Source organism: Aquarana catesbeiana, linkage group LG08 (assembly GCF_042186555.1).
Source record: "Aquarana catesbeiana isolate 2022-GZ linkage group LG08, ASM4218655v1, whole genome shotgun sequence".
NCBI classification, from domain to species: Eukaryota; Metazoa; Chordata; class Amphibia; order Anura; family Ranidae; genus Aquarana; species Aquarana catesbeiana.
In genome coordinates, this window is record NC_133331.1 from 208,229,912 (window position 1) to 208,518,269 (window position 288,358).

Genomic DNA, 288,358 nt, shown 5'->3' on the forward strand with positions numbered 1-288,358 from the left:
ACGGTGGGGGGGGGGGCATTCCCTCCCACGGCTTGTAAAGGCAGTCTAGAGGCTAATTAGCCGCTAGGATTGCTTTTACATGAAAGCCGACCGCTGGCTGAAAAGAATGATACCAAGATGATACCTAAACCTGCAGGCATCATTCTGGTATAACCACTCAAAGTTGTGAATGGCGTACCTGAAGACAAAAAAATGGTTAACAATAAAGCACAGTAAACAATAAAGTATAAATAATTACATACCTGAAAAACAAACATGATAAAACATAATAACAATAACAATAACAATAAAACACTGCAGAATAGAATACAGTAAAAAAAGAGCAGAACAATAGAGAGAGAGAATAGAGAGAGAGAACAATAAAACGACAACTATTTTTTTTTATTTTATATATATTTTTTTTTTTTTTACACTTTTTTTGTAACTAACTTTTATAACTGTAACCGGTTCCAGGTTCGGGTCTCTCAAAATGCGATGGCATCTTGGGAGACCCTGTGAAAGTGTGCCTAGTCTGTGCAATGCTGTACCCTACGCTAATACTCAACTAGTGTATGGTAGCGTTCAAAACATTCACCAATGCAAAGACCAGGATTGTCAGGACAGGAGGGACAATAATAGCGGGTGTCACGCCTATATCCGCGTTTGCTGCAGACACAACATCTTTTTTGGGGGGGTTCGTTGGGTAGGGGTACTCGGGAGCACATAAAAATGCCTCTCATGCAGCCGACTGCATTTCGTTGGGGGATGTGAATGGGGGAAGTACGGGCGCTGCAGAAGTGGTGGGTTCCCAATTAGGATTGGCGAATGCAGCAGGAAGGGCACTATGGGCACGACGGGCCTGTGTTTGTCTTTTTGGTGGCAGCGGGACACTACTTGTGCTTGTCACCTCACCAGCTTGAACTGCACTTATGGGACTCGCCACGTCACCAAGTGTTACTGCAGTGCTGGTTTGACTACGACCGGGGTGTACTAGGCCGCTGGTGCTTGCCAGTTCAATAAAAAGCTTCCAAAAAAACTGTTAGCGATCGCAGGGATCAGGCCTGACTCTGCGAACGCTGCAGTTATGCGTTTAGTGTTTTGTAAGTGACAGTGATCGATCGATACTGCACTTGGGTGGGCTGGACTGGGCCGGGCGGAGGGGCAAAACGCAGGTGCTAGCAGGTATCTGGGTTGATCCCGCTAACACTGCGTTTTTGGGAACCCTAAACTGCTGGGGACGCTAGTATAGATCTGATCTGATCGGATCAGATATTGATCCGTTCAGATACTATACCACTAAAGGAGGCGTATGCTGCGTGCGTGGGTGTTAGTGGTACTGGCGCTAACCTGACGCTGCCTGGGGCCGGTGCTTGCTAGTTCACCAAAATGCTACCAAAAAAACTGTTAGCGATCGCAGGGATCAGGCCTGACTCTGCGAACGCTGCAGTTATGCGTTTAGTGCCTTGTAAGTGTCAGTGATCGATCGATACTGCACTTGGGTGGGCTGGGCCGGGCCGTGCGGAGGGGCACAACGCAGGTGCTAGCAGGTATCTGGGCTGATCCCGCTAACACTGCGTTTTTGGGAACCCTAAACTGCTGGGGACGCTAGTATAGATCTGATCGGATCAGATATTGATCCGATCAGATACTATACCACTAAGGGAGGTGTACGGTGCGTGCGTGGGTGTTAGCGGTACTGGCGCTAACCTGACGCTGCCTGGTGCTTGCTTGCCAGTTCACCAAAATGCTACCAAAAAAACTGTTAGCGATCGCAGGGATCAGGCCTGAATCTGCGAACGCTGCAGTTATGCGTTTAGTGTTTTGTAAGTGACAGTGATCGATCGATACTGCACTTGGGTGGGCTGGGCGGAGGGGCAAAACGCAGGTGCTAGCGGGTATCTGGGCTGATCCCGCTAACACTGTGTTTTTGGGAACCCTAAACTGCTGGGGACGCTAGTATAGATCAGATATTGATCCGATCAGATACTATACCACTAAGGGAGGCGCATGCTGCGTGCGTGGGTGTTAGCGGTACTGGCGCTAATCTGACGCTGCCTGGGGCGACGCATATCACCGCCGGGCGATCAGGGGGCTAAACCTTTATTAGGTAATAAATGGCGGGTGCCCTGACACTATAAAAAATAAACGAACTAACCTGCGTCACCCGTAACGGTTATACGGTGATCAGTGGTGAAAGGGTTAACTAGGGGGCAATCAAGGGGTTAAAACATTTATTAGGTAGTATATGGGGGTCCCTGTCACTATAAAACGCTGACGGTGAACCTAAATATTTACCTCACTAACTAGCGTCACCAGCGACACTAATACAGCGATCAGAAAAATGATCGCTTAGCGACACTGGTGACAGGGGGTGATCAAGGGGTTAAAACTTTATTAGGGGGGGTTAGGGGGGTACCCTAGACCTAAAGGGGGGTAATACTCACTGTCCCAACACTGTAACTGTCACAAACTGACACTATGCAGTAATCAGAAAAAAAAAAAAAAAAAAAAAAAAAAAACCTGCTGGTGTCAGTTTGTGACAGGGGGGGGGGGTGATTGGGGGGGGGGTCGGGGGGCGATCGGGGGGGGTATCGGGGTGTTTTGTATGCCTGGCATGTTCTACTGTGTGTGTAGTGTGTTGTGTACTCACATTGATGTCTTCTCCCCTCGGCGCTGGAACGGAAACTACCGAGCCGAGGGGAGATGACATCATTTCCTTTGCTGCTGTTTAGCATACAGCAGCAAAGGAGTGTTCCCATTGGCCGGCGGCGATCGCGAGGGGGGGGCCACGAACGGATGGCCTCCCCCTCATCTCGGATCGCCGGGGAACAGAACGGGACCGCTTCGGGCACCGGGGGGGGGTCCGATCGGACCCCCCACCCGCGAGAGGCAAATCACGTACATGTACGTGATTTTGCCTGCCCGTGCCGCCTTGCCGACGTAAATCGGCGTTAGGCGGTCCTTAAGTGGTTAAAGTATTACAGTACAATATATCCAAAGTGCTCGTGCTCTTGTGTCTTAAATACGAAGATCAAACTTATACATATGCTAAAGTGCAAAAAATGGGGCAATAAAATAAACAGATCATATATCAAGTGAAACAAACAAAAATCAGGTGAAACAAACAAGAAAGGAGATATGGTCGCCTGATCCTCGTGTTGCGACCAGTGCGACAGTGCAAATATAGTGTGGATGGTCAACGTGAGTAGATAAACCCACTCTAATTGTTAGTGTCCAAAATAAATTGATAATTCAAGTGTCCAAAAGAATGAATAGTGTTCAAAAACCAGTGCTCAAACACAATAATCAAATGACAGTGGGGTGTTGCTATGCAGATCAGACACTCTATGTCCTCTTCATGCAGCATGCACTAGTGTAGGTAATGGCCCCTTACCTAGCGGTGCTAGGTCAACCGCATATAAGTTGTTAACTCCCGGAGTCCTGGGTCTCTCCTGCGTCTCTGCGTCCGGACTTGCTGACTCTACAGGATCCTATTGGGGGCTGGGATATGTCTAGTAGTGGTCCTAACTGGGGTCCTAGGACAGTGCGGCTCCTAGCTCCTCCTCCACATCATGTCTCCAGTGTATGTAAAATATAGGACAAGGTACCCAGATAGTGAAGTATGTTTCTTTAGGGTCACTTTATTCACATATGCAATATACAGAGTACTCACATTAGCAGTTATTTTCATACAGCATGGTATCCTACGAGCAGCGAGCTCGCAATGTATTCAGCAAGGAAGGTAAAACGAAACAAGCCTATTCCGTCCCTACGCGTGACGTCACCGATCACGTGACTTCTTCAGGGGATAAACGAAATAGGCTGATGTTAGTCTTAAATAGTCTCTCCCATAGGAATAGATTGGCGGCCATTTTCTTGTAGCCGCGCCGGCCATTATTAGGTTTCCCATGTGCGCGGCCATTTTCTTGGTTGGTAAAGGGTATGGTAAATATATTCAGTGGGAGGAGGCCGAATTGTTGGTGTATTTCCATGGTGATGGGGCAGGACGTCCTAATCTCATTTGAGTATCTTTCAGAGATGGTTGTTACACAACGGCAGACTCTGAAAAGGTGCAGACCCGCTGACATGTAGTTTAAATAGAGAGCTAATCGTGGGTTCCGGTTCTGTGTAACATTGTGAATGGGGTATATATGAAATCTTTATTGTAAATATTAAAAATAAACTTTAAAAGGAAAGGAACACTTAGGTTCTCAGTATAAAAAACTTATATAAAACTCCAGGGGTATATTAATCGGTGAAGAGGACCAGTTCGTTCTATATAAAATCTGTATATATAGAAAAGGGGTGGTACAAATAATGATTGATTAGTTTAGCTACTTCACAGGGAGGTGGTGGAATAGGCTTATTTCCCCTATCCTGTAAACAACACACTTGAGTAAGCGGGAGGTTGGAGGGGGGGGGGGGGAGGGGAAGGGAGGGGGGGGGGAGGGAAAAAATGGGAGAGGGGGAGGGGGAGAAAAGGGGAATCATCAGGGAAAACAAAATATCAACATCCAGATTATATGTATTAAAAAGTATGAAGAGATTGTACACTATTCATTGGGAATCGCAAAAAAAGTCGCATTAAAATCACTTAAAAAAAAGGCGCATTAAGAATCGCATAGAAATCGCATTAAAAATCACTGAAAGACTACACTACTCATTGGGAACCGCATAAGGATCGAATTAAAAATTAAAAGTCACTTAAAAACAGTCGCATTAAAAATCGCATAGGAATCGCATTAAAAATCACTGAAAGACAGTCGCATTAAAAATCACTTAAAAAGCAGTTTAAGTCGAACTCAATGTTCAAACCTCTCGGGACAAAAGTGTCTAAGGTGTATATCCACTTGGATTCCAGTTGGCTGAGGGTTCTTACTTTGTGACTTCCCTGCCAGTGTCTCACATATGGTTCAATTCCCCAAAAGGGGTCTTTGTTGTGACACAGCAGGAAGTGTTTGGAGACACTGTGTTTGTCATACCCCTTTAGGATGTTGTTCACATGTTCCTTAATCCTGACTCTGAGGGGTCTTTTGGTGCGGCCTATATATTGTAGGCCGCAACTGCATTCTAGAGCGTATACTGCTCCCTCTGTGTTGCAGCAGATGAACTCTTTAATCTCGTATGTCTCTCCAGTGCTATTTGATGCAAAATGGAGTTTCTTTTCATTTGGGCGCTTGGTTCTTAAGCACGCGAAACACCTTTTGCAGGGGAAAAAACCATTGCGTGTGAAGAAGGAGATCATCTTCTTTGGGGGGTCGATAACGTTTTTTACGATTTTATCTTTCAAGGTGGGGGCTTTTTTGTATATGAATCTGGGATTGCGGGGAAGTTTGTCTTGCAGGTCTTTGTCGGCCAAAAGTATATGCCAGTGTTTCCTAATAATTTTCTCTATTCTTTTATGTTGAACGTTAAAATCCAAAATTAGTGGTGCTAGCATAGATTCCGTTTCTTTCCTGATTTTGTCTCTGATCAGTTCATTTCGATCCATATTTTTTACTTCCAATACCTTCTTTCTTATAAATTGCTGATCGTATCCTTTGTTAGAGAGGTTTGAACATTGAGTTCGACTTAAACTGCTTTTTAAGTGATTTTTAATGCGACTGTCTTTCAGTGATTTTTAATGCGATTCCTATGCGATTTTTAATGCGACTGTTTTTAAGTGACTTTTAATTTTTAATTCGATCCTTATGCGATTCCCAATGAGTAGTGTAGTCTTTCAGTGATTTTTAATGCGATTTCTATGCGATTCATAATGCGCCTTTTTTTTAAGTGATTTTAATGCGACTTTTTTTGCGATTCCCAATGAATAGTGTACAATCTCTTCCTACTTTTTAATACATATAATCTGGATGTTGATATTTTGTTTTCCCTGATGATTCCCCTTTTCTCCCCCTCCCCCTCTCCCATTTTTTCCCTCCCCCCCCCCTCCCTTCCCCTCCCCCCTCCAACCTCCCGCTTACTCAAGTGTGTTGTTTACAGGATAGGGGAAATAAGCCTATTCCACCACCTCCCTGTGAAGTAGCTAAACTAATCAATCACTATTTGTACCACCCCTTTTCTATATATACAGATTTTATATAGAACGAACTGGTCCTCTTCACCGATTAATATACCCCTGGAGTTTTATATAAGTTTTTTATACTGAGAACCTAAGTGTTCCTTTCCTTTTAAAGTTTATTTTTAATATTTACAATAAAGATTTCATATATACCCCATTCACAATGTTACACAGAACCGGAACCCACGATTAGCTCTCTATTTAAACTACATGTCAGCGGGTCTGCACCTTTTCAGAGTCTGCCGTTGTGTAACAACCATCTCTGAAAGATACTCAAATGAGATTAGGACGTCCCGCCCCATCACCATGGAAATACACCAACAATTCGGCCTCCTCCCACTGAATATATTTACCATACCCCTTACCAAGAAAATGGCCGCGCACATGGGAAACCTAATAATGGCAGGCGCGGCTACAAGAAAATGGCCGCCAATCTTTTCCTATGGGAGAGACTATTTAAGACTAACATCAGCCTATTTCGTTTATCCCCTGAAGAAGTCACGTGATCGGTGACGTCACGCGTAGGGACGGAATAGGCTTGTTTCGTTTTACCTTCCTTGCTGAATACATTGCGAGCTCGCTGCTCGTAGGATACCATGCTGTATGAAAATAACTGCTAATGTGAGTACTCTGTATATTGCATATGTGAATAAAGTGACCCTAAAGAAACATACTTCACTATCTGGGTACCTTGTCCTATATTTTACATACACTGGAGACATGATGTGGAGGAGGAGCTAGGAGCCGCACTGTCCTAGGACCCCAGTTAGGACCACTACTAGACATATCCCAGCCCCCAATAGGATCCTGTAGAGTCAGCAAGTCCGGACGCAGAGACGCAGGAGAGACCCAGGACTCCGGGAGTTAACAACTTATATGCGGTTGACCTAGCACCGCTAGGTAAGGGGCCATTACCTACACTAGTGCATGCTGCATGAAGAGGACATAGAGTGTCTGATCTGCATAGCAACACCCCACTGTCATTTGATTATTGTGTTTGAGCACTGGTTTTTGAACACTATTCATTCTTTTGGACACTTGAATTATCAATTTATTTTGGACACTAACAATTAGAGTGGGTTTATCTACTCACGTTGACCATCCACACTATATTTGCACTGTCGCACTGGTCGCAACACGAGGATCAGGCGACCATATCTCCTTTCTTGTTTGTTTCACCTGATTTTTGTTTGTTTCACTTGATATATGATCTGTTTATTTTATTGCCCCATTTTTTGCACTTTAGCATATGTATAAGTTTGATCTTCGTATTTAAGACACAAGAGCACGAGCACTTTGGATATATTGTACTGTAATACTTTAACACATGCAGAAATTGGGTTTTTATCTATATATATATTTTTTCACTTTTTTATCAACATATGCATCAGTGTTTATATTTATATCCCTTGTTGGATCAACACATCTACTTTTGAGTCATTATATCTACGCATAATCTCAACTCCAATTCATGCGATTTTTTACGATTGTTTTACGTTTATGATTATTTAAAACTTCGTGACCTATGAATACTAGGAACTATTATCAACACCTATAAGCTGAGACCCCTTTGGATAGCGCGGCACCCCCCCCTCTCTCTTTATACCATTAGATTTGGGTTTGTGTCTGAGCCCTTGTTTTCGGTGCATGCAGCTGCCCAGTGATAGAGGTTGCATACAGGTTCAAAAGTCGATTATACGACTATATAACATTTTTTCCAATCTGGTAGCGCAGGAATAACCCCCGTTTTTACTGATTGATCCATTACATACATACATACATTCCCGCAGCAACCATGGAAGTGTTGTCATTTTTGGAAAAAAGAAAAATAAACCTAGAGGAAGTGTTTAATGTTAATCAACCCAGCAGAAATAAAACAGGCGACTTAGAAAGCCTAATGAGAAGATTGGGGCACAATATGGAAAAACAAGTCAGTCTATGGTGGGACATCAACACCTTTGAGACATATTTGAAAGAAAGTATTGTCCCTAGGAGATTAAGGTGGAACGTCCCTCCAAACGACGGCCTAGTTGACCAGGAGTCGATTGACGAATGGTTCAAATTTTTCAACGACAAAGGCCTGGAACTCCTGAGGTTCCTACTACAAAGGAAAAAGAGGAAGACTGAAATAATCAATCGGAATATTGCTGAAATTAAGGAACAACTGGAAACTTTTAAAGAAACGACAGAATTCAAAACACTCACCACACAGCTAAATAGGGATTTAACCAAGAAGGACAAAGAGGTACAACAAAGAAAAAGTAAAAAATACATTAGGGACATTAATGATTTTAGGAATGACCAAGCCTTCAAATGGCAAAACCAAATAGGAAAGACAGAAGTCAGTTCCACATATTCAACTCCTGAGAAAACAGTAAGAATGTACCCACAGCAGACAAATGAACCCCCCATACAGAGCCCACAAAGAAGAGGCTACTACAATCAGAAAGACGGAAACGAAGGAATGACACCTAGACAACAATACCAAGATTATGGATATAGGAACGAATATCCACATACCCCCCAGAGAGGGAACAGAAGACCCCAACAAAGCGATAGAACGCCACAGAATGGAGGGAGGAGACCATTTTATGGAAAAAACAACAGGAAGCCCTACAATAACTGGCACAAACCCCCATACGATCAAAGGGACCAAAGAGGATACGCACAAGACTACAGAGAATACAGGAGGCCATACGAATACAGGGAAAATAGAGGACCAGTACATGACTACCACGGACCAAGGGGTAGAAGTCCGGGCCAAGACTACGAACAGAGAGAAAGAAGAGCACCCCAACAGAGAGACTATCGGGATCACGAACGAAGTCCGATACCCACCTACAATTATTATGCTCCTCTGACCGATCGAGGGGAAGAGAGAAACAACCAATATAGACAATACCCCCCACAAAATGAAAATCCCGACCACAGCAGGCCTTTTTTAGACAGAGGTCGGGAGAACCCTCCTCAGAGACATTTAGACGAAAACAGAAGCCAGAGAAGAAGCGACGAAAGAAGAGAGGAAAACGATCCGGAAAGAGAGAGCAAAAGAAGAAGAGTATAAAAGGAGAAGGTATATTCAATCTGAGTGGCCAGACCCTAACGCATGAGGAAATAGGGGTTCTGGACAAAGGATTGAAATATGCACCTTACAAGAATATGGACAAATTCCAGACTTATCTGGGAATTCAAAAATTCGTGAGAAAACTGAACATTGCCAAGTACATGGCAGGAAACCCAGTAAGGCCCAGATACATGGCACCCCATGATGAAGAGATTGTACACAGCACACTACGAAATAAATCTGTTTTTAATCCACCTGTAAATAACAACAAGTACACTGAAGTTTTTAAACAAGTTGTTTTAGATGATATTAAAGTTTTAAAAATCAAAAAGAAAGAAGAACCAAAGCACATAAAAAGCGGTATCAAGAAATTAACAAGAAGGAAAGATCTAGTCATAAGACCAGCTGACAAAGGAGGGGGAATCGTGATTTTATCCAAAGAGCAATATCATACGAGCATGACCAAGATGCTGGAAGATGAGATGACTTACAGCAGACTGCTAAGCAATCCAATGTTCAAGTGCAGGAAGGCATTAGAAAAGGTGGTGTGCCTGGGAATCAAGAAAAACATATTAAATAAAAAGGAAGCCCGCTACCTGATACCAGAATCCTGCCGAACCCCAATCATATACTCACTGCCGAAAATACATAAAAATAAGACAGATCCACCACCAAGACCCATTGTAAACGGCATAGACTCTTTAACATCAAGGATTGGACAATATATTGACGTGTTCCTGCAGCCAGCGGTCCAGAACACAGAGGCATACCTCAGAGATACCAAGCAGACGCTACAAATATTAGAAGAAACTCCGAAAGAAGAAGGACCCTGGATCCTAGCCACGGCAGATGTCTCTTCCTTATATACAGTGATACTTCACCATCAAGCATGCGAAGCCACAAAATGGGGCCTTAGACTATACACCCAATTGCCCTGCGTCCAAAGGAAGTTTCTAGTGAAATGTCTAGACTTTTGTCTTAAGAATAACTACTTCTGGTACAATAAAAATTATTACCACCAACGAACAGGAGTAGCCATGGGGGCCAAGTTTGCCCCAAGCGTGGCAGGCCTCTTCATGGCCCAGTGGGAGGAGCAAAATGTTTTTAAGAATAGACCCACTGAACTGGCCATCTACAAGAGGTATATTGACGATATTTTTATACTTTGGAAAGGCGAAGTAGACCAACTCACGAGTTTCCTGGAGAATCTGAACACTAATGACCGAAATATCAGGTTATCCTGGGAAATTAGCGAAGAAAAGGTGACATTCCTAGACCTAGACATCATACAGGAACACGGTAAATTATCATCTAGCACGCACTTTAAAACAGTGGACAGAAACAGCTACCTTCCGAGAGACAGCTGTCACCACAGGAATTGGCTGTTCAATGTCCCCAAAGGCCAACTTATGAGAGTCAGACGAAACTGTACCCACTTAAATACTTATCTGGAACAGGCAGAGCACATTGCACAGAAATTTACTAACAAAGGATACGATCAGCAATTTATAAGAAAGAAGGTATTGGAAGTAAAAAATATGGATCGAAATGAACTGATCAGAGACAAAATCAGGAAAGAAACGGAATCTATGCTAGCACCACTAATTTTGGATTTTAACGTTCAACATAAAAGAATAGAGAAAATTATTAGGAAACACTGGCATATACTTTTGGCCGACAAAGACCTGCAAGACAAACTTCCCCGCAATCCCAGATTCATATACAAAAAAGCCCCCACCTTGAAAGATAAAATCGTAAAAAACGTTATCGACCCCCCAAAGAAGATGATCTCCTTCTTCACACGCAATGGTTTTTTCCCCTGCAAAAGGTGTTTCGCGTGCTTAAGAACCAAGCGCCCAAATGAAAAGAAACTCCATTTTGCATCAAATAGCACTGGAGAGACATACGAGATTTAAGAGTTCATCTGCTGCAACACAGAGGGAGCAGTATACGCTCTAGAATGCAGTTGCGGCCTACAATATATAGGCCGCACCAAAAGACCCCTCAGAGTCAGGATTAAGGAACATGTGAACAACATCCTAAAGGGGTATGACAAACACAGTGTCTCCAAACACTTCCTGCTGTGTCACAACAAAGACCCCACACAATTAAAATTTTGGGGAATTGAACCATATGTGAGACACTGGCGGGGAAGTCACAAAGTAAGAACCCTCAGCCAACTGGAATCCAAGTGGATATACACCTTAGACACTTTTGTCCCGAGAGGTTTGAACATTGAGTTCGACTTAAACTGCTTTTTAAGTGATTTTTAATGCGACTGTCTTTCAGTGATTTTTAATGCGATTCCTATGCGATTTTTAATGCGACTGTTTTTAAGTGACTTTTAATTTTTAATTCGATCCTTATGCGATTCCCAATGAGTAGTGTAGTCTTTCAGTGATTTTTAATGCGATTTCTATGCGATTCTTAATGCGCCTTTTTTTAAGTGATTTTAATGCGACTTTTTTTGCGATTCCCAATGAATAGTGTACAATCTCTTCCTACTTTTTAATACATATAATCTGGATGTTGATATTTTGTTTTCCCTGATGATTCCCCTTTTCTCCCCCTCCCCCTCTCCCATTTTTTCCCTCCCCCCCCTCCCTTCCCCTCCCCCCTCCAACCTCCCGCTTACTCAAGTGTGTTGTTTACAGGATAGGGGAAATAAGCCTATTCCACCACCTCCCTGTGAAGTAGCTAAACTAATCAATCACTATTTGTACCACCCCTTTTCTATATATACAGATTTTATATAGAACAAACTGGTCCTCTTCACCGATTAATATACCCCTGGAGTTTTATATAAGTTTTTTATACTGAGAACCTAAGTGTTCCTTTCCTTTTAAAGTTTATTTTTAATATTTACAATAAAGATTTCATATATACCCCATTCACAATGTTACACAGAACCGGAACCCATCCACACTATATTTGCACTGTCGCACTGGTCGCAACACGAGGATCAGGCGACCATATCTCCTTTCTTGTTTGTTTCACCTGATTTTTGTTTGTTTCACTTGATATATGATCTGTTTATTTTATTGCCCCATTTTTTGCACTTTAGCATATGTATAAGTTTGATCTTCGTATTTAAGACACAAGAGCACGAGCACTTTGGATATATTGTACTGTAATACTTTAACACATGCAGAAATTGGGTTTTTATCTATATATATATTTTTTCACTTTTTTATCAACATATGCATCAGTGTTTATATTTATATCCCTTGTTGGATCAACACATCTACTTTTGAGTCATTATATCTACGCATAATCTCAACTCCAATTCATGCGATTTTTTACGATTGTTTTACGTTTATGATTATTTAAAACTTCGTGACCTATGAATACTAGGAACTATTATCAGCATTCATATTTTTGCCACCCAAATGCATTATTTTACATTTTTCTACATTGAACCTCCTTTGCCATGTAGTTGCCCACTGCATTAATTTGTTCAGATCTTTTTGCAAGGTTTCCACATCCTGCGGAGAAGTTATTGCCCTGCTTAGTTTAGTATTGTCCGCAAATACCAAGATTGAACTGTTTACCCCATCCTCCAGGTCGTTTATGAACAAATTAAACAGGATTGGTCCCAGCACAGAACCCTGGGGGACCCCACTACCCACCCCTGACCATTCCGAGTACTCCCCATTTATTACCACCCTCTGAACTCGCCCTTGTAGCCAGTTTTCAATCCATGCACTCACCCTATGGTCCATGCCAATGGACATTATTTTGTACAGTAAACGTTTATGGGGAACTGTGTCAATTGTTTTTGCAAAATCCAGATACACCACGTCTACGGGCCTTCCTTTATCTAGATGGCAACTCACCTCCTCATAGAAGGTTAATAGATCGGTTTGGCAAGAACGATTCTTCATGAATCCATGCTGATTTCTGCTAATGATACTGTTCTCATAACTAAAATCTTGCATATAGTCCCTTATCATCCCCTCCAAGAGTTTACATACTATTGATGTTAGGCTAACTGGTCTGTAATTCCCAGGGATGTATTTTGGGCCCTTTTTAAATATTGGTGCTACATTTGCTTTTCTCCAATCGCCTGGTACCATTCCAGTCAGTAGACTGTCAGTAAAAATTAGGAACAATGGTCTGGCAATTACTTGACTGAGTTACCTAAGTACCCTTGGGTGCAAGCCACCTGGTCCCGGTGATTTATTAATGTTAAGTTTCCCAAGTCTAATTTTAATTCTGTCCTCTGTTTACCATGGAGGTGCTTCCTGTGATGTGTCATGAGGATAAACACTGCAGTTTTGGTTACTGAAGCCCCCGATTCCCTTGTGAAGATTGAGGAGAAGAATAAGTTCAATACCTTCGCCATCTCCCTATCCTTTGTAACCAGATGTCCTTCCTCATTTTTTATGGGGCCAATATGGTCTGTCCTCCCTTTTTTACTGTTTACATACTTAAAGAATTTCTTGGGATTTTTTTTGCTCTCCTCCGCTATGTGTCTTTCATGTTCTATCTTAGCCATCCTTATTGCCCCCTTACATTTCTTGTTACATTCTTTATAATGTCTGAATGCTGATGATGATCCCTCAACCTTGTATTTTTTTATTTTTTGAAGGCCTTCTCCTTTGCTTTTATATGCATTTTTTTTTTTTAGTCCTTTATTTTTTTTAATGAAAAATTCCATACATTATTCACATCAATCATTCATAATATTTAATAATACAAAAACATATAAAATGTATAATTTATACAAACCCATTTTTTTGTTTCTACCCTCATTCCATACAAAGTTGTATTTTTGCTACTAATTCATATCTCCCCTTTTCCCTTTTTTTCTATTTCCTTCCTCCCCTCCCCTCCCTATACCTTCCTCCCCTCCCCTCCCTATACCCCCCCCCTCCACCACAACAAACTATTCCTATAACCTTTAGTATTTTATTCACCACATGCTACTAACTTCCCCCCTATCCAATGTTCTTGATTATCTAATTATATTATCATTACTTTTACAAGCCATCCTTCTGTCCCTCTCTCCCTTCTCCCTTTCCCTGCGCGCTCCCTTCTCTTCTTCCTTTCCCTCAGCTGTTTTTATCTCCCCTTTCCTCTCTAATCTTCCCCCCTGTCTCTACATCTGAAGCCTCTCTACTATCAATTGGTGCGGGGCCAAGTCCACATCCCCCAACCATGACTGCCATATCTTGTCGAATTTACCCCTGTTGCTTCTGCGACTATAAGCCAATCGTTCTCTAGGGAGCAGCTAATTGACATACGCAATCCATTGCTTCACTGTACCGTTGGGGCCATCCAATGCCTTGCAATGAGTTTCCTGGCAAGGTATATCAGTCTAGTTAACATAAAATACTTTCCTCCCGGGAACATTTTTGCATTTATAGCTCCAAGTAAGTATACAGTCGGGTTCAGGGGGATGGGGACCTGTGCCAACCTCGAAATGCACTGGGAGACCTCATCCCAGTACCTATACAACTTTAGGCACCTCCAAATTACGTGGATGTAGCCCCCTCTGTGCACTCTACACTTAGGGCACAACGGGGAGTCTCCTCCTCCCCATTTATAAAGCTGTACTGATGTTCTGTAGGCCCTATGAAGAATAAATAATTGTGACAGCCTTTGGGTTGCGGAAAGCGACACCACTGGAATAGCCTCAAGCGCCATTTCCCACTGTTTTTCTTCTATCTCTCCTATATCCTCTACCCATTTATTTCGGCACTTTAACAAAGTATGATCCTGAACCAACCTCAGCAACTCCCTATATATTTTTGATATTAACCCTTTCCTCGTATCTGCTAAAAAAACCTCACTCAGGAGTGATACTGTTGGTACTGTCTGAGAATGTGTTATTTGTTGTGACTGTAACGCATGGCGAAGTTGGAGATATTGATAAAAACCCCTCGGGTTCAGGTGAAATTCCCTGCATAGTTGTTCATATGTCTTCAACACCTCTCCCTCATATAATTGTGAGACGAACCGAATCCCCTTTTCTTTCCAGTGTGTAAACCCTTGTAATTCCTGGATCTCAGGGCATCTTCTATTGTGCCAAATCGGTGTGAATGGAGGCACTTATAGGTTCTACGCCCTTCAGTAGAACTTATAGAGTAAGTTCTACTGAAAAAGAGAGTACTTATAGGTTCTACGCCCTTCATGCTTGGCAAATCTATTTCCAAATGTGAGGCCGCTTCTAGCATGGGTTCCGATATTGTCACCAATTTGTATGTAGGGTCCTCGTTCCCCTTCCGACCCCACCCTGCCATTTGTTGTAGCTGTGATGCCAAAAAGTACAGTTTAGAATGGGGTATTGCCAGCCCTCCTCTATCCTTTTCATATTGCAATGTATCCAGGCTAATCCTGGGTGCCTTTTTTTCCATATCAGTTCCCTCATTAGTGTATCAACTCGCTTGAACCACTTTTTTGATATCCATATAGGTGAATTATGAAAAACGTACAGTTGCTGTGGTGCCCACACCATTTTTATTAAGTTTGCTCGTCCTATAACTGAAAGGAGAAGCCTACACCAGCTATTGCTTTTTTCTTTCTGTCTAGAGAGCAATGGCTCCAGGTTCAACCGAAGATATTCGGCCGGATTCGGGGACACCATAACTCCCAGATACTTAAAACTATTAACTATTGCTATTTGTTCTGCCCCCACTGGTAGTCGGTCCCTCGGCTGGTCTATAGGCATTAAAGTTGATTTTGACCAGTTAATAGCAAAGCCTGAAACGCTGCCATATTCTCCCATTATCTCCATCACTGCCCGCAAAGATGAGGTCATGTCACTCAAATATATAAGTGCATCATCTGCGTATAAAGATATTTTTTCTTCTCTCTGATACCTACGGAACCCCACCACCTCCGTTGAATTCCGGATCATTATAGCTAGAGGTTCTATTGCCAAGGCGAACAGTAATGGAGACAGTGGGCAACCCTGTCTAGTTCCTCTATACAATTCAAATGGAGACGAAAGGTTATTATTAATACGTATTCTGGCTCTGGGTTTAATATAAAGTATCTTTACCCATGATACGAATTTACTTCCCAATCCAAATCTTTTCAATATTTCCATGAGGTAGGGCCACTCCACACTATCAAACACCTTTGAGGCGTCCAGTGAAAGAATGGCCCTACCCCCCGGATTATCCACTGGCATCTGTAGGTTCATGTAAAGTCTCCTTATATTATCTGACATGGAGCGGGTGGGTATAAAGCCAGACTGATCACAATGGACCAGCTTGCCAATCACTTGAGATAGCCTCTTAGCCAAAACACTGGCAAACAACTTAACATCCGCATTTAATAGCGAAATTGGGCGATATGAATCCAATAGGAGTTTGTCTTTTCCAGGCTTTAAAATTACTGTTATTATTGCCCCTTGCATGCTATCTGGTAAGTGACCCACTTCCTCAGCCTCCGTTATGGCCTGCAGTAATAGTGGTAAAAGGTCCTCTCTATAGTGTGAGTATACCTCTGCCGGGATCCCATCTGGGCCTGGTGATTTATGGTGCTTTGTCCCCTCCAGGGCTTCTCTTAGTTCAACTAAAGTGATTGGATGGTTTAACATTTCCCTGTCCGCCTCCAATAACTGCGGGAGTGGACAGGTTTGTAAAAACTGTACCAAATCAGATGGAATATAACTAGTCTTACTAGAGTACAAATCCCTGTAAAACTGCTGAAAGCTGTTTAAAATGTCTGAGCTAAGGGTCTGCCTCTCCCCAGATTTAGCCCTCACGGCCAGGATATTAGTAGAGTCTCGTTGCTCTCTGGCTATAAGGGCTAAAAGGCGGCCAGTATTTTCCCCTTCTTCGAAATAATTTTTGTTGCTGAAAGTATCTTCTCTTCTCTGCTGCCGATAACCAAACCGAGTTGTATACCACTTGTGCCTCCTTCCAGGATTCTTGATTGGATTTTGATGGGTCTTTTATTAAGGCCTGTTCCCTTTCTTTCAGTTCTTCCCGTACCCTGTTCTCCCATTCCCTGGAACGAGTTTTAATTCCCGCAATTTCTTTAATGAGACATCCCCTCAAGAATGCCTTGAGTGTATCCCATACTACCACAGCACTAGCAGATCCCCTGTTAAATTGCAGGAACTCCTGCAGTGCCTCTCTCATTCTGTCTACCTGCGGAAACATAGTAGGGGTTCACCTTCCATAATGGGCGCCCCAGCATTCCAGTGGTGTCTAACCGCACCCAAAATGGAGAATGGTCGGATAGTAGGCGTGGTTCATATGCTGAGTCCTCTACCCACTGCATGAGTGCCTCATTCCCTAAACCCAGGTCGATACGAGAGAAGCCATCATGTGTTGCAGAGTAACATGAGTAGCATCTATCCTTTTCATGTCTCTCTCTCCATACATCCCGGAGTCCTATTTCCGTAAGCAGGGCAGCAAAGGCCGTCCTGCCAACTGTCTGTCTCATACTTCTAGGTGTCAAAGACATTCTATCTTGGGAATTATCTAAGATATTGTTATAATCTCCCAGTGCTAGTACCGGCACTTCCGGGTGTAAGGCCATAAATTGTGATAGACACCCAAGTGGAACTGATGAAAATGGCGGGGGTATATATATAGATGCAATTATGCATATTAATCCGTTAATTTTACATAGCAAAAAAACAAATTTTCCCTCCTTATCCACCCTCTGTTCTATGCATTCAAAGGAGACATCCGAGGAGACCACTATACTAACACCCCTTGAGTATGAAGTGTGCATGGAATGGAACTGTGTCGGGTATCTCCTTGAACGCAATAAATGAACAGTCTGAGTCTGGACACAAATGCGTTTCTTGTAAACAGATTATCTGAGGTTTCATTTTATCGAAGTATCTAAACATTGCACTTCCCTTATCTCTGTCCCTCAGCCCTCTCACATTCCATGTCATTAGAAGTGGCCTTTTTTTTTTCCCCTTCTCCTTACTCATATAGGGAATCATACCAGTTCAAGTAATTATAAAACCAAAAACAACAACATAGACAAAAAGTCAAAATACAATTATCATTCTGAATTTTACCTACCCCTTGGGCCCCCTCAGTGTACGATACATATCTATGAACCTTCCTCTTAATCCCCCCACCTTCAGTGGTGAAACATAAAAGACATTTGTGGCTAAACTTGTATTTGTGATATTTTCCACTATTCGTTCGTGTTATACCTCTCCCACCCACCCCTCCCTTCCCTCCCTTCCCTCCCTCCCCTCCCTCCCCTCCCTCCCCTCTCCTCCCCCTTTCCCACCCCCTACCCTCCTGCCTCACCCACCCCCTCTCCCTCCCGCCCCCTACCCTCCCTCCCTGCCCATCTGGGCCTACCCTAGGGGCTATATTCCTGACCTCCCCCTTACACTCATTCCCCAAACTGCACCAGCATACCTTGCCCATGCCATACATTTCAATACCCCCTTTCCCCAGGGATCTCTATCTTACCCCCCCCCCCCTGACCTTATTAGTGCTATTCATGTGTTTTAATTTTTGTGCTCATAAGCAAAATTATTTATCGTGTCGGCTCAATGTATTCTAATAAGTGTGTATCTAACCTTTACTGTTTTATATTCTATTCCTACTTCACTCCCTAGTTCGTATTTTACTTATTGTGATTTGTTTTTTACTTATTTCTTGTTTCTTAGTATATTGCTTATTATCTCTATTTCCCCTCTCCCTTCCCTCCTCCCAATACCTCAAGTGTCAAAAGAAACAAAAAAAAAAAAAAAAAAAAAAACAAGATCTAATTAGTCTCTAGTCTCTCTTCTCCTATATTCCGTGTTGTTCTCTCATTGTTCTCCAACCATTCTTCCACACTTCGAGGGGAATCAAAAAAGAGTGTCCCATTCCTTGTAGTTATTCTCATACGGGCGGGGTACAATAATGCATAGTCCATCCTTTTTTGCTGTAACATACGTTTAATCGGCATATATGCCGCTCTGAGTTTTTGCAGGTCTGGAGAAAAGTCCTCATATAGTGAAATTCTTACCCCCCTATAGAGGATCTCTCCCATTTCTCTCGCCTTCCGAAGCAATGATACTTTGTCTCTGAAATTGAACATTTTCATGATTATGGGTCTTGGGTACTCCTTACCCTGACGGGGTTTAAAGGGGACTCGATGGGCACGCTCAATGCCAAAGAAAGGAGAGAAGGATGTAGTCCCAAATGTCTCCTTAACACATCCCTCCAAAAATTCTATAGGGTCAGATCCCTCACTCCGTTCGGGCATGCCTATTACTCTTATATTGTTTCTCCGGTTTCTATTTTCTAATTCATCTATTTTAGCTGACTGATTTTTTTTGTATTTCTTCATATCAGTTATATCTTGTCTAAGCGGGAATAGCACATCTTCCACAGAGCTTAATCTATCCTCTAGGGCTGCTGTTCTTCCCTCCGTTTCTTTCAGTCTGCCTCCCAACACTGCAAGTCCCTCCTTTATGCTTTTCAGCTGAATATCCAAACCGGAGATTGATTCCTTACATGCAGTTATCGCGTACAGGAGGTCCCTCATTGTTGGTTCTTCCACTCTTCCACTTTGGTCTCCCTCCATATCTGCCTCGGTTATATTAGGTAGCTTTTTAATTTCTGTGACACCACTTGTAATATCGACTTTTCCCGCCCCTTGACCTTTTGTAGGTGGCACTGTGGTTGGGCTTGCTACAGCCGATATTGACCCGCTGCTTTGGTTTTTCCTAACCACCGAGGTACCTGTTTGAATTGATTGTTGGGATTTTACTGGTGATAGGGAGGTCCTAGCGAAACGCTCTAACTTTGTTGCTGCCGCTGCTGCAACTGCTGCTGCGGCTTTCACTTGGTTTGTCTGATTTTTTGCAGAGCGTGTAACCTGACCTCCTACTTGCTGTGGCTGATTTTGTAACAGGGTGCTGATTTAATTTTTCCTCTGCTGCCCACTTCCCAGCCATACTGTTATATCATGGGGACAAAAAAGTGGGAGGAGGGAAAAAAGAAGAGAAAAAAACAAAAGAAAAAAAAAAGAAAAAAATGTTTTTCTCAACTTTCCTTTTGTTGGTTTGGGATATAATAAATGCTGTCCCAGTCTGCTGGTTTTGCTTAAGAATAGTACCAAAAGGGTAATCCTCCGCACACCACTGATACCACAGCATCAGCCCAATAGCACATGGGGCAGTGAGCAGACACACAGACAACACAGTTCCACTTACAGCTGATATTATAGTAAGCGTCTTGCATCCACCGTTCCACTGGTTCTATTTATGTTGTGAAAAAAAAAAAAAAAAGCCTCACACCAGCTCCCTGTCCGTCTCCCACTTCGGACTGGGGCTGCTATTTTCTTTATTTCAGGTACTGTCTCTTTATCACCAATAGATATTGAGGCAACAAGTTCTATTTAACCAGGATTTCACATTGCAGGCTCAGTTAAGTTTCTGCAATCAAGAACCAGGAATAAAAGTAATTTATAGCAAATATGGTATATGGTATATGAGGGAAAAAAAAAAAAAAAGGGAAAGTTTTTCACCTATGTCTGGCGTCTTCTTAGTCACTCTCCAGTTTCACAGCATTACCTTGCTAGTTTTATTGGCCGCGTGTTGCGTCGTTCACTGCTTCTGCTGCTACTAAGTTCAGCCTGCTCATTGGCTACTGACAGCCAAGGGGGGGCCTCTCACGCCGCCCCCACGACTCCGTCCTCCAAGCTCTCTCACCGCCACACACGCCGACGCCACCGCTGCTGAAGCTGCTGAAGCCGCTACTGAAGCGGATCTCCTCGCTTGGCCGCCGGCCAGCCGGAAGGGTCTCTCACACCCTCCCTCTGCTCCGTCCTCCAGGCCTGCGCCATGATCAGATATGCTCAGTGGCTCTGCAATGCAGTTTAGCCGGGTTCCGCTGTTTACTCCTGCCGCCGACAAACCGGCAATCCTCTCAGCCTGTCGCTTAGCTGGTCAGAGCGGGGGGGGGGAGGAGATCTCACACACTCTCTCACTCCCGCATCCGGTCACGCCCCCCTTTATATGCATTTTTGCATTGGAGTTAAGCCACCCAGGACTTTTGTTCGATCTTTTAAATTTATTACCCAATGGGATGCATTGGCTAATGCCCTTATTTATTATGCTCTTAAAGCAAACCCATCTCTCCTCCGTGTTCTTTGTTCATAAGATTTTATCCCAATTTATGCCTTCTAGCAAGGTTCGTAGTTTAGGGAAGTTGGCTCTTTTGAAATTCAGTGTCTTTGTATTCCCTTATGTTTCCTATTTGTGTAATTTATACTGAAGCCAATTGATTTGTGATTGCTGTTACCTAAATTGCCCCATATTTCCACATCCGTGATCAGGTCTGTATTGTTGGTAATCAGTAGAAAAAAAATATATTATTCTGGAGATCACTAGAAAAAAAATAATAATATTATTCTGGATATCTCTAGAAAAAAAAAAAAAAAATTATTATTCTGGAGATCAGTAGAAAAAAAAATATATATTATTCTGGAGATCACTAGAAAAAATATATTATTCTGGAGATCGCTAGAAAAAAAATTATTATTCTGGAGATCACTAGAAAAAAAATATTATTCTGGAGATCACTAGTAAAAAAATAATATTCTGTAGATCACTAGAAAAAAAAATATTATTCTGGAGATCACTAGAAAAAAATAATATTATTCTGGAGATCACTAGAAAAAAAAATAAAAATTTTTATTCTGGAGATCACTAGAAAAAAAATGAAATACGTTTGGCAGAACTGTCAATATCACCAACAAAGCAGCTTCATTATTATACCATTATAAAGAAGAAGAGAATGTGCGCTGCATTGAGAGATTTCATAAATTGCCTCGTCACAAATGTGATATCTCCATTACGAACGCTAGTTTTACAAGACCGACTGCTTCCGTCTCATCCTTGCTTCCGAGCATGCGTGTTTGTACTTTGGACCTTTGTCCGATGGACTTGTGTACACACGCTCGGAAAATCCGACAACACACATTTGTCCACGGAAAATTTGAAAACCTGCTATTTAAAATTTGTCCGTTGCAAGTCCAACAACAATTGTCCAATGGAGCATACACACGGTCGAATTTACCGCCAACAGCCTGTCATCGAACATTTCCTGTCAGAAAGGCCGATCGCACGTACGCGGCTTTATTATTACATTTGTTGGCCTATTATTTTAAGTAGGAATAAATGAAAATGTAGTTGCCACCAAATATTTCTATATTTTATCTACAGTTTCCATAAGCTGTAAAAAATTACAATCCGAAGATAAAGCATTGTAAGAAAGACAGGCTCAACTGGTAGTAGTAGCGGTAACCATGCACAAGACAGGGACACCCAGGAATAGCCCAAGTAGGTTTGTCCTATCCTATGCTTTTTACAGAAAGGCAGAAAACAGCTCAGTGGATAAGGGCTTTCTACAGCATTTTAATAGCATAGAACAAACTAAGCATCTGCTAATCCGAGCCATTTACTAAACTTATGTCATTTCCTCACTAGCTGTGGATGTCGGGATGGAAACTTTATTCCACCCAAAACTCTACAAAACCTCTGAGCACCAGGTCTACATTGATGTAATTATTTCTACAATGTTTTCTGATGATTTTTATCTTCAATAAAGTCTTCACTTTTGTTTTAAACCTGTGATTGCGGTCAAAGCTTTTCCTGTTCTGAGCCCCAGGACCCAGGCTTGAGCTTATTTGGATCTGAAAAAACAAAAGGTGTGTTTTCTTCATAACAGACACAAATCCTGGAGACCTTTACCATACAGTATGTAGGTGAGAAACATAGGCACCATACAGTAGATACGTCATCCATAATTCTGCCAGTCAGTACCTAGTTACATAGTTAATCTGGTTGAAAAAAGGCACAAGTCCATCCAGTTCAAACAAAAAAAAGTAGCTGCCAGTGTTTATTTTTAAGAGATATACTGTACGTAAGTATTTAACTATTTTGAGGTACAAAGTACAAAACTTTTAGAATAGTCAATATTTGTGAAAATAAAATGAACGGTCAAGTCGCACAGCTTTTTAGAGCTGCTTCACCTACGGATCGCTTTGGTTAGGAGCAGATACAGGTGATTTGAAAGCCAAGCTACCATAAGTAATAATTAGGCAATTATAATTTAAATAACATACACCTATCTTGGAGTAAAGCATTACAAGGAATTATAGGTTTCCCACAGTAAGTATGCATTTTGGGCTATATTTCCAACATATACCTGAAAGTATTTTTTGATGTGATGCTTTATAATATATTTTGACTTGCTTGGCATTCCACATTTTTATAATTGTGTCTTTTATGCACAAATGTTTAAAATTTGATTCTTAAGGACATTTGTAGAGAACAACATTGACATAAGGTAATTGTGCAGGACTGCAAAGCAAGAAACAGGAAAAAAGCAATGGTAAGACAAAGAGATGTCTCCAAAGAGATAACAATTAGGAGGATCAACCACTGTGTATCAAAAATTAGAGAAACTTTATTGAAAAATCAACAGTGAGATTACTCTGAGCAGCTCCAATCCTTCCATAAGCTGATTATGCATGGGTGTGTGTGTGGGGCACCGAGATTGGCGCCATATTGTGACAACGTTGTCATTTTTTGTATGTGTTTTGATCTGGGTGTGCTGGGGGATGTCTCCACTATAATGGTGCTATTCTTTCTATAGTGGACCAATCTCACTGTTGATTCTTCAATAACGTTTCTCAAATTTTTGATACACCATGGATGATCCTCCTCATTGCTATCTCTTTGGAGACATCTCTTTGTCTCACCATGCTTTTTTCATGTATTGACCTCAAATAGCTTTGAAGGTATCCCATCCACTGGATGAATCGGTGACAATTAATTATATATGCTATTACTTCCATAACTTGGAAAGTGGGTGTAATGTTTGATTTTATTTTTTATACTTAAGCAGGAAACAGGGCCTATTTATTTCAAAAGTATCTCCACTTTTGCTGATGAAAAACAATTCCCTATGGGTGATCAGAGTAAGTTGCAGCTATTTTAACAAACTTTGCTACAGATTCCTACTTGTTTCTGCTCTGAAGAAAAAAAGTTCCATGCTCTACCAGGTTTTTTTTTTTGAATACTTAATAAGGCCGGGTTCACACTGGTGCGACATGACAGCCGTCCTACTTTGGATCCGACTTTGCCCTGTGACTACAAGCCGACATGCGTCCAACTTTCAATGAACGAGGATCCGACTTGGATCCCCGCCAATACCAGGCACTGTGTTTGGTATGAATCTTGAGGGGGAACTCCGCGCCAAATTTTAAATAAAAAAACTGCATGGGTTCCCCCTCCAGAAGCATACCAGGCCCTTGGGTCTGGTATGGATTCTAAGGGGAACCCCCCTACGCCAAAAAAACGGCGTGGGGGTCACCCCCAGATCCATACCAGACCCTTATACGAGCACGCAGCCCAGCCGGTCAGGAAAGGGGGTGGGGACAAGCGAGCACCCCCCCTCCAGAACCGTACCAGGCCGCATGCCCTCAACATAGGGGGTGGGTGCTTTGGGGCAGGGGGGCATCCTGCGGCCCCCCCCACGCCAAAGCACCTTGCCCCCATGTTGATGAGGACAAGGGCCTCTTCCCGACAACCCTGGCCATTGGTTGTCAGGGTCTGCGGGCGGGGGGCTTATCGAAATTTGGGAGACCCCTTTAATAAGGTTTCCCAGATTCCGGCCCCCCACCCTATGTGAATGAGTATGGGGTACATCGTACACCTACCTATTCACCTAGGAAAAAAATTGTCAATAAAAAAAAACACACTACACAGGTTTTTAAAATAATTTATTAGGCAGCTCTGGGGGTCTTCTTCCGACTCCGGGGGTCTTCTTCCGATTTCGGGGGTCTTCTTCCTTCTTCTCCGCGCTCTCCGGCCTCTTCTCCACGCTCTCCGGTTCTTCTCCCTCTCTCAGGTATCTTCTGCCGGGCTCCTCCGCTACCTTCTGCTCTTTTGCCGGCTCATCAATATGAGGACAAGGTGCTTTGGGGTGGGGGGGCCCGCATGTTGAGGGCATGATGCCTGGTACGGTTCAGGGGGGGGGGCGCTCGCTCGTTCCCACCCCCATTCCTGACCGGTCGGGCTGCGTGCTTGGATAAAGGTCTGGTATGGATTTGGGGGGGACCCCCATGCCGTTTTTTCAGCGTAGGGGGTTCCCCTTAAGATCAATACCAGACCCAAGGGCCTGGTATGCTCTTGGATGGGGAACCCATGCTGGTTTTTTATTTAAAATTTGGCGCGGAGTTCCCCCTCAAGATCATCTGAGTACAAGTCGTATGCCAAAGTCGGATCATGCGAGACGGTGATCCGACTTTGATCCGACTTCAATGATAGTCAATGGGCTGATGTAGGATCAAAGTCGGACCAAAGTAGTACAGGGAGCATTTCTAAAGTCGGAACGACTTCTGTCGGACCAGTTAGGACGGCTCCCATAGGGAAACACTGAATTTCACACGTCATGCGACATTAGCTCCCAATGTCGGAGCGTTTGTGTGAACCCAGCCTTAAAGTGACTAATTCATTTTAATCAGCTGGTGCACTTGGAGTGCTCAGATGAGAAAAGCCACAAGGTCTGTAAAGTTTTAGATGCTATAAAACCATTACTGAGTATCTCACCAAATAATAGGAAATTATATTTCTCGGGCGCATTCTCTACACCACCTGTGTACGGAATGCCTCCAGGAGCCATATTGCATTGACTTTATAGAAAATTATAGTGGCTGCAGTTTAAACAGGAAAGGTATATTTTTTTTATAATAACATTAACTTACAGTATGGCTTATGTAGCAATTGTACTGTAAATGCTACATTCATTTTTTTTTTTTTTTACTGTATAAATAATTTTTCTTCACAAAAAAAAAAAAAATACTATATATATATATATATATATATATATATATATATATAGTAATATTGGGGATTGTTTAGCTTAATGTAGACCCTACCAGTGAGCTGAGTCCATGCCAGTTGTGCCATTTAAGGGCTTGTTAGCCCACTTTTATTAAAGGAAAAATAAGTCCAATAACAGAACAGTTGCCCGCGACGCAGGGGTTTCAGCTTTCCAAAGCAACAAATATATAAATTAAAAATGCAAAGGCTCTCTTCAGCAGCAGCACCACTGCTCAGGCTCTCACACGGGGCCCTCCTGACTCCTGTCAGCGACCTCAGGCTTAGGTCTCTAGCTTTCACAGTGCCGCCTGCACTCTCTGGCTACTCCAGTGCACACCTGCGCTCTCTGGGTTCTCCCTTGCAAGCCTGGACTCCTCGGGAGGGTGGAGCCCAGAACCCTGGTCCTGACTCTACTATCGGGCCCACACACACCTGAACAATCAGTGTGCTGGTGAGTCTCAAAACCCGGACCCAGGACTGGGGATTTCATCCCACCCACCTGGATCTCTAAGAAATCCCCCGGGCTCCAGGTCCCAAAGTGGACTTTACTAAACAGTGAGGAAACTGAAAAGCCAGTTTCCTCCAAAATAAGCAAATGCACTGGAGCCCCTCAACCTGCCTGGATGAGAGTCCTGCGTCCATACACTGGTGGGGTACCACACTACCACAATATGAAAAAGTATTTGCCCCTCTCTGATTTTTTTGCATATTTGTCACACTTAAATGACTCAGATCATCAAACTAATTTTACTATTGCACAAAGGTAACACGAGTAAATACAAAATGCAGTTTTTAAATGATGGTTTAATTTATTAAGGCAAAAAAGCTGTCCAAACCTGCCTGGCTTTATGTGAAAAAGTAATTGCCCCCTAAAGTTAACAACTGGTTGTGCCACCCTTGGCGGCAACAACTGCAATCAAACATTTACGATAACTGGCAAAGAGTCTTTCACATTGCTGTGGAGCAATTTTGGCCTACTCGTCTTTGCAGAATTGTTTTAATTTAGCCACATTGGAGGGTTTTACAGCATGAACGGCCTGTTTAACCACTTAATAACCGGCCCATCGTCAAATGACGGCTACAGGGCATTTTTTTAAATCTGGGAGGGCGTACAGTGACGTCAGGTCATGACGCCGGTTCCTCTCCTCCCCTCTGTGTACCGATCGGTACACTCTGAGCAGAGAGGGGGAGGGATCGGATGGCAGCAGCGCTGTGGGCTGCATCTGTAGTGCAGTGACATCCAGCCATCCATCCATCCATGCTCAGCCATCCCCCAATGCTCTGCAATGCCCTGCAGTACTCTGCAATGCCCTGCAATACTGTGCAATACTCTGCAACACCCCGCAATACTCTGCAATACGCCGCAATACCCCGCAATACCCTGCAATATTGTGCAACACCCTGCAATAACCCGCAATACTGCGCAATACTCTGCAATACCGCGCAATACTCTGCAATACTCTGCAATACCCCGCAATACTGTGCAATACTCTGCAATACTGTGCAATACCCCTCAATACTGTGCAATACCCCGCAATACTGTGCAATACCCCGCAATACTCCGCAATACTCTGCATCACCCCGCAATACTGTGCAATACCCCGCAATACTGTGCAATACTCTGCAATACCCCGCAATACTGTGCAATACCCTGCAATACTCTGTAACACCTGCAATACTGTGCAATACCCTGCAATACTGTGCAATACACTGCAATACCCCGCAATACTCTGCAATACCCTGCAATACTCTGCAATACTCTGTAACACCCGCAATACTGTGCAATACCCTGCAATACTGTGCAATACTCTGCAATACCCCGCAATACTCTGCAATACCCCGCAATACTCTGCAATACTCTGCAATACCCCGCAATACTCTGCAATACTCTGCAACACCCCGTAACACTCTGCAATACCCCGCAGTGCTGTGCAATACTCTGCAATACCCCGCAATACTGTGCAATACTCTGCAATACCCCACAATACTCTGCAATACCCCGCAATACTGTGCAATACTCTGCAATACCCCGCAATACCCTGCAATACCCTGCAACACCCTGCAATACCCCGCAATACTGCGCAATACTCTGCAATACCCCGCAATACTCTGCAATACTCTGCAATACCCCGCAATACTGTGCAATACTCTGCAATACTGTGCAATACCCCTCAATACTGTGCAATACCCCGCAATACTGTGCAATACCCCGCAATACCCCGCAATACTCTGCATCACTCCGCAATACTGTGCAATACCCCGCAATACTGTGCAATACTCTGCAATACCCCGCAATACTGTGCAATACCCTGCAATACTCTGTAACACCCGCAATACTGTGCAATACCCCGCAATACTCTGCAATACCCTGCAATACTCTGCAATACTCTGTAACACCCGCAATACTGTGCAATACCCTGCAATACTGTGCAATACTCTGCAATACCCCGCAATACTCTGCAATACCCCGCAATACTCTGCAATACTCTGCAATACCCCGCAATACTCTGCAATACTCTGCAACACCCCGCAACACTCTGCAATACCCCGCAGTGCTGTGCAATACTCTGCAATACCCCGCAATACTGTGCAATACTCTGCAATACCCCACAATACTCTGCAATACCCCGCAATACTGTGCAATACTCTGCAATACCCCGCAATACCCTGCAATACCCTGCAACACCCTGCAATACCCCGCAATACTGCGCAATACTCTGCAATACCCCGCAATACTCTGCAATACCCCGCAATACCGTGCAATACTCTGCAACACCCCACAATACTCTGGGGGGTATTGCGGGGTATAGCGGTGTATTGCAGCATATTGCACAGTATTGCGGGGTATTGCAGAGTATTGCGGGGTATTGCAGGGTGTTGCGCAGTATTGCAGGGTGTTGCACAGTATTGCGGGGTATTGTGGGGTATTGCGGGGTATTGCAGAGTATTGCACAGTATTGCAGGGTATTGCAGAGTATAGCACAGTATTGCGGGGTATTGCAGAGAATTGCGGGGTGTTGCACAGTATTGCAGGGCATTGCAGAGTACCGCAGGGCATTGCAAAGCATTGAGGGATGGCTGAGCATGGATAGATGGATGGCTGGATGTCACTGAACAGCGCTGTGGGCACTACAGATGCAGCCCACAGCGCTGCTGCCATCCGATCCCTCCCCCTCTCTGCTCAGAGTGTACCGATCGGTACACAGAGGGGAGAAGAGGAACCGGCGTCATGACATGACGCTGATTTGTTTACATGTGACCGCTCCGTCATTTGACGGAGCGATCACATGGTAAATGGCCGCGATCAGCGGTCATTTACCGGGATCCGTGATGCGCCAGGTCCCCTGGACCCGGCGGTCACTGATGTTCTCGGGTGCGCGCCCCAGGGGGCGCGCAAGAGCGGAATTCTGGGAGGACGTCACTGTACGCCCTCCCAGAGTTAAAAAAACACCCTGTAGCCGTCATTTGGCTATGGGCCGGTTATTAAGTGGTTAAACAGGCCGTTCATGCTGTAAAACCCTCCAATGTGGCTAAATTAAAACAATTCTGCAAAGACGAGTAGGCCAAAATTGCTCCACAGCAATGTGAAAGACTCTTTGCCAGTTTTCGTAAATGCTTGATTGCAGTTGTTGCCGCCAAGGGTGGGACAACCAGTTATTAGATTTAGGGGGCAATTACTTTTTCACATAAAGCCAGGCAGGTTTGGACAGATTTTTTCCCTTAATAAATGAAACCATCATTTAAAAACTGCATTTTGTATTTCGTGTTACCGTGTTACCTTTGTGCAATATTAAAATTAGTTTGATGATCTGAGTCATTTAAGTGTGACAAATATGCAAAAAAATCAGAGGGGCAAATACTTTTTCACACAACTGTATATATACATGCACGGAGCACCTTCAGGTGTTCTGGAGCACCCAGGCCAATTCTGACATTTCTCTCCTACGTGTAAAAATCATCATTTATTTGCTAGAAAATTAAATAGAACCCCAAAACATTATATATGTTTTTTTTAGCAAAGACCCTAGAGAATATAATGGCGGTCATTGCAACTTTTTATCTTGCACGGTACTTGCGCAGCAATTTTTCGAACGCGTTTTTTTGGAAAAAAAACAGTTTTGTGCTTTAAAAAAAAACAAAACAAAAAGTTAGCCCAATGTTTTTGCATAATGTGAAAGATGAAGTTACGCCAAGTAAATAGATACCCAACATGTCACCTTTCAAAATTGCACACGCTTGTGGAATGGCGCCAAACTTTGCTACTTAAAAATCCCCATAGGCGACACTAAAATTTTTTACTGGTTACATGTTTTGAGTTACAGAGGAGGTCTAGGACCAAAATAATTGCTCTCGCTCTACCGATCGCAGCGATACCTCACATGTGTGGTTTGAACATCATTTTCATATGTGGGCTGGACTTGCGTAAGCGTTCACTTCTGCATGCGAGCACACAGGGACAGGGGTGCTTTACTCTGCAATACCCCGCAATACTCTGCAATACCCCGCAATACCCCACAATACTCTGCCATACCCAGCCATACTCTGCAATACTCGGTCATACCCAGTCATACCCAGTCATACTCGGCGATACCCAGCCATGCTCAGCCATACCCTGCCATACCCTGCCATACCCTGCAATACCCCGCAATACTCTGCCATACCCCGCAATACTCTGCCATGCCCTTCCATTCCCAGCCATACTCTGCAATACTCGGTGATACGCAGCCATACTATGCCATACCCAGCCATACCCAGTCATACTTGGCGATACCCTGCAATACCCAGCCAAACCCAGCCATGCTCAGTCATGCTCAGCCATACTCCGCCATACTCTGCTGTACTGGGCCTCTGTATGTGGCCAGGTTGTGGAAGTCTCACACATGTGGTCTCGCCGTACTCAGGAGGAGTAGGAGAATCTATTTTGGGGTGTAATTTTTGGTATGTACATGCTATGTACAGAAATATTGTATAAATCCACAACTTTGTGTTAAAAAAAAAAAAAATGCGTTTTAACCACTTCCCGCCCGCCGGCCATCATACGACTTTGTGTGGGAATATCTGAATGATGCCTGCAGCTACAGGCATCATTTATATATCAGCATTTTCATCCGGCGATTCCCTACACCATAAGAATGATCATAGTGGCTGTTCCACTGCTTGATCGTTCTTATGGGAGGCAAGTGGGGACGTCCCCCCTCCCGCCGCCCTCCGGTGCTTCTACCAACTCACCGCTACGATCGAAGCCAGGATCGTTTTTTTTTTTAATTTCAGGCTTCCCAGCCTAGAGGTGAGATGTGGGGTCTTATTGACCCCATATCTCACTGTAAGGAGGACCTGTCATGCCATATTCCTATTACAAGGGATGTTTACATTCCTTGTAATAGGAATAAAAGTGATCAAAAATTTTTTTTTTTGGAAAAAAGCATCCAACTAAACAAAAGTAAAATGAACAACAATAAAAAAAAAAAAAACCCTTTAAAGCGCACCTGTCCCCGTGTGCTCACATGCAGAAGTGAAGGCATACGCAAGTCCAGCCCACATATGAAATGGTGTTCAAACCACACATGTGAGGTATCGCTGAGATCGGTAGAACGAGAGCAATAATTTTGGCCCTAGACTTCCTCTGTAACTCAAAACATGTAACCAGTAAAAAATGTTAAAGCGTCGCCTATGGGGATTTTTAAGTAGCGAAGTTTGGCGCCATTGAAAGGTGACATGTTGGGTATCTATTTACTTGGCGTAACTTCATCTTTCACATTATGCAAAAACATTGGGCTAACTTTACTGTTTTGTTTTTTTTTAAAGCACAAAACTTTTTTTTTTCCAAAAAAAAGGCGTTCGAAAAATTGCTGTGTATGTATATGCGGTGTGTGAGAAATAACCTGCTAATATGACAATTTTGTGAAAAAAAAACTTGATTTTTCAAAGAATTGTGGGAAAAAATGACAACTTCAAAAAACTCACCATGCATCTTTCTAAATACCTTGGAATGTCTTCTGTTCAAAAAGGGGTCATTTGGGGGGTATTTGTATTTTTCTGGCATGTTAGTGTCTCAAGCAATTAGGTAGGCCGTCAGTACTTCAGGTGTGACCAATTTTCAGATATCGGCACGTTAGCTTGTGGACTCTATAACGATCACAAAGACCAAATAATATCCACCGATTTGGGTTATTTTTACCAAAGATATGTAGCGGTATAAATTGTGGCCAAAATATATGAAGACAAATTACTAATTTGCAAAATTTTATAACAGAAACAAAGAAAAATGCATTTTTAAACAGATTTTTCGGTCTTTTTTCTTTTATAGTGCAAAAATAAAGAACCCAGCAGTGATTAAATACCACCAAAAGAAAGCTCTATTTGTGTGAAAAAAGGACAAAAATTTCATATAGATACAGTTTTGCATGACTGAGTAATTGTCATTCAAAATGTGAGAGCACCAAAAGCTGAAAATTGGTCTGGTTATTAAGGGGGTTTAAGTGCCCAGTGGTCAAGTGGTTAAAGTCATGATACAGCATCTCACTTGGATTTAAGTCTGAGCTTTGACTAGGCCACTCCAAAACCTAAATTTTGCTTTGTTTGACCATTTGAAGGTGGACTTGCTGTTGTGTTTCAGATCATTATCCTGCTACATAACCTAAGTGCACTTGAGCTTGAGGTCACAAACTGATGGCCGACTTTCTCCTTTGGGATTTTCTGGTAGAGCTCAGAATTCATGGTTCCATCAATTATGGTAAGTCGTCCAGGTCCTGAAGCTGCAAAGCAGCCCCAGACCTTCACACTACCACCACCATGTCTGACTGTAGGTATGTTGTTCTGGTTATGAAATGCTGTATTAGTTTTATGCCAGATGTAACGGGACACACACCTTCCAAAAAGTAAAATGTTTGTCTCATCAGTCCACAGAATATTTGCCCAAAAGTCCTGGGGATAACCAAGATATTTTTTGATAAATGTTGAGTCTTTGTGTTCTTTTTGGTGAGCAGTGACTTTGGCCTTGGAACTCTCCCATGGATGCCATTTTTGCCCAGTCTCTTTCTTATTGTTGAATCATGAATAGGGATGAGCTTCGAGTTCGAGTCAAACATAAGTTTGACTCGAACATCGGTCATTCGACCGTTCATCTAATTACGAACATTATGGGCCGTTCGCGCCAAATTCGAGTGGCGCATCACAGACCATAAGCCACTGCAGCATCACAGTACATTGCTGGCTGATGATTGGCCAAGCATGCACTATGACCCGCATGCTTTGGCCAATCACAGCGTGGTAAGAACGGAGAGCCATTATTGGCCAAAGGCAGGGTGGCTTTGGCCAATTGGGCCTCAGGGGATTTAGTACACGCCCCACACTATATAAGGCTGCCTGAAAGTCGGCCTTGTGTAGTGTGTTCCGGCGTGCTGAGAGATAGAGAGAGAGAAGTGTCACTTAATTTGAGTTAGATAGAGCAGGCAGGCGAGTCAGTTAGCTGCAGTCAGTGTATTTAGTACATATATATATGCATCCCAGGTGTTGTGTATATATATATATATATATATATATATATATATATATATATATATATACTGTATTGAGTTTAGCTAGATCCGTTCCTGTTATTCTCTTCATAATATACTTACAGGCAGGCAGCTACAGTATTTTCAGTCAGTGTACTGTATCCTGTGCACAGTGTGCAACTAAAGCTAACTGCAGACAATTGCTGGTGTTCTCTTCCTAATAATACCACAGGCAGGCAACTGCAGTATTTTCAGTCAGTGTACTGTATCCTGTGCACAGTGTGCAACTAAAGCTAACTGCAGACAATTGCTGGTGTTCTCTTCCTAATAATACCTCAGGCAGGCAGCTGCAGTATTTTAATGAGTGTACTGTATCTTGTGCACAGTGTGCAACTAAAGCTAACTGCAGACAATTGCTGGTGTTCTCTTCCTAATAATACCACAGGCAGGCAGTTGATTCAGCTAGCTGCAGTATATTAGTGTACTGTATACTGGGCACAGTGTGCAGCTAAAGCTCACTGCAGACAATTCCTGTTGTTTTCTTCCTAATAATACTAGAGGCAGGCAGGCGATTCAGCTAGCTGCAGTTTAATCAGTATATATATACATCCCAGCTTTGTGCAGCTACATCTTACTACAGGCCACTCCTTGTGTACCTATTCCATCAAAGACAGTATGTCTGGAAGGCCAACAAGGAGAGGCAGATAGTCACAGGCCAACCAAACTATTTGACCACAGTGTCGGGTACATGCTGCAGGAGGATGTGCAGCGTTTTGAAGGCTCCGATGATGGTACCCAGCTTGAGGAAGGTAGTAACGTGAGCCCAGAAAGAGGGGTTGCCCAAAAAGGACAACAAATTGGCAGTCATGTCCCCCCAGCTGCAGCATACTGCCAGGTTTGCTCCAGTGACGAGGAGGAAGGGGATGATGAGCTCACTGACTCTATGTGGGTGCCTGATAGGAGAGAGGAGGAGGAGGCACATCTCCAACGAGACAGGATGCCCTCCAGGGGCCAGCTTAAGGGCAGCCAACTGACTGCATCACACCGCAGAGCTCCGCAAGTGCAGGACGCTGGTGACTCAGTGCATTATTCCAAAAGTTCTTTGGTGTGGGCATTTTTGTGAGACGTGTGCAGCAGATTGCACCGTTGCTATTTGCAACACATGTCTGAAGCGTATCAAGCGTGGACTAGACAGCAAGCGCTTGGGCCACCACATGCTTAATCAGACATATGTCGAGCTCCCATGCAGCCCATTGGCAACACTACCTAAAAGACCCACACCAAAAAACAAGCCAGACCTCTCCTTGCTCCTCCTCATCAGCTGGGATCTCCAACCCCACTATACCTTCAGTCCTCTTAGAAACCTGCACTGAGAGGAATGAAGGTGTAGAATTAGGTTTGCCACTGCCAAGTACTTGCGGGCAATCTGCTATCGGTACACCAACGTCCGATTCTATCAGGCAGAATTCCCTACCCCAGTTGCTCCACCGGCGAAAGAAATTTGGTCCCAGCCATCCACATGCCCAGCAGTTGAATGCTAGCTTGGCTAAATTGATAGCACTTCAACTGCTGCCTTTTCAGTTGATAGACTCTGCCCCCTTCCATGAGTTTGTAGAATGTGCGGTACCTCAGTGGCAGGTTCCCAAACGCCACTTTTTCTCACTGAAGGCGATTCTGGCTCTCTACTGGCATGTGGAAGGCAATGTCCATGCCTCCCTGGACAGGGCGGTCAGCGGTAAGGTGCATATTACCGCTGACTCATGGTCCAGCAGGCATGGACAGGGACGTTACCCATCTTTCAGCACGCACTGGGTGTCTCTGCTGGCAGCTGGGAAGGATGCAGGACAGGGTGCAGTAGTGTTGGAGGTTGTTCTGCCACCACACCTCCAAAATTCTACTAGTGGTGATTCTGCCACACTTCTCTCCTCCACCCCCTCCTCTTCTTCTTCCTCCATGGTCTCTTCCTGTGCTGATTTGTCCTCGAAACCAGCAGTGCTCCATAGGCGTTCAAGGGGCTATGCAAGCACGCAGGCAATAAGATGCCATGCAGTGCTTGAGCTGGTGTGCTTGGGGGACCGGAGCCACACTGGGGCAGAGATTCTGTCAGCTCTGCAGGGGCAGGCACAGAGGTGGTTGATGCCACGCCAGCTTAAGCCAGGAATGGTGGTTTGCGACAATGGCACCAACCTCCTCTCCGCCCTCTGACAGGGACAACTGACCCATGTGCACTGTTTGGCTCATGTCCTTAACTTGGAGGTGCAACGGTTCTTGGGCAGGTACCAGGGCTTACAGGATGTCCTGAGGCAGGCCAGGAAAGTCTGTGTGTATTTCCGCCGGTCATATAATGCCAGTGCTCAGCTTGCTGACCTCCAAAAGGAATTTAACCTGCCCACTGCCTACTCAACGTTGGCCATGCTGCAGCGGCTACTCACGCAGCAGAGGGCCATCAATGAGTACCTATGCGACTATGGCACCAGGACAAGGTCAGGGGAGCTTAGTTTTTTCCCCACGAAAGTGGGCCATGATCAGGGATGCATGCACTGTCCTGTCACCATTTGAGGAGGCCACAAGCATGGTGAGCAGTGACAGTGCATGCATCAGTGACACTGTCCCTCTTGTTGACCTGTTGGAGCACACGCTGCGTGGAATAATGGACAGGGCACTTGAGGCAGAACAGAGGGAGGAAGAGAAGGAATTCCCTACCTCTCAAGGCCCCCTTTATCCAGACAGTGTTCCTGCGTGCCCACCGATCACACAGGAAGAGGACGAAGAGGAGGAGAAGGATTGTGTCAGCATGGAGGTGGAGCCTAGCACTCAGCATCAGCAGCAGTCTTCAAGGGATCATTTACAGTCCGAAGAAACCCATGGACTTGTACGTGGCTGGGAGGAGGTGGCTGCGGATCATGTCGTCCTTAGTGACCCAGAGGACTCCGGACCGAATGCCTCAGCAAACTTACGCTGCATGGCCTCCCTGATCCTGCGGAAGGATCCTCGTATTCGTGGTATCAAGGAGAGGGATCATTACTGGCTGGCAACCCTCCTTGATCCACGTTACAAGGGTAAGGTTGCGGACCTTATCTTGCTGTCGCAGAGGGAGCAGAGGATGAAATATCTTCGGGAGGCCTTGCAGAAAGGTTTGTGCAATGCGTTTCCAGAGCTTGGGAGGTTACAATTTCCTGGTCCTCCTGGACAACATGTTGCTGAGGCTTTGGTCAGTCACAGAAGGAGCGGTGGAGAAGGTGGCCGTCTGACCGATGCGCTCAGACAATTTTTTAGTCCGCAGCCCCAAGGTATGATCGGTTCCAGCAACCATCGCCAGAGCCTGATTCACATGGTGCAGGAAAACCTAAGAGCAAGATCAGACTTGGACACCTTTCCCACCGAAAATCCTATGGGGTACTGGGTCTTGAGGATGGATCACTGGCCAGAGCTTGCATAGTATGCAATTGAGCTACTGGCCTATCCTGCATCCAGCGTTTTTTCGGAACACACATTCAGTGCTGCTGGAGGCTTTGTAACCAATCACAGTGTGCACCTGTCCACTGAATCGGTACATCTGCTGACCTTCATAAAAATCAATCAGTCTTGGATCACCAGCTACCAAGCACCTGATGCTGATATAACCAAATAATTTTTTTTTTATGTGAGATCCCTTCAAGACTGCCTATGCTGATGCTGAGTGACTATCCTGCTATGCTGAGTAACTATCCTCTTCCTCCTCAATGTTCATGCTGATAGCTTGTAAGAACATTTTTGGCTCTGGGCATGGCCACCAGTGGCTAAGGCCCAATTTTTCTGCCCCTGTTTAACTGGGGCATGTAATTACAATTTTTGCTGCAATACTTTGCAGCAGGGCTCATTCCTGCGCTCCAACTAGAGTATCTGTGAGGGGTTGCAGTGTTGTGGCACCAGTGCACCAGTGCCTTAGTCTCAATTTTTCAACCCTTGCTTAACAGGGGCATGTAATTACAATTCTTGATCTTATATTTCACAGCAGGGCCCGTTCGTGCGCCCACCAAGAGTAACTGTGAGGCCTTATAGGGCGTACACACGGTCGGACTTTGTTCGGACATTCCGACAACAAAATCCTAGGATTTTTTCCGACGGATGTTGGCTCAAACTTGTCTTGCATACACACGATCACACAAAGTTGTTGGAAAATCCGATCGTTTTAAACGCGGTGACGTAAAACATGTACGTCGGAACTATAAACGGGGCAGTGGCCAATAGCTTTCATCTCTTTATTTATTCTGAGCATGCGTGGCACTTTGTCCGTCGGATTTGTGTACACACGATCTGAATTTCCGACAACGGATTTTGTTGTCGGAAAATTTTATCTCCTGCTCTCCAACTTTGTGTGTCGGAAAATCCGATGGAAAATGTCTGATGGAGCCCACACACGGTCGGAATTTCCGACAACACGCTCCGATCGGACATTTTCCATCGGAAAATCCGACCGTGTGTACGGGGCATTACAGTGTTGTGGCAAAACCACCACCATACCATCCACCACCAAATGCCCAATTTTTCTGACCCTGTTTAACAGGGGCATGTAATTACTATTCTTGATCTAATATTTCACAGCAGGGCCCGTTCCTGCGCCCACCAAGAGTAACTTTGAGGGCTTACAGTGTTGTGGCAACACCAACACCTAAGGCCCAAATTTCTGCAGAGTATATAGGGCAGGCCCCTAGTTTCAAACATCCAACTTACAAACGAATCCTACTTGCAAACGGAAGGAGACAACAGGAAGTGAGAGGAAATCTACCCCTAGGAAGGGAAATTCTCTCCTGTAAGAGTTCCTTGTGTCACTAAAAACCCCAAATTTTCAAAATCCAATTGTCATTGGGACAGAAAGTGAGGTAAAATCTTCTGAACAGGTGCACAGACAGCTGGGGGGGTGGGGGGGGTGGTTCTCAATGATTTTCATCCATATTGCTGGGACCAGACATGACATTAAAGCAGTTTTAAATGACTTTTTTTCCTTTAGAAATGTCATTTTGAGCAGGGACTGTTCTAAACATGGGAAACACGCGCCAATTTACAGGCATACTATAGACACCCCCCAGGCACGATATTTAAAGGAATATTTCACTTTTATATTTTCACTTTAAGCATCATTAAAATCACTGCTCCCGAAAAAATGGCCATTTTTAAAACTTTTTTTTGCATTGATACATGTACCCTGGTGCAGGACTCGGGTCCCCAAACCCTATTAAGGACAATAACTTGCATATTAGCTGCTAAAATTCGCACTTTTGATTTCTCACGTTCAAGTCCCATAGACTTCAACGGGGTTCGAAAGTTCACGCAAACTTTCTTTGTTCTGATGCAAACCGAACCGGGGGGTGTTCGGCTCATCCCTAATCATGAACACTGATCTTACCTGAGGCAAGTGAGGCCTGTAGTTCTTTAGATGTTGTCCTCGGTTCTTTTATGACCTCCTGGATGAGTTGTTGTCATGCTCTTGGAGTGATTTTTGTAGGCCGACCACTCCTGGGAAGGTTCACCACTGTTCCAAATTATCTCCATTTGTGGATAATGGCTCTCCTCATGGTTCACTGGAGTTCCGAAGCTTTAGAAATGGCTTTGAAATCCTTCCTAGATGGATACATGTACATTACTTTGTTTCTAATCTGTTCTTGAATTTTTTTAGATTGTGGCATGATGTGTGGGTTTTTGTGATCTGTTAGCGTGCTTCACTTTGTCAGGCAGCTTCTATTTATGTGATTTCTTGATTTAACAGGTCTGGCAGTAATCAGGCCTGGGTGTGGCAAGTGAAGTTTAACTCAGCTTTCCAAAAAATTGTGGTTAATCACAGTTTATTCATGATTCAGCATGGGAGGGGGCAATTATTTTTTCACATAGGGCCAGGAAGGTTTGAACAGCTTTTTTACCTTAATAAATGAAATAATAATTTAAAAACTGCATCTTGGATTTACTCAGGTTTTCTTTGTGTAATAATAAATTTTTTTGATTATATGAATCATTTAAGTGTGAGAAATATGCAAAACAATAAAAAATCAGGAAGGGGGCAAATACTTTTTCACACAACTGTATTTATATATACTATACTTATTATAATGATTATATTGCTGAAAAATAGTAATAGGAACCACTTCTACGTATCCTTCATATAGAGGTTAAAAGTATGGTTAGCCATGGGTTGCTCTTTTTATGGTCACTATGCTCTGCAAAATGAAACCAATACTTTTATTTTGTTCCAGGTTGAACAGTTGAATCATGAATCATCTTACAAAGTGTGTATGTATCCTAACTGTTGTAGCTGTGCTTTTTACACTGAGTCATTCAGAAACACCCGCCACATGTTCTGTTGTACAAGGTGTTATAGGTTTAAATGGCAGAGATGGAAGAGATGGGGCTACTGGACCAAAGGGTGATCCAGGTGAGATCTGTTGTCTCATTATACCAAGATATATTGTCGACTGCATTTCCAACATGGAATTAATATGCCCTTAACTTAAAGTGATTGTAAAGTCTGATTTTTTTTTTCCTATAAAAATAACAAAGATGTTTTACTTACCTGCTCTGTTACAATAGATTTGCACAGAGCAGCCCAGATCCTCCTCTTTTTGGGTCCCTCTTCTGTGCTCCTGGCCCCTCCCTTCTTTTGAGTGCCCCCACAGCAAACAGCTTGCTATGGGGCACCCGAGCCGAGTCACAGCTTCCTATGTCCATTCAGACACGGAGCACCGACTCGGTCCTGCCTCGCCCCCTCTCTCCCCTGTTTGGCTAGCTGACTTTGAATGACAGCAGCGGCAGCCAATGGCACCACTGCTGTGTCTCAGCCAATCAGATAATCTTGGATGGCTGAGACACTCATAGACATTGTGTCAGAAACCATGAATCAGACCGAGACAGAAGTACAGTTTTCACACTTATACGACTTGTCCCATGATTTTGTACTGCAAAATCGTATGACAACTCATTCTCTATGATTTTCAATGACTACCATTCATATTGGCACGACTTTAAGTCGTGCCGACTTGAAAGTAGTCCCTGCACTACTTTGGTCCAACTTCTATGCGAGTTGTACTCCATAGACCTCAAAAACCTCAAGTAGCATGCAAATCGTGCCTGAATAATATAGACACGATTTCAGTACGACTTTGTAAGCACAAGCCTGGCTCGCTGATCGGGAAAGGAAAACTTTTTTTTCCTTTCGCGACAAGCGACAGGCAGTGCTGACAGCTGTCTGGTATGAATCATGAGGGGGAACGCCGCGCCAAGTTTTAAATGAAAAAACTGGCGTGGGTTCCCCCCCCAGGGGCATACCAGGCCCTTAGGTCTGGTATGGATCCTAAGGGGAACCCCCATGCCGAAAAATCGGCGTGGGGTCCCCCCCAAAATCCATACCAGACCCTTATCCGAGCATGCAGCCCGGCCAGTCAGGAATGGGGGTGGGGACGAGCGAGCGCCCCCCCTCCTGGACCGTACCAGGCTGCATGCCCTCAACATTGGGGTATGGGTGCTTTGGGGCATGGGGGGCGCCCTGTGGGGCCCCCCCACCCCAAAGCACCTTGTCCCCATGTTGATGAGGACAAGGGCCTCTTCCTGACAACCCTGGCCGTTGGTTGTCGGGGTCTGGGGGCGGGAGGCTTATCGGAATCCGGGAGCCCCCTTTAATAAGGGGGCCCCCAGATCCCGGCCCCCACCCTTTGTGAATGAGTATGAGGTACATCGTACCCCTACCCATTCACCTAGGGAAAAAAGTGTCAATGAAAAAACACAGTACACAGAATTTTAAAGTAATTTATTAGGCAGCTCCGGGGTCTTCTTCCGACTTCAGGGGTCTCTCCGGCATCTCCTCCCGGTGTCCTGATCTTCTGCCTTTTATATAGGCGGTGACCTCGCCCCCTTATGCCGTCACAGTCCCTGGGCATGCTGGGACTGTGACGTTTTAGGGGGTGTGGTGATGTTGACCACGCCCCCTTATGACGGCACAGTCCCAGCATGCCCCGGGACAGTGACCTCATAAGGGGTCACCGCCTATATAAGTCCATTGCGGAGCGCTCAGAGAGCATTCCAGCCGGAGAGAGCGTCGTGTCAACATTGGAAGAAAAGAAGAAGGCAGAAGGCAGAAGTCCGGGCCACCGCTAGCAATAGAGCTGCAGAAGATAGAGGAGGAGCCGGCAGAAGATCAGGACACCGGAAGAAGACACCGGAGAGAGACCCCTGAAGTTGGAAGATGACCCCCGAAGTCGGAAGAAGACCCTGGAGCTGCCTAATAAATTACTTTAAAAACCTGTGTACTGTGTTTTTTCATTGACACTTTTTTCCCTAGGTGAATGGGTAGGGGTACGATGTACCCCATACTCATTCACAAAAGGTGGGGGGGCCGGGATCTGGGGGCCCCCTTATTAAAGGGGGCTCTCGGATTCCGATAAGCCCCCCGCCCACAGACCCTGACAACCAACGGCCAGGGTTGTCGGGAAGAGGCCCTTGTCCTCATCAACATGGGGACAAGGTGCTTTGGAGTGGGGGGACTGCAGGGCGCCCCCCATGCCCCAAAGCACCCACCCCCCATGTTGAAGGCATTCGGCCTGGTACGGTCCAGGAGGGGGGGGGGGCGCTCGCTTGTCCCCACCCCCATTCCTGACCGGCCGGGCTGCGTGCTTGGATAAGGGTCTGGTATGGATTTTGGGGGGACCCCCATGCCGATTTTTTGGCGTAGGGGGGTTCCCCTTACAATTCATACCAGACCTAAGGGCCTGGTATGCCCCTGGGGATCATGAGTTCCCCCTCATGATTCATACCAACTACTGTATGTTTTCATTTGTTAATGGAAAAGTTGTGGCAAAATCGTACAAAGAAGTACTGCTCCAAAATTGCAGTAAAATCGCACCTAAATCGCAGCAATCACACTTGTTTAATAATCATAAATAAATAAAATGTAAACAGAGTAAACGTAGTCAAAACATAGCCAGAGTTTGGGAACCGGAAGGGATAGTCAGACAAGCCAAAACGTCAGGGAGCCAGAGATGAGAGTAGTAGAACAGTAAGCAGGATCTGGAGCCAGAAGGAATGTCAGCCAAGTAAGTCTTTAACAGGAACACAGGAGAGCATCTCTAGAGATGTGACCATGGCGAAGGCAGAGATTATCTGGACTGGACGGCTTAAGTAGGCAGGACTAATGAGCAGGATATCATCAACAGTTGAGTCACTGTGGAGAGATAGGAGCTGGCAATTAGCCGACAACTGAGCGGCCAGCTTTGAGAAGGTAGGGCTGAGCCCAGCCCTAACAGTACCCCCTCCTCAATGACCCCTCCCCCTCGGAGGACCACCAGGCTTGAGAGGAAAATCTATGGAAAGTCTATGGAAATCACGGAGGACAGGGGCATGTACGTCCAAAGATGAGACACAAGAGCGTTCCTCCGAACCCTACCCTTTTCAATGCATCAGGTACTGTATGCACCCATGAAACCTACGAGAGTCAAAAATGGACTGTACTTCATACTCCTCATGATTCTCAACCTGTACAGGGTGAGGACATAGTAAAGTGGTTGCAGACCAAAGGTTTTAATAAGGAGACATGAAATATATTTGAGATATGCATATTAGAAGGAAGGGCTAATGCGTAAGCCACTGGGTTAATCCTGCGAAGAATATGGAAAGGCCCAATAAACCAAGGTCCAAACTTCAGAGAGGGAACATGAAGTCGGAGGTTGCGAGATGACAGCCAGACCCTGTACCCAAGCTGGTAGGAAGGTGCAGGCAGGTGTCTGCGGTCAGCATGGAGTCTGTACCTATCATTAGCATGTCGCAAAGCCTCCTGGACTTGTGCCCAAGTGGAACGAAGACCACGGAGATGCTCCTCTAATGCAGGAATACTCTGCAGAACAAATGAGTCAGGCAATATGGAAGGTTGGAAACCATAGTTCGCCATAAACGGGGACAATCGGGAAGCAGAATTCAAGGCACTATTGTGAGCAAACTCCGCCCACAGTAAGAGGTCTGACCAGTTGTTATGATGGTCAGAAATATAGCAATGTAGGAATTGCTCCAAGGACTGATTGGCTCGTTCTGTGGCCCCGTTAGACTGCGGGTGAAAGCAAGCTTAATTCACAACTGTGCACAAAAGGGTCGCCAGAACCAGGACACAAAATGACTACTCCTGTCCAAGACAATCACCTTAGGTAGCCCATGTAAGTGAAAGATCCCCTGAGGAAAAATGGAAGCCAGTTCCTTAGAAGTGGACAACTTCTTAAGTGGAATATAATGGGACATTTTCGAGAACCGGACAACCACCATAAAGATAACTGTGTTGCCCTGGGAGTTGGGTAACTCCACAATGAAATCCATAGACAGATGGGTCGAGGGCCTCTCTCCATGGGTATGGGTTGTAGGAGGCCAACTGGAAGGTATCATGGAGTCTTACTCTGAGCACACACAGAACAGGCATCTATGAAGGCGGTTGCATCAGCACGTAGACTGGGCCACCAGAATTGTTTGGAAATGGCCCAAAAGAGTTGATTCTTCCCAGGGTGGCCAGCAGGCTTGGGAGAATGGTAAGTCTGAAGCATGACAGTATGGAGACTCTCTGGGACAAAGCAACGGTCACAAAGTTTCTCAGGAGGAGCACGGACTTGAGCAGCAAGAAGAACCCAAAGGAAAAGTAAGACTGGTGCGAACCGTAGCCAGAATACGATTAGGAGGAATAACAGGAACCAGAACCGACTCCATCTTGGAAGTGGAGGAAAATTGTTGTGACAAAGCGTGAGCCCTTACATTCTTAGTACCAGGTAAGAATGAAACAATGTAATTGAAACTAGACAAGAAAAGAGCCCATTGCACCCTTCTGGGAGAGAGGCGTTTAGCCTCAGACAAGAATGTGAGATTCTTATGGTAAGTAAGAACGAGAACCGGCACAGTGGTACCTTCGAGGAGATGTCTGCATTCTTTCAGGGCTAAAATGATCGCTAACATCTCTCTGTCACCAATCTCGTAATTGCACTCCGCAGATGACAATTACTTGGAAAAGTAGCCACAAGGATACAGAGCGCTCTCAGAGGTAGAATGTTGAGACAAAAGGGTGCCAACTCCAGTCTCACAAGCATCACTCTCAAGGATAAAAGGTAACGTAGGATCAGGATGTGCCAACAAAGGCAGCCTTAAGACTCTCAAAGGCCTTAATAGACTCTGGAGACCAACTCTGTGGGTTACCATCCTTTCTGGTCATATTAGTCAGGGGCTTGACCAGAGACGAGAAGTTACAAATAAACTTCTGATAATAGTTGGCAAAGCCAAGAAAATGCTGCAGAGGACGTAAACCCACGGGTCGGGGCCACTGTAGGTCTGCTGAAAGTTTCTCTGGGTCCATCAAAAAAAATAGCAGTGGAAATATCATAACACAGGAATTTAATCTGATGGAATTCGCACTTCTCCAATAGAGATTGTTCTCTCCTAGCACACGACAGACAGAAAATATGAGGATATCGTCAAGATAAACCACCACAAATAACTGCAACAAATCTCGGAGGACATCGTTAATAAATTCCTGGAAAACTGCCGGGGCATTACAAAGGCAATAGGCATTACGAGGTACTCATAAAGGCCTGTTCTGGAATTAAACACCGTTTTCCACTCACCACCCTCCTTAATCCTGACGAGATTGTATGCCCCTCTCAAATCAAGCTGCGTGAAAACCGTTGCTCTCTTTGAGGCGGTCAAATAACTCTGTAATCAACGGAATCGGATAGGCATTCTTAATCGTGAAACGATTTAGACCCCTATAATGGATGCAAGGTCTCAGTTCACCACTCTTCTTCACAAAGAAGAAACCAGCACCAGCAGAAGATGAGGATTTGTGGATGAAACCTCGAGAAAGTGCGTCTGCAACATATTCCTCCATGGCCTTATCCTCCAAGACCGACAAAGGGTAAACCAGGCCATGAGGGGGTATGGCACCAAGTTGAAGGTCAATTGCGCAATCATATGACCGGTGTGGAGGCAAACTACCAGCTTGACCTTTGTCAAAGACATCGCTAAAATCACGGTACTCCTCCGGCAGGGAGGAGAGTGAAGAGGTGCACAGGACCTTGGCTACCTTCTGGAAGCATGTCTTACTGAATTGTGGCAACCAGGAGAGAACCTCAGCCAGAGCCAATCAAAGAGGGGTTGTGCCTCTGTAACCAAGGATAACCAATAACCAGCGGAAACTTAGGTGAGGAAATAACTTGGAATTGGATTATCTCATGGTTAAGAGCCCCTACGGCCATGGCCAGGCTGTAGAGGTCTCCCGTCAAGAGCCTCAATGGCAAGTGAAGTGTCACGCAGCTGCAGTGGAATTGAGTGCTTTGATACAAAGGCAGCATCAATGAACAGGCCTGCAGCCCCAGAGTCGATTAGAGCCTGTGTCTCGACGGACGACTCAGCCCAAGAAAAGGTAACCGAAACCAGGGGCTTATCCTTCTGGATAACTGGGGACAAAACAACGCCACCTAAGGTCTGTCAGTGATAGAACCTCAAGGTTCGGGAGTTCCCTGGATGGGTAGGACAAGACTTCAAAAAGTGACCTGCTTGGCCACAATAAAGGCACAATCTCTCCCTTCTCCTAAGGGTTCTCTCATCTGCAGAGAGGCGTGTGAAGCCCAAGTGCATGGGTTCATCTTCACAGACCGACTCAGTACCAGGAGGCATGGGAGGTGAGGGAGGCAAGGGTGGGACTGAAAAGTTCGGAGACAAATGTACAGGAATCTTCCGCAAGCGCTCCTTAAAAGGGAGTCTTTCTCTGAGTCTGGAGTCAATGAGGATGGCAAAAGTGATCAACTTCTCCAGTTCAGTGGGTATATCTCGGGCTGCTATCTCATCCTTGATGGTATCTGAGAGACCATGAGAAAAAGCAGCCACAAGGGTCTCATTGTTCCAAGCAACCTCTGCTGCCAGAGTACGGAGTTCATTGGCGTAATCGGCAACAGTTCTCGTACTCTGTTTGATGGACATGAGGCACTTGGCAGCAGAATCGGAGCGTGCGGGAACGTCAAATACCCTTTTAAAAGAAGCCACAAACTCAGGGTAACTCAAGACAGCAGGTTTTTGCGTCTCCCATAGAGGGTTTGCCCAGGCCAAGGCTCTCTCAGAAAGCAAAGAAATCATGAAACCTACTTTGCTTCTGTCCGTGGGAAACACCTGGGGCAGGATCTCAAAGTATATCTCAACCTGGTTGAGAAACCCTCTGCATTGGACTGGATCGCCCCCAAATCGCTGGGAAGGTGGAGCCGAACCAGACATACCTCTTATAGAGGTAATACTCTAGGTGGGTGCCTGTACAGAGACTGGAGCAGCAGCAGGGATGGCCTGCAACACAGGTTGTACCGGAGCAGCCACAGTGGGAGATTCCAGGTGCGCCATGCGTCTCAGGAGCGCTTGTAACACCATGGCAAACTGATCCCATCAGTGATCCTGCTCATCCAATCTGGAAAGAATATTACCAACAAGTGAATTGACTGCATCTTCTGAATTCATGGCCTTCGCCTACTGTCAGAAACCATGAATCAGACTGAGACAGAAGTACAGTTAAATAAATAAATGTAAACAGAGTAAACGTAGTCAAAACATAGCCAGAGTTCGGGGACCGAAACGGATAGTCAAGCAAGCCAAAATGTCAGGGAGCCAGAGATAAGCATAGTAGAACAGCAAGCAGGATCTGAAGCCAGAAGGAATGTCAGCCAAGCAAGTCTTTAACAGGAACACAGGAGAGCGTCTCTAGAGATGTGCCCAAGGCGAAAGCAGAGATCATCTGGACAGCTTAAGTAAGCAGGACTGTTGAGTCATCACAGTTGAGTCACTGTGGAGAGATAGGAGCTGGCAATTAGCCGACAGCTGATCGGCCAGCTTTGAGAAGGAAGGGCTGAGCCCAGCCCTGACACATTGCTGGACAGAGAGGGACCTCGGGTAAATGTTAGGGGGGCTGAGGGGGGCTGCTGCACACAGAAAGCTTTTTATTTTAATGCATAGAATGCATTAGGATAAAAAAAAACTTCTGCCTTTACAACCCCTTTAAAGTGGAATTTCAGGCATAACCCAACTAAGGCTAGATCTACTTCCACCCCCATTCTAAACCTATTCTATCTAACCCTGTAAAGAAAAGAACTGTATACCTACCTATTCTGAAACCACTCCAGTTCAGTCACATGGTCTGTACAGGGGCAGCTTCTGTGTAGAGGAGAGATTGCCAACAATGGCTGGAAATGCCTGGGATATGAGATCACCTATAGACTTACTATGGGGCATCCATTGTCGGCTACCCCTCCTTTACACAGAAGTCGCTGCTGTCAGATGATCATGGGACCGGAGCAGATTCAGAATAGGTAAGTATACTGATCTTTTCCTTACAGGGTTAGATAGAATAGGTTTAGAGGGTGGGAGTGAGAATAGGCTTAGCCTTAAAAGGTTTTGCCTGAACATCCACTTTAAAATTTAGCTTTAATGAAATTTTACTAATATAAGTTTATAGTTGTAAACCACATAAAGATGAAAATCACGTTGATTTACATATAGATTTTTTTTCCATTTAGTATGCTACATTTGCAATCACATGCAAATAGCTGTGGAACTAGTCAGCCTGTCATTGATTTTTACAGGTGTATTGTCCATGACTGATCAGAAACATCTGACCATTCAGAAATACACTGATCTGTGTGGTTTATGGTCCTAATGATCTGTGTGCATGAATCCACATTGTGAAATTTGTATTTATTATTATAACACATAAAAATATCCAACTGCTAATATTATTTATGTTTTTTGAGGTATGCGTGGGGAACCTGGAATTCCAGGTGAAAGAGGAAACCCGGGTCTTCCAGGGAAAGTAGGACCAAAAGGCAATCCAGGGGAATTGGGAAATACTGGAGTTGCAGGTAAGCTAGTCCCTCTGATTACATCAGAAAATAATTTATTTTTTTGTGTTAAGCTGCGTACACACGACCGGTTTTGCCGTCGGACTAAATTCTGAAGGTTTCTCTGATGAAACTCCGACGGAATTCCATTCAAGCGATCTTGCCTACACACGGTCAAACTAAAGTCTGACCGTCCAGAATGTGGTGAAGTACAGCACGTATGACGGGACTAGAAAAAGGAAGTGCAATAGCCAGTAGCCAATAGCTTCCGTCTCGTACTTGCTTCAGAGCATGCATCGTTTTTGGTCCGTCGGAACAGCATACAGACAAGCGGTTTTCCCGATAGGAATTGGATCCGTCGTAAATATTTAGAACATGTTCCATTTCTAGGTCCGTCAGAATTTTCAGGGAAAAAAAGTCCGATGAGACCTACACATGATCGGAATAGACAATAAAAAGACTCCGTCTGACTTTTTTCTATCGGACATTCCGCTCGTGTGTACGCAGCATAAGAAGCTCATTCAGTGTTAGAACAAGGAACATCCTAAAAGTAATTGGGCACCAGAGATTGCTGATGCCTCTTGTTTACCTTCTGGCACAGTAAAAACCCTGTTGTAGATGTTTGTGGGAGGATCTATAGGTGTTGTGTGAGAAAACATAATTATTAAATATACAGTATGCATTACCCATAGATGTTTTACAGTTGATCAGCAGCGTACAATTTATGAAATGCATGAAACTCCTCTCCATTCCTCCATCTGGCCCATGCAGGTCTCCCTAAATTTTCACTATGTCAGAAGCCAGCCACATGGCGGCAGTGCAATGCCCAAAAGTGTTTGTAAACAGGAGAGTCATTTTAGGATCACTGCAGAAGCTAGCTTGCATCTGCTTTCCATTTCTGGAAATGTTGTAAAAAACCTTCTTGAGGAAAAGGTTTTATTAAGTTTAAATGTCAGTGTGAGAGTTGTATGGGTACAAAACTTTTTTTTTTTAAGTTTTCAAAAGGATAGCGGAGGTTGAAACACCTGTCAAATTACTGTAGCACTAACCCCCGAAGGAGCTGCTGATAATTGTTTTGGGTCTGCACTCTGCCTCTCAACCCCAGAAATGGACTCAACCCCCTTGGCACAACTGTATAGTAATGCTAGTATAAGACCCAATGGTAAAGAGAAACACAGCAATGACACACTATACTGTATATTTACCGTCACCTTGGTACTTGTCACTTCATCAGCTGTAGTAATAGATAGAGTCTCACACAAATTGTAAGTTAACCATTTAAGCAGTTTACTAAAATACTTGTTTAACACAATAGACACAGTGGCAACCCCAATATAAAGAATGAAAGTAAACAACAATCAATGTGTAATTGAAACCCAGAACTCAATGGTCACCTAGAGACTATATGCAGACAGGCAAGGAGTGGGACTACTGTCCAATATGATAAAGCACTTATATTGAGCACCTTCCCACTCCAACCTCAGAGCACACACACACACCAGATTGGCAGCGCAATATCAAGCACAATGCAACAGTGTGATACAATACATATATCTATATCATATACTCAAGGGCCCCCCCCCCCTAGGTTGCAATGCAGTCCTCAAAATGTAAAGCGAAGCTGTAATGCTTTATAGAAAATGGTAAAAGTCTCTTGTCTTCTTCCTCTTCAGCTAGCTTTTTATATTAGACTGCAGTATTTATAAGTAAGTAAGAAAAAAAAAAAAGGTAGCAAATTATAGTAGAAATGACATGCTGTTAACTGTGTGCCTGCACATATAAAGCACCTGTAGAACTTCTTCCTTAATGAGGGATGGAACTCAGCATTACCTTTGCAGTACATGGAAAAGCAAACCCTGAAGTTCCACTGTACACAGTCTATGGATAAATGAGATCACTTCTGTGGGACTACAGATCCCACCAGCAGTTGGAACTAATTCAAACAGTGCACTATATTGATCTGGGCAAGTGCCCGCTCACCACACCAGGCCCAGATGCTGGTAAGGCTCCTCTCTTAGTATCTCAGTCCGATCCAAGCTGGCGCCGTCACACCGCACCGCTCCTTTCTTGTGGCTGGAACGCAGGCAACCTTCAGAAACCTTGGGTCCTCAAGTCCGTCTACACGCTGATCCAGCTGACTGTGCTCTGGAACACCTCAGAGGCCGATCAATTCCGCTCCTCGCCTCACACGCCGCAGTCTGTCAGTCCCACACACAGACCTCCCTGCAGGCAGCTGTTGAATGGCGTCCCGAGAGGTTGAAAGATGGCCACGCTCTCCCTTTTATCACCTTACCCAGCAGGCTGTTCACTGACTTAGCATTGTGGGTCAGTGAACTGGGCATTGTGGGTCAGTAGTTCCCAGGCTAAGTAAAGCACATGAGTCACTTCCTCATTAACTTCTTTTCCCCTAATGCTTTTCAGCGCCTGTTTCTCAAGAATTAAAAGAGAAGTCTTGACAGCATTAGCATCAGAAGAACACTAGAGGGAGCCAACCCCTTGCTTAAGAAGCAACACATTATTTAGCATGTTAATCTGGTCACAACCCCTGCGTTACATTACTGTTTGCTGTCTGTGTACCATTGGGGTCCCTTCACTTCCTGTCCCAGAGATTCAAGTTAGAGGAAATCTCCCAAAGTGTGGCAGACAAGTCCCTCTAGCAAGGTACCTTCTTACCTTCCCAGTGTTGGGGGCACATGGCCTGTGGTTCATTGTAGAATTTGGAGGAGACCTCATGCGGGGTTGTTTTTTTTTTGCATGAGGTCCCAGTGCAAACACAGTCAGTGCAGCAGTCTAGGAATTTAAAATCTCTGCTCTTGTCCCTCTTCTCTGTGCAGTGCTTCTGAGATGGATCAGGGGGATTCTGATTGTTCAGTGCCGACACTGACCTGTCCGTGAAGCACTGCAGAGAGAAGAGGGAAAAGAGCAGGTATTTCAAATCCCAGACCAATGCACTGTCTGACAGCTCTGCACCCACAGAGGTAAGTACAGTAAGGAGTGGTGGTGGGGGGTGGCTTAGAGAGGGTGTATGGTGTTAGTTCACCTTTTCATTTTTTCTGAGACGTGAAACAACCCTTTAAAAAAGTGGAAGCAAACCATCCAATTGTTTTCAGCCAAGGAAGCTGCCGTCATAGCCTCTATTTAATCTTCAACTGCCACGATTCTGCACATGTGATGAGTTATGACTCCAGCCATTGGATGATTTGACAGTTTGGTTGAGAGCCCAACCAATGTGACAGTTACATTCCTGGCACGTGTGGTGAATGTAACTGTTTTTGAAACGGTTAAATCGATGGGCTTACTTCCGCTTTAAAGGGGAAAAGCAAAGATCAAGAAAACAAAAGTTCAACTTCCAAAGTGTTAAAAATGTATTTTTTCCGGGAGCAGTGACTTTTTAAAGTTTTAGTTGGGTTCACACTGCAGACGGATGCGGCTCGCAGCAGGGGTCCGGTGCCTCCCTGTTTCAGGGATGAATCAGGGCTGAATTTTTGTCTGAATTTCGGCCCTGAAATGAAGCCAAAGACGCACTGGACTCCTGTGCAAGCTGCTCCACAGCCGCCCCAGGGATATGTGAACCGGTTCCATAGAGATCGGGTCACAATCTTCTGTCATGAGAATTGGATGTGGAGAAATCCACATCTAATTCGCACTAGTTTGAACCTAGCCTCATAGTTTTAAATGTTTTCAATTGCACACAAGTGCAAGCACAGCACAATCAGCCACAGCCAATTAGCTTTTGAATTGACACAAGTGGAGCTAGAACTTGTCTTATGCCGTGTACACACGATCGTAATTCTCGTTGGAAAAAGCTATGATGGATTTTCTGACGGAATTCCGCTCAAGTTTGTCTTGCATACACACGGTCACACCAAATTCCGACCGTCAAGAACGTGGTGACGTACAACACGTACGACGGGACTATAAAAGAGAAGTTCAACAGCCAGCGCACCACCCTTTGGGCTCCTTCTGCTAATCTCGTGTTTATCTCGTGTTAGTAGAAGTTTGGTGAGAGACGATTCGTGCTTTTCAGACTGGTGCTTTTTCAGATCGTTTTACTGCTGTTCAGTTTGTGGTTGTGGGTTTGTATCTGGTTTTCAGTGCGTGTAGTCAGTTCGCATCTGTTTTTTAGTGTGTTCTTGTCCGCTCGTTACCGATTTTCAGCTCGCTCTTCACAGGCCTTGCTGTTCTTCAGTGCGTTCTGTTTAGTTCATTCTGTCCAGCCGACCGTTTTGAAGCCATTTTGTGAGTACGTGCTCATCACAGAGTTCGTGCTGTGCGGAAGCTTGGTGTTGGGGTTCTAGCTCTGACCCAAGCCCAGTCCATGAACAGGGTGGGGAGGAGTTCATGCACGAAGAATTGGTTGCTTCAGCGTGACCAATTCTCTCATATGCCTTTGTTGAGGGAGATCCAGGAGAATAACCCTGATTATTTCAAGAATTTTCCCCGGATGACAGACCCCGTTTTTCACCATTTGTTGGCTTTGTTATCCCCTTATATTAGCGGGCAGGATACCTGTATGTGGCAAGCCATCACCCCCGAACAGAGGCTAGTCACCACATGGCGGTACTTAGCAACTGGGAGAAGCCTGCAGGACCTTAAGTTCTCGACAGGCATCTCCCCCAGGTTCTGGGGATCATTATTCCATTGACCTGTTCTGCCATCATCCAGGTCCTGCAGAAGGACTATATTAAGGTAAGATTTCTCCTTTAACATCACATTCTATGTATTTAATGTATGCTAATGTATTGTATTTCTTTCATCATTCCCTAATTACCATGATTGTAACATGCTGTGAATGTCCCCTTCATTCTCATGCATGCTTGAATTTTTTAAATTTCTTTTTTTGGCCTACATGCATATTTGCCTTCACTAACCTCCCCAGCATGCTATCATGGGCCCATACACACCTAAAAAAGGGGGGGGGGGACCAAAGTGGCCCCAGGATTGCCAACAAAGGGAGAAGCTACAACGTAATGAGATCAAAACCAAAAAAGAAAACTTTATTGAAAATTTCATAAAATCAAAAGGTAAGGGATCCCACGTATGCGGAACTGATCCGCACAGGTGGGGTCCGTTCTTCCACAATATCAGGTGACAATAGAGAGTACATATATAAAAGTGACCAACGTTGATATTAAAAATAGACACTGGTGGGTGAACCCACCCCCCTAGTCCCTGAGCTAAATGTATTGATAAATACTGAGGATCCAATGGTGGACAGCGCAGGATGATGTCCACTGGAGATAGCACAAGCAGCTTGAGAGATATCAACGGGTATAATCTAGTAATGAGTGTGCCTGGGCTTGCATAAATGTATATCCCCACTGTGCACAATTAAATCATACAAATGTGCTGTGTGTAGCTGCTGGTTACCAAGTGACAGAAAGAGACAGGGCGGGGAATATTCTAGAAAGAACGTCAGGGGCGGGTGATGCGGGCGTAGTTTCACGCATGCGCAGTATATATAAAGCGTAACACTCGTGCGTCGTACGTACAATCTGTGAGCGGAGGAAGGTGTAGCGGAAGCGCCGATCATTATAATGAAGGTACAATTTTAAGTTGGTGCATCAGTGGCCTATACTGCTTATAGATTGAGGCCTATATTGGGTCAAGATTAGGAGAGTTAGCCTGACATTAGGGTTTGTCTTTTGTTGTGTCTTGCAGAGAAAATGGATCTATTCAATGACGAGGACTTTATGCCCATATTCATTGATATGTACAGGGAGCTGCCCTGTCTGTGGCAGGTAAACCACCCCTATTATAACAATCAAACAAAGAGAAAGGCAGCGTTGGATCAGTTGGTGGAATTTGTGAAGCCGGTGATCCCCACGGCAGACATCCCCTATTAGAAGGCCCTAATTGGTGGCATGAGGAGCACTTATAATAGGGAGCTCAAGAAGGTCCAGGATTCCCTGAGATCACGTGCTGCAGCAGATGACATTTATGTACCCAGGCTGTGGTACTATGACAGACTGCATTTTCTGGCAGGCCAGACTGAACCCAGGCCAGCACTCTCCAGTCTTCCTTCAAGGCTTCCTTCCCCCCAGCTGAGGCTTCCGACGACCAACCTGGGCCTTCCAGGCAGCAACATGTGGAGGAGCCCAGCTTGAGCCAGGTATAGCATTGTTAAAAATATTTCTGGTTGTTAAATTAATGATGTTAAATATATGCTAATTTTGATCACCAATTTCTGATTTCACAAGGTGTTTTACATATCAATAGACATTAGTGGCCACAAATGATTGGGACAAGAATGAAAAATGCTGGGGTTAGAATGATAGTCTTTTCTATTTATTAACATTAAATTTGCAACAGTCATGAGATGAAAATTGTGTGTGATTGATGAACCAAAAACTAAAACAATGTCCCTTTTTCATACACAGGAAAGCCTCAGCCAGGCCGTGGAAAGTGGCAGCCAGGAGGTGGCCGGGCCCAGTAGCCTGCCAGAATTGCAGGTCCCTCTCCTCCGCCTTCCACCAAAAAGTGGCAGGAAGAGGAGTAACGTGAAGGAGGCAGCAATTGGCCTATTTCTGAAGGCTACTCAGAACCCCCTCCCACAGTGTTCAAGAGGACTTTGCATACATTACAGCATGCAAAATGCTGGGAATGGAGGAGGGCCAACGCCTCTGTGTTTTATGGATTTTGTTGATGTAGGCTAGCACAGCGTTCCAGTAAATAGTGATAGTAGTACAGTCCCAAAGACGGTGAAGCAGTGTTGGGCGAGGTAAGGAACACCAGGGACATTGCGCTTGAGTCGGGTGCACTTTGTTGAAGCGAAACGGAAAGTGGGCCCTGTGAATAATTTTGAATTGCGTCTCCCGCCATGTTTCAGATGTTATAAGTTTGCGAATATGCCTGTATCCCTCAAGGATTTTTCCGGCAGATCGTTGTCACCCAGTAAGTGAGACCATTTTTGAAAAGGTTTGAAGCAATACTTCCGTGCTTGGTGTTGTATGAGGTAGGAATATATATTGGATATAGAATAATTATTGCCTTGAAGTAGAGTGTCAATGAATAACGTTTGAAGGGGATCAGACTCAGACCCACAGCAAGACTTTAAATAGTTGGTGATAAAAAAAGATGTGTGTTGGTGGTAGCGAGAATTCCCGCATCAAGGTTTGAAAAGGTTTAAATTCGCCAGGTTTGTCGTGGTAGATGGATGTTATATTCGTAAGGCCCCTGAGTTTCCATTGACTAAAAGTTTTATGTAGAGTGGATGGGAGGAACATAGGGTTGCCTTGGATTTTCAGGTGGCAGGAAATGTTAGATGGCAGTCTGAGTAGTTTTCTGACCTCTCTCCAGGCAATGACTGCATCTCTGAAAAGTACACTTGACTTGAGGTGGGGAGGCAAAGTATTAGGATTAGAATGAAGGATGGCTGAAAGGTCATAGGGGGAGACCATAGCACCTTCAAGTGCAAAATTGGAGTATTTAGATCCTCCAGTCAACCAATCTAGGCCCTGTCTAAGTAAACATGCTAGGTTATAGAAACTTATATTGGGTAGTCCTGCCCCGCCCTCGCCCTTCGGGAGACATAATTTTTGTAGCTCGATGCATGGTTTCTTGTGAGTGTAGTATACAACAGTAAGACCATATAAAAGCAGTTAAGGTTTTCTGGATTTTTTGAACATCAGAGTGTCTCAGTAAGAGAGGTATGGTCTGCATTGGGTAAAGCAGGCACGCAAATCACACCATTTTAAAAAGGTGGCATCTCCCAAAAAGCGAGAGGGGGAGGGCCCCCCAAGCTTCCAACTCCTTCACAATTTTGGTTATTAAGGGGGGATAATTGAGTAAATATAAAGAAGATGGTTCACGTCCTATACGAATACCCAAATATGTGATATGTTGAGTTGCCAGGGCAAATAGAGATAGATGTCTCCATTTAGTAGATAGGCGTGGGTGTAGTGCTAAAACCTCACTTTTGTCAAAATTAATGCGGAAGCCCGAGCAAAGTCAGAAGGCCGTAAAGAGTTGCTTGAGTCTGTAAAAGTCTGATATGGGATCGGTAGAGAATAAGAGTATGTCGTCCGCGAACAGAGCGGAGCGGAGAGTTTGGTTGCCTAAGGTGATGCCACTGACCCCATTAGCTGAGTTGAGTATTCTGGATAGGGGTTCAATCGCTATGTTGAACAACAACGGGGACAGGGGGCATCCCTGTCTCGTTCCCTTTGCTAGGGGGATTGTGTCGGAGACAAAGTCAGGGGTGACAAGACGTGCCGTTGGGGAGGCATACATTTGTAATAAAAATCACATAATTTGACCTGAAAAGCCGAATTGTTCCATCACTCTGAAAAGCCAGGAGAAACTGATGTTATCAAAGGCTTTTTCCGCGTCGAGAGACATAATGGGAACGTCTTGGTCGGGGTGAGTTTTAGCGTATTTTAAAGGCATTAAAACCTTGTGAATGTTCAGGGTAGCTGATCGTCCTGAAACAAAGCCAGATTGGGCTGGGTGTAATAAAGATGGAAGTAGGAGAGCTAAGTGTGATGCAACTATTTTAGACAGGATTTTTACATCAACGTTAATTAATTAAATTGGACGGTATGATCCTGGTAATAGGGGATCTTTGCCTTTCTTGGAAATTAGTTTGATGTGAGCCCGCGTCCCTGTGGGAAGATAGGGCCCTCCATCTCACATGGCTGCATGTACATGTTTCAGGATGTCGGGGATAAAGTCGTTTGTCAGTTTGAAAAATTCCGCCGTGTAACCGTCGGGTCCTGGGGCTTTGGCAGATGCCATGGATTTAATTGTGTGCCGGATGTCATCCACAGTAATAGGAGTATTGAGTGCCTCTAATTGTGCATTTTGGAGTTTGGGCAGACGTATCTTGGTCAGCAGAGCTTCTGCCGTAGGTTGGTCATTTGGGTCAGCTCTATATAAATTAGTGTAATACTCTGCAAGTAGTTTACTAATTTCAGCAGGCGAGGTAACCAGAGAGCCGGCCTCATTTCTCAGGGTAGAGATATGAGTAGGATGTCTTGGTCCTGAACATAATTTAGCCAGCAGCCTGCCCGCCTTGTTACCAAACTTGTGAAAATGAAGAGTAGAGTATGATGTTTTGGCCGCTTCATGTTGTTCTGCCCAAAGATCAAAAGTACGTTTAGCCTGTCGGCATTCTTGTATGTTATCAGAGGTGCGGTTTAGTGTTAGCCGCTCATGAGCCAAGCGTAAAGCTTCGCTGGCCTGTCTATATTGTTGTCTGGTCCGTTTTTTAAATTGGGCGGTATAAGAGATGATTTTACCCCGTAGAAAGGCTTTGCCGGCTTCCCAAAAAAGGTTCGGGTCAGAAATGTGAGCTCCGTTTGTGGAGATGTATTCCTCCCAGGCTTCGTACAGTGTGTGTTCGAAATCTTCACTATCTGCCAGGTACGAAGGGAAGCGCCAGGTAGGGGAGGGAGATGAAGGTTTAGCCTGAGTTATGTGTACAGCAATAGGGCTGTGGTCTGATATTCTGGCATCATGTATGTCTGGGGCACTTATTGTGGAGATTAGAGCAGGGGAGGCAAAAAAATAATCTATGTGAGAAAAAGTGTTATGCGGGGGCGAAAAAAAGGTATATTCTCGATCCATAGGGTGCATTAAACGCCAAACGTTGACGAATTGCATGGAAGCGATGGATTGCGCTAGGAGAGTAGAGTTCAGTACAGGGGGGGTATAGGTACGCGGTCTATGTGACGGGTGATAAGTGCGATCTGCCAGCGTGGACATAACGGAATAAAAGTCTCACCCACTAGGTGTAGCATCTCAGGGGCAGTTAGCACCCATTGCACCAGATCTTGAAAGAAGGAGGTGTCAGGCGAGTTATTAGCATAAATGTTGGTGACAGCAACAGCTTTGTCGCCTAAGGTCAAATGTAGGGTTATTTTGCGGCCTACCGAATCAACCCTGACATCTCTGACAGTGTGACCTAAGTTTTTGTGTAATAGGATAGCAACTCCCGCTTTTCGGCCTACTGCCGGGGAGCCATAGAAAGAACCCACCCACATTTTTCGAAGGCGTGTTAAATCGCCTGCGGACAGGTGTGTCTCCTGGAGCAGAGCCACATCTGCCCGGAGGTGCCATAAGTGTCTAAGTATTGACATGCGTTTATTTGGAGAGCGAAGCCCCTAACATTCCACGAAACCAACTTTAGGTGACTCCCGTCGGTAGATGATGACATGGCTGGAAATAAACAATGTTTTGGGTTAGAGGCTTGCAATGGAGCCTCTCTGTGGGTAGAGTATCTACCATTCGGGAGTCACCACAGCGCTGTAGATCTCCTGAGAACATAGGTACTAGATAGGTAAACACGAATTTCAAATCAGCAATAGAGAACAAACATTAACAAAGCGAATTTTCGGTTAAGGAAAAACAAAATAAACATAGTGGACTTCACTTTTTTCCACATGAGGTTCAACTACCTATCATATCCCCCGCCGGTCGCTAGCTCCTCACGTAGGGGCAGGATGTAAGCTATGGGGAGTGGAGGGAGGGAGGAAAAGAAGGGAAAGATGGGAGGGGGAGGAGGGAGGTAAATGGGTAGAGGGTAACAGGGAAGGGTAGTCAGAGGGGAGAATGTCAGGGAAAGAGCAACTCACATTTAGACACTGGGATAGGCTCAGAAGAGTGAAGGCTTAGCTCATGGGCCTAATCTACGTAGGACCAATGACTGCGATTATTGCATGGGTCCTTAGAGTGAACTTCTAAACAGACAGCATGTGGCCTTATTGGCGACTGGGGTGGTAGGCTATAGAGCAAAAAAAAAACTTTAAGCAACAGGCTGACATAGGTACTGCGTCAAAAAGTTCAGTCGTGATAAGTTGAAAGAACAAATAAAAGTACCTAATAAAAAAAAAGAAAAAAGAGAGATAAAGGGGGGGGGGTAATATTACCCGTCTGTGCAAGCACAAGTGGTGAAAGTGGGTTTCTGAAGTCCTTCAGCGATTCCCAGAGCGGTCCTCCTGGTTGGTGAAGCGGCTGTGTTTATATGGAGGTTTGGTCAGGCTGCGTTGATGTTTAGGCGGTGCAGTTGATGAAGAAGGTGATGTTGATGGTGGGCCCTCTGCAGTGTTGCTGTGTTCCATCTCGGTGCTCCGGGTAGTTAAGTAATTTTCCACCTCATCAGGTGTGTTGAAGGTGAGGTGTTCTCCTTCATGCGTTTGGATGCGGAGGATAGCTGGGTAAGCTAAGGAGAACCGGATTTGGTTGTTATGTAGAGTTGAGCAGATCGGCGAAAACGCTTTACGTTGTTTCATCACCTCCATGGAGTAATCCGCAAAGAGCAGCAATTTTGCGCCATCCACAGTTAAGGAGCGCGAGCGGCAACATTTTTGCATTATGGCATTCTTGTCAGCATAGTTTAAGTATTTAACTATAACATGACGGGGTTTGGCGCGGGTCTCTGAGTATTGACCCATGCGGTGTGCACATTCAATAGTGCAGGGTATGCAGAGGCCCACTTGCTCTGGGATAGTTTTTGCGCAAATATTAGTGAGCTGGGAAGCGGAAACCGTTTCTGGTAAACTGATTATGCGCAAATTGTTCCTTCTCGAACAATTTTCCAAATCTTCGAGTTTATCCCATATGTCCCTGTTTGTGGCAGTAATGCGTGCGATCGCGGCAGATGAAGCTGTGCATTCATCCTCAAGGGATGATATCCTCTCTTCCACCTGAGTGATTCGCTGTGCCTGAGCTTGAATTTCTATATGGAGCTGCTCCAGTTCTCTGTGAACTGCTGCATCCACAGTGGCTGCTAATGTGGGTCCCAGCAGTGTTACCACTGCTTGTGCGATGCCAGCAGGGGAGGCAGGATCCGTACCTGCCATTTCTGGAGCCGGAGGATGCTGTGGCTGCGTCTGCAGCAGCTCTGGTGTGCCTGGGGCGGCTGCCATCTTGGCTGTGTCGGCCACTGTTTCTCCCGCGGGGGTATCGTGGAGGATACCGCCCGTGCATACGATCGCTCTAAAAAGCGATCCATGAGTGCCCACAGTGAAGCAGGGAAAGAGGGGGGTCTCCCCAAAGCAGTAGCCGGGTTTATATGCTAGTTGTGTGAGAAGCGCTGCAGGAGCTGGAGCTATTCACCTCCTCCTCATGTGGCGCCGGAACCGGAAGTCATAATAGTCTTTTATGTGTGTGACCTATGCCTCTCGCCTTTTTAGCCCGGATGAGCCTGATGAAAGCGCAGCGTGCTCTTTTCCCCCTCCATAGATATCTGTTTTTCAATGATTGTATCTGTGAGAAAAATGAATTTGGGACTGGGATGGGCAGTGTTCTAAATAGGTAAAGAAGCTGTGGAAGAATTTGCATTTAAATGCAGCCAGCCTACCTGTCCAGGATAATTCATGTTTCCCTAAGTTATCCAGTTTGGAAAGTATGGAGTGAAGGAAAGTTAGATAGTTTTCTTTGACGAGATCAGCTATTTGGGGGGTAAGAGTGATAGATAATAAAGGCTTTTTAAAACAAATAACAAACATATTATATTTACCTGCTCTGTGCAAAACCACTGCACAGAGCAGGTCCCCCATCGGCACTCTTGGCCCCTCCCTCCTGCCCCCAGAGCAAGCAGCTTGCAATGGTGGCACTCAAGCAGTCTCGTTCACGAGTCGGGGCTCTGTGTGTTCATTCACACACAGAGCTGTGGCTCGGCCCTGCCCCGCCTCCTATCTCTGCTCATTGGCTCACTGGCTGTGATTAACAGCAGTGGGAGCCAATGGCTCCTGCTCCTATCTCATCCAAAATTAACATCTAAAATTTTTACACAGCAACCAAAGTAATTTTACACACCTAAAATTAGTTATCCTACAGAAGAATGAACTTAAAGTGAAAAATATTACTTTCAAAGCAAGCTATAACCAGGCAAAAATGTACATGAAACACAAACTAAATAGAAAAAAAATTAGCCTCCAGGCTAATGACTATCATTCCTTCTCTCATAGACAGAGACCAGTCGTGGTTCGTTAGAGGTCGTCAGTCTGACAGAGTTCACATCTTCTGGTTGTTCTTATGGAATTTGGCTTCTCAGATAGGATCCTAGCGGCCATTATGGCCATCTACTCAGTCCCCACAGCAAGTGTATATGTAGCAGAGATGCTATCATCCCCATTCAGTATAACTAATAGCATATCCAAACAAGTAAACTCGCCACTCCAGGTGAGACAGGAAGTCTGATGATCTAACGGGTGCCCGCCCCGGCTCGCCTCCGCATGCAATCAAAATAGAAGAAATGGTCTGCACTCCGCAATCAATCAAAATTCTTTATTGGAACATCCCAAGTGCTAACAAGAACAGAGAGCTGGTAGACAGGTTTCACACACTTCACATGGGCTTAATCATTACACAGAAATATCGGCATGATCATCCTTATATAACCCCACCTAATTCTATAACAGGTGACACATTCATTAATTTGCAGACTTCCTGTTGCATGTAATTCACGTAAGAAACATAAGAAAAACCCATATAGAAAATATTTAGATCATGGAGGACACCATACTTTGGATGATTTCCCTTTGGTTACTATATATATATATCAGGGGTGTCAAACTCAAATACATCGGGGGCCGCTTTAGCAGTATAGTTGCCCTCAAAGGGCCGGTTGTATCTGTAGGACTAGGGGCGCGCTACAAAGATTTCTGGGTTCAGGAGCACGCTATGTACAGAGTGCCGGCTTCAGGAGCGGGCTACGTACAGAGTGCCGGCTTCAGGAGCGGGCTACGTACAGAGTGCCGGCTTCAGGAGCGGGCTATGTACAGAGTGCCAGTTTCAGGAGCGGGCTACGTACACAGAGTGCCGGCTTCTGGAGCACGCTATGTACACAGAGTGCCGGCTTCAGGAGCACGCTACGTACAGAGAGTGCTGACTTCAGGAGCACGCTATGTACACAGAGTGCCGGGTTCAGGAGCACACTACGTACACAGAGTGCCGGGTTCAAGAGCACGCTACGTACACAGAGTGCCGGGTTCAGGAGCGCATTACATATAGAGTGCCGGGTTCAGGAGTATGCTATGCACAGTGTGCAACATCTCACCCCCCCCCCCCTCTCCTGGGTTCTGGCCCTATATGTCTTATTTCACCATCACTTCAAAATCGTCAACACAAAGTGAATCGCAATTTTGCTTTTGAATGACTGCTAGCTATAAACGCAGTAAAATGTTCAAAAAAAAAATAAAAAATCTTCAGCACAACACTGCATGTCTTCATCAAGTCCTCAAAAAGCCTGCTCTCAGCTGGATGGGAGTTGTTTATCCTTGTCTCCTTGGAGACCGACGGGCAGTGCATGCGCTGTCACAAGCCGGCACCGCTCGCAGGACTGGGGGGGGGGTGTTTAGGTGTCAGCCGGAGGCCACTGTGCGGGCCACTTGGCAAGGATTCGGCCCGCGTGCCTTGTGTTTGACACCTGTGATATATATATGAATGATTTTATTATAGGGAAACATAATCTACAAATTTATGCACATATATCAGAGTACATTGGAATATAGGAGACACGGATCAATTTTAATCAATGGCGGTGACCACAATGCTTTTATGGTTAGTGTTTTCTAGTTTAACATTTTATCTTTCTACAGCACACATGTTTTCTTGTTTTGTCTATACATATATATGCTGTGTGTGTATGTATATATATTTTCTATATGGGTCCTTCTTCTTATGTTTCTTACGTGAATCACATGCAACAGGAAGTCTGCAAATTAATGATCTGTGTCACCTGTTAAAGAATTAGATGGGGCTTGTATAAGGGTTGCTAATACCGATATTTCTGTGTAATGATTAAGCACACGTGAAGTGTGTCAAACGCGTCTACCAGCTCTCTGTTCTTGTTAGCACTTGGGATGTTCCAATAAAGAATTTTAATCGATTGCGGAGTGCAGCCATTTCTTCTACTTTGATAACTAATGGCACATGCCAGGGTTGCCCTCTCTCCCCACTTATCTTTGACTTAGCCATGGAACCCCTGGCAGAACACATTAGAGCCTCCAACCTGATCTCGGGATTCCAAATAGGCGAAAAGGTACATAAAATCAAACCTCTTAGCCCTTCAATTTCCATTCCATTGGTCAGAATCAGGTGTAGCATACCTAAGAATCACCCTGACTAAAAACCCTGAGAACTTATTTAAAGCAAACTACATCCCCTTTAAACAGAAATTCACCAAATCCCTAACACAGATCTCCGAACATGAATTCTCCTGGGCCAGCAGATTAGCGGCATTTAAAATGACAACCCTTCCACAAATCTTATATATGTTCCGATCTCTCCCCATTCCTATCCCTTGCTCTTATTTAAACTCTCTACAGTCCCTCTTAACTAAATTTATTTGGCAAGGCAAAAAACCCAAAGTAGCTTGGACTTGGGTAATCAGACATAGATCAGTGGGTGGCTCAGGCCTAGTAGCCATCACAGACTACTACTACTCTACTGTTTTTGCTCAACTCAAGAATGGTTTCGGCCAGAGATTCACACCATATGGGGAGACCTAGAACGCCACTCCATCCCTGGCAGACACCTGAAACTTTGGCTTTACAGCCTCTCACCGAAATCTACACTCCCTAAACACCTAGTCCCCACCTTTATAGCTTCAGTCAAGACATGACGAAAGTTTGTCTCCACGCCCTGGTGAAACATCCCTAGGGTTCCCATGAAGCTCTCCATCTCCATCCTATCAATCTTAATCCCCGGCCTTACCCTCAAAACATGGCCCAAAGATACCCAGATCTCACTGAACGACCTCATCCGCAACAATCGTATAAAAATGTTCACCCAGCTTCAAACTGACCCAAGCTTGCCTAGCACATCCTACTACCAATACCTCCAAATCGCCCACTGTATTCACCACAACCCTCATCTGCTGACTCGAATGAGCCTCATCCTACTACTCACCCGGCATTAAACATGCAAAGGATATCTCATTATTTTACAATTTGCTCCACAAACAAAAAGCTTTTCCAACACTCCAATATACTCCGCCTTTGGGAACATGATCTACAGCATAATTACACTGCTCAACACTGGGTTAAAGCACTGCACTTTATCTATAAAGCCACCAGCTGTGTTTCTCTATGGGAGATTACCCAAAGCATAACACAGCATAGATACCTTACTCCTCTCAAAATTGCTACTTTTGACCATAGCGCTTCTCTGGACTGTTGGAGAAACTGCGGAGCCACGGGATCACTTCTCCATATTCTGTGGGAGTGTCCACTTCCAAGCTCTTATTGGATAGATGTCTTCTCTCTGATCTCACAGATCACAGATATAATCATATCTCCATCACCAGACCTAGCACTTTTAAACCTAATCATTGAAACTATCCCCTACAAGTTTCACAAAGCAGTAACACATCTTACTAGCAGCCAGGCGAAACATCACAAAACGTTGGAAAATTACCTCACCATCCCAGGTCCTGAATGTAATAAAACAGGTCCAAGACCATTACATCTTTGAATCAACACTAGCGGCAGATAGATTAGCCCACCTTAAACTGAGCTGATTAAAGGCTCTCTCTCCACCACATTCCTCTATTTTTTTTTTTTTTATAAAAAAATTCTATTTTATTTTATTTAGGATTCAACATATTGATTCACTATTATACAGTCTTGTATTCCATATTTCAATAACAAATGCAGGAAAAAAAATTGCACGAGAAAACTACATCAATACAAGACTGTCTTATATGCTATTTACCAAACTTTGACACATTCCCCCCCACCCCCCACCCCAATAGATAAAAAGAGAGAAAAAAAATTCCCTCCCCTTCCCCCTCGGCCCCCTCCTCCGCGCCATCCCTCGTTGTGGTAATGTTTCGTCTACCCCATTACTTCCCACTCCAGTGACCACTTCATCTACTCCAAGTCTTCTATTTCTACTGTGACCCCCTCTGTGTTCCTGCTGAAAGCAAAAAAAAAAAAAAAGCCATCATTTAGGAGGCCACTAGTGGCCATGGTGTCTATTTATTTTATTATTATTATTAAAAAAAAAAAAAATTGGCGCCATTGTATATTTAGTTTCATAACGTGATTGAGTGTAAGAGGCCCTCATGGCCATATTCTCCCCCAACCTCTATTAACCACTTCAGCCCCGGAAGATTTTACCCCCTTCCTGACCAGAGCACTTTTTGCATTTCAGCACTGCTTCACTTTAACTGACAATTGCGCGGTCGTGCGACGTTGTACCCAAACAAAATTAACGTCCTTTTTTCGCATAGAGCTTTCTTTTGGTGGTATTTGATCACCTCTGCGGTTTTTATTTTTTTGCGCTATAAACAAAAACAAAGCTACAATTTTGAAAAAAAATGAATCTTTTTTACTTTTTGCTATAATAAATATCCCCCCAAAATATAAAAAGAAACACATTTTTTCCTCAGTTTAGGCCGATATGTATTCTTCAACATATTTTTGGTAAAAAAAAATTGCAATAAGCGTATATTGATTGGTTTGCGCAAAAGTTATAGCGTCTATAAAATAGGGGCTATTTTTATGGCATTTTCTTTTTTTTTTTTTATTAGTAATGGCGGCGATTTTTATCATGACTGCGACATTATGGCAGACACATCGGACACTTTTGACACTATTTTGGGACAATTGTCATTTATACAGCGATCAGTGCTATAAAAATGCACTGATTACTGTGTAAATGACACTGGCAGGGAAGGGGTTAACCACCAGGGGGCGATGAAGGGGTTAAGTGTGTCCTAGGGAGTGATTCTAACTGTGGGGGGGAGGGGCTACCTAGGACATGACAGCGATCACTGCTCCCGATCATAGTAGATCTCTGTCATGACACAAGGCAGAATGGGGAAATGCCTTGTTTACAAAGGCATCCCCCCGTTCTACCTCTCCACACCGCAATCACGGGCCTCCGGAGAACATTGAGTTCCCGGGACCCGCGGGCACGCTCCCGCAGCATGCGGCGGGCGCCTGCGCCCAAAAAGCGGCAGATTTACAGGGACGTACCTGTACGCCCATTTACCTGCCTGTGCCATTCTGCCGACATACATCTGTGTGCGCCGGTCACCAAGAGGTTAAAAAGGGATACTCCTCATGTTCGAATGTCATTATTTCTGCATTTGTTTCTTGTTATTCATATATTCAAAAACAGTGTTGCTCTAAGCATAAAATTGCTCAGGTTAAAGGAGCTGTTTCCTGCGATCGCGTTACTGTTTAAAATATCTGGATGTTTTTATGACAGCCGCCTATGTTGTATACAATGCTATTTTTTATCTGAACAAATGTAAGTGCAATACCTTTTATTAAATGAGTCTTTTGGGATTTTACAATATCTGGCGTCTCCTTCATTTGCATGGTTAAATCTGGTCATGGGGTGAATGGAGCCTGCTCTGATTATCCAGTGAAAGTTCTTAATTTGTTCTGAGGACACATCTCCAGCTGATGACCCCTGCAAAGATTAATACATCAAGCCTGTTTGACTCTCTGTAATTCAGGGTCCAGGCTCTATGGTAAGAGTCTATATTGTTTGAGGTGGCGGTATCTGCATGAGGTGGAGGGTCTTCTGGATTCATCTGCCTTTTTTACGGATTTGTGTTTTTTGAGTTTTTCTACAATTGGACTATTTTCTATCAACACTTTATGAGCAATTTTATGTTTAGCGCAACACCGTTTTTGTATATGCTATGTAATGTGATTATATCTCACTTTAGTGGTGCTGCTAAATATTTACACTGTAATGGTTTACTTTATTTGTATGATATATTATTATTTTTTTGTACAAGCGAAGTATCTCTTTTGTATGCATTCATATATATTTAACAACTGCGATTCATGAACCTATTTACCCTGTTTGTAGCTCTCAATTTCAATTCAATAAAAACTATTGAAACATAAATAGAAAAAAACAACAAACCAAATAGAAAATAAATGGAAAATATTTTTAACTACTTGAGCTTCATGACCAGGCCATTTTTTGCTATCTGCACTACTTTAACTTGTAATTGCATGGTCATGCAACGCTGTACCCAAACAAAATGTATATAATTATTATTTTTTTCACACAAATAAAGTAGATCTTTCTTTTGGTGGTATTTGATCACCACAGTTTATTTTTTTATTTTTTTGTGATATAAATGTAAAAAGACTGTGCATTTTGAAAAAAAAAAAAATCAAATGTCTTCATAAATTTTGGCCAAAATTTATTCTGCTACACGACTTTGATAAAAAATATCACAATAAGTATAAATTGTTTGGTTTGTGTGAGAGTTATAACTTTTTTTTTTCATATACTACTATTGACAGTAATCAGCAACTTTTAATGGGACTGCAATAGTGCAGTGGACAATCTGACACTAAATGACACTGGGGGGGAACTGACTAACTGCCACTGACATCACCAGTGACATTAATACAGTGATCAGTGATAATACTATACACTGTCACTATACTAATGACACTGGCTGGGAAGTGGTTAACATCTAGGGCGATCAAGAGGTTAAATGTGCGCCTAACTATGTGTAATGTGTGTAATGTGTGCTTTTACTAACAGATCTCTCAGTTTCTTGAAACTGACAGATGGCTCCCTCTGTACAGAGCTCTGTGTGATTGTACACAACTGATCAGCAGGTCCCAGCCGTGAATTATTGGCCAGGACCTGCTGACAGGATCCCTCTGTATACAATCACGGCGGGTGCCAAACAGAGGGGCATGCTTGCGCGCGCCCTAAACCCGGAAGTAGGCAGCGACATACCAGAACGCTACCTTTGCCTACACCGGCCGCTCGCCCACAGCAGGAGGTCGGGAAGTAGTTAAAAAATGAGGATATGTATCTGAGAAGCTGTCTACAGGAGGACATCTAGCTTAATGATGCAAATGACACTGACAAGCCAAGTCAACTTATACTGCTGTAGAAAAATCAATTGTTGGCTTCATGCAGTGCTTCCTGGGGCTTTCATGCTCCTCATCTGCTGGAACCTTCAAAAATAGGGATTAATTATGATATGCTGAATTGCCTTTGGAGACTGAACAAACAATAATTACTTAGCACTCACTACATTAAAGCGACACAGAGTGCCACCATAATAATGAGCAGGCATAACAGTGCTCATTATCAAAGGCAAAGCAAGCTGTGCATCTCTGTCAACTGCAGCATGATGGAGGGAGCACACAGAGCTCCAGTCATCACTCATTGCCATCCCAGTGCACACTGGTGTGCTATATGCTGTGAGCCCCAGAATGCACCAGGGTAGAGTGTCCCAGCATACACTGAGAGGGAACCAGGTGTGATATTCGTATGTAAACACCTGGGGTGAAGATAATAAAGAGTTGTGCAAGCGTGCAACTGCACTATTTTGAAAATTAAGCAGAGAAAACTGGATAAATTTGAATCTCTTTGGCTTCCATGGATAACACACATACTACCACCGGATTTGAACTATTCACTTCTTTTACCCTGATGAGATCAACCACCTTCACGGTCTATATTATTACATGTTCCCATAAATATTTAACACTCGCTTCTCTCTGGAGACCCCAAATTCCCTCCATAACCATTTCAGATCCCACCACATATTCCCACTTATTAAATTTTATTTTTAGTGATGTATAATAATAAAATGTGTCTTTATCTATTTCTATTAAATTATTATTTGGTTAGGCAAACTATGTCTTTTTCGGATGCAAACTATCTATACCTTTGATGGGGATGCTTTGGAGGGACACCCATGCACCCGGGATATGCCGGGCCAAATAGCCGGACCTTGGCCCTGGTTGTTTGGGTGTCTCTCTAGGTCATCTCATTAATACCCAATTTATCTAATTTAGTTGCATTTTATGTCTCACTATTGTGACATATTGTATTTTTTTTTTTTTATATATATTTATCTACTTACTTATTTATTTATTTTTCCAATTACAAAAACTCTATTAATTATTATAACCATATAATTCAGATATGTACACTGGATAATAGATTTTCTTACTGATTTCTACAAGATAACTTAAGTATTATTATTCTAAGTTATTATTGAGAAGTTCCTTTTCCTCATATTTTGTAACCTTACATATATTTAAAACCAGTACTGTAAAATTGTATTGTTGTATTCTCAATAAATTATTTGAAAAGAGAAAATTAAGCAGAGAATGCTTCAGTCCCGACCCTGTAATCACTGCATGTTCAGAGAGGGATGTGAGCTATGTTCAGGGTTACCAACAGACAATTGACATCCCTACACCAGGTCTGACCTGGCAAGCGTTTGCAACAGCTTTTAGTCCTGAAAGTGTCCTGTCTCCTTCTTTATATATCAAATGCAAAAGATGTACCAGTTTCTATTTCCCTGTTAGATCAAAACTGCCACAGGATGTGCAGATAGTCCCGAAACAGGGAACGAGAAGTCAAGTTCTCCCCAACTGCCATAATCAAGATTCAATTAGCGCAACCAAAACTAAACCAATAATAAAATTACTAAAAAATGTATCCAGTTGCTAACACCACAAAACATTTTCACTACACTTGATAGAAATATAACCCGAAACTGGTCATTAATGCGTAACTGTGTTACATCGGTAGCACTGCACCGGTTTTGGGTTTTAGCTCCATGAGCAGCATGAATCCCAGATTTGGATCACATTATAGGGCCTGAGGGCACTGATCACTGATCAACCCTTATGCCGTGTACACACGATCGGTCATTCCAACAACAAAATCCTGGATTTATTTCCGACTGATGTTGGCTCAAACTTGTCTTGCATACACACGGTCGCACAAATGTTGTTGGAAATTCCAAACGTCAAGAACGCGGTGACGTACAACACGTACAACGAGCCGAGAAAAACGAAGTTCAGTAGCCAGTGCGACTCTTCTGCTTGATTCCGAGCTTGCATGGAAATTTGTGCATCGGAATTGTGTACACACGATTAGAATTTCCACCAACGGATTTTGCTGTCGGAAAATTTGAGAACCAGCTCTCAAATTTTTATTGTCGGAAATTCCGACAACAAATGTCCGATGGAGCCTACACACGGTCGGAATTTCCGACAACAAGTTCCCATCGAGCATTTGTTGTCGGATATTCCGACGGTGTGTACGCGGCATTAGAGTGACAGAAGGTTCCATGTGCTAAAGCATATTGCATACAGTATTTGGATGACCTGACACATTTCTCCCAAATATCGCATGCAATATTGAAAATGTCCATTCACTATCCCTTTATGCGGTATTTACCTCAAAAAGCACATGCATTCTATTCTAAAAAAACCTTGTGTGCAGCAGCCCCCCCCCCCCCTCAGCCCCCCTAAGTCCTCATGCACACGGACGTTTTTACAGCTGCTTTTTTGAGCTTTTTTTGCAGCTTAAAAAGGCCTGTCTATGTTAGTCTATGGCTTCATGCCCACCTAGGCGTTTTTGAGCTGCAAGTGGCATAGGCGTTTTTAAGCTGTAAAAAAAAACCCAGGACCAGTGGGTTCTGAGAGACGTTTTTCAGCTGTAAAAACGCTCTAACGCTGAAAAACGCTCAAAAACGCTCAAAAACGTCATTCACCAACGTTTTTTAACGTTTTTGATCCATTGAAAAAAAAAATAAAAAATTTTGAAAAAAACAAAACGCTAAAAAACGCTAACGCAGAAAAACGCTCAAAAACGCTAAAAAACGCTATTGCAAAAACGCTGAAAAAAGCTGAAAAAAGTTTAAAAAAATCACTGCAAAGATACTGGCATTTTCATAACGTTATTTTAACAGCCTGTGTGCATGAGGCCTAATACTTACCTGAACCCGTCTTTATCCAGCGATGTTGCAGGAGTGTCTAAGCTGCCTGGGACCCCCCCCCTCATTGGCTGAGACAGCAGCATGGTGGGATTGGCTCCCACTGCTGTCAATCAAAATCAGTCAGCCAATCAGGAGAGAGAGGGGGTGGGGCCGGGTCACAGCTCTGTGTCTGACTGGACACACGGAGCTGTGACTCGGCTCGGATGCCCCCACAGTAAGCTGCTTGCTGTGGGGGCACTCAACAGGGGGGAGGGGGCAGGAGCACCGAAGAGGGACCAGAGAAGAGGAGAATCTGTGCAAAAGCATAGAGCAGGTAAGTATAACATGTTTGTTATTTAAACAAAAAAAAAAAACTAGCCTTTACAATCACAGGTCAATTCAAATAAATAAATGCATGTCTAAAAAAAGTAATGGTCCAGGCATGTGATATTGAAGGAATGTAAAATTATAAAAGCCAATTTGCAGTGGCCTCTACCTTTTTGGATCAGTAGTCTCTCAACAGTAACACATAGAAACCAAAATATGGATAAAAACACAGAAATGTTACGTTTAGTGAAATTTATTTATTTTCTCCTGTCCTTTCGCCAGATCTTCAGAGAACTGTTTTGTGTATATACAAGCATAAACATAATCCAGGAGGTGTAACAAGAACCATCGGGGCCCCCCGGTGCAAGAAACCATGAAGGGTCCCCCTGACCCCCCACCCTTACATCACAGTCTGTAGCATTCCCCCTTATATCGCAGTCTACAGTGTTCCCCTTTACATTAGAGCTCTCCCTTACATCATAGTCTGTATCATTCCCCTTTACGTCAGAGTTCCCCTTTACATCATACTCCATAGTTCCCTTTTACATCACGGTCCACAAAGTCCTCCCTTATATCAAAGTCCACAGAGTTACCCCTTACAGTGTATCCCGATGAAAAGGAGAACTCTGCGGATCCTGATGTAAAGGGGAACTCTGATCTAAAGGAAAGTGTGGCAGACCATGACGTAAAGGGGAACGCTGTAGACTCTGATGTAAGGGGGGGCTCTGTTGACTATTGTCCCCCTTACATCGTGGTCTGCAGCATTCCCCCTTACATCAGTGTTCCCCTTTACACCAGAGTCTGCAGCATCCCCCTTACATCAGAGACCACAGAGTTCCTTTTTACATTAGAGTCCGCAGGGTTCCCACTTACAGTGTAAGTTAGAACTCTGTGGACCTTGATGTAAAGGGGAACTCTGATGTAAAGGGGAATGCTGCAGACCCTGATGTAAGGGGGAATGTCAGGTGGCCCCTCCCTTGATATCAGAGTCTGCAGCGTTCCCCTTTACATCACGGTCCGCAGTATTTCCTTTTACATCAGAGTTCCCCTTTACATCAGGGTCCGCAGAGTTCACGCTTGCACTGGGGGGGAATCCTGCAGACTTTGATGTAAAGGGTATGATGTGGAGGGGGGACTCTGGTGACCACAGTGACCCTCCCCCCATAGACTCTGTGTGGTCTGGCTGGAGCTGTCACAGTGACCTCACCTCCTCCTTCGCTTGGGTGCAGGACAGGCTCATTTCAGACCTTGGCTTTGATCTATCATCCTCTTCTCTTCTCCTCCCGCCGCTCCCACTCCCCCTCTTCATCACCCACCCATTCAGTGTAGTTTGTCATCTCATTCACAAATAACATTTGTCCCATAGTTGTGGTTGTTGAACACCAACTCCACTCTGTGTATAAGGGCAGACTTCAACAAAATGGCACTGGCAAAGGAGACATCAGCTTAGCAGGTGGCCAGGCTCCTGGTAATGGAGAGTTGAGGAAGAGATGTCCTGTCCAGGCCAGCTGGAGTGAGGCTCTGCAGACGTTCTGCAGGATTGTTATCTAGTGTGTGCAATTGTGTGCTGACCTGCCCTCCCCCTTTCTAGAAATGTCAATGAGCACCCGCCCTGCTCCCGAGCCTGTCTTAACCCGAGCACCATTTGGCCATCTTGGGCCCCCCACAGTGGCAGAACATCAGGGCCCGGTCACAAGTGCGACTTCTGCGACCCTGGTAGTTCCACTACTGGCATAAACCTCCTATTCACTCCAAACATGATACAATGTACATGCAGTCCCTGAGTTACAAACAGGAATGGAAAGAAATGGAAAGTCACTCCTGAGTTATCATGGGAAATAGGTGTCTCCACTGAAGCTTTATAACTAATCCTGGTTTCCACAACAACCCAAAATTTCCAAAATCTAATTGTCACAGGAACAGAAAGTGAGGTGAAATCTTCTGAACAGGGGCACAGACAGCAAAACAAATGTTACAGGGGTGTTAACCCCCCCTATGCTATCCATACAACTTAAAAATATATATTTTTTTTGGCTGGAGTTATATTTAAAAAAATTAACTGTTTCAACTTACATACAAATTCAACTTAAGAACCAACAATGTTTCACAAGACAGAATCAGATTAGGAATAGACAAGTATTATTCTGGAACTTGAGCTGTTAGGAGAGGGGTATCATCAGTTTGAAGGTATGGTAGATGGATACCAGAGTGAGACTTTGAAGAACATCAGAGAATGATGTCTATTATCTAGCAAGACAAAACAAATATGCCCAAAGATATAGCAATGAATTTGCCAAATATCACAGCAAAAGTGACTTTAACCACTTGACCTTTCAGAAGATTTATCCCTCTTCATGACCAGGCCATTTCTTGTGATACAGCACTGGGTTATGTTAACTGACAATTGCGTGGTCATGCAACGCTGTACCCAAATAAAATGTGTATCTTTTTTTTTCCACAAATATACTTTCTTTTGGTGGTGTTTGATTGTTACTGTGTTTTTTATTGTTGTACTATAAAAAAAAAGACCGACAATTTTGAAAAAAAAAACAATATTTTGCTATTTATCCAATAAAAAAAAAATTTAAAAATTTAATTTCTTCATAAATTTAGGCCAATATGTATTCTGCTACATATTTTTGGTAAAAAAAAAATCCAAATGATTGTATATTGATTGGTTTGTGCAAAAGTTATAGTTAAACTGGAATTTGTATTTATTTATTAATTTTTTTATACTAATAATGGCAGAAATCAGCGACTTATAGTGGGACTAAAATATTGCAGGGGACATTCTGACACTTTGTGGGAACCAGTGACACTAATACAGTGATCAGTGCTAAGGAGATATGAACTGTCACTGTACTAATGTCACTGGCTGGGAAGGGGTTAAACATTTAGGGCACTCAAAGGGCTAAATGTGTGCCTAACCAGTGAATGCGTGTACTATGTGTGTTGGTTTTGAAGGGAAGTAAGTTTGATGCAATTTTTTTTTATTTTACCAGAACATGAACAGAGGGAAAATGTTCCAATAATAACTGTCAAAGATTCTGTGTCAGAGGGGTATGAGTGAAGAAAAATATCTTTAATGGAATAGTAATGAAGGTTCTCATCCTTCCCCACAAAAATTCAAAAAAAAATTGTGATTGCAGTTCCACTCTGGAAAATGAACAGAAAAACATTTTTATTACCATTAATAAGATAAATGATGTTGTTCATAATTTATATTTAATAACAATATTAAACAATCCATTCACAGATGCAGACAGTGCCATGAAAATTGCTGCTTTGGAAAGTCAAATCGCTTCCTTAGAAAACCAAATTAACTGGCTAAAACACGGTAATTTTGAATACTGACCGCTGTTATTTTTCACTGGTAAGAATGACAAGAAGTAATGCCCAATTCACGTCTTAAATAGGACTTAAACTATAAAGTTGGGTCTGCTTTAGTAAGAGAGGCAATGGGGCATTAGTTTAGTCTTTGTTTACTTTGAGTGAAATAAATGAAAGGTACTTCTGCGCTATTAATAATGAATAACTGTGTGATTAAATATTAAGGGGTCACTGTTGTGCACTTATTGTTTATATTGCTAAGTAAACATTATATATGTGTGGTATTAAGGTAGCTCTACATCTTTTTTATATATATTTTTACTTTGACTGAAGACTTTGCTGACATCCCTGTATGCGCTGATGAAAGCAGATTTCACATAAAAGTATAGGACTTCTTTTTTTTTTTTGTTTCTTTTTTAAGAACTTAAATGTACATTTTTAAAAAGCAGTTGTACAAGCATAATATAAATGTACTTTCAGGTGTTGAAGTACATATACAGGTAGTACAAGTCTTGTAGTGTACATGTCAGTTTTATCACAAAGCAGTGAAGCGATGAAGCTAAGAACTGGAAAAAAATACATTTCAAACTTAAAAAAAATCTATAAAAGAAGAAAAGATGTATAAAACACAAGCTATGCATAAGAAAAAAAAATCTCTCTTGAACTGGACAATTGCAGCATCAACTAAATCTGCATCTTGATACACATTCAGGGCCAGGGTAATGGAATTTCTTTTTTTTTTTTAATCATTAAATAATTATTATTGAAATTTCCATACAAAAAATTAAAGAAAAAAAAATTAAAGGTTCTGGTATATAAAACAATCAGGTATAGCAGTAAAACATTTACATACAAATTTCAATCAAAGTAATGGACAATAGTCATACAAATGATCAAATAAAGCATACAGTACATAAACAGTATAGTAAAATCCCCGTTTTACCCCATTGGGTTCTAGCTGTAAACAGGCTCTAGCTAATATAATGACAACATTATCATGGACAATTCAAGAAATTAGAAAAAGAGAGAACGATGAAACCTTAACCACTTAAGGATCGAGCCTCTTTCTGAGATTTGTTGTTTACAAGTTAAAAACATTTTTTTTTTGCTAGAAAATTACTTAGAACCCCCAAACATTATATATTTTTTTCTAACATCCTAGAGAATAAAATGACGGTCGTTGCAATACTTTCTGTCACACCATATTTGCGCAGCAGTCTTACAAGCGCACTTTTTTTTGGAAAAAATACACTTCTTTGAATAAAAAAATAAGACAAAAGTAAAGATAGCCCAATTTTTTTTATACTGTGAAAGATAATGATACGCCAAGTAAATTGATACCAAACATGTCACGCTTCAAAATTGCGCCCACTCATGGAATGATGACAAACTTTTACCCTTAAAAACCTCCATAGGTGACCTTTAAAAAAATTCTACAGATTGCATGTTTTGAGTTACAGAGGAGGTATAAGGCTAGAATTATTGCTCTCACCCTACCGATCACGGTGATACCTCACATGTGTGGTTTGAACACAGTTTTCATATGCGGGCGCTACTCATGTATGGGTTTGCTTCTGCACGTGAGCTCGGTGGGACAGAGCAGATTTATTTTTTTTTTCTTATTTATTTTACCTTTTATTTTTTTATTTTTACACAGTTCTTTTAAAAAACAAAAATTATGTTACTTTTATTCCTATTACAAGGAATGTAAATATCCCTTGTAATAGAAAAAAAGCATGATAGGACCTCTTAAATATGAGATCTGGGGTCAAAAAGACCTCAGATCTCATATTTACACTAAAATGAATTAAAAAAAAAAAAAAGGCTCTTTAAGAGCTATGGGTGGAAGTGACGTTTTTAAGTCGCTTCCGCCCTGCCATCTTCCCCTCACTTGTCTCCATACCAAGCCAGGAGAAGGATTAGACGGCTCCGGTAAGCGGCGGAGGACACCGGAGCGCGGCGGGAGGGGGGCCCCTCTCCCACCGCCGATAAATGTGATATTGCGGCGAATCTGCTGCAGAGACCACTTTTATCTGAAAGTGGACCGCCCGCTGCCATAACAACGATATCCCTCTTCAAAGTAGCGATGTATAATGATGGCGGGTGGTCCGTAAGTGGTTAATGTTACTCCTGGAATAATACTGAAATAATGTTTAAGAACTGCAGCTCACGTTTTTGAGTGAGGTAGAAGCTCTAGGGTGACTAGTCCATGTTTGCCATAGTTTCTCAAACTTGACCGTGTTGTAATTTTTATACACTAACATCAACTTATATTGAGCTTGTATATTCAATTGTATAAAAAAAACAGATAAGTTCGTTCTTCGTTGGATTTCCATAGTTTTGTTATAGTCAACCTTGCTGCTATTAATACATTTTCTATTACTGTTCTATACTCTACAGAGTAAAGATACAGATTTATTCCTAGAAGGACCATTGCGGGAGTAAGGGGAAGTTAATAGGTTAGCAATAAATGTTGAAACTGATTTCCAGAAACTACTGCCGCATACACACGATCGGAATTTTGGTCGGAAAAAGCTGTGATAGTTTTCTTACGGAATCTTACTTTGACCCAAGCCCAGTCCATGAACAGGGTGGGGAGGAGTTCATGAACCAAGAATTGGTTACTCCAGCGTGACCAATTCTCTCATATGCCTCTGCCGAGTGAGATCCAGGAGAATAACCCTGATGATTTCAGGAATTTTTTCTGGATGACGGACCCCATTTCTCACCGTTTGTTGGCTTTGCTCACCCCTTATATTAGCAGGCAGGACACAGCCATCACTCCAGAGCAGAGGCTAGTCGCCACCTTGTGGTACTTGGCAACGGGGAGAAGTCTACAGGACTTCAAGTTCTCTACAGGCATCTCCCCCCAGGCTCTGGGGATCATTATTCCAGAGACCTGTTGTGCCATCATTCAGGTCTTGCAGAAGGACTATATTAGGGTAAGTTTTATCCTTTAACATCACATTATATGTATTTAATGTATGCTAATGTTTTGCATTTCTTTCATCATTCCATAATTACCCTGATTGTAATATGCTGTGAAATTCCCCTTTGTCCTCATTCATGCTTGAATCTTTTAATGCCCCTTTTTTGGCCTACATGCATATTTGCCTTCGCTAACCTCCCCAGCATGCTATCCTGGGCCCATACACACCTAGCCTAGTCACTTAAACAACGTATTTTGTCAGCTCCATAGTAGTGCTTTACCCTAAACACCACCTATGATGTGTACAAATGTTATTGTTGTCCTTAAATTCATGCAGAGTGTCAGAGGCTTTTTTTGGGCTCACAAATTAATTTAGAACCCCCCTAAAATTATGACAATGGGCCATCAAAGGGGGTGAGGAATCTGATAAGTGGACCTTATTTTTATGTCTTTAAATACTCCTTAAAATAAATGTTATACTGATGTTGGCCAAGAATGTTTGTGTCTAATCTGCTTGCAATGTTTATGTGCAAAATTACTATTTTTTTTTCTGTTTGGACTCCTCAGTTTCCTTCAATGCCACAGGAATGGCAGACTGTGGCATCCCACTTTGCCCATTGTTGGGACTTTCCCAAATGCGGAGGGGCAATAGATGGGAAGCACGTGCACGATCGTCCCACCACCCCAATCGGGGTCATACTATTTTAACTATAAGGGGTTTCATAGTATCATGTTGGTGGCGGTGGTGTTTTGGCGACATACGAGTTTCTCCATGTGGACGTGGGGCAGAATAGCCGGATGTCGGATGGTGGAGTCTTTGCCCAGACCGAGTTCTACGGACGTCTCCAGAGCGATGGCTTGGGATTGCCACCTGTGGAAGAGAACGTCGAAGGACTTCCGTTTGTTTTTATTGCTGATGAAGCATTTGGTCTGGCCAATCACGTGATGAGGCCATTCCTCCAGGTTTTTAATTACCGGCTGGCCAGAGCCCGAAGAGTCGTGGAGAATACCTTTGGGATAATGGCCAGCCATTTCCGCCTATTTCAAATGGCAATCAACCTGGCGGAGTACAAACTGAACCACATTGCTTTATGCTGCTGCATCCAGAACAACTTTTTAAAAAGAAATGATACATTTTATAGCCTCAGTTGGGCCTGAGGCTGGACTTCGTGAACCAACACTGACAGCCATGGAAGCTGTTTGTCCTGGCTTGCCCCCCCAAAGCGCCCGTGAAGTGCATGAAAAATATGTGGAATATTGTACGGGTAGGGGGCCATTGCTATGCCAGGTAATTTGTAAATAACTTTGAAATAAACAAAAAATTGATATGATAAAATCTAGATTTGGATTTACTGCTTGTGTTTGTTTTACCTGTCTCCTAGGTTCTCCTAGTGCACTTGTAGTGCCAAGTGGTTTTCACATTATTTAAATAACACCCATTGTCATTGTAAACACCAACTTAATACAAAAAGTGTTATTGAGCATTGAAAGAAGAAGCCAAACATTGTTGAGTAGAAAGCCTTTTACTCCGTGCACATTCACATGTGCATTTTTATGAAACATTTGGCGGTAAAAAAAAACACCATCTTTTTTTTTCAAAGTTTTACCTTGAAATTTTTGAAAAAGTACAGAAACAGGCATGTTTCCAAACATACCATACACTCTGGAACTTACAAAGTTCAACATTGCAAAAAATAAGACAATATCAGACATTTTATAGTGTGAAAAAGGTCTTGATCTTGCCTTCATCAGATGGGGTGAAGTCACCCCTGTAAAAGCCAAAATTAGAAGATGCACACAAATTGTGAGTCAAAATGGGGATTTCCTTTCTGATCCCATACCTAATGTCAACATGTGCTATCTCCCATCATGGGGGATCAATGGACGTGTTTTGGGGGTGCAACCACTTCCTCTCACCTACTAGAGTTGGGAGGAAGGGGTTGCACCCACAAAACGCATACACGTGCGTCGTACGTACAATCTGTGAGCGAAGGAAGGTGTAGCGGAATCGCCGATCGTTATAACAAAGGTACATTTTTAAGTTGGTGCATTAGTGGCCTATACTGCTTATAGATTGAGGCCTATATTCAGTCAAAATTAGGAGAGCTTAGCCTGACATTAGGGTTTGTCTTGTGTTGTGTCTTGCAGAGAAAATGGATCTATTCAATGATGAGGACTTTATGCCCATATTCATTAATATGTACAGGGAGCTGCCCTGTCTGTGGCAGGTAAACCACCCCTTTTATAACAATAAACCAAAGAGAAAGGCAGCGCTGGATCAATTGGTGGAATTTGTGAAGCCGGTGATCCCCACTGCAGACATCCCCTATTTGAAGGCCCTAATTGGTGGCATGAGGAGCACTTATAATAGGGAGCTCAAGAAGGTCCAGGATTCCCTGAGATCACGTGCTGCAGCAGATGACATTTATGTACCCAGGCTGTAGTACTATGACAGACTGCATTTTCTGGCAGGCCAGAATGAACCCAGGCCAGCACTCTCCAGTCTTCCTTCCACACTTCCTTCCCCGCCCCAGCTGAGGCTTCTGACGTCCAACCTGGGCCTTCCAGGCAGCAACATGTGGAGGAGCCCAGCTTGAGCCAGGTATAGCATTCTTCAAAATATTTCTGGTTGTCAAATTAATGATGTTAAATATATGCTAATTTTGATCATTAATTTCTGATTTCACAAAGAGTTTTACAGATCAATAGACTGTAGTGGCCACAAATGATTGGGACAAGAATGAAAAATGCTGGGGTCAGAATGATAGTCTTTTCTATTTATTAACATTAAATTTGCAACAGTCATGAAATGAAAATTGTGTGTGATTGATGAACCAAAAACTAAAACGATGTCCCTTTTTCATACACAGGAAAGCCTCAGGCAGGCCGTGGAAAGTGGCAGTCAGGAGGTGGCCTGGCCCAGTAGCCTGCCAGATTTGCAGCTCCCTCCCCTCCATCTTCCACCAGAAAGTGGCAGGAAGAGGAGTAACGTGAAGGAGGCAGCAAATGGCCTGTTTCTAAAGGCTACTGCGGCTCCCAGAACCCCCCACAGTGTTCAAGAGGACTTTGTATACATTACAGCCTGCAAAATGCTGGAAATGGAGGAGGGCCAACGCCTCTTATGTGAGGAAGTAATGTTACAAGCCCTAAATAAGGGCTTGAGGGGCCAACTCAAAAGTCAAAACCACATTTGTGAGTTGAACCATGGTCCTCCTCCTCCAGGTCCTCCTTCTCCTCCTCCACCTCCTGCCACACCTCCAACACCACAGCCACAGCTTGGAAGGAAGCATCTAAGGAAGACCAGAGAGTGATAGCATGGGTTCAGTCTGGTCTGGCAAAAGATGCAGGCTGTGGTATGACCACAGCCTGGGGACAGATATGTCATCTGCTGCTGTTCCTGATCTCTTGTAGTCCTGGACAGGATTGTGCTCACTATTATAAGGACTCCTCAGGCCATCAATTTTGACTGTAAAATTATTGATGTCTGCCCTGGGGTACAAAGGCTTGGCAAATTTTACCAGTTTCTCCAGCATTGCCTTCCTCTTTATTTTGTTATGACCCAGAATAAATGGATATTTTATTTTCAGAAATACTTGCCTAAGTGTTTTACTTAAAAAAAGGACAGTTTGTTTGTTAGTACCAAGTCAAATTAACAAGGGACACCAACCAACCTCCTTGAGATTTACAAATACAAGATAATAATGGTGTTGTGGAAACGTGACATACAAAAAAAAAAAAAATGGATATCACTATATAATAGTTTAAAAAAAAACAACAGGAGATCTTGATTAAAAAAAAAATATGACTATAAAAATTAATTCTAAACATTATTAGGGAGATATGGCTTGAAAAACAAAAAAGATTATTCAGGAGATCACGAGAAATAATAAAGAAATCAGTTTGTGAGAACTCTGTGTGAATATAAGCAGCATAACAACTTCATTCTTCTAGCATTATAAAGAAGAAGAGAATGTGCTGCGCTGAAAGATTTAAAAATTTGCAGTGTGACGAATGTACCATCTCCATTAGGAATGGTCGTTTTACCAGACTGAGCGGCTCCGTCTCGTACTTGATTCTTAACATGCATGTTTTTTTGCGTGTCGGAATTGCATACACACGAACGGAATTTCCGATAGAAACTTTTTCCGTCGGAAAAATTGAGAACATGCTCTCAATCTTTTGCTGGTGGAAATTTGGCCAGCAAAAGTACAATGGAGCATACACACAGTCGCAATTTCCGACCAAAAGATCTCATCGGTCTTTTGCTGGCTGAATTTCCGATCGTGTGTACGTGGCATAAGATTTTTGCAACTCCATAAAATATGATAAATGGAACCAGTTTTTTCATTGCATCGCCAGCAAGTTGGGGAGAGTGATGGGTAGATTTTGGGAAGTTTATATGGTGTAAGGTACCATCTGTTTCATATCTTTTGGGCATTATCTCAATGTTCAATGCAGAATGATGCCTTAGTGTTCAGAATTATGGCCTTATTCCATTGTTCCCAAGAAATAGATATGGAAAAATCCTTTTCTGATTTCAGCATATTATTGGTTTTAACAGATTTAGGTAATTCTGAGAAAGGATTATAAAATAAGGATATTCCTTTCTTATCACAAGCGTATTTGTTCAATAGGTACCTCCAGATTATTGACGGGATATTCATGCTCGTTTCCGGGTCAAATTTCTTTAATCTTTTAAAATGTCTACTTTTTTTAGCACCAACTCTTTATAGGCTAGGGGTAGGTTGACATAGTAGTTAGTCCCCCATGAAATCCAATTATTCACTGAGATACAGGCTCTACAGTAGCACAGCACTCTTAAGGGCACAGGAATTTTAGTTAGTTCACCTAGTTCCTTTGATTTAGATAATATGTGATTCCAAGCTATCAACATGGATTTGATAGTGATGAGTTTTGGTATTACGACTTTAGGAAGCAAAGCATAAGCTATAGCTAATGCACACATGGCATTGCCCTTGGTGACTTTTTCTTCAATATTAGAGAGGGTCTGCTTTTTAAAAGTTGCTATTTTCCCTACCAAGGAGAGTTGTGTTTTATGGAAAGACTGGAGATCCTTATTTATATTTTCTAGTAATTTAGGGAAATGTACTTCTTGTAATTTAAAATTGGTGTTGGATAGGTAAGTTGGATCCCCAAAGAAGGAATGAAGGGTTCGTCCCAATTGTAAGTAATTTTATTTTTAAGGGTCATGTACCTTTCTTGGGATATATTCATAGGCAGGACATAACCTTTGTTATTAATAATTTTGTAGTACGACATTTTCTCAAAGGATTCTAATATATTTTGCACATTGGTGAGAGAGGTCTCAGGATTGGATAAGGAAAGTATTATATCACCGGCGAATAATCCTAGTTTATATTCAATATTGCCCACTTTAATACCTGTAATTGATTCATTAGAACAGATTAGTTCTGCCAAAGGTTCTATTGCCAATGAAAATATTATAGGTGAAAGAGGGCATCCCTGTCTTGTACCATTCGAAAGGTCAAAGCTTTTGGACAAATTTCCTGAAGTGAATACTTTAGCAGAGGGTTTCGTACAGAGGAACATTATGGCTGAATGAGTGAAACCTGTAAATCTGAATTTCATAAGTGTTGCTGATAGATAACCCCAATGAACTCTACCGAATGCCTTCTCTGCATCTAAAGCAAGAAGTAGAGAAGGCACTTCACTATTTTCCACCTGTTGAATCAAATTAATCATACACATTGTTCCATCAGGGGCCTGCCAACCTTTAGCAAAGCCCACTTGATCTGATCCAATGACATAGGGAGTCATTTCCAACAGTCTACTAGCTAGTATTTTAGCATAAATTGTAATGTCGGAGTTTAATAGTGATATTTGCCTATAATTGGCTGGTGAAGTAGGATCTACAATTTAGTCAGGTGGTGTACTAAAGTACTGGCAAATGTTTTATAATATTCACCAGAGAGGCCGTCGACACCTGGTGCCTTATTAATTGAGATGTCTTTATTGGCCTTTGATATTTCCTGTTCTGTAATCGGCTTATTTAGATTATCAAGGGTAGCAGCATCAATCTTTGGGAGATTGATATTATTTAGAAATTTTGTTATGTCCTCCGATGAAGGTTAAGGAGTATTCTTATCCTCCTTTAGCGTCCATAATAATCTGAGAAGTTGTCTGCTACATCTTGGGGACTGTAAACGACCCTTCCATTGTTATGATGGACCACTGTGTGGATTTTACCTTTGGTTTGTCGTTTTCAAAGTTGGGAGGCTAGCAACTTCTCTGCTCTGTTACCTTGTGAATAAAAGTTAAGTTTTAGTTTCTTAACCACTTCAGCCCCGGAAGGATTTACCCCCTTCCTGACCAGAGCACTTTTTACAATTTGACACTGCGTCGCTTTAACTGCTAATTGCGCAGTCATGCAATGCTGTACCCAAACGAAATTTGCGTCCTTTTCTTCCCACAAATAGAGCTTTCTCTTGATGTTATTTGATCGCCTCTGCGGTTTTTATTTTTTGCGCTATAAACGGAAAAAGACCAAAAATTTTGAAAAAAAAAATAATTTCTACTTTTTGTTATAAAAAAAATCCAATAAACTCAATTTTAGTCATACATTTAGGCCAAAATGTACTCGGCTCATAGCTTCCGGTTTCTTAGGCCATAGAGATGTTTGGAGCCACTCTGGTCTCTGATCAGCTCTATGGTCAGCTGGCTGAATCACTGGCTGCATTCTCAGGTTCCCTGTTGAGACAGGAGAGCCAGAGGAAAACACGGAAGACGGTGGGGGGGCATTCCCTCCCACTGCTTGTAAAAGCAGTCTAGAGGCTAATTAGCCGCTAGGATTGCTTTTACGTGAAAGCCGACTGCTGGCTGAAAAGAATGATACCAAGATGATACCTAAACCTTCAGGCATCATTCTGGTATAACCACTCAAAGTCGTGAATGGTGTACCTGAAGACAAAAAAATGGTTAACAATAAAGCACAGTAAACGGTAAAGTATAAAAAATTGCATACCTGAAAAGCAAACGTGATAAAACATAATAACAATAAAACATTCCAGAATAGAATACAGTAAAAAAGAGCAGAACAATAGAGAGAGAATAGAGAGAGAGAGAACAATAAAACGACAACTATTTTTTTTTATTTTATATATTTTTTTGTTTTTGTTTTTTTTTTTACACTTTTTTTTGTAACTAACTTTTATAACTGTAACCGGTTCCAGGTTCGGGTCTCTCAAAATGCGATGGCATCTTGGGAGACCCTGTGAAAGTGTGTCCTAGTCTGTGCAATGCTGTACCTTACGCTAATACTCAACTAGTGAATGGTAGCGTTCAAAACATTCACCAATGCAAAGACCAGGATTGTCAGGACAGAGGGGAAAATAATAGCGGGTGTCACGCCTATATCCATGCTTGCTGCAGACAAGACATCTTTTTTTGAGGGGATTCCTCGGGTAGGGGTACTCGGGAGGACATAAAGAAAATGCCTCTCATGCAGCCGACTGCATTTTGTTGGGGATGTGAATGGGGGAAGTACGGGCGCTGCAGAAGTGGTGGGTTCCCAATTAGGATTGGCGAATGCAGCAGGAAGGGCATTATGGGCACGACGGGCCTGTGTTTGTCTTCTTCTTGGTGGCAGCGGGACACTACTTGTGCTTGCCACCTCACCAGCTTGAACTGCCATTATGGGACTCGCCACGTCACCAAGTGTTACTGCAGTGCTGGTTTGACTACGACCGGGGTGTACTAGGCCGTTGGCGTTTGCCAGTTCACCAAAACCCTACCAAAAAATCTGCAGGGATCAGGCCTGACTCTGCAAACGCTGCAGTTATGCGTTTAGTGTTTTGTAAGTGTCAGTGATCAATCGATACTGCACTTGGGTGGGCTGGGCTGGGCCAGGCGGAGGGGCAAAAAGCAGGTGCCAGCTGGTATCTGGGCTGATCCCGCTAACACTGCGTTTTTGGGAACCCTAAACTGCTGGGGACGCTAGTATAGATCTGATCAGATCAGATATTAATCCGTTCAGATACTATACCACTAAGGGAGGTGTACGGTGCGTGCATGGGTATTATCGCTACTGGCGCTAACCTGACGCTGCCTGGGACTGGTGCTTGCCAGTTCACCAAAACGCTACCAAAACAACTGTTAGCGATCGCAGGGATCAGGCCTGACTCTGCAAACGCTGCAGTTATGCGTTTAGTGTTTGGTAAGTGTCAGTGATCGATCGATACTGCACTTGGGTGGGCTGGGCTGGGCTGGGCCGGGTGGAGGGGCAAAACGCAGGTGCTAGCAGGTATCTGGGATGATCCCGCTAACACTGCGTTTTTGGGAACCCTAAACTGCTGGGGACGCTAGTATAGATCTGATCAGATCAGATATTGATCCATTCAGATACTATACCACTAAGGGAGGCGTATGCTGCGTGCGTGGGTGTTAGAGGTACTGGCGCTAATCTGACGCTGCCTGGGGCGACGCATATCACCGCCGGGCGATCAGGGGGCTAAACTTTTATTAGGTAATAAACGGCGGGTGTCCTGACACTATAAAAAATAAACAAACTAACCAGCGTCACCCGTAACAGTTATAAGGTGATCACTGGTGAAAGGGTTAACTAGGGGGCAATCAAGGGGTTAAAACCTTTATTCGGTAGTATATGGGGGTCCCTGTCGCTATAAAACGCTGACGGCGAACCTATATATTTACCTCCCTAACTAGCGTCACCAGTGACACTAATACAGCGATCAGAAAAATGATCGCTTAGCGACACTGGCGACGGGGGGTGATCAAGGGGTTAAAACTTTATTAGGGGGGTTAGGGGGGTACCCTAGACCTAAAGGGGGCTAATCCTAACTGCCTTACCACACTAACTGTCACAAACTGACACCATGCAGTAATCAGAAAAAAAAAAAAAACTGCTTGGTGTCAGTGTGACGGGGAGGAGGGGTGATCGGGGGGTGATCGGGGGGGGATCGGGGGGTAAAGGGGGGTGTAATGTGTGCCTGGCATGTTCTACTGTGATGTGTGTGTGTTGTGCACTCACATTGCAGTCTTCTCTCCACGGCGCCGGAACGGAAAATGCCGAGCCGAGGAGAAATGACATCACATCCCCTGCCTCTGTGTACTACACAGAGGCAGGGGAAGATTCTGAGTGGCTGGGAGCGATCGCGAGGGGGGGGGGCCACGAATGTATGGCCTCCCCCTCATCTCTGATCGCTGCCAGACCAAAGCCGACTGCCTCGGGCACCGGGGGGGGGGGTCCGATCAGACCCCCCGCCCGCGGGAAGGCAATCACTTACCAGGTACCTGATTTTGGCTGCCCGTGCCATTCTGCCGATGTATATCGTCGTTAGGCGGTCGGCAAGTGGTTAAAATATTTATTGTGGTTATTTACTAGAGTAGCTCCTAATTTGTTTCTACAGTTGTTAAGTTGGTGTAATTGTGAGACATAAGGTGGCTTTTTATGATCATTTTCTAAGGTTTTATTTTTCCCTCATTAGTTTATCTATAGTGGTAGCTTTCCTCTTTTTCTCCCTACAGGCTAGTTGAATTAGAAAACCTCTAATGTAGGCTTTGTGGGCACACCAAAGAGTAGTGCTCAACACGGATTTATCATTTACCATAAAGAACTCCTGTAGCTTCTCTTTCATCACAGACACGTGCTTCTCTTGTGATAAAATATAAGTATTATTTCTCCATAGAAATGTGTTGTTGCATTGCTGGTCCACCTGTATTTCGAATGTAATTGGTGCATGGTCTGACCAAGTAATGTTATGAATTTTGACGTCTACTGTTTTTTTGTAAGAGTTTTGTTTGTGATGAAAAAATCTATTCTAGAGTAGGTTTTATGTGCAGGGTAATGGAATTTCTTAACAGAGGTACACCAAAAGTGAGAGTGTTTGAGGGCCTGGCTAGAGTACATATAATTTACCTAGAGTGCCCTGCAGTTTCACCAAGGTATACCATGTACGGTATTGAAAGTAGGCCATGACACTTTTAGCTATTCAGTTGTTTCCTTATGAGATAATTCTACTTTTTGAGGTGGGTAAATTGTATTTAGTATCCAATTTGTTATTAGCATAAGCTGGGATGAGATGTTTCTTAGGTCTGCTATCAATAGGAGCACCCTTTAAACCCTTTAAAGCCTTTTTATACCCAATAAGCAGTGAAATTCCCATCTTGATGGATTGAGTCTATTATATTTCTCCCTAGGGATGGCATTATGGAATAAACAAAATACTGAGTGAAGAATTCTAGAATTCCCTTTGGTATTGTTCGTGTACTAGACAGCTTGTTACCACAACTGCTGTATGTAGGGGAAGACCACATATGGTTAACAATGTTAGGAAAGCATGTGTTAAAGTTAAGGCAGGGAACCAACCAGTTTAGGAGGGAAGGGGGAGATTTAAAAGAGTTATTGAAGGCATTTTTAGCTCTATGAATCAGTTTGAATTGCATTTCCCTCCATTATTCTCCTATTATAAGTTGGCCCCATCATTGCAACAATTTTTGGTGTTCTCTGGCATTTGTTGGGTAATCTTAGCTCATGTATGTATATTACTGTGTATAACTGGTGAACACAGAATGATTTCAGCTGTTTGAAAACTATTCTGACCTCCCTCCCCATCCCTTTTTTAAAGAAAGGTGGGGAAAGCCTTTTCCAGCTTTAGTATGTCTTTTGGGTTTAATCAGCTTAGGTATTGGTTGCTGTCCCACAGCGCAGACATATAAATAGTAACATGCAGCCTATCCTACCCCAGGCCAATAGAAGGAGCTGAAGCTCTGAGCACGTAGCCTGTTAGTATCATTTCCTTCCTGTGATCAGCTCCTCCAGATGTGTCCCCGTGACCCGTGACATCACCTCCGTGCACTCCACGCTGGTCTTCTCCTGTGGCCACAGGACACGCTGAGGAACTGCTACTGCAACACCACACACCAGGAACCATTTACGGATCCGAGGAGACTCCAGGATAATACACACAGATGAACCTGTACCCTATCTACTTCTTGTGAGTGTTCATGTATATTGTGCCATTGAAAACCAGCTTTAATATTACACTTGGGTGGCGCTTCCTTTGTTCTCTTCCCTTATTTTCCTGCACACAGAGCCAGCTCTATGAGGACAGCAGCCGCTCTAATTACCTCATTACCACCTGTATTTTTGGACTACCACTATCATGCTTATGAACTCATGATCCCTCATCCAATATATATTGAGTACTAGTGATCTTACCACTACTACTTTAATTTATTTTATTCCACAGTGTATCCTGCGCTGACAGTTATTGTTACTATTGAGAAGCCACAACTGACACAGAGAAGCCAGGTGTGCTGTAAAGGGCAGACTAGTGGAGACCTGTTCACTGCAGGTACACCCAAAGAAAATAAAAAAAATGTATGGACTTTACTGGCAATGAAAGGGAACACAAGCAATTCACAAAATGTAATATTGTATTACAACCAAGTTAAAACAAATATATATCAGGCTGAAACCCAATTAAAAACAGTACACACATTTTCATAGTGAATTTGACTGCTGACTCACTAACACCACTATTCGTATTACTGAAAATTACACTTGAGTTAGTTCATCAAACATATTTATATGGTGTAGTCGTGAATCCTCATGAGTCAACATGTTTCTCCTATTTCGCTTCCACAGGACGCATGAGAATTCAGCAGTGATCACTGAATATGCAAAAGAACCCACAAAAACATATAATATATACAGTAGATATAATATAAAGGTCAAAATAAAAAATAATAACCATTTATACATTTTATCCCGTATAAGAGCAAAGCACCTTGTTCATGTGTGTGTCTAGATAGCATGGGGGCTCCACTGGGGCAGGCACCGGAGCAAGAAAAGAGGCCAGATGGACGGCAGGCAGCAGGAAAACTTAACCTAATAATATGACAACATAGTTACATAGTTACATAGTAGGTGAGGTTGAAAAAAGACACAGGTTCATCAAGTCCAACCTATATGGCAGTATTACATTGTATATCCCTGTATCTTGTCATCGTTCAGGTGCCTATCTAATAGTTTTTTGAAACTATCAATGTTCCTCGCTGATACCACCGCCTGTGGAAAAGAATTCCACATCCTTGCTGCTCTTACAGTAAAAAACCCTCTACGACTACGTAGTTTAAGGTCAAACCTCTTTTCTTCTAATTTTAATGAGCAGCCACGTGTCTTGTTAAACTCCCTTCTGCAAAAAAGTTTTATCCGTATTGTGGGGTCACCAGTACGGTATATGTAAATTGAAATCATATCCCCTCTCAAGCGTCTCTTCTCCAGAGAGAATAAGTTCAGTGCTCGCAACCTTTCCTCATACCTAACATCCTTAAGACCCTTTATTAGCTTTGTTGCCCTTCTTTTTACTAGCTCCATTTCCAGTACATACTTCCTGAGGACTGGTGCCCAGAACTGGACAGCATATTCTAGGTGCGGACAGACCAGAGTCTTGTAGAGCAGGAGAATTATCGTTTTGTCTCTGGAGTTGATCCCCTTTTTAATGCATGCCAATATTCTGTTTGCTTTGTTAGCAGCAGCTTAGCAATGCATGCCATTGATGAGCCTATGATCTACTAGGACCAACAGGTCCTTTTCCATTCCCCCAGAGGCTCTCCCCCTAGTGTATAGATTGCATTCATATTTTTGCCACCCAAATGCATTGTTTTACATTTTTCTACATTAAACCTCATTTGCCATGTAGTTGCCCACCCCATTTATTTGTTCAGATCTTTTTGCAAGTTTTTCACATCCTGCGGAGAAGTTATTGCCCTGCTTAGCTTAGTATCGTCCACAAATACAGAGATTGAACTGTTTACCCCATCCTCCAGGTCATTTATGAACAAATTAAATAGGATTGGTCCCAGCACAGAACCCTGGGGGACCCCACTCCTGACCATTCTGAGTACTCTCCATTTATCACCACCCTCTGAACTCGCCCCTTGTAGGCATTTTTCAATCCATGTACTCACCCTATGGTCCATGCCAACAGACCTTGTACAGTAAACATTTATGGGGAACTGTGTCAAATGCTTTTGAAACACCCAGATACACCACATCTATGGGTGTTCCTTTATCTAGATAGCAACTAACCCCATAAAAGGTTAATAGATTGGATTGGCAAGAACGATTCTTCATGAATCCATGCTGATTACTGCCTATTAGAGATGAGCTTTGTGTTCGAGTCGAACATCGTGTGCTCGGTCGTTTGCCAAATTACGAACGATATGGGCCATTCGCGCCAAATTCGAGTGGCGCGTCATGGCCCATAATTCACTGCGGCATCGCAGTGCATTGCTGGCTGATGATTGGCCAAGCATGCACTATGACCCGCATGCTTGGCCAATCACAGCGCTGTGTGAACAGAGAGCCGTAATTGGCCAAAGCCAAGGAGGCTTTGACCAATTATGGCTCAGAGGGTTTAGTACATGCCCCAAACTATATAAGGCCGCCTCCGTGGCAGCCTTGTGTAGTGTGTTGCGGTGGAGACTGGAGAGAGATAGATAGACAGAGAGACAGTGTCATTTGATTAAAGTTAGATTAGATTAAATTAGAGTAGGCAGGTCAAGTAAGTTAGCTGCACTTACAGTGTATTGTTTATATATATATATGCATCCCAGGTGTTGTTTATACATATATATACACTGTATTCAGTTTAGCTAGATCCTAAACTGATACTGATAGTTCTTCTCTTCCTAATATACTGACAGGCAGGCAGGTGTTTTTACAGTGTTTCCAGTTAGTGTACTGTGTACCCTGCACAGTTGCACCTACAGTATATCTACCTGAAGCCAGGTGCTTGTGTAGGCTCTTGACGTATTTCCAGTTACTGTACTGTGTACCCTGCACAGTTGCACCTACAGTATAGCTACCTGAAGCCAGGTGCTTGTGTAGGCTCTTGACATATTTCCAGTTAGTGTACTGTGTACCCTGCACAGTTGCACCTACAGTATAGCTACCTAAAGCCAGGTGCTTGTGTAGGCTCTTGACGTATTTCCAGTTAGTGTACTGTGTACCCTGCACAGTTGCACCTACAGTATAGCTACCTGAAGCTAGGTGCTTGTGTAGGCTCTTGACGTATTTCCAGTTAGTGTACTGTGTACCCTGCACAGTTGCACCTACAGTATAGCTACTAAGCCAGATGCTTGTGTAGGCTCTTGATGTATTTCCAGTTAGTGTACTGTGTACCCTGCACAGTTGCACCTACAGTATAGCTACCTGAAGCCAGGTGCTTGTGTAGGCTCTTGACGTATTTCCAGTTAGTGAACTGTGTACCCTGCACAGTTGCACCTACAGTATAGCTACCTGAAGCCAGGTGCTTGTGTAGGCTCTTGACGTATTTCCAGTTAGTGTACTGTGTACCCTGCACAGTTGCACCTAGAGTATAGCTACCTGAAGCCAGGTGCTTGTTTAGGCACTTTACGTATTTCCAGTCACTGTTATGTGTACTCTGCACAGTTGCACCTACAGTATAGCTACCTGAAGCCAGGTGCTTGTGTAGGCTCTTGACGTATTTCCAGTTACTGTACTGTGTACCCTGCACAGTTGCACCTACAGTATAGCTACCTGAAGCCAGGTGCTTGTGTAGGCTCTTGACATATTTCCAGTTACTGTACTGTGTACCCTGCACAGTTGCACCTACAGTATAGCTACCTGAAGCCAGGTGCTTGTGTAGGCTCTTGACATATTTCCAGTCACTGTACTGTGTACTCTGCACAGTTGCACCTACAGTATAGCTACCTGAAGCCAGGTGCTTGTGTAGGCTCTTGATGTATTTCCAGTTACTGTACTGTGTACCCTGCACAGTTGCACCTACAGTATAGCTACCTGAAGCCAGGTGCTTGTGTAGGCTCTTGACATATTTCCAGTTAGTGTACTGTGTACCCTGCACAGTTGCACCTACAGTATAGCTACCTGAAGCCAGGTGCTTGTGTAGGCTCTTGACATATTTCCAGTTACTGTACTGTGTACCCTGCACAGTTGCACCTAGAGTATAGCTACCTGAAGCCAGGTGCTTGTGTAGGCTCTTGACGTATTTCCAGTTACTGTACTGTGTACCCTGCACAGTTGTACCTACGGTATAGCTACCTGAAGCCAGGTGCTTGTGTAGGCTCTTGACGTATTTCCAGTTAGTATACTGTGTACCCTGCACAGTTGCACCTACAGTATAGCTACCTGAAGCCAGGTGCTTGTGTAGGCTCTTGACATATTTCCAGTTACTGTACTGTGTACCCTGCACAGTTGCACCTACAGTATAGCTACCTGAAGCCAGGTGCTTGTGTAGGCTCTTGACGTATTTCCAGTTACTGTACTGTGTACCCTGCACAGTTGTACCTACAGTATAGCTACCTGAAGCCAGGTGCTTGTGTAGGCTCTTGACGTATTTCCAGTTAATGTACTGTGTAACCTGCACAGTTGCACCTACAGTATAGCTACCTGAAGCCAGGTGCTTGTGTAGGCTCTTGACATATTTCCAGTTACTGTACTGTGTACCCTGCACAGTTGCACCTACAGTATAGCTACCTGAAGCCAGGTGCTTGTGTAGGCTCTTGACATATTTCCAGTCACTGTACTGTGTACTCTGCACAGTTGCACCTACAGTATAGCTACCTGAAGCCAGGTGCTTGTGTAGGCCCTTGATGTATTTCCAGTTACTGTACTGTGTACCCTGCACAGTTGCACCTAGAGTATAGCTACCTGAAGCCAGGTGCTTGTGTAGGCTCTTGACATATTTCCAGTTAGTGTACTGTGTACCCTGCACAGTTGCACCTACAGTATAGCTACCTGAAGCCAGGTGCTTGTGTAGGCTCTTGACATATTTCCAGTTACTGTACTGTGTACCCTGCACAGTTGCACCTACAGTATAGCTACCTGAAGCCAGGTGCTTGTGTAGGCTCTTGACGTATTTCCAGTTACTGTACTGTGTACCCTGCACAGTTGTACCTACAGTATAGCTACCTGAAGCCAGGTGCTTGTGTAGGCTCTTGGCGTATTTCCAGTTAATGTACTGTGTAACCTGCACAGTTGCACCTACAGTATAGCTACCTGAAGCCAGGTGCTTGTGTAGGCTCTTGATGTATTTCCAGTTACTGTACTGTGTACCCTGCACAGTTGCACCTACAGTATAGCTACTTGAAGCCAGGTGCTTGTGTAGGCTCTTGACGTATTTCCAGTTACTGTACTGTGTACCCTGCACAGTTGCACCTACAGTATAGCTACCTGAAGCCAGGTGCTTGTGTAGGCTCTTGACGTATTTCCAGTCACTGTACTGTGTACTCTGCACAGTTGCACCTACAGTATAGCTACCTGAAGCCAGGTGCTTGTGTAGGCTCTTGACATATTTTCAGTTACTGTACTGTGTACCCTGCACAGTTGCACCTACAGTATAGCTACCTGAAGCCAGGTGCTTGTGTAGGCTCTTGACATATTTCCAGTTAGTGTACTGTGTACCCTGCACAGTTGCACCTACAGTATAGCTACTTGAAGCCAGGTGCTTGTGTAGGCTCTTGACGTATTTCCAGTTAGTGTACTGTGTACCCTGCACAGTTGCACCTACAGTATAGCTACCTGAAGCCAGGTGCTTGTGTAGGCTCTTGACGTATTTCCAGTTACTGTACTGTGTACCCTGCACAGTTGTACCTACAGTATAGCTACCTGAAGCCAGGTGCTTGTGTAGGCTCTTGACGTATTTCCAGTTAATGTACTGTGTAACCTGCACAGTTGCACCTACAGTATAGCTACCTGAAGCCAGGTGCTTGTGTAGGCTCTTGACGTATTTCCAGTTACTGTACTGTGTACCCTGCACAGTTGCACCTACAGTATAGCTACCTGAAGCCAGGTGCTTGTGTAGGCTCTTGACGTATTTGCAGTTGCTGTACTGTTTACCCTGCACAGTTGCACCTACAGTATAGCTACCTGAAGCCAGGTGCTTGTGTAGGCTCTTGACGTATTTCCAGTTAATGTACTGTGTAACCTGCACAGTTGCACCTACAGTATAGCTACCTGAAGCCAGGTGCTTGTGTAGGCTCTTGACGTATTTGCAGTTGCTGTACTGTTTACCCTGCACAATTGCACCTAAACTATAGCTACCTGAAGCCAGGTGCTTGTGTAGGCTCTTGACGTATTTCCAGTTACTGTACTGTGTACCCTGCACAGTTGTACCTACAGTATAGCTACCTGAAGCCAGGTGCTTGTGTAGGCTCTTGACGTATTTCCAGTTAATGTACTGTGTAACCTGCACAGTTGCACCTACAGTATAGCTACCTGAAGCCAGGTGCTTGTGTAGGCTCTTGACATATTTCCAGTTACTGTACTGTGTACCCTGCACAGTTGCACCTACAGTATAGCTACCTGAAGCCAGGTGCTTGTGTAGGCTCTTGACGTATTTGCAGTTGCTGTACTGTTTACCCTGCACAGTTGCACCTACAGTATAGCTACCTGAAGACAAGTGCAGGTGTTCTCATACTAATAATACTACAGGCAGGCAGTTTATTCTGCTAGCTGCAGTATAATCGGTATATATATACATCTCAGTTTTGTGCAGCTACATCTCACTGCAGGCCAATAGTATGTCTGGAAGGCCAACAAAGAGAGGCAGACAGTCACAAGCCAATAAAAGAGGGCAAGCAGGCTCTGTGTCTAGAGGCAACAGCGCTGGTCGTGGACACGGTGCATCCTCATCAGCACGTGGCCGTGGGACACGCTTGGCCTTTTTTTTGGCAGCTGGCTGTATTGAGCCACAACATGTGGAAGACTTGGTCGAGTGGATGACCAAGGCGTCCTCATCACCCTCACCTCTCTCACCCAGGCTCAAGGTACATTGTCTGGCAAAGCAGCTGCCAACGCGGCCTCTTCCCTCGGCTCAATGGCATCAGTCACTCCTTCCCTAGCCCCACCATGTCCACCTGAGGAGTCCCCCGAACTGTTTGACCACAGTGTTGGTTACATGCTCCAGGAGGATGCCCAGCATTTTGAAGGCTCCGATGATGGTACTCAGCTATAGGAAGGCAGTAACGTGAGCCCAGACAGAGGGGGTACCCAAGAAGGACAGCAATCTGGCAGTCATGTTCCCCCTGCTGCAGCATACTGAAAGGTTTGCTCCAGTGATGAGGAGGGAGGGGATGATGAGGTCACTGACTCCACGTGGGTGCCTGATAGGAGGGAGGAGGAGGAGGAGGAGGAGGCACACCACCAACGAAGCAGGATGCCCTCCATGGGCCAGCCTAAGGGCAGCACACTGACTGCATCACAACGCAGAGCTCTGCATGTACAGGGCGCTGCTGTCTCTGCACATTATTCCAAAAGTTCTTTGGTGTGGGCCTTTTTTGAGATGAGTGCATCAGATCGCGCCACTGCTATTTGCAACATATGTCTGAAGCGTATCTCGCATGGCCAAAATATCTCCCGCTTGGGCACCACATGCTTCACCAGACATATGTTGAACTGCCATGCAGTTCGTTGGCAAGCATATCTAAAAGACCCACACCAAAGAACAAAGAGGACCTCTCCTTGCTCCTCATCAGCTGGGATCTCCAACCCCACTATACCTTCAGTCCTCTCTGAGATCTGCACTGAGAGGAATGAAGGTGTATAATTAGGTGTGTCACAGCCAAGTACTTGCGGGCAATCTGCTATCGGTACACCGACGTCAGATTGTATCAGGCAAATTTCCCTGCCCCAGCTGCTGCACTGCAGAAAGAAGCTCACTCCCAGCCATCCAGATGCCCAGCGGTTAAATGCTAGCTAGGCAAAATTGTGCGGAATGTGCGGTTCCACAGTGGCAGGTTCCCAAACGCCACTTTTTCTCACGGAAGGCGATTCCGGCTCTCTACCGGCATGTGGAAGGCGATGTCTTGGCCTCGCTGGACAGGGCGGTCAGCGGTAAGGTGCATATTACTGCTGACTCATGGTCCAGCAGGCATGGACAGGGACATTACCTAAGTTTCACGGCGCACTGGGTGACTCTGCCGGCAGCTGGGAAGGATGCAGGACAAGGTGCAGTAGTGTTGGAGGTTATTCCGCCACCACGCCTCAAAAATGCCACTGCTGGTGATTCTGACACACCTCTCTCCTCCACCCCCTCCTCTTCTTCTTCCTCCATGGCCTCTTCCTGTGCTTTGTCCTCGGAACCAGTGGTGCTCCGTAGGCGTTCAAGGGGATACACAAGTACGCAGGCCAAAAGATGCCATGTGGTGTTTGAGCTGGTGTGCTTGGGAGACAGGAGCCACAGTGGGGCAGAGATTCTGTCTGCTCTGCAGGGGCAGGTTCAGAGGTGGCTGACGTCACGCCAACTTAAGCCAGGAATGGTGGTTTGCGACAATGGCACCAACATCCTCTCTGCCCTCCGACAGGGACAACTGACCCATGTGCCTTGTTTGGCTCACATCCTTAACTTGGTGGTGAAGTGGTTCTTGGGCAGGTACCCGGGCTTACAGGATGTCCTGAGGCAGGCCAGGAAAGTCTGTGTGCATTTCCGCCGGTCATATAATGCCAGTGCTCGGCTGGCAGACCTCCAAAAAGAATTTAACCTGCCCAAGAACCGCCTAATCTGTGACATGCCCACCAGGTGGAACTCAACGTTGGCCATGCTGCAGCGGCTGCACATGCAGCAGAGGGCCATCAATGAGTACCTGTGCAACTATGGCACCAAGCTAGGGTCAGGGGAGCTTGTTTTTTTTTCTCCACGCTAGTGGGCCATGATCAAGGATGCATGCACTGTCCTGTCACCATTTGAGGAGGCCACGAGGATGGTGAGCAGTGACAGTGCATGCATCAGTGACACTGTTCCCCCTGTCCACCTGTTGGAGCACACTCTGCGTGGAATAATGGACAGGGCACTTGAGGCAGAACAGAGGCAGGAAGAGGAGAACTTCCTTAGCTCTCAAGGCCCCCTTTATCCAGACAGTGTTCCTGTGTGCCCGCCGATCATACAGGAAGAGGACGAGGAGGAGGAGGAGGATTGTGTCAGCATGGAGGTGGAGCCTGGCACTCAGCATCAGCCTTTAAGTGATCATTTACAGTCCCAAGAAACCCATGGACTTGTACATGGCTGGGAGGAGGTGGCTGCGGATCATGTCGTCCTTAGTGACCCAGAGGACTCTGGATGGAATGCCTCAGCAAACCTACGCTGCATGGCCTCCCTGATCCTGCAAAGCCTGCAGAAGGATCCTCGTATTCGTGGTATCAAGGAGAGGGATCGTTACTGGCTGGCAACCCTCCTTAATCCACGTTACAATAGTAAGGTTGCAGACCTTATCTTGCCATCACAGAGGGAGCAGAGGATGAAACATCTTCGGGAGGCCTTGCAGAAAGGTCTGTGCAACGTGTTCCCAGAGACTGGGAGGTTACAAACTCCTGTTCCTTTGACAACGTGTTGCCGAGGCTTCGGTCAGTCAAAGAAGGAGCGGTGGAGAAGGTGGCCGTCTGACCTATGCGTTCAGACAATTTTTTAGTCTGCAGCCCCAAAGTATGATCGGTACCAGCAACCATCACCAGCGTCTGATTTACATGGTGCAGGAATACCTAGGGGCAAGATCTGACTTGGACACCTTTCCCACCGAAAATCCTCTGGGTTACTGGGTCTTGAGGATGGATCACTGGCTAGAGTTTGCACAGTATGCAATTGAGCTACTGGCCTGTCCTGCATCCAGCTTTCTTTCGGAAAGCACATTCAGTGTTGCTGGAGGCTTTGTAATCGATCACAGGGTGCGCCTGTCCACCGACTCGGTCGATCGACTGTCCTTCATAAAAATGAATCAGTCTTGGATCACCACCAGCTACCAAGCACCTGATGCTGATTCAACCGAATACATTTTTTTGAAATGTCAGATCCCTTCAAGACTGCCTATGCTGAGTGACTATCCTGTTATGCTGAGTGACTATCCTCTTCCTCCTCAATGATCATGCTGATAGCTTGTAAGAATATTTTTGTTTCTGGGTGCTGCCACCAGTGGCTAAGGCCCAATTTTTCAGCCCCTGTTTAACAGGGGTGTGTAATTACAATTTTTGATGCAATTCTTTGCAGCAGGGCTCGTTCCTGTGCTCCAACTAGAGTATCTGTGAGGGGTTGCAGTGTTGTGGCACCAGCACCAGTGCCTAAGGCCCAATATTTCAGCCCCTGTTTAACAGGGGTGTGTAATTACAATTTTTGATGCAATTCTTTGCAGCAGGGCTCGTTCCTGTGCTCCAACTAGAGTATCTGTGAGGGGTTGCAGTGTTGTGGCACCAGCACCAGTGCCTAAGGCCCAATATTTCAGGCCCTGTTTAACAGGGGCGTGTAATTACAATTTTTGATGCAATTCTTTGCAGCAGGGCTCGTTCCTGCGCTCCAACTAGAGTATCTGTGAGGGGTTGCAGTGTTGTGGCACCAGCACCAGTGCCTAAGGCCCATTATTTCAGCCCCTGTTTAACAGGGGCATGTAATTACAATTTTTGATGCAATCCTTTGCAGCAGGGCTCGTTCCTGCGCTCCAACTAGAGTATCTGTGAGGGGTTGCAGTGTTGTGGCACCAGCACCAGTGCCTAAGGCCCAATTTTTCTGTCCCTGTTCAACAGGGACATGTAATTACAATTCTTGATCTAATATTTCAGAGCAGGGCCCGTTCCAGCGCCCACCAAGAGTAACTGTGAGGACTAATGCCCTGTACACACGGTCGGACATTGAGCGGACATTCTGACAACAAAATCCTAGGATTTTTTCCGACGGATGTTGGCTCAAACTTGTCTTGAATACACACGGTCACACAAAGTTGTCGGAAAATCCAATCATTCTGAACGCGGTGACGTAAAACACGTACGTCGGGACTATAAACGGGGCAGTAGCCAATAGCTTTCATCTCTTTATTTATTCTGAGCACGCGTGGCACTTTGTGCGTCGGATTTGTGTACACACGATCGGAAATTCCGACAACGGATTTTGTTGTCGGAAAATTTTATAGCCTACTCTCAAACTTTGTGTGTCGGAAAATCCGATGGAAAATGTGTGATGGAGCCTACACATGGTCAGAAATTTCCAACAACAAGGTCCTATCACACATTTTCCGTCGGAAAATCCGACCGTGTGTTAGGGGGCATTACAGAGTTTTGGCACCAGCACCACCACCACCAAAGGCCCAATTTTTCTGCCCCTGTTCATCAGGTGCATGTAATTACAATTCTTGATCTAATATTTCACAGCAGGGCCCGTTCCAGCGCCCACCAAGAGTAACTGTGAGGACTTACAGTGTTGTGGCACCAGCACTACCACCACCACCACCAAAGGCCCAATTTTTCTGCCCCTGTTCAACAGGTGCATGTAATTACAATTCTTGATCTAATATTTCACAGCAGGACCTGTTCCAGCACCCACCAAGAGTAACTGTGAGGGCTTACAGTGTTGTGGCACCAGCAGCACCACCACCACCACCAAAGGCCCAATTTTTCTGACCCTGTTCAACAGGGGCATGTAATTACAATTCTTGATCTAATATTTCACAGCAGGGCCCGTTCCTGCGCCCACCAAGAGTAACATTCTGCTGCTTCTCCTGAGTATGAGGATACCACATGTTTAGGACTTTTTGGGAGCCTAGCTGCGTACGGGGCCCCAAAAACCATGCACCGCCTTCAGGATTTCTAAGGGCGTAAATTTTTGATTTCACTCCTCACTACCTATCACAGTTTTGAAGGCCATAAAATGGCAAGATGGCACGAAAGACCCCCAAATGACCCCATTTTGGAAAGTAGACACCCCAAGCTATTTCCTGAGAGGCATGTTGAGTCCATGGAATATTTTATATTTTGACACAAGTTGCGGGAAAGTGCCAATTTTTTTTTTTTTTGCACAAAGTTGTCACTAAATGATATATTGCTCAAACATGCCATGGGCATATGTGGAATTACACCCCAAAATACATTCTGCTGCTTCTCCTGAGTACGTGGATACCACATGTGTGGGACTTTTTGGGAGCCTAGCTTCATACGGGGAGCCAAAATCCAATCACTGCCTTCAGGATTTCTAAGGGCGTAAATTTTTGATTTCACTCCTCACTACCTATCACAGTTTCGAAGGCCATAAAATGCCAAGATAGCACAAAACCCCCCAAAATGACCCCATTTTGGAAAGTAGACACCCCAAGCTATTTGCTGAGAGGCATGGTGAGTATTTTGCAGGTCTCATTTGTTTTTGAAAATGAAGAAATACAAGAAAAATGTATATTTTTTTTCTTTTTTCAATTTTCAAAAGTTTGTGACAAAAAGTGAGGTCTGCAAAATACTCACTATACCTCTTAGCAAATAGCTTGGGGTGTCTATTTTCCAAAATGGGGTCATTTGGCCTCCGAAACTGTGATAGGCAGTGAAGAGTAAAATAAAAAATTTACGCCCTTAGAAAGCCTGAAGGCGGTGCTTGGTTTTCGGGGTCCCGCATGCGGCTAGGCTCCCAAAAAGTCTCGCACATGTGGTATCCCCGTACTCAGGAGAAGCAACAGAATGTATTTTGGGGTGTAATTTCACATATTCCCATGGCATGTTTGAGCAATATATCATTTAGTGACAACTTTGTGCAAAAAAAAATGTGTCTTTTTCCCGCAACTTGTGTCACAATATAAAATATTCCATATTTTATGCACAACATTTAGAAGCTTATGTCACACATCACCCACTCTTCTAACCACTTGAAGACAAAGCCCTTTCTGACACTTTTTGTTTACATGAAAAAATTATTATTTTTTGCAAGAAAATTACTTTGAACCCCCAAACATTATATATTTTTTTAAAGCAAATGCCCTACAGATTAAAATGGTGGGTATTTCATTTTTTTTTTTTCACACAGTATTTGCGCAGCGATTTTTCAAACTCATTTTTTTGGGAAAAAACACACTTTTTTAAATTTTAATGCACTAAAATACACTATATTGCCCAAATGTTTGATGAAATAAAAAAGATGATCTTAGTTCATGGATACCAAATATGACATGCTTTAAAATTGCGCACAAACGTACAGTGGTGACAAACTAAATACATTTTTAAAAGCCTTTAAAAGCCTTTACAGGTTACCACTTTAGATTTACAGAGGAGGTCTACTGCTAAAATTACTGCCCTCAATCTGACCTTCGCGGTGATACCTCACATGCATGGTGCAATTGCTGTTTACATTTGACGCCAGACCGACGCTTGCGTTTGCCTTTGCGCGAGAACAGGGGGGGAAAGGGGTGCTTTTTTTAAATTTTATTTTATTTATTATTTTTTTGCTTTTTTATCTTATTTTTAAACTGTTCCTTTCATTTTTATTTTTTTTAATCATTTTTATTGTTATCTCAGGGAATGTAAATATCCCCTATGATAGCAATAGGTAGTGACAGGTACTCTTTTTTGAAAAAATTGGGGTCTATTAGACCCTAGATCTCTCCTCTGCCCTCAAAGCATCTGACCACACCAAGATCGGTGTGATAAAATGCTTTCCCAATTCCCCAATGGCACTGTTTACATCCGGCGAAATCTAAGTCATGAAATGCTCGTAGCTTCCGGTTTCTTAGGCCATAGAGATGTTTGGAGCCATTCTGGTCTCTGATCAGCTCTATGGTCAGCTGGCTGAATCACCGGCTGCATTTTCAGGTTCCCTGTTGGGACAGGAGAGCCAGAGAAAAACATGGAAGACGGTGGGGGCATTCCCTCCCACTGCTTGTAAAAGCAGTCTAGAGGCTAATTAGCCGCTAGGATTGCTTTTACATGAAAGCCGACCGCTGGCTGAAAAGAATGATACCAAGATGATACCTAAACCTGCAGGCATCATTCTGGTATAACCACTCAAAGTCCAGCAACATACCAGTACGTTGCTGGTCCTTGTTGGGCATATATTGTAAACTTTTTTTTCATGCAGCCTGTGGGCTGAACGAAAAAAAGATATTGATCGGTGGGTATGCACACCATTAGAATACCTCCCTTCATCCACTCACTTCTAATGATGGGCATACCTGCACCGTTTATATATGCCGAAGCATGGGGGAATCCTCCCACAAAAGGCAGGAGCAAATCACTCCTCCACCCACTGCTGCCCCCACGCTTCGGCATATATGCTGAAGTATGTAACTGTGGTGGTGAAATCACCTCCGACAGCGCTGGAGTCACGGCTTTATGTATCCTGGGAGCAAACGCTGTTGCTGTCAAGATAAATAAATCCGCGCTGCAACTGAATGACGTACCTGCTAAGCAAATGATGGTTAACAAAAAACAAAGTAACATTACAGTATAACAGTAATACTTACCATACCTGCAAAGCAAATACAAAAAAAAACATAGTAAAAAATAAAACATTTAACGCAACCTGTGCCTAAAATATATATATTCCGAAGCATGGGGGCATCCTCCCGCAAAAGGCAGGAGCAAATCGCTCCTCCACCCACTGCTGCCCCCACGCTTCAGCATATATGCTGAAGTATGTAACTGTGGTGGTGAAATTACCTCCGACAGCGCTGGATTCACGGCTTTATGTATTGTGGGAGCAAACGCCGTTGCTGTCAAGATAAATAAATCCGCGCTGCAGCTGAATGGTGTACCTGAAAACAAAAAAATGGTTAAAACACAGTAAACTATAAAAAAATTACATACCTGAAAAGCAAACATGATAAAACACAACAACAATAAAACATTGCAGAAAGTAAAAAAAGAGTAATTACATTACAGTAAAAAAAGAGCAGAACAGTAGAGAGAAAATAGAGAGAGAGAGAACAATAAAACGACAACTATTTTTGTTTTTTTTATTTTATATTTTCTTGTGTATTTTTTTTTTTTTTTTAATTTTTTTTTTTTTTTTTGTACATTTTTTTTTTTATAACTGTAACTTTTAAAACTGTAACGGTTCCAGGTTTGGGTCTCTCAAAATGCGATGGCATCTTGGGAGACCCTATGAAAGTGTGTCCTAGTCTGTGCAATGCTGTACCCTACGCTAAAACTCAACTAGTGTATGGTAGCGCTCAAAACATTCATCAATGCAAAGACCAGGATTGCCAGGACAGGAGGGACAATAATACCGGGTGTCACGCCTATATCCGCGCTTTCTGCAGACACGACATCTTCTTTGGGGGGCTCGTTGGGTAGGGGTACTCGAGAGGACATAAGGAAATTGCCTCTCATGCAGCCGACTTACTGCATTTGGTTGGGGAAGGTGAGGTGGAGCACCGTCTGGAAACAGAAGGACTCTGACGATCTCTTCCTGGAATTTAAGGAAGGATCCAGTCTGTCCTGAAGCTCTGTATAGCACATGAGCATTCAGCAAAGCCAATTGAAATAAGTATACAGACACTTTTTTGTACCAGCGTCTGGCCTTACGGGCAACTAGGTACGGCGCCAACAACTGGTCGTTGAGGTCCACCCCTCCCATATTTTGGTTATATTCATGGACACAGAGGGGTTTCTCCACAACACCAGTCGCCGTAGTAATTTGGACCGTCGTGTCTACTTCATAGTGAGCAAATTATTATACCGCAAGCAGGCTCTCTACCCCAGCCTAAGATGAGAATCTACAAGCCGCTGGGGAAAGCCCCGGCGATTAGATCGCACGGTGCCACATGCTCCAATTTGATGATCAAAAAGGTGACTAAAAAGTGGCACGCTCGTGTAATAATTGTCCACATATAAATGGTACCCCTTTCCGAATAAGGGTGACACCAAGTCCCACACTATCTTGCCAGCGCTTCCTATGTAGTCAGGGCAGTTTGTCGGCTCTACGTGACTATCTTTGCCCTCGTAAACCATAAATCTACATGTATAGCCTGTGGCCCTGTCACAGAGCTTATACATCTTGACCCCATATCTGGCACGCTTGCTGGGAAGGTACTGTTTGAATGACAAGCGGACAGAAAATTTAATCAGGGACTCATCAACGCAGACAACTTGATGGGGAGTAAACAAGTTTGCAAAACGCTGGCTGAAGTGGTTTACGAGGGGCCGAATTTTGTAGAGCCGATCGTATTCAGGGTCTCCACGAGGACGACAGAGTTCATTGTCATTGAAGTGCATGAACCGGAAAATCTGCTCGTATCGTGCCCTGGCCATGGAAGCAGAGAACAGGGGCATATGGTAAATTGGGTCAGTGGACCAATATGACCGCAACTCACTCTTTTTATTTATGCCCATGTTGAGGGAAAGGCCCAGAAAGATCTTAAATTCGAAGACCGTAATTGGTCTCCAATCTCTGGCAAGGGAGGACTGGGGATTAGCAGCGATGTGTTGACCAGCGTATAAATTGCTTTGGTCCACAATAGATCTATAGAGATCTTCGGTGAAAAACAGTGAATAAAAATCCAGTGGCATAAAATCAACCATTTCCACCTGAATTCCGGGTTGGCCAGTGAATGGGGGAAGTACGGGTGCTGCAGAAGTGGTGGGTTCCCAATTCGGATTGGCGAATGCAGCAGGAAGGGCACTATGGGCACGACAGGCCTGTGTTCGTCTTCTTGGTGGCAGCGGGACACTACTAGTGCTTACCACCTCACCAGCTTGAACTGCACTTATGGGACTCACCATGTCACCACGTGATACTGCAGTGCTGGATGTACGACCAGGGTGTACTAGGCCGCTGGTGCTTGCCAGTTCACCAGAAGGAATAGCGGCGCTAGTACTTCTCTGCTCCATACGAGGGACCTTAGTTCATGATTACCAAATATGACATGCTTTAAAATTGCGCACAAACGTACAGTGGTGACAAACTAAATACATTTTTAAAAGCCTTTAAAAGCCTTTACAGGTTACCACTTTAGATTTACAGAGGAGGTCTACTGCTAAAATTACTGCCCTCAATCTGACCTTCGCGGTGATACCTCACATGCATGGTGCAATTGCTGTTTACATTTGACGCCAGACCGACGCTTGCGTTTGCCTTTGCGCGAGAACAGGGGGGGAAAGGGGTGCTTTTTTTAAATTTTATTTTATTTATTATTTTTTTGCTTTTTTATCTTATTTTTAAACTGTTCCTTTCATTTTTATTTTTTTTAATCATTTTTATTGTTATCTCAGGGAATGTAAATATCCCCTATGATAGCAATAGGTAGTGACAGGTACTCTTTTTTGAAAAAATTGGGGTCTATTAGACCCTAGATCTCTCCTCTGCCCTCAAAGCATCTGACCACACCAAGATCGGTGTGATAAAATGCTTTCCCAATTCCCCAATGGCACTGTTTACATCCGGCGAAATCTAAGTCATGAAATGCTCGTAGCTTCCGGTTTCTTAGGCCATAGAGATGTTTGGAGCCATTCTGGTCTCTGATCAGCTCTATGGTCAGCTGGCTGAATCACCGGCTGCATTTTCAGGTTCCCTGTTGGGACAGGAGAGCCAGAGAAAAACATGGAAGACGGTGGGGGCATTCCCTCCCACTGCTTGTAAAAGCAGTCTAGAGGCTAATTAGCCGCTAGGATTGCTTTTACATGAAAGCCGACCGCTGGCTGAAAAGAATGATACCAAGATGATACCTAAACCTGCAGGCATCATTCTGGTATAACCACTCAAAGTCCAGCAACATACCAGTACGTTGCTGGTCCTTGTTGGGCATATATTGTAAACTTTTTTTTCATGCAGCCTGTGGGCTGAACGAAAAAAAGATATTGATCGGTGGGTATGCACACCATTAGAATACCTCCCTTCATCCACTCACTTCTAATGATGGGCATACCTGCACCGTTTATATATGCCGAAGCATGGGGGAATCCTCCCACAAAAGGCAGGAGCAAATCACTCCTCCACCCACTGCTGCCCCCACGCTTCGGCATATATGCTGAAGTATGTAACTGTGGTGGTGAAATCACCTCCGACAGCGCTGGAGTCACGGCTTTATGTATCCTGGGAGCAAACGCTGTTGCTGTCAAGATAAATAAATCCGCGCTGCAACTGAATGACGTACCTGCTAAGCAAATGATGGTTAACAAAAAACAAAGTAACATTACAGTATAACAGTAATACTTACCATACCTGCAAAGCAAATACAAAAAAAAACATAGTAAAAAATAAAACATTTAACGCAACCTGTGCCTAAAATATATATATTCCGAAGCATGGGGGCATCCTCCCGCAAAAGGCAGGAGCAAATCGCTCCTCCACCCACTGCTGCCCCCACGCTTCAGCATATATGCTGAAGTATGTAACTGTGGTGGTGAAATTACCTCCGACAGCGCTGGATTCACGGCTTTATGTATTGTGGGAGCAAACGCCGTTGCTGTCAAGATAAATAAATCCGCGCTGCAGCTGAATGGTGTACCTGAAAACAAAAAAATGGTTAAAACACAGTAAACTATAAAAAAATTACATACCTGAAAAGCAAACATGATAAAACACAACAACAATAAAACATTGCAGAAAGTAAAAAAAGAGTAATTACATTACAGTAAAAAAAGAGCAGAACAGTAGAGAGAAAATAGAGAGAGAGAGAACAATAAAACGACAACTATTTTTGTTTTTTTTATTTTATATTTTCTTGTGTATTTTTTTTTTTTTTTTAATTTTTTTTTTTTTTTTTGTACATTTTTTTTTTTATAACTGTAACTTTTAAAACTGTAACGGTTCCAGGTTTGGGTCTCTCAAAATGCGATGGCATCTTGGGAGACCCTATGAAAGTGTGTCCTAGTCTGTGCAATGCTGTACCCTACGCTAAAACTCAACTAGTGTATGGTAGCGCTCAAAACATTCATCAATGCAAAGACCAGGATTGCCAGGACAGGAGGGACAATAATACCGGGTGTCACGCCTATATCCGCGCTTTCTGCAGACACGACATCTTCTTTGGGGGGCTCGTTGGGTAGGGGTACTCGAGAGGACATAAGGAAATTGCCTCTCATGCAGCCGACTTACTGCATTTGGTTGGGGAAGGTGAGGTGGAGCACCGTCTGGAAACAGAAGGACTCTGACGATCTCTTCCTGGAATTTAAGGAAGGATCCAGTCTGTCCTGAAGCTCTGTATAGCACATGAGCATTCAGCAAAGCCAATTGAAATAAGTATACAGACACTTTTTTGTACCAGCGTCTGGCCTTACGGGCAACTAGGTACGGCGCCAACAACTGGTCGTTGAGGTCCACCCCTCCCATATTTTGGTTATATTCATGGACACAGAGGGGTTTCTCCACAACACCAGTCGCCGTAGTAATTTGGACCGTCGTGTCCACTTCATAGTGAGCAAATTATTATACCGCAAGCAGGCTCTCTACCCCAGCCTAAGATGAGAATCTACAAGCCGCTGGGGAAAGCCCCGGCGATTAGATCGCACGGTGCCACATGCTCCAATTTGATGATCAAAAAGGTGACTAAAAAGTGGCACGCTCGTGTAATAATTGTCCACATATAAATGGTACCCCTTTCCGAATAAGGGTGACACCAAGTCCCACACTATCTTGCCAGCGCTTCCTATGTAGTCAGGGCAGTTTGTCGGCTCTACGTGACTATCTTTGCCCTCGTAAACCATAAATCTACATGTATAGCCTGTGGCCCTGTCACAGAGCTTATACATCTTGACCCCATATCTGGCACGCTTGCTGGGAAGGTACTGTTTGAATGACAAGCGGACAGAAAATTTAATCAGGGACTCATCAACGCAGACAACTTGATGGGGAGTAAACAAGTTTGCAAAACGCTGGCTGAAGTGGTTTACGAGGGGCCGAATTTTGTAGAGCCGATCGTATTCAGGGTCTCCACGAGGACGACAGAGTTCATTGTCATTGAAGTGCATGAACCGGAAAATCTGCTCGTATCGTGCCCTGGCCATGGAAGCAGAGAACAGGGGCATATGGTAAATTGGGTCAGTGGACCAATATGACCGCAACTCACTCTTTTTATTTATGCCCATGTTGAGGGAAAGGCCCAGAAAGATCTTAAATTCGAAGACCGTAATTGGTCTCCAATCTCTGGCAAGGGAGGACTGGGGATTAGCAGCGATGTGTTGACCAGCGTATAAATTGCTTTGGTCCACAATAGATCTATAGAGATCTTCGGTGAAAAACAGTGAATAAAAATCCAGTGGCATAAAATCAACCATTTCCACCTGAATTCCGGGTTGGCCAGTGAATGGGGGAAGTACGGGTGCTGCAGAAGTGGTGGGTTCCCAATTCGGATTGGCGAATGCAGCAGGAAGGGCACTATGGGCACGACAGGCCTGTGTTCGTCTTCTTGGTGGCAGCGGGACACTACTAGTGCTTACCACCTCACCAGCTTGAACTGCACTTATGGGACTCACCATGTCACCACGTGATACTGCAGTGCTGGATGTACGACCAGGGTGTACTAGGCCGCTGGTGCTTGCCAGTTCACCAGAAGGAATAGCGGCGCTAGTACTTCTCTGCTCCATACGAGGGACCTGCTGTTCTTGCACTTCAAGGACAGAAGAAGAAGTTCGGGGTCTGGTACGCCTGACCTTGGCAGGAACCACAACTCCGTCGTCAGAGCTATCTGTCATGGCGCCGCTGTCGTCTACAGGATCGTATTCTGAGCCTGAATCTGACAGATGAGTGACTTCCTCTTCACTATCTGTCATGCTCAGAAATGTATAGGCCTCTTCACTAGTGTACCTTCGATTTGCCATTTTGGGCTCTAAATTTAGGGGTACACTAGTGAGACACTAGTGAGACTCACAGGCAAAAAAGCTCCTGACTGTCAGCGACTGTATCAAAATGCTACCAAAAAATTGTTAGCGATCGCAGGGATCAGGCTTGACTCTGCAAACGCTGCAGTTATGTGTGCTTAGTGTTTTGTAAGTGTCAGTGATCAATCGATACTGCACTTGGGTGGACTGGGCTGGGCCGAGGGGCAAAACGCAGGTGCTAGCAGGTATCTGGGCTGATCCCACTACCACTGCGTTTTTGAGGACCCTAAACTGCTGGGGATGCTAGTATAGATCTGATTGGATCAGATATTGATCCGTTCAGATACTATAGCACTAAGGGAGGTGTATGCTGCGTGCGTGGGTTTTAGCAGGACTGGTGCTAACCTGACGCTGCCTGGGGTGACGCAGACCTTATCTGACCCTAAAAACTTAACTTATATCACCGCCGGGCGATCAGGGGATTAAACCTTTATAAGGTAATAAACGGCGGGTGCCCTAAAACTATAATAAACAAACTAACTAACCAGCGTCACCCGTAACAATTATATGGTGATCACTGGTGAAAGGGTTAACTAGGGGGCAATCAGGGGGTTAAAACCTTTATTAGGTAGTATATAGGGGTCCCTGTCACTATAAAACACTGACGGCGAACCTATATACTTACCTCCCTAACTAGCGTCAGATGTGTCACTAATACAGCCATCAGAAAAATGATCGCTTAGTGACACTGGCGACGGGGGGTGATCACGGGGTTAAAACTTTTTTCAGGGGGGTTAGGGGGGTACCCCAGACCTAAAGGGGGCTAACCCTAACAGCCCTAACACTTATAACTGTCACAAACTGACACCAATGCAATAATCAGAAAAAAAACAACTGCTTTTGGTGTCAGTGTGACAGGGGGTACAGGGGGGTGATCAGGGGGTGACTGGGGGGTGATGGGGGGGTGACAAGTGTGCCTGCGTGTTCTACTGTTAGTGTAGTGTTGGTGCAAACTTACTTGGATGTCTTCTCTCCTCCTGTGACATCACTTCCTCCGCTTCTGTTTACATTACAGAAGCCAAGGAAGCATCTCATTCGCCAGGAGCGATCACGAGGGGGGAGCCACGAATGAGTGGCCTCCCCATCACCTTTGATCGCCCCTGACCTGAATCCGACCACCTCAGGCACCCCCCACCTGCAGGCAGGCAATGACGTACCTGTAAGTCCTTTTGCCTGTCCGTGCCATTCTGCCGACGTACATCATCGTGAGGCGGTCGGCAACTGGTTAAGCATCATTAAAATCACTGCTCCTGAAAAAACGTCCGTTTTTAAAACTTTTTTTTTGCATTGATACATGTCCCCTGGGGCAGGACCCGGATCCCCAAACCCTTTTTAGGACAATACCATGCAAACTAGCCTTTAAAATGAGCACTTTTGATTTCGAACATTAGAGTCCCATAGACTTCAATGGGCTTCTAACGTTCGTGCAAGTTTTCGGTCCGTTCGCAGGTTCTGGTGCGAACCGAACCGGGGGGTGTTCGGCTCATCCCTACTGCTAATGATACCGTTCTCATTACTAAAATCATGTTTATAGTCCCTTATCATCCCCCTCCAAGAGCTTTCAAACTATTGATGTTAGGCTAACTGGTCTGTAATTCCCAGGGATGTATTTTTGGGCCCTTTTAAAATATTGTTGCTACATTGGCTTTTCTCCAATCAGCCGGTACCACTCCAGTCAGTAGACTGTCAGTAAAAATTAGGAACAATGGTCTGGCAATTACTTAACTGAGTTCCCTAAGTACCCTATGGTGCAAGCCATCTGGTCTCAGTGCTTTATTAATGTTAAGTGTCCCAAGTCTAATTTTAATTCTGTCCTGTTAACCATGGAGGTGCTTCCTGTGATTTGTCATGAGGATAAACACTGCAGTTTTGGTTATTGAAGCCCCCGATTCCCTAAGACTAAGGAGAACAATAAATTCAATAACTTCGCCATCTCCCAATCCTTTGTAACCAGATGACCTTCCTCATTCTATATGGGGCCAATGTGGTCTGTCCTCCCATTTTTACTGTTTACATACTTAAAGAATTTCTTGGGAATTTCTTTGCTTTCCACCACTATGTGTCTTTCATATTCATCATCGAAAGAAACTTCCTGAGCAAGATAGCTCCCATAGGGCACATCAAAAACCAAAAAGGGTATACCTACCAAAAGTAAAACTTGCAGGTCGAGGGGGATTCCAAACATCAATATAACTACCAGGCACAAAAGTCACCATAAGAAATAGGTATGTGTGGCCATCTAAATCAAAGATAACATAGAAACTGTACATGTATCACAAATTTAAAGATTAGAAGTGCCACTACACTAGAGACTACACTCAAAGTTATGTGGATGCCATTCCATATTATATTATGCATGTGGCAATTGAATGGTACAGTATATTCCATACTGTTCGCTGCAGGATCGCGGAAGCCATCATCATCATTTTCGCATTTTGTGTGCCAATTTTAACTACCTCAATACTAGGCACTTTCACCCCCTTCCTGTCTAGGCAAATTTGCAGCTTTTAGCGCTGTCCCACTTTGAATTATGATTGCGTGGTTATGCAACGCTGTACCCAAATAATTTTTTTATCATTTGCTTCCCATAAATAGAGCTTTCTTTTTGTGGTATTTAATCACCACTGGGTTTTTTATTTTTTGCTAAAAAATGAAGAAAGACCAAAGATTTTGAAAAAAAAAAGTTTTTCTTAGTTTCTGTCATAAAAGTTTGTAATTAAGTAATTTTTTTCCTTCACTGATGTGCGCTAATGAGGCTGCACTGATGGGCACTGATAGGCTGCATCAATGGGCACTGATGTGGCAGCACTGATGGCCACTGATGAGGCGGCACTGAAGGGCACTGATAGGGTGGCAATCATGAGGAGGCACTAATATGCAACACTAATGGGCACTGATAGGTGGCACTGATATGCAGCAATGATGAGCACTGATAGGCAACACTGGTGGGCACTCATAGGCGGCACTAATGGGCACTGATGGGTGGCACTAATGGGCACTGATAGGTGGCACAGATAGGCGGCACTGATAGGCAGCACTGATGGGCACTGAAAGGCACCACTGATTGGCCTCACTGATGGGCACAGACTGGTGTCATTGATGGGCACAAGGTGGTGTCACTGATGGGTGCAGAGTGGTGTCATTGATGGGCACAGAGTGGCATCATTGATGGGCACTTTGGGGGCTGCATTGTGATCAGGGCACTAATGATCAGTGCCCTGATTGTCTGTACACAGCCCTGTGAGAAGATGCCGCTGATCGGCTCTCCTCACCTCACACTCTGTCAGTGTGAGGCGAGGAGAGACGATAAACGGCATCTCCTTGTTTACATGTAATCGGCTGTGACACAGCCAATCAGATGGGTAAAGAGGTGCAGCCATGGCTCTTTGCCGAGATTGTGATCATGCTGTGTCCCAGGGATACGGTGCACAAGAGCTGCCCTGCTCCACCGTCATTTGTCTATATGGCAGGTGGGAGGTGGTTAAAGATCCTAACTGAGTTGGCAGAAGAACTAACCTTACAGTCAATTTGTGTGTAGTAGTTTTGACTAACTTCTTAGTGCTTAAACCTAGCCCCTTCAGAGTTAGTCTTAAGTTCCTGTTACTCTCTTTTAACTCACTTGGTGAATATCTCCAGTCTGTGAACTATTGTTTATATTCTTAGTCCTGCAGGATGGGTGAGCACGGCTTAAAGGGGTACTGCACTGTTCCTGTGCAGAAACAAATTGTTTATCATTAACTCCTTGCAACTACTAAGCTCTGAAGAAGTTATTCTTCTCAAAGTAAACTTCAGGGGGTCTCAGTGAAGGAGACAGCTGAGGACCCGGAGAAAACTTTGTGTTCCACTTCTCGAGGAATACAGACTTGGGAACCTAAAACCACTCAAACATCCTCCAGTAACTGGTCTGTAGGACCCGTCAGCTTCCCAACTTCGGTTGGTTCTCAGACACAAGCGGTTGACACACACCACTCTTCAAAATCTACAAGAAATCCTTTGAAGAAGAAAGTACTGCAGTCAGAAAAGGCCTGAATCCGAACTGCCAAGCCTTACCCAGACAGATTTCCTAGTTTGCTGGTGCCGGCCACATAGCGGGAGGTGAGTGGTGGCCGTGGTCTGTGCTAGCCCTTTCCAAACTTTCCAAACTCCTGCTGTGCGGCCCAATCATCAACAGGTTGCTGTTCTTAGGACATGCAGCCTGGAGGCCCTGACCCACCAGGCAAATGCCCGGTGTGCCCTATGGCCAGTCCGGGCATGGAGGGGCATGGAGGCAGGTAATGGTAACCAGGTGAGTCACTGTGGAAACAATGAGTGTCTGGTAATTAACTGACAGCTGATCAGCCTTACAATGAAAGAAAAGAGCTGCTAGTAACTAGCAGAAGCCCAGTCCTGGCATTGCTTTAGCTTGGTGAGGTTGTTTGCATGAGGGCCAGAGTTAGATTGACCTGGGACCAGCCTGGCTCATTTCTTGTCCTCGAATCAGATCCATGCAAGAGTGAGAATGGGGTGGATATAGTACCAGAGGTAATTCCTACCAGAGCCCTACAGCGCAACAATAGCAGGGGGCTTGTCAGAGTGTGCAACAATACAGAAGCACCTTTTAAGTTGAAGCCTCAAATGCTCCTAGGGCAAGTAAACCTAGCCACTTCTGTAAGTGTCACCAACTTAACGGAGGATCCATCCAAGAGGTATTTCTACCTGAATGAAGCTGCAGGCATCATTCAGATATCTTCTTTTTCAGATTCTGTGCACTGTAAGAATAATCATAGTGGCAGTTAAGTCGATTGATCATTCTTACAGGCGGCAGGAGACATCCCCCCCTCTCGCCATTCTCCGGTGCTTCTCCGGGCTCTCCCGTGTAATTGGGGACCCGGAGAAAGAATCTGCCACCGCCAGATGAAGAGAGATTTCCAGTGACCAGATGGTCACCAGTCATCTTTATGACCGTTGGAGGCCCGTGCGCGACGTTATGATGTCACGTCCGGGCTGCGGATGTACCAAAGCCAAGATCTCAGCTGGAAAGCATTGGATCGTTATTTTTTTTTTATCTGATGCTTTCCAGCCTGGAGGAGAGATGTGGGGTCTTATAGACCCCCACATCTCTCCATAGAGAGGACCTGTCACACACCATTCCTGTTACAAGGGATGTTTACATTCCTTGTAATAGGAGTAAAAGTGATCAAAATTTAAACATTTTTTTTCAAGTGCCCCCGTCTCCGTGTGCTCGCGCACAGAAGTGAACGCACACGTAAGTCAAGCCTGCATATGTAAACGCCATTCAAGCCATACATGTGAGGTATCGCTGTGTTCGTTAGAGCAAGAGTAACAATTCTAGCACTAGACCTCCTCTGTAACTCTAAACTGGTAACCTGTAAAAAATTTTAAAGCGTCGCCTTTGAAGATTTTTCAGTACCAAAGTTTGGCGTCAATCCACAAGTGTGTGTAATTTTAAAGCGTTGGGTATTTATTTACTCAGCGTGACATCATTCACATTATATAAAAAAATGGGCTAACTTTACTGTTTTGTTATTCTTTAATTTATGAAAAATTGTTGCACAAATACCGTCTGACATAACAAGTTGAAATGACCGCCATTTGATTCCATAGGGTGCCTGCTAAAAAACATATATAATGTTTGGGGGTTCTGAGTAATTTTCAAGCAAAAAAAAATTATGATTCTTACATGTAGGAGTGCCAGAATAGGCCCTGTATGGAAGCGGTTAAAAAAAAATATCAGTTTTATCGGATCTCTGTTTATTTGGGGCAGTTCACCTCAGCTGAGAGAGTTGCTATGGATCCTAGCAAGATAGAAGCTGTAACCACATGGTCCATGCCCAACAATGCTACAGAATTGAGGTAATTACTGAGGTTTTGTTCATACTATACTATCCTTTAGAGATGAACACATGGAGACAGCTTTTTTATATGCTTTTATGGGAGTTGAGTGCCTATCTGCCTTATAGAAGATACCTTGTGGGGAGAGCCCAAGGAGCCATCCAGGTTGAAAGACCCGAGGCTGGGGTAGAAAGCCACAGGCATGCACGATCTCCTTTAAAAAGAGATTTTAGGAGCTGGTAAGCAGCAGTATTTTCGTTGGGGAAGGCACCCTTCTGTCATCACATTCTTCTTGGTGTTGCGGCTGCACAATTTACATCGTCTGGACGTTTGCTAAGCCATCACTTGAAAGATTGTTCTGCTAGTGAACCTTTTTTCCTATAGCCCATTGGAGTGGACTTGTTTTTGTTTACATCATTCATTTTACTCGTGTTTCTTTTTGTATAATTTCTCGCACTTGTCACTGGTGGCTACGTTTCAGTGTGTATATATTAATTTCCTTTATTTAGATGTGATAGAATTTTTTGGATGTATAACAATTTTTTTCTAATTTATTTAGCGCAGCTTTTTTTTGTATGAATTGTTCATACTATTGCAGATTCGTGGAGGGGTTTGCTAATACGGCCGCCCCTTTAACCAAGCTGCTGAAGAATAGTAGAGAAGACACCAGTAATGCAGCCAGGATCCAACAGAAGAAGGGCCAGAGGAAACCTCATGAGCCTCATGAGCCCATTAGTGGGCGATGCACTGGACAGTGCGAGCAGGCATTTGGCAAGTTGAAAGCGTTTTACTCAAGCCCCAGTGTTAGCTTATGCAGATCCTTCGAAACCCTATGAGCCCCAGTGCCAGTCGACCTGACCTTTGGCACTGTTTCTGAACACATTTCCCCTTCGTCACATCAGGGATATGTGGAAAGGCTGAAGCAGTTAGAGAATGACTATGCGAATGCTTGTCAAGTCTCAAGGTTTGTAGAGCAAAGGAACAAGAGGAACTTTGATTTCAGAGTAAAGGTATAGGACCTACAGCCGAAGGATCGAGTTTTTTTAAGAAACGTTGGGATGGAGATCTCAGCCCTATGTAATCTATCGAAAGTTGCCAGGTGTCACATACCTGGAAATGGAGCCTGACTTGGAAAGAAAGCCGATCTCTTACACCTCCGGCCTGGTACCCCTGATAAAATAAACAGGAGGCACAGAAGCCTGGAGTGGCAAGAGTGCCTAGAAGTTCAGATGGTGAAGACTGCAGATGAGAGGTCTGTGTGTAATTGGACGCAGGGCAGCAGGTACTTGGCAGGCTGGCAGGTAACAGACAGCAGGTAGTTGGCAGGCTGGCAGGTCACAGGCAGCAGGTGCTTGGCAGGCTGGCAGGTAATAGGCTGCAGATACTTGGCAGGCTGGAAGGTAGCAGACAGAGGGTACTTGGCAGGCTGGCAGTTAGCAGACAACGTGTACTTGGCAGGCTGGCAGAGAGCATGTACTTGGCAGGCTGGCAGGTAGCAGACAGTAGGTATAAGCATGGCTGGATGCAGAGCAGGGTCAGGCAAGCCAGGTCAGTCCCTAGCAGGCACGTCAAGAACAGAGCAGTAGGCAGCAGAGTAGTCAGGTTCAAGCTGGAGTTGGCAACAGCAAACAGACAGAGGGATCAAGCAGAGACGTGATCGAAGAGCAAGCCAGGGGTCAGTTTAGGTAGAATACAAGCATGGTCAGACGGATTTGAACGGCAACAGGAGATCAAACACAAGAAACAGGTAGCAGAACGCTGTAGACCACAAGGCAAGGTCCTAGTGCAGTAGAGGTGTTTATATAGCCCACTTTTTCGTGCAGTTTTAAATAAGTTATAACCCGCTTTGATTGAATAAACTCTTTAAACCTTTACGGACTTACACTATGAGGTTGATTTACTAAAGGCAAATATACTGTACACTACAAGTGCAGCTTCTCTAGATCTGAGGGGAAGCTTTAAAATGAGGGGAAGCTCTGCTTATTTCCATCATCCAATCATGTGCAAGCAAAAATGCAATTTTTTTTCCTTGCATGCTCCCCTTATATCTAGAGCACCTGCACTTACAGTACACTTAAAGTGCATTTGTGGGTGCACTTGCCTTTTGTAAATCAACCACTGTGAGTGTTAATCCTTTCCATATGTAAACTTAACACATGACTGTGACTATCGGGGAAGAGGAATCAACACTGGCACTGAGATCAGAGGCAACTCTGCTTAAATGTGCATTACCCCCGTAGGGGTAAATTTTTTTGGTGAGTGTGGAACCAGGAGGGGAGCACAAGTGAATCACCGTTTTGCACTGGAAATTGTGCCAGATTCATGCACAAGCCATTTTGGAAATCACAACATTAAGGAAACAGATTTATTTTTTGGACTGTGTTTTTGGGCATACTAGTTATGGGAATTTATTACAAATGATGAACTGAAAACATTTTTTTTTGCACCTTAACCATTTCAATACCAGGCACTTTCGCCCCTTCCTGCCCAGGACAATTTTTAGCTTTCAGTGCTGTCGCATTTTGAATGACAATTGTGTGGTCGTGCAACACTGTACCAAAACTAAATTTTTAGCATTTTCTTCCCACAAATAGAGCTTTCTTTTGGTGATATTTGATCACCACTGGGGTTTTTCTTTTTTGCTAAACAAACTAAAAAATAATTAAAAAGAAAAAAAGTTTTCTTTGTTTCGGTTATACAATTTTGTTTTCTCCTTCACTGATGTACACTGATGAGGCGGCACTGATGGGCACTGATGAGTTGGCACTGATAAAGTGGCACTGATGGGCATTGATGAGGAGGCACTGATATGTATAATTGATAGGCACTGATAGGCGGCACTGATATGCAGCACTGATGAGCACCAATAGGCGGCACTGATGGGCACTGATGAGGTACTGACAGGTGTTACTGTAGGGCACTGATTGGCAATGTGATGGGCACTGACTGGTACTGTGGTGGGTACTAATTGGCACTTTATTGGGCACTGACAGGTGATCCTGAGGGGGCACTGACTGGCAGCTGATGGGCACTTTTTTGGCATCTGTGGTGGCACATCAGCACAGACCCTCCCTCTGACAGGGTGAGCCGCCGATCGGCTCTCCCTGTCAGCGCGAACCGAGGAATGCCATTTACCGTCACTTCCTGGTTCACGTGATGCTCAGCTGTCATTGGTCACAGCTTATCACGTGGTAAGAAGCCTCTGTTAGTGGCTTCTTACCATGATCGGAGATGCGGCGTGTAAGACTGACACTCCGCACTCGCGATCGCCGCACTGCTCGTGATTCTGCTGGACGTCATATGACATCCAGTCAGGATAACAGAACCACTTCCCGGCCGTCATTCTGCTATAGGCCGGGCGGGAAGTGGTTAAACAATTTTTCACTTTATATACATTGTTTATCTATGTTTTATTTCTTATTATTATATTTTGATTTGTACTAATGATGTTCATTAGCTTATATGGATCATCTCTTTCACTGAGCACGTAGAGGATGTTATGACAAAAGACACTATACACATATATTTAATTTAACACCACTGGCAGCACCATCATTCCCCTCCCCCATTTATACCTATTCAACAACTACACTTAGTGAAGTTTTTGGGGTAGGCAGCAGCCACAATGATCTCCTGATACTTACTTTAGCGTGGGATTTACGATTTATATATAACTCACTTTGCTCCAGGCGCACAAGTCAGAGCACACGTGTATGCATATGCGCATGTGCGAAGGTCAGGATAATGGGAATTCTCTGTCCATGGGTTTGGCTAATAGGAATTCTCCATCCTTTTTCCTGACACCGGGGCTCCCAGTTTATCAAATTTGCCCTGAAGGCAAGATGGGAACGATGAAGTCGTGGCATCAGGAACCCCTGTTTACCCAATGTGGATACAGTGCAAGCCCTGGCTCCAGTGGACATGCCTTTCAGTGGAGGTGCCCTAGGGTCCAGCCTTCACAACCCTCTTCGACTCAACTCAAGCCTCTAAGGAGGAGGTGACTGGGGAGGTATTGATTGGAGAAAGTTTCTATCCGCTATTGGGGGAAAGGCATTATTACCCTCATACAGCTCAAGCATGCCGGTCCCTGACTTAGACTTGGAGCCTAGTAACCCTGAGCCTCCTGAACCTGAGTCAGACATCCAGAACTTAGAGAGAGTAGATGACTTCTTTGAGCCTATACTGAGGTCATATATGACTCTCAACAAGAGGAGAGGACCTTCGAGGCAGAAGATGAAAGAGTCTACCCCTAATTTGGGCCTAATATCCCACTTGTTTGTTTGTTATATCATATATAACCAAATTTTGTCACAGCGCTGCTTTTTTATATTTTTATTTACTGTGTATGTGCGTATCACACTTTGTAGCGGCTGCTTTTATGTTGTTTTTTGAACAATTTGTCACTTTTTGATTGCTTTTTTCAGTACACAGAAGATGAAATTGACTCGCACTTTGAGCCCAGAGAAAAATTGGCAATAAAACGGCCAAAAAGCCTGATTTATGACCACCTGGGCGAAAGCTCGGAAGAAGTGATTCAATCCAGCCAACGACAATAGGTGCCCCTGCACTCAGTGCAGCTAACTACATTTCAGAGAATGTGAGCCCCCCAGCTGACATCCCCGATGAAGTAAATATGGTAGCCCTTTCCTACAAACAACTTGTTTTACAATGAGAACTTACCTGTTATACTCCCTCCTGATTAATACTATAATAGTTGCATTATTATACCTGTTGTTTTTATCTCATTGTTCTTAAACTCTGTTGATTTGACTTATTACGTTTCTTTGGGGGCCAAAGACTAAGTGGGGGGGAGTATGTAATGCTGTGCATTGTTACTGTAATGCAGATTTATATTTTGACCACAAGGTGGCAGTGTTTAACGTCTTTACTCAATGTAGTTTAAATGCTGGAGAGCAGAGACTGCTGGGATTGGTATGCTGGAAGCAGACCTTTTTCTTCACAGTGAAGCTGAATCTAAACTACAAGATCCAGAGATAATCATCAGGGGATGGTAGCATATATAAGTAAAAGCCCAGGAACACAAAGGAGGAGTTGGAGATGAACATAGCTGATGAGAGGAGGTGTGTGTGTGAATTCTATGTGGAGCCATGAGGGCCTTTACTGGACTGGGTTAGGCTGAGAAGCAGCAACTGACACAGAGAAGCTGGGTGTCCTGTGAGAGGCAGACTGGTGGAGACCTGTTTGCTGCAGGATCGCGGAAGTCATCATCTTCAAAGCCGCATTCTTCAAAGGGAGCTGGATGCTCATGGATTCTTTGAGTGCTACAGCCTGCTTTCCCTACTGCCTCTCTGTAGCTACTTTCAACCCAAGCTACCTAAGAAAGGAGTTTGCTGCACAAGTTCAACTTTATTATTTAAAGGGACATTCTTGCAATCTTTCTCCCCACCACTTCTAAAGTGACTTCTATTATCTATCCATATCCCAAAGTGAACCTTCTCCATCTTTCCACTACAATTTGTATGTAGGATATTTGAATAAAACTTCTTAGTGCTTAAACCTAGCCTCTTTACAGAGTCTACAAATGAGTTAGCCTTAAGTTCTTGTTACTCTATTTTTTCTCATTTAGTTAATATCTCCCAGTCTGTGAGCTATCATTTATATTTTTAGTCCTGCAGAATGGGTGAGTATGTCTTAAAGGGTACTGTACTGTATTGCATTTTTCTGTGCTGAAACATATTGTTTATAGGGATGAGCTTCGAGTTTGAGTCAAACTCATGTTCGACTCGAACATCGGCTGTTCGCCAGTTTGCCGAACAGCGAACAATTTGGGGTGTTCACGGCAAATTCGAAAGCCGCGGAACACCCTTTATAAGTCTATGGGAGAAATCAAAAGTGCTAATTTTAAAGGCTTATATGCATGGTATTGTCATAAAAAGTGTTTGGGGACATGGGTCCTGTCCCAGGGCACATGGATCAATGCAAAAAAAAGTTTTAAAAACGGACGATTTTTCGGGAACAGTGATTTTAATAATGCTTAAAGTGAATTAACTTTTATGTGTATTGTCGGACCAACAATTCATTAATAGCCGCGAGTAGATTTAATAGACTTTTTTTCCTTTGAAATGTCATTTTGCTGTTAGACTGTTCTAAACATGGGAAACATGCACCCCATTACAGGCATACTATACCCCCCAGGTACGAAATTTAAAGGAATATTACACTTTTATTGTTTCACTTTAAGCATTATTAAAATCACTGCTCCCGAAAAAAACGTCAGTTTTTAAAACTTTTTTTTGCATTGATCCATGTCCCCTGGGGCAGGACCCGGGTCCCCAAACACTTTTTATGACAGTAACTTGCATATAAGCCTTTAAAATTAGCACTTTTGATTATTCATGTTCGTGTCCCATAGACTTTAACGGTGTTCGCGTGTTTGAACAAATTTTTTGCCTGTTCGCATGTTCTGGGGCGAACCGAACAAGGGGGTGTTCACCTCATCCCTAATTGTTTATCATTATCTCCTTGCATAAAAGAAGATATATATCAGCGCATGTAAGCAAAAGCCAGAAAGCAGCTGAACATCAGGGTCAAACGATCAAATCCCTCAAGACAAATAAGTAAAATGGGTGCAGCGCTAAACAAAATCAAAATCAAAAGAAAAAACATCCAGGAATAAAAAGAATTTTTTCTTTTGATTTTGATTTTGTTTAGCGCTGCACCCATTTTACTCATTATCTCCTTGCAACTGTTTAAATGTTACTGTGCACTTTACTGATCTCAATACAGCTTACTCATTTACTTTATGACCATGTGAGTATTTACCTTGTGTGACAGCTGGGAGATTCCCTGGCCAAGATATTTCGGTGGGGTCAGCTAGGGGAGAGCTCTGTGTCCAGTGGCAAACAGAGGACCCAAAAATACTAGTGGCTCCTGAGGGGGTAACGCTACGCCACAATTGTTCCTGCTGTGCATGGTCCAATGCAGGCGCTCATCCCTGCTACAGGATCCATAGTTTAGACCTCTGACACCCCTTGATACACCAACATCCCTATCGCTGGCAGCTGCTGAGATGGACTTGTGTTTAGTGAGTGTCGAGGAGGAAAGGGAGGCGCTTGAAAGGAGGAGAAATGTGGCCTATTCCTGATTACTAGAATTCTAATGCTGTTCCCAATGAGCTGCATGGTGAGAGGTCAGATGTCTCATACACATGGTACCCAAATGGCCAATGATATTGCCACGCTCGGTACACTGGAGGCAAAGACTGCAAATAATGATGCAGTTTGCTGCACACATGCTGAAAAAGGCCCACACAAGTGAGCTCTGGGAAGTGGACTGAGGACAACAGTGTCTGGTACCCACGGAGCTCCACCATCTGAAGGAACGGGGCCACTTTCCCTCCACTTCTCTCTGAGCTATCCCTGGATGACACCCTGCCTCGCTGGGGTTGTGTTTCTCCCTCACTTCTGTTTCTCCACCTCCTCTTCTGCTCCATCAGGCACACAGTTATGGTCAGAGACCTCATCATCATCCCCTTCTCACTGGAGCCAATTGGGCAGTATGCTGTAGCGGCAGGAAAATCACTGCCAATTAGTTCCCCCGCTGGTGTCCCCTTTTTCTAGGCTCCCATTACTCTCATCCTCAACCTCAGAGCTCATCAATTGCTGCGGATCAATTTGCAGCAACTGGCTCAAGCATTTCTCAAATAATTCAGCAGACTCCCCTGTGACAGTTGTTGGGGCAACAGCACGAGTAGCAGTGAATAAAGATGCAGAATAGGGTGCTATGGAAGCTGCGGTGAAATATTAGCTAGTCTGTACCTTGGTGAACTAGGAGGAGCATGAAGGCTTGGTTAGTAACTCCATCACCTCTTCCACATGCTCTAGCATGCTCTGGGCACACAAAAATAATGGCTAACATGCTCCACCCACAGATGATGCACCAGGTCCACAACCACAGCTTTGGCCTGTGGACACAGAGGCTGCTCAACCCCTCATAGCTGCATGGGAGCCTCTGCCTCTCCCAGTAGGTCTGACAAAAATTATGCTAATAATATGGGACTTATTCGCTACTACTCCCTTCTATATCCACACACATTAGTGTAAGGGAATCACAAAAACAATGGTGCTCATAATGCAATATGTTTATTAAGATTTTCCCATAAAACATATGTATAAAATGCACACACATTCATTTGTGCCCATGACATCACACAGTATATCCAGAGGCTTGGAAGACAGCTAGCACCGCTGTTCTGGGTATCAAAACCAGCATGCATTCCACTTGCATGAAGGGATGTCACTGAATGTAACATCAGCACAGTAGGTCCCACCTCATCGTGTTTCACCCAATCAGGGCATCTGCAGGAAGCTGGGAGGCACCCTGTTCATGGCTCGTTTATACTAGACATCTGCAGAACGAAGAAAATGTGTTTTGTTTTGTTTCATTTTGATTAGTTACGTATTTACATAAATTTGTTTAGTTAAATTTGTTTAACCCGTTTAATTCGTTTCGTTTATTCGTATTCGAATCAATATGAATTTTTGGGATTCAAATTTGAATCAAATAGTTTTCAATTTTGAATAGTTTTTGAATAGTTGTCAAATTAGAATTCAAAAAGTTTTCGAATTTCAAAAGTTTTTGAATTCATATAGTTTTTCGAATTCGAATAGTTTTCCAATTTCCAAAGAGAACAAAATAGAATACAAAATAAAGGAACAGGATAGAAAAAAATATAATAGAGAAAAAAAGTAACAGAAAATAAAATAATAGAATATAATAAAGTAAAACAGAACAAAATAGAACAGAATTTAATGGAATAGGATAGAAACAATTAGAATAGAATAAAAAAGAATAGAATAAACTCGAAAGAATATAACCATCTTCTGGAATTTAAATAGAAAAGACTAGAATAGAAAAGAGTAGATTAGAATAGAAAATAACAGAATAGTATAGAAAAAAACAACAGAATAGAATAGAAATAATATAACTATCTTCCTATTCTAACCTATTCTTTTCTATTATATTCAAATTCAAATTGATTCTATCTGAATTTTGGGAAATGGTTATATTCTTTATATTCTATTCTAATGTTTTTTTAATTCTATTCTTTTTCTATTTGTTTATTTTACTCTACTCTTTTCTATTCTATTCTTTTATTTTCTATTCTATTTTTTTCTATTCTATCATATTCTATTCTTTTCTATTTAAATTAAAATGTATTCTATTCGAAAATCGAATTTCAGAAGATGGTTATGTTCTTTTTATTCCATTCTATTCTGTTGTTTTTTTCTATGCTATTCTGTTATTTTCTATTGTATTCTAATTTATTCTTTTCTATTCTATTCAAATTCAAATTGATTCTATTTGAATTTTGTGAAATGGTTATATTCTTTCTATTTTATTCTATTCTATTGTTTTTTCAATTCTATTCGTTTCTTTTCTATTCTATTATAGTCTATTATATTCTATTCTATTCATTTCTGTTATATAGTTTTCTATTCTATTCTATTTTTTTCTATTGTATTCCTTTATTTTCTATTATATTTTATTCTCTTTGGAAACTGGAAAACGATTTGAATTGGAAAACTATTCGAGTTCGAAAACTTTTCGAATTCGAAAAAACTATTCAAAATTGATTTGAAAACTATTTGAGTCAATTTGAATCACCTCAAAATGTTTTTTTTTTCTTTCATTATTTCGAATTTTAATTCGAGTTTAAATTCGGTACTATTGTAATTCGGAAATTCAAATACATCCGAATTTACAAAGAATGAAAATTCGTCCGAATTTAAATTCGAAACTCAACGAACTACACATGTCTAATTTATATGTGTCCAATTAAACCAATAATATCCGGGAAGAAATGTGTGCATAGCCGTTGGAGATACTGGTTACAGGGGTTGCTGGACAGGTGGATCTGAAGCTGTGTTTGGCTCACCATAAGAAGCATGTTTTGACCCTACTTAGCGGTAGAGTCACAGGTATTTCAGCGAGTTATCATCTGGTGGGGGCATGTGGCACCTACTTTGAAGATATATAATCTGGATGGTCAAAGCACATGAGCACAATGATTTTTAAGGTGTTTATTTATTGTGTGAATTCAGCAAGCGCACAGTGAAATTCTTCATTTACATGTTTTTTTTTTTACACTTTAATTTAACCACCTCAATACTGGGCACTTTCACCCCTTCCTGACCAGGTCATTTTTCAGCTTTCAGCGCTGTCACACTTTGAATAACAATTGTGCATTCATGCTATACTGTAACCATGTGAAATATTTATCATTTACTTCACACAAATAGAGCTTTCTTTTGGTGGTATTTAATCACTTCTGGGTTTTTAATTTTTTCCTAAAAATAAAAGTCAGTAAATTTTGTAAATAAGTCATTTTTCTCCTTCACTTATGGGCACTGATATGTTGCACTGATGAGCACCGATAGGCGGCACAGGTGGGCACAGATAGGCGGCACTGGTGGACACAGATTGGTGGCACTGATGGGTGGCATTGATGGGCAGCATTGATGGGCAGCACTGATAGCCAGCACTGACTGGCATCACTAATGGCCACTGATTGCTGGCACTTGTAAGCACTGATTGCTGGCACTGGTGGGCACTTATTGCTGGCACTATGGGGGCTTTATTGTAATCAGGGCACTGATCATCAGTGCCCTAATTACATACCTAGATGTCCTCTGCGAGAAGATGCCGCTGATCAGCTCTCCTCTCCTCGCATTCTGTCAGTGTGAGGCGAGGAGTGCCGATTACGGACATCTCCGTGTTTACATGTGACCAGCTGTGATTGGACACAACCGATCACATGGTTAAAGAGCCGTGGCAGAGATCGGGGTCGCGCCGTGTCCTAGCAACATGATGTGGCCGCTGCACGGGCGCGTGAGAGAGGCTGTTCTGGGAAGCCATCATATGACTTCCACCCAGAACGAGAGCTGCACCGCGCTGCCGTCATTTGACGGTGGGCGGGCGGCAAGTGGTTAAAGACACAGAGACAATATGTAAGTGAAATATACTTGTGGATGTAAATGGTTTATTCTTTATATATTTTCATGTATCACAAGGGTTGTTCTAAATAATTTTTGTTTCCATAGTGCTGCTTCAAGTTTTCTCATTTACCAAAAAACTGCCTATGCAGGTAAGGGGTGTCTGTAGATAAAAACAAACTGTTCAGCTCTGACTAAAGCTGAATAATGCCCTTGCTATAAGTGTAGGCCATTTACATACCTCATGAAGCCTGACCTATAAACTCTCAGGATGCTGCTAGGACGTTGCTAAGTGAAATCCAGCTAAAACTGTTAACGTTCACCATCACAGGAGTGAGCTCTCAAACTCCGAGCTCAGAGCTGCTGCATCAGGGGATAGAAAGCACATGTACTCCTGTGATGGTGAACAGTAATAGTTAGACCTTGCTTAGCAACATCCTAGCAACGTCCTTGGAATTTTCACCTCAGGCTTCATGAGGTACATAAATGGCCTTTACCAAAAGCAAGGACATTATTCTGTTTTGGTCAAAGCTGAACATCGTGTTCTCATCTACAGACATCCCTTATCTGCATAGCCACTTTTTTTTTAAAAGTGAACTAACCCTTTAAGGTTTAAATCACTGAGCCTTGAACTACTGTTCAACTACAAGGTACCGCTCAGGACACAACAGTTATTAACAGTCTTTGATAACGCCCTGTTGGAAGGGAGAAACGCAGCGTCAGACGCAGCTTGCGGCACTGCGGTGACATCACGTCCGATGCTTGTTAAATTGCAGTTAGGTTGTGAGAGAACCTATTGATTAAAGGACTGGTATTTGATGTTCATCCGTTTGCGCTCCACCTTGGAACCTTGTAAAGATTGATTTTATGATTGGAACTTTGTAAAAATTGATTTTAATGAATTAACCACTTCCCGCCCGCCGTACGTCATATGACGTCCTTGACTTTGTGCGGGTATATCTGAATGAGCTACAGGCATCATTCAGATATTGGCTTTTTCAGCCGGCGATTCCCATACGAATGATCATAGTGGCTGTTCCACCGCTTGATCGTTCTTACGGGCAGCGAGAGGGGATGTCCCCCCCTCCCGTCGCCCTCCGGTGCTTCTACCGCTTCCATCGGTGAGTCGGAGACAGGATCCCCGGCCCCAGATGTTTACCGTAGAAACTTCCGGCGAACCAGATGGTCACCGGAGTCTCTATGATCGTTCAGAGGCCGGGCGCGATGTTATGATGTCACGCCCGGCCTCTGCATTCAAAAACAAACAAACGGCATTTCAACAAACGGTGCCGCCCCGGCTGGGAAGCCGAGATCATTTTTTTTTTTTATGTTTTGATTTCAGATCCCAGCCTAGAGGTGAGATGTGGAGTCTTATTGACCCCATATCTCACTGTAAAGAGGACCGATCATGCCATATTCCTATTACAAGGGATGTTTACATTCCTTGTAATAAGAATAAAAGTGATCACATTTTTTTTTTTTTAAAGTGTCAAACAAAAAAAAAAGTAAAATTAACAATAATTTTTTTTTTTTAAATCGCCCCTGTCCCCGTGTGCGCTCACACGCAGAAGCGAACGCATACGTAAGTCCCGCCCACATATGAAAACGGTGTTCAAACCACACATATGAGGTATCGCTGCGAACGTTAGAGCGAGAGCAATAATTTTAGATTTTTTAAATTTTTTTTTAAAGTGTCGCCTATGGGGATTTTTAAGTAGCGAAATTTGGTGCCATTCCACGAGCGTCTGCAATTTTGAAGCGTGACATGTTAAGTATCTATTTACTCGGCGTAACTTCATCTTTCACATTATGCAAAAAATTGGGCTAACTTTATTGTTTTGTTTTTTTGCAATGACCGCCATTGTATTTTCTAGGGTCTTTACTAAAATATATATATAATGTTTGGGGGTTCTATGTAATTTTGTAGCAAAAAAATTATGATTTTTACATGTAGGAGAGAAATGGCAGAATTGGCCTGGGTGACAAGTTGTTAAACAAGACGTACTTTACTATGCGGGCTCTTTCTCCATATGTTTGTGCCTGAAAACACCCCAGGAAGGATCACACCCAGGAGTTGGCGCTTTCATCACCCTGCTCACCATACTAAGCCTACGTGACCCGCAATGCAGTACTGCTTGGGGGTCCATTGGATCTGGTGAGTTCAACCATAAGGTGCTTGTGTGGACCCCGTACTGAGAACTGCTATATGTTTATGTGCACGTCTTTTTTGGACTTTCACTGGTCACATGCTTAATATTGATTTGCACTATTTCTAGCACAGCAGCACCTGTGGAAAGCACCTGCGAAAGGAACCTTCCAACTAGAAGTTTATACATATTTGCACGTGTTTTTTAAGCTTTCACTGGTTACATGCTTTATATATATATATATATATATATATATATATATATATATATATATATATATATATATATATATATATATATATATATATATATATATATATATATATAAAATTTTCTTTTTTTAATTAATTTTGCACTTTATTGTATTTACTCAGGCTGTCAGCGCTTTTTTCCAGTTATTAAATAGTATTTAAGCCCTAAATTAAGCTTACTATTATCTATTTATGTTCAACATATTTTAGCATATTTTAATGTTTCTGGTGCAACATAGAATAACTTTGTACTCTTAATGTTTTTTTTTTCTACAGTGCTAATATTCCCACATTCTCAAGCAACATCTGGAAACAAAGTTTATATGTCTATTGATAGAGCTGAAGACTTTTCCAATTCTCTGATTATTTGTAAAATGTATGGTGGAATATTGCCTTCTCCAGAAAATAGCGCAGAAGATTTAGCGATTTACGAATTAGCCAAAAAAACAGGGAAACATGGATTTCTTGGGATTAATGACAGGCAGCTGGAAGGAAAATTTGTGCATATTGATGGACGCCCAGCTGTTTACATGAACTGGAGAGACACTGAGCCTAATGGTCAAAGAACAGAGAATTGTGTAGAGCAGGATCCCAAACGTCGCAAATGGAATGACATCCCATGTGAATGGACTAGAACAATTATGTGTGAATTCAAAATGATTTAATGCAAGAAGAGAAGAGAAAAGTAAAAAGTGGTTAAGCATGTACAGGTTTACTTACCAAATGATAAAGTATTAAGTAATACAGGACTGATTGTACATTATGTTCAGGCATTTTGGATAATCATGTGGAGAACCAGAGCTTCTATCTGTATACAATAACAGAAATTTTGAAGTTTGCATAGCCAAAACGTTTTCTTTAAGTTTTGAGTAGCATTGGAAGAATTAGAACCCTGGTCATGGTTTGGCTATTGTCACCAAAATAAAAAATGATGGTGTCAGGATGCCAGGTGTTTGAAAAATGAATTGAGTCAGATATATTGATTGATCAATGTATAACAGTGCCTCCAAAAGAAATTAAAAATTAAATATAATTAAGTTAAAAAATTAATTATTCCTGAGATACGTTTGCCCTATGCAGATACTCTTAAAGTGGAGTTCCAACCTCAAAAAAAAAAAAATTAGTAATGTGTTTAAAAAAAATAAAAAAAAAACATTTGGAGAAAAATTTTTTTTTTTACTCACCTCTAAATGCCTGTTGCTAGGGGGTCCCTCGTAGTCTGCCTCTTTCGGTGCCTGGACTGGCGATATCACTTCCCTCGGTGCAGGAAGGGAGATCGCCTCTCTCCCCTCCCTCTTGTCAATCATCTGGGACACGTGACCGGTCCCAGATGATTGCGGGCCAGTGAGAGCGTGCGGCGCAGCTCGCGCATTCGCAGTGGGTGCCCGGCTGTGAAGTTAGAATGCCAGTGCCGCCGAGCGGAGGGGGGGACGAGTGGGGCTTCGATCCCCCGCATCGCTGGACCCTGGGACAGGTAAGTGTCCAATTAAAAGTCAGCAGCTGCAGTATTTGTAATTATGTGAAAGGAAGGACTTTGAAACAAGAAAAATACATTAAGATTTATTTTACAAGAAGTCACTTACAAACACCATTAATAACAGTGGAATTGAGATTGTGACCCAGGCACTAAGATGATAATCGCAATGAATTTTTAAATTATCCATTACAACAAATGTATACTAAATTACAGTATATCAGTGATCAGTTCCCTCTTGTAGATACTCTTTTTGCACTAAATTTGGCAGACAATAATCTGCGTTTGAATGACTAGGCCCGTCAACCCGCTGCAGTCAAATTAAAGGGCATGTCCTTCTATAAATTATGTCAATACAGCCAAAATATAATAACCTAATCCTTAGGTGTAAGGACATCATGAGGAGAGTAGCAAACAACCAGCAAAGGCTATTACCAACCGGAATATTAATAACACAACCAAAAATCATCAAATTTATATAATACACTATAGTTACCCTCAGAAGCAAAATGGAGTGGATCACTGTGCTAAAATAATAGGGCCTTAGGCTTCATGTTCATGTGATGTACCGTGGCCGCGCAAAATGAGACAAAGGTTCCCGCGGCCAGCGGTCAAAACATTCCTATCCTAAATGTAATTTTTTCATGTCTGATTTTGCAGACATGGTACAGGAGATGGTCAAAGACTGCAGACATGATACAAGAGATGGTCAGAGACTGCAGACATACTACAGGAGATGGTCACAGACTGTAGACATGATACAAGAGATGGTCAGAGACTGCAGATATAATAAAGGAGAAGGTCAGAGACTGCAGACTTATTACAGGAGATGTTCAGAGACTGCAGACATAGTACAGGAGATGATCAGAGACTGCAGACATAGTACAGGAGATGGTCAGAGACTGCAGACATGGCACAGGAGATGGTCAGAGACTGCAGACATGGCACAGGAGATGGTTAGAGACTGCAGACATGGCACAGGAGATGGTCAGAGACTGCAGACATAGTACAGGAGATGGTCAGAGACTGCAGAGATAGTACCAGAGATCGTCAGAGACTGCAGACATAGTACAAGAGGTGGTCAGAGATTGCAGACATAGCACAGGAGACGGTCAGAGACTGCAGATATAACACAGGAGATGGTCAGAGACTGCAGACATAGTACAGGAGATGATCAGAGACTGCAGACATAGCACAGGAGATGGTCAGAGACTGCAGATATAATACAGGAGATGGTCAGAGACTGCAGATATAATACAGGAGATGGTCAGAGATGCAGTTCCTATGGACGTTAGTAGATAATGGCTGATCGGCCCTCTCACCTGACCGAGCGAAACAGCAACAACGGTTCCTCTGATCAGGAGTCAGCTCACTCTGAATTGCCTGTGGCGACTCCGCTGGATAGAGCCCATTCTGTTTTCTGGCAATGACTCCATTCCTTTCTCCGCCAGGGATGGCGCTAGGCTGTGTGGCTTTCCCTCTGGTGGTGCAGGGCAGCGGGGTTCTCTGTCTGATGGTGTTCTCTCAGCACTGTCCTCTCCCTCTGGAGCCCTGGGTGCACTTCCCTGAAATCTTTCCGGGGCTCCTGGCTCTCTCTCTCTCACATTCAGCTGAGCATGCTGTGTGGGCTGCAGTTTCCGTGTTACAGTGGGGCTGCCAGTCCTCAGGACTACATGTCCCACAATTCTCTTCTCTGCTCCTTTTACTATTCTATTTCTTCTCTGGCCGATATGAAGGTGGGGGAAAAAACATAGTGGGTGGCTGTGCTGGCAAGCGCCGCTCACTAGTACAGCAGCGCATGCGAGGAGGAGAGGGAGAGGGAGGGGGGAAAGAAGAGCCCACAGCTGCAGTGGCATCAATAGGGTTGGTGTCACCAGGTGCAGTAAAACATGGTGTCACCCCCCACCAACTATAGTCGTCCCTCAGTGCAGACCCCCGTTCACTAAGTATAGACCCCCTCCCTCCATTATTACAGACCCCCCTCAGGACAAACCACCCCCCCTCCATTAGTACAGACCCCCCCAGGACAAACCACCCCCTCTATTAGTATAGACCGCCCCAGGAAAAGCCACACCCCCTCTATTAGTACAGACCCCCCCATTAGGGTACATAAAAACACCCGGCGACAGCTGGAAAGGAGAGGACAGTGTGCAGCAGCACCGCCCAGGTGTAGAACAGATTGCAGCAGACAGGAGTTAGACACAGAGAGGAGGATATGGAGAACACATTAAAATAAAATAAAAAACGTGCGCTCATAATCAACATATATAATCATATACAACTCACAATCTGTGCAAGAAATTCAAAGAAATAAAAAGTGCAAAACGGATCTTAATGAAAACAATCCAAATCCCTACAAAAACAAAAACAAACATACATCAAAAATAATACCAATAATTATTATATAGTGGGAAAATGTGAAAATGTGCTTAAGGCATGAATCATTACACTCCTTGAAGTTTCCCACCCCAAATGGATAAAAAACAGTCCTCAAATAAGGAATTTTTTAACTGAAAAAAGATAGTCCATAGAGTGGACAGCAGGAGAAGGAGTCCCATAGACAAATAACCAATTCACAGAAGCAGGGGGAACCATCCACGTTCCGACCGGTCAGACACTGCACAGATACATGGGGAGGGAGAAGTGTGAAGACAAAAGCTCTCATAGAATCCCACAGTGTTGAAAGGTGGACCCTTACCCTCAATGGTGGACCTCCCTTCTGGCGAGGTCTTACACGCAAGCAGACTTTGCCCTCCGCGGGGACTATGGATGGATGGTGTCCGGATCCTACTCGTGTACTGTGCGTCTCCGACCTGGCATGTACCAACTCGTCCACCGGCGGTGTCAGATCCCTCCACGTCTCATACAATAATTCTCATTCCACGGGATGATCCTCCGGAGATTTCGGGCTCTTCCTCTCCGATCAGAAATCTCCTCTCCTCCTCCTCTGTGGTCATCTGGCTTGTGAGAAGAGGAGAACACATGCCAGGCACGGACCCCCCCCCCAAGCGACATCACCGCATGGCTGGTCTCTCTCCTTACAGAGACAGCCCCTCTGATCTCCGGCTGCTTCACTCTCCTTCTCTGACAGAAGGAGGGAGGGGGGACGGCTTGGGCAGGAAACACGCCGGTGACCGACGGAGAGAGCTGCCTCTGGACACGAGCAAGGAGAGGAGGAGGGAGGGGAGCACTCTGGCGCTTCAGTGCCCCCACCTCTGTGGCGCCCGGGTACACTGCACCCCGCGCACCCACCTAGGATGGGCCCTGCATGAACCTTTACTACAGGGATGGCATTATATACATAGCAATCCATAAATCAAATATTAATTATACACATAAAAGTAATTTTTACACTTAAACTATGTCCATTTCACTACTTAAGTATGTCTAAATTATGAAGTACACATATTTTTAATGATTATAAACAAAACTATGATAATATTATGACTGAAGCCTTTTGAGATAATATGATAGCTTGTGTAAATATGTAAATTAATAAGTGTTCTTGATACTCTAACTTTTTCCAGTCTTTTTTTAAAATGCCCCAAACCCATCAAGTTTTGTTTTATACAACATTGAAAGATATCATTTCTTTCCATGGGTTTAAGACTCTTTCAGAAGGCTTCTAGAATGTTGACTTTTCAGATGTCCTTCACTTCAGTGACCAATAGAGAAACTACAATTGTCTTGGATACACAAGATTGTGAACTCTGGGTCATCTGGGTAAACAGACTGTGTCTTTTTCACAATACAACATTTGTGAGATCTGAAGGCCTTGTAAACATTAACCAGGAGTTTTATTTAAAGTGATTGTAAAAGATCACCTTATAAAACAACCCATTCAGTTTAAAATAAAATTGAACGCCAACACATTTTTGTATAGATATAAAAATATATTATAAATACATTTTTCCATTTTTTATCAGTATTTATATTCCCTCTGTTCTGCATAAGAGCTGGGAGAGGAGAAGCAGCAGCACACTGAACTTTCCAGTGAATGGCTGTGCAGCGGGGGGCGTGTCAGGACAAGTCTGATCATTGGAGGAGAGTACACGGTGTGTGCATAGCTAGAGAACTGACCACGTTGTAATCTCCTGCTTAGTGTGGTCAGTTTTTAATAGGAAAGCAGAGAGACTGGCAGGAACACCAGGGATTTCACATAAAGGAAGCAATACAAAAAGAACATGATATTTTCTCATACAAGTACATGGTACTGCAGGCACATATCAGGTATATGAAGTTTTAGGGTAACAAACGCTTTAACTTTCACATCTTGTCTATAGGAAAGAAAAAACTGTGTCTAGCTGTCTGAAACCATCTCAGTGTACCCAGGACTATAGGGTTTTTTACTTATTTAACTCACTCATTTGTTTTGAGATTTTATGCCGAGCAGTATCTCATTATTTTTAGAAACATTTTTTTCAGTTACGGTACTTTAATCACTAACTGGGAAACATTTCACATGACTGTATTTTGGATAAAAATTAGACTAGCTCATAGTTTAAAATTAGAGCAATGATATATCATATATATACTTTTTATTCGTAGAAGCTCTGACACAGGGGCGGATCCAGAGTCTACACTCGGGAGGGGCACTGCCAAAAATTTTGTGGGCAATTTGTAGGGGAAATGGCTGGTGTTGGCGCTTCAATCATCACGGCACCATGGTTAACATGGTGTCAGGATGATTGAAGTGCATTATTTCTATTATTACATTGTAATATAAAATAAAATAGTTCAACTCACCATAATGGAGAATCAGTGGGAGCCCTGAGCGTGTCACTTGCCACCGTCACCTGCCTTCAGATGTGGCTTGTCACTTGCTACATCGCCTGTTATCAGATGCAGATTGTCACTGCCAGTGGCCGACAGTGTCCCTGTTGTCCTAGAGTGAGGCCTGCACAGTAATGGCAGTCTTTTAGATGCAGAAATGCGGCTATGCAGGGAGGGGGGGGGGTGATAGTGGCATCTCCAGCTTTCATATTTAGGGGGTAGGTGGAGGGGAGGACAGGGTGGATGTAGCCAGGTGGAGGGGAGGACAGGGTGGGAGCAGCCAGGTGGTGGGGAGCAAAGGGTGGATGCAGCCAGGTGGAGGGGAGGACAGGGTGGACGCAGCCAGGTGGAGGGGAGGGCAGAGTGGGAGCAGCCAGGTGGAGGGGAGGACAGGGTGGACGCAGCCAGGTGGAGGGGAGGACAGGGCGGGGGCAGCCAGGTGGAGGGGAGGACAGGGCGGGAGCAGCCAGGTGGAGGTGAGGACAGGGTAGATGCAGCCAGGTGGAGGGGAGGACAGGGTGGTTTTAGCCAGTGACAATTTCCTGTACCTCTATGGAAGCTTGCATCCCGCCCCCCCTCACCCCCCTCGCTCCCCCATCTGGAGGTAAGTTCTTACCTTAGAGGATAATAATAGAATCACTGGCTCTCTCCACCCAACAGCCTCATGGTCTCTCTTCTCCTCTCTTCCCCTTCCCCCTTCCGCTTGACATGCTGGGGGCTGCAGTCCTCTCAGGGAATCATACTGGGGCCTGCTGGTATCCGGGGCTACATGTCCCATAATCCTCTAGCTGCTAGTTTCCCAGTCATTGGCCCTGGATGTAGCCAAAAGGAGGGCATTGCCAGATGAATACTCGGCTCAAAGAGGAGAAGGAGGGGTGAATATCCCCCGCAGCTGCTGCTCTGCCTGTGTCCCTTCACAGAGCCTGTCAGTTTCAGCGCCGCTGCCCTGTGTCAGCAACAGCTGATGGGGGGGTCAGCGTCAATCAGCACAGCTTGCTCACTATTTTCTCGGGGGGGGGGGCAATTGACCCCTTGCCCCACCCTCCTGGATCAGCCCCTGCTCTGACAATGGGATATCCAAAAAAATGTTGGTTGTCCCCGGAACAGGAATACAAGGTCAATCTTCAATTGGAGACATTTATTCTAGAGACCGTTGTCTAAGAGGGGAATTCCCTTCACTTTGTAGATAATTACTCTCACTTCCTGTTCCATCTCCATGACAGGAAGGGAAGATAATTCTCCCTAGTGGGACCAAGAAAAAAAAAATAAACTGCAACCCTTCCGTTCTCTATCCAAAGGTGAAAGAAGAGTTTTGGTACATACAATTTACTGAAAGGTGCTAAAACTACACTCTTTTCATTAAGGATTCATCTTTGATGTTTAGCATCAATTAAAATAAAGCAATTTCTGTATCACATCTATTCATTCCATTACACTATCAGCTTTTCACTAATTGATTTAAGTTAAAAAAAAGTTTCAGTAAGTAGAGATTATGGTGCAGCTCTGATGTAAGCAGCTATTCTCTGGTTCCTTCAGGGCTGGTGCAAGGATTTTTGACACCCTAGGTGAAACCTCATTTTGGCTCCACCCCTGACTCCTCATTTTCCCTGCCAATGTATATGGTGGAGGTGGCGGAGGTGGGGATTTTTGCGGCACCTCTCCACCTATTTCTTCAGCTGTGATCCACAGGCCCGCACCTGCACCTCGCTACCTGGCCTGAAGACAAATAGTGGGGACACCGGCTCGCTCACTCATGCCAGCCGTGGTCCGCAGGTATATGGGCAGGCTAGGTGACAGGGCTGGGCACTCAGCCCTCCCTTCTCAGCGCTCAGTTGTCGGTTGATTGGCAGTACTTATGGTTCCACAGTGGCTCACCTGGTGATCATTTGCTGCTCATCAGTCCAGCTTACAGCCAGCCCCTTCTGGCTATTTAAACTGCCTGGTTCATTCCTTCCGTGCCTTCGCCTTAGTCATACATATCTGGGGACTCTCTGCTGTGTTCCTATTGAAGACTTGCCTAGCCTCCGGTTCCTGATCCTGTCTGCTCCCTCCGACTACGTTGATATCTGGCTTCCTGATTTACTGGCTTTTTCTGACTACCAGCTTCGACTACTGTACCCTGGCTATGTTTTGACTACATTTACTATTGGTACCATTTTTACCATTATATTAAAAGATGTGATTTTTTTTACTGCATTTTCTGTCTCCATCTGATTTATGGTTTCTGACACTAGGGCAGCCCTCAAAAAGTGCACTCGCCTGCTCGCATTTTGCAAGTGCATTTTGAGGGCTGGTGAGCTATGGCTGCCTGGAGCGGGGGGGCGAGCACTGCCAGCAGCTTGGGTGGAATGGGAGTCCTTCTCCCAGTGATTGCGGAGGGGAAGAGAGAGAGAGAGAGAGACGCCCAGATGTTCAGAGCGCAGCACAGGGAACACCGCAATAACATCTTTCATTTCACATTGCCGTGTTCCCTGCCACTCGCTGTCAGATACAGCCATGCTCCCTGGTCCCGGGACTTTGATAGACAGATCACACGTCCAATCCCGGGACGGGTGATATGTCAATCAATAAATGTTCCCCGGCCAGGGGGAGGTGCTGTATATGACATTGAGTGGCGGGAACACAGCAATTGAAATGAAAGCTGTTATCGCTGTGTTCCCTGAGCTGCGTTCTGATCATCCGGGTGGCTCTCCTGTTCCTCTCCTCCCCTGCACAAGTAGGCTGCATAGTGGACACAGGCTGCATGGTGGATGGTGGACACAGGCTTCATGGTGGATGGTGGACACAGGCTGCATGGTGGATGATGAAAACAGGCTGCAAGGTGGGCAAAGGCTGCATGGTGGACACAGGCTGCATGGTGGATGGTGGACATAGGCTGCATGGTGGGCACAGGCTGCATGGTGGATGGTGGGCACAGGCTGCATGGTGTATGGTGGACACAGGCTGCATGGTGGATGGTGGACCCAGGCTGCATGGTGGACACAGGCTGCATGGTGGGCACAGGCTGCATAGTGGACACAGGGTGCATTGGTGGGCACAGGCAGCTTGCAATGGTTGGCACAGGCAGGCTGCATTGGTGGGCACAGGCAGCTTGGATTGGTGGGCACAGGCAGGCTGCATTGGTGGGCAGAGATAAAGTTGTTGTTGTTAATATTTATTTTTATAACTTAATTCTGCATAAAACATTTAAGTGTCATTTATTGAGGTAATTTAGGAGGGCATGTTTAGGGGTGGGGCGTGTTTAGGGGCGGGGCAACTGGTGGCGAGTAACCCTTGAGGCCTGGCTAGTAGCTCAGGACCAGGGTACTATATGGACAGGCTAGGGTAGTATATATACAGGCTAGAATAGTATATGGACAGGCTAAAGTAGTATATGGACAGGCTAGGGTAGTATATAGACAGGCTAGGGTAGTATATGGACAGGTAAGGGTAGTATATAGACAGGCTAGGGTAGTATATTGGTTTTTAGTTTGAACATTACAATTTACAAGTTAGCAACATTTCGGCTTATGTATAAATTAAATGACCTTAGCAACCAGCAAGCAGATCAGCAGCCACCTTGTAAAATATGATGGATTCCCTCTGTGCTCTCTCATATATTCTGCCACTACAGAACTAACTTACCAGCTAACCTCCCTGGTGCTCTCGCTCTCTCTCAGTCTGCAGAGCTTTGCCTCACAGATACACCAGAGAAGAAGACGGGCTGGTCACAGCCCTTCCTCAAGTCCCTCCCAATGGAAATGCACGCCTCGCAGGCTACACCCATGTTTTCTGTGTCTTGTGGGTACCCGGCCCCTGCAGCGCCTTAGCTCTTCGGGAGTGTCAGTCTGACTCTGTGTGCAAGCAGCCTGCAGCAAGTATGAGTGTGCTATATTGAGGGCAGTGGAGCGGCCTTTTTACAGAGCCTCAAAGCAGACCAGGGGGAAGTTGCCACCTTGCCCCCCCCGGGCCCAGTCAGCCCTGGCCAGTGCAGCATCCCCGACTGATGTGTGCTCTAGTCTGGCGCCTACCTTGCCTATAGGTAGCAATGGCCCTGGGTTCCTTGGACACATAATTACTCAGTCAGGCAAGCTTGACATATTCAGTGGAGGAACTGAACTCGGGAAGCTGGTCCAAAAAGAAGAAGCTCTGCTTCCTCATGTGAAAGCCTCCAGCAAGAACAACAGTGAGCAGTACAGAAGTCCTGCTTCACAACTTTATGAGATGGGAACGAGGGACACCTATTAGCAAAAGTATGTAGGCACAGGACACACCTACTGCCATGCCCCCTTAAAGGAGCATTATACAAAAAATGTTTAGTTAAAGTGTAACTCCACTTTTGTTGAGAAAAAAACATTCCCCTCTGGGTGATCTATGTATATTGCAAGGATTATAACAACCTTTGTTGCAGATTCCTACCTTTTGTTATTCTGAAGAAATCCATGTGTGTTTGTCTGTGCCTCTGGGCTAAGTGAGTCTAATGGTAGTGGTTTCATAATTATCAGTCAGCTGTGGCAGCTGTAGGGCACTAATGAGGAAAGCTGCTGGGCCTGCATCCCTTTAGACGTGTTCCTATTGGAAATATATCACCAAAAATTACATTTGTGTTGCAGGGGATGCCTGAAATCTGACTTGTATCTTTGGCAGACTTCTCGGAAAATTGACGAGCCAATCACACAAGCAAGAAATAATGTTTCTGGGGAGTGGTCAGTACACATTCTGTGTACAGAACAACTCCATGTAGCCATATAGCTTTGCATTTATAGAAAATTACAGTGGCTGCAGATTGAAAAGGAAAGGTAATTTTTAATAACATTCAATTACAATATATCGCAATTGTACACGCTATACTTTTTTTTCTTTATTTGATTTTTTTTTCCCCACGAAAGCAGAGTTATCCTTTAACCAGTTGCCCACTGGGCACTTAAACCCCCTTCCTAACCAGACCAATTTTCAGCTTTGGGTGCTCTCACATTTTGAATGACAATTACTCAGTCATGCACACTGTACCCATGTGAAATTGTTGTCCTTTTTTGCACTATAAAAGAAAAAAGACTGAAAATTTGGTTAAAAAATGCATTTTCCTTTGTTTCTGTTATAAAATTTTGCAAATTAGTCATTTTTCTTAATAAATTTTGGCCAAAATTTATACTGTTACATATCTTTGGTAAAAATAGCCCAAATTGGTGTATAATATTTAGTCTTCGTGAAAGGTATAGAGTCCACAAGCTATGGTGCCAATCTCTGAAAATTGATCACACCTGAAGTACTGACAGCCTATCTCATTTCTTGAAACACTAACAAGCCAGGACAGTACAAATACCCCCCCAAATGACCCCTTTTTGGAAAGTAGATATCCCAAGATATTAATTAAGAGGCATGGTGAGTTTTTTGAAGTTGTATTTTTTTCCCACAATTCTTTGCAACATCAAGATTTTTTTTCCACAAAATTATCATATTAGCAGGTTATTTCTCACACATAGCATATGCATACCACAAATTACACCCCAAAACACATTCTGCTACTCCCCCTGAGTATGGTGATAACACATGTGTGAGACTTTTATAGAGGCCCAACATGCAGGGAGCACCTTCGGGCATTCTAGCAGCATAAATTACACATCTAATTTCCTGACTACCTCTTGCAATTTGAAGGCCCTGGAGCACCAGGACAATGAAAACGCCCCAAAAATGACCCCATTTTGGAAAAAAACACCCCAACCTATAATCTGTGAGCCATAACGAGTCTTTTGAACATGTCATTTTTTTCTACAAGTTTTTGGAAAATGTGGAAAGAAAATTAAAACACTTTTTTTTTTTTTTTTTTTTTTTTTTACACAAAGTTGTCCATTTATACAATATTTCTAACACATAGCATGTACATACCAAAAATTAGTTTATAAAAATCCAACCGAGGAGACCCAGTTGTTGCCGACATCCTACTTTGAACAATATTATATAAAGAGTACCCCCAAGAAAATACTAAGGGACTTTATAGGCAACTAATATACAAATTGGTAGAAAAAAATATATAGAAATATATTAATATAAAATATGTGGGGCATGCAACACCAACAATAAATTGCATATAGAACATAGACAGAATCACATGACAAATATGAAAGTGAAGATCCTTCAATATTAAACCCAACGCTTTTCTGGACCTGTGTAGAGTCCTTTCTTCAGGGGCATTTCATACGAGGTAATGCTGCTGTATTGATATTCTATAATGAGACAAAGTCACACATCAAAATCATACTCGGGGGTCAGAGAAATGAGCATCGTTGAAGTCAAGTAAAGACAAACATACCAGTCAGATGGAAGAGATGCAGTAAGAACTGCCACTCGTGGTGTAGCCAAAGATGGAAAAACAGATTACAGTGCACACATACAAAAATGACATTTATCCTGCAAGGATAGTTAAAAACACCTGAACATCTTCAAAAAATACGGGGGTTTGGTCACACTATATGGTCATATAGTGCTAAGCCCACTTACTGTGACAAAGTACCCCGAATTAGTGGGTCCTACCCTAGTAATAGAATGAAAGAACCTGCGTCTCAACCATGGGAGACAAACTCATCTATGTGGGAGAACTGAAGGGATTCCTCCTATGCACTGGTGGCCACTAAAAAGAGGTAATGAGGAGGGGGAGGGGTGCTCCAGCCCAAGAGATCTGGTTAGGGTCCATACAATATACAAAAACATACTTGGGGGGCACACTCTAAAATGCTTTACATTCAAGATGGTGCTGCTATAAGACCAAAACCAGTACAAAACAGATTACAGCGCACACATACAAAAATTACATTCCTTTCTTCCATTTTCCTCCTCATTACCTCTTTTTAGTGACCACCAGTGCATAGGAGGAATCCCTTCTCCCACATAGAGGAGTTTGTCTCCCATGGTTCAAAAATCTGTTTAGTACTGTTTTGGCTCTTATAGAAGCACCATCTTGAATGTAAAGCATTTTAGGGTGTGCCCCCAAGTATGTTTTTGCAAAGATGGAAAACGACACGGCTGCTGCAGAGAGGGTGCAGGGCCTAAGATGATGTTATTGCTCAGGGGAAGAGGAAGGAACATCTAAGGAAATAATAGACAGGTAGGCCGCTAGTGCCCCTACAGCGGAGACCCAGACAGTGCTGCTGTATAATGGGCATAGAGCAGCACTGTGGGCACTACAGATTCAGCCCACAGGGCTGCTGCAACCAATCTCTCCCCTCTGCACTCAGAGGAACCCGACATGACGCAGGCATACCACGCCTCTGAAGACATCTGTTTGCAATGAAACATGTCAGGCAGGTTGACACCAGCACACTGAACGCTGCAGCCTATCGTTTCCTTGATGCACGCATTCTTGAATTTTAAATGTAAGTTACTACAATAAATTATTCTTTCGGTATTACGGGCTTCACTATTGGTTGCTTATGTTTCTTTCATCGAGCATGGTTGATCTGTTCACTGAGAGCCTGTACTATTGATGTGAATCCCTGGAGAAACTATATCGGGTGTGAATGTCATCTGGATACTGCTGTTCCCAATTCTAGCGGTTGTATTGTGGAGCCCGACTTGCCGGATAAGCTGTGGATTAAATTACACGCCTAGCTTGTTTTACTTTCTGGTAAGCAGATTACTTTAACACGTAGTGTTGTGTGCTTCCACATCCATGCACTTCTACCGGTGACTGGAACCTTCCTCCCTTTACCTCACTATTTTTAACATCATCGATTTTAAGCGCCGCTCTTATAGATTAAGTGGTTAAGCCCACTAGTGCTTTTTCTTTTTTTTTACGACTACTATTGCGTTATATTATATATAATATGGGAAATTTACAAATGCAGCAGTTTAAAAATTAAATGAAAGGTTTAGCACTGGGAAATACTTTCTGAAAGATAAAAAGTGCATTTTATTTACAAATATAAAGATCAGACTAAAATGAGGGACAAATGAGAAGGAAAGAGGGACAGAGGGACTTTGTTCCAAATCAGGGACAGTCCTTCGAAATCAGGGACAGTTGGGAGCTATGCAGTGGTGACCAAAACCTCCCTCCAAATCTCCTGAGACCAGCAGGGAAAGTCAGCAGTACCTCTCATACTGTAGATATACAGCTATGATGCTCTATGTACAGGAGTGCCTAGACGCCTTCACATTTTAGAAAGTGCATTGCTATTTTTTAGAAGGAAGTTCAGAAAAAAAAAAAAAAAGGTACATTTTTCAGGGTACTGCTTAGGCACAATAAATACTTCTAGATGTTCCTTATAACATAGCAAATCACACTTGAGCAGAAATACACACAGATCCATAGCTACGCTCACGACTGGCTTCTCCTGCACATGAAAAGCCTGGGTGCCGGCCATCACAGTTCATCTCCACTCCGCATTGAAAATAGGAACATATCAGCCTCACTCCAATTAGCTCCTCTTGTGATATTTTTAATAATCAGTGCATTGACTGCATACAGTGATGCCTCCAACCCAAAACCAGCCATCTTTGATGCATTTCACCACTCCTGGCTTGCTCACAAGGATAGGGGAAGTTATTGTAATTAAGCCAGGAGTGATGAAACGCATCAAGGGAGGTTGGTTTTGGGTTGGAGACATCACTGTAAGCAGTGAATGTACGGATTATTAAAAAAAAAAAAAAAAAAATCACTTTTTGAATTCAGTTCCACTTTTATTCCTGCCCTGGAATTAATAACCGATCTGTGAGTTGAGAAAACGCTGCTTCTATAATAGCCTTCTCTCATAGTCCTTTTGTTCCACGATAGTCACATTAATTTGAACAGACAATATAAAAGCAATTTAAAGCAGACCTTCAGTCATTTTTTCATCTTTCCATCTATTAAATCTTCTGCCCTTGTTGTTTTAACTTTGGATAGTAAAACATTTTTGTTCTGCCAGTAAATACCTTATGTTCTTGTCTGGTAAAAAGCCTAGACTTATGACATTATGCACAGCCCGCTCTCTCACGAGTTTGCCAGGAAGGGAGGGGGGATGAGTCATATAAGGACCAATGACAGCTGCAGGGCTGGAGGTGTGTGTCTGTGTAAATCCAGGAAGTGAACAGGCAGCAGCTTTAGCTGCCCACAGTTAAAATGGCTGCAGCCAGACTCAGTGGAGGGAGATTTCTGCAGCATATTTGGCAAATACCGAATCACAGAATGTATAAAATATGCAAAGTGACTGGAGCAAAGCTTCATAATGGGAAAGATGTTTTTATTACAAATTATGTAAGCAGATTGCAGTTCCTCTTTAATAATTATATGAAACAAATAGAAATGATCAAAAAAAGTAACAGACAGTGGGAAAGTTGTATATATAACATAGTGGTGATGAATAAAGTCCTGTATACATAAAAAAAATTCTTATGAGTGTTATAGCAAAGCATGCCAAGGAAAAACATGAAGAAAATAATGGCATAGTTTAATAGCGACAGGTCTGCAAGGGATTAAATTATAATCATTATGGTCCTTTAAACAGCAATGTAGGCAAAAATCACAAATCTGACAATATATGAGTAATGCCCCATACACACAGTCGGATTTTCCGATGGAAAATGTGTGATAGGACCTTGTTGTCGGAAATTCTGACCGTGTGTAGGCTCCATCACACATTTTCCATCGGATTTTCCGACACACAAAGTTTGAGAGCAGGATCTAAAATTTTCCGACAACAAAATCCATTGTGGGCATTTCCGATCGTGTGTACAAAAATCCGACGCACAAAGTGCCACGCATGCTCAGAATAAATTAAGAGATAAAAGCTATTGGCTACTGCCCCGTTTAGAGTCCCGACATACGTGTTTTACGTCACTGCGTACAGAATGATCGGATTTTCCGACAACTTTGTGTGACCGTGTGTATGCAAGACAAGTTTGAGCTAACATCCGTCGGAAAAAATCCTAGGATTTTGTTGTCGGAATGTCCGATCAATGTCCGACCGTGTGTACGGGGCATTACAAATGAGCAAGCATTCACTGTACAATAAGAATAAGCCAGTCAAAGAAGGGAAACCAAATTGATATGAAGCATGAAGGACCTCATCAATGTGACAAGCATAACTGAACTGAATGTATTCTCTCTTGAAAAAAGGCAATTAAAGAAGGATATGATCACCATGTATAAATACATAAAGGGATCCATATAGTGAACTTGGTATAGAGTTATTCATTTTAGGCTCATTACAAAGGACAAAGGGCGCTCTTCTGAAAGTAAACAGATTTAACCACCATTTATGGAAAGGCTTCTTCACAGTAAGAGCTAGTTCTGGCCAGCTTTGTAGATTGTTTTAAAAAAGAGCTGGATGCATTTCTAAATGCACAAAATATAACTAGATATTAATATTTATAGGTAATAACACCAGGGATTGTTGATCAAGGGAATATACGACTGCTTTCTGGATGATCCTACTGGAGCAAATCAGACCATGCTTCATACAGGTTTTTTGCCTTACTCTGGATCAATTGGGAGTATAGGACTGTGTATTTTGAGGTAATTTCATTATTCTACTTACAGCGTTGTATTATTTTTTTTTCTATTGGTTGAACTAGATTACAAATTACAGATTAAGCGGACTACAGACAAGTACTCATTGTAAGACATAGTAAAAAAATGGTCAATTATTATAACATGTGAGCAGGAAATGGGCAACTCTGCTAAGATAAGGATGATAAATGAGCAAACATTACAATACACAGGCAGTAAAAGGGCAGTTATAATAATATATGGGCAAGAAATACTGACTTGTCACAATACAATGTGAACAATGCCATATGGTCAGTGGGAGTAATGTTATTCACATTGGTGGGCAAAATGCCTTTTACATGGGTGGCCGGTAAGAAAAAGAATTACCCTTACATTGGTGGTCAGTGGAAAGAAGAAACCCCTCAAACAATGGTGGTCAGTGGGAAGAAGAGTCCCCTTTGCATTGGTGGTCAATGAATAGAAAAATCCCACTTACACTGATGGTCAATGGCAAGAATGTTGCATTATTTCCACTGACAGCAAATGTAAGGGGTATTCTTGTACCACTGACCACTATAGTAAAAGGCATTTCTGCGCAAACTGTTGGCACTATATCAAACCTGTATAATAATAATAATAATTTCTTGCACTAGTGATCAGTTGGAAAATGCAGGGGAACATAATGTCAATGGTGTCAGTGTAGATACTTACCTGCAATCAATAAAAATATTATCCACGGCAGCAGCTCCACCGGCAATAAGAAAGGATAAAAATTTGTGGGACAAAAAAAAGAAATGATGATACTGGCACTGTGCCGTCACCCTTCAGCTGTGGTTCCCAGAGGGGGCGTACTTACCAGATACTGTAAACATTTAGGAAATGTTATACTGAGTATTATACTGTATATAAAGCCTCCCTAAAGCAAGGCAACAGCAGTGAGGAGCAAGAGAGAGAAAACTCAACATGTATCTGCGGGGTAAAAAGATTACAGTATTTTGTTGAATTTGCTGAAAACTGGTTTGTGCTGAAAGGAGTAAAATCTGCAGAGATTAGAGTCTGAGGCTAAAAGAACACCTAAGTGCTGAAGACCTTTTATAATCTAATGTCCATGTGAATCTGGTGAGTTCTCTATATGGATATAAAGAAGCATGGGACATCATTGATTCACAGTAGTTCACAGCACTGGAGGAGTGATACGTTACATGAAGACAATTATAGTTGTTCCACCATCAACACCGTAAGTGTTGATGGGAGAATCCCTCCAGCGGAGCTATTGTGTTCTCCTCGAGGGGGGGGGGGAGCCATCAGTTCCGGGAGAACACACAGTGATTATTGCCAGCGGCTATAGCCGCTGGCAATAATTGCATGAAATAATCCAACAGGCTGGTTGTAACCCAAGTTTATTGATCAATCAACTTGGGTACAATCAGCCTGCCCATACATGGTTCGCATCTCAGCCAGTCCCTGATGAACCGGTCAAGATTCGAATCGTCTATGGCCAGCTTTACATCCTTTAGGACCACTATTTTTCTTGGTCAGTAATTATGCGTGCATTGACTATACAGTGTATTGCTCAATTAATTTTGCATGTTCGTATTTATAGTTATATATGGCCCATAATTAATGGCCTGGGTACGTTGTTTTGTTCACAGGTTTTGAGTAAGGGGATATGTGCATGTATCTAGACACTGCATTGGCGGTGCTGTATATGCAGGAAGAGGTGTTCACTATTTAGTTGTATTTCTTTTGGTCTTCTGTGTGTTTTTAGATTTTTATAGGGGGGGGTTATTTCTCCCCAAAGGGTGTGGTGAGCCTGGCTTACTCCAGCCCCCCTCTCAGTTTGTTTCAGGTCTCTGCTGTTAGGGGGAAATCTGTGCAATGTCCCCCTGCTGCAGGGGGTTGGCCTGGGTGCAGCTTTACCTAGGGGGAGGGAATTTCTCACACCCTGCCACACTGGGCATGCTCCATGGCCACCATCTTATTCTTCTTCATCTTGGGTGTGGAAGTTGCGCTTACCCAGTGGCACATCCCATCCCATGCCTCATATTTGTGCATTGCAAGATGCGTGGAGGGTGTTGCTTTATGGGCACTGACCAGCTTGACAAGCTTGGATAAGCCAGCCGGGATCTGATACAGACAGTTATTTGTCTTCTATTTAGGTACATTGACTGGAAGGGTTAGGAGATGAAGGGGACACTGCCACAACACATTGTTGGCCTTTTTAGTGTCATTCTCATTTGCAGCTGTCAGGCGCTGCATTTATGATGCTCCATCATAAATGCAGGTTACAGCATCCTGGTTTTGGCTATGATGTACTTTCCCTGTCTGCCGGTCCACCTGCTAGACACCAAATCTGATTTAAGCCAGCCAAGTCTCATGCCTGTGATAGTGTGTGTACTACATGTTCTAAGCTCTCAGTTCAAATAATGACTATTCTCTGAACTCTGCCTGCCTTTTGAGTATGGATTGACCCTGACTATTTTGAACCTCACCTGCCTTGTACCTGGGCTATCAATGAACCTCTTGCCATTTCCTGTCTGCCAACCGCTAGTAGGAGTTGGCTTTACTCAGTTCCCGCCTGCTCCAGCGTTGTGGCCAGGCACTACAGCATTGTGTATTAGACTTGGGAGCAACAGAGAACCGGTAGGCCTGCTTGCCATATGAGAAAGGGGCTGCTATATGTGAAGAACACAGAAGCTAGCTATAGTGTCTGACCAGCTACGTTAGAGGTGAGAGGTTAGAGGCAGATTTATCGGCTCCTATTGAGCTTGGAAATTATTTGTCTATGTTTATCCTGGCCCCTTTCTGGTATGATTCTTTCCTTTAGGAACTATGTTTATGTATACTAATAGTATTTGGTTGAATACACAAGTACTATTTAGTCTTCCTTTTCTTTGGTATTTTTTCAGTACTGTATAATATGGCTGGTGCCTCTGCCCTGTTTGCTGGATCTATTATTTGGAGACAGTTTTTTTTTTTTTTTTTTTTAATAGCACCCAGGTCCCAATAAAGCTATTAACCACTTGAGCCCCGGACCATTATGCTGCCTAAGGACCAGAGGTCTTTTTCCAATTTGGCACTGCGTCACTTTAACTGCTAATTGCGCGGTCATGCAATGCTGTACCCAAACGAAATTTGCGTCCTTTTCTTCCCACAAATAGAGCTTTCTTTTGATGGTATTTGATCACCTCTGCAGTTTTTATTTTTTGCGCTATAAACGGAAAAAGACTGAAAATTTTGAAAAAAAAATGATATTTTCTACTTTTTGTTATAAAAAAAATCCAATAAACTAAATTTTAGTCATACATTTAAGCCAAAATGTATTCGGCCACATGTCTTTGGTAAAAAAAAGTCAATAAGCATATATTTATTGGTTTGCGCAAAAGTTATAGCGTCTACAAACTAGGGTACATTTTCTGTAATTTACACAGCTTTTAGTTTATGACTGCCTATGTCATTTCTTGAGGTGCTAAAATGGCAGGGCAGTACAAAACCCCCCCAAATGACCCCATTTTGGAAAGTAGACACCCCAAGGAAATTGCTGAGAGGCATGTTGAACCCATTGAATATTTATTTTTTTTGTCCCAAGTGATTGAATAATGACAAAAAAAAAAAAAAAATATTTACAAAAAGTTGTCACTAAATGATATATTGCTCACACAGGCCATGGGCCTATGTGGAATTGCACCCCAAAATACATTTAGCTGCTTCTCCTGAGTATGGGGATACCACATGTGTGGGACTTTTTGGGAGCTTAGCCGCGTACGGGGCCCCGAAAACCAAGCACCGCCTTCAGGATTTCTAAGGGTGTAAATTTTTGATTTCACTCTTCACTGCCTATCACAGTTTCGGAGGCCATGAAATGCCCAGGTGGCACAAAACCCCCCCAAATGACCCCATTTTGGAAAGTAGACACCCCAAGCTATTTGCTGAGAGGCATATTGAGTCCATGGAATATTTTATATTTTGACACAAGTTGCGGGAAAGTGACACTTTTTTTTTTTTTTTTTTTTTGCACAAAGTTGTCACTAAATGATATATTGCTCACACAGGCCATGGGCATATGTGGAATTGCACCCCAAAATACATTTAGCTGCTTCTCCTGAGTATGGGGATACCACATGTGTGGGACTTTTTGGGAGCCTAGCCGCGTACGGGGCCCCGAAAACCAAGCACCGCCTTCAGGATTTCTAAGGGTGAAAATTTTTGATTTCACTCTTCACTAGGGATGAGCCGAACACCCCCCTGTTCGGTTCGCACCAGAACATGCGAACAGGAAAAAAGTTCGTTCGAACATGCGAACACCGTTAAAGTCTATGGGACACGAACATGAATAATCAAAATTGCTAATTTTCAAGGCTTATATGCAAGTTATTGTCATAAAAAGTGTTTGGGGACCTGGGTCCTGCCCCAGGGGACATGGATCAATGCAAAAAAAAGTTTTAAAAACGGCCGTTTTTTCAGGAGCAGTGATTTTAATAATGCTTAAAGTCAAACAATAAAAGTGTAATATCCCTTTAAATTTCGTACCTGGGGGGTGTCTATAGTGTGCCTGTAAAGGGGCGCATGTTTCCTGTGTTTAGAACAGTCTGACAGCAAAATGACATTTTGAAGGAAAAAACTCATTTAAAACTACCCGCGGCTATTGCATTGCCGACAATACACATAGAAGTTCATTGATAAAAACGGCATGGGAATTCCCCAAAGGGGAACCCCGAACCAAAATTAAGAAAAAAAAATGACGTGGGGGTCCCCTAAATTCCATACCAGGCCCTTCAGGTCTGGTATGGATATTAAGGGGAACCCCGGCCAAAATTTAAAAAAAAAATGACGTGGGGTTCCCCCTAAATTCCATACCAGACCCTTCAGGTCTGGTATGGATTTTAAGGGGAACCCCGCGCCAAAAAAAAAAAAAAACGGCGTGGGGTCCCCCCAAAAATCCATACCAGACCCTTATCCGAGCACGCAACCTGGCAGGCCTCAGGAAAAGAGGGGGGGACGAGAGTGCGGCCCCCCCTCCCTCCTGAACCGTACCAGGCCACATGCCCTCAACATTGGGAGGGTGCTTTGGGGTAGCCCCCCAAAACACCTTGTCCCCATGTTGATGAGGACAAGGGCCTCATCCCCACAACCCTGGCCGGTGGTTGTGGGGGTTTGCGGGCGGGGGGCTTATCGGAATCTGGAAGCCCCCTTTAACAAGGTGACCCCCAGATCCCGGCCCCCCCCTGTGTGAAATGGTAAGGGGGTACATAAGTACCCCTACCATTTCACGAAAAAAGTGTCAAAAATGTTAAAAATGACAAGAGACAGTTTTTGACAATTCCTTTATTTAAATGCTTCTTCTTTCTTCTATCTTCCTTCATCTTCTGGTTCTTCTGGCTCTTCTGGTTCTTCTGGTTCTTCCTCCGGCGTTCTCGTCCAGCATCTCCTCCGCGGCGTCTTCTGTCTTCTTCTCCTCGGGCCGCTCCGCACCCATGGCATGGGGGGGAGGCTCCCGCTCTTCTCTTCTTCTCTTCTTCTTTTCTTCTTTTCTTCTTTTCTTCTCTTCTTCTCTTCTTCTTCATTTTCTTCTCCGGGCCGCTCCGCAATCCATGCTGGCATGGAGGGAGGCTCCCGCTGTGTGACGGCGCTCCTCGTCTGACAGTTCTTAAATAACGGGGGGGCGGGGCCACCCGGTGACCCCGCCCCCTCTGACGCACGGTGACTTGACGGGACTTCCCTGTGACGTCACAGGGAATGCCACAGGGAAGTCCCGTCAAGTCACCATGCATCAGAGGGGGGCGGGGTCACCGGGTGGCCCCGCCCCCCGTTATTTAAGAACTGTCAGACGAGGAGCGCCGTCACACAGCGGGAGCCTCCCTCCATGCCAGCATGGATTGCGGAGCGGCCCGGAGAAGAAAATGAAGAAGAAGAGAAGAAGAGAAGAAAAGAAGAAAAGAAGAAGAGAAGAAGAGAAGAGCGGGAGCCTCCCCCCCATGCCATGGGTGCGGAGCGGCCCGAGGAGAAGAAGACAGAAGACGCCGCGGAGGAGATGCTGGACGAGAACGCCGGAGGAAGAACCAGAAGAACCAGAAGAACCAGAAGATGAAGGAAGATAGAAGAAAGAAGAAGCATTTAAATAAAGGAATTGTCAAAAACTGTCTCTTGTCATTTTTAACATTTTTGACACTTTTTTCGTGAAATGGTAGGGGTACTTATGTACCCCCTTACCATTTCACACAGGGGGGAGGCCGGGATCTGGGGGTCACCTTGTTAAAGGGGGCTTCCAGATTCCGATAAGCCCCCCGCCCGCAGACCCCCACAACCACCGGCCAGGGTTGTGGGGATGAGGCCCTTGTCCTCATCAACATGGGGACAAGGTGTTTTGGGGGGCTACCCCAAAGCACCCTCCCAATGTTGAGGGCATGTGGCCTGGTACGGTTCAGGAGGGAGGGGGGGCCGCACTCTCGTCCCCCCCTCTTTTCCTGCGGCCTGCCAGGTTGCGTGCTCGGATAAGGGTCTGGTATGGATTTTTGGGGGGACCCCACGCCGTTTTTTTTTTTTTTTTTTTGGCGCGGGGTTCCCCTTAAAATCCATACCAGACCTGAAGGGTCTGGTATGGAATTTAGGGGGAACCCCACGTCATTTTTTTTAAAAAATTTTGGCCGGGGTTCCCCTTAATATCCATACCAGACCTGAAGGGCCTGGTATGGAATTTAGGGGGACCCCCACGTCATTTTTTTTTTAAATTTTGGTTCGGGGTTCCCCTTTGGGGAATTCCCATGCCGTTTTTATCAATGAACTTCTATGTGTATTGTCGGCAATGCAATAGCCGCGGGTAGTTTTAAATGAGTTTTTTCCTTCAAAATGTCATTTTGCTGTCAGACTGTTCTAAACACAGGAAACATGCGCCCCTTTACAGGCACACTATAGACACCCCCCAGGTACGAAATTTAAAGGGATATTACACTTTTATTGATTGACTTTAAGTATTATTAAAATCACTGCTCCTGAAAAAACGGCCGTTTTTAAAACTTTTTTTTGCATTGATCCATGTCCCCTGGGGCAGGACCCAGGTCCCCAAACACTTTTTATGACAATAACTTGCATATTAGCCTTTAAAATTAGCACTTTTGATTTCTCCCATAGACTTTTAAAGGGTGTTCCGCGGCATTCGAATTTGCCGCGAACACCCCAAATTGTTCGCTGTTCGGTGAACTTGCGAACAGCCAATGTTCGAGTCGAACATGAGTTCGACTCGAACTCGAAGCTCATCCCTACTCTTCACTGCCTATCACAGTTTCGGAGGCCATGGAATGCCCAGGTGGCACAAAACCCCCCCAAATGACCCCATTTTGGAAAGTAGACACCCCAAGCTATTTGCTGAGAGGCATGGTGAGTATTTTGCAGCTCTCATTTGTTTTTGAAAATGAAGAAAGGCAAGAAAAAACTTTTTTTTTTTCTTTTTTCAATTTTCAAAACTTTGTGACAAAAAGTGAGGTCTGCAAAATACTCACTATACCTCTCAGCAAATAGCTTGGGGTGTCTACTTTCCAAAATGGGGTCATTTGGGGGGGTTTTGTGCCACCTGGGCTTTCCATGGCCTCCGAAACTGTGATAGGCAGTGAAGAGTGAAATCAAAAATTCACGCCCTTAGAAAGCCTGAAGGCGGTGCTTGGTTTTCAGGGTCCCGTACGCGGCTAGGCTCCCAAAAAGTCTCACACATGTGGTATCCCCGTACTCAGGAGAAGCAGCAGAATGTATTTTGGGGTGTAATTTCACATATTCCCATGGCATGTTTGAGCAATATATCATTTAGTGACAACTTTGTGCAAAAAAAAAAAAAAAAAAAAAAAAAAAAATTTGTCTCTTTCCCGCAACTTGTGTCGCAATATAAAATATTCCATGGACTCAACATGCCTCTCAGCAAATAGCTTGGGGTGTCTGCTTTCCAAAATGGGGTCATTTGGGGGGGTTTTGAACTGTCCTGGCATTTTATGCACAACATTTAGAAGCTTATGTCACACATCACTCACTCTTCTAACCACTTGAAGACAAAGCCCTTTCTGACACTTTTTGTTTACATGAAAAAGATATTTTTTTTTCCAAAAAAATTACTTTGAACCCCCAAACATTATATATTTTTTTAAAGCAAATGCCCTACAGATTTAAATGGTGGGTGTTTAATTTTTTTTTTTTCAAACAGTATTTGCGCAGCGATTTTTCAAACGCATTTTTTGGGGAAAAAACACACTTTTTTAAATTTTAATGCACTAAAACACACTATATTGCCCAAATGTTTGATGAAATAAAAAAGATGATCTTAGGCCGAGTACATGGATACCAAACATGACATGCTTTAAAATTGCGCACAAACGTGCAGTGGCAACAAAATAAATACATTTTTAAAAGCCTTTAAAAGCCTTTACAGGTTACCACTTTAGATTTACAGAGGAGGTCTACTGCAAAAATTACTGCCCTCGATCTGACCTTCGCGGCGATACCTCACATGCATGGTGCAATTGCTGTTTACGTTTGACGACAGACCGCCGCTTACGTTCGCCTTAGCGCGAGAGCAGGGGGCGACAGGGGTGCTTTTTTTTTTTTTTTTCTTTATTATTTTTTTGCTTTTTTATCTTATTTTTAAACTGTTCCTTTCATTTTTTTTTTTTAAATCATTTTTATTGTTATCTCAGGGAATGTAAATATCCCCTATGATAGCAATAGGTAGTGACAGGTACTCTTTTTTGAAAAAATTGGGGTCTATTAGACCCTAGATCTCTCCTCTGCCCTCAAAGCATCTGATGACACCAAGATCGGTGTGATAAAATGCTTCCCCAATTTCCCAATGGCGCTATTTACATCTGGCGAAATCTAAGTCATAAAATGCTCGTAGCTTCCGGTTTCTTAGGCCATAGAGATGTTTGGAGCCACTCTGGTCTCTGATCAGCTCTATGGTCAGCTGGCTGAATCACCGGCTGCATTCTCAGGTTCCCTGTTGAGACAGGAGAGCCAGAGAAAAACACGGAAGACGGTGGGGGGGGGCATTCCCTCCCACGGCTTGTAAAAGCAGTCTAGAGGCTAATTAGCCGCTAGGATTGCTTTTACATGAAAGCCGACCGCTTGCTGAAAAGAATGATACCAAGATGATACCTAAACCTGCAGGCATCATTCTGGTATAACCATTCAAAGTCGTGAATGGCGTACCTGAAGACAAAAAAATGGTTAACAATAAAGCACAGTAAACGGTAAAGTATAAAAAATTGCATACCTGAAAAGCAAACATGATAAAACATAATAACAATAAAACATTGCAGAATAGAATGCAGTAAAAAAGAGCAGAACAAGAGAGAGAGAATAGAGAGAGAGAGAGAACAATAAAACGACAACTATTTTTTTTTATTTTATATATATATATTTTTTTTTTTTACACTTTTTTTGTAACTAACTTTTATAACGGTAACCGGTTCCAGGTTCAGGTCTCTCAAAATGCGATGGCATCTTGGGAGACCCTGTGAAAGTGTGCCTAGTCTGTGCAATGCTGTACCCTATGCTAATACTCAACTAATGAATGGTAGCGTTCAAAACATTCACCAATGCAAAGACCAGGATTGTCAGGACAGAAGGGACAATAATAGCGGGTGTCACGCCTATATCCGCGCTTGCTGCAGACACAACATCTTTTTTGGGGGGGTTCGCTGGGTAGGGGTACTCGGGAGGACATAAAGAAAATGCCTCTCATGCAGCCGACTGCATTTGGTTGGGGATGTGAATGGGGAAGTACGGGCGCTGCAGAAGTGGTGGGTTCCCAATTAGGATTGGCGAATGCAGCAGGAAGGGCACTATGGGCACGACGGGCCTGTGTTTGTCTTTTTGGTGGCAGCGGGACACTACTTGTGCTTGCCACCTCACCAGCTTGAACTGCACTTATGGGACTCGCCACGTCACCAAGTGTTACTGCAGTGCTGGTTTGACTACGACCGGGGTGTACTAGGCCGCTGGCGCTTGCCAGTTCAATAAAAAGCTACCAAAAAAACTGTTAGCGATCGCAGGGATCAGGCCTGACTCTGCGAACACTGCAGTTATGCGTTTAGTGTTTTGTAAGTGACAGTGATCGATCGATACTGCACTTGGGTGGGCTGAGCTGGGCCGGGCGGAGGGGCAAAATGCAGGTGCTAGCAGGTATCTGGGCTGATCCCGCTAACACTGTGTTTTTGGGAACCCTAAACTGCTGGGGACGCTAGTATAGATCTGATCGGATCAGATATTGATCCGATCAGATACTATACCACTAAGGGAGGCGTATGCTGCGTGCGTGGGTGTTAGCGGTACTGGCGCTAATCTGACGCTGCTTGGGGCTGGTGCTTGCCAGTTCACCAAAATACTACCAAAAAAACTGTTAGCGATCGCAGGGATCAGGCCTGACTCTGCGAACGCTGCAGTTATGCATTTAGTGTTTTGTAAGTGTCAGTGATCGATCGATACTGCACTTGGGTGGGCTGGGCTGGGCCGGGCGGAGGGGCAAAACGCAGGTGCTAGCAGGTATCTGGGCTGATCCCGCTAACACTGCGTTTTTGGGAACCCTAAACTGCTGGGGACGCTAGTATAGATCTGATCGGATCAGATATTGATCGGATCAGATACTATACCACTAAGGGAGCTGTACGGTGCGTGCGTGGGTGTTAGCGCTACTGGCGCTAACCTGACGCTGCCTGGGGATGGTGCTTGCAAGTTCACCAAAATGCTACAAAAAAATGTTAGCGATCGCAGGGATCAGGGCTGACTCTGCGAACGCTGCAGTTATGCGTTTAGTGTTTTGTAAGTGACAGTGATCGATCGATACTGCACTTGGGTGGGCTGAGCTGGGCCGGGCGGAGGGGCAAAACGCAGGTGCTAGCAGGTATCTGGGCTGATCCCGCTAACACTGTGTTTTTGGGAACCCTAAACTGCTGGGGACGCTAGTATAGATCTGATCGGATCAGATATTGATCCGATCAGATACTATACCACTAAGGGAGGCGTATGCTGCGTGCGTGGGTGTTAGCGGTACTGGCGCTAATCTGACGCTGCCTGGGGCGACGCATATCACCGCCGGGCGATCAGGGGGCTAAACCTTTATTCGGTAATAAACGGCGGGTGCCCTGACACTAAAAAAAATAAACAAACTAACCAGCGTCACCCGTAACAGTTATACGGTGATCAGTGGTGAAAGGGTTAACTAGGGGGCCATCAAGGGGTTAAAACATTTATTAGATAGTATATGGGGGTCCCTGTTGCTATAAAACGCTGACGGCGAACCTAAATATTTACCTCACTAACTAGCATCACCAGCGACACTAATACAGCGATCAGAAAAATGATCGCTTAGCGACACTGGTGACGGGGGGTGATCAAGGGGTTAAAACTTTATTAGGGGGGTTAGGGGGGTACCCTAGACCTAAAGGGGGCTAATATTCACTGTCCCAACACTGTAACTGTCACAAACTGACACCAATACAGTAATCAGAGAAAAAAAAAAAAAACTGCTGGTGTCAGTTTGTGACAGGGAGGGGGGGGGGTGATTGGGGGGGGATCGGGGGGCTATCGGGGGGGGATCGGGGTGTTTTGTGTGCCTGGCATGTTCTACTGTGTTGTGTAGTGTTGGTGCACTCACAGTGATGTCTTCTCTCCTCGGCGCTGCAACGGAATACCGAGCCGAGGAGAGATGACATCATTTCCTTTGCTGCTGTTTAGCATACAGCAGCAAAGGAAGTTATCTGATTGGCCGGCGGCGATCGTGAGGGGGGGGCCGATCGGACCCCCCACCCGCGGAAGGCAAATCACGTATATATACGTGATTTTGCCTGTCCGTGCCACCTTGCCGACGTAAATCGGCGTGAGGCGGTCGTCAAGTGGTTAAACAAAACATATCGATCATGAGATGTTTCTTCATCAAGTTACCAGTCTCATTTAATTGATGTTGAGCCACTTTGATTATTTCTACAATCGATGTACTGTATATATTGTAAGATTGGGGTATCAGGCTCAAACGGTAGGTGCGTTATCAGTGAGTACTCCAGTACAAAACTGTATTTTTAAGGGCCTGGTAGCCCACTTTTATTTAAAAGCACAGAAAAGTTCACAAAGACATCAGTAGCCCACGCAGGGGGTTCCACCATTACTGTATCTTGCACACTCAATACTTTAGCCTCCTGGCTTACATTCTTGCCATACGGCTGATTCAGGCCTTTAGCCCAGGCCTTAGGTCTGCTCCTCAGACCCAAAAGAGCTTCCTAGAGTGAAGCTCTCTCCTAGCTTACTCCTGCTGCTTACTACTTGCTGCTCTGTCACCAAGTACGTCTGCCTCCTGCAGACATGCACACCCTGGCTGCCCCCTGCAGCCTCTGACTCCTCTCAGAGGAACCCGACTCCCATGCACAGACTTCCTGTCTGTTGGGTGGAACCCTGAGCCATAGCCAGGTCACAATTAAATAGCCCAGCACACAACTGTGCAATCAGCATGCCTCTCCCTCCAAAATCTGGTGTAAACCAGCAATCTTCCAGGTAGCACAGGGTCCTACTGCCACATATCCTCCCCCCTTGTTTCGAACCGGAGGGAGGAACACATAAACCAGTCACTAAGAATGGGACACCTCTGTGCCAGCCATTAGCTGCGTAGGCCCATTTCTTTTTCCAGGTATGTTTCCACCAGCACTTCACCTTGGCACCTCTGTGCCAACTATCAGCAGCAGGAGTCCTAATCTGCCCAACCTTTTCTCTAAAGGGGCAATCCACCCACATTTTCTTCCGGGTGTGCTTCCACCAGCACTTCTTCCTGAACCGTGGGCTCCCACTAATCTCTCTATCCTTTCCACCTTCTGGCCACGGGATCCTCCTTTTTCCTCCCACAGACCTACTCTCCTGGGACTGTTGGAGACCCACTTCCATGAAATCTGTCAGGGACTGACCCCTCTCACTACCTGACGCAACACTAACCAACAACATCCATTTATCAGGTTCACTAACCCCTGTGTGGTTACCCTTGGCAACCAAATAATCTGAGATCAACACCACATACTTCTGTTTAACCTCAATAGCAATGTTCCACAGGGGGTTATTCAACTCAATATCATTATCATCAAGACCTCTTGTCACCTTGTTTGCTAGGACAGTGTCTAGGGAGGGACCATCTACAGGCAAGCAGTTACTCCCTATGGGACATTCCCGCAGTTTCACATCGCTCCCTGTTGTCCAACACTCCAATAGCGACTGTCCTACCAACGCACATTTTTCACCACATTTTTCCACACCAATCTCTTTAACCATTTCTGTGTCCACTGGTACCTCAACCAATACCTCTGAGCTGTCCGACAGTGCTCTACAGTGCTTCTCATACACTTTTTTATTACAGTTACCAACACTGTCATTTCCTGTCAAAGTGTCTCCGGGTACCTCAAACTGCACCTCCCTGCGAGTGATGGATTGAATTCCCACTACTGCCGTGTCTTTTCCGGGCCCTTCCTTTACACGAGGTCTAGCAGGTGAGACAGCACAAGCGCCATGTACCAACCACTGCTCAGCTGCACCTCGGACTGCACCAGCAGGAATACACCTCATCACACCAGCATACGCAGAGACTTCCACTAGGTCTATCATTTCTGATTCCTCTAGCAGTTCCCCTGAACGCCTTCCGCACATAACTGTCGCTGAAAGCACTCTCGCAGAGAACTGCGAGACCACTTTCCGCAAAAGTAACCAATATTGCAGTAACCAATTTTTATCAACATTGCTTAACATCGCCTGTACCACGTGTCTCCACTGATTGGTACTACGCAGTACCAGGTCGCCCATCTGGGGTGGATACATGCAGGTGTACAGCGGAAAGATTTTCACCAATTCCAACAACATCTCAGTTATTTCTAGACATGCCACATCTATACACAGAACTCTAGGGACTTTTCCCTTACCAACGATGTGGAGGGGGATCATTTGCTAAGGCTTGAGAGGCCAAGACACTCAGAGACCTCCACCTCAGAGGCAACTGACAAAACTTGCTGCTCCCTATGAGCAGTGCAAATCGCATGTGTCACACTCATCCTCTCATTTTCAGCAACACTGAGCCCTTCCAAGTCCCTATCCATTATCCCACCATCCTGACGCGCAACATTACTCATCTCTTTTGCTGTGGACAAAACCTCTGCTATGCATGCGCCCTTTTCAGATCCTTCCAACTGGAGAGGGTTAACTTCCGCAAAAGCCAACGCACCTATGTCTACTGGCCCTGCAGCCTCTCCATTTGTCACAGCAGCAATAGTGTCCACCTTACTATTACCTTCAGAAATGTCTTTCCACCAGGCTAACACCTTTATGGCTAGACTATCCCAGTCTATCCTGTCTGCGCTCCAGTCACCAGCACTCCATAGTACTGCTCCCTCTGCCCATGGAGACACAGGTGGACAGAGTGGTTTAGCAGCAGGCATCCTGCACCAGTCACTGTCAACCACATCAGATTGTGATAATACATGCTCCATCATTTTAGCTATTTTCCCATTGTTTTCCACCTGAGCAGTATCTCAGCTGTCCTGGAGCCCCGCCGGCTCCAACACAGGGAGTTCCCTTGAGATTTCCAGGGACAACTCTGCGGCACTACCTGTGGTTACCATGGGAGACACCACATCATCAAAATTGTCAATAATACACTTTTCCTTGTCAAAAGAAGTTTATTGAGTATACAATGTTATAAAGATACATAAAGTAAGTTTACAAGGATCTATAAAGTAAGCTCATTGTTTTACAGTAGGGTTTATATAGGTAAATATCATGAAATTTCAAATATTAAACATTGGGTTCACGTAAACCTAAATTAAAGATATATATAATTTCCTTAGTTACTTTTGTAGATATTTAAATGATTTATACCTACTATACATATTGTTTACAAGTAGAGTGTATATAGGTCAAATAAATTCTGATAATGAGCTTTAATCGTAAGGTGGAGAAAAGGAAAGAGAAAGAAGAAAAAGGGTTGAAAGGTAGAGGTATGGTCCACAAGGTTGTCCCGCTCGTCAGTTTATTATTCTTTTTAGTTCTCTTTGAAGCCTTAGAATGGGTGTCTCTGTAAGTCATTTAATCTGTTACCATGGCAACAGGACAGAGTCATTGAAGTTTGACAGGAACTGTTGTTTTATCCAAGGATGCCAAAGTTTTTCAAATTTTGGAATTTGATTTTGATCGATGGCTACCATCTTAGCATGGGACATTGTATTATTCATTCTGTGAATTGTTTCTGCTAGTACCAATGTAGGAGATTTCCATGCCTTGGCCACTGTTTGTTTTGCAGCCGTTATTAGTTGGATCATAAGTTTGAATTGAGAGAGTGTTAACCATTCCGGTTTTAGATTAAGTAAAGTTAAATATGGATCTGGTTGTATTATTTTTTTAAATATTTTAGATGCAATCACGAAGACTTCCTTCCAGAAGGTTTGGATTACTGGGCATGTCCACCATATGTGTAAATATGTGCCTATTTCTGGGCATCCTCGAAAACAAACAGCTGAGGTATTAGGTGAATATTTTGCCACTCTAGCGGGTACAAGGTACCAGCGAGTTAGGACTTTATAATTTGTCTCCAGTGCTAAGATGTTGGGTGAAGATGACTTAGATGTGAGCCATATGTTAGACCAGTCCGTGTCTTCTAAAGTTCGTCCCAGGTCCTCCTCCCACCTCTGAACGTAAGAGGGTCTATTAAGATTTGCTACTCCATATAATTGATTATAAAGTGATGAAATTGTACCTTTAGCAAATGGATCTTTTGTACAGATTGATTCAAAAATGGATAATTGGGATAATGGTGTATCCCCCTTTAGGAATGGTGTATAGAAATTTTTGATTTGGAGATATCTAAATATCTCAGAGTTTGGTAGATCATATTTTTCTCTAAGCGATGGGAATGAAAGGAATGATTTAGATGCTATGAAGTCATTTAGTGTCTGAATGCCTGATGTTGTCCAAGTTGCTCTTTTTTGTACTATTCTCAAAAAATAGGAAGGAATTGGAATAGGGAGGACTCTGAATAGATAAAGCAATTTGGGTAGAATAGTCATTTTGATTGCATTAATCGTCCCTATCCAGGATAAAGGAAGTTGCGACCATTGTTTTATTAGATTTGTGATCTGTCTTAATACAGGAGGATAATTGGTTGAGAATAAGTCAGAATGAGATGCTGTTAAATGAATTCCAAGATATGGGATTGATTTTTCTGCCCATGTGAATGGGAGTGCAGCCCTAGCCGGGATCAATTCCATGTTTGTGAGTGAAATATTAAGCACTAGGCATTTCTTAGGATTAATCATAAGGCCGGATAGGGCTGCAAATCCATCAAGAGCTGGTATTAAGTTAGGACCAGAGACCTGTGGTGATGATAGAAAAAGTAATATATCGTCTGCAAATATACATAATTTGTGTGTAATACCTCCTACTTCAATGCCAGTTATAGTTTGGTTTGTTCTGATGTATTGGGCCATGGGTTCGAGTATAAGGGCAAATAATAAGGGAGATAATGGGCAACCCTGTCGGGTACCTCTTTCGATATTAAAGGCTTCAGATTTGTATCCAGCATATTTTATATAGGCTTTGGGTTTATTATATAATGCTTTGATCCATGTTAAAAAGTGGGGTCCAAAACCCCATTTTTGTAATGAATATTGCATATATTGCCAGGATACTGTGTCAAATGCCCTCTTAATATCGAGAGATAGAAAACATAAAGGGATTTTCCGTTTTTTAGCAATATGTGCCAATAACACTGCCCTGCGTATATTATCGCCTGCCTGTCTATTTGGCATGAAGCCTACTTGATCTCTATGTGTTAATTTTCCTATAATGCTATTGAGGCGTTTTGCTATTATTTTTGCTAATAATTTAATATCGAGGTTTAACAGAGAGATAGGCCGATAATTCACACAGGAAGTATCATCAGAAAGGGGTTTTGGGATCATACAAACAATTGCCATTAGTGTTTCTTGCCGCAAAGAATGTCCATCTAGAAGTTTGTTAAAAGTTTCAGTGAGAATGGGAGAGAGTATTTCTGAGAATGTTTTATAGTATAAAGCCGAGTAGCCGTCTGGGCCTGGTCTTTTGTTAAGTTTTAGGTCTTTTATGGCGTTAGCAACTTCATCTATAGTTATAGGCTCATCCAAACTGCTTTTTTGATTCTGAGATAACTCAGGTAAGGTTATTTTTGAGAAGAAGGATTCAGCTTCTGTAGGATTAAATTCATTGTTTGTCTTGTATAAAGTTGCGAGATGTGAGTGAAATTTATGGACTATTTTAACTGGATTACAAGTGTAAACATTTTTTGATAATTTCAAACATATTGGTTTGAAAGATTTGTTAGTTGAATTTAATGCCCGAGCCAAATATGTACCTGGTTTGTTTGTATTCATGTAGAAATTGTGTTTGGAGCGTTTGAGGGATTTATCAACTGACTCAGTGAGAAATAGATCGTATTCCAATCTAGATTTTTCCAGATGAGATTTTGTACTCTGGGATGGATTATCTTGAAATGATATGTAGGCTGCATTAAAATTGAGTTCTAGTTTTTTTGCTAGATTTTTGCGTTCCCGTTTAAATAGTGCCATTTGTCTTTGTATTGTACCACGCAAGACAGGCTTATGAGCTTCCCACAGTGTTATTGGGGAGATGTCTGTTGTATTATTAATTGATATGTATTCCTTTAAAGCTTGTTCAATGGCCATCTGATGTAGTGGGTGTTTGAGCATTATGTCCGGTAAATACCACGTTGGGTCATGCGCTTTTGGTATGGCTGAGGCTATAGTAGTGTATACTGCATTATGGTCAGACCACGGAATCGGAATTATATCTGATGCAATAATTTCTGGTATCATTCCTATTGTTAGAAAAATATGATCTATTCTGGTGAAGGTTTGATGAGGGTGCGAGAAATAAGTGAATTTCTTTTTCATTGGGTTACTTTCTCTCCATGAATCTACCAGATTGTATTTGGAAAGAAGTTGAGAAAAAGGTAATCTAGAGGTTATTTTGGATGGTGTAAAAGGTGATTTATCTAGAAATGGGAGGAGGACCTGGTTCGAATCCCCACACATTATCACTGTTCCTATTTTGTGTGTATTAATCACTTGTAATATATGTGAGAGGAATGGTGTAGGTTGTTTGTTAGGAGTGTAGTAGGAAATCACCGTGATTGCTGTATCCATTATATAACCCATGAGTATCAGGTATCTACCTTCTGGGTCTTTAATTTCTGATGATAAGGTGAATGGTGTGGATCGGTGAAATGCAATTAGAGTTCCCCTTTGCTTGGTACAGGCAGAAGCCGTGTAAATTTGTTGATAAAAAGGAGAAATATATTTTGGAGTAGAATCTTTGGTGAAGTGTGTTTCTTGGAGGCATACTATGTGAGCTTCCTTGTTATGGAAAGTACGGAAGGCTTTGGTCCTTTTTTGAGGGACATTTATTCCCTGAACATTCAGGGAAAGTATATTCAGTGGTGCCATGGCAATAGATCAAATAGTTTTGACTTACTTTTTATTATGCAGAGCTGACTGCGCAGATCAACCTGTGTGGACTGAAGAGATGAATAGATAGAAAAGAAACCAGTGAATTCTGGAGTAAAGAGTAAACAAAAAACATATGAGATTAGATGATACATTGTATAAATTATTTTTTGCAAGTAATCACAATTTATCCGTGAAAGAGAATAAATATCTCTCTCAGGGGAATAAGTGCCTTCGTCACACTCCCACATAATATGGTTGGGAGAATGAGGAGGGCTAGTGGGGGTACACGGATCTTCCGCTTACAGGAGAGAAGTGCTATGTCAAAAGATATCAAAATGATGTTTCATTAATTGGAGTGCAGAATATAGTTTTTGTTGAAATTATTTATTCCAGGGTGGTTGTATATGGTTAGTCTTGCCCTAGGCTAAATAATTCAGTTAGAAAGGTACTGTTAATAACTTTGGTATTGATGAAGATAGTTTGAATTATTTTGGGATTTTAACCCTTTTAGAGTAAACAATTACATATTTTATTCATATGTAACTGTTTAGATATGTTAACTCATAAAATCGAGGTTGTATTGCTTCAGATTAGAATAAACAAAAACATAATTCTAGGAACTAGTTAGGTAATAATATATTTGTTTTAAGAAAAGAAAGAAAAAGCTTCCATTACTTCTGGATTATTGAACATATTTGTCCTAAAAAGTAATAAATCTATTGTTATTACCTGATAATATATAACTGAACAAGAATTTCCTTATTTCACTTATATATTCTAAGGCTATATGAATCAGAAGTAATAAGAAATATAACTGGAATGTAACATGATCCCACACAGTGTGTGACTATCAGAATGCAGTTACATTCAGTTATAAATACAGGTTTTTTATAGAGAACCATCTCTTAGTATAATAAATGAAGAGATATCAGGAATTAGGATGTCAGTCCATTGAATTTTCTTGGTCCATGGATGATGTGGCATAACGGCCTCTTTTGTGAGAATGATGATTCCCATTTTGTTCTGAAATTTTCTGAGTGCTGCCTGAAGGTGAAGATGATGCCATTCTTCTGCGTGTGGGAGTGTTGCTGCTTGTGGGTTCTGTCAGATTTAATTTTAAAAGGGTTTGTTGCAGTTCATCTGCTGATCTGCTTCTGTAAATTGTACCTTGGTAGTTAAATCTGACTGAAAAGGGGAAGCCCCATTGATACATAATGTTGTGGCGTTGCAGTTCCATTAGTTGGGGTTTCATGGATCGTCTTTTAGTAATAGTAAGTTGGGATAGGTCAGCAAAAATTTGATAATTGTGTCCTTGAAAATTAAGTTCCTTTTTTTCTCTTGCAGCAATTAGTATTTGTTCTTTCGTTCTGTAATAATGAAATTTTGTGATTATATCACGTGGGGGTCCATCTTTCTTTTTGGCTGTGAGGGCTCTGTGTACTCTGTCCAGTTCTAAACGTTCACTAGGGATATCTGGCTTTAGTTCTTGTAATAGAGCAGTAATAGTAGATTGCAGGTCTGTCACAGTTTCAGGTATTCCCCTTATGCGCAAGTTTGAACGTCTGGCTCTATTTTCGTAATCTTCGAGCTTAGTTTGAAGTATTAAATTATCTTTTTTTAATTGTTCCAATTCTGTTATATTTTCTTGGGTTGTAATTTCAATTTCATCCATTTTTATTTCTAAGGCTGCGGTGCGGTTTCCCAGCTCTCTTATTTCTTTGGTTAGGCTGTTTGTTATTTGGTCTGAGGTTTGTTTTAAAGCCTTATGAAGCATCTTTTCAAATTGTAATAATATTACTGGGGATACTGAGGAGGCTTGTGGAGAAGTTTGTGAGAGGATTTGTTCTGTATCTGACTCAAATGGAGAGTCTTGCTGTGACATTTTCTGTCTGTGAGAGCGCCCTGATGCTGTATCTTGTGAGGTGACTGGAGCTGCTTCAGCTGCAGTGAGTGCCTGTGAGCTCTTTGTGAGGTGATTTTTATTTCTGCCACGGTTTCCTCCCAGTACCATATTTCCTGCCCAAACTTTCACAGTTTGTTCCCTGGGGCAAAAAGGTTCAAATGGATACCTTTTGAGCCTGCAGGCTCCGCTTTGTCCTTCTCTTCTCTCCTCAGCGGTGTGGAGCTCTAACAATGCATGTCTGCTCCACTAGGCTCCGCCTCCTGCCCCCCATAATACACTTTTCAACATCATCATTATCCACCTTCCTGCCTTGTATAAGCTGTGTTAGCACATTAGCAGTTTGAGATTGTAGGATATTTAGTACATTGCTTTTCAACTCATGTGAAACACACTTGTCAGTCGGTGCGGCAACACAGTTGTCCTAGGAAACCCTGAGCTCAGACACCATGAGCTCCTGGGCGGTCTCCAGGGACACCTCTGCTACACCTGCCATGGTTGCTAGGGGCAACGGCACACATTTCTCAGTGGTCACCCCTGACATTTCTGGATGCAATATCACATTTTTAATCGCATTAGCAAGCAACATATCTTCATTTTTACCACTTGTCTTCCTGCTAAACAATACACTGCCTGAAGACAAGTCCTTACCAGTCCTCAAGCTTGCTGCAGGTTCAGCTTCAAACTGGGCTTTGTTACTACACAGGGTATTCACTTGCAAGTCTCTGAAAGCAATTTTTCTCACTGGACTTATTCCCACTTCACAGGGAATAGTCCCAGAACCAGTCTCTCCCACATTTGTAACAGTCTTACCATTCCAGTTGACAGGTGTGGAAAGCTTCAATTGAGGGCGTTGTCCTTTCTTTGCTCTCACAAGCTAATGCCCCCACATGGACATGGGGCAACATTGCATCCTTCTTGGTTTTTCCAACATCCCCTGCAGGCCAAACAGGTTTCCTGTTGCCACGGGTAACAGCAGACTTGGTCATACCCCTTGCAGGATGTTGGATACTGTGCCCTCTTCTCTGGGCTGACCACTTCACACAAGCAGCCATAACTTGAAAGCACTGATTTCTTGTGCTCTTCATCACCCCCTGCAGGCTGAACAAAATTTCCTTCACGTTTGCCAGGGGTGACAACAGACACTTTTGCACAAACCTCTTCACTCAGAATTTGAGCCACTTCTCTGCTGTAGCTCCTCCTTTCTGTAAACAGACTTTCTCTGGTTGCTATGGGAGACCACATTCTCCCCGCTGATCTTTTCCAGCTCTCTCTAGAATGGATTGCTCCTAGGAAATTGTCGTAGTCATCTCGGTTATGATACATCCCGCAGTACACCTCTTGGTACTCCTCCATCAGAAAAGGTTGCACCAACTCAACCCAGCGACTTTTGGGCCATCCTCTGTAGGAAGCAATCATCGCAAAATCATCCAAAAAGTCTTCAACATGTTCAGAAGGCAGCATAGGCCGCATGAAGTCAGCTGTACGGATTTCTACTTTGTTGCCACGGAAAACCGCACCCATCTGCTCACTCTTTGCACTAAAGGACGTCTTGCTTTCCTTTTTCCTTTGCTCCAGCGCGGCCAAATGCATCTTGCACCAGTCTGGGGCTTGTTCTGTCGGTAGCAACCCCTCAAGCCACAAGGTTCTGTCTCTCATCTCAGCAAACATTGCTTCCTTTTTGCGCTTTGACCGCCCCATCTCTGCAGTCAGGCACACAATTGGTGCTCAGTCTGAGGCTGTGGAACTTTGTGTAAGTGGAGCTGGTATAAGTGGGAGTTAAAAACCAGAGTTAGAGTGTACAAGTCTTGCTGTTTGTTTGCTGTTTGTTTGCTGTTTGTTTGCTTGCTGTTTGTTTGCTGTTTGTTTGCTGGGTTGCATTTTTGGGGCTTTTCCTTTTAATTTTTCATTTGCCTTTTGCTGTCACTTTTTAAATAGCTTTTTTTTTTTTTTTCTCTGGTTCCATCAGTCTATCAATTAAGGGGAGTGGTTAATTGCTCACAGGTGCCTATTTAACTGGGTGTAGGACTCAGTCTGAGCGTGCTCAGTCTGAGGCTGTGGAACTTTGTGTAAGTGGAGCTGGTATAAGTGGGAGTTAAAAACCAGAGTTAGAGTGTACAAGTTTTGCTGTTTGTTTGCTGTTTGTTTGCTGTTTGTTTGCTTGCTGTTTGTTGGCTGTTTGTTTGCTTGCTGTATGTTTGCTGTTTGTTTGCTGTCTGTTTGCTGGGTTGCATTTTTGGGGCTTTTCCTTTTAGTTTTTCATTTGCCTTTTGCTGTCACTTTTTAAATAGCTTTTTTTTTTTTCTCTGGTTCCATCAGTCTATCAATTAAGGGGAGTGGTTAATTGCTCACAGGTGCCTATTTAACTGGGTGTAGGACTCAGTCTGAGCGTGCTCAGTCTGAGGCTGTGGAACTTTGTGTAAGTGGAGCTGGTATAAGTGGGAGTTAAAAACCAGAGTTAGAGTGTACAAGTCTTGCTGTTTGTTTGTTGTTTGTTTGCTTGCTGTTTGTTTGCTGTTTGTTTGCTGTCTGTTTGCTGGGTTGCATTTTTGGGGCTTTTCCTTTTAGTTTTTCATTTGCCTTTTGCTGTCACTTTTTAAATAGCTTTTTTTTTTTTCTCTCTGGTTCCATCAGTCTATCAATTAAGGGGGGTGGTTAATTGCTCACAGGTGCCTATTTACCTGGGTGTAGGACTCAGTCTCAGCGTGCTCAGTCTGAGGCTGTGGAACTTTGTGTAAGTGGAGCTGGTATAAGTGGGAGTTAAAAACCAGATTTTAAAACAGGAGGTTATAACAGGGGTCATAGTACCTGTGTAGTGTGAGTATCTGAGTGTTGTCTGAGTAGTGTGTGTGGATCGTTAGTACTTGTGTATTGTGTACTGTATACTTGAGTATTGCGAGTGCACGTAGGTCTGCGACTGTTCTGCGATTGCACGTAGGTCTGTGAGTACCTGTGTATTGTCTTGTTGTGTACCTGTGTATTGTCTTGAGTATTAGTGCCAGGAAGCTAGCTGTTAGGTAATTTGGACAGGGTAAAATCCCCAAATCCTCACTAAATTTAATAGGTACGATGCCCAGCGGGTGTGGAGAGGCGACTCTTTGTACATCTTGCCGCATGTATGCGTTCCTTGATCATCCGATCGAGGGCGAATACTGCTGTGCAAAATGTAAGCACGTTGTTTCCCTGGAAGCCCAGGTTCTGAATCTGGGGAAACAACTGTCAGCACTGAGAAGTCCCTCCATACTAAAGGTGAGCCAGGAACGTACACGGCAGGTGCCGGCAGGGGCCAGCACAGAGGCGGGTGGAGACAAAGAGGTGCAGGCACTAGCAAAGAGTAGATGGGTGACAGTCAGAAGGGGTAGAGGGGGAAGTGCCAGAGAGGCCGATCCAGGACTGGAGCATCCCAATAAGTACGCTCCATTGAGTGACATTGGTGAAACCAGTCAGGGACCAGCACTGCTGGAGATGAGGGACAGAGGCAGATGGAGTGTCCTAAAGAACGATTTTAGGGACTTAGGTGCTAAATTGAGGAAAAGGACCTCCAAGGTAGTGTTCTCAGGAATACTACCGGTACATCGAGCCACACCAGAAAGGCAGAGGGTGATTAGGGAAGTAAACAAGTGGCTGAAGAGCTGGTGTAGTAAGGAGGGGTTTGGGTTCCTGGAGGACTGGGCCGACTTCTCAGTCGGTAACCGGTACTATAGAAGGGACAGACTGCACCTAAATGAGGAGGGTGCAGATCTGCTGGGAATGAAGATGGCCAAAAAGTTAGAGGGGTTTTTAAACTAGGCGATGGGGGGAGGGTCCAGAGACAGTGATAGCCAGCGTGGAAGATATTCCAGAGGGTAGTATTGGGGGCATTAGTGGTAGGTTAACCAAAGCACAAAAACACAAGGTGAGTATAGTAGCAAGTCCTAGTTGCAATCTTGAAACGCCCAATACGAGGACAATATGCAACCGGTCTAAACTATGTGGCATGTTCACCAATGCCAGGAGCATGGCGGACAAGATGGGTGAACTAGAGATACTGTTGTACAAGGAGGATTTGGATTTTGTGGGAATTTCAGAGACCTGGTTCAACAGCTCTCATGATTGGCTGGCAAACATTCAAGGGTATACCCTATACCGCAAGGATAGAGAGGGTAAAAAGGGGGGAGGGGTATGCCTATATATCAAGAATAATGTACAAGTGAATGTGAGAGATGACATCACTGAGGGAGCTAGTGAGGAGGTGGAATCCTTATGGGTAGAGCTCCAAAGGGATGAAGCTAAGGGGAAAATAATACTGGGAGTATGCTATAGGCCCCCTAACCTGAGGGAGGAAGTGGAGACGGATCTCCTATCACAAATTGGATTAGCAGCAAGGATGGGAAGTGTTATCATAATGGGGGATTTTAATTATCCAGACATAGACTGGGCGGAGGGAACCGCGCATTCATTTAAGGCTCGCCAGTTCCTTAATGTCTTGCAGGACAATTTTATGGGTCAGATGGTAGACGCACCAACTAGAAATAAAACATTACTGGATCTACTGATTACCAACAATACAGACCTGATCACAGATGTGGAAATAAGAGGCAATTTAGGTAACAGCGATCACAGGTCAATTAGTTTCAGTATAAATCACACAAATAGGAAACATGAAGGGAACACAAAGACACTGAATTTCAAAAGAGCCAACTTCCCTAAACTACAAACCTTGCTAAAAGGCATAAATTGGGATAAAATATTAGGAACAAAGAATACGGAGGAGAGATGGGTTTGCTTTAAGAGCATATTAAATAAGGGCATTAGCCAATGTATCCCATTGGGTAATACATTTAAAAGAGCGAACAAAAATCCTGGATGGCTTAACTCCAATGTAAAAATGCATATAAAAGCAAAGGAGAAGGCCTTCAAAAATACAAGGTTGAGGGATCATCCTCAGCATTCAGACTTTATAAAGAATGCAATAAGAAATGTAAGGGTGCAATTAGGACGGCTAAGATAGAACATGAAAGACACATAGCGGAGGAGAGCAAAAAAAATCCCAAGAAATTCTTTAAGTATGTAAACAGTAAAAAAGGGAGGACAGACAATATTGGCCCCATAAAGAATGAGGAAGGACATCTGGTTACAAAGGATGGGGAGATGGCAAAGGTATTGAATTTATTCTTCTCCTCAGTATTCACGAGTGAATCGGGGGGCTTCAGTAACCAGAACTGCAGTGTTTATTCTCATGACACAACACAGGAAGCACCTACATGGTTAACAGAGGACGGAATTAAAATTAGACTTGAGAAACTTAACATTAATAAATCACTGGGACCAGGTGGCTTGCATCCGAGGGTACTTAGGGAACTCAGTCAGGTGATTGCCAGACCGTTGTTCCTAATTTTTACAGACAGTCTATTGACTGGAATGGTACCAGCTGATTGGAGAAAAGCCAATGTAGCACCAATATTTAAAAAGGGCCCAAAAAACATCCCTGGGAATTAGACCAGTTAGCCTAACATCAATAGTATGTAAACTCTTGGAGGGGATGATAAGGGACTATATACAAGATTTTAGTAATAAGAATGATATCATTAGCAGTAATCAGCATGGATTCATGAAGAATCGTTCTTGCCAAACCAATCTATTAACCTTCTATGAGGAGGTGAGTTGCCATCTAGATAAAGGAAGGCCCGTAGACGTGGTGTATCTGGATTTTGCAAAAGCATTTGACACAGTTCCCCATAAACGTTTACTGTACAAAATAAGGTCCGTTGGCATGGACCATAGGGTGAGTACATGGATTGAAAACTGGCTACAAGGGCGTGTTCAGAGGGTGGTGATAAATGGGGAGTACTCAGAATGGTCAGGGGTGGGTAGTGGGGTTCCCCAGGGTTCTGTGCTGGGACCAATCCTATTTAATTTGTTTATAAACGACCTGGAGGATGGGATAAACAGTTCAATCTCTGTATTTGCAGACGATACTAAGCTAAGCAGGTCAATAACTTCTCCGCAGGATGTGGAAACCTTGCAAAAAGACCTGAACAAATTAATGGGGTGGGCGACTACATGGCAAATGAGGTTCAATGTAGAAAATGTAAAATAATGCATTTGGGTGGCAAAAATATGAATGCAATCTATACACTGGGGGGAGAACCTCTGGGGGAAACTAGGATGGAAAAGGACTTGGGGGTCCTAGTAGATGATAGGCTCAGCAATGCCAAGCTGCTGCTAATAAAGCAAACAGAATATTGGCATGCATTAAAAGGGGGATCAACTCCAGAGATAAAACGATAATTCTCCCGCTCTACAAGACTCTGGTCCGGCCGCACCTGGAGTATGCTGTCCAGTTCTGGGCACCAGTCCTCAGAAGGGATGTACTGGAAATGGAGTGAGTACAAAGAAGGGCAACAAAGCTAATAAAGGGTCTGGAGGATCTTAGTTATGAGGAAAGGTTGCGAGCACTGAACTTATTCTCTCTGGAGAAGAGACTCTTGAGAGGGGATATGATTTCAATTTACAAATACTGTACTGGTGACCCCACAATAGGGATAAAACTTTTTCGCAGAAGAGAGTTTAATAAGACTCGTGGCCACTCATTACAATTAGAAGAAAAGAGGTTTAACCTTAAACTACGTAGAGAGTTCTTTACCGTAAGAGCGGCAAGGATGTGGAATTCCCTTCCACAGGCGGTGGTCTCAGCGGGGAGCATTGAAAGCTTCAAGAAACTATTAGATAATCACCTGAATGACCGCCACATACAGGGATATGTAATGAAATACTGACACATAATCACACACATAGGTTGGACTTGATGAACTTGTGTCTTTTTTCAACCTCACCTACTATGTAACTATGTAATGCTTTTTAACAGTTCCTTTTAACACAGGAAAATTTTGCATACTGTCTCTTTAAGACTTGCAAACAGCACACTTTCACATGCAGACTCCACTGGTTCACATTAGCTGCTCCTCACAGCATTGCTGTAAAACACAGTTTCTTGCTACTCACTGTTTTTGGTATGCGAGAATCTGGAACTCTTCCAAATCTGCCCGAAGCAATATCTCCACCACGTGTAAGATTGGGGTATCAGACTCAAACGGTAGGTGCGTTATCAGTGAGTACTCCAGTACAAAACTGTATTTTTAAGGGCCTGGTAGCCCACTTTTATTTAAAAGCACGGAAAAGTTCACAAAGACATCAGTAGCCCACGCAGAGGGTTCCACCATTACTGTATCTTACACACAATACTTTAGCCTCCTGGCTTACATTCTTGCCATACGGCTGATTTAGGCCTTTAGCCTAGGCCTTAGGTCTGCTCCTCAGACCCGAAAGAGTTTCCTAGAGTGAAGCTCTCTCCTAGCTTACTCCTGCTGCTTACTACTTGCTGCTCTGTCACCAAGTACGCAGGGCTGTGTTTTGGCCTAGGCCGACAAGGCCTAGGCCTAGGGCGGCACTTTGCGGGGGGCAGCAAAAAAAGCCGCCCCCCGCATGGGAGAAAGTCCCCCCACCCGATTCCCAGCTCCCGCGGCTGCCCCCCGCACACATGCAGCCCACGGTGGCTGCCTTGCTGTAGCGGCGCCGCTGTGTATGGGCATGCTTGGCAGAGGGTGAAGGGGCGTGTCATGTCCCTCCACCCTCTGCCAATCATGCCCATACACAGCGGCACCGATACAGCAAGGCGGCCGCCATGGGCTGCATGTGTGCGGGGGGCGGCCGCAGGAGCCGGGAATCGGAGAGACGGTGGGGACTTTTTCTCATGCGGGGGGGTGGGGAAGCGTGTGACTCACACCCTCATAACCGGTCTGTGACTGACAGAGGTGGAGCCTTATGCTCCGCCTACCCTTTTCCGCACTGCTTTCCGTGAATCTTCTTCTCGGCACTGGGGCGGGGTCTGGCGGTGACGTCAGGAGGAAGGGGAAAGAGAGAGGGGAGCACGAGGGAAACCCCAAGGACAGCAGGTAAAATTATCTAATAAATTATATCGGTGTTATGGGCACAGTGTTGGTATTTGATGGCACAGTGGCTACAATTAATGGGCACAGTGGGTGCGTTTGAGGGCACAGTGGCTACAATTGATGGGCACAGTGGCAGCATTTGATGGGCACAGTGGCTACAATTGATTGGTACAGTGGCTGCGTTTGAGGGCACAGTGGCTACAATTGATGGGCACAGTGGCAGCATTTGATGGGCACAGTGGCTGCGTTTGAGGGCACAGTGGCTGCATTTGAGGGCACAGTGGCTACGTTTGAGGGCACAGTGGCTGCGTTTGAGGGCACAGTGGCTGCGTTTGATGGCACAGTGACTGCGTTTGAGGGCACAGTGGCTGCGTTTGATGGGACACAGTGGCTGCAATTGATGGGCACAGTGACTGTGTTTGAGGGCACAGTGGCTGCAGTTGATGGGCACAGTGGCTGCAGTTGATGGGCACAGTGGCTGCATTTGATGAAACAGTGGCTGTGTTTGATGGCACAGTGGCTACAATTGATGGGCACAGTGGCTGCATTTGATGAAACAGTGGCTGTGTTTGATGGGGCACAGTGAGGCTTCAATTGATGTCTCTTTTTCTGAATTTTTTAGTTTGTTTGCGACCCCCCCCAAAAAATTTTGAGCACCAGCTGCCACTGGCATGAGCAAAGTGCTCCGTGCATGCTAAAATCAATGCAAACCCATTAAACAGTCCACATTTAGTGAAAGTGCATTAATATGCAGATCATGATATTGCAATAAAGTGCTCCATCAATGCTGAAATCAATGCAAACTCATTAAAGAATAGTCCGGCGATGTCGACACCTCAGCCGATTTTCGTATTGGCTCTCGGGTTTTGCCACCATCATTCATGGTAAGGGAAACCGGACGGTTAATATATACAAAATAATTCTGCGCTGCCCAAAAAGGAAACAAAAAGCAGCTAACACAACCAACAAAGTATATATAGGGAAAAAACGAAAAAGTGTAGCGCTAAACAATATCGTAAACGACAATGGATTAGTCAATATGCAGTGAAGGGGATCACCTATAAATAAAACTTTATAAATAGGTAGTCCTAATATGGACTTTGTGACTAAACAATGAAAGTGGTTAGTCCTTATGTAAACATATTTGGACAAATGATTCCGGCATCACAAAATGCAGACCAGCTCACTCCCACCGAGAGATGAAAAGGCTTACCAGATAAGATGGACCCAAAGGGGCATACGCCGAATTGGGTCAGATAAGGCTTGGGTGGTGAGTGGCTGTGAATGGCTGTGATCTTACAGGTTGTTGTATTCCTCCAAGTGGCACCCGGGTCCAGAAAAGTGTGGAAAGTCACCCGGATATAGATGGTCCTATAGGTCCTGGAAAGGATGGGGTATTCCGTGGATGGGTCTCTCAAAGCAACATTCCATGGATCAGGTGATGATGTTGTTTAAGTGGAAAAGAAAGGAAGGGCCACATAGTGTAAATCCGAAAACAAGACTTTTTATTTAAAATGAAAGGATATACACTCACGTATAAATCTAAGGTTTAAAACAGCGCTGTAACAAAGTGGCGACAATGGGGTCCTACCCGACGCGTTTCGTCCTCAAAAGACATCATCTGGGGGGTTACCGCCACTGTAGCCACACTAGTATATATAAGGGGTGCATCAATGATCATGGGAATCAGCTCCACATTGAAAAAACTTCACTTCCGGTATCGGCCAAAATGGCCGTCCGGACACGCGTTCCAGGCATGCGTGCCACGCCTCACTTCCGGGTTATATGGTGAACCGGAAGTGGGGAAACGATCTGAAGCCAAAAGGAAAAAAAAATTTTTAAATATATCTTGTCAGACAGAGTCTGATAAGAGGCCTTGTGTTAAGCAGAGTGAATGTCTTAGTGCAGCGTTATGACGGTTCACTACTGCACATGTGCGAAGCGTGTTGCACTTTCTGAATGGCCCAGTGGAGGAAGGAGGAGGGGGGCCGAACTTCAGAGGGGGTAGCGCAGTCTCCCGAGAGTGGGGAAGGGTACCTTTCAAAAACAGGCCTCCCTCCTGAAAGGTGCCAAATGAGCCTAAAAAGGAAGGGGTGTGGTTTACAGATGATAGGGTGGGTCTAAAACAGGAAGGGGTGTGGCCTCAGCAGGAAGGGGTGGGTCGTATTCAAATTAGGGGGGTGCATGAGTTTAGTCAGGCCTAGGGCAGCACAAAACCTAAATACACCACTGCAAGTATGTCTGCCTCCTGCAGACATGCACACCCTGGCTGCCCCCTGCAGCCTCTGACTCCTCTCAGAGGAATGGGAGGCCACCTAACTCCCATGCACAGACTTCCTGTCTGTTGGGTGGAACCCTGAACCATAGCCAGGTCACAATTAAATAGCCCAGCACACAGCTGTGCAATCAGCGTGCCTCTCCCTCCAAAATCTGGCGTAAACCAGCAATCTTCCAGGTAGCATAGGGTCCTACTGCCACAATATGTTAACTGTTTTTTTGATATTGCCTCTGTAGGGTGTTTACAATTTACAATTGATGTTCACCATTGATATACTTCAATAGATGTTGTAATGGATGTTTTATCTTTTTGTACAAAAAAAATATGGGGTTTATCTACTTTTAAGATGATTCAGTGACTGAGGAGCCATACAACAAAAGTCCTGGTTCACTTTTCATTTTTAATTTACAGCTATTTTGGGATGTGGTATGAATTAGAATTGTCCCACAGGTCCCCATATCTGTTTACACTTATAATAAAGCAGAACTTCTTGGTGGATAGTTACAAATATTCCACATACTGTAAGTATAAGTGGATCGTACTTACAGCAAAGCTATACAGTATATTCTCCAGATTAAGATTGCATGTTATTGGTTTTTAGACAGTAAAATTGTAGTATAACTGTGCACTGCTTGGTTTAACCTTTCTACTCTGACTATTTGAATGAATGAAGTTCTGTATATTTTTGGTGGCCTTCATGCCAATATCCTACCTTTACCTTGGTTATACTGTATATGAATACTATGATCTGTTATATGGAAATGACATTTTCTATTGCTCAAAAGGAGTAAGAAAGGTAAGGTTTATGTGGCACTGTGCAGTTTCTCATTCCTTAACTGTCATTTCATACAGTTATGGAAAATAAGTTATTTTAAAAAGGAAACTCATTTTTTGGACCCATGTAAGATTTGTTTTCCTTGGAAACAGAACAAGAGATAGCTAACTGAGTAGTGTAAACACCAATGTTGAATCAACTATGGAGAACTTTAAAATTACAACACAAATATTTCACAATGTACAATATTTTTTTAACCTGAAAATGTGTTGTCAATGACCCTGCTGGAACCAAAGTTCAACAAGATATTTGTTAAAATCAATATGGTGCCCTATGGAATGAAATTCCTACAAATGTTTTTTGTTGGTTTGTCTTGTATAAGGTTTAAAGGGTTTAATCTTTATGCCTCCTTGTTTGGTCATTTAGCCTAATCAAGTTCTGCTATTCAGGTGAGATGCAAATGTTAGTCTGGGATTGCTAAATGTGGAAGGATACTGCCACGTAAGCGTTTTTTTTTTTAAGAAGCTTAATGAAGAAACTGTGAATCTTCTTTAGGTCATCTTTATCCAACATGTTCACACATTTCCTGGTTGTAGTACTAATTGAAGCAACCTTAGTCAACCAAGTTCTGTCAGAGCCAACAACTACATGTTCAGTGGTCCAAGGACTTCCGGGTCTTAATGGCAGAGATGGAAGAGATGGAGTGAATGGACAGAAGGGTGAACCTGGAAAATTTGGTGAACCGGGTAAGGAAAGACATTTATGTTCTGCAATCTCCATTTAGATGATATTATTTGAAATGTGTATAATGTTTGCTCGTAATGTGAATTAGAATAGGAGGTAAAACAATTGTATACCAAAAAAATAAATAAATACCTAACCTTTTTTTTTGTGCAGTCAAGGAATATTTATACGCATAAAAAATAGTTCCAGTTTATCTTAACTAGCGATGAGCCAAACAAACCTGGGTTTGGTTTGGGGCATGTTGAGCTAACATTTCTAAAATTCGGGCACCAAATCCAAACCGCATTGAAGTCAATGAGCAGAACAGTAAAAAAACATTAATGGCCATTTTCTGGTCTAATAAGATAGGGAGTGTCAAACATTTGACATGAGGGGCTGGGCACTCCCTGGGGGACATGTACTAAAGCAAAAAAAAAAAATTGGTTTGGCAGGGAGCAGTGATTTTAGTAATTCTTAAATTCAAAATGTTAAAAATGTAATGCCATTACTGGAGGGTGCCCTGATCCCTGTGAAGTGGTGAATCTGTGTGCTGCATACAACCAACTACAGCAAAGAAAAATGTCAAAATTACAGCTCCCAACCACATTGTTCTGTGTGTAAACAAAGCAGATAGGGATACAGGGGGTCCCCGGGTTACAAACAAGTTAGGGACTATAGGTTTGTTCTTAAGTCGAATCTGTTTGTAAGTCGGAACAGGTAAATTTTTTAAGTGTAGCTCCAGCCAAAAAAACTATTTTTAAGCTTTTTGGATATCATAGGGAAGGGTTAACACCACTGTAACATTTGTTTTGCTGTGTGTGCCCCTGCTCAGAAGATTCCACCTCACTTTCTGTCCCAATGACAATTGGATTTTGAAAATTTTGGGTTGTTGTGGAAACAAGCCTTGGTGATAAAGCATCAGTGGAGGTGCCTTTTCCCCAAAATAGCTCTTACAGGAGAGAATTTCCCTTCCTAGGGGTAGATTTCCTCTCACTTCCTGTTGTCTACCTCCGTTTGTAAGTAGGAGTCGTTTGTAAGTCGGATGTTTGTAACTAGGGGACCCCCTGTACTCTGTATCAGAATCTTACCCTAGATGAATGTCTCATATAGATGTTAATGAGTGACCCCTACACAAAAAAGACATGCAAAAGAAAAAACTATGGAGTGAGATCCCCCCCAAATTCCATACTGAGACAGCTTAGTTTAGTACCTGACTTGTGATGCTGTCAGCATTTTTTTGTGAATGAAAGCCTTTTCTCCAGCACTCACAGTACAAGCTGATATTTTCCACTCTCTCCATTTCCCTGAATAGCAGGCAGCAGGTCTGTAAATTACAAAGGAGAGAGGAGAAAACAACATAACAAAGCAATGTTCTGTCTGGTAGTTTAGGAGAAGGGACCATGGGGCCTGGCCGGCTCTGTGTGCACTACCTGTCATGCCTCCTCTCCTTTTGAGCTGTCACTCAGAGCTCCATCTCCATTGATCTATGTTGTCAGATGGCTAAATGAGTGGGTGGGGCTAGCTATGTAACACCACAACTCAGTAACACCTGCATGGATTTAGATGGAGACAGGATCCCTGGGGGTTTAACCATCTGGCTTTTCTTAAGCTGATAAATCATCTTTAATATCTAGAATAAGGCATCCTTCATATTGACAGCAGTGCTTACCATGATCCTGCTGTCTCTTGAATATCTTTTTTTTTTTTTTAAATCCCAAGGGAGATTTACAGTAAACAAAAAGATCACAGCGCAATCACTAGCTGAGCGTTTGGCTTGCATTTGTGACACATTAACAGTGAAGTCAATGGGCAGGTTTGACAGGCAGTGCTGCTTGTCCTGTATGTACAGATGCACCGTGCCTCCTCTGAAGAAGTCCATGATTGAGATGAAACGTGTCAGTGGTGCACTCTCAGCACTGAGACTGGGCTGTTGGCGACAGCCCTGGGTCTCTACTAATGATCAGGAGCTGGGGGAACTGGATCCCGATCACATGATCACAGTGGTAGCCACTGATTGGCTATCACAGTAATCAGTTTTTCTGCAGCTGGTGCCTGTATTTTCTTTCCTCTGTAAAGAGGAGAGACAACCGACTTCTCTGCTCATGAGGAGGAAAAAGAAACATTGTATCCAGTCCAAAATAAGTCAGTTGAATATATAAAAAAATTATAAAAGTTAACTGCTTCCCGCCCAGACAATGCACATAAATTGCCCGAGCGGGTGCTCTGTTGTTCCAGGAGGATGTATCTGTATGTCTCAGAAGCGTGCACCACCTGGCATATAGCAGCAAAATCTGTTAACAATGTGTCCACCGGACACAGCCGATAACCGATCACAGTACTGTGCTGCAGTGAGTGGCCCGGGTACTGTGTGATTGCTGTGACCAATCACAGCGATCATGGTCACAGTAGTAAGTAAGATTGTCATCACAGTGGTAAGCAAAGTTTCATGAATGAAACCTTAGAGTGTTACAGATTGCTTTTCACAGTGATCATCACTGTTATAGGCAATCAGACAGTAAAAGAAAGAAAATTCCTGATCACATCCCCTAGAGTAGCACAGTGTCACTATGCTGTGCTCTGGTGACAGTATGTAAAAAATAAATAAATATATGAAAATTGTAATATATTATGGCAGTGGGACCCCGTGCTACTCGGAAGATTGCTGGTTTATGCCAGATTTTTGAAGAGACAGGCACACTGATTGCACAGCTGTGTGCTGAGCTATTTAGTTGTAACATGACTATGGCTCGGGGCCCCACCCAATAGACAGGACGTCTGTGCATGGAAGTCATGTGGACTCCCATTCCTCTGCAGGAGTCAGAAGCTGCATGGGGCAGCCAGAGCGTGCATGTCTGCAGGAGGCAGATGTAGTCTGTGACAGAGCAGCAAGGAGCTGATTGTGAGTAAGCTATAAGAGCTTGACTCTAAGGAACTCTTTTGGTCTGAGGAGCAGACCTAAGGCCTAAGCCGGAGACCTGAAGCAGCCGTGTGGCAAAAGAGTAAGCCAAGAGGCTGAAATGTTCTGATTGTGCAAGATACAATATTAGTGGAACTCCCTGCGTGGGCTACTAATGTATTTTGTTACCTTCTCCATTCTTTTAAATAAAAGCGGGCTACCATGCCTTTAAAAATACAGTTTTGGACTCATTGAAAACGCACCTACCGCTTGCGTCTGATCACCCCAATCTTACTATATATACAGTATCTCACAATAGTGAGTAAACCCCTCACATTTTTGTAAATATTTTATTATATCTTTTCATGTGACAACACTGAAGAAATTACACTTTGCTACAATGTAAAGTAGTGAGTGTACAGCTTGTATAAATTGTAAATTTGATGTCCCTCAAAAAAAAATAAACACACAGCCATTAATGTCTAAACCACTGGCAATAAAAGTGAGTACACCCCTAAGTGAAAATGTCCAAATTGGGTCCAAAGCAAAAAGAGGGGGGAGCTGTGTAGCAACACAGGTGGGACTTTAAATGAGGCGAACATAAAGTGTGCCTCCATCCCTAGTACAAAACAATCAATAAAAAGGTTCAAGACATGGTGGAGAAGTGTTTGAAAAAATCACATGTTTAATAACATGGTAAGTGTATGAATATATGGGTCATACGATTGCACATAGGTACAAATATAGCATGAACATAAGAGACATATAATCATATCAACTTGGAAACTCATGACAATATGGCAGTGCATATATCTAACATGGTACATCAAGGATGCGAAATGATGTCAACTTACAAATACATGACAATAATGAAGATCAGTGAGCAATTCCCATGAGTCCATATATATAACACATTTCTAGAAGCGACATAATGCATTAAAGTGCATGATATCAATAGGTAAAAACACAATTGTTTGGACTTGGTTGGTTGCTGATGGTGATGTGTGTCCGCATCCTAGATTTCCCTACGTGTTTCATGTTTACACACTCATCAGGGGCGGATGCTCCCAAGTATCTAGAGAGATTAGAATATTCAATCTAGTAAAGCACTGGAGATAGCAAGCAAAGGCAATTAAGCCCATCCTACGTACTTACATATAGAGAATAATGGATGATGGGGGTTTGTTGAATGTGGGACCAGGGCCAACAGAAAGGTGTCCGTCCCGGAAGCTGGGGAATTGTGGGGCTGCGTGTAGCTGAGGCGTATTGCACAGAGCTTCCCAAAGAGAGGTGAACCACTCTACATCATGTGCCATGGTGAAGAGAAGGTGAGAGAAACTACCATAGGGTCTAAATTGAATGGATAAGAATCTAAATTAGGTATTGTAATACCGCTAAAGAAATACAATGGCATGGTGATTGACACTGGAATTACCTTGATGGCAAAATGGAGAGGTTGAGGGTCCCTGTGCAGTGTGGCATATTCCACACTGTGAGAATTGTGGCTGTGTCAAGTGGCGTGTTATATACACACCGCATGGCCGCACGCTGGCTCTTACTGACGTCACACAGCTCAGCATGTGCAGGGAGGGGTTCCGGCCTGGGCGGTAAACCCCGCCCCCGGCAGGGACTGAACCTGACAACTGTGGCGGCTAGAGTGGTGGTGACCGCACCCCGCGTGGTGACGCACATGATGACGTCACGCCTGAGGCACGTAGCATGGCGTTGATGCGCTGTGGATCCCATCCAAGTCCCCCGAACTGCCCGCCTCAATAGGCGGAAAGGAGGGGGAAAGGGAGGACATACAAAGTGCATCGCAGCTTCCGGGATAAGACAACAAATGGAGGTCTATGGTACCAAAAAATAACAAACTGCCCAACCAAGTTTGAAAAAAACAAATGCCGCATGGCTCATGGAAAGGAAAAACATATCCTGAGTGCAACAAGGCCCCAAAGTATGGTACACAACCAAATGGAGCCTAACAACCTCCACCTAAGCAGCAGGGGAGCACTGCCAGCTCAGTCAAGACACCTCCATCCCTATTAAGCAGCAAAAAGGGGGGGGGGGGCTGTGTAGCAACACAGGTGGGACTGTTTTTTTCAAACTTGGTTGGGCAGTTTGTTATTTTTTACCATAGACCTCCATTTGTTGTCTTATCCCGGAAGCTGCGATGCACTTTGTATGTCCTCCCTTGTTGTGAAGAGAATAAAGTTCTATACAAGGAACACACTAGTTATAACTACACAAAAAATACCTACATTAGTTAAAAATTGGATAAAAAACAATTAAGATCAATGTCCACATTCAACCTTCTAGGTACTAAGCTCCCTAGGCGGTATATCCACTTGGTCTCATTCTGGGACACTTTTATTCTTTTATTTCCACCTCTCCAGTGATCAATAATCAAATCAATACCATAGAAAATTAATCCTGTGGGATCTCTGTTATGAAACTCATCGAAATGTCTAGAAAGGTTATGTTTCGGAAAGCAGGCAGGGACATTCGATCACATATGGGACATGCGTACTGTCACATGTGATCAATTCCCTAATTTGATACTCTTTTCCAGTTCTAGATTTAAAAGATATCCTTTTCTTTGGTTGCTTTTTACTCACACGACAGGGTAAGCATTTTTGACATCTATAGAAACCTATCATTTGAGGGAACAGTTTTATAGTTTTAGGTGGATCAACTATATTATGTACCAGCTGGTTTCTCAAGTTGGGGACCTTATGAATTGGCCTTTCGGTATATTCTCCTTCCACTTCGGATGGTGACAGCTGGATACTGGAATATAGCCGTTACGGTCCTTTGCTTTAAAAAAAGTTTTTGTATGTAATTCATTGTTTACCTTGAAAATCTGCACATCCAGATAGTCTATTTGTTGGGGGTTGTATTTCCCGCTGAAGGAGATGCCATATTGATTCTGGTTCATTTCTTCTAGGAATTCCTGGAAAGAACCTGTGGTACCATTCCACACAATGATTACGTCATTGATGTACCTGCGATAAAATTTAATTTCTGGGCGTAATCTCTTATATATATATATATATATATATATATATATATATATATATATATATATATATATATATATATGTTCTTCTTCCCACATGTTCATAAATAAATTTGCCACGCTTGGGGCATATCTATATTTTCAACTTAAGTGATGTTATATTTTCTGATGAGGGGATGAGGATTTTAGATTTAGGGTTGAAATTTGCTCCTGATAATAATATTGATAAATTTAAGGTTTTTATCGATTTACAAAAGTTCATGTGCAAATTAAAAATAAGGAAACATTATGCTTTGAATAAAGAAGAAAAACCAGTAGAGGAACCATCGAGATTTATACATACTAACCCCAGAAATAATTCAATTTTTAATCTGAAGGTCCCTGGGGACCAATGTATGAGTGCTTTCAAGAAAATGGTGGAGAGTGATCTCGCAAAACTGGAAAAGAGGAACTCCAAAAACGGGAACGTTTGGAAAGCGATTAAAGAGATTGGAAAAAGAAAAGAGGTGGTCCTACGCCCCACCGATAAAGGGGGTGGGTTGGTAGTATTGAGAAAAGAGGACTATGAGGAAGAAATGAAGAACCTTCTCAGGGTAGAAAATACCTATAAGAAACGAAAAGGGAACCCCAAACAACTTTATGGAAAAAAAAGATAGGGGGGTTTTAAACAAGAAGGAAGCAAAATATTTAATTTGCGAGTCCACTAAGACACCAGTAATGTACTATCTACCTAAAGTACATAAACGAATGGACAAGCCCCTGGGAAGGCCGATCATAAGTGGAATTAATTCTTTATTCTCAAGACTGGGGAAATATATTGATTATTTTTTGAAACCACTAGTGATGAAAGGAAGATCATACCTATGGGACAGCGCACAATTAATTAATGAATTAACACATGTGACTGAGGCAAATGATCGTCTTTTTGCGACAATAGACATGAATTCTTTGTACACCAGTATCATACAAAAGGATGGGATTAAGGGGATAGAGAAGGCACTTTATGAGGATGCAAACCTCAAACAAGAACAGATTGGTTTTATTCTTGAGGCCCTTAAACTAGCAATGGAGAGCAACAATTTTTGGTACCAAAAAGAATATTATGTTCAAACTAAGGGCGTTGCCTTGGGGGCAAGATATGCCCCAAGCTTGGCAAATTTATTTATGAACATGTGGGAAGAAGAACATATATATAAGAGATTATGCCCATAAATTAAATTTTATCGCAGGTACATCGATGATGTGATCATTGTGTGGAATGGTACTACAGGTTCTTTCCAGGAATTCCTAGAAGAAATGAACCAGAATCAATATAGCATCTCATTCTGTGGGAAATGCGACCCCCAACAAATAGACTATCTGGATGTGCAAATTTTCAAGGTAAACAATGAATTACATACAAAAACTTTTTTTAAAGTAACAGACCGTAACGGCTACATTCCAGTATCCAGCTGTCACCATCCGAAGTGGAAGGAGAATATACCAAAAGGCCAATTGATGAGGTTATGGAGAAATTGTCAAGATGTGGAAGATTATTATGTGCAAGCAGATACCTTGATCAAAAAATTTGTGGATAAGGGGTACCAAAGGGAATCTCTGATGAAGCAGGAGATGGAGGTAGGGAATATGGATTGAAATTCCCTATTGAGAAATAAGAAGAAAGATACTAACCCCTCTCAAATGGAAATGGCTTTCATCACTGGATTTAACAATTAATATCGATCGGTTGAACATATTATCAGGAAATATTGGCCGATCCTGAAATCTGATAGAATCTTGGCGAAAATACTCTCAAAGAAGCCAAGATTTATTTAAAAAAGGCCCCCAACTTGAGAAACCAGCTGGTACATATTATAGTTGATCCACCTAAAACTATAAAACTGTTCCCTCAAATGAAAGGTTTCTGTAGATGTCAAAAATGTTTACCCTGTCGTGTGAGTAAAAAACAACCAAAGAAAAGGATATCTTTTAAATCTATAACTGGAAAAGAGTATCAAATTAGGGAATTGATCACATGTGACAGTACCCATGTCACATATGTGATCGAATGTCCCTGCCAGTTACAATATGTGGGAAGAACTACTAGGCCTCTTTTTTTGTTAGAATTAGAGAACATATAAATAATATCAAGAAGGGCTTTCCGAAACATAACCTTTCTAGACATTTCGATGAGTTTCATAACAGAGATCCCACAGGATTAATTTTCTGTGGTATCGATTTGATTAGTGATCACTGGAGAGGTGGAAATAAAAGAATAAAAGTGTCCCAGAACGAGACCAAGTGGATATACCGCCTAGGGAGCTTAGTACCTAGAGGGTTAAATATGGACATTGATCTTAATTGTTTTTTATCCAATTTTTAACTAATGTAGGTATTTTTTGTGTAGTTATAACTAGTGAGTTCCTTGTATAGAACTTTATTCTCTTCACAACCCATAATCCTCAATACACACAGTGAGTTCCTATATAGAACTCTAATATAGAATTCTATTCTTTTTATATTCCACTATCTCCCAATACATATATATTATTTTTTCTAACTACTCCTATGAGTATCTAGATCGGTTTTCAGATCTATTTTTTATTAAGAAATGATATATCCTCTCTCTCTTTTTTAACAAATATATTTTTATATTTACTGCTATTTTTATTATTATTATTTTATTTTTATTTTCATTTTCTATTTTTCATTTTTTGTATTTTTGTATTATTTAATTATATTTTAATATTAGGTTTCCTCATGTCATGCTTGTTTCTATGTAACTTATGGGTATTTGTTGTTTTAGGAATTAATATTGTTTTTGGGAATTTAGTGTTACCATGTAATATCTGGATTGTACCAGGTTGTTTTTGTCACTGCTACTCTGTGTGAGCACCTTTTTTTCCTTTCTTTCCATGCCACCAGGAGGCGCCTAAGGAGGGTTTAAAATAGACCTATTATGTGTGGGCAGGTCTCCTTCACAACAACAGGTGGCGCCAGATGAGTATTGCTATTATGGATTGAATTTCTCTGATGGCGAATATGTGAAATTTTGATTTGGTCTGATTACTGCTTGTTAGCGACACACACCAGGTGATTGACTGCAGTGACAACTACACCCGAGATATAAGAAATGTGGTGTATCAAGATGGCAGCACCTCCGATGTCCATGTGATGAAACGCATAAGACGGGACTAACTTGATACGTGTTATGTCATATCCGGGAGCTTTGGTTTCTGATACATGATTGGTGGAACGCAAGCTCCGTTCCAGGAAAGCATTGCTTCCCCGTGATGTTTGGAGAGTGTGTAAACATGTGAGCTCCCTCTCCCTTTTAACTTTAATTTAAATTCCTTGGATTCCTCTGCATTTATACTTTTAATAAAAGAAGTTATACAGAGTCACGCTATGCGGATCATTTCTTCTTTTTTATAATATATATATATGTGGATATCTGGCCGAGAACTACATTGCAGAGGGGAGACAGCGGAGTCGCCTTCCTTTTCCGCCCGTGGAAGGTCCTTTGCCCTGAAGCTGGGAACTAGGGGGATATCGTAACGCCGTGAACGGGAGTAATACTTTACGCTTGTACCCTCTGCAGGGGTGAAGTGCTCTAAGGAGTGAAAACGCATAAGGGGAACTCAGTCACCGTTGTCAGCACGTTTTTTTCATGTCTACATTTTAAGAAGATTTTCACTAATTGGATGGAGCACTATGTCACTTTTTATGGTACACTTGTTTCTGATTTTTATTTTTTTGTTTTTTGGTTTATTATCAGATATCACCAACAGCAGTTTTACTAGTTACTTTTTTAATTTTTATACATGTTTATATACGCACTGCACAGCTAGTTAATGATGATTGATGAGTACTAGTAACACCAGTGGAGAAGTACATTCATTGATTGCATTTTTACTTTTTTTTTTTGCACATATTAATTTTCAGCACTTGTCACTTTATATCTTTATATGATAGGAAGGATTTGCTTTTGTTGGATATACATGTTACATACATATATGTGTATATGTACATATATATACTCCTTCATGGTTTATACACACAATGATTTTTTCTCACATAGAACAGCTCCATTCCCTATTTTTTTGTTTTTATAGACCTACATTTGTTGTCTTATCCCAGAAGCTGCGATGCGCTTTGTATGTCCTCCCTTTCCCCCTCCTTTCCGTCTATTGAGGCGGGCAGTTCGGGGGACTTGGACGAGATCCACAGTGCATCGACGGCACGCCATGTGCCTCAAACGTGACGTCATCATGTGCGTCACCACGTGGGAAGTGGTCACCACCACTCTAGCCGCCACAGTTGGGAAGTTCGGTCCCTGCCGGGGGCGGGGTTCACCGCCCAGGCCGGAACCCCTCCCTGCACGTGCCGAGCTGTGTAACATCGGTAGGAGCCGCCGTGCGGTGTGTGTATATAACATGCCGCCCGCACACAGCCACAATTCTCACAGTGTGGAATACGCCACACTGCACAGGGACCCTCAACCTCCCCATTTTGCCATCAAGGTAATTCCAGTGTCAGTCACCATGCCATTGTATTTCTTTAGCGGTATTGCAATACCTAATTTAGTTTCTTATCCATTCAATTTAGATCCTTTGGTAGTTTCTCTCACCTTCTTTTCACCATGGCACATGATGTAGAGTGGTTCACCTCTCTTTGGGAAGCTCTGTGCAATACGCCTCAGCTACACGCAGCCCCACAATACCCCAGCTTCCGGGACGGACACCTTTCTGTTGGCCCTGGTCCCACATTCAACAAACCCCCATCGTCCATTATTCTCTATATGTAAGTATGTAGGATGGGCTTAATTGCCTTTGCTTGTTATCTCCAGTGCCTTACTAGATTGAATATTCTAATCTCTCTAGATACTTGGGAGCATCCGCCCCTGATGAGTGTGTAAACACGAAACACGTCGGACAATCTAGGATGCCGACACACATCTCCACCAGCAACCAACCAAGTCCAAACAATTGTATTTTTACCTATTGATATCATGCCACTTGAATGCATTATGCCGCTTCTAGAAATGTATTATATATATGGACTCATGGGAATTTCTCACTGATCTTCATTATTGACATGTATTTGTAAGTTGACATCATTTTGCATCCTTGATGTACCATGTTAGATATATGCACTGCCATATTGTCATGAGTTTCCGAGTTGATAAGATTATATGTCTCTTATGTTCATGCTATATTTGTACCTATGCGCAATCCTATGACCCATATATTCATACACTTTCCATGTTAATAAACGTGATTTTTTTCAAACACTTCTCCACCATGTCTTGAACCTCATTCAAAATCCCAAATCCCCCTTTCATTGATTGTTTTGTACTAGGGATGGAGGCACACTTTATGTGCTCCTCATTTAAAGTCCCACCTGTGTTGCTACACAGCTACCCCCTTTTTGCTGCTTAATAGGGATGGAGGTGTCTTGACTGAGCTGGCAGTGCTCCCCTGCCGCTTAGGTGGAGGTTGTTAGGCTCCATTTGGTTGTGTACCATACTTTGGGGCCCTGTTGCACTCAATGAGCCATGCGGCATTTGACTGTTTTTTCAAACTTGGTTGGGCAGTTTGTTATGTTTTGGTATCATAGACCTCCATTTGTCTTATCCCAGAAGCTGTGATGCGCCTTTGTATCTCCTCCCTTTCCCCCTCCTTTCCGCCTATTGAGGCAGGTGGTTCGGGGGACTTGGATGGGATCCACAGCGCATCGACACCACGCTACGTGACTCACGCGTGACGTCATCGTGTGTGTCACCATGTGGGGCGTGGTCACCAACTCTCTAGCCGCCACAGTTGGGAGGTTCAGTCCCTGCCAGGGGCGAGGTTCACCACCCAGGCCGGAACCCCTCCCTGCACGTGCCGAGCTGCGTGATGTCGGTAGGAGGCAGCGTGCGGTGTGTATACAACACGCCGCTGGAGACATGCTTGTCCAGTCCATCACCTTTACCCTCAGCTTCTTTAGCAAGGCAATGGCAGTCTTGGAGGGTTGTTTGGGATCATTATCATGTTGGAATACTGCCCTGCGGCCCAGTCTCTGAAGGGAGGGGATCATGCTTTGCTTCAGTATGTCACAGTACATGCTGGCATTCATGGTTCCCTCAATGAACTTTAGCTCCCCAGTGCCGACAGCACTCATGCAGCCCCAGACCATGACACTCTTACCACCATGCTTGACTGCAGGTGAGACACACTTGTTTTTGTACTCCTCACCTGGTTGCCACCACACACATTTGACACCATCTGAACCAAATAAGTTTATCTTGGTCTCATCAGACCACAGGACATGGTTCCAGAAATGTGTGTCCTTAGTCTGCTTGTCTTCAGCAAACTGTTTGCAGGCTTTCTTGTGCATCTTCTTTAGAAGAGGCTTCCTTCTGGGATGACAGCCATGCGGACCAATTTGATGCAGTGTGAGGCGTATGGTCTGAGCATTGACAGGCTGACCCCCTACCCCTTCAACCTCTGCAGCAATGCTAGCAGCACCCATATGTCTATTTCCCAAAGACAATCTCTGGATATGACACTGGGCACGTGCACTCAACTTCTTTGGTCGACCATGGTGAGGCCTGTTCTGAGTGGAATCTGTCCTGTTAAACCGCTGTATGGTCTTGGCCACCGTGCTGCAGCTCAGTTTCAGGGTCTTGGCAATCTTCTTAGAGGCTAATGCAAAAGTGTGAACAAGATATGGTGAAAAATACTCCTGCGCTTGTGAGATCGTTTGCTGTAAAGCAAAGGTAGTATTGTAGTCAGAGATAGGACTGGGGGAGATGATGGAGCGTGTCCTGCTGCCTTAGCTGACCAGGGGTGGTCTGTAAAGGACTGTTTAGTAGGAATGGGTGGAAGGCACGTGATCAGACGCTTACATCAAGAAATGTATGGTTTATTTATGTAAAAGAATACAGACATATAGTCATATAGATATAAAATCATACAAATACTACATAATATTATAAAAAAAAAAAAAAAAAGGAAAAACAGGTAACAAAATAAGTACTAGGAAGTTAAAATTGGGGTGTGCCCATATTGAGGCAGGTATTTAAGAAAGGCTGACGCGTTTCGAGGAAAACCTCTTCATCAGAGCCAGGAGAACTGGAGCACAGTCTGTATGGGCCGGTAGGCCGACATGTGTACATGGGGAGAGGTGGTGTTGCTAGTATGAGGATGTGTCCTGTGATGGACAATTGATTATTCCAAGTTCCATACCTAGGTGTTCTAGATAGGGTATAAATAAGAACAATATATACCGTACACTACAGACTGGAGACGTAAGATAAGTTTACATTGAAAAATGCATTCATAAAATGATAAAAAGTATATAATATAAATATATTAGAAATAAAAATTAATGATAGGTAGTGGGATTTTGAAGCACAGAACATGAGATTGTAGTCTAAATACATACAAATGAAAAAATCTACGCATACATAAGTGTACACACACATACTCGTGTACACATACATGCATATACATACACATGCATAATACAAACGCATGTAAATGCATAAAAAAAAAAAACCTATATGCATATGAGGGGGGGGGGGAGACACATTGAGAGATATTGTCTCTCCGCATGGTAAAACCGGTTGTGCTTTTGTCCAAAGGACATGCGCATGCATGTAAAAACTCTGCCAGCACGTAAAACGCTGTGCTGGAACAGATATGTGGAGGTATGCCCCTATTCACTGAAAGCACAAATGGGGGCACAAAGATGGCCATGTGGTTTGTGCAAAAACAGAAATGTGTTCATTCAAATGGAAATCCACAAAAATATATACAAAAATGCATATATCAAATGTACATAAAAATCTAAAACACATATGCATATATATACACATAGATAAAGAAACAATATGCACAAAATAAATATATGTATATATTCACATAAATCTGTACACATATATATACACATACACACATATGCACACATATATATATATATATATATACATGCACACATATACATGTCCACATGCATACACACACATGTGGAGACCACCCCTACACAGCATGTATTGTGCCTATGTAGAACCAGTGTCATGGCGGTAGGGTGGGAATGTGTAGTTGGTGCAACGCAATAGCGGAGAGTGGCGGGAGTGGATAAGTTAGGGGGATAATCTGGTGTTGGTAACCAAATATTGGAGGTGGCAGACAGGTGGGCTGATGACAGAACGCACCTACCTATGGATGTAAATAGATTGTATTTTCTTTTTGCGGTGCTGTTAGGCTGTCAGAATCTCAGGAGAAGTGTGTAAACACAGCTGCAGACTGTAGAGATCCTTTGGAGTGGAGAGCCGTGTGATCCTGGCAGCAGAAGGGGGGGAGGGAGGAGGGAGGAGGTGTCCTTGAGGCAGCTGATGCCTGGATAGAAAGTGTCTTGCTGCCTAGGGATAGGAAAGGTTTTGTGATGAGGTTGTGCTGGGGGTTTAAAAGAATCTGGGGGGCGGGTCCGAGGGCATGAATGAAAAGGCTATTATTGAATCCAATTAAGCCATATAAAGTAATGTGATATGAAAAGTGTGACTATGATTTGAATAGTGAACCGGAGGTATTTTGTGCAGAACATATACATATACACACACATACATATATATACACATATACATATATACACACACATATACATAAACATACATATACACACATACACATACAGGTTTATATGGGTTGTATAACTGCAGAAGTGAATAATATGAGGAGAAATGGTGTACATGAAACTGCGGGGACAGGAGTGGGTGTACAGGGTTTACCGTATGGTGGAATGATGGTGATGATATGAAGGGGATCACAGGTAATAAGGGAGGGGGGGGCAAAGCATGATGGTGATATTCTGTATCTAGATGGCCCCGTGGATATCTAGATCTTCATTCATTCCATCAGGAACCAATGACCCAAGAGTGAAAATCCAGAATGATTCTTGTTTACAGAGTCTTCTGAATCTCCTCCCATTGTCAGCGTCTTTTTTGATAGCTTCAATGCCAAACACTTTGATGCCTGTTGGATTGCTGTTATGACATTCTCTGAAATGCCTAGGTACTGAATAGCTGTGGCATTTTTTATTTTTACTCTGATGGTACGTGTTACTATTGATTATGCTGCATTTGTGTTCGCTAAATCTTGTCCTGAGTGGACGTATTGTGCGCCCAACATACAGAAGACCGCATGGACAGATAAGACCATAGACTACATAGGAGGTACCGCAATTGATGAACTGTTTGATTTTGTGGTACTGGCCGTCGGACCCCATGATTTCTTTTTTGCAGTGTGCCATGAAGGCACAGGCTCCACAGTTTTTGGTTCCACACTTGTAGTTGCCTTTCTGGTCGAAGATGGATGCCCAGTTGCCAGTGGGGGTCTTGGTTCGGTTCTGAGGTTTTCGTACTCTACTCGGAGCTATTAGGCTTCTAAGATCTTTGGATTTTCGAAACACAACTACTGGTTTGGGTGGTAGAACTGGATTGAGGATGGGATCCTGCTTGAGAATGTTCCAATTTTTCTCAATGGCTCTCTGTATGTCGAATGCTTTGGTGTTATATTGTGTACTGAATCTGATGGGGTTGGAGATATTGCTGTCGGTGGTCCTTTTATTGCCGCTTGTTTTGTTAGCCTCCATTGCCATAGTGACAGAGGGATGTTCGTCATACTGGGTCCAATATTTGTAAAAGGCCTGTTTGATGAGTGATTCTTCATAACCCTTCTCAAGGAATTTCTTTTTTAAGATGGATCCCTGTTTTTCATAGTCACTTTTCTTAGTGCAGGTTTTCTTCAACCTGCAGAATTGCCCGTGGGGTATGTTACGGATCCATTTGGGATGGTGGTGACTTTTGGCGTGGAGGTAATAATTTCCAGCACTAGGTTTGAAATGGGTTTTGGATATAATGCTGCCTTCCTCGATTTGCAGGTCTAAATCCAGAAAGACGAGTGATGTGTTGTTGACTACATGGGTAAAAGAGATACCATAAGGATTGGAGTTGCAGTATTCCAGAAATTTGTTTAGATCCATATGTGATCCGTTTCAAATGATCAGGATGTCATCAATGTATCGGGTGTAGAGGGCGAGCTGATCTTTAAAAGGATTGTTGGCCCAGATGAACAGATCTTCCCACATGCCCATGAAGAGGTTTGCGTAGCTAGGTGCAAATTTTGCTCCCATGGCAGTTCCCTTGGTTTGGCGAAAATACTCGCCCACGAAGGAGAAGTAGTTGTGAGTGAGGCAGAATTCGATGGAGTCGAGGAGGAATTTGGTCTGTAGAGGGTGTATGTTACTCTTGGAGAGAAAGTGTTTGGCTGCTTCTATGCCATATTTGTGTTCGATGGAGGTATAAAGAGAAGAGACATCCAATGAGAGCCATTTGAAATGCGGTTGCCAAGAAAATGATGAAAGGATGTCGAGCATGTGTCCGGAATCTTTTACGTATGATGGTAGTTGTATTACTAAGTCTTGTAGGAAGTGGTCGATATAACAACCTAGATTGCTGGTTAATCTGTCGATCCCAGCAATAATAGGTCTGCCCGGTGGATTTGTCTGATTCTTGTGAATTTTGGGGATATGGTAGAAATGGGGAGTCAGTGGATGCTGTTTGTTAAGGAAAAGGAGTTCGCTTTTCGTGATGACTCCATTATCCATAGCTTGATTTGATAAGACTTCGAGGGAGGTTGCAAAAGATGGTAGTGGGTCAGCAGGGAGTTTCTCATATGTGTCAGTATCTCCAAGGAGTCTCAGGGCCTCTGCCAGATAGTCAGCTTGATTTTGAATTACTAGACCACCACCTTTATCAGCTTGCCTAATAATGATGTCTTCTCTATCCTGGAATTTCTTAAGGATCTCTTTGGGGACTTCGTGGTCTTTGTTCTTAACGTTTATGGATTTGTCACTGAGACAATTTTTTTGACAGATCCTTTTAATTTCGTCCAGCACTATCTCATAGAATATTGGAATGAATTTTCCTTTTGCCCAATGGGGATGGAAGGAAGACTTGGGTTTGAAGTCGGTGTGTGTGATCTGTTTTTCCATGAGGGCTAATGCCCCGTACACACGGTCGGACTTTGTTCGGACATTCCGACAACAAAATCCTCGGATTTTTTCCGACGGATGTTGGCTCAAACTTATTTTGCCTACACACGGTCGCACAAAGTTGTCGGAATTTCCGATCGCCAAGAACGCGGTGACGTCAAGCACGTACGACGAGACTAGAAAAGTCCAGTTCAGAACCAAGCGCGGCACCCTTTGGGCTCCTTTTGCTAATCTCGTGTTAGTAAAAGTTTGGTGAGAGACGATTCGCGCTTTTTCAGACTCGTGGCTTTCAGATCGTTTTCTGACGTTCAGTTTGTGCTTGTGGGTTTGTATCTGCTCTTCAGTGCGTGCAGTCAGTTCGTATTGGAGTTTTCTGTGCGATCTTGTCCGCTCGTTGCTGTTTTTCAGGTCGCTCTTCACAGGCCTTGCTGTTCTTCAGTGCGTTCTGTTACTTCGTTCTGAGCAGCCGACCGTTTTGTAGCCATGTTTCGTATGCGTACTCCTCGTAGAGTTCGTGCTGTGCGGGGGCTTGGTGTTGGGGTCCTGACCTTGACACAAGTCCAGTCCATGAACAGGGTGGGGAGGAGTTCATGGACCAAGAATTGGTTGCTTCAGCGTGACCAGTTCTGTCATATGCCTTTGCTCCGTGAGATCCGTGAGAATAATCCTGATGATTTCAGGAACTTTCTCAGGATGACGGACCCCGTATTTCACCGTTTGTTGGCTTCGCTGACCCCCTATATCAGCAGGCAGGATACCTGCATGAGGCAAGCCATCACTCCGGAGCAGAGGCTGGTCGCTACCTTGCGGTATTTGGCCACAGGGAGAAGTCTGCAGGACTTGAAGTTCTCGACAGGCATCTCCCCCCAGGCTCTGGGGATCATTATCCCAGAGACCTGTTCTGCCATCATACAGGTCCTACAGAAGGAGTATATGAAGGTAAGATTTTTATCCTTTTATATCACATTTTATTGTATTGAATGTTTGATAATATATTGTATTTCTTCCCTCATTCCATAATTACCATGATTGTAATATGCTGTGAATGTCCCCTTTGTTCTCATGCATGCTGGATTTTTATGTAATTATTATTTTAGGTCCTTCATACATATTTGCCCTTCAATAACCTCCCCAGCATGGTGTCTCCTGCCCTATATTCACCTCATGTAGTCACTTAACAATGTATTTTAGCAGCTCCATAGTAGTGCTTTACCCCAAACACCCCCTAAAATGTTTGGAAATGTTATTTTTGATTTAAATTCATGCAGAGTGGCAGAGGCTTTTTTTTGTGGTGTCCCCAAATTTTTTGTAACCCTCCCTCCCCCAACTGCTAAGTCAGCTGATCCCAATTCTCTATCTTCAATCATCTATCTGCTGACTTTGCCAAACCCATACACACTATACCCATCTCTTTAGTGCTCAGATTTATGGATGAATTCCCCAAAGCATGTAGTGCAAGGGCCTGCCTGTATACTTTCCAATGGTACTGTTTAAAGTTCTTGTATCCTATTATGATCTTGATAGGTAATAGCAGAATGTCCAAATGTGCTCAAATGTGTACAGTGTGTATTTATATCTTTGTATTATGACACTTCTTACCTGTCCAGTGGGCTGCCAATAGTGTAACTAAGGAGGGGCTGTTCCAAGTAATACCCTGTATTTAGGCATTCATCTCTCAATGAAGTGAAGAGGGTTACCTGTCCAAGATTCCCCCCCCTATAATGTTAGAAATGGCCCATGAGAGGGGGGGAGGGGGAATATGATAGGTGTACCTTATACTTTGTTGTTGTTAAATTCCCCTTAATAAATGCTATCTGGAGGTTGACCCATAATGTTTGTGTCTAATCTGCTTGCCAGGTTTCTGTGAAAAAATAGTAATGTTTATTGTTTTTTCCTCAACAGTTTCCTTCCACGCCACAGGAATGGCAGACTGTGGCCTCCCACTTTGCCCAGCGGTGGGACTTTCCTAACTGCGGAGGGGCAATTGATGGGAAACACAGTTGGGCCTGAGGCCGGAATCCCAAATACATCAACAATGACGGCACTTGAAAGCGGCCGTCCTGGCTTGCCCTCCCTGAATGCCCGTGATGTCCGGTTACGATACCTGGAGTTCTTTGCGGGTAGGGGGGTTATCAATATGCCAGACAATCTGTGACACCTTTTTCAAATAAAAAACAACCAAAAGAAATTCTTGGTGGACATTTACTGCTTGTGTTTGTTTTAGCTGACCCTGACAGAAATGTGTTGAGTGCAGAAAATGTCGTGATTGGGTAACCTTATAAAAAACAGTGTTGGCTGGTACTTCCTAAATGCAAAAACACATTTCACTTCAAGTGCACTTGCAACTGCACTGAACCTGCACTTGTAGTGCAAAGAGGATTTGCCCTTAGGAAATAACCCCCATTTGTGCATAAAACAACAATTACATCACCCCAAAAGTGTGGTAGTGTTGAGACAATAATCCACACATTCTTGAGTAAGGCACTTTTTTATAGCTGCACAATCACATGCGCATTTACCAAAGGTTTTTAAAACAAACCAACATGTTTGTTGTATAACAATGTTTGCAGTAGCATTATGAAAAATCAAAATATCCATTTCAGATAAAACAGGCCTGTGTAAAACCAACAAGAAAGCCAAAAAACTTGAACTTACAAAGTTCACATTAGGTAAAACCTGAAGGCTAGATCAGACATCAGTATTTAGGAACTGGGTTTGATCTAGCGTTCAGATGGGGGGAAATCACCCCTGGAAAAGCCAAATTTGGAAGATGCACACCAATTTACGAATGGCAACATGTGCTATCTGCCATCAGGGGGGATCAAGGGACGTGTTTTGGGGGAGAAAGCCCTTCCTCAATGCGACTTTATAATTGAGGAAGGTGTTGCACCCCCAAAACGCGTCCATTGATCTCCCGTGATGGCAGATAGCACATGTTGGCACACTGTGTGCATCCTCCAAATTTGGCTTTTCTAAACATTGTAAAAATTTTTTGAAGATTGGACCACATTAATAAAACAGGTGATTTTGTGGGGTTTAAATTCGCCCCAAAACATCAATGATGTTATTATTTTTTTTAATAACATCACTGATTTGGTTCTGGATGTTTTGCAATTGGAGATTACACCCCATGATCTCCCCGATAAGTATCTGGGCACTTTCTGAAGTAAAGCGTTCAGGATCCCTCACATCACGATCACCTAAAAAGAGATAAAGAACAAAAAAAAGGTCTCAAAAATCTGCCACCATCCATCTCTTTTACCTGAGCCTGTGGTCGCAGACACTCACCTGTTGTGGTGCCAATCTCCACCACGTCTTCTTCTTCCTCCTGCTCTTCTTCTTCGTTTGGGGGTATTTCACCTTCTTCCATAGGTGGGGGGTCTGTGGTCTCCTCGGATGAGGGCTGTCCTCCGAGTCTTTTCTCCCCTATGTAAAACAAAAATGGTATAATTAGCACACAGATATTTGAGGTCAGAACTATAAAGATGAAACATTGCTTGGAAGTGGGGTACAATTGTCTATTTTAGCAGAGTTCAAAGATGTATATTTTTTTTATTGCCCTTTGTCAAGCTGCAATACTTTACCTGTTTGGTACAAGCTTCACAGATGTAGCCCCCCCTATAGTATACACTGGAGCACCTGTGTGCCCCCCCTAATAAAAATGGTGTTCTTGTGTCCCACACTAGTGCTCCAGTGTCCAGATGTGAAAACAGCTGCTCAGTGTCCTCTCCTTACACACAATCTAGTTGTCATTTCATTCTAGTAACAAACCCATCTACACAAACAAATCTTTGTCATCCAAGTAGGCCCCAAAAAATGTGTGAAAATGCATATGGCCTAAACAATGGTGTTCTAGAGGCCGAAATAAAAATGTTTGATACGAATGAATAATGGGCCCATGAACATTAAAGTTGCCCTTTTAAACGTTACAATTAATAAAAGCATATGGAGCAGAACGAACGTAATAAAGACAGAACGAATAGGAACACAGCACAACTACTTACTTTTTTGCAGCACTCTCCGGATCTTTCGGTACTGCTCTGGCTCTCTCAACTTCAGGTCCGACCACGGCTTCCTGAGCTGATCTTTAGACCTTCGTACCCCGAAATTCCGCTCTAGACTCCTGACCACTTTACCAATGATTTTTGCCTTTCGGATGTTGGGGTTGGGGTAAGGCCCATATTTTCCGTCATAGTCGGACTTCCTCATGATGTGTACCATCTCCAACATCTCCCCAAACGACATATTTGTGGCCTTAAAACGTCTCCTTCTGGATCGGGACGTGCCTGGATCCGGCCTTTCCTCCTCCTCCTCCTCATTGCTATAATTAGCCCGCACCTGCTGTAACTCTGCCATCATGCTCTTCACCCACTGCGCCGAACGAAAAGGGGCGGGGAATACACTAGAAAGAACGTCAGGGGCGGGCGGAGTTACACGCATGCGCAGTGTGTATAAAGCGTAACACGCGTGCGTATTACGTACGATCTGTGAGCGGAGGAAGGAGCATTGGATGCGCCGATCGTAAGAACGAAGGTAAGAGACAAACTTGTGCCTATACTGCTTCTAGATTGAGGCCTATATTGTAACAAGATTAGGAGAGTTTTGTCTGACATTAGGCTTTGTCTTGTGTTGTGTCTTGCAGTGAACATGGATATCTTAATGAGAGATACTGACTTCATGTCACTATTCATTGATATGCTAAGTGAGCTGCCCTGTCTGTGGGAGATTACCCACCCCCATTTCAAGAACCAAGCAAAGAGGAAGGCAGCACTGGAGCAATTGTGTGAAATTGTGAAGCAGGTGATCCCCACGGCAGACATCACTTATTTAAAGATTTTCATTGGTGGCCTGAGGAGCACATATCTGAGGGAGCGCAAGAAAGTCCTGGATTCACAGAGATCCGGAGCAGCAGATGACATCTACGTCCCCAGGATGTTGTACTACGACAGGCTGCACTTTCTGGCAGGCCAGACTGAACCCAGGCCATCCCTCTCCAGTCTTCCTTCCACGCTTCCTTCCCCCCTGGCTGAGGCTTCTGACGCCCAACCTGGGCCTTCCAGGCCGCATGTGGAGGAGCCCAGATTGAGCCAGGTATAGCATTCCTCTAAATATTTCTGCTTGTCCAATCAATGATGTTAACTAGATGTTAGTTGGGAGTACTAATTTAGGATTGTGATTGATGATGCAAAACATTACAACTATGTCCCTTTTTCATACACAGGGAAGTCTCAGCCAGGAGGTGGCCGGGCCGAGCCGGCTGGCTGATCTGCAGGTCCCTCCACCCCCCCTGAAAAGAGAAAGTGGCAGTAGGACGAGTGCCCTAGAGGAGGCGGCTATCAGATTCTTTTGGAGGGCTACAGAGGTCCTGGGAGCACCCCACACCAGGCAGGACAATATTGCTGCCTTCATAGCATATAAAATGCAGAGGATGGAGGAGGGCCAAAAAGCCATGTGTGAGGCCCTCATATCAGAGGCTCTGGAGAAAGGTATGAGGGGCCAAATTACACCTCACACACAGCTTTGGGATGGTCCTCCTCCTCCTCCCTCTCCTCCAGGTCCTCCCAGTCCTCCTCCAGGTCCTCCCAGTCCTCCTCCAGGTCCCCCCAGTCCTCCTCCTCCTCCAGGTCCTACTCCTCCTCCTGCCACATCTCCAACTGCACAGCCACAGCCCGGAAGGAAGTGTGAAAGGAAGACAGTGAGGACCCTGGATCCAGTCTGGTCGGCCAAAAAATGCAGCCTCTTGTCGTACCACAGCCTGGGGACACTGATGTCATCTGCTGCTATCCAAGTCTCTGTGAATCCCGGACCAGACTGCCCTCCCTTACATATGGACTCCTCAGGCCACCAGTTTTGATGTTTAAGAATTGATGTCTGCCGTGGGGGTCCCAGGCTTCGCTAATTTCTCCTGTTGATCCAGTGTTGCCTTCCTCTTTGTTTGGTTCTGATCCCTTAATAAAGGATTTTTGTTTTGAATTATACTCTCCTATGTGTTTTACTTCAAAAATGACAGTTGGTTTGTGAGGATTCAGGTACATTTTGAATATACAATGTGAAATGAACAAGGGACACCAACAACAAACAATCTCCTTGAGATTAAATAATAAAAGATCTCAATGGTGTTGGGGTAACTTGACACACAAAACACACACAAAAATATTCTGGAGTAAAAATAAAAATAACATTGAACAAAGATCAGCCTTGGAAAAAATCCAAACATTAAAGAAAAAAAAAGGCTTAAAAACAAAATAAAAAAAACATAAAAAATATAAAACTGTCAGATGTGACAACTAATAACAATATATTGAGGGAATCCCACTAAAAAAACACAAATAAAAGTTTGTGAGAAGTGTGTGTGAATATGAGCAGCAAAACTACTTAATTGTTGTCACATTATAAAGAAGAAGAGAGTGCGCTGTATTAAACCATTTTTTACATTGCAGCGTGACGAAAGTGCTGTATCCATTGCAAACGCTAAGTTTACCAGAACGAGCTGTCCCGTCTTGGAATTTCTTCTGAGCATGCGTGGCACTTTGTGCGTCGGAACAGGCCACACACGGTCGGAATTGACGCGATCGGATTTTGTTGTCGGAAAATTTTATCTCCTGCTGTCCAACTTTGTGTGTCGGAAAATCCGATGGAAAATGTCCGATGGCGCCCACACACGGTCGGAATTTCCGACAACACGCTCCGATCGGACATTGTCCATCGGAAAATCCGACCGTGTGTACGGGGCATAAGAGTTCTGGTTCAGTTTCATAGTCCTCGCAGACTCCCTCCTGAAAAAGACTCTCCAAGTTTTCGAGTGCGTTGTCCGTATTTGGTGCAATATTGTCAGATGGGGGGCTTGTGGATAAGGATGGTGCTTCAGAGGGTGATTCGCGAAGGGCAAAATACCTTTTCAGGGTGAGATTTCTTATAAACCTATTTAGGTCTAAAAAGATCTCAAAAAGGTTTGGAGGGTTTTTTGGGGCAAAGTTGAGACCTTTGCGAAGGATGTTGAGTTCTGTGTCATCGAAGACTGAACTAGATAGATTGAAGATCTTAATTGTAGTATGTGTTGGAATTATCTTTTCCCTTTTTTTTGGTGCTCTTTCCTCCTCGTCTACCTCTTCTTCTCCATCTTCTCTTTTTCTTACCGACCTCTGTTGGAATTCCAGAGGGGTTTTTTGCTGTTGTTGTGCCGTGGGGTTCCAGTTTCCCACAGCTCCCTCTTCTAAAAAATACATGGTTGTGTGTTTTCCATCGGTATTTGCTGAATGGGTGTATTGTTCATCTGGTAGCTGGTGTGGTGGTTGGTTGTGGTGGTATCTGGCAGTAGAGTGTGGTTCATGCTTTTTGTTGAGGTAGTGACAGAGTCATAAGTATGACCTTGTGTTTGCTGGGCTTTGGCTCCTGATGGTGGAGTTCGGCCATTTTCCAGTTTATTGGCCCATTTGTTTTTATTGTTGTGGGATGAAGGATAGTAGGCTGCTGTCGCCTGGTGGTATCTCTGGGTCGGGAGATGCCCCTCTTTCCTTTTCCCTTGAATATTATTGGTGGGATGTTTCTGTGGTTGGGAGTTTCTGTGCGATCTCTGTCTTGTGGTGTTGCCCTTATTTGTGTTAGGTTTTTTGTGGCGTGGAGAGCCCATAGGGCGTATGTCATTACGAGGGAGTGATTTTGACTTGTTTGTGAGAGGGCCAGCGCCATCGGTTGGTCTTTTCCATTCAAATTCGCGCCCATACAGATAGTCTAATCTGTCCCTCTCAAATTTGCCTGACTTCTTACTGATGAGATTGGTTTCAAAAGTGACCATGTGGTCATTTATCTTCTTATCCCAATCGTTGAAAGACGTGAGATCAGTGAAGGGGGCCAAATCATCCTGGACATTTTTCAAGTCACTGCGGATTTTAAGTAGGTTTCTCTCCCTTTGAGTGATGATTGATGAGAGTAATTTCTTATTTAGTTCTCTCATTTGGATTGCCCATGCATCCTTAAGATCATCGTCTAGCCATATGCAAGTCTTAGTTAGTCTTAGGCCTCTTGGCACACGGTTTGTTTTGATATAATTTTGATATATTTTGATATAATTTTAGACAGGTTAGCCACAATGGTCTTTGTAACTTCCTTATCCTGTTAAACCTAGCAGTGTCCATAAGAGCTTGCTTACCTTCCCTGCTCAACTTATGTTTCACTACAGGCACATCTGACAGCCTAACAGCACCGCAAAAAGAAAATACAATCTATTTACATCCATAGGTAGGTGCGTTCTGTCATCAGCCCACCTGTCTGCCACCTCCAATATTTGGTTACCAACACCAGATTATCCCCCTAACGTATTCACTCCCGCCACTCTCCGCTATTGCGTTGCACCAACTACACATTCCCACCCTACCGCCATGACACTGGTTCTACATAGGCACAATACATGCTGTGTAGGGGTGGTCTCCACATGTGTGTGTATGCATGTGGACATGTATATGTGTGCATGTATATATATATATATATATGTGTGCATATGTGTGTATGTGTATATATATGTGTACAGATTTATGTGAATATATACATATATTTATTTTGTGCATATTGTTTCTTTATCTATGTGTATATATATGCATATGCGTTTTAGATTTTTATGTACATTTGATATATGCATTTTTGTATATATTTTTGTGGATTTCCATTTGAATGAACACATTTCTGTTTTTGCACAAACCACATGGCCATCTTTGTGCCCCCATTTGTGCTTTCAGTGAATAGGGGCATACCTCCACATATCTGTTCCAGCACAGCGTTTTACGTGCTGGCAGAGTTTTTACATGCATGCGCATGTCCTTTGGACAAAAGCACAACCGGTTTTACCATGCGGAGAGACAATATCTCTCAATGTGTCTCAGTGCACTTTTTACTTCATTTACCATCGCCCCCCCCCCCCCCCCCCCCTCATATGCATATAGGTTTTTTTTTTTTATGCATTTACATGCGTTTGTATTATGCATGTGTATGTATATGCATGTATGTGTACACGAGTATGTGTGTGTACACTTATGTATGCGTAGATTTTTTCATTTGTATGTATTTAGACTACAATCTCATGTTCTGTGCTTCAAAATCCCACTACCTATCATTAATTTTTATTTCTAATATATTTATATTATATACTTTTTATCATTTTATGAATGCATTTTTCAATGTAAACTTATCTTACGTCTCCAGTCTGTAGTGTACGGTATATATTGTTCTTATTTATACCCTATCTAGAACACCTAGGTATGGAACTTGGAATAATCAATTGTCCATCACAGGACACATCCTCATACTAGCAACACCACCTCTCCCCATGTACACATGTCGGCCTACCGGCCCATACAGACTGTGCTCCAGTTCTCCTGGCTCTGATGAAGAGGTTTTCCTCGAAACGCGTCAGCCTTTCTTAAATACCTGCCTCAATATGGGCACACCCCAATTTTAACTTCCTAGTACTTATTTTGTTACCTGTTTTTCCTTTTTTTTTTTTTTTATAATATTATGTAGTATTTGTATGATTTTATATCTATATGACTATATGTCTGTATTCTTTTACATAAATAAACCATACATTTCTTGATGTAAGCGTCTGATCCCGTGCCTTCCACCCATTCCTACTAAACAGTCCTTTACAGACCACCCCTGGTCAGCTAAGGCAGCAGGACACGCTCCATCATCTCCCCCAGTCCTATCTCTGACTACAATACTACCTTTGCTTTACAGCAAACGATCTCACAAGCGCAGGAGTATTTTTCACGCATGCGCATGTCCTTTGGACAAAAGCACAACCGGTTTTACCATGCGGAGAGACAATATCTCTCAATGTGTCTCAGTGCACTTTTTACTTCATTTACCATCACCCCCCCCCCCCCCCCCCCTCTCATATGCATATAGGTTTTTTTTTTGTTTTTTTTTTAATGCATTTACATGCGTTTGTATTAATCATGTGTATGCATATGCATGTATGTGTACACGAGTATGTGTGTGTACACTTATGTATGCGTAGATTTTTTCATTTGTATGTATTTAGACTACAATCTCATGTTCTGTGCTTCAAAATCCCACTACCTATCATTAATTTTTATTTCTAATATATTTATATTATATACTTTTTATCATTTTATGAATGCATTTTTCAATGTAAACTTATCTTACGTCTCCAGTCTGTAGTGTACGGTATATATTGTTCTTATTTATACCCCATCTAGAACACCTAGGTATGGAACTTGGAATAATCAATTGTCCATCACAGGACACATCCTCATACTAGCAACACCACCTCTCCCCATGTACACATGTTGGCCTACCGGCCCATACAGACTGTGCTCCAGTTCTCCTGGCTCTGATGAAGAGGTTTTCCTCGAAACGCGTCAGCCTTTCTTAAATACCTGCCTCAATATGGGCACACCCCAATTTTAACTTCCTAGTACTTATTTTGTTACCTGTTTTTCCTTTTTTTTTTTTTTAATAATATTATGTAGTATTTGTATGATTTTATATCTATATGACTATATGTCTGTATTCTTTTACATAAATAAACCATACATTTCTTGATGTAAGCGTCTGATCACGCGCCTTCCACCCATTCCTACTAAACAATCTTCTTAGAGCCTAGGCCATCTTTATGTAGAGCAACAATTCTTTTTTTCAGATCAGCTCACATGCTTACACACTCTCCAAACATCGTGGAGAAGCAATGCTTTCCTGGAACGGAGCTTGCGCTCCACCGATCGTGTATCATAAACCAAAGCTCCCAGATATGACGTAATGCGTATCAAGTTAGCCCCGTCTTACGCGTTTTATCACACGGACATCATCGGAGGCGCTGCCATCTTGATACACCACACGTCTTATATCTCGGGTGTAGTTGTCACTGCAACCAATCACCTGGTGTGTGTCGCTAACAAGCAGTAATCAGACCGAATCAAAATTTCACATATTCGCCACCAGAGAAATCCAATCCATAATAGCAATGCTCATCTGGCGCCACCTGTTGTTGTGAAGGAGACCTGCCCACACATAATAGGTCTATTTTAAACCCTCCTTAGGCTCCCCCTGGTGGCATGGAAAGAAAGGAAAAAAAAAGTGCTCACACAGAGTAGCAGTGACAAAAACAACCCGGTACAATCCAGATATTACATGGTAACACTAAATTCCCAAAAACAATATTAATTCTTAAAACAACTAATACCCATAAGTTACATAGAAACAAAAAATTGGCAAGACTCTGAAACTGAGCTGCAGCATTGTGGCCAAGATCATACAGCGGTTTAACAGGACAGGTTCCACTCAGAACAGTCCTCACCATGGTGGACCAAAAAAGTTGAGTGCATGTGCTCAGCATCATATCCAGTGGTTGTCTTTGGGAAATAGACATATGAGTGCTGCCAGCATTGCTGCAGAAGGGGCAGAACTCATGAAGGGGTGGGGGGTCAGCCTGTCAGTGCTCAGACCATACGCCGCACACTGCATTAAATTGGTCAGCATGGCAGAAGGAAGCATCTTCTAAAGATGATGCACAAGAAAGCCTGCAAACAGTTTGCTGAAGACAAGCAGACTAAGGACATGGATTACTGGAACCATGTCCTGTGGTCTGATGAGACCAAGATAAACTTATTTGGTTCAGATGGAGTCAAGCGTGTGTGGCGGCAACCAGGTGAGGAGTAGGGATGAGCCGAACACCCTCCTGTTCGATTCACAGCAGAACATGCAAATAGGCAAAAAATTTGTTCGAACACGCGAACACCGTTAAAGTCTATGGGACACGAACATGAATAATCAAAAGTGCTAATTTTAAAGGCTTATATGCAAGTTATTGTCATAAAAAGTGTTTGGGGACCCGGGTCCTGCCCCAGGGGACATGTATTAATGCAAAAAAAGTTTTAAAAACTTTTCCGGGAGCAGTGATTTTAATAATGCTTAAAGTAAAACAATAAAAGTGAAATATTCCTTTAAATTTCGTACCTGGGGGGTGTCTATAGTATGCCTGTAAAGTGGCGCATGTTTCCCGTGTTTAGAACAGTCCGAGAGCAAAATGACATTTCTAAAGGAAAAAAAAGTCATTTAAAAGTACTTGCGGCTATTAATGAATTGTTGGATCTCTGCAATACACATAAAAGTCATTGAAAAAAACAGCATGGGATTCCCCCACAGTCCATTACCAGGCCCTTTAGGCCTGGTATGAATATTAAGGGGAACCCCAAACCAAAATTTAAAAAAAAAATGCGTGGGGGTCCCCCCAAATTCCATACCAGGCCATTCAGGTCTGGTATGGATATTAAGGAGAACCCCGCAACATTTTTTTTTTTAAAATGGCGTGGGGGTCCCCCTCAAAACCCATACCAGACCCTTCAGAGCCAAAATTTTTAAAAAATGGCGTGGGGGTCCCCCTAGAAAAAATCCATACCAGACCCTTATCCGAGCACGCAACCTGGTATACCGCAGGAAAAGAGGGGGTGGCAAGAGAGCGCCCTTCCCTCCTGAACCGTACCAGGCCACATGCTCTCAACATGGGGAGGATGTCCCCATGTTGATGGGGACAAGGGCCTCATCCCCACAACCCTTGCCCGGTGGTTGTGGGGGTATGCGGGCAGGGGGCTTATCGGAATCTGGAAGCCCCCTTTAACAAGGGGACCCCCAGATCCCAGCCCCCCTGTGTGAATTGGTAATGGGGTACCCCTACCATTTCACAATAAAAGTGTCAAAAATGTTAAAGACAATAGCCGTTTTTTGACAATTCCTTTATTAATGTCTTCTTCTTTCCCGGCTTCTTCCTCCATCTTCTTCTGGTCTTCCTTCTGTTTTCTTCCTCCATCTTGTTCTTCCCCCGCTTCTTCCTCTGTTTCTTCCTCTGGGCCTCTGCTTCTTCCTCCTGTCTTCTTGTCCGGCATCTTCCTCCGGCCTCTTCTTCCCTGCTTTGTCCTCTGGACGATCTGCCTCAATGCGAGGCTCCCGCAGTGTGACGCTTCTGTTCTGTGACAGTTCTTATATGACTGAGGACAGGGCCACCCGGTGACCCCGCCCCCCTCTTATGCACAGGGACTTCTCTATGGCTTTCCCTGTGGTGTCAGAGGGGGACGGGGTCACCCGTTTACGTAACTTTCACCGACACCACCACACGTGTGAGATAAGGGGAGTACTCACATCCCCCTCTAGATAAAATTCTTACCAGAATTAGTACGGTAGTAAGCAGGTATATGACACTGGTTAACACTCGTTTTGGTGTTCGATATCCTTGGACCAACTTTATAGGGGCTTGATCATACACATAAGTATCCGTGTCCAATCATAGGAGGAAAAACAGAAACAATTGGACACGGATACTTATGTGTATGATCAACTAATTCTGGTAAGAGATTTATCTAGAGGGGGATGTGAGTACTCCCCCTTATCTCACACGTGTGGTGTGTCGGTGACAGTTTAGCCATCTTTCTCTTAAAGAAACTTCACTTTAGATATCATATGGACCGCTTATAATCCTATTACGGACTTTGTTTTATTTGCATTTCTTATGACATGCATTTTTTTATGACATGTATTTACTCTTTGTATCACATGATTATTTATGTTTGATATATAGAAGTATTTAGTTTTACACCATCTTTGGTGTTTTTGATAGCGCTGCCTACATTTCATGTGTGTGTTTTTTACTATCTGTCTGAGCCTTGGTAGGCCATAAGGTAGCAGGTGTTTGCCTTATTTGGCTATTTTATTTCTGTGTTTTTCATCTCACCCATGAGCACTTGTTTATATAGGAACTAGGCATTGACTCCTATATATTTTTAGTATACTATGTACTGTGATGTAAGAAAGATAGGGGGCGCTAGATACCATATTATTCAAGTGCTCCAAATAAATATATCTCCTGCATTACCAAAAAAATGGAAATGTAAGAAAGCTAGGGGGCGCTAGATACCATACTATTCAAGTGCTCTAAATAAATATATCTCCTGCATTACCAAAAAAATGAAAATCATAATATTGACAAATAATAATTAGATTACACTTTGAAGTGCCCACAATAGTGAAAACATATATATATAGTGATTGATAGTCCACATAAAAAAGTGATTGAAGTAGTTGAAGTGATATCTTTCAATATTATCCCAATCCTGTTGCTGTAAACACAAAGTTTTCCATCACCAAGGGAAAATTAAGAAAAGGAAAACACCTCGAAGTAGTAGATATCTGCTTACCAGATACCAATGACTCCTTTAGTTAAAAAGAGAGTCACTAGCGCTTGTGCAGGGTTGTGCCTGCTCACATGGATGGCCGGACTGTGGTTGGTATTATAGGCATGGATCGTTCCCGTCAAGCTCATTCAAGATAGGATAAGGATACATAGGAAACAAAAACAGTCTCCATAGCGTAAAACCATTTATTACAAAAGTAAATAAATTAAAAAGCCAAATGGCCGCTTACATTGGTGGGTGCCTACCCGGCACTGGGGCTGCTTGCATGTCAGGGTGACTCCACAGTCAGAAAAAGCCTTTCATGTCTCCTCCACGCTGGCGTGCGTTCCAGCTTACACAGGGGGGCAGCCAAAGGATCCGGATGTTATTGAGTGATAGGACATGTGACCACGTACCGCTCCCGCTTTTCTTACATTTCCATTTTTTTGGTAATGCAGGAGATATATTTATTTGGAGCACTTGAATAATATGGTATCTAGCGCCCCCTATCTTTCTTACATTCCTTTTTTTGATTATCTATTTTTTTGATTATTCAAAAATTGGGGAGCAGCTTACACTGATTGTTTATATTTCCACAAATTTTCTTTATTGTTGGGAATGTTTTTTTACTAGATGTACCACCAGTATATGTAATTCATATATATTATCTGCTATCGACACCACTGGCGCAAAGGTTTCTATTATTTTCTATGTACTGTGATATGCTAAAGCAGAACATGATCCCCTCCCTTCAGGGACTGGGCCGCAGGGCAGTATTCCAACATGATAACGATCTCAAACACCTGTCCAAGACGACCACTGCCTTGCTAAAGAAGCTGAGGGTAAAGGTGATGGACTGGCCAAGCATGTCTCCAGACCTAAACCCTATTGAGCATCTGTGGGGCATCTTCAAACGGAAGGTGGAAGAGAGCAAGGTCTCTAACATCCACCAGCTTTGTGATGTCATCATGGAGGAGGGGAAGAGGACTTCAGTGGCAACCTGTGAAACTCTGGTGAACTCCATGCCCAAGAGGGTTAAGGCAGTGCTGGAAAATAATGGTGGCCACACAAAATATTGACACTTTGGGCCCATTTTGGACATTTTTACTCAGGGGTGTACTCACTTTTGTTGCCAGCGGTTTAGACATTAATGGCTGTGTGTTGAGTTATTTTGAGGGGACAGCAAATTTTAATTGTTATACAAGCTGTACACTCACTACTTTACATTGTAGCAAAGTGTCATTTCTTCAGTGTTGTCACATGAAAACATATAATAAAATATTTACAAAAATGTGAGGGGTGTACTAACTTTTGTGAGAAACTGTATGTATATTCATTTATTCAGTGTAGACTATATATACAGTGCAGGCAGCATAGTACAGGGTTTCTCCACCAGTGCCTCCTATCAATGTAGCCTATCAGTGCCCCCTATTAGTGCAGCCATCAGTGCCCCCTATCAGTGCAGCCATCAGTGCCTCCTTTCAGTGCAGCCATCAGTGTCTCCTTTCAGTGCAGCCTATCAATGCCTCCTATCAGTGCATCCATCAGTGCCTCCTATCAGTGCAGCCTATCAGTGCCTCCTATGAGTGCAGCCTATTGGTGCCTCCTATCAGTGCAGCCATCAGTGCCCCATATCAGTGCAGACGATCAGTGCAGCCATCAGTGCCTCCTATCAGTGCAGCCATCAATGCCTTCTATCAGTGCAGCCATCAGTGCTTCCTATCAGTGCAGCCATCAGTGCCTCCTATCAGTGACCCCTATCAATGCTGCCTATCAGTGCCCATCACTTTCTTGAGACAGGGGTTCTTAGGATTTCTTTTTTAGACTTGCATGGGTACATTGCTGTAAAAGGGTGAGAAATACTGGTCTAGTGTCTAGTGTGTGTGTGTATAATATTACATTTTTATATATATATATATATATATATATATATATATAGTGACAGCAGGCAGGTAAAATCACCTGGTTGCATCCAGGCTTTATGCCGACTTATACCACTAGGGGGAGTACTGGGAGTCCTGCAGGGGAAGAGTTAATGAGTCCAGCTGAAGTAAGTGGGCTCATTAAGTCCTATATAAAAAACCCCAGCATCCTTAGTGAGATGCTCCACCCTGGAACCAGTTCTGTGTTTGTGTAGACTGGGGAGTATGGTATCTGTCCTGTGCGGTGAGTTAACGCCTGTGAGGCAAACTTCTAAAACAGGGAGATAGGGACTGGGGCAGCACAAGGCTGCACCTAGTCGTTAGATAGGGAATCTACGTGTGTAGTACGCGGTCAAGCTGACCAGGATTTCTTTTCATGTTTCTTTTTGTTTTGCTGTTATATTTTTCACTGCATATAGTATACAGTCAGGTCCATATATATTGGGACATTGTCACAAATCTAATCTTTTTGGCTCTATACACCACCATAATGGATTTGAAATTAAACAAACAAGATGTGCTTTAACTGCAGACTGTCAGCTTTAATTTGAGGGTATTTACATCTAAATCAGGTGAACGGTGTAGGAATTACAACAGTTTGTATATGTGCCTCCCACTTTTTAAGTGACCAAAAGTAATGGGACAATTGGCTGCTCAGCTGTTCCATGGCCAGGTGTGTGTTATTCCATCATTATCCCATTTACAAGGAGCAGATAAAAGGTCCAGAGTTGGTTTCAAGTGTGCTATTTGCATTTGGAATCTGTTGCTGTCAACTCTTAATATGAGATCCAAAGAGCTGTCACTATCGTGGAAGCAAGCCATCATTAGGCTGAAAAAACAAAACCAAACCCATCAGAGAGATAGCAAAAACATTAGGTGTGGCCAAATCAACTGTTTGGAATATCCTTAAAAAGAAAGAATGCAAACAAGCTCAGCAACATCAAAAGACCCGGACGACCACGGAAAACAACTGTGGTCGATGACCGAAGAATTCTTTTCCTGGTGAAGAAAACACCCTTCACAACAGTTGGCCAGATCAAGAACACTCTCCAGGAGGTAGGTGTATGTGTGTCAGAGTCAACAATCAAGAAAAGACTTCACCAGAGTTAATACAGAGGGTTCACCACAAGATGTAAACCATTGGTGAGCCTCAAAAACAGGAAGGCCAGATTAGAGTTTGCCAAACAACATCTAAAAAAGCCTTCACAGCTCTGGAACAACATCCTATGGACAGATGAGACCAAGATCAACTTGTATCAGAGTGATGGGAAGAGAAGAGTATGGAGAAGGAAAGGAACTGCTCATGATCCAAAGCATACCACCTCATCAATTAAGCATGGTGGTGGTAGTGTCATGGTGTGGGCATGTATGGCTGCCAATGGAACTGGATCTCTTGTATTTATTGATGATGTAACTGCACCTTTGTGTTTTTCACTTACAACGCTGTCTGCTGTGCCTGATTTTGTGTGGTGAACCCATCCAGGGGGTCACACACACCCGCTGCCGAGCTAACACCCTCATAGTTGGTGGAGAAACTGGGGCAGTTTTTTTTTGTTTTTTTGTTTTTTAAGGCCAGCATGAAGGAGATACTGAGACAGCTGGCTCTAGCAAATGCAAATCAGCAGCAGACAAATGCAGGTTTGCAAAGGAGCCTTTCAGCTCAACAACAGAGTCTCGCAGCCCAGCAGCAGACAAATGCAACTTTGCAATAGAGTCTGTAAGCTCAGCAGAAAGCTAACCAGCAGAGTCTGGAAGCTCAGCAACAAGCCCAGCAGCAATCTTAAGCCCGCTTCATAGACCTGTTGCAGAAGCAAGAGCAGAGGCTCCAACAACAAATGGAGGCATTAATGCAGCAACGTCCGCAGACCAGTGAGGCAAGTGGTTCCACTAATACCGCATCCTTTGGTGTGAGCCGTTTACTGACAAAAATGACTGGAGAGGATGATCCGGAGGTGTTTTTGACCACATTTGAAAGGACTGCTGAAAGGGAAAAATGGCCTAAGGAGCAGTGGGCTGGACTGGTGGCCCCTCTGTTAACTGGAGAATCGCAGAAAGCTTATTACGACCTAGAGCCTGACCAAGCAAAAGATTATGTGGTGCTAAAAATGGAAATATTGGCACGGCTGGGTGTCCCCCTGGCCGTCCGAGCTCAGCGTGTACATAACTGGACTTTCCGGCTTGGAAAACCCCCCAGGTCTCAAATGTATGATCTCATTCACCTGAGCAGGAAGTGGCTGCAGCCAGAGACTTTGACCGCACCAAAGATTGTGGAACGTGTTGTTATGGATCGTTTCCTGAGAGCTCTTTCTACTGCCATCCAAAATTGGGTAAGCCATGGAGACCCAGAAACTGCAGATAAGCTTGTGGATCTGGTTGAGAGGTATTTGGCTACAGAGAACCTGACTGCCTCTTCCAGGGACTCACAGACTTTCCACCCTAAGACCAGACCATCCCCAGTGGCGGGTAAGATGACTAAAAGGGGTAAGGGTGGAGAGAGTGAGAGGGTGGGAGTTCTACCTAATGTCTGGCAGGAGCAGCCTGGGAAGCCCAGGCCGCAAAAGGCAGCGAAAAAGATTATTTGCTACCGCTGCCGGCAAGAGGGACATATTGCAGCCAATTGCCCAGTTGTGGATGATCCTATGCAATGTGACTTTGTAAGGGACAGACGTCAGTCGCTGTTTGCGACAGTTGCATGCACTGCCATTCAGGGACCTGAGAAACATTTATGTAAAATATGTATTAATGGTAGAAATGTTGTTATGTTGCTGGATTCAGGTAGCCTGGTGACATTGATAAAAGCTGAATTAATTACTACGGAGGTCTCTGGGAATAACAAGGTGACTGTTATTTGTGTTCATGGGGACACCCGAGAGTATCCTGTGACTTCAGTGTTTTTTGAGACTCCCAAAGGTAACCTCTCTCATCAGGCGGGGTTAGTGTCTCACCACATGATGCCATTGTGGGAAGGGATTTTCCAAAGTTCTGGGAACTCTGGGATTGTCCTGAGCACCCCACTGGTGCCCCTATAGACCAGGAAGGTGATGACCAGAATTCCTCTGAGAGTGGTGAGGACTCTCCAGAATTTCCCTTGTCTGTATTGGCGGGGGAAATTCGGGAAACTGGGGAGGAGCCAATATCCTCAGATGAAAACATGCCGTCTGTGGAGTTTTCGGATCTTGAGGCTCACAGGGAAAATTTTGCCACAGAACAGTTAAAAGACCCCACCCTAATAAAGGCACGGTAAAATGTGGTGAAAATAGATGGCGAGTTAGTAAACCCAGATAAGACTTGCACTTACCCGTACTTCATTGTGGAAAGGGACCTGCTGTATCGAGTGGCTCAAAGGGCAGAAGAAACCATTGAGCAACTTGTGGTGCCCAAACCTTACAGGAAGTTGGTGTTAGAATTGGCCCATGGGCACATTCTTGGAGGTCATCTGGGGATAGAGAAAACCAGAGAGAGAGTATTGCAGAGATTCTATTGGCCTGAGGTCATGAAGGAAACAGAAAATTATTGTTCCTCCTGCCCTGTGTGTCAGAAGTCGGCACCTATGCCACATTTCCATAACCTGCTGGTACCTCTTCCTATCATTGAGGTCCCCTTTGAGAGGATCGCAATGGATTTGGTAGGTACGATAATGAAGTCTGCTAGGGGGCATCAGTACATTTTGGTTATATTGAAGTATGCCACCCGTTGTCCGGAAGCGATTCCTCTTCGAAATACCTCGGCCAAAACCATAGCCAAAGAGCTATCTCTTGTTTTTAGCCGTGTGGGTATTTGTAAGGAACTGCTTACGGACCAAGGTACACCCTTTATGTCCCGGGTTATGAAAATACTATGCAAGTTGTTCAAAGTGACACAATTGCGTATGTCTGTGTATCACCCCCAAACAGATGGGTTGGTTGAAAGATTCAACAAAACCCCAAAACGAATGTTAAAGAAGGTGGTGGATAGAGATGGAAAGAATTGGGACTGTTTAATACTCTATTTGATGTTTGCCCTTAGGGAGGTACCCCAATCCTCTACAGGTAATGCCAATCGTAAATGAACATTTGGCCCAAGCGCAGTTAGCACAGCAGAGAGTGTACAACTGTGGGGCCAAGACCCATACTTTTTCCCCGGGGGATAGGGTATTGGTGCTAGTCCCTACGGTTGAAAGCAAATTCAAGGCCAAATGGCAAGGTCCATACAAAATAATTGAAAAAGTGAGTGAGGTGAACTACAGGGTCAGACAGCCAGGAAGGCGAAAGCCGGAACAGATATATCACATCAATCTGCTAAAAGCCTGGAGGGATAGGGAATCCCTAGTCGCAGAGACTTTGTCACTGGCCCAGTCTAATTGCTTAGTTCCTGAGGTTGGAATCGCAGTCACCTTATCGAAACCCCAACAACAGGAGGTTAAAGAGTTTGTACTTCGCAACAAAGATTTTCTCTGAGCTCCCAGGAGAAACATCTGGCATAGAGTAAGACATTATCACCCAGCCAGGAGAAAGGGTAAAACTAAAACCTTAAAGAATACCAGAGTCCCCGACGGGAGGCAATATGTGGGGAGGTTCAAAGGATGCTGGAATTGGGTGTGATAGAGGAGTCCCAGAGTGACTGGTCCAGTCCTATCGTACTAGTGCCCAAACCTGATTGGAGCTGGTGGTTTTGTAACGATTTTCGACAATTGAATAAAATTACAAAATTTGACACCTACCCCATGCCGCGTATAGATGAGTTGATTGACTGGCTGGGAACAGCCCTATACATGACAACTCTCAATCTCACCAAAGGGTATTGGCAAATTCCCCTGGCCGAGTCGGCCAAGGAGAAAACTGCGTTTGTAACCCCAGATGGGGTGTTCCAATATAAGAGAATGCCGTTTGGGTTACAGAATGCCTTGGCAACATTCTGGCGGAAAATGGACAAGATTCTTAGGCCCCATGAGAAGTATGCTGCAGCTTATCTGGATGATGTGATTATCCATAACACAGATTGGGTCTCACACCTGCCAAAAGTGCAAGCAGTCTTGGACTCTATCCTGGAAGCTGGGTTTCCGGCCAATCCAAAGAAGTGTACCATTGGACAGGAGGAGGCCAAATATCTTGGGTACACTATTGGGAGGGGAGTGATAAAACCCCAAGTCAATAAAGTCGAGGCCATACAGAGTTGGCCACGTCCCAACAGCAAGAAGCAGGTACGAGCCTTTCTGGGAATCGCTGGCTATTATTCATTCCCCATTTTGCTTCTCAGGCTGTGCCCCTCACCAACCTGATAAAAGGGAGAGAGTCTGTCATGGTTAAATGGTCCCCACAGGCTGAAGCAGCATTCCAGTCCTTAAAAACAGCCTTATGTAGCCAGCCAGTGTTGTACTTACCAGACATCTCTAAGGACTTTGTACAAACTGATGCATCAGACGTTGGGTTAGGAGCAGTGTTGTCCCAGGTCTGGAACGGGGAAGAGCACCCAGTCATTTACCTCAGCAGGAAATTGAAGTCCCATGAGGTAAATTACGCCACGATTGAGATGTTGAGTGTTTAGCGGTGAAGTGGGCTCTAGATTCCCTTCGGTACTATCTGCAGCACTTTGACCTGGTAACTGATCACGCTCCTTTAAAGTGGATGGCTCAAAACAAGGAGACCAATAGAAGGAATTCAACTTTACAGTAAAGCATTGCACTGGCGTTAAAATGGGGAATGTGGATGCTTTGTCTCGGGTACATGCATTCCTGACTGCGTGTGTTCCAACCCCAAGGTTGAAACAAGAGGGAGGGTATGTGACGGCAGGTAAAATCACCTGGTTGCATCCAGGATGGAAAATATGTATGCCCTAGATTCAGGCTTTATGCCGACTATACCACTAGGGTGAGTACTGGGAGTCCTGCAGGGGAAGAGTTAATGAGCCCAGCTGAATTAAGTAGTGCAGTCAGTGTACAGTATATATTACAGTGCAAAGTATAGAATACATTGCAGTCAGTGTACAGTATAATACAGTGCAGTTGGTGTGCAGTCAGTGTACAGTATATAATACAGTGGATTGAAGTGGTTAAGGAGAACCCTATGACAGAATTAAGAAAAAAAATTGCATGTGCCCCCCCCCCCAATCTATACCCCCCAATCTATACCAAGCCCTTCGTATAGATTTCAAGGGAAACTCCATGCCAAAATAAAAAGAAAATTGGTGTGAGGTCCCCCACAAAATCCATACCAGACCCTTATACGAGCAAGCAGCCTGTCAGGCTAGGAAAGGGGGGGGGCGAGTGAGAGTCCTCCCTCCTGAACCATACCAGGCCGCTTGCCTGCAAGAGGGTGCTTCGAGGTCTTCCAGATTCCGATAAGCCCCCTGCCTGCAGACCCCTACAACCACCAGGCCAGGGTTGTGGGGACGAGGCCCTTGTCCCCATCAACATGGGGACAAGGTGCTTTGGGTGGACCCCAAAGCACCCTCCCCATGTTGAAGGCATGTGGCCTGGTATGGTTCTCGCTCGCCACCCCCATTCTGTCCTCCAGGGTGCATGCTCAGATGAGGGTCTGGTATGGATTTGGGGGGGGCTCATGTCAATATTTTTTCTTTAATTTTGGCATGGAGTTCCCCTTAAAACCCATACCAGACCATAGGGGCCTGGTAGGGACTAGGGAGGGGGTACCCACGCCAATTTTTTTTTTTCTTGATTTTTATCTATATTGCCAGGAGCCAGCAATACATTACAGCCACGAGCAATTTCAAATGACATTTTTTCCTTTAGAAATGTAATTTTGCTGTGGCACTGTAAACACATCACACAGATGCACCACTTTACAGAAAGACTAAGGGGACCAGCAAGCACAATATTTAAAGGAATTTTTCATTTGTATTGTTTCACTTTAAGCATTATTAAAATCACTGCTCCTGAAAAAACGGTTGTTTTAAAAACTTTTTTTGCATTGATACATGTCCCCTGGGGCAGTACCGTATCCCCATACACTTCTTCATGGTAATAAATTGCATATAAGCCTTAAAAATGAGCACTTTTGATTTTTTATGTTCGTGTCCCATAGACTTTAATAGGGTTTGCATGTTCGCACAAATTTTTTGCCTGTTCGCAAGTTCTGGTGCAAACCGAATCGGGGGGGGGGGGGGGGGGGGGGGGTTCGGCCCATCCCTATTGATGAAGAGCCACTCACAGAGATGAAAATGCTGATGTGTTTAGTGTAGAGTGACAAGCTCACAGTGATAGAACTGTAGTATTACAAGCTGCTGCATTTCACTATGTGATATTGCAATGAAGTATGGTTAAAGATGAACTGCGTAATATGTCTGTTCAGCCACTCTGTTGTTTTGTGTCTCCATGGACAATTGTATCACAGAACATATAGACTGGGATAGCTGGCCATGAGTTTATTACCAATAATGAAAGTGGTCTGTATGTAACAGAGGGACAAAATATTTCTGTTCAAAATGTCCCGCCAAATGCTGAGCAAAGGAATTCTGACAGTAGTGTTGATTATGATGGTAGCCCTGATGGTCTAATTGACATGGTAACTAGGAATCCTAGAAAATGTAATGAGGTGGGTGAATGCTTAACAGTCACAGCAGAAATAAGCAATTTCATTAAGATTAGATCCCCCACAGGTTCAGAAAGATAGTTTGGGGAAAGATTTCTCACAGTTTAGCAAGCACAAGGGTAGCAACTTTGATGAATACCATATCTGCCCAGAAAGAAAGACTTGAATAAGGAGTTGAAATCTTTTAAAGTGTCACATGACTCTAAGACATCTAACTGGCAATATAACCAGTCTGACCTTTAGAGAGAGATTAGGACATTGCTGCAGTCATATGGGACCATTGTGACATCAAGTAAAAGGTGTCTGTGGAAGAGAGCACAGAAAAAGATTTAGGATTGGAAAAAGTAAACTCCCATGAATTGATGTGAAATTTGCCACCATCCCCAGATAGTACAAAAAGAACCTCAGAAATTGGGATTTTAAGGGCAATAGTGAAATTAATTAAAGAAAATTTTTATATAAAAAGGATTCTTGATTTTTATTAATACAAAAAGTTTAAAAAACAATTTTCTAGAAAAACAAACATAAGAATAGCACAATGCAATATATTACAGTTATGGCAAAAAAAATCCCACTACATAGATGCTCCTTATCCATGAGTGAGTCTGACGCGTTTCGAAATAATTAAATATATAATCTTCATCAGGGACAATTTTGCCATTTCTGAAAGGTACAAGATACAATATAATTATGTATAATACAGAAATATATCTTATAAAATATATCTCTAACAATATAAAACCTATATCAAAATGTACAAAAAAAAAACGTACATATCAACAAACAGTGATTCGACTAAAAAGTTTCTATACCCCATAATACATCCACAGAGCTTGTATTGGCCTTGCAACATGCAAAAGAACCCCCGGATGTAGTAGTCCAAAAGAGGCACCAAATTAATGGGGCGAAATATCGCCTTGAAAATAGCGGCTGAGAGCAGCAATAGTAGGAGGACCTATGAGAAGAACATACAGCAAGTGGTGAGGCTCATATCTAAATCAATATGTAAATCATGTTATCCTTAGGCAAATAAGCCCATAATTCAAATTTTTAGTGGGATATGAGGTAAACAACCCCAAAGCTAAAGGGTCAGAGGGGTTAAATATCCCCCAAATGCTAAGAAAAGGGGGGATTTTTTTATACTTACAAGCTAAAACATCCAAATCAGAATCTCCAGAAGATGGAAATCAGGATTCCCAACCAAAAAGAGGTAATGAGGAAAAAAGTGATATAAAGACCATCTAGAAGATGAAAACAACAGCCATCAAAAAAAGCGGAAGATTCCAAATCCAGGAATGGTATAAAAAAAGAAAATACATTACATTCCCAAGCCATGATTGACATAAAAAATGAAAAAAAAGAGGAAAATAGACTTAAGGAGGTTGAGGGCATACAATGGGCATAATGTCACTCCCCAAGAGGAACCCTAGGACCTCCCCTCCATGTGTGAAGCCCAGAGCCCTGAACCCCAAGAATAAGGTGGTTTAAGTATATCCAAAATTAGCTAGACTCGCCAACAATGCTGAAAGTCCCTCTCACCGATCGAACCAAAGCTGCACAAAGTCTGCAATGACATCTGAATAAAAGAGAGGTTAAACCTCACCTATCCAGAACTAAAATGTTACTCAACCTCCCAACAAGATGTCAGGAGGTAAGGATGGCGGCTCTGGGGTTCCCGGCGTCCTCCTTTTATGGCCCGTCCTTACAACTGCCGGAGCCTTGTAGGATGCCGGGGAACGGCGTCACACCACATGACGGTGATGACGTCATTCCCCGAGCGCCGCTCATACAAAGAACCCATCGGCAAAACATACGATGCGTGGGACAGAATACGAGGATGGCGCGGCTAGCATACGCAGCCCCGCCCCCCTAGAACCCAAAGCGTGAAAGCAGAGGCAACCACTGCTGACAGTGAATGTCGCTGCAGATCCTGTGCTACACATTAGGGATATCAAAAAGGTAAAAAATATATAAATAAATCAAAGAAAACTCCGTAAAGATCGGGCTGAGTGTAGCGATGAAAAACCACAACCCAGCCTGAAACTGGGGCATGAGGAAAAGAGACCCTAAAAGGGAGTATTTCCATAAAGGAGGAACTAATAGCCCCCGACACATGAATTACCCACCCAAAACTTTTGGGACGGTGCAGAAAGCATCCAGAACCACAGCATGGGGAGAAAAAGAAATGACCCCCAAAATTGTGGGGGCCTACGTGTGGCGGATGCATGATGATGGCCACAAGTAAAGATGGAAAATGCTATATGTCATTTATTAGTACATTACCAAGAATAATAATACCCCAATAGATAGTATCATTCTAGCAGAACTACTGATAGAAAAACAGAATAAAGAAAAGGACACAGAAGGGAGAAAGAGGGAGTGGGACACAATGGATCTTAGTCTGTTTTTCCTGAGCTAAAGCCTTCTAAAAAAGGCCTAAAACTTTCGGCCTCGTTGAGGCCCGGTGGGGTAGTAGCATCCAAATATCTAATCCAGCGCATTTTGCGCTGTAATAGAACCTTGTTCCAATCCCCACCTCTAATAGGGATATGGTTACGATCCAAGACTTGTTTATATGTAAGTTTTTTTTTTTTTGTTTTTTTTTGTACATTTTGATGTAGGTTTTATATTGTTTCAGATATATGCTATAAGATATATTTCTGTATTATACATACTTATATTGTATCTTGTACCTTTCAGAAATGGCAAAATTGTCCCTGATGAAGATTATATATTTAATTATTTTGAAACGCGTCGGACTCTCACTCATGGATAAGGAGCATCTATGTAGTAGGATTTTTTTTTCCATCACTGTAATATATTGAATTGTGTTATTCTTATGTTTGTTTTTCTAGAAAATTGGTTAAACTTTTTTGTATTAATAAAAATCAAAAATCCTTTTTATATAAATTTTCTTTAATTAATTTCACTATTGCCCTTAAAATCCCAATTTCTGAGGTTCTTTTTGTAAAGATTTAGGATTGTATCAATAGAGGCCAAAGCAGAGTGAGAAGGTCCCCGATAGAGGCATGGAGTAGAGTTCCATTCAGAAGAAAGGAAAGTGACAGGCATAAATGTGCTCATGTAGATCAGAGGTGACACAGATGTTTCAAGGTGATGGATTCAGACCTGTGTCTGAAACCGTGTTTTGCTTCCTTGGTCAAAACAGAGTTTGGAATATGTGACAGTAAGGTGCCCTGTCATGGTGTGAAAAAGGTTGCGTGATATGCTGGATTTTCATTTATACAGGTGGAGAAACCTACATCTAGGTTTTGCCAGTAACCAGCACACATTGTATAGGTATGCACAGTCCTTTTAGGAAGGGTATGGGCAACACTTCAACACAGAAGTTGAGAGGAAAATCTGTGGATAAACATGCAATAGCCTGAAGTCTGGGAGGCCATGGGCAAGTCAGGAGGCTTACTGGTTTTGCTAAGTAATGCTAAACACCCCATACAAGGGTTACAATTTGTGTGATGCTTGGAACTTTCTTTTAAATAAAAGCAGACAACAAAGCTCTAAAATCAGCAATTGGCAAGTGGCTGATACCTTGGAAGTGCTACCTTGAGCTTATTTTCTCACAATATCTTCCCACAATATAAAAAGGGTAGGCAACACTTAAATTGTACAACTATATCAACTAACTCAGAAAGCTCAGTTTCATTTAAAAAAATTATGTTTTAATTACAATTTAAAATTGTAGGTTCACCTGGAATAGCTGGAAGTCCTGGGTTGAAAGGATCGACTGGACCACCAGGAAAAGTTGGGCCCCAAGGAAGTAAAGGCGATGCAGGTAATATTGAATAAAACCAAAAAACCAGAAGTTATACTATTCATAGGTAAATAAGGGATTGATTGGGTTTTGAGCATTAATTATTTTGCAGTTATTTTTAGTTGTAATTTTTTCAGATTCTAAATCAACAGAACCATATTAAAGTTTGTCAGTGAAAATGAAAAAAATAAAATAAATAAAAAATCATATGCAGTACAACTCTGCATTATAAATTGATCAACAGTTATATTTTTGCATTTGTCAAAAAGATATAACAAAACACTTTCAATGATCCATTTAACAGACCAAAATGGAGCACGTAAGGGAAGTGGCTAAATGTCACTGACTGGATTGTTTCAAAGAAAAAAATCACAAAATGTAAAGAAACATATCTTCAGCAGGATCAAGATGCAAATTGTCCCCCTGCTAGACCAAATTTTACCATGCTTCACAAGGATTGTGTATATAGAGGATATCTAATTTATTTTATTTTCTATTAGTTGAACAAGATTGACTTATACGCTAATACACTAAAGTCTGTGTATTTCAAAACATACAGTAAGCACCTGCTAGAGCAAATATTGCTGTATAGCTCCAATTACTGAGGGGTATACTATTATCACTCTTGTCTCTGCAAATGGAGTTACATCAAAGGCACAGCAAGTATTTTGGTTGTTGTTCTGCATAGGCATATATCTTGTGTAGCACTGACCCCCGAAGGAACTGCTGATATTTGATTGGGCCTGTACTCTGCTATTCCACTCCCAATAAATTAGTTCAACCCACTTGACACAGCTGTAGAACAGTTGTGGTGTGAAGCTAAACAACAAAGGACAATCCCACAATAACAATATACCAATAATGTACCTTTACCAGTACCTGGGTATTTGTTGTTCCACCTGTAGAAGAATGAACAACACTTCTCACCAATTGTAATTAACCAGAATGTAATTTTGCTGAGACTGGCATAAACAGTACAACCCCTGGCAAAAATTATGGAATCACCAGTCCCTGAGGATGTTCCTTCAGTTGTTTATTGTTGTAGGAAAAAAGCAGATCACAGACATGGCCAAAAACTAAAGGCATTTCAAATGGCAACTTTCTGGCTTTAAGAAACACTAAAAGAAATCAAGAAAAATAATTGTGGTGGCCAGTAACAGTTAGATTTATAGAACAAGCACAGGGAATAAATTATGGAATCACTCAATTCTGAGGAAAAAATTATGGAATCATGAAAAACAAACAAACAAAATAACACTCCAACACATCACTAGTACTTTGTTGCACCACCTCTGGCTTTTATAACTGCTTGTAGTCTCTGAGGCATTGACTTAATGAGTGATAAACAGTAATCTTCATCAATCTGGCTCCAGCCTTCTCTGATTGCTTTTGCCAAATCATCTTTGAAGGTTGGAGCCTTGTCATGGACCATATCCTATAACTTCCACCACAGATTTTCAATTGGATTGAGATCCGGACTGTTTGCAGGCCATGACATTGACCTTATGTGTCTTTCTTCAAGGAATTTTTTCACAGTTTTTGCTCTATGGCAAGATGCATTATCATCTTGATAAATGATTTCATCATCCCCAAACATCCTTTCAATAGATGGGATAAGAAAAGTGTCCAAAATTTCAATGTAAACCTGTGCATTTATTGAAGATTTAATGACAGCCATCTCCCCAGTGCCTTTACCTGACATGCAGCCCCATATCATAATTGACTGTGGAAATTTGCATGTTTTCTTCAGACAGTCGTCTGCATAAATCTCATTGGAACGGCACCAAACAAAAGTTCCAGCATCATCGCCTTGCCCAATGCAGATTTGAGATTCATCACTGAATATGACTTTCATCCAATCATCCACAGTCCACGATTGCCTTTCCTTAGCCCATTGTAACCTTGTTTTTTGTGTGTAGGTGTTAGAGATGGCTTTCTTTTAGCTTTTCTGTATGTAAATCCCATTTCCTTTAGGCGTTTTCTTACAGTTCGGTCACAGATGTTGACTCCAGTTTCCTCCCATTTGTTCCTCATTTGTTTTGTTGTACATTTTCTGTTTTCAAGGCAAATTTGCTGTCTTGACGCTTTGATGTCTTCCTTGGTCTACCAGTATGCTTGCCTTTAACCACCTTCCCATGTTGTTTGTATTTGGTCCATGTTTTAGACACAGCCGACTGTGAACAACCAACATCTTGTGCAACACTGTGTGATGATTTACCCTCTTTACCTACATACTAACAAGCAGATTTAATCTGATGCAGGTGTTAGTGTTTGTAATGAAAATTTACACGGTGATTCCATAATTTTTTCCTCAGAATTGAGTGATTCCATAATTTATTCCCTGTGCTTGTTCTATAAATCTAACTGTTACTGGCCACCACAATTATTTTTCTTGATTTCTTTTAGTGTTTCTTAAAGCCAGAAAGTTGCCATTTGAAATGCCTTTAGTTTGTGGCCATGTCTGTGATCTGCTTTTTTTCTACAACAATAAACAACTGAAGGAACATCCTCAGGGACTGGTGATTCCATAATTTTTGCCAGGGGTTGTAGTTACAATAACTGCACCGTCACACAAACGTAATATGACAATTCGATAAGTATTCACAAATAATTAATATGTAAAGATTTTCTTAAATGACCCTTTTAGGCATGTCTCCAAGTGGGGCTAATGCTCAGAGTGACAACCCCTTGACACTGGGCACCTTCCCACTTCCAGCACGCTGCACTAAGCACACTAATACAAGGTTATCAAACACAACACAGTACAATTTGCTGAAGAGCTCCCCCTGAGGTATGATGTGGTCCTTTGTTACTTTAACTAAACACAAGGCCTCTCAGTGAAAGTTGTAGTCTCTGGTCTTCTGTCTTCTGCTAGCTATTATACTGCAGTGTTTGTAATCCAAGGGTTTAACAAGCAAAGAAGTAACATAAGCTGATGATTTGGAAACAGTTCCTGCCATGCACACACTTATAACTGCCTCCGCCACAGTGCCTAACCGCCACAGTGTCAGCTCTTAGTAAAGTGTAGGCTTGAGGCCTGCTTGAACTCAGTCTATTTAAGAGTGACCCCTCTGTGGAACTGCAGGTCTCAGCAACACTGTGGTATAAGTCTAAGTGTGTTAAGTGCGTTAAATAACTTGTGGGCTTCCGTCCTCTCACCACACCAGGCCTGGAAAGTTGGAAGTCTCCACTCTGCGTCTCTGAGTCCTGCTGCCGGCTAGCTCTGTCACGCTACCCTGCTCCGCAGGATGACTGGGACCCTCAAATGGCTCCGTCGGGTGTCTCTGGATCCTTCCCGATCCGATCACACTGGGATAGGGCAGAGTCCGTGGCTTAAAGTAAATAGCACATATTCACTTTGATAGCGCAAAGGATCTTACTTACATTTATCAAAGTCCGTGGCTTGTTCCGCTCCGCAAGATACAGGCCGTGCTCTCTGAAATACCTTCTCACAGATCCTTGCAGGCAGGGCATGCGTTCAGAAGAGAGAGAAAATGGCAGCGCTCGGCCTTTTATTACCTACCTAGCATGCAGTTCAGTCACTCAGTATTCATGGGTAGGTGAGTGAGCATTGTGGGTAGGTGAGTCAGTTTTAGCAAAGCCATTAAATCACTTCCTGTATAGCTATTATATAAAAAATAAACAAGTCTATTCACAAGTATACCACTGGAGGGAGCCAAATACCAGTTTATAGCATTGTCTACCATTTAACATTACATGGCAAAAATGCCAGCGCTGCACTTGTATAAGAAACAATATTTTCTCCTTTACTGAAGTAACATTAATGGTTTGGATGATTTGATTTTTAATGGGGGCACAAGCAGCAATACAAATTGAAAGGTGTAATAACCCCTCTCCGCTATATACAAAACTAACAAAAAAAATGTTGCCTTTAGTTATACTAAATAAGGGTTGGTTCACACTGGTCCGACATGTGCTCTGACTTCCATGACTTGTCAAAATCAATGGTTCCCTGTGAGAGCCATCTTAACTGGTCCGACTTGTGTTGGTCCTACTTTGACAATACTTCCTGTACTACTTTGGTCTGACTTGGGCACAATTTTAACCCATTTGATTTGAATGGAAGTTGGGATCATCATCTTAACTGATCCGACTTGTGGCATGCGACTTGTGCTCTGAGGATCTTGAGGGGGAACTCCACGGCAAAATTGAAAAGAAAAATGTTGTGGGCTCCCCCCAAAAATCCATACCAGACCCTTATTCATGCATGCAGCCCAGCAGGTCCTGGACCATACCAGGCCACATGTCACCAACATGGGGGGGTGCTTTGGGGCGGGGGGCCCCCACTCTAAGGCACCTTTTCTCCGTGTTGATGGGGACAAGGTTCTCTTCCTGACAACCCTGGGCTGGGGTTGTCAGGGTCTGCAGGCAGGAGGCTTATTGGAAACTGGAAGCCCCCTTTAACAAGGGGTCCCCAGATCCAGCCCCCCCCTGTGAATGAGTATTGGGTACATAATACCCCCTCCCCATTCACTAAAAAAGTGTCAATAAACGCAATGTAATAAACACAAGAGATAAGTTTTTTGACAATTCCATTATCAAAAAATAAAAAATTGTGTTCCTAGATTTAACTCCATCGTCAATCACGACACCCACCAACCCCAAAAAAAACCCTCCTGCCTCCTGGGAGGCCTCCTCTGCGCTTTGACATTTCTTATATAAGTAAGGGGTGGGGTCAACTGGCCACATCACCCGGTGGCACCACCCCTTTCTGACTTCACAGACTGGTGTATGCTGGGCATGTTGATGGGGATAAGGGCCTCATCAACGACAACCCTGGACGGTGATTGTGGGGGTCTGTGGGCAGGGGGCTTATCGGAATCTTGAAGCAGCCCCCAGATCCCGCCCCCCATGTGAATGAGTAGGGGTACATTGTACCATTACCCATTCACCCCAAAAATAGCAGTATAGTGTAAATAAAAAAAAGCAACAGTTTTGACAAGTACTTTATTAAAAATGAAGAATGTCCCCCGTTGTAGCTCCAATGCGTCTTCTTTCTTCGGTTGTGCCATTGATGTGTTCTTCCTCCGGTCTTCTTCACCGATGTCGTCTCTGCCACCGACCTGGTCCTCCTCCAACTGTGGCTCCCGCCGTTGTGTCTTCTGCGATGTCTGCTGTCACACTGGGCGGCGTCTCACGGTGATGTTACCAGATGGCCATGCCCCCCTGGCTATATAAGAGCTTGCAGACATTGATGACACAATGGCGTGATATGCAAGCATTCAATAAAATCACAAAATTTTACTACAAATTTAAAGGTCACATTAAAAACCATATATAGGGGGGCGTGATAAGCGTGCGGACAAGATGGCTGCGTAAGAGCAGAGCTTATTGAATCTTACCAGCGTCTGCCTGCTTCCTAATGGTATACTCAGCATTACTGAGCTGACCCAACACTCCCGCTAGCCCCACGGAGCCATGGGGCTGAAATGAAAAGACAGTTGGCTCTCGCGTAAGCTCACAGAGTATATGTTCCAGCCAGCCGCGAGATGCAGCCAAAATGGCACCACGGCCGACTCACACACAGCAGCACCAGCGGCTCTCCCTCCTCTGCCGCCCGGACAGATAACCAGTTCCCGCCATGATCCTCCACCCACAGAAACATGATCACAACTGTCCACACCAGGCTCTCCAGCTTCTAACAGCCCAGCCAAGTCCAAAAAGAGAATGGACCCTTCTGCTTCAAAATATGAGGTAAACCACGCTTCTTCCTCCTCTATGCCTCCCATGCTAGCCCTGCAAGCACCACAAAATTTAACCCATTGCCTCCTTCCCCAGTATGGGACAACCAGTGATGGCCACTTTACTGAAAGACATTTTAATGTGACTAAGGAGCTCCCTTCAAGCAAACATGCTCTCTTTTATGCATAACTTTGGCCACAGTATCACTGTAATGGAGGACAGACTTTCCCATGTTGAAACTAACATAGGCGACCTTACTACCACTGTAAATTACATAATCGGTACCCAAGGGAGTCATATGCAAAATAATAAGTGGATAAAAGACAAATTGGTGGACATAGAAGATAGATCCTGCCAAAATAATATTAAGATCCGAGGGATACTGGAACCAATACAATCCCCTGACCTTCTTCTTACGCACGCGGCCTAATCAAATCTTTACTGCCTGACCTAAAGAATATTGAATTGGTCATTGACTGCATTCATAGACTTCCTAAACCATTCTTCTTACCAAATACAGTCCCTAGAGATGTGATTCTCAGAATCCACTTCTACAATGTTAAGGAACATCTTATGCAAAGAATAAAAGAACTAGGAGCCCTACCCGACCCATACGGGCAACTACAAATTTTTGCAGACCTCTCTTAGCGCACACTAAGCTGCTGCAGACAACACAACACCATCACAAAGGCTCTGCACAACCACCACATACAAGATCAATAGATAGCACCAGCCAAAATGTCCATCACCCACAATGGAACCCACAATGGAACCAAATATTTGTTTTACATACTCATCCCTAACTTTCCAACACGATCATGGCAATAAAAAGAGATACGATATGTATCAGATCTCTACTCTAACAATCTCCTCAGACCCTTCACATCTCTACAAAACTTATACCCTCTTACCCAAAAGGACTACTACCACTATATACGACTAACTAACTATTAGGGATTAGGGATGAGCCGAACACCCCCCGGTTCGGTTCGCACCAGAACCTGCGAACGGACCGAAAATTCGCACGAACGTTAGAACCCCATTGACGTCTATGGGACTCGAACGTTCGAAATCAAAAGTGCTCATTTTAAAGGCTAATTTGCATGGTATTGTCCTAAAAAGGATTTGGGGACCCGGGTCCTACCCCAGGGGACATGTATCAATGCAAAAAAAACTTTTAAAAACGGCCGTTTTTTCGGGAGCAGTGATTTTAATGATGGTTAAAGTAAAAAAAAAAAAAAAGTTAAATATTCCTTTAAATATCGTACCTGGGGGGTGTCTATAGTATGCTTGTAAAGTGGCGCGTGTTTCCCGTGTTTAGAACAGTCCCTGCACCAAATGTCATTTTTAAAGGAAAAAATCTCATTTAAAACTGCTTGCGGGTTTAATGTAATGTCGGGTCCTGGCAATATGGATGAAAATCAGTGAGACAAACGGCATGGGTACCCCCCAGTCCATTACCAGGCCCTTTGGGTCTTGTATGGATATTAAGGGGAACCCCGCACCCAAATTAAAATAAGGAAAGGTGTGGGGCCACAAGGCTCTATATACTCTGAACAGCAGTATACAGGCGGTGCAAACAAGACAGGGACTGTAGGTTTGTTGTTAAGTAGAATCTGTTTGTCATTTTGAACGGGTACATTTTTAACGTGTTTAGCTCCAGCCAAAAAATCTTTTTTAAGCTTTTTGGAAAACATAGGGAAGGGTTATCACCCCTGTGACATTTGTTTTGCTGTCTTTCCTCCTCTTTAGAAGATTTCACCTCACTTTTTGTCCCAATGACAAATGTTTTTTGAAAATTTGGGTTTTTTTGTGGAACAAGGATTGGAAAGCATCAGTGGAAAGGAGAAATGTTTTTCCCATATTAACACTTACAGGAGAGAATTTCCCTTCCTAGGAGTAGATTTCATCTCACTTCCTGTTGTCTCCTTCCGTTTGCAAGTAGGAGTCGTTTGTAAGTTAGATGTTTGAAAGTAGGGGCCTGCCCTATATACTCAGCATAAATTTGGGCCTTAGGTGTTGTTGTGGCCACAACAACGTAAGCCCTCACAGGGCCCTGCTGTGAAATATTAGATCAAGAATTGTAATTACATGCCCCTGTTGAACAGGGGCAGAAAAATTGGGCCTTTGGTGGTGGTGGTGGTGGTGCTGGTGCCACAACACTGCAACCCCTCACAGACACTCTAGTTGGAATGCAGGAACGAGCCCTGCTGCAAAGTATTGCATCAAAAATTGTAATCACACGCCCCTGTTAAACAGGGGCTGAAAAATTGGGCCTTAGGCATTGGTGGTGGCGCCCAGAACCAAAAATGTTCTTTCAAGCTATCAACGTGATGATTGAAGAGGAAGAGGATAATTACTCAGGGATAGTCACTCAGCATCAGCATAGGCAGTCTTTGAAGGGATCTGAGATTTTAAAAAAAATTATTCGGTTACATCAGCATCAGGTGCTTGGTAGCTGGTGGTGATCCAAGACTGATTCATTTTTATGAAGGTCAGTCGATCGACCGAGTCGGTGGACAGACGCACCCTGTGATCGGTTACAAAGCCTCCAGCAGCACTGAATGTGCGTTCTGAAAGAACGCTGGATGCAGGACAGGCCAGTAGCTCAATTGCATACTGTGCAAGCTCTGGCCAGTGATCCATCCTCAAGACCCAGTAACCCAGAGGATTTTCGGTGGGAAAGGTGTCCAAGTCTGATCTTGCCCCTAGGTATTCCTGCACCATGTAAAACAGACGCTGGCGATGGTTGCTGGAACCGATCATACCTTGGGGCTGCGGACTAAAAAATTGTCTGAACGCATCGGTCAGACGGCCACCTTCTCCACCGCTCCTTCTTTGACTGACCGAAGCCTCAGCAACACGTTGTCCAGAAACAGGAGTTTGTAACCTCCCAGTCTCTGGGAACGCGTTGCACAGACCTTTCTGCAAGGCCTCCCGAAGATGTTTCATCCTCTGCTCCCTCTGCGATGGCAAGATAAGGTCCGCAACCTTACCCTTGTAACGTGGATCAAGGAGGGTTGCCAGCCAGTATTGGTCCTTCTCCTTGATACCACGAATACGAGGATCCTTACGCAGGCTTTGCAGGATCAGGGAGGCCATGCAGCGTAGGTTTGCTGAGGCATTCGGTCCGGAGTCCTCTGGGTCACTAAGGACGACATGGTCCGCAGCCACCTCCTCCCAGCCACGTACAAGTCCATGTGTTTCTTGGGACTGATCCCTTAAAGACTGCTGCTGATGCTGAGTGCCAGGCTCCACCTCCATACTGACACAATCTTCCTCCTCCTCCTCCTCCTCCTCGTCCTCTTCCTGTGTGATCGGCGGGCATGCAGAAACACTGTCTGGATAAAGGGGGCCTTGAGAGCTAAGGAAGTCCTCCTCTTCCTGCCTCTGTTCTGCCTCAAGTGCCCTGTCCATTATTCCATGCAGCGTGTGCTCCAACAGGTGGACAAGGGGGACAGTGTCACTGATGCATGCACTGCCACTGCTCACCATCCTCGTGGCCTCCTCAAATGGTGACAGGACAGTGCATGCATCCCTGATCATGGCCCACTGGCGTGGGGAAAAAAAACCAAGCTCCCCTGACCCTGTCCTGGTGCCATAGTCGTACTCATTGATGGCCCTCTGCTGCATGTGCAGCCGCTGCAGTATGGCCAACGTTGAGTTCCACCTGGTGGGCATGTCACAGATTAGGCGGTTCTTGGGCAGGTTAAATTCCTTTTGGAGGTCCGTCAGCCGAGCACTGGCATTATATGACCGGCGGAAATGCACACAGACTTTCCTGGCCTGCCTCAGGACATCCTGTAAGCCCGGGTACCTGCCCAAGAACCGCTGCACCACCAAGTTAAGGACGCGAGCCAAACAGTGCACATGGGTCATTTGTCCCTGTCGGAGGGCAGAGAGGAGGTTGGTGCCATTGTCGCAAACCACCATTCCTGCCTTAAGTTGGCGTGGCATTAACCACCTCTGAACCTGCAGAGCTGACAGAACCTCTGCCCCAGTGTGGCTCCTGTCCCCCAAGCACACCAGCTCAAGCACCGCATGGCATCTTTTTGCCTGCGTACTTGCGTAGCCCCTTGAATGGCTACAGAGCACCGCTGGTTCTGAGGACAAAGCACAGGAAGAGGCCATGGAGGAAGAAGAAGAGGAGGGGGTGGAGGAGAGAGGTGTGTCACAATCATTAGCATTTTGGAGGCGTGGTGGCGGAACAACCTCCAACACTACTGCACCTTGTCCTGCATCCTTCCCAGCTGCCAGCAGAGTCACCCAATGCGCCGTGAAACTTAAGTAACGTCCCTGTCCATGCCTGCTGGACCATGAGTCAGCGGTAATATGCACCTTACCGCTGACCGCCCTGTCCAGCGAGGCATGGACATTGCCTTCCACATGCCGGTAGAGAGCCGGAATCGCCTTCCGTGAGAAAAAATGGCGTTTAGGTACCTGCCACTAAGGAACCGCACTTTCCACAAACTCACGGAAGGGGGCAGAGTCTACCAACTGAAAAGGTAGTAGTTGAAGTGCTAGCAATTTTGCCAAGCTAGCATTCAACCGCTGCGCATGTGGATGGCTGGGAGCAAACTTCTTTCAGCGGTGCAGCAGCTGGGGCAGGGAAATTTGCCTGGTACAATCTGACATCGGTGTACCAAAAGCAGATTGCCCACAAGAACTTGGCTGTGACACACCTAATTCTACACCTTCATTCCTCTCAGTGCAGGTCTCAGAGAGGACTGAAGGTATAGTGGGGTTGGAGATCTCAGCTGATGAGGAGCAAGGAGAGGTCCTCTTTGTTCTTTGGTGTGGGTCTTTTAGATACGCTTGCCAACGAACTGCATGGCAGGTCAACATATGTCTGGTCAAGTATGTGGTACCCAAGCGGGAGATGTTTTGGCCACGCGAGATACGCTTGAGACATATGTTGCAAATAGCAGCGGTGCGATCTGATGTACTCGTCTCAAAAAAGGCCCACACCAAAGAACTTTTTGAATAACGCGCAGAGACTGCAGCGCCCTGCACATGTGGAGCTTTGGGGTGTGATGCAGTCAATGTGCTGCCCTTAGGCTGGCCCCTGGAGGGCATCCTGCCTCGTTGTTGATGTGCCGCCTCCTCCTCCTCCTCCTCTCTCCTATCAGGCACCCACGTTGAGTCAGTGACCTCATCATCCCCTCCCTCCTCATCACTGGAGCAAACCTGGCAGTATGCTGCAGCAGGGGGAGCATGACTGCCAGATTGTTGTCCTTCTTTGGCACCCCCTCTGTCTGCGCTCATGTTACTGCCTTCATCGAGCTCAGTATCATCATCAGAGCCTTCCAAACGCTGGGCATCCTCCTGGAGCATGTGCCCAACACTGTGGTCAAACAGTTCGAGGGACTCCTCAGGAGGACATGGTGGGGCTAGGGAAGGAGTCACTGATGACATTGAGCCGAGGGAAGAGGCCGCTGCTTTGCCAGACAAAGTACCCTGGGCATGGGTGAGAGAGGATGAGGAGGATGAGGATGGCTTGGTCATCCACTCGACCAAGTCTTCCGCATGTTGTGGCTCAACACGGCCAGCTGCCGAAAAAAAGCCCAAGCGTGTCCCACGGCCACATGCTGATGAGGATGCACCGTCTCCATGACCAGCACTAGACACAGAGCCTGCTTGCCCTCTCTTATTGGCTTGTGACTGTCTGCCTCTCCTTCTTGGCCTTCCAGACATACTAATGGCCTGTAGCTGCACTAAGCTGGGATATATATATATATATATATATATATATATATATATATATATATATGTACTGATACTGCAGCTAGCAAAATCAACTGCCTGCCTGTAGTATGAGAACACCACCAACCTTCTACAGGTAGCTTTAGCTGAACACTGTGAGGTGGACGCACCCCACTAACTTGTAGGTTTAGCTGAACACTGTGAGGTGGATGCACCACACTAACTTGTAGGTTTAGCTGAACACTGTGAGCAGGACGCACCCCAATAACTTGTAGGTTTAGCTGAACACTGTGAGCAGGACGCACTGCACTAACTGTAAATAGTCTAGCTGCCTGACTGTGGTACTAATAGGATCAAAAGAACACCAGTAATTTTCTTCAGGTAGCTGTATATACTGTAACAAGACAAGCCTGCCTGTCAGTAAGAAGATAACAGGAACGGATCTAGCTGAACACTGTGAGGTGGATGCACCACACTAACTTGTAGGTTTAGCTGAACACTGTGAGCAGGACGCACCCCACTAACTTGTAGGTTTAGCTGAACACTGTGAGCAGGATGCACTGCACTAACTGTAAATAGTCTAGCTGCCTGACTGTGGTACTAATAGGATCAAAAGAACACCAGTAATTTTCTTCAGGTAGCTGTATATACTGGAACAAGACAAGCCTGCCTGTCAGTAAGAAGATAACAGGAACGGATCTAGCTGAACACTGTGAGCAGGACACACTGCACTAACTGTAAATAGTCTAGCTGCCTGACTGTGGTACTAATAGGATCAAAAGAACACCAGTAATTTTCTTCAGGTAGCTGTATATACTGGAACAAGACAAGCCTGCCTGTCAGTAAGAAGATAACAGGAACGGATCTAGCTGAACACTGTGAGCAGGACACACTGCACTAACTGTAAATAGTCTAGCTGCCTGACTGTGGTACTAATAGGATCAAAGGAACACCAGTAATTTTCTTCAGGTAGCTGTAAATACTGTAACAAGACAAGCCTGCCTGTCAGTAGGAAGATAACAAGAACGGATCTAGCTAAACTGAATACAGTGTATATATATATATGCAACACCTGGGATGCATATATATACACAATACACTGTAAGTGCAGCTAACTGACTGACTGTTCTGCCTAATCTATCTAACTCAAATCAAATGTCACTGTCTGTCTCTCTCTCTCTCTCAATGAACGCCGGAACACACACTACACAGGGCCACCGTGCAGGCGGCCTTATATAGTGTGGGGCGTGTACTAAATCCCCTGAGCCATAATTGGCCAAAGCCTCCTTGGCTTTGGCCAATTACGGCTCTCTGTTCAGGCGGCGCTGTGATTGGCCAAGCATGCGGGTCATAGTGCATGCTTGGCCAATCATCAGCCAGCAATGCACTGTGATGCTGCAGTGAATTATGGGCCGTGACGCGCCACACAAATTTGGCGCGAACGGCCCATATCGTTCGCAATTCGACGAACGATCGAACAGCCGATGTTCGAGTCGAACATGGGTTCGACTCGAACACGAAGCTCATCCCTATTAGGGATGAGCTTCGAGTTCAAGTCGAACCCATGTTTGACTCGAACATCGCCAGTTCGACGGTTCGTCGAATTGCGAATGATATGGGCCGTTCGCGCCAAATTCGAGTGGCGCGTCATGGCCCATAATTTACTGCGGCAGTGCATTGCTTGCTGATGATTGGCCAAGCATGCACTATGACCCACATGCTTGGCCAATCACAGCGCCGTTTGCACAGAGAGCCGTAATTGGCCAAAGCCAGGGTGGCTTTGTCCAATTATGGCTCAGGGGGTATAAGGCCGTCTGCGTGTTGGCCTTGTGTAGTGTGTTGCGGCGGCAGAGAGAGATAGACAGAGAGACAGTGTCATTTGATTTAAGTTAGATAGAGTAGGCAGGTCGAGTCAGTTAGCTGCACTTACAGTGTATTGTGTGTGTGTATATATATATATATATGTATATGTATATGTATATATATGTGTGTATGTATGTATATATTATATATATATATATATATACTGTATTCAGTTTAGCTAGATCCGTTCCTGTTATTCTCTTCCTAATATACTGGCAGGCAGGTGTTTTTACAGTATTTACAGTTTGTGTACTGTGTACCCTGCACAGTTGCACCTACAGTATAGCTACCTGAAGACAAGTGCTTATGTTCTTCTGATCCTATTAATAGCACAGGCAGGCTCTTGAAGTATTTACAGTTAGTGTACTGTGTACCCTGCACAGTTGAACCTATAGCTACCTGAATACAAGTGCTGGTGTGCTTCTTCTGATCCTATTAATACCACAGACAGGCATTCTGCTAGCTGCTGTATAATCAGTATATATACATCCCAGTTTTGTGCAGCTACATCTCACTGCAGTGCAGGCCATTAGTATGTCTCGAAGGCCAACAAGGAGAGGCAGACAGTCACAAGCCAATAAAAGAGGGCAAACAGGCTCTGTCTAGCGGCAACAGTGCTGGACGTGGACACGGTGCATCCTCATCAGCATGTGGCTGTGGGACACGCTTGTCCTTTTTTTCGGCAGCTGGTCGTGTTGAGCCCCAACATGCCAAAGACTTGGTAGAGTGGATGACCAAGCCGTCCTCATCCTCCTCATCCTCTCTCACTCAGGCTCAGGGTACGTTGTCTGGCAAAGCAGCTGCCAATGCGGCCTCTTCCCTCGGCTCAATGGCATCAGTCACTCCTTCTTTAGCCCCACCATGTCCTCCTGAGGAGTCCCCCGAACTGTTTGACCACAGTGTTGGGTACATGCATCAGGAGGATGCCCAGCGTTTTGATGGTACTCAGTTAGAGGAAGGCAGTGACATGAGCCCAGAAAGAGGGGGTGCCCAAGAAGGACAGCAATCTGGCAGTCATGTTCCCCCAGCTGCAGCATACTGCCAGCTTTGCTCCAGTGATGAGGAGGGAGGGGATGATGAGGTCACTGACTCCATGTGGGTGCCTGATAGGAGAGAGGAGGAGGTGGAGGAGGCACATCACCAACAATGCACTCCAGGGGCCAGCTTAAGGGCAGCACACCGACTGCATCACACTGCAGTGCTCTGCATGTGCAGGGCACTGCTGTCTCTGCGCATTATTCCAAAAGTTCTTTGGTGTGGGGCTTTTTTGAGACAAGTGCATCAGATCCCACTGCTGCTATTTGCAACATATGTCTCAAGCGTATCTCGCGTGGCCAAAACATCACCCGCATGGGCACCACATGCTTGACCAGACATATGTTGACCTGCCATGCAGTTCGATGGCAAGTGTACCTAAAAGACCATCACCAAAGAACAAAGAGGACCTCTCCTTGCTCCTCATCAGCTGGGATCTCCAACCCCACTATACCTTCAGTCCTCTCTGAGACCTGCACTGAGAGGAATGAAGGTGTAGAATTAGGTGTGTTACAGCCAAGTACTTGCGGGCAACCTGCTATCGGTACACCGACGTCCGATTGTACCAAGCAAATTTCCCTGCCCCAGCTGCTGCACCGCCAAAAGAAGTTCACTCCCAGCCATCCACATGCCCAGCGGTTGAATGCTAGGTTGGCTAAATTGCTAGCACTTCAACTACTGCCTTTTCAGTTGGTAGACTCTGCCCCCTTCCGTGAGTTTGTGGAATGTGCAGTACCTCAGTGGCAGGTTCCCAAACGCCACTTTTTCTTATGGAAGGCGATTCCGGCTCTCTACCGGCATGTGGAAGGCAATGTCTTGGCCTCGCTGGACAGGGCGGTAAGGTGCATATTACCACTGACTCAAGATCCAGCAGGTATGGACAGGGACGTTACCTATCTTTCACGGTGCATTGGGTGACTCTTCTGCTTGAGCTGGTGTGCTTGGGGGACAGGAGCCACACTGGGGCAGAGATTCTGTCAGCTCTGCAGGGGCAGGCTCAGAGGTGGTTGACGCCATGCCAGCTTCAGCCAGGAATGGTGGTTTGCTACAATGGCACCAACCTCCTCTCTGCCCTCCGACAGGGACAACTGACAACTGGGACAACTGACCCATGTGCCCTGTTTAGCTCAGGTCCTTAACTTGGTGGTGCAGCGGATCTTGGCCAGGTACCCGGCTTACAGGATGTCCTGAGGCAGGCCAGGAAAGTCTGTGTGCATTTCCGCCAGTCATATAATGCCAGTGCTCAGCTGGCTGACCTCCAAAAAGAATTTAACCTGGCCAAGAACTGCCTAATCTGTGACATGCCCACCAGGTTAAACTCAAAGTTGGCCATGCTGCAACGGCTGCACACACAGCAGAGGGCCATCACCTGTGTGACTATGGCACCAGGACAGGGTCAGGGGAGCTTGTTTTTTTTTTCCCCACACCAGTGGGCCATGATCAGGGATGTGTGCACTGTCCTGTCACCATTTGAGGAGGCCACGAGGATGGTGAGCAGTGACAGTGCATGCATCAGTGACACTGTCCCCCTTGTCCACCTGTTGGATCACACACTGCGTGGAATAATGGACAGGGCACTTGAGGCAGAACAGAGGCAGGAAGAGGAGGACTTCCTTACCTCTAAAGACACCCTATATCCAGACAGTGTTCCTGCATGCCCGCCGATCACACAGGAAGAGGACGAGGAGGAGGAGGATTGTGTCAGCATGGAGGTGGAGCCTGGCACTCCGCATCAGCAGCAATCTTCAAGGGATCATTTACAGTCCCAAGAAACCCATGGACTTGTACGTGGTTGGGAGGAGGTGGCTGCAGATCATGTCATCCTTAGTGACCCAGAGGACTCTGGACCGAATGCCTCGGCAAAACCTACGCTGCATGGCCTCCCTGATCCTGCAAAGCCTGCGGAAGGCTCCTCGTATTCGTGATATTAAGGAGAGAGATCGTTACTGGCTGGCAACCCTCCTTGATCCACGTTACAAGGGTAAGGTTGCGGACCTTATCTTGCCGTTGCAGAGGGAGCAGAGGATGAAACATCTTCGGGAGGCCTTGCAGAAAGGTCTGTGCAACGAGTTCCCAGAGACAAGGAGGTTACAAACTCCTGTTCCTGGACAATGTGTTGCTGAGGCTTCGGTCAGTCAAAGAAGGAGCGGTGGAGAAGGTGGCTGTCTGACCGATGCGTTCAGACAATTTTTTAGTCCGCAGCCCCAAGGTATGATCGGTTCCAGCAACCATCGCCAGCGTCTGTTTTACATGGTGCAGGAATACTTGGGGGCAAGATCTGACTTGGACACCTTTCCCACCGAAAATCCTCTGGGTTACTGGGTCTTGAGGATGGATCACTGGCCAGAGCTTGCACAGTATGCAATTGAGCTACTGGCCTGTCCTGCATCCAGCGTTCTTTCGGGAATGCACATTCAGTGCTGCTGGAGGCTTTGTAACCGATCACAGGCTGTGCCTGTCCACCGACTTGGTCGATCGACTGACCTTCATAAAAATGAATCAGTCTTGGATCACCACCAGCTATCAAGCACCTGATGCTGATGTAACCGAATAATTTTTTTTGAAATGTCAGATCCCTTCAAGACTGCCTATGCTGATGCTGAGTGACTATCCTGTTATGCTGAGTGACTATCCTCTTCCTCAATGATCATGCTGATAGCTTGTAAGAATATTTTTGGTTCTGGGCGCCGCCACCAGTGGCTAAGGCCCAATTTTTCAGCCCCTGTTTTTTTTAAATTATATAATCTTTATTTATTTTTCTTCATGTTTACAAGTAAAAAAGGTAAATACATACATATCAAGGCAATCAATAATAGATAAAACAAGGACCTTTCTCTATGTTTTATTCCTTTATCCTCTTGTTTATTTTTGTCTCTCCCCACCCCTCCCCCCACCCCCTATCCTAATGTACATTTTGGGCCTCCCTCGCTTTCAAAATGTATTTATTTCTACGGGGCTTTCCTTACTACTTACTACTTCCTTTTTGTGCTTTACATAGGGTATCCCATCTTCTCCAGCCACGGTCTCCACGTTTTTCAAATTCCTTGAGATTTCTTCTCTTTGTATAAACTATTTTCTCCCTTCATATTGTTTCTGTAACTATACCAGCCCAGTCTCTTACTGATGGGGGATTCACTGCTTGCCATCTCTGTGCTATTAACTTTCTTGCCTGGAAGAGACATCTCAGCACTACCTTAGTTACTCCAGCAACTCCATTTATTCCCTCCCCCAAATCCAAAATACAGAGTCTGGGGTCCATTTCCAGCCTAGTATTGTATATCATATTTATGGTTTCATGGATCTCTGACCAATATCAGAACAATTTCAGACATCTCCATATCATATGTAACAAGTCCCCCGTACCCTGACATCTAGGGCACCTGGCATCTGCTCTCCACCCAAACCTAAACATTTTTTTAGGTGTATAATAAGTCCTATGTACCAACATTAAGAATGAGATCTTCTGTGCGGGTGAGACCGACACCAGGTGTCCTCTCTCTAGTATCCTCTTCCATTGCTCATCCGATATTGTCCCTAGATCCTCCTCCCATTTTCCCCTACTTTTAAGTAATTCCTGTCTCTCAATATTTCCTTCACATATGTATGGATAGATTTCTGATATAAATCCCCCAGTCCTACTTGAATTAATTATTCTTTGGAACATGGTGGTATTACACCAAACCGGGCCTTGTTTCTCAAACTGCACATTTAAAGCGTGTCTAATTTGTAGATATTTATAAAATGTATGTTTAGGTATATCATATTCCTCTCTCAGTTTTGTAAATGTTTTTAGCGTTCTTCCCTCATACAGCAGGGCCAGCCTATCTATTACTTTACTTTCCCATTCTTTGACCTTTTCCTATCATTTCCAGCTCCCGGAGATTCCTATTACCCTATAGGAGAGTATATTCTGTCATACCTCCTTGTCCCCTTAGTGACTTTACTGCTTTCCAAAATTTTATAGCTAGCATTACTGTAGGGGTTTTATTAACAAAGGAATCAGCCTCCACTACTTCCACTACCATCCTATGGGGTGCCCCTAGTATCATTAGTTCATTATTTATTCCTCCTTCAGGATCTTGACTCCCTCTTAAGTGTTGCAGTTGGGCTGCCAGGAAATAACTCTGTGGATGTGGGACCGCCATACCCCCCTCCCTTGTTGATAACTGTAGGGTTTGTAGACTTATCCTAGCCTGGCCTCCTTTCCATATTAATCCTCTAAACAGACTGTCAATTTTTTTAAACCATTGCTTGTGTACCCAAATTGGGGTATTATGCAATAGATACAATAACTGTGGCATCCACAACATTTTAATCAAGTTGCATCTTCCAGCAACCGATAAAGGAAGGTGCCGCCAGATTTCGGTTTTCTTTTTAAACTTAACCAAAAGGGGGGCTATATTATTATTGATATACTGATTTGGATCTCTTGTTATATGTATCCCTAGATATTTCATAGTCTCAACTACATCCACTTGGGGGGTTTCTAAAGATGTTAGGTTCCCAATGGGGTCCACCGCCATAAGTGCTGATTTCTCCCAGTTTATGACAAATTCAGAGAGTCTTCCAAAATCTCTGAAAATACGCATCACTTGCCTGAGTGATTGTTTTATATCTCCTAAGAAAAGGAGAACATCATCTGCATATAATGCGATTCTCTCCTCACCTGTAGCTCTCCTAAATCCTTCCATATTTGTACTCACTCTTATTGCAATAGCCAATGGCTCCATTGCAAGTGCAAATGTCTTGTCCCCCTCTCCAATAAGATCTTACCTGAGTAGTCGTTATTAACTCTGATTTTGGCACTAGGTCCATTATACAATATTTTTATCCACCTAATGAAGGAAGGGCCAAAGCCGAATTTTCCCAATACTCGCCAGATATACTCCCACTCTAGGCTATCAAAGGCTTTAAAGTGGAGTTCCACCCACTTTTACAACTCTTCAGCATCCCTCACTAAACTGTGCACTGTAAACGAATTGGATATTTTAAATTTTTTTTTCTCAGCACCTACTGTATATCTGCTGTATTCATTTTTCCACTTCCTCCTCCCTAGCCGTGGCTCATCGCATCATTTCCTGTTTGCAATGCCTTCAGGGAAGGGGCGGCAACTTCCTCTGACACTGCCGTTGCTATGGAAACCTGACCTGAAACCTATTACACTGCTTGTGCTGCACTGAGCATGTGTGAGATCTGCAAGGATGAGATCCAGGAAGAAATACAGTCTGGCTTCAGATGCCCACACTTAAGATGGCCACGGCCTGCTGTAAGTTTATAAAATAACAAACTACTGCTACAAACTAACAAAACAGACCTTAGTTTACAGACTAACTTTACTAGAATACATTAAGCTTGTGTATTATAGGGGTATTTTTATTTAAAAAGTATAATTTCGGCCGGAACACCACTTTAACCACATCTAGGGACATCACTGCCCTTGTGCCCGTGTTCTCCGTTTGTTGTCTGTAAATTAAGGAATACCCTCCTGATACTTGTTGATCTGTTGGGAATAAACCCTGTTTGGTCCAGGTGTATACGTTTAGAGATAATCTTATTCTACCTGGCTGCCATTACTTTAGTTAATGTCTTAACATCCGAGCATAGTAGGGAGATAGGTCTATATGATGTTGTCTCTAGTGGGTCTTTCCCCTCTTTATGCAGGACTATTACTGTTGCCTCTGTCATAGATATGGGCAGTTTCCCCTCTGCCTCCGCCCAGTTCAGCACTTTTAGGAGCTCTGGGAGCATTACTTCCCCATAATATTTATAAGTTTCTACAGGGAGGCTGTCTGGTCCGGGGGATTTCTGATTAGCCATCTCTGCCACAGCTCTCTGTATTTCCTCCAGTGTTATCAGGGCTACTAATCCCTCTTTATCCTCTCCTGTTAGGGACGGTATCTCTATTTTCCCGAAAAAATTATCCAACTCCTCTCCTCCTGCTGTCCCCTGCGATCTGTACAAATTATCATAATATTCTCTAAATGTTCTCTGTAATCTCTGACACCTGGGATGAGATTTCTCACTTCGCTGTCATGATCGCAGGGACCACCGAGGGGGAGGAGTTAGTTATCACTAGGTGAGCCAGCATCCAGCCCACATTTTTCCTTTCCCCAAATGCGAATTGCTTCTGGAATAGACGCTTATTCTCAGATTTCCTGGTCACTACAACTTTACATTCCTGTTGTTCGTTTAACCATTCTCCTTGTTTCTCTGGAGATGGGTCTTCCACATATTCTTTTTCTGCCGTTGCTAGCTCCTTCTTGATCTTATTCTCCCACTCCCTTGATACTTGCTTAATTTTGGCCACCTGTTGAATGAGTATGCCCCTAAGGAATGCCTTCAATGCATCCCACATCACTCTCCTTGTCACTGTACCTTCACTGAACTCTATAACTCTCTTACCTTACATATTACCTCATCTGTGTTCCCCAGTACTTCGAACCAGAATGGGTTAATTTTCCATACCCCAAGCGTTTTTTTCCCTTCCAGGTTCACTGAGACCATCATTAGTGAATGGTCCGACACCCCCCTAGGCTGGTATGCTATATCTTTTATTATCTGGGATGCTTCTCCATTACCAAGGGCCAAATCTATCCTGGAGAGTGTGGAATATGAACTTGAGAAACATGAGTATTGTTGTTTATTTGGGTTCCGCACTCTCCTCATATCAAATAACCCTGCTTCTTGTAAGAAATGGTGCAGCCGGCTCTCAGAGATAATCTGCCCCCGTGTTTCTAATGGGAACCTATCCAATTTTTTTATTTATAACCTCATTAAAATCCCCTACTGCTATAACTGGTATCCCCATTTTATCTATCGTGAATTCCACTAGTTTTTACAAAACTTCTAATTTAAAAGGTGGATGGATATAAATATTTGCAATGACATACTCCCTGTTTCCTATAACACAATAAAAAAAAATATACCACCCCATCTCATCTATATTGATCTGCCTGCAGGTAAACGCGATCTCTCTTTTTACCAATACTGTCACTCCCCTTGAATAAGAGTTGTGTACTGAGTGGTACTGAGATTGAAACTTCTTGCTATAAAATTGTGCCTTAGTATCTTTAGTTAGGATTGGCCTGCCTGCAGTAGACACACTTATCTCATATGTCTCTAATGCATCAAACACTGCCGCCCTCTTAGCTGGGGTACCCATCTCTCGGACGTTCCAAGAACCAATATTCAATAGTCTAGATTGCATAGTGAGTCAAAAAAAAAAAAAAACATCAAAATGACAAGAGCCCCAAAAAAAGGGCCATCAAAAAAAAAAAAAAAATCTTCCTGAGAAACCTCCCTCCATGTGTTACCATGACCTAATATTCCTACTTTCCATTTTGTGTGATAAATATAATTTTCTCTATTTTTTTTTTTTCTTTCCCACTGAGAGCGCTCTATATTAGTGCATATATTATCATTACTTTTCCCTATGATTTCCTCATTTTATCTTAAAAGTGAAAGCTATATTTTGCTTCTGACCATTCTGTAACCCCTGTGAGAGCCCATTTTGATATCTTACCACCCCCCATCCCCGTTCTCCCTCCCCCTCCCCCCTACCTCCCTACACCTTTCTAGGTAATCCCTTAGGGTTTTTTTTTGTGATCTGTGCATACATCCCACCACTCTCCTCTTCACCCACTCATGTAACACTCTTCCCCCCCCATCCCTCCCCTCCCCATCTCCGTCCCATTAATTTTCAAACAAATGTTTAACAGGGGCATGTAATTACAATTTTTGATGAAATATTTTGCAGCAGGGCTTGTTCCTGCACTCCAAGTAGAGTATCTGTGAGGGGTTGCAGTGTTGTGGCACCAGCACCAGTGCTTAAGGCCCAATTTTTCAGCCCCTGTTTAACAGGGGCGTGTAATTACAATTTTTGATGCAATACTTTGCAGCAGGGCTTGTTCCTGTGCTCCAACTAGAGTATCTGTGAGGGGTTGCAGTGTTGTAGCACCAGTGCCTAAGGCCCAATTTTTCAGCCCTTGTTTAATAGGGGCGTGTAATTACAATTTTTGATGCAATACTTTGCAACAGGGCTCGTTCCTGCGCTCCAACTAGAGTATCTGTGAAGGGTTGCAGTGTTGTGGCACCAGCACCAGTGCTTAAGGCCCAATTTTTAGCCCCTGTTTAACAGGGGTGTGTAATTACATTTTTTGATGCAATACTTTGCAGCAGGGCTCGTTCCTGCGCTCCAACTAGAGTATCTGTGAGGGGTTGCAGTGTCTTGGCACCAGTGCCTAAGGCCCAATTTTTCAGCCCCTTTTTAACAGGGGTGTGTAATTACAATTTTGGATGCAATACTTTGCAGCAGGGCCCGTTTCTGTGCCCACCAAGAGTAACTGTGAGGACTTACAGTGTTGTGGCACCACCACCACTAAAGGCCCAATTTTTCTTCCCCTGTTCAACAGGTGCATGTAATTACAATTCTTGATCTAATATTTCACAGCAGGGCCTGTTCCTGCGCCCACCAAGAGTAACTGTGAGGGCTTACAGTGTTCTGGCAACACCAACACCTAAGGCCCCAATTTCTGCAGAGTATATAGGGCAGGCCCCTACTTTCAAACGACTCCTACTTGCAAACGGAAGGAGACAGCAGGAAGTGAGATGAAATCTACCCCTAGGAAGGGAAATTCTCTCCTGTAAGAGTTAATATGGGAAAAACGTGTCTCCTCTTCACTGATGCTTTATCACCAATCCTTGTTTCACTAAAAACCCCAAATTTTCAAAAAAAAATTGTCATTGGGACAGAAAGTGAGGTGAAATCTTCTGAAGAGGTGCACAGACAGCAACACAAATGTTACAGAGGTGATAACACTTCCCTATGTTTTCCAAAAAGCTTAAAAATAGATTTTTTGGTTGGAGCTACACTTTAAAAATGTACCAGTTCAAAATTACAAACAGATTCTACTTAACAACAAACCTACAGTCCCTGTCTTGTTTGCACCGCCTGTATACTGCTGTTCAGAGTATATAGGGCCTGGGGGCCCCACGCCTTTCCTTTTTTTAATTTGGATGCGGGGTTCCCCTTAATATCCATACAAGACCCAAAGGGCCTGGTATGGACTGGGGGGGTACCCATGCCGTTTGTCTCACTGATTTTCATCCATTTTGCCGGGACCCGACATTACATTAAAGCCGCAAGCAGTTTTAAATGACTTTTATTACTTTAAAAATGTCATTTTGTGCAGGGACTGTTCTAAGCATGGGAAACACGCACCACTTTACAGGCATACTATAGACACCCCCCAGGTACGATATTTAAAGGAATATTTCACTTTTTTTTTCACTTTAAGCATCATTAAAATCACTGCTCCGAAAAAACGGCCATTTTTAAAACTTTTTTTTGCATTGATACATGTCTCCTGGGGCAGGACCCGGGTCCCCAAACCCTTTTTAGGACAATACCATGCAAATTGGCAAAAAGGGAGACACAGTTGTGGGAGGAGGAAAAAGAGATTGCTGCTCACCCCTAATACGGAAGCAAAAAAATAGGAAAAAAATTTCCCCAGGTGGGGTTTTTAGGCAGCAGAGTTTGAAATATTGAACCAATGTTGTATAAAAAGATGATTTTTATTGTACAAAAAATAGATTACACAAGGATTGTTAAAAAATGAGCTCTGATATAGAGTGTTTACAAATCTGGTGAAGGCAGACACGCATTTATACAGACATATTTTTCATAACAACATCATATAGATATTATCAATATCGAAAAAAAGGGACTTGACGTGTTTCAACCTATATATTCAAGGTCTTCTTGAGAGGTCTGTCTGTTAAAGATATACAACAAGGATATACTTATAAGGACTTGGTTACATATGCCAAAAGAAACATATCATATTCCATATAACATAATTACCCAATGGTGCGTGTCCTATAAACGAAAAAACTTCCAATAAGAGAGGCCCCTTAACCACTTGAGCCCCGGACCATTATGCTGCCTAAGGACCAGAGGTCTTTTTCCAATTTGGCACTGCGTCGCTTTAACTGCTAATTGCGCGGTCATGCAATGCTGTACCCAAACGAAATTTGCGTCCTTTTCTTCCCACAAATAGAGCTTTCTTTTGATGGTATTTGATCACCTCTGCAGTTTTTATTTTTTGCGCTATAAACGGAAAAAGACCGAAAATTTTGAAAAAAAATGATATTTTCTACTTTTTGTTATAAAAAAAATCCAATAAACTCAATTTTAGTCATACATTTAGGCCAAAATGTATTCGGCCACATGTCTTTGGTAAAAAAAATGTCAATAAGCGTATATTTATTGGTTTGCGCAAAAGTTATAGCGTCTACAAACTAGGGTACATTTTCTGGAATTTACACAGCTTTTAGTTTATGACTGCCTATGTCATTTCTTGAGGTGCTAAAATGGCAGGGCAGTACAAAACCCCCCCAAATGACCCCATTTTGGAAAGTAGACACCCCAAGGAAATTGCTGATAGGCATGTTGAACCCATTGAATATTTATTTTTTTTGTCCCAAGTGATTGAATAATGACAAAAAAAAAAAAAAAAAAAAATATTTACAAAAAGTTGTCACTAAATGATATATTGCTCACACAGGCCATGGGCCTATGTGGAATTGCACCCCAAAATATATTCAGCTACTTCTCCTGAGTACGGGGATACCACATGTGTGGGACTTTTTGGGAGCCTAGCCGCGTATGGGACCCCGAAAACCAATCACCGCCTTCAGGATTTCTAAGGGTGTAACTTTTTGATTTCACTCTTCACTGCCTATCACAGTTTCGGAGGCCATGGAATGCCCAGGTGGCACAACCCCCCCCCAAATGACCCCATTTTGGAAAGTAGACACCCCAAGCTATTTGCTGAGAGGCATATTGAGTCCATGGAATATTTTATATTTTGACACAAGTTGCGGGAAAGTGACACTTTTTTTTTTTTTTTTTTGCACAAAGTTGTCACTAAATGATATATTGCTCACACAGGCCATGGGCCTATGTGGAATTGCACCCCAAAATACATTTAGCTGCTTCTCCTGAGTACGGGGATACCACATGTGTGAGACTTTTTGGGAGCCTAGCCGCGTACGGGACCCCGAAAACCAATCACCGCCTTCAGCGTTTTTAAGGGCGTGAATTTTTGATTTTACTCTTCACTGCCTAACACCGTTTCGGAGGCCATGGAATGCCCAGGTGGCACAAAACCCCCCCAAATGACCCCATTTTGGAAAGTAGACACCCCAAGCTATTTGCTGAGAGGCATGGTGAGTATTTTGCAGCTCTCATTTGTTTTTGAAAATGAAGAAAGACAAGAAAAAACTTTTTTTTTTTTTCTTTTTTCAAATTTCAAAACTTTGTGACAAAAAGTGAGGTCTGCAAAATACTCACTATACCTCTCAGCAAATAGCTTGGGGTGTCTACTTTCCAAAATGGGGTCATTTGGGGGGGTTTTGTGCCACCTGGGCATTCCATGGCCTCCGAAACTGTGATAGGCAGTGAAGAGTGAAATCAAAAATTCACGCCCTTAGAAAGCCTGAAGGCGGTGCTTGGTTTTCGGGGTCCCGTACGCGGCTAGGCTCCCAAAAAGTCTCACACATGTGGTATCCCCGTACTCAGGAGAAGCAGCAGAATGTATTTTGGGGTGTAATTTCACATATTCCCATGGCATGTTTGAGCAATATATCATTTAGTGACAACTTTGTGCAAAAAAAAAAAAAAAAATTTGTCTCTTTCCCGCAACTTGTGTCGCAATATAAAATATTCCATGGACTCGACATGCCTCTCAGCAAATAGCTTGGGGTGTCTACTTTCCAAAATGGAGTCATTTGGGGGGGGTTTTGAACTGTCCTGGCATTTTATGCACAACATTTAGAAGCTTATGTCACACATCACCCACTCTTCTAACCACTTGAAGACAAAGCCCTTTCTGACACTTATTTTTTACATGAAAAAGTTTTTTTTTTTTGCAAGAAAATTACTTTGAACCCCCAAACATTATATATTTTTTTAAAGCAAATGCCCTACAGATTAAAATGGTGGGTGTTTCATTTTTTTTTTTCACACAGTATTTGCGCAGCGATTTTTCAAACGCATTTTTTGGGGAAAAAACACACTTTTTTAAATTTTAATGCACTAAAACACACTATATTGCCCAAATGTTTGATGAAATAAAAAAGATGATCTTAGACCGAGTACATGGATACCAAACATGACATGCTTTACAATTGCGCACAAACGTGCAGTGGCAACAAAATAAATACATTTTTAAAAGCCTTTAAAAGCCTTTACAGGTTACCACTTTAGATTTGCAGAGGAGGTCTACTGCAAAAATTACTGCCCTCGATCTGACCTTCGCGGCGATACCTCACATGCATGGTGCAATTGCTGTTTACGTTTGACGACAGACCGCCGCTTGCGTTCGCCTTAGCGCAAGAGCAGGGGGCGACAGGGGTGCTTTTTTTTTTTTTTTTTTTTTTTCTTTATTATTTTTTTGCTTTTTTATCTTATTTTTAAACTGTTCCTTTCATTTTTTTTTTTTTTAAATCATTTTTATTGTTATCTCGGGGAATGTAAATATCCCCTATGATAGCAATAGGTAGTGACAGGTACTCTTTTTTGAAAAAATTGGGGTCTATTAGACCCTAGATCTCTCCTCTGCCTTCAAAGCATCTGACCACACCAAGATCGGTGTGATAAAATGCTTCCCCAATTTCCCAATGGCGCTATTTACATCCGGCGAAATCTAAGTCATAAAATGCTCGTAGCTTCCGGTTTCTTAGGCCATAGAGATGTTTGGAGCCACTCTTGTCTCTTATCAGCTCTATGGTCAGCTGGCTGAATCACCGGCTGCATTCTCAGGTTCCCTGTTGAGACAGGAGAGCCAGAGAAAAACACGGAAGACGGTGGGGGGGGGGGGGGCATTCCCTCCCACGGCTTGTAAAGGCAGTCTAGAGGCTAATTAGCCGCTAGGATTGCTTTTACATGAAAGCCGACCGCTGGCTGAAAAGAATGATACCAAGATGATACCTAAACCTGCAGGCATCATTCTGGTATAACCACTCAAAGTTGTGAATGGCGTACCTGAAGACAAAAAAATGGTTAACAATAAAGCACAGTAAACAGTAAAGTATAAATAATTACATACCTGAAAAACAAACATGATAAAACATAATAACAATAACAATAAAACACTGCAGAATAGAATACAGTAAAAAAAGAGCAGAACAATAGAGAGAGAGAATAGAGAGAAAGAACAATAAAACGACAACTATTTTTTTTTATTTTATATATATATATTTTTTTTTTACACTTTTTTTGTAACTAACTTTTATAACGGTAACCGGTTCCAGGTTCGGGTCTCTCAAAATGCGATGGCATCTTGGGAGACCCTGTGAAAGTGTGCCTAGTCTGTGCAATGCTGTACCCTACGCTAATACTCAACTAGTGAATGGTAGCGTTCAAAACATTCACCAATGCAAAGACCAGGATTGTCAGGACAGGAGGGACAATAATAGCGGGTGTCACGCCTATATTCGCGCTTGCTGCAGACACAACATCTTTTTGGGGGGGTTCGTTGGGTAGGGGTACTCGGGAGGACATAAAGAAAATGCCTCTCATGCAGCCGACTGCATTTGGTTGGGGATGTGAATGAGGGAAGTACGGGCGCTGCAGAAGTGGTGGGTTCCCAATTAGGATTGGCGAATGCAGCAGGAAGGGCACTATGGGCACGACGGGCCTGTGTTTGTCTTCTTGGTGGCAGCGGGACACTACTTGTGCTTGCCACCTCACCAGCTTGAACTGCACTTATGGGACTCGCCACGTCACCAAGTGTTACTGCAGCGCTGGTTTGACTACGACCGGGGTGTACTAGGCCGCTGGTGCTTGCCAGTTCAATAAAAAGCTTCCAAAAAAACTGTTAGCGATCGCAGGGATCAGGTCTGACTCTGCGAACGCTGCAGTTATGTGTTTAGTGTTTTGTAAGTGTCAGTGATCGATCGATACTGCACTTGGGTGGGCTGGACTGGGCCGGGCGGAGGGGCAAAACGCAGGTGCTAGCAGGTATCTGGGCTGATCCCGCTAACACTGCGTTTTTGGGAACCCTAAACTGCTGGGGACGCTAGTATAGATCTGATCGGATCAGATATTGATCCGTTCAGATACTATACCACTAAAGGAGGCGTATGCTGCGTGCGTGGGTGTTAGTGGTACTGGCGCTAACCTGACGCTGCCTGGGGCCGGTGCTTGCTAGTTCACCAAAATGCTACCAAAAAAACTGTTAGCGATCGCAGGGATCAGGCCTGACTCTGCGAACGCTGCAGTTATGCGTTTAGTGCCTTGTAAGTGACAGTGATCGATCGATACTGCACTTGGGTGGGCTGGGCTGGGCCGGGCGGAGGGGCACAACGCAGGTGCTAGCAGGTATCTGGGCTGATCCCGCTAACACTGCGTTTTTGGGAACCCTAAACTGCTGGGGACGCTAGTATAGATCTGATCGGATCAGATATTGATCTGATCAGATACTATACCACTAAGGGAGGTGTACGGTGCGTGCGTGGGTGTTAGCGCTACTGGCGCTAACCTGACGCTGCCTGGTGCTTGCTTGCCAGTTCACCAAAATGCTACCAAAAAAACTGTTAGCGATCGTAGGGATCAGGCCTGACTCTGCGAACGCTGCAGTTATGCGTTTAGTGTTTTGTAAGTGACAGTGATCGATCGATACTGCACTTGGGTGGGCTGGGCGGAGGGGCAAAACGCAGGTGCTAGCGGGTATCTGGGCTGATCCCGCTAACACTGTGTTTTTGGGAACCCTAAACTGCTGGGGACGCCAGTATAGATCTGATCGGATCAGATATTGATCCGTTCAGATACTATACCACTAAGGGAGGCGCATGCTGCGTGCGTGGGTGTTAGCGGTACTGGCGCTAATCTGACGCTGCCTGGGGCGACGCATATCACCGCCGGGCGATCAGGGGGCTAAACCTTTATTCGGTAATAAACGGCGGGTGCCCTGACACTATAAAAAATAAACAAACTAACCAGCGTCACCCGTAACGGTTATACGGTGATCAGTGGTGAAAGGGTTAACTAGGGGGCAATCAAGGGGTTAAAACATTTATTAGGTAGTATATGGGGGTCCCTGTCACTATAAAACGCTGACGGCGAACCTAAATATTTACCTCACTAACTAGCGTCACCAGTGACACTAATACAGCGATCAGAAAAATGATCGCTTAGCGACACTGGCGATGGGGGGTGATCAAGGGGTTAAAACTTTATTAGGGGGGGTTAGGGGGGTATCCTAGACCTAAAGGGGGGTAATACTCACTGTCCCAACACTGTAACTGTCACAAACTGACACTATGCAGTAATCAGAAAAAAAAAAAAAAAAACCTGCTGGTGTCAGTTTGTGACAGGGGGGGGGGGGTGATTGGGGGGGGATCGGGGGGCGATCGGGGGGGGGATCGGGGTGTTTTGTATGCCTGGCATGTTCTACTGTGTGTGTAGTGTGTTGTGCACTTACATTGATGTCTTCTCCCCTCGGCGCTGGAACGGAATACCGAGCCGAGGGGAGATGACATCATTTCCTTTGCTGCTGTTTAGCATACAGCAGCAAAGGAGTGTTCCCATTGGCCGGCGGCGATCGCGAGGGGGGGGCCACGAATGGATGGCCTCCCCCTCATCTCGGATCGCCGGGGAACAGAACGGGACCGCTTCGGGCACCGGGGGGGGGTCCGATCGGACCCCCCACCCGCGAGAGGCAAATCACGTACATGTACGTGATTTTGCCTGCCCGTGCCGCCTTGCCGACGTAAATCGGCGTTAGGCGGTCCTTAAGTGGTTAAAATCAAAATGCCTGCTCACTCTCCCCAAGAGGTCCTGTAGCGCCTCCACCAACACAGCCACCCAGGAGCCGGGGCAGAAGCCAGTGATGTGGCTTACGAGAGGTCACACAAAAGATCGCCTCCCCACATGGACCACACAGTCGGTCGGGGAGAAGGCAGACACCTGCAGCAGAAGCCCAAAGAGAACACTTTTAAAAATCGTACTTATGGTATATATCGAAACATTGTATTAAGAAGTATATGCTTAATTGAGTGAAAAAGTAAAGTAAAAGTATCAGTCTATATACCTCATATATAGACTGTGTTTTTATAGTATTAGATATATACATATATATATATATATATATATATATATATATATATAATTTAGAAGTAGGTAAATCGTGCATGTGAGTGAAAAAGTACCAGAGTAAAAATCCAAAAAGGGAAAGACCAGGTAATAGTGATCAAGATTTCAAATGAATTGATCAAGTGAAATCAAAAATGGATAAAAAAGCATGGTGTAATGGTATTTAGTGCTTAGACTTTAGGAGTAAGAGACTATGCGTGCAGTATATATAATATATTATACATACTGTGTAGCAGACAAAAATGAAAAAAGACGTGTATACCAAGTAGATCACTCAAATATAAGTGAACAAAAAGTGTAAGAAACTGAAAGGGGTGAGGGTACTCGCAGAAAACGTGATAAACAAATAAATAATGATGATCAGTGCATTACCTTAGCCAATGTGCAAACAAGTTGTGAAACTGCACTGAACTGCCCTTTATGTTTAGACCCAAATGTGACCCGACCCGGGATTGGCCACAGGGTTTGTCAAGCTCAGTGGATGCTCATCCAAACAGAGTTGACAAGTCTAAAAGAAAGTAACATTGTATATAGTATAAGGCATCCATTATATATGTAGGATCAGTATGATAGACATCATTTCATACAGGGCTGAAGCAGTGCAGAAACACAGTACTGAAAAATGTACTTACCAAGTGAGAGCTACAAGAGAATCAAACCACTCAGATAGGGAGATAGCCAGGGTCTGTGCTGTGGGAGCATATATGTATCATTGCTTGTGGGCGTATGTCAATTAGCAAAGAATTCCCTGCAGGTGTAAGCACCTCCCCCCACTGCCCCAATTTGTGGGAACATTGTGGAGGGCATGGCCGCCAATACGGCAGCCCTGTGTAATCTCCCCGGCGTTCGGGATGAGCCGAAGCCCCGTCTCTGACGTCATCCTCGCCGTAATCACGTAACGTGCCCAGTGACCGGGAGCATCCGAGGGTGTCCCCGAACACCACCGGCAAGGGAGGAAGTATCCCCAAAACGGCAACCAGGGCCAGCCCGGATGTCCGATGGGGAAAGGGGGGGGAGCCAGCACTAAAGGCGGGAAGACACATCAGAGTGGCAAGCCCCGGCCCAGAGGCCATGATGGCAGAGACGCCAGGTCCCAATGGGGAAAAAAGGCAAGCACAAAAAGAGGGACATGTAATGATTCAAGGGGATAAATGCATACATATGTATGCATGTATGCCCATATACACACATGCATATAAAGGACTAATGTTTCCTAACATTCATTGGCACATTGACCCGAACTCATCATACATTGGTTTTGAGTCTATTGACACATGAAACATCCATCTATGTAAGAGAAACTCACACGTCTTGGTAAGTTGGAAAAAGTAATACAGATGAAAATAGGAATAAATGTAAATAATAATAAATATGAAAATTAAGTACGTCCTAAGACTCAAAGAGAGGGGGGAGATGGGAAAGATACCCATATATATGTCACTATGGGAATTACCTGAAAACACATTTTTATTTTTAAAAATCGCATATATACCTAAAATGGAAAGGGGATAAATGTCAAACAAAGGAAAAGAAGCAATGGAGACCTATATTGAACAAGGGAATAGTGTATTGCTTGAAAAAAGGGGGGGTTTCAGTGGGTCTTTCCAGACACAAAGCTCCTTAAGAATGGGGCGAATGAGATAGCCTCGTTCAACCCCGGGAAAGAGGTGGCATTCAGTTTATATATCCACCTCTGTTCATGTTGTAACAGAATTTTGTTCCAATCACCGCCTCGATTCGGTATATATATCCGATCGAGTGCGGTGAAGGACACTTTAGGCATCTTGTAGTTGTGTACTGTCGTTACATGTCTTCCTAATGGTAGATAGTAATTACCAATCTGCATGTGATAGATATGCTTGGATATCCAACGATGAAATTCTTGTTTTGTTTTACCAACATAATATGAACCGCATTCACATGACAAGAGGTACACTATCCCTCGTGTCTGACAGTTGGTGAAGTGCTTGGCAGAAGATTTAGTCCCGTTTTATACACTGGCAGGAGGAGCAGTGTCCACATGGGAATGATCCAAGAATAGAACAATGTTTAGATCTCACTTTAAACTCACTTTGAACTAGTTTGCCTTTGAGCGAGATGGCGCATTTATAGGTAATTGATGTATTTTTCGAAATAAAATTACAGAATTTTGGATCATCCGTGAGTATGGACCAGTGTTTTTGGATTATATTCCTAATTGCCTGATGCTGTCTAGAGAATCGCAGGATGATCCTGGTAGAATCCGCACCAGGGCCATCCATCACCCTCTTTTTAGACAGCAATCCGCATCTAGATTGTGCAGCTGCTCTATTGTAGGCTTTCCGAAGACAGGAGCGGCTATAACCCTGTGCCAGCAATCTGGTTTGCAGATTACGGGCTTCCTGTCTGAAAAGAGTGTCATCTGAGCAATTCCTGCGAAGCCGCAGGTATTGTCCATACGGGATCGACTTTTTTAACACTGTAGGGTGGAAACTGTCCACATGGAGCACCGTATTTCCTGCGGTGTTCTTGCAAAATAGGGTGCTTAAGATTTTATTTTCCGAGGTGCGTCCTAGCTTGACATCCAAGAATGTCATTTGGTTGTGGTCGTATGTCATGATAAATTTTAGATTGTAATTGTTTTGATTGATACAATCAAGAAACCAGAGCAGCATGTCTTCCGAGCCCTCCCAGATGATGGGGACGTCATCTATGTACCGCAACCACAAACGTATGTGGCCCGTGTACACCGCGAAGTCCCCATCATCTAGGAGGTCCTTCTCCCACTCCCCCAGGTACAGATTGGCGTAGGCCGGGGCACAACAAGTGCCCATGGCCATGCCCTGCACCTGGAGGTAGTGGGAGTTGTTAAAACACTTGGTAAGTACATTTTTTAGTACTGTGTTTCTGCGCTGCTTCAGCCCTGTATGAAATGATCAGTCTATCATACTGATCCTACATATATAATGGATGCCTTATACTATATACAATGTTACTTTCTTTTAGACTTGTCAACTCTGTTTGGATGAGCATCCACTGAGCTTGACAAACCCTGTGGCCAATCCCGGGTCGGGTCACATTTGGGTCTAAACAAAAAGGGCAGTTCAGTGCAGTTTCACAACTTGTTTGCACATTGGCTAAGGTAATGCACTGATCATCATTATTTGTTTATCACGTTTTCTGCGAGTACCCTCACCTCTTTCAGTTTCTTACACTTTTTGTTCACTTACTTATATCTGAGTGATCTACTTGGTATACACGTCTTTTTTCATTTTTGTCTGCTACACAGTATGTATAATATATTATATATATTGCACGTATAGTCTCTTACTCCTAAAGTCTAAGCACTAAATACCATTACACCATGCTTTTTTATCCATTTTTTATTTCACTTGATCAAGTCATTTGAAATCTTGATCACTATTACCTGGTCTTTCCCTTTTGGATTTTTACTCTGGTACTTTTTCACTCACATGCACGATTTACCTACTTCTAAATATATATATATATATATATATATATATATATATATATATATATATATATATATATATATATATATATATATATATATATATATATATATATATATATATATCTCTAATACTATAAAAACACAGTCTATATATGAGGTATATAGACTGATACTTTTACTTTTTTACTTTTTCACTCAATTAAGCATATACTTCTTAATACAATGTTTCGATATATACCATAAGTACGATTTTTAAAAGTGTTCTCTTTGGGCTTCTGCTGCAGGTGTCTGCCTTTTCCCAGACCGACTGTGTGGTCCATGTGGGGAGGCGAGCTTTTGTGTGACCTCTCGTAAGCCACATCACTGGCTTCCGCCCCGGCTCCTGGGTGGCTGTGTTGGTGGAGGCGCTACGGGACCTCTTGGGGAGAGTGAGCAGGCATTTTGATTTTAAGGGGCCTCTCTCATAGGAAGTTTTTTTCGTTTATAGGACACGCACCATTGGGTAATTATGTTATATGGAATATGATATGTTTCTTTTGGTATATGTAACCAATTCCTTATAAGTATATCCTTGTTGTATATCTTTAACAGACAGACCTCTCAAGAAGACCTTGAATATATAGGTTGAAACGTGTCAGGTCCCTTTTTTCGATATTGATAATATCTATATGATGTTGTTATGAAAAATATGTCTGTATAAATGTGTGTCTGCCTTCACCAGATTTGTAAACACTCTATATCAGAGCTCATTTTTTAACAATCCTTGTGTAATCTATTTTTTGTACAATAAACATCATCTTTTTATACAACATTGTTGGTTCAATATTTCAAACTCTGCTGCCTAAAAACCCCACCTGGGGAAATTCTTTTCCTATTTTTTTAATACCATGCAAATTAGCCTTTAAAATTAGCACTTCTGATTTTGAACCTTCGAGTCCCATAGACTTCAATGGGACTCTAAAGTTTGCGCAAATTTTCGGTCCGTTCGCAGGTTCTGGGGGTGTTCGGCTCATCCTTACTCACTCTACTATGCAACCCCCAGACATACATGGGGTACATTCACTACCTCTAGTCCATCAAGTCCAATCTATGTGCTGATTTTATGTTATTATTACATTGTATATCCCACTATGTTGTGGTCATTCAGGTGCTTATCTAATAGTTTTTTAAAATTATCATTGCTCCCTGCTGAAACCACTGCCAGCGGTAGGGAATTCCACATCCTAACCACTCTTACAGAAAAGAACCCTCTACACAGTTAAAGGTTAAACCGCTTTTCTAATAAATTTAGGGAATGGCCACGTGTCTTATTAAATTCCCTTACGCGGAAAAGTTTTATCCCTATTGTACATTGAAATCATATCCCCTCTCATGCATCTCTTCTCCAGATAGAATAAGTTCAGTGCTCGTAACCTTTCCTCATAACTAATGTCCTCCAGTCCCTTTATTAGTTTTGTTGCCCTTCTCTGGACTCTCTCCAGTTCCAGCACATCCCTCCAAAGGACTGGTGCTCAGAACTAAATGGCATACTCCGGGTGCGGCTGGACCAGAGTCTTGTAGAGTGGGAGAATTATCATTTTATCTCCGGATTTAATCCCCTTTTTAATGCATGCCAATATTCTGCTTGCTTTGCTTGCAGCAACTTGGCATTGCATACCATTGCTGGGCCTGTCATCTACTAGGACCCCCAGGTCCTTTTCCATCCTAGATTCCCCAGAGGTTCTCCCCCCCAGTGAATAGATTGCATTCATATTTTTGACACCCAAATGCAACATTTTACATTTTTCCACATAAACCTCATTTGCCGTGTACTTGCCCACCCCATTAATTTGTTCAGATTTTCTTGCAAGGTTTCCACATCTTGCAGAGAAGTTATTGCCCTGCTTAGCTTAGTATCATCCGTAAATACAGAGATTGAACTGTTTATCCCATCCTCCAGGTCGTTTATGAATAAATTAAATAGGATGGTCCCTGAACAGAACCCTGGGGGGCCCCACTTTCAACCTCGGACCTTTCCGAGTATGCCCCAATGGGAAAAAGACATTGGCCGCACCATAAACAAATCTCAATGGCTGCTAGCTTTTAAAACCAGCTTCCAAGGCACTAGGTCCTCAAACCTTTGGGAGTTAGTCCACAAAATCACCCTTATGCCACGTACACACGATCAGACTTTACGGCATACTTGGACCAGCGTACCGGATTTCGTCTGACAATTTGATCGTGTGTGGGCTCCAGCAGACTTGAAACATGTTTCAAATCTATCCGACGGACTCAAGTCCGGTTGAAAAGTCCTCTCGTCTGTATGCTAGTCCGATGGACAAAAACCAACGCTAGGGCAGCTATTGGCTACTGGCTATGAACTTCCTTGTTTTAGTCCGGTCGTACGTCATCACGTACGAATCCGTCGGACTTTGGTTGATCGTGTGTAGGCAAATCTGTTCATTCGGAAAGTCTGTCGTAAATTCTGTCAAAGTCCCCCGGGCAAAGTATGCCGTAAAGTCCGGTCATGTGTACGCGGCATTAGATGGTATATCACCCCTTCCAAAATTCACACATTCGACTCCACTATACAACCCCTATGCTGAAGACAATGCGGGGAAGTAGGAAATCTAGAGTATTCTTAAATATATACCTAACTTCTCATACCTTCTTATAATTCTTGGACTTTAAGCTATCCAACAGAGTCCACATTTCCTATTGCTTTCCCAGTATATTCGTCACAAATAGATGACTGGCCAGCCAGCTGAACCCACTATTCTTTAGACAACAGGAGAAAAATAGAAAAGGGAAAAAGAAAAACAACCTAAATAATTAAGCCAAACACACCAGTACCGTAAACAAAGAGTCCCTGTGTACTGTATAAATGTTTATACATTTTGTCATAAAAAGGAAAAAAAGGGGGGTCAACAAGGACACCCTGGGCGGACTTTAGAGGCACAGCAAACCTGAGAAAGTATAGTCAGAATAACAATATAATCAATTTTATTAAATATAAATATAGTACAGAGACATTGACAAAAAGTAGTAAAAATCATCTATATAGAAATATACATGATACAAGCCCAGATGTGTCTACGCGTTTCGTATAGAACTTCTTCAGGACACATTCAGGTTTCAGTTAATACACAAAGGGGTTTCACTTGTACAGAGGCTTTCGCAAGCTCAAGAGCAGTAATTCAAATTCATTCATGTATAGACGTCAAGGTCTTAGCAATAGATGTGGATAACCATTCACTGTTTCCATTTACAACCAATTTCGGGATTCAGTCCCAACAATGAAAAAGCCAATAAATAGCCAGTGATAAATAGTTGCACTGCAGCAACCATGGGAGGGCAACAAGGAGCCCATAAACCGTATCTGCTCAATGGTCCATATGGAGCCGTGCAAAAATGCACGGTCTCCGTGACTGTACTCTTCGCTGGTTCTCTTCCTACTTATCCAACCGCACCTTTAGTGTTTCTTACAATTCTACTTCCTCCTCTCCTCTTCCTTTCTCTGTTGGGGTCCCCCAAGGTTCTGTTCTTGGGCCTCTCCTATTTTCAATCTACATCTCCCTGGGTCAACTGATAGCCTCCCATGGCTTCTAATACCACCTCTACGCTGATGACACCCAAATCTATTTCTCTACCCCTCAGCTCACTCCCTCTGTCTCCTCACGTATCACTAATTTACTATCAGTATGGATGTCACACCACTTTCTCAAAATCAATTTATCCAAAACCGAACGTATAATTTTTACTCCCCTATATGCCACCTTCCCCTGATCTCTCTGTCAAAATCGATGGCACAACTATAAGCCCATCCCCACATGCCACGGTTCTAGGTGTAGTCCTGGACTCTGAACTCTCCTTCAAGAAACACATCCAATCACTGTCCAAATCCTGCCACCTCAACCTCCGCAACATCTCCAAAATACGCCCCTTTCTAACCAATGACACAACAAAGCTCTTAATTCACTCGCTGGTCATCTCTCGCCTCGACTACTGCAACTCCCTTCTCATTGGCTTACCTCTACATAGTCTATCACCTCTTCAATCCATCATGAATGCTGCTGCCAGACTCATCCACCTTACTAATTGCTCTGTGTCTGCCACTCCTCTCTGTCAATCCCTCCACTGGCTTCCGCTCGGCCAAAGAATTAAATTCAAAATACTAACAACTACATACAAAGTCATCCATAATTTCGCCCCCAGCTACATCACTAGCTTAGTCTCTAAATACCAACCTACTCGACCTCCTGCTCTCTAGCTCCCTCATCACCTCCTCCCATGCTTCCCTCCAGGACTTTTCCAAAGCCTCTCCAATCCTATGAAATGCCCTACCCCAATCTGTCCGCTTATCTCCTACTTTATTAGCTATTAGACGATCCCTGAAAACCCTTCTCTTCAGAGAAGCCTACCCACACCTAACAACTGTATTTTCATCTTCTCCATCAGCTCTTCCCCCACAGTTCTTACCTTTTGTTTCCACTTGACCCTCCCTTCTAGATTGTAAGCTCTAATGAGCAGGGCCCTCTGATCCCTCCTGTATTGATTTCTATTGTAAGTGTACTGTCTGCCCTCATGTTGTAAAGCGCTGCGCAAACTGTTGGCGCTGTATAAATCCTGTATAATAATAATAATAATAGTATTCAATTTATATCTGTTTATCAATCGTTACAGATAAACATAATATAAAAAAAATGTGGTACATTATAAAAATACATAAATCCAAATAAGTGAGATTATTCAATTAATTATGCATATACTTGCTTAAAGTGAATAATACTTGTCGTTTGGTCGTTTGTTAATAAGTCCCTTCAGTCATGAAAAGTAAAAAAAATGTGTTTCAATTCATGGTTCTCTTGAAATATGAGACATTGGTCTCCTACAATACACACCAGCCCATGGACCTTATATTGTTTATTTGTCTAAGTATCCAGACCCTTAACTTATGATCTAGGATGATATGCAAGGAGCCTTAAAGTCTCTTACAAAAATCTCTATCCACAAGCATTTACTTAATTTAACCTCCTAAAAAAATTTGAACAAGATGGCTCCTAAACTGCTCATAAAGACATATGAAAAATATGATATGCATAGGCCTTAGAAATTAGTTCTTTTTAACCCCAATAGTTCTGACAATCCCCCCCCCCCCCCGTTCCTCATGACATTCGGGTGATCAACCTTAGACATATCTGGGAAAAAGGTAGAAGAAATATATTTGTGAAAAGATATGACCATATTTTTTATTTTTCTTAGATTGAAGGATATTTTTCTCTTTTTATCCACACTGATAAGGGCACATTATTATCTACCTTAGATTTTAATTAATGGCTTTTTTTTTAAATAAGAATAACAACCAAAGAACACATTCTATGATTAATACATATATCAGTATTTCGGATATACTTTTTTTTTTTTTGGTGATAGTATTTCATGATCACGTAATGAATACAAAGTATTTATAGTCAAATTATCTTTCCTCACCAACAGTTTAATGGTATGATTAGGTTTCTTATCCAGTAAAAAATTAAAATCAGGATTCATGGGAATCTCTTGCCCTTGACATGCATCCACAATAAGGATTTCACTTTCCCAAACATAATTTCCTACTGGATAAAGTGTAATGTCTCCAATAACCACTTTGGTATCTTTAGGGACTTGAACGATAATTACCGGAGCAGGTAAAAATATATATTTTTTTCCCTGAATTAATTATTTATAAAAAAACATTTGCCTCCTTTTCTGTAGTACTCACTAACCATTTACTTCCAACTAATGTGGCCTGGACACTTGCATTATCATACGTTTTACTAATGGTAACCATTAAGGATGAGCTCTGGTGTGTTTGCATGCTGCACGTGCCAAGCACAGCGCTAATCACAAGCAGTGATACATTTCCCGATGTGCAGCTGCAGAGATTGGGAAATGGCTCACTGCCTGTGATTAGTGCAGCGCATTGCCGACTTCCTGGCGGGCTCGGCACGTGCAGCATGCGAACACGCCGGAGCTCATCCTTAGTAACCATACACTTTTCTGATCCATATTTTACATAGTCCAATCCAAATAAAGCCTGCGATGCATTATATACAAAAGGTTTTCCTTCACATTGAAAATTATTGTCTTTAAATTTAACACATTCATTTAATATTAGAACTTAAAACACTTCAGGTTCTGATAATTGAAATATAATTATCTCTGGAGTCTGTATCCTAATGTTAAAATTGTTGTGGTATGCCCCAACATTATTAATGTATTTCACCTGAAATATGTTCCTATTATCAATATAGGGTATTGATTAGGGATGAGCTGAATACCCCCCTGTTCGGTTCGCACCAGAACATGCGAACAGGAAAAAAGTTTGTTCAAACACGCGAACACCGTTAAAGTCTATGGGACACGAACATGAATAATCAAAAGTGTTTGGGGACCTGGGTCCTGCCCCAGGGGACATGGATCAATGCAAAAAAAGTTTTAAAAATGGCCGTTTTTTCAGGAGCAGTGATTTTAATAATGCTTAAAGTCAAACAATAAAAGTATAATATCCCTTTAAATTTCGTAGCTGGGGGGTGTCTATAGTATGCCTGTAAAGGGGCGCATGTTTCCTGTGTTTAGAACAGTCTGACAGCAAAATGACATTTCAAAGAAAAAAAGTCATTTAAAACTACTCGTGGCTATTGCATTGCCAGTCCGACAATACACATAAAAGTTCATTGATAAAAACGGCATGGGAATTCCCCACAGGGGAACCCTGAACCAAAATTTAAAAAAAAAATGACGTGGGGGTCCCCCTAAATTCCATACCAGACCCTTCAGGTCTGGTATGGATTTTAAGGGGAACCCCTCGCTAAAATAAAAAAAAAAAAACGACGTGAGGTCCCCCCAAAAATCCATACCAGACCCTTATCCGAGCACCCAACCTGGCAGGCCGCAGGAAAAGAGGGGAGGACGAGAACCGTACCAGGCCACATGTCCTCAGCATTGGGAGGGTGCTTTGGGGTAGCCCCCCAAGACACCTTGTCCCCATGTTGATGAGGACAAGGGCCTCATCCCACAACCCTGGCCGGTGGTTGTGGGGGTCTGCAGGCGGGGGGCTTATCGGAATCTGGAAGCCCCCTTTAACAAGGGGAGCCCCAGATCCCGGCTCCTCCCTGTGTGAAATGGTAAGGGGGTGTACCCCTACCATTTCACTAAAAAACTGTCAAAAATGTTAAAAATGACAAGAGACAGTTTTTGACAATTCCTTTATTTAAATGCTTCTTCTTTCTTCCTTCATCTTCTCCTGGTTCTTCCTCCGGTGTTCTCGTCCAGCATCTCCTCCACGGCGTCTTCTATCTTCTTCTCCTCAGGCCGCTCCGCACCCATGGCATGGGGGGAGGCTCCGGCTCCTTCTCTTCATCTTCTTCTCTTCTTCATCTTCTTCTCCGGGCCGAGAAGAAGAAGAAGTTCACACAGGGGGGCGGGATCTGGTGGTCTTGTTAAAGGGGGCTTCCAGATTCCGCTAAGCCCCCCGCCCGCAGACCCCCACAACCACCGGCCAGGGTTGTGGGGATGAGGCCCTTGTCCTCATCAACATGGGGACAAGGTGTTTTGGGGGGCTATCCCAAAGCACCCTCCCAATGTTGAGGGCATGTGGCCTGGTACGGTTCAGGAGGGGGGGCGCTCTCATGTCCCCCCTCTTCCTGCGGCCTGCCAGGTTGCATGCTCGGATAAGGGTCTGGTATGGATTTTTGGGGGGCCCCACCCCATTTTTTTTTTTTAATTTTGGCGTGGGGTTCCCCTTAAAATCCATACCAGATCTGAAGGGCCCCCACGCATTTTTTTCTTAATTTTGGTTCGGAGTTCCCCTGTGGGGGAATCCCATGCTGTTTTTATCAATTAACTTTTATGTGTATTGTCGGACCGGCAATGCAATAGCCGCGTAGTTTTAAATTACTTTTTTTCCTTTGAAATGTAATTTTGCTGTCAGACTGTTCTAAACACGGGAAACATGCGCCCCTTTACAGGCATACTATAGACACCCCCCAGCTACGGCCGTTTTTAAAACTTTTTTTTGCATTGATCCATGTCCCCTAGGGCAGGACCCAGGTCCCCAAACACTTTTTATGACAATAACTTGCATATAAGCCTTTAAAATTAGCACTTTTGATTTCTCCCATGGACTTTTAAAGGGTGTTCCGCGGCATTCGAATTTGACGCGAACACCCCAAATTGTTCGGCGAACTTGCGAACAGCCGATGTTCGAGTCGAACATGAGTTCGACTCTAACTCGAAGCTCATCCCTAGTATTGATAATAAAAAACAAATCTCTATTCTCTCTCGATCGATATATAAAAGTAAAGCACTTCCCATTTCAAAGGATAAATTAACATGGAATTCTTCCAATGCCTCTTCACCTAGTTCAAACCATATTTTCTTTATCATATCTCAAGAAACAAAATATAATGGAACTCGACCATTAAGTAAGTCATTCATCCCACTTTGTACTTCATCTAAAAACATCACGGTATGGAACATTATGGGATCTCCTAAAAACAAAAGTTCATCTTTAAATTGTTCATGATTCTTCTGTAGGTCCGTAGACCGTGAAATTATTTTAGAGTATGAGTTTGTAGAAACTACAATGTTTTAACCCTTTTCACCAATTTTTCCATGTTAGTCTTTTGAGTTTCAATTTCCTGATATAAATATTCAATATTTTCTCTTAAATTTCCTACTTTAGCATGTAAATTTTTTTAAGGAAATAGAATGAACTGCTGAAGTGGTGGTGGAGACTACCATCCCAAGTGTAGGCAAAACAAGGCTGGCAATCAAGAAAACGATGAATCCCTTGGGTCACTCATGTTTAGATATGGGTTGGATAATAAATGGTTTCCTTGAATGTTCTAAGATGTCTTTCACTCTCATCTGAGCACTGTTTACATGTGCAATATATCACTTTTGCATCTCCACAAGTTGAAAATGGGATATATTATAATTCTTCTCGATGGATAACTTTGGATCCAAACTCACAAAGATTTCCTGGGACGTCAACAAGAATCCTGGAGCATCTTGCATCATCACTCCTGATGAAGGACCCTGTTTGATAGGTTCCATCCGGACCTCAGCTGGGCACCAAGGATTAACACCAGCCATACAATCGCTGTGTCTTTGGTAGTCATCATCGTCTTTACCAAACAACGATCTGGTCTGGATTATTATTCTTTTTCTATTTAAGTAAATAGATAGTATGAATACATATTCATGTTCATTAAGATTTACATTTTCTAGCTATGCTAGATATGATCAACATTAATGCGTTGAAGTATAACCGCTAAGCCACCGCCCACCGTCATATGACGGCTGGACGAGGCTTCTATTGTTCTGGGAGGACGTCATATGACGTCCTCGCCTTCCGAGCCACTAGGCGGCGCGCGCGCGTGCCCGCTGCGTCGCTCGGGACCCGGTGCGCGTGCCCAGCGGCCGCGATGTCCGCCGGGCACCCGCGATTGCCGGGTAACAGAGCAGGAGCGTGGATCTGTGCATGTAAACACAGATCCACGTCCTGTCAGAGAGGAGAGGAGACCGATGGCGTGTCCCTTGTACATAGGGACAGCGATCGGTCACCTCCCCCAGTCAGTCCCCTCCCCCCACAGTTAGAATCACCTCCTTAGGTAATACATTAACCCCTCGAGCGCCCCCTAGTGTTAACCCTTTCCCTGCCAGTCACATTTACACAGTAATCAATGCAATTTTATAGCATTGATCGCTGTATAAATGTGAATGGTCCCAAAAATGTGTCAAAAGTGTCCGATATGTCCGCCGCAATATCGCAGTCACAATAAAAATTGCAGATCGCCGCCATTACTAGTAAAAAATAAATAAATAATAAAAATGCTATAAATCTATCCCCTATTTTGTAGACGCTATAACTTTTGCGCAAACCAATCAATATACGCTTAGCGCAATTTTTTTTTACCAAAAATATGTAGAAGAATACGTATCGGCCTAAACTGAGGAAAAAATTTGTTAAAAAAAAAAAAAAATTGGATATTTATTATAGCAAAAAGTAAAAAATATTGTGTTTTTTTCAAAATTGTCCCTCTTCTTTTGTTTATAGCGCAATAAATAAAAACCGCAGAGGTGATCAAATACCACCAAAAGAAAGCTCTATTTGTGGGGAAAAAATGATAAAAATTTCATTAGGGTACAGTGTAACATGACCGCGCAATTGTCATTCAAAGTGCGACAGCGCTGAAAACTGAAAAATGGCTTGGGCAGGAAGGGGGTGAAAGTGCCCTGTATTGAGGTGGATAAGATATGAAGATCTGTAAGTTGAGAAAATTATCAAATCATTACATTCACATTCTCTTAAGATCCTTATCAAGTCTCTTCTTCTACATTACCTTCCAGCATTCTCAGTTAAGACCTAGGATGACAAGCATGCAATTGATTGACATGAACCCATTTATCCACAAAACCATCACTTTTGACAATTCTTACTTTGTAAACCACAGGTGAGACCTTTCCAAGATGGAAGAAACATCTTTTCTTTTTCTTGTTTCCGAGCAAAATTGTACGGATACACTTTATCACCTGTTTCATACTCCTTCTTTGGTTTTGAGATCATAATAAGTTGTAGTACTTACTGCAGCTTTCTCAAGATTCTTCTGTGCAAATGCGCGTTGAAGGTGCTGACTAGGGATGAGCCGAACACCCCCCTGTTCGGTTCGCACCAGAACATGCGAACAGGAAAAAAATTTGTTCGAACACGCGAACACCGTTAAAGTCTATGGGACACGAACATGAATAATCAAAAGTGCTAATTTTAAAGGCTAATATGCAAGTTATTGTCAATAAAAGTGTTTGGGGACCTGGGTCCTGCCCCAGGGGACATGAATCAATGCAAAAAAAAGTTTTAAAAACGGCCGTTTTTTCAGGAGCAGTGATTTTAATAATGCTTAAAGTCAAACAATAAAAGTGTAATATCCCTTTAAATTTCATACCTGGGGGGTGTCTATAGTATGCCTGTAAAGGGGCGCATGTTTCCCGTGTTTAGAACAGTCTGACAGCAAAATGACATTTTGAAGGAAAAAACACATTTAAAACTACCGCGGCTATTGCATTGCCGACAATACACATAGAAGTTCATTGATAAAAACGGCATGGGAATTCCCCACAGGGCAACCCCGAACCAAAATTTAAAAAAAAAAATGATGTGGGAGTCCCCCTAAATTCCATACAAGGCCCTTCAGGTCTGGTATGGATATTAAGGGGAACCCCAGCCAAAATTTAAAAAAAAAATTGACGTGGGGTTCCCCCTAAATTCCATACCAGACCCTTCAGGTCTGGTATGGATTTTAAGGGGAACCCCGCGCCAAAAAAAAAAAAAAAAACGGCGTGGGGTCCCCCTAAAAATCCATACCAGACCCTTATCCGAGCACGCAACCTGGCAGGCCGCAGGAAAAGAGGGGGGGACGAGAGTGCGGCCCCCCCCCTCCTGAACCGTACCAGGCCACATGCCCTCAACATTGGGAGGGTGCTTTGGGGTAGCCCCCCAAAACACCTTGTCCCCATGTTGATGAGGACAAGGGCCTCATCCTCACAACCGTGGCCGGTGGTTGTGGGGGTCTGCGGGCGGGGGGCTTATCGGAATCTGGAAGCCCCCTTTAACAAGGGGACCCCCAGATCCCGGCCCCCCCCCTGTGTGAAATGGTAAGGGGGTACTTACCCCTACCATTTCACTAAAAAACTGTCAAAAATGTTAAAAATGACAAGAGACAGTTTTTGACAATTCCTTTATTTAAATGCTTCTTCTTTCTTCCTTCATCTTCTTCTTCTTCTGGTTCTTCTGGCTCTTCTGGTTCTTCCTCCGGCGTTCTCGTCCAGCATCTTCTCCGCAGCGTCTTCTATCTTCTTCTCCTCGGGCCGCTCCGCACCCATGGCATGAGGGGAGGCTCCCGCTCTTCTCTTCATCTTCTTCTCTTCTTCATCTTCTTCTTCATCTTCTTCTTCATCTTCTTCTTCTTCTTCTTCTCTTCTTCATGTCTTCTCCGGGCCGCTCCGCAGCCATGCTGTGGCATGGAGGGAGGCTCCCGCTGTGTGACGGCGTCTCTTCGTCTGACGGTTCTTAAATAACGGGGGGCGGGGCCATCCGGTGACCCCGCCCCCCTCTGACGCACGGTGACTTGACGGGACTTCCCTGTGACGTCACGGGGAATGCCACAGGGAAGTCCCGTCATGTCACCGTGCGTCAGAGGGGGGCGGGGTCACCGGGTGGCCCCGCCCCCCGTTATTTAAGAACCATCAGACGAAGAGACGCCGTCACACAGCGGGAGCCTCCCTCCATGCCACAGCATGGCTGCGGAGCGGCCCGGAGAAGACATGAAGAAGAGAAGAAGATGAAGAAGAAGATGAAGAAGAAGATGAAGAAGAAGATGAAGAAGAAGATGAAGAAGAGAAGAAGATGAAGAGAAGAGCGGGAGCCTCCCCTCATGCCATGGGTGCGGAGCGGCCCGAGGAGAAGAAGATAGAAGACGCCGCGGAGAAGATGCTGGACGAGAACGCCGGAGGAAGAACCAGAAGAGCCAGAAGAACCAGAAGAAGAAGAAGATGAAGGAAGGAAGAAAGAAGAAGCATTTAAATAAAGGAATTGTCAAAAACTGTCTCTTGTCATTTTTAACATTTTTGACAGTTTTTTAGTGAAATGGTAGGGGTAAGTACCCCCTTACCATTTCACACAGGGGGGGGCTGGGATCTGGGGGTCCCCTTGTTAAAGGGGGCTTCCAGATTCCGATAAGCCCCCCGCCCGCAGACCCCCACAACCACCGGCCACGGTTGTGAGGATGAGGCCCTTGTCCTCATCAACATGGGGACAAGGTGTTTTGGGGGGCTACCCCAAAGCACCCTCCCAATGTTGAGGGCATGTGGCCTGGTACGGTTCAGGAGGGGGGGGGCCGCACTCTCGTCCCCCCCTCTTTTCCTGCGGCCTGCCAGGTTGCGTGCTCGGATAAGGGTCTGGTATGGATTTTTAGGGGGACCCCACGCCGTTTTTTTTTTTTTTTTTTGGCGCGGGGTTCCCCTTAAAATCCATACCAGACCTGAAGGGTCTGGTATGGAATTTAGGGGGAACCCCACGTCAATTTTTTTTTTTAATTTTGGCTGGGGTTCCCCTTAATATCCATACCAGACCTGAAGGGCCTTGTATGGAATTTAGGGGGACCCCCACATCATTTTTTTTTTTTTTTTTTTGGTTCGGGGTTCCCCTGTGGGGAATTCCCATGCCGTTTTTATCAATGAACTTCTATGTGTATTGTCGGCAATGCAATAGCCGCGGGTAGTTTTAAATGAGTTTTTTCCTTCCAAATGTCATTTTGCTGTCAGACTGTTCTAAACACAGGAAACATGCGCCCCTTTACAGGCATACTATAGACACCCCCCAGGTACGAAATTTAAAGGGATATTACACTTTTATTGTTTGACTTTAAGCATTAATAAAATCACTGCTCCTGAAAAAACGTCCGTTTTTAAAACTTTTTTTTGCATTGATCCATGTCCCCTGGGGCAGGACCCGGGTCCCCAAACACTTTTTATGACAATAACTTGCATATAAGCCTTTAAAATTAGCACTTTTGATTTCTCCCATAGACTTTTAAAGGGTGTTCCGCGGCATTCGAATTTGCCGCGAACACCCCAAATTGTTCGCTGTTCGGTGAACTTGCGAACAGCCAATGTTCGAGTAGAACATGAGTTCGACTCGAACTCGAAGCTCATCCCTAGTGCTGACAAAGGTTTTTTACATACTGATGTGTCGTGGCTGCATTGATCAGGTTATAATCTGATGTACGATACAACAGATGTTGTGGAAGTACCATTTTCCTACCTGTCATCAACTCGAAGGGTGACATCTTAGTAGCAGCGTTTGGTGTAGCTCTAATAGCCATGAGCAATAGAGGTAACTTCACGTCCCAGTCTTTACCTGATTCCTTGACAAACGTCTTTAGGATGTTGACAATGGACTGGTTATATCGCTCTACTGATCCACTAGATGCTGGCCGATAGGCAATGTGTAATCTCCTTTTGACACCCAAAATTTTCCACATCTTAGACATTACCTCACTTGTAAAATGCCATTCCTGATCCGAGTCAATTCTTAATGGCAGACCAAATCTGGAAAATACATGGTTAAAGCGGTAGTAAACCCGCTGACTTTTTTTTTTCTACACCTGTAAGGGAAAAGGCATAATGAGCTAGTATGCACTGCATACTAGCTCCTTATGAAATACTTACCTTAGAACGAGACGTCACTATAGAAATTTTCCTCTAATGGGACTTTGTAAGGCAAGAGTCTTCAAACAATATATCAAAAAATAATTAAAAAAATTATTAAAAATAATTTTATTATCAAAAGTTAAAACATGACAAGAATGAATAAAAGAGGTGGATGCCAGCAGATTCAAATGGTGGTGACAGGAGTATACATATCTGTTTTCAATGGTACAGTTAACCCCACATAGACTGTTTCAGCAGAAGGCTGTACAACAGAGGTCCGACGCGTTTCGAGGTTGTAAATGTTGAAACCTCTTCTTCAGGGGCTGATGGTGAGGTATATGATTATCTAAAACATTTTGCAAAGAAAAAACACAGAGTAAGCAAACACCATGAGAACCAAACATAATATAATATTCAAATATATTCATATAGCATAAAGATCAAAATTTGATCAGTGCGCTTAAGGAATGTTCTCACCGTGTTACTTCTAAACCAACATTGAATAGCATCCAACTTCAAGAAAAAATGGGGCAGAATGGTTGCATGTGTGGATGCCCAGTCTCATACTAGTACAGGCATCGGACTGGTCGTGCAGCCGTTCACCCCTAAAGGTAAATCATTTATCTTTGCTCTGCAAACCACATGCTGTATTTTTGTATATGATACTCTGTAGTGAGCAATGTGTTCCTATAGGCAAACTTACCCTTATACTGTACTGCAATGGTTATTGCCCAATTAGGACATTCCATGCTGCAGTTTGAGTTATGTATGGATTCTACTTGTGACTTTAATCAATCACACAGCACCATCTATCTCCCTTTCTCTCTTTCCAGCTATTGTCTGCAGACGTGTCCACCGCCCCCCCTGTGTGTGATTTCTCACTGGGGGATTTAATACCTATCCCTAACCATACAGCGCCTCATGTAATATCCCCTCATCCTTTACTAGGAGTGACTTACCTTCCATGTGTCAACAGGTATGTATAGGACATATAGACATTCCCATTATACCTATCTATAGTAGGTGCAAGCCTATTTAGGCTTAACTTCTTCCTTACACCTATGAGATGGGCTCTATTACGTTGTCCCTTCTCTCCCTCAGTTGATAGGTATATTTTATGACAGCTGATACCAGTGGTGTCACATTGCAAGTGGTAGGACGCCCTTTGTGTTCTGTCCTGGGTCGTGGACTGCGCGGTTCTTTCGGTGACAGAACTGGCTCACGTATCCGATCCCTGCCGGCAAACCATTCTGCACCATTTTTTCTTGAAGTTGGATGCTATTCGATGTTGCTTTAGGAGTAACACGGTGAGAACATTCCTTAAACGCACTAATTAAATTTTGATCTTTATGCTATATGAATATATTTGAATATTATATTATGTTTGGTTCTCACAGTGTTTGCTTACTCTGTGTTTTTTCTTTGCAAAATGTTTTAGATAATCATATACCTCACCATCAGCCCCTGAAGAAGAGGTTTCAACGTTTACAACCTCAAAACGCGTCGGGCCTCTGTTGTACAGCCTTCTGCTGAAACAGTCTATGTGGAGTTAACCATTGTAAACAGATATGTATGCTCCTTCTGTCACCACCATTTGAATCTCTGGCATCCACCTCTTTTATTCATTCTTGTCATGTTTTAATTTTTGATAATAAAATTATATACTTTTTTAATATATTGTTTGAAGACTCTTACCTTACAAAGTCCCATTAGAGGAAAATTTCTATTGTGTAGTCTTATAGGAATGTGGGCAAGATGTCTTCCTCCACAAGGTTCCTGTCACTATCTTGGTATATTAGAACGAGACGTCGGTATATAACCCAGTCCACGCCAAGGGAGCTGACATTTTCCCTTGGCGTTTCTTCTGGGTATTGTGGCTCCGGCACTGTGAGTGGCCAGAGCCACGATTTTGTCACTCTCGCGCATGCGCGCGAGAGACTTCTTTCCGGCAAGGTCCAGCGCCTGCTGGACTTTTAGCAGGGAATCCCTGGAGCGCACGCGCCACTGAAGTCAGCGGCTCATTGCAAGGGGAATATCTCCTAAAACCGTACAGGTTTAGGAGATATTCTTTTTACCTACGGGTAAGCCTTATTATAGGCTTACCTGTAGGTAGAAGTTAAAAAAAATGACTTTACTACCGCTTTAGAAAGCAAATTGGAGCATGTTTCAGCAGAGTTATTATGAGCCAGCAAACATTCTACCCACTTGGTGAAAACACAAGTGACCGCTAACATGTATTTGTTTCCTCTGGATGACTGTGTGAAAGGACCTAAAAAATCAATCTGTATGTCGGACCATGGCAATGAGACACCTTTTCTCTGAAGTGGGGCACGATGTGTGGGACCTTGAGGTTGGAATTGGGCACAAACTATGCTCCATTGGGCCACATTATTTACAGTCTATACTTTGGCTTGGTGTTTAGTAACAGCTTCAATGGGTATCATTCTTAGTCAATGATCTATCTCTACATTTTCTCCATTAATGGCAACCTGTTTGGCAAGTTGATCGGCTAAATCATTACCTTCCTTGTCCATGTTCTGGGTTTTAGAATGACCTTTAGTTTTCTTCCAATAAATGGTTAAGACATTATTATTGACCAATTCATCAATGGTGCAAAACAATTTGGTATGCTTAACAGGTTTATTGTTAGACCGCAGCATGTTATTTCTTTTCCAGGTAGGCAGATACTCGACAAAACTATTGCGTGCATAAATGGAATCTGTGACTATAACAAATTCGGTGAAATTATGCTCTATAGCAATTTGGACAGTCTTGTATACAGCTGCTAATTCTGCCACCTGGCTACTTTTAGCACCAATGCTAAATCCTACTGATACATTTTGGAATTCATTGGTCCATGTGATTCCAATAACAGACACTAGTTTTCTCTCATCCCCCTACAATAGTGTGATAAGCACAACCATCAATATATACACAGGGGAGTAGAGGACAGTAATCCTCATAATATGCTTTGTAAGTGGAAGAGATTTGTTCCTCTAGGTCTAGGAAATCATCTAACAGCTCTTCTTTATGAGAAGGAGCCACGCAATCATGAAGTTCAGCAAGTCCTTGAGCTACTGGGCACTTTTTATTTTGTTTATACTGGACTTCCAATGGCCATTCTTGTAGAGATAATGTCCAAGCAGTTATTCTGCTGTTTGACAAATTACCATCTCTTATTTTGTCACTTTGTAAATATTGTAGAGGTTGATGTTTGAAGGTTTCAATGTGGTTGAAGGTTTCAACGAAGATTTTCTCACCCTGAATGTAACTTCTAAAGTGTTGAAGGGCCTAGACCAGGGGTCTCAAACTGGTGGCCCTCCAGCTGTTGCGAAACTACAAGTCCCATCATGCCTCTGCCTGTAAGAGCCATGCTTGTAACTGTCAGCCTTGCAATGCCTCATGGGACTTGTAGTTTCGCAACAGCTGGGGGGCCACCAGTTTGAGACCCCTGGCCTAGACTGTGGCAAGTAACGCTTTTTCACAGTTACTAAATTTTACCTCTACAGGTGACAAGGACTTACTTGCATAGGCAATGACTTTGTTCAAATTGTCTTGTTTTTGACATAGTACTGCACTGATACTGAGGTTTGTAAAACCAGTTTCCGCATAGAAGGGTTTACCCCCCTCTGGATATATCAGACATGGGGCTTGGGTGAGTTTTTTCTTTTAAGCTCATTCATGGACTGCTCTTGATCCTCTCCCCACATCCATAGTACATCCTTCTTGAGTAATGTCAACAGTGGTTTACTGATTTCTGCATAATTAGCAATAAACGTACTTGAATAATTCATCATACCCAAAAATGATCTCAGTTCACTGATATTGGTAGGTGTTTTTGACTTCATCACAGCCTCCACTTTCTTCTTTTGGGGATTGATGCCTTCTGATCCATTCGGTCATATGGATTACATCTATTTTTCCAATGAACCCTTGTGGGTGGATTTTGGAAATTAGAAGCCTGAGGCTTTATAGACCCATCTGACTCAGAACCACTTTGAACATTTTTTTGGTCAGGCTTTTTATCTCTGTAATAAGTTTTTGATTTCTCCCATGCTAATTGAACTGTCTTTTTATAAACTTATAAACAGATTCTTTTTATTTAGGTTTTCAGAAACTACTGGGACCTTTTTATCTGGATTGGGTCTAGCTTTCCTCTGATTAGGAGGACCGGAGTCTTTAACAACTTCAGAATGACTACTTTTTCAAACTTCAAATTGTCCCTGATTCTTTTTAAAAGAATCTGAAGCTATTATCTGAGTGGGCTTTTTAAATTTATCCTGAAGCTTATCACTGTTCTGTAGAAAAGCAAAAAGGGTGGTGCTCTCTGTTATTAGCTGATCCAGGCATCATAAAACAGTTGGAGAAATTTATGGCTCTCAAAATTGGGTTCTCTCTCAGCCAAGCTATAGGTATTCCTGAGAACTGATAAAGACTCTCTCGGACTTTGATTTGGCCTTAATTTCAAAGTATAAATGGCCCTTCTGGCAGCAGTAGCTGACCTATAGGGACCAAGTTCTATTTTTATTTCCCATTCATTAATATACTTTTTAATTTCAAATTTTTCTTTGACATAAGATATTGCCTGATATTTTACCAATTCTCTGTTTTTTCTGTTATGCAGACCAATTTCATTTTCTGCATCAGCAAGACCGGCTACATTAGAAATATCTTCAGTGTCATTCATTTTTCAATATTGCAACCAACAATGGCAATATCCCCCAAAAAATATTATTATTTATTATTTTTTTAAATGACAATAAAATATATATAATTTGCACAATTATTTTACTTGTTTCAAAATTTGCAGAAAAAAGAGGGGAGGGATTTTGGACTTTAAATGAGGCAATGAATGGGTAGGTTCATCTGCCTCCATTCCTATTATGTATACAACATCAATTAAAGAAATAGGTTGGGACTATAAATGAAGCACAGCTAAGAAAATAAAAATGTAAAATCACCTGAAGATGGATATTTATTAGGCATGATAATGACATAATTCATAAGCAATCAATGGGTAATAAATACATTGGTATATGGTGATACAATTGTTCCAATTCATGGATGGCATGATTCTGTTAATAATAATAATAATTGAGGGTAAAATTTCATAATATCATTCATAATATGGAATCTCAAGATCACATGATTATATGGTGTAGCATAAGGCTGGGGCTCTACGCGTTTCTTGGAGAATATCCACTCATCAGGAGAAGTTACATACGCAGAGGTCTCTAATAGAAAAAAGAGAATTACAAAATGAACAGATGCTGGATGCAGAGGTAAAATAAGAGCGCGGGTGTAGAAAGTTTTACCAAACGCTCTTACCTAAACGTAAAATGGGTATGTATTTTAATGATGTTATTAACACTTGTTTGTTAATAACATCATTAAATTACATACCCATTTTACTTGTAGGTAAGAGCATTTGGTAATACTTTCTTCACCCTCGCTCTTCTTTTTTCCTCTGTGTCCAGCATCTGTTCATCTTGTAATTCTCTGAAAATATTCTATGATTATGTAGATTTTCATGTCTTTCCACAAATCAACCAAATAATTTAAATGGGTTTATCCATGCTAGTTTGAAGACAAAAATAATACAGCAATGTACTAAAATATATATATTTATTAACTAAAAATTCAATGCAAAATAATATCAAATATAATTGGTGATATACAAAAAATATAAATTCAAATATCAATTATATTGGTGATACAGATGATGAGAAATTTACCACAAGCTCTTAATAAAAAAGACCATGTCTCAACACTACATGACGGCTTTGTAAATAACTTTCCGTGGCTTTCCAGACTATGAAAACAAACTAGGTGTTGATTCAACATGTGATTTCTTCTCAAACAAATAAACCTTCAAGCCTACACTTTAAAAATGCACGGACAAAATGTTATACTGTGCACAGAGTTTGGTAATTTACCAATATTTATTTACGGTAAAGATAATTCTCTGATGAATTTTATGTTTAACCACCTCAATACAGTGCATTTTCTCCCCCTTCCTGCCCAAGCCATTTTTCAGCTTTCAGCGCTGTCGCACTTTGAATGACAATTTTGCGGTCATACAACACTCGACCCAAATGAAATTGTTATCGTTTTTTTCCCCACAAATAGAGCTTTCTTTTAGTGGTATTTGATCACCTCTGCGGTTTTTATTTTTTGCGCTATAAACAAAAGAAGAGTGACAAGTTTTAAAAAAAACACAATAATTTTTACCTTTTGCGATAATAAATATCCAATTTTTTTTTCTTTAAAACAAATTTTAATTTTTTTTTATTTTTTTACTAGTAATGGCGGCGATCTGCGATTTTTATTGTGACTGCGATATTGCGGCGGACACATCGGACACTTTTGACACATATTTGGGACCATTCACATTTATACAGCGATCCGTGCTATAAAAATGCATTGATTACTGTATAAATGTGACAGGCAGTGAAGGGGTTAAAACTGGGTGGTGATGGAGGGGTTAACTGTGTTGCTAGGGGAGTGATTCTAACTGTAGGGGGTGGGGACTCACTAGGGGAGGAGACCGATCGGTGTTCCTCTGTACTGGGAACACACCATCGGTCTCCTCTCCTCTGACAGGACCGTGGATCTGTGTGTTTACACACACAGATCCACGGTCCTGCTGTGTTACCGGTAATCGCGGGTGCCCGGCGGACATCGCGGCCGCCGGGCACGTGCACCGGGTGCCTAGTGACACAGCGGGCGCGCGCGATCGCCGCCGGCGGCGCGCGCGCGCCCCCTGGTGGCCTAAGAAAGCGAGGACGTCATATGACGTCCACCCGCAACGAGAGCTGCGCCGCCTGGCTGTCAATTGACGGCCGGCGGTCGGCAGGCGGTTATACATACAGTATCTGACAAAAGTGATTTACACCCCTCACATTTTTGTAAATATTTTATTATATCTTTTCATGTGACAACACTGAAGAAATGACACTTTGCTACAATGTAAAGTAGTGAGTGTACAACTTGTATAACAGTGTAAATTTGCTGTCCCTTCAAAATAACTCAACACACAGCCATTAATGTCTAAACCGCTGGCAACAAAAGTGAGTACACCCCTAAGTGAAAATGTCCAAATTGGGTCCAAAGTGTCAATATTTTGTGTGGCCACCATTATTTTCCAGCACTGCCTTAACCCTCTTGGGCATGGAGTTCACCAGAGCTTCACAGGTTGCCACTGGAGTCCTCTTCCACTCCTCCATGATGACATCACGGAGCTGGTGGATGTTAGAGACCTTGCGCTGCTCCACCTTCCATTTGAGGATGCCTCACAGATGCTCACTAGGGTTTAGGTCTGGAGACATGCTTGGCCAGTCCATCACCTTTACCCTCAGCTTCTTTATCAAGGCAGTGGTCATCTTGGAGGTGTGTTTGGGGTAGTTATGTTGGAATACTGCCCTGTGGCCCAGTCTCCGAAGGGAGGGAATCATGCTCTGCTTTAGGATGTCACAGTACATGTTGGCATTCATGGTTCCCTCAATGAACTGTAGCTCCCCAGTTCCGGTAGCACTCATGCAGCCCCAGACCATGACACTCCAACCACCATGCTTGACTGTAGGCAAGACACATGTGTCTTTGTACTCCTCACCTGGTTGCCGCCACACGCGCTTGACACCATCTGAACCAAATACGTTTATCTTGGTCTCATCAGACCACAGGACATGGTACCAGTAATCCATGTCCTTAGTTTGCTTGTCTTCAGCAAACTGTTTGCGGGCTTTCTTGTGCATCATCTTTAGAAGAGGCTTCCTTCTGGGACAACAGCTATACAGACCAATTTGATGCAGTGTGCGGTGTATTCACACCTGAGACCTTGTAACACTAATGAGACACATGACACTGGGGAGGGAAAATGGCTAATTGGGCCCAATTTGGACATTTTCACTTAGGGGTGTACTCACTTTTGTTGCCAGCGGTTTAGACATTAAGAGATGCATGTTGAGTTATTTTGAAGGGTCAGCAAATTTACACTGTTATACAAGTTGTACACTCACTACTTTACATTGTAGCTGTGCCTGCATTTTCTGCTGGGAAAAGGTCCTGACACCTTTTTAAAAATGCAGCCGCATGGAAACTGCATGGTGTGTTTGTACCATGCAATTTCCGTGTGCGGGAAATTGCATCTTGCATTTCAGTGCGTTTAAGAGTCAATGGTACCCCTACACATGTTCTGTGCAGCACCTCATTTTGTGCACAGCTGCTTGTCCCCTTCACATCTTCCCCACCACAGTATTGCCCCCCTTCACATATCACCCCACACAGTACTGCCCCCCTTCATATATCACCCCACACAGTACTGCCCCCTTCACATATCACCCCATACAGTATTACCCCCCCTTCACATATCACCCACACAGCATTGCCCCCTTCATATTTTACCCCACACAGTATTGCCCCTTTACATGACCCCCCAAACATTATTGCCCCCTTCACATATCCTCCCACGCACAGTATTGCCCCCTTCACATATCCCCCCATGCAGTATTGCCACCCTTTACATATCACCCCCACACATAGTATTGCTACCCTTTACATATCACCTCCACACACAGTATTGCCCCCTTCACATATCACCCCACACAGTATTGCCCCCTTCAAATATCACGCCCACACAGCACTGCCCCCATTCCCCTGCTCCCCATCCTTCACAGTTCCATATATTTTCCTTCCTTCACTCTCCTACCTTTCACAGAGTGGAGAACAGGAGGCAGAACAATCCTAAACTGAAGGCACAGCAGCACTGGGCGGGGTGCGGGAGCTGCTGAGTTGACTTTTCACATCAGCGAACTGGTGATTGGCTGCTAGGACCACTTCCTAGCAGCCAATCACCTCCTGATTAACTTGACAGGCAGCTACCTCTCTCCACGCAGTACTGGTCCCGCCCCCAGTCCAGAATTGTCCCACCTCCCGCCGTGTGCTCCTCTCTACTCTGCTAATGATAGCAGAGGAGGCTGGGGACAAAAGCGGCAACTAAATGGCGCGATTGCGGTGATCCAGAAAGAGCAGCAGCTCGGACTGGACGCTGACCGCAGGCCGCCATTTAGTGGTACATCATAACAAACCATTGCTACTGACTTTGGAATTAGCTTTTGTAGAGATATACAAAGATGTGTATTTCTCTTATAATTGGAATATAATGATGTCATGCTGCAGGTAGAAATAACACAATTCCAATGCTGTGCCACAAAGATTTAATGGTTAAGCCATGTATATGCTAATATACTTCAATTATCAATAGACAGAATAAAAAATTAATACATTACTGGTGATCTAAGAAACTTTTGTTTTGAGAGATATCAGCTGTGTATCCCCAAAGGAGATCTCTACCATTCATATATTTTTAAGTTCTGTTTTCCTCCTGCTCTCTCTCCTTCTGTTGTTTCAATCATTCCTTCTGTCATGTGTATACACTCTATATCCCCACAGGGGATGCCTTTCATGTCATGAATGACCTCAAACACATGTAATTTCCTGCCCAAAACTTATAGGGGCAATATCGAACCTTTATTCACAGTGGTCAATAGGGGGCAGTGTTGTATTACAATCGACATAAAAATGTTTCTAACATACCAAATTTCATTCCTGAATAACCTTTTGACTTAATCTATTAAGAACACAATAAACTATGATATTTATTCTCTACCTCGTGACAGATATGTCAAATTTTCGAGACTTTCTGGCATAAACTTATATATATATGGCTTTTCAAAATGTGAAACCAACATAAATTACCTTTTCCTTTAAATTCCTTAAGTTGAGTAATGTGGTACTTAACCCTCTAATGATTATATCACAAACATAGTTTCTATACTTTAAAACTTGTCATAGCCTTACAAACATGCTATATTCAATTTATATCTGTTTATCAATGGTTACAAATAAACATAGTATAAAAAAAATGTGGTACATTATAAAAATACATAAATCCAAATAAGTGAGATTATTCAATTAATTATGCATATACTTGCTTATAATGAATAATACTTGTTTCCTATGGTGGTTTTTTTAGTCCCTTCTCTCAGTCATAAAAAGAAAAAAAAAATATGTGTTTCAACTCATGATTCTCTTGAAATATGAGACATTGGTCTCTTACAATACACACCAGCCCATGGACCTTATATTGTTTATTTGTCTTATGCCCTGTACACACGGTCGGATTTTCAGACGGAAAAAGTGCGATCGGATTGTGTTGTCGGAAATTCCGATCGTGTGTGGGCTCCATTGGACTTTTTCCGTCGGAATTTCTGACACACAAAGTTTGAGAGCAGGATATAAAATTTTCCGACAACAAAATCCGATCGGTTAAATTCCGATCGTGTGTACACAAATCCAACGCACAAAGTGCCACGCATGCTCATAATAAATTAAGAGACGAAAGCTTTTGGCTACTGCCCCATTTATAGTTCCAACGTACGTGTTTTATGTCACATCGTTCAGAATGATCGGATTTTCAGACAACTTTGTGCAACCGTGTGTATGCAAGACAAGTTTGAGCCAACATCCGTGGAAAAAAATCCATGGATTTTGTTGTCAGAATGTCCACTCAACGTCCGATCATGTGTACAGGGCATAAGTGTCCAGAGCCTTAATTTACGATCTAGGATGATATGCAAGGAGCCTTAAAGTCTCTTACAAACATCTCTGTCCACAAGCATGAACTTAATTTAACCTCCTAAAAAAAAATTGAACAAGATGGCTCCTAAACTGCTCATAAAGATATAGGAAAAATATGATATGCATAGGCATTAGGAATTAATTATGTTTAACCCCAATAGTGCTGACAACACTACTAGTTTTTTTTTGGTTCAACCCAACGGGTTGAACCAAGAAAACTGATGGCTCAGGTTTGAGCCGATGTACTAACAATTCAATGTTAGTTCTGCGACCTTCCCTGCTGTGCTATAGGGAGACTGCCTCAGAACACTCCAGTCAGCGCTCTCAGCCATTGGCTGAGAATGCTAATCGGGAGCTGTCTATCACACTTTTTTGGTTCATGACCCTTCGACAGAACAGCCTCTGTCGGACTGACTGCCATACACACGGGCCAAATGGCGGTCAGTTACTGTTGAACCGGCCAATGTCGCCAGACATTCGGCCCATGTGTGCTAGGCTTAAACCTCATCACTATAAATTAGCTGGTAAACAGATCACGTTAAAATGAGTGTAAACGCATAAGGTTTTTTAACTTCATGCATTCTATGTGTTGCGGTACCCTCTTGAGGGCTTCTGAGTAGGGATGAGCCGAACACCCCCCGGTTCGGTTCGCACCAGAACCTGCGAACGGACTGAAAATTTGCATGAACGTTAGAACCCCATTGACGTCTATGGGACTATAACGTTCTAAATCAAAAGTGCTCATTTTAAATCAAAAGTGCTCATTTTTTCCGACGAAAAATGTGTGATAGGACCTTGTTGTCGGAAATTCCGACCATGTGTAGGCTCCATCACATATTTTCCATCGGATTTTCCGACACACAAAGTTTGAGAGCAGGCTATAAAATTTTCCGACAACAAAATCCGTTGTCGGAATTTCCGATCGTGTGTACACAAATCCGACGCACAAAGTGCCACGCATGCTCAGAATAAATAAAGAGATGAAAGCTATTGGCTACTGCCCCGTTTATAGTCCCGACGTACGTGTTTTACGTCACCGCGTTCAGAATGATCGGATTTTCCGACAACTTTGTGTGACCGTGTGTATGCAAGACAAGTTTGAGCCAACATCCATCGGCAAAAATCCTAGGATTTTGTTGTCAGAATGTCTGATCAATGTCCGACCGTGTTTACGGGGCATAAGTCCTCACAGTTAATCTTGGTGGGCGCTGAAACGGGCCCTGCTGTGAAATATTAGATCAAGAATTGTAATTACATGCCCCTGTTGAACAGGGGCTGAAAAATTGGGCCTTAGGCACTGGTGCTGGTGCCACAACACTGCAACCCCTCACAGATACTCTAGTTGGAACACAGGAACAAGCCCTGCTGCAAAGTATTGCATCAAAAATTGTAATTACATGCCCCTGTTAAACAGGGGCTGAAAAATTGGGCCTTAGGCACTGGTGGCAGCGCCCAGAACCTAAAATGTTCTTACAAGCTATCAGCATGATCATTGAGGAGGAAGAGGATAATTACTCAGGATAGTCACTCAGCATCAGCATAGGCAGTCTTTGAAGGGATCTGAGATTTAAAAAAAATTATTCGGTTACATCAGCATCAGGTGCTTGGTAGCTGGTGGTGATCCAAGACTGATTAATTCTTATGAAGGTCAGTCAATCGACCGAGTCGGTGGACAGACGCACCCTGTGATCGGTTACAAAGCCTCCAGCAGCACTGAATGTGCATTCCGAAAGAACGCTGAATGCAGGACAGGCCAGTAGCTCAATTGCATACTGTGCAAGCTCTGGCCAGTGATCCATCCTCAAGACCCAGTAACCCAGGGGATTTTCGGTGGGAAAGGTGTCCAAGTCAGATCTTGCCCCTAGGTATTCCTGCACCATGTAAAACAGACGCTGGCGATGGTTGCTGGAACCGATCATACCTTGGGGCTGCGGACTAAAAAATTGTCTGAACGCATCAGTCAGACGGCCACCTTCTCCACCGCTCCTTCTTTGACCGAAGCCTCAGCAACGCGTTGTCCAGAAATAGGAGTTTGTAACCTCCCAGTCTCTGGGAACGCATTGCACAGACCTTTCTGCAAGGCCTCCCGAAGACATTTCATCCTCTGCTCCCTCTGCGATGGCAAAATAAGGTCCGCAACCATACCCTTGTAACGTGGATCAAGGAGGGTTGCCAGCCAGTATTGGTCCTTCTCCTTGATACCACAAATACGAAGATCCTTACGCAGGCTTTGCAGGATCAGGGAGGCCATGCAGCGTAGGTTTGCTGAGGCATTCGGTCCGGAGTCCTCTGGGTCACTAAGGACAACATGGTCTGCAGCCACCTCCTCCCAGCCACGTTCAAGTCCATGTGTTTCTTGGGACTGATCCCTTAAAGACTGCTGCTGATGCTCCTCCTCATCCTCTTCCTGTGTGATCGGCGGGCACGCAGGAACACTGTCTGGATAAAGGGGGCCTTGAGAGCTGGAAGTCCTCCTCTTCCTGCCTCTGTTCTGCCTCAAGTGTCCTGTCCATTATTCCATGCAGCGTGTGCTCCAACAGGTGGACAAGGGGGACAGTGTCACTGATGCATGCACTGCCACTGCTCACCATCCTCGTGGCCTCCTCAAATGGTGACAGGACAGTGCATGCATCCCTGATCATGACCCACTGGCGTGGGGAAAAAAAAACAAGCTCCCCTGACCCTGTCCTGGTGCCATAGTCACACAAGTACTCATTGATGGCCCTCTGCTGCGTGTGCAGCCACTGCAGCATGGCCAACATTGAGTTCCACCTGGTGGGCATGTCACAGATTAGGCGGTTCTTGGGCAGGTTAAATTCCTTTTGGAGGTCTGCCAGCCGAGCACTGGCATTATATGACCGGCGGAAATTCACACAGACTTTCCTGGCCTGCCTCAGGACATCCTGTAAGCCTGGGTACCTGCCCAAGAACCGTTGCACCACCAAGTTAAGGACTTGAGCCAAACAGGGCACATGGGTCAGTTGTCCCTGTCGGAGGGCGGAGAGGAGGTTGGTGCCATTGTCGCAAACCACCATTCCTGCCTTAGAGTTGGAGTGGCATCAACCACCTCTGAACCTGCCCCTGCAGAGCTGACAGAACCTCTGCCCCAGTGTGGCTCCTGTCCCCCAAGCACACCAGCTCAAGCACCGCATGGCATCTTTTGGCCTGCGTACTTGCGTAGCCCCTTGAACGCCTACTGAGCACCACTGGTTCCGAGGACAAAGCACAGGAAGAGGCCATGGAGGAAGAAGAAGAGGAGGGGGTGGAGGAGAGAGGTGTGTCACAATCATTAGTAGTGGCATTTTGGAGGCGTGGTGGCAAAACAACCTTCAACACTACTGCACCTTGTCCTGCATCCTTCCCAGCTTCCAGCAGAGTCACCCAATGCGCGGTGAAACTTAGGTAACGTCCCTGTCCATGCCTGCTGCATGAGTGAGCGGTAATATGCACCTTACCGCTGACTGCCCTGTCCAGCAAGGCATGGACATTGCCTTACACATGCCGGTAGAGAGCCGGAATCGCCTTCCATGAGAAAAAGTGGCGTTTGGGTACCTGCCACTAAGGAACCGCACATTCCACAAACTCACGGAAGGGGGCAGAGTCTACCAACTGAAAAGGCAGCAGTTGAAGTGCTAGCAATTTTGCCAAGCTAGCATTCAACCGCTGGGCGTGTGGATGGCTGGGAGCGAACTTCTTTCGGCTGTGCAGCAGCTGGGGCAGGGAAATTTGCCTGGTACAATCTGACGTCGGTGTACCGAAAGCAGATTGCCCACAAGTACTTGGCTGTGACACACCTAATTCTGCACCTTCATTCCTCTCAGTGCAGGTCTCAGAGAGGACTGAAGGTATAGTGGGGTTGGAGATCTCAGCTGATGAGGAGCAAGGAGAGGTCCTCTTTGTTCTTTGGTGTGGGTCTTTTAGATACGCTTGCCAACGAACTGCATGGCAGGTCAACATATGTCTGGTCAAGCATGTGGTGTCCAAGCGGGAGATGTTTTGGCCACGCGAGATACGCTTGAGACATATGTTGCAAATAGCAGCGGTGCGATCTGATGCACTCGTCTCCAAAAAGGCCCACACCATATATAATAATAACGTGCAGAGACAGCAGCGCCCTGCACATGAGGAGCTTTGGGGTGTGATGCAGTCAGTGTGCTGCCCTTAGGCTGGCCCCTGGAGGGCATCCTGCCTTGTTGGTGATGTGCCTCCTCCTCCTCCTCTCTCCTATCAGGCACCCACGTTGAGTCAGTGACCTCATCATCCCCTCCCTCCTCATCACTGGAGCAAACCTGGCAGTATGCTGCAGCAGGGGGAGCATGACTGCCAGATTGCTGTCCTTCTTGGGCACCCCCTCTGTCCGTGCTCATGTTACTGCCTTCATCTAGCTCAGTATCATCATCAGAGCCTTCTAAATGCTGTGCATCCTCCTGGATAGGGATGAGCTTCGAGTTCGAGTCGAACTCATGTTCGACTCGAACATTGGCTGTTCGCAAGTTCACCGAACAGCGAACAATTTGGGGTGTTCGCGGCAAATTCGAATGCCGCGGAACACCCTTTAAAAGTCTATGGGAGAAATCAAAAGTGCTAATTTTAAAGGCTAATATGCAAGTTATTGTCATAAAAAGTGTTTGGGGACCTGGGTCCTGCCCCAGGGGACATGGATCAATGCAAAAAAAAGTTTTAAAAACGGACGTTTTTTTAGGAGCAGTGATTTTAATAATGCTTAAAGTCAATCAATAAAAGTGTAATATCCCTTTAAATTTCGTACCTGGGGGGTGTCTATAGTGTGTCTGTAAAGGGGCGCATGTTTCCTGTGTTTAGAACAGTCTGACAGCAAAATGACATTTTGAAGGAAAAAACTCATTTAAAACTACCCGCGGCTATTGCATTGCCGACAATACACATAGAAGTTCATTGATAAAAACGGCATGGGAATTCCCCAAAGGGGAACCCCGAACCAAAATTAAAAAAAAAAAATGACGTGGGAGTCCCCCTAAATTCCATACCAGGCCCTTCAGGTCTGGTATGGATATTAAGGGGAACCCCGGCCAAAATTAAAAAAAAAAAAATGACGTGGGGTTCCCCCTAAATTCAATACCAGACCCTTCAGGTCTGGTATGGATTTTAAGAGGAACCCCGCGCCAAAAAAAAAAAAAAAACGGCGTGGGGTCCCCCCAAAAATCCATACCAGACCCTTATCCGAGCACGCAACCTGGCAGGCCGCAGGAAAAGAGGGGGGGACGAGAGTGCGGCCCCCCTCCTTCCTGAACCGTACCAGGCCACATGCCCTCAACATTGGGAGGGTGCTTTGGGGTAGCCCCCCAAAACACCTTGTCCCCATGTTGATGAGGACAAGGGCCTCATCCCCACAACCCTGGCCGGTGGTTGTGGGGGTCTGCGGGCGGGGGGCTTATCGGAATCTGGAAGCCCCCTTTAACAAGGTGACCCCCAGATCCCGGCCCCCCCCTGTGTGAAATGGTAAGGGGGTACATAAGTACCCCTACCATTTCACGAAAAAAGTGTCAAAAATGTTAAAAATGACAAGAGACAGTTTTTGACAATTCCTTTATTTAAATGCTTCTTCTTTCTTCTATCTTCCTTCATCTTCTGGCTCTTCTGGTTCTTCCTCCGGCGTTCTCGTCCAGCATCTCCTCCGCGGCGTCTTCTATCTTCTTCTCCTCGGGCCGCTCCGCACCCATGGCATAGGGTGGAGGCTCCCGCTCTTCTCTTCTTCTTTTCTTCTCTTCTGTTCTTCTTCATTTTCTTCTCCGGGCCGCTCCGCAATCCATGCTGGCATGGAGGGAGGCTCCCGCTGTGTGACGGCGCTCCTCGTCTGACAGTTCTTAAATAACGGGGGGCGGGGCCACCCGGTGACCCCGCCCCCCTCTGACGCACGGTGACTTGACGGGACTTCCCTGTGGCATTCCCCGTGACATCACAGGGAAGTCCCGTCAAGTCACCGTGCGTCAGAGGGGGGCGGGGTTCACCGGGTGGCCCCGCCCACCCGGTTATTTAAGAACTGTCAGACGAGGAGCGCCGTCACACAGCGGGAGCCTCCCTCCATGCCAGCATGGATTGCGGAGCGGCCCGGAGAAGAAAATGAAGAAGAACAGAAGAGAAGAAAAGAAGAAGAGAAGAGCAGGAGCCTCCCCCCTATGCCATGGATGCGGAGCGGCCCGAGGAGAAGAAGATAGAAGACGCCGCGGAGGAGATGCTGGACGAGAACGCCGGAGGAAGAACCAGAAGAGCCAGAAGAACCAGAAGAACCAGAAGATGAAGGAAGATAGAAGAAAGAAGAAGCATTTAAATAAAGGAATTGTCAAAAACTGTCTCTTGTCATTTTTAACATTTTTGACACTTTTTTCGTGAAATGGTAGGGGTACTTATGTACCCCCTTACCATTTCACACAGGGGGGGGCCGGGATCTGGGGGTCACCTTGTTAAAGGGGGCTTCCAGATTCCGATAAGCCCCCCGCCCGCAGACCCCCACAACCACCGGCCAGGGTTGTGGGGATGAGGCCCTTGTCCTCATCAACATGGGGACAAGGTGTTTTGGGGGGCTACCCCAAAGCACCCTCCCAATGTTGAGGGCATGTGGCCTGGTATGGTTCAGGAGGGAGGGGGGGCCGCACTCTCGTCCCCCCCTCTTTTCCTGCGGCCTGCCAGGTTGCGTGCTCGGATAAGGGTCTGGTATGGATTTTTGGGGGGACCCCACGCCGTTTTTTTTTTTTTTTTTTGGCGCGGGGTTCCCCTTAAAATCCATACCAGACCTGAAGGGTCTGGTATGGAATTTAGGGGGAACCCCACGTCATTTTTTTTTTTAATTTTGGCCGGGGTTCCCCTTAATATCCATACCAGACCTGAAGGGCCTGGTATGGAATTTAGGAGGACTCCCACGTCATATTTTTTTTTTAACTTTGGTTCGGGGTTCCCCTTTGGGGAATTCCCATGCCGTTTTTATCAATGAACTTCTATGTGTATTGTCGGCAATGCAATAGCCGCGGGTAGTTTTAAATGAGTTTTTTCCTTCAAAATGTCATTTTGCTGTCAGACTGTTCTAAACACAGGAAACATGGGCCCCTTTACAGGCATACTATAGACACCCCCCAGGTACGAAATTTAAAGGGATATTACACTTTTATTGTTTGACTTTAAGCATTAATAAAATCACTGCTCCTGAAAAAACGGCCGTTTTTAAAACTTTTTTTTGCATTGATCCATGTCCCCTGGGGCAGGACCCAGGTCCCCAAACACTTTTTATGACAATAACTTGCATATAAGCCTTTAAAATTAGCACTTTTGATTATTCATGTTCGTGTCCCATAGACTTTAACGGTGTTCGCATGTTCGAACGAACTTTTTTCCTGTTCGCATGTTCTGGTGCGAACCGAACAGGGGGGTGTTCGGCTCATCCCTACTCCTGGAGCATGTACCCAACACTGTGGTCAAACAGTTCGAGGGACTCCTCAGGAGGACATGGTGGGGCTAGGGAAGGAGTCACTGATGCCATTGAGCCAAGGGAAGAGGCCGCATTGGCAGCTGCTTTGCCAGACAAAGTACCCTGAGCATGGGTGAGAGAGGATGAGGAGGATGAGGATGGCTTGGTCATCCACTCGACCAAGTCTTCCGCATGTTGCGGCTCAACACGGCCAGCTGCCGAAAAAAGGCCAGGCGTGTCCCACGGCCACGTGCTGTTGAGGATGCATCATCTCCACGACCAGCACTGTTGCCTCTAGACACAGAGCCTGCTTGCCCTCTTTTATTGGCTTGTGACTGTCTGCCTCTCCTTGTTGGCCTTCCAGACATACTAATGGCCTGTAGCTGCACTAAGCTGGGATATAGATAGATAGATAGATAGATAGATAGATAGATAGATAGATAGATAGATAGATAGATAGATAGATAGATAGATAGATAGATAGATATCTAGATAGATAGATAGATAGATAGATAGATAGATAGATAGATAGATAGATAGATAGATAGATAGATAGATAGATAGATATCTAGATAGATAGATAGATATCTAGATAGATAGATAGAGATCTAGATAGATAGATAGAGATCTAGATAGATAGATAGATATCTAGATAGATAGATAGATATCTAGATAGATAGATAGATAGATATATATAGAGAGATACTGCAG

General features: G+C 43.7%; 2 protein-coding genes across 4 annotated transcripts in view; both read left to right on the plus strand.

Annotated features, from left to right (window-relative positions):
- The first annotated feature begins 22,999 nt into the window (after window positions 1–22,999).
- LOC141106244 (pulmonary surfactant-associated protein D-like) lies at window positions 23,000–129,270 on the plus strand. Of its 3 annotated transcripts, none has more exons than XM_073596860.1 (5): window positions 23,000–23,098; window positions 39,647–39,825; window positions 48,191–48,298; window positions 74,524–74,604; window positions 128,582–129,270. In XM_073596860.1, the coding sequence occupies exons 2-5, from the start codon at window positions 39,663–39,665 to the stop codon at window positions 128,968–128,970; spliced, it is 741 nt and encodes a 246-aa protein (XP_073452961.1). In that variant the 5' UTR covers window positions 23,000–23,098; window positions 39,647–39,662; the 3' UTR covers window positions 128,971–129,270. The 3 variants fall into 3 exon arrangements, with proteins under 3 accessions (XP_073452961.1, XP_073452962.1, XP_073452960.1); XM_073596859.1 differs by having other exon boundaries at window positions 23,006–23,205; XM_073596861.1 differs by lacking the exon at window positions 74,524–74,604 and having other exon boundaries at window positions 23,005–23,205.
- Window positions 129,271–144,879: 15,609 nt separating this feature from the next.
- Window positions 144,880–288,358, plus strand: part of LOC141106245 (uncharacterized) — a gene marked incomplete in the record, with an annotated part of 282,774 nt that continues 139,295 nt past the window's right edge. The window contains 3 exon segments of the mRNA XM_073596862.1: window positions 144,880–145,020; window positions 176,930–177,120; window positions 221,357–221,446. Coding sequence (XP_073452963.1) covers window positions 144,956–145,020; window positions 176,930–177,120; window positions 221,357–221,446 — 346 coding nt within the window.

Bases quoted from the DNA above. Each gene is read 5' to 3' on its own strand.
- LOC141106244 (XM_073596860.1), top strand. From the start codon at position 39,663: ATGAATCATCTTACAAAGTGTGTATGTATCCTAACTGTTGTAGCTGTG. The intron at 39,826-48,190 runs GTGAGATCTGTT...ATGTTTTTTGAG, and splicing joins TGGACCAAAGGGTGATCCAG to GTATGCGTGGGGAACCTGGA. The intron at 48,299-74,523 runs GTAAGCTAGTCC...ATCCATTCACAG, and splicing joins GGGAAATACTGGAGTTGCAG to ATGCAGACAGTGCCATGAAA.